The following is a 212,281-nucleotide window of genomic DNA, read 5'->3' on the forward strand; positions in this document are numbered from 1 at the left end:
TTAATAAATGTTTTGTAAGGGATAAGTGGAAATAATATTTTTAAAGTTCTGCTGCAATATAGGGTGATCACATTAAGATCCTACATCTGTAAACTGACCCCCCCCCCCCTAGTAGTACAGAGTGGAAATCTTATACGTAATTAAAATTGTACTGCGTGTCAGAGAGATAGCTGAGCTAGCTGAGGCTTTGATGCCTAGGGGTTTGTTCAGAGGGCATTTTAGATTGCGAACGCCGGAGGTGCCTTGAAGATGTTTCTATTGATATTCCCTTTAACAAGCTAAATGTGCAGACAACTAAGACACCACAGAAAAGAAAAGCTGAGGATCTTGCGAACTGCTAGCCAAAACAGCTCAAACATAACCCCATTTTTACATTTTTCTTCAGATTTATAGATGAGTATTATTTTTGTGAAAGTTAGGAGGCTCCTTCTTTCAAACCACTTGGAGGCTCCTTCTTTCAAACCACTTGGAGGCTCCTTCTTTCAAACCACTTGCACTCGCTCTAACACACACACACAAGTTTGTTGTACTATCCTTGTGGGGACCCCCAAAAAATGTCCCATTAAAATCCTATTTTCCCTAACCCCTAAACCTAAGACTAAATTTAACCGTAACTCCTAACCTTAATTCTAACCCAAACCCTAATTCTAACCCTAACCCAAATTGTAAACCTAAACCTAACCCCTAAGCCTAATTCTAACTCTAACCCTGATTGCAACCGTAACCCTAAACCTAACCCCTAAGCCTAAAATAGCCTTGTTCCTTGTGGGGTCCAGCGAAATGTCCCCCAACTTGTTTTTTAAAACCAACCACACACACACACACACAATGATTTTAAATAGTACGTGAACCCAGAACTGGTGCGATGCACCCTGGTAGTGCTGACTAGCTTAACCGTCCAACAAAGCACCCGCCTGCCCGCTCGCTTTGCTTGCCCCTTCTCACACAGGAAACCTGCCTCTGTACCAACAACAACCAGCCCCAGCAGGACCATTTAGCACCTCCTGAGTAAGCCATGCTAACATCTCACAACCAATCATTTTACAGGGAACTCAAGGAAGGCCCTTTTTCGTTATTTGTCTGATGAGGTGCGTAGTACCTTCTGTAGCTTAGGCAAAAGATTCCACTGCTGTTTCATGTTTTTCTTTTCATTATACTGTACCTTATATCTTTAGTCTAAAACGTTGTGGGGGGGGGGGGGGGGGGGGGTCACACTATGGATCATTTAGCTATTTTATTTAGAATTTAGGTATCCCAAAAATATATTTAAAAAAATTATTTGATAAAATATTGATTTTGGTCTTTACTACTAAAGCCCATAGAAACACATTGAATAACACATTAATAAATGGCAAAAAGTGCAGTCAAAAAATAAATAATAAGAAAGGGTTTGAAGTGTCTGTTCTAAATCTAGGAGATATAAAATGAAAATCTGGAAATATTTTTTATTTTGACACATATTTAATCCACTATTTTGGGGTAGACAACACTACCTTCGTACTTCCATTCTATTTTATTCTGGTACCGGTTACCTTCAGACGAGTCCCTTGACCCTTGTGGGGGTCGTAGAGCAAAACGGAGAACAAATCAAATCAATTGTTATTATTCACATACAACAGGTGTAGACCTTACAGTGAAACGCTTACTTACGAGCCCTCAACCAATAATGCAGTTTCCAAAATACGGACAAGAATAATAGATAAATGTAACAAGTAATTAAAGAGCAGCACTAAAACAACAATAGCGAGACTATATACAGGGGGGTACCGGTACAGCATCAATGTGCAGGGGCACCAGTTAGTTAAGGTAGTATGTACATGTAGGTAGAGTTATTGAAGTGACTATGCATAGATGACAACAACAGAGAGTAGCAGCGGTGTAAAGAGGGGGAGATGGGGGGGCAATGCAAATAGTCTGGGTAGCCATTTGATTAGATGTTCAGGACTCTTATGGCTTGGGGGTAGAAGCTGTTTAGAAGCCTCTTGGACCTAGACTTGACGCTCCGGTACCACTTGCCATGCGGTAGCAGAGAGAGCAGTCTAGGATTAGGGTGGCTGGAGTCTTTGAAAATGTTTAGGGCCTTCCTCTGACACCGCCTGGTATAGAGGTCCTGGATTGCAGGAAGCTTGGCTCCAGTGATGTACAGGGCCGTTCGAACTACCCTCTGTAGTGCCTTGCGGTTGGGGCCGAGCAGTTGCCATACCAGGCAGAGAATAATTGGCCCAGAACACCATTGTGTAGGTCGATCCGTTCGGACACTAAAGACGTTTTTGTTAGAAGACCGGTTTTCTGGATGTCTCATGGTCTGACAAACATCGCTCAAGCTCTCGTAGATGTGGATGTGTGACACTGGCGGATGCGGTGGCGTACAATGCAAAAAAATCTGATATCTCTAGCTTAAACTGATGGATTTTGAGTTAGTTATGTAACTTAGATTGACGCACCGGTGCGTCAATTGACTCTAGAGGGTTATTAAATGATGTGACTGGAGAGTTTTCATTTAACCAGGCTAGTCAGTTAAGGACAAATTCTATTTACAATGACGGCCTACCCCGGCCAAACCCGGACGATGCTGGGCCAGTTGTGCACCGCCCTATGGGACTCCCAATCACGGCCGGATGTGATACAGCCTGGAGTTGAACCAGGGACTGTAGTGACGCCTCTTGCACTGAGATGCAGTGCCTTAGACCGCTGTGCCACTCGGGCGCAAGGAGAAACATATTCAACAGCTGTATGATGTAAAGAAATCTTTTTTTAATTAGTCAATTTTTTACTCACACACATTTTCACTGAATCTAAAGAGGTCTGCCCCTGTGGCACCCGGACCATAGGTGTCACAGTATTATCCACCTGTAAATATTCACAATATGCTCCTATGCAAATCAGCATCTGTTGTTCAATAACCCTCCATCTGTCTAAGTGACTCTGCTGCACTTGGAGTTTATTAAGACATAAAGACATAAAACAAGCTTTGATGAATACGCATTACTGAAACTGATCACTATTTAATATATTATTTAGCATATGTCCAAGACACTGAAATAACACTGTAATAACTAATTAATTAATTAATTACATCTGCATTAGCAAGGCAATATTTGTTCTTTGTGGTTCTTTTATTTCTTGAGGTATTTTCCTTCTACAGTATAAATATAAGTATTGCATCTAAATGGTGACTTGTGCTGCTTAATCCGTCATGTCTATTGCTGTTCATGCAGGCTCCATGTGACAGCAGAGAGGACCCATCAGTTTGAGCTCAGTGAGCTGTAGAGAAGGTTAGAAGAGACCGTGTGTCTGACCAATAACCCCCCCCCCAACCCAAAATTACAAACATGTACAATCACCTCAGTCATTCTCCCCATAGGGATGGAAAGAGGAGACACTTACTAGCCCTTTTTAGAGTAATTTAAGAACAGTGCTAAACCCCACACCAATATCTGTGCTTTTAGCACCAGCAGTGTGTCAAAACCCTCCATTTTAGGTGGGAAAGCATTCTCACACATCACATCAACCTGGGTGGGGGTGCAAGGCAGAAACAGCTGGACTGACACTGGCATTATCACTAGTAGAAGTTCTGTCCCTCATTGTGGCTGGGGCTGCTCATTCCCCTGGATAGACATCCTTGTTACTGGAGATTAGGTGAGCTGCTATACAGTACACTGTAAAATATTTCCTGTAAAATGTACAGTAATTTATTTGGTAGCAGTTAGCCAGTAAATTACTGTAATTTATTTTACAGTACAGCTAAGGTAATCCATTTTACAGTTATCCATTTTACGGTATCATAAATTTTACTGAAAAGATTTACAGTGCATTACTGGAATTGCCCATGCAGCGACATATTACCCAGTGTTCTTTGCAAGTTTTCATTTTTACATTTTTGGTCATTTAGTATTTTAGCTTGTCCTTAGCATTCAGCACCTTCAACCAAGATTGTTAAAAAAAAAACTGCATAAGCAAGTAAAATGTTTCTGTAACCGTTACTGAAAGTGTTGTACAGATAGATGTAAGATCTTAATTTGAGCCAGTTTGCTACAGCATGAAAATAATCCTGCACTAACAGAAAATGTGAATTACGTGGATTATAATTAATGGACATTTCTTTGTAGGGGGTTGATTCATTTTTCATTAGGGCAAATCAAGTCTGACATTTTAAAGTGGAAATCACAAACTTTAGGAGCCGTAAGCCTTTTGAAACGCATTTCACTGTACTTGTGCCCGTGACATTAAAACTTACACCTTGAACGCACTACAAGTTTGCATTTCCTGTTGTGCAGGAAGATTCTCAGCAACAAAGAGTGATGAAAATAAAAAAGCTCTAGCAGGGCATAAATTTGACGAACTGACTTGTTTGAAAGGTGGCAACCTAGGACATTCTACTGCCAATGTTTGTCTATTGAGATTGCATGGATGTGTGCTCGATATTATACACCTGTCAGCAACGGTGTGGCTTAAATAGCCGAATCCACTAATTTGGGGAGTCCACATACTTTTGTATATATAGTGTATCTCTGACTCTCTTGTTAGTGCCAATACAATACTGAGATAATGTAATTTGATGGCAGAACAATGAAACACAGTACCATAGAGTAAGGGCCCAATTCAATCAGATCAGCTGTAGCCGACATCAGCAAAGCGGTTGTTTTGGCGATGTCTGTCGGAGGTGGAACTGCATTAGAACTGTCAAGTGCACAAGCAGCCCTGTACGGTAGGCTATTGCGGACACTGCCATTGGATGGACCGGGTCACATTAGTAATAATCCCATACAGCTTCTACACCTCAATTAGGCTGACATAAATCCTAATTATTTAGTTTAATAATTTTAAACTTGAGTGTCATTTTTTCGATAGACTATTCAGCCTACTCACACTTTCTCATTCTGAACTTCTAACACGAGTGGGAGGGGTGTAGCTTCGTGACAACCACATGAGCAGCCGCTCACCGATTTGACAGCTATTAACCTCTGCAATTCCAAGTGATTAGAGCAAGTTGGTTGGCTGTAGGTATTTACATATTACAGCATATTAATGAATACTAGGTATTTTATATCACTTTCACTTCTAGAGGCCTAAACAAAGGCTTCCAAACTGGCCATGATTACAGGGCAAAACAGATCAAATGGACATGGGTAAATATTCAACCATTAAAAGGTTTAAGACCCCCTACCACCGTGATCTGTTCCCTATATACATTAAATGGTTAGGGAATTACTACCACATATAACTTAAATTGTTACAGCACTCTCACTAACAGGTGCAACAAATAGAGGCTCTTACAAATTAAGCCTCTTGCAAAACATGCCTCTAAATATGTTAATGAGTGAGAACACCACCATACACACACTACAGTAGTCCTCAAATTGTTTTTGGAGCTCCAAAAACGCAGTATGGTCCTGTATTCTGAATAACAGTAAATTACGGGCAGCAATTGGCCAGTAAACTACTGTAGACTTTCAGGACAAGGTTTGCAAAATGCTTAAATTACAGTATATTACCTTATTCTGTGTGCGTACAGCATTCTCACTCAGGGGTGCAACAAATATAGCCTCTTACAAGGCACACATTAAAATATGTAAATTATCCAGAGACTCTTTCACTGCCCACAACATTTTCCCACAATGCACCATTATTAATACTGTAAAACACAGTTACGGTGTTTTACTTTGCATTCTACAGTGTTTTACCTATGAAATTACAGAAAGGACTTACAGTGTGATGTATAACAAATGTACAGAATTTTACTGTGCATTTTACGGTAATCAACTGTATACAGTATTATACTGTTAATTAATACAGTAAGTTACTGATAAAATTACAAAAGCGGCTAACAGTGTAGCTTTCCTCACTGATTCTCCTCTTAAAAAACATAAACTCAGCAAAAAAAGAAATGTCCTCTCACTGTCAACTGTGTTTATTTTCAGCAAACTTAACATGTGTAAATATTTGTATGAACATAACAATATTCAACAACTGAGACATAAACTGAACAAGTTCCACAGACATGTGACTAACATAAATTGAATAATGTGTCCCTGAACAAAGGGGAGGGGGGTCAAAATATAAAGTAACAGTCAATATCTGGTGTGGCCACCAGCTGCATTAAGTACTGTAATGCATCTCCACCTCATGGACTGCACCAGATTTGCCAGTTCTTGCTGTGAGATGTTACCCCACTCTTCCACCAAGGCACCTGCAAGTTCCCGGACATTTCTGGGGGAATGGCCCTAGCCTTGACCCGTCCGATCCAACATGTTCCAGACGTGCTCAATGGGATTGAGATACGGACTCTTCGCTGGCCATGGCAGAACACTGACATTCCTGTCTTGCAGGAAATCACGCACAGAACGAGCAGAATGGCTGGTGGCATTGTCATGCTGGAGGGTCATGTCAGGATGAGCCTGCAGGAAGGGTACCACATGAGGGAGGTGGATGTCTTCACTGTAACACACAGCGTTGAGATTGCCTGCAATGACAACAAGCTCAGTCCGATGATGCTGTGATACCGCCCCAGACCATGACAGCCCCTCCACCTCCAAATCAATCCCGCTCCAGAGTACAGGCCTCGGTGTAACGCTCATTCCTTTGACGATAAATGCGAATTCGACCATCACCCCTGGTGAGACAAAACCGCGACTCGTCAGTGAAGAGCACTTACAGGTGGTCTGCCACTGCGAGGGTGATCAGCTGTCCGTCCTGTCTCCCTGTAGCGCTGTCTTAGGCGTCTTACAGTATGGACATTGCAATTTATTGCCCTGGCCACATCTGCAGTCCTCATGCCTCCTTGCAGCATGCCTAAGGCACGTTCACGCAGATGAGCAGGGACCCTGGGCATCTTTTTTTGTGTTTTTCAGAGTCAGTAGAAAGGCCTCTTTAGTGTCCTAAGTTTTCATAACTGTGACCTTAATTTCCTACCGTCTGTAAGCTGTTAGTGTCTTAACGACCATTCCACGGGTGCATGTTCATTAATTGTTTATGGTTCATTGAACAAGCATGGGAAACAGTGTTTAAACCCTTTACAATGAAGATCTGTGAAGTTATTTGGATTTTTACGAATTATCTTTGAAAGACAGGGTCCTGAAAAAGGGACGTTTCTTTTTTTGCTGAGTTTATATTTATCATGTTGTGCATATGAATAAGTTTGTTATCAAACACATGAACTGAACATTTTCAACCAACCAATATTTTAAAAAATTGATAAATCCCTCATGATTGTTAATACTACGCATTTCATCCGCTAATCATAGGCCAGTTTGACGGTCAGGCCAGTTGTTGCAGAGGGAACGTGATTCCAAGGGCCAGAGATTAGGCCAGTCCCAGTTTATAGGGCTAAGAAGCTTGGTTTGATTCTGGGGAAGATTCAATAAATGTTTCCTAATCTATGGGTGTCAAGAATAGAATATAGACTCCCAGCAAGCTGCACCACATTTCTACATTAGTGCTTGTGTCTAACATACTTGGACGCTTCATCTACCAGCCATGTGCACATATCATATGTCTTAGTCTTATTACATGTCTCCACCCACCACACTCCTCTGCCATATCCACCATTGGCTAAAGAGATCTGCGGAAGACATCTTTATCACTGGATAACCAGAGGATCTTGGGAGAGAGTTGGGCTGGCTTGATCTGTTCCCTAAGTACACTGTTTGAACAAGGTCTCAGAGGACGCAACGGTTTCTGTTCTAGAGCCAGCTGTAAGCAGAATAAATGGGGGTAGAACTTAACTGGGAGGATTGTCCTACAGACGTGATCCAACTGTGTGGCAGAAAGAATGTGAGGAATGTTCCGTTAGAGAGAGAGAGCATGTACTGTACACAGCACACACATGCACACTTATGGCTTAATACTATAGTTTGAATCAGCCAACAAATATGAGATACAAGATGAAGTGATTATGTGATCTGGCAGCGATACATACCAGAGCCCGTATCCACAGTCTCAGAGTAGAAGTGCTGATCTAAAATATTTCCATTTAAACTTATCCATTATGATATAAAAGGCTAAACTGATCCTAGATCAGCACTCCTGCTCTGAGAGGCTTTGTGGACTTACTTACTGACTGTCTGAAAAACCTGCTCTCCCACTCTGAATAGAATATAAAAAAGCCTGCTTTGTGTATCAGAATTAAACACCCCACTGTGGTTTTCTATTTTTCTCCATCTAGCCATACCACAAGCCTTTTTGAAAGCACAGTTCCAGGAGCCAGAGTCCCCACTTGTTTTAGCCATTAGCGATCCAGAGACAGAGAGACATTTACTGAAAAATAAACAACAACAAACAAAAGAGAGGGGGGGGACCAAAAAAACTTGCTCATGAAATGAAATAATTGCAAGTCACAATTTCAAACAGATGTGTGTTTGGTTGGACTTGGCCCAGCTAGGCGGCTCGTGTCCCTGTTAAATATAGTAATTTAATTTGACAAACAAGTAGTGAGTGTCAGATGGGCTGTGGGCCAATGGGACCATTCAGAGAGCATTCTAATGACCCTGGGGGTCAGGGGTTGTTGGAGTAAAAGCAGATCAGAGTGAGGCCGGCGGCCAGGACAAGGCCCATAAATCCACCCAGCTCAGCTCCCTTCTCTCTCAGAAGAAGCCATCTTTAAGTTTACCATTAGAATTAAATCACAAGCCTCACATTGTGCTACAGCCAGGGCCAGGGCCAGGGCCAGGGAACCTAGCACCATGTGTAACCCAGAGGTTATAATTCAAAGAGGGGACAATGGATTGGAGGGTGAGAGGGAAGGGTCAATGAGGTAATGTATTTTAGGCGCATTTGAGGAGCGTTGTGGTGCTGGCTGACTGAAGGGTTGTGGGAAACTGGCCTGGACCTTATTGGGATTTACAACTGAGAGAACAGTGGACTTGGTAATGGTGGAAACAGCATGATTTGGAAAATGCAATGTGAGTAATTACTATACAAATGCTATGGGGGAGTCGGGTAAGTCGTGCCAAATGATTAGTTGAGCCACCCCTTGCTTCTAGGTAACCATACACAAAGTTACCAAATATTTAGGAAGAGGTCGTCATTTTATGGAGTCTGTGAAGGAAGGGGGGGTGTCAATGTATATAGTCAAGGTGGCCATTTGATACATTTTTCAGCAGTCTTATGACTTGGGGGTAGAAGCTGTTAAGGAGCCTTTTGGTCCTAGACTTGACACTCCGGTACCGCTTGCTGTGCGGTAGCAGAGAGAACAGTCTATGACTTGGGTGACAGGAGTCTTTGAAAAATTGTTGGGCTCTGAAACCGACTGGTGTATAGGTCCTGGATGTAAGGAAGCTTGGCCCCAGTGATATCCTGAGCTGTACGCACTACCCTCTGTAGAGATTTACGGTCAGATGCCGAGCAGTTGTCATACCAGGCAGTGATGCAACCAGTCCATGATGCTCTCGATGGTGCAGCTGTAGAACTTTTTGACGATCTGGGGAACCATGACAAATCTTTTCAGTCTCCTGAGGGGGAAAAGGTGTTGTCGTGCCCTCTTCACAACTGTCTTGGTGTGTTTGGACCATGATAGTTCGTTGGTGATGTGGACACCAAGGAACTTGAAACTCTCGACCCGCTCCACTACAGCCCCGTCGATGTTCTCCACTACAGCCCCGTCGATGTTAACGGGGGCCCGTTCGGCCTTCCTTTTCCTATAGTCCACGATCAGCTCCTTTGTCTTGCTTACATTGAGGGAGAGGTTGTTATCCTGGCACCACACTGCCAGATCTCTGACCTCCTCCCTGTAGGCTGTCTCATCGTTGTCGGTGACCAGGCCTACCACTGTTATGCCGTCTTATTGATGGCAAACTTATTGATGGTGTTAGCGTCGTGCTTGTCCACGCAGTCGTGGGTGAACAGGGAGTACAGGAGGGGACTAAGCACGTACCCCTGAGGGGCCCCGTGTTGAGGATCAGCGTGGCAAATGTGTTGTTGCCTACCCTTACCACCTGTGGGAGGCCCGTCAGGAAGTCCAGGATCCAGTTGCAGAGGAAGATGTTTAGTCCCAGGGTCCATAGCTTAGTGATGAGCTTTGTGGGTACTATGGTGTTGAACGCTGAGCTGTAGTCAATGAACAGCATTCTCACATAGGTGTTCCTTTTGTCCAGGTGGGAAAGGGAAGTGTGGAGTGCGATTGAGATTGCATTATCTGTGGATCTGTTGGGGTGGTATGTGAATTGGAGTGGGTCTAGGGTTTCTGGCATGATGGTGTTGATGTGAGCCATGACCATCCTTTCAAAGCACTTCATGGCTACCAACGTAAGTGATACAGGGCGGTAATCATTTAGGCAGGTTACCTTTGCTTTCTTGGGCACAGGGACTATGGTGGTCTGTTTGAAATGTGTAGGTATTACAGACTCAGTCAGGGAGAGGTTGAAAATGTCAGTGAAGACACTTGCCAGTTGGTCCACACATGCTTTGAGTAAACGTCCTGGTAATACATCTGGCCCTGCGGCTTTGTGAATATTGACCTGTTTAAAGGTCTTGCTCACATCGGCTACGGAGAGCGTGATCACACAGTTGTCCGGAACAGCTTGTGCTCTCATGCATGCTTCAGTGTTGCTTGCTTCGAAGCGAGCATAAAAGGCATTTAGCTCGTCTGGTAGGCTTGCGTCGCTGGGCAGTTCATGGCTGGGTTTCCCTTTGTAGTCCGTAATAGTTTTCAAGCCCTGCCACATCCGACGAGCGTCAGAGCCGGTGTAGTAGGATTCAATCTTATTCCTGTATTGACGCTTTGCCTGTTTGATGGTTCGTCTGAGGGCATAGCTGAATTTCTTATAAGCGTCCAGATTAGTGTCCCGCACCTTCAAAGCGGCAGCTCTAGCCTTTAGCTCGGTGAGGATGTTGCTTGTAATCCATGGCTTCTGTTTGGGATATGTACGTATGGTCACTGTGGGGATGACGTCGTCGATGCACTTATTGATGAAGCCAGTGACTGAGGTGGTATACTCCTCAATGCCATTGGAGGAATCCCAAAACATATTCCGGTCTGTGCTCGCAAAACAGTCCTGTGGCGTAGCATCCGAGTCATCTGACCACTTTCGTATTGAGTGAGTCACTGGTACTTCCTGCTTTAGTTTTTGCTTGTAAACAGGAATCAGGAGGATAGAATTATCGTGGAGGATAGAATTACACGTGTAGTGTTAACATGTTATAACTGATGAATACCTACATTATTAACATGTTATAACAGGTATATGAAGGCAGTTTAGTAGTGGTGTTAACATGTTATAACTGATGTATACCTACTTTAACATATTATAACTGGTATATGAAGGCAGTGTAGTGGTGTTAACATGTTATAACTGATGTATACCTACTTTAACATGTTATAACTGGTATATGAAGGCAGTGTAGTGTTAACATGTTATAACCGATGAATACCTACATTATTAACATATTATAATGGTGATAAAGTGCCTTCGGAAAGTATTCAGACCCCTTGACTTTTTCCACATTTTGTTACGTTATTCTAAAATGGATAAAAGATTTTTTCCCCCTCATCAATATACACACAATACCCCATAATGCAAAGCGAAAACAGGTTTTTAGAATGTTTTGCTAATTTATCAAAAATAAAACACTGAAATATCACATTTACATCAGTATTCAGACCTTTTACTCAGGACATTGTTGAAGCAAAGTACAGCCTCGAGTCTTCTTGGGTATGACTGGATCAATTTATCTCCATCTCTTCATTCAAAGACTCAATCACGGAGACTCTTACTGACAGTTGTGGCGGCTTCGCATGATGTATGGTTGTCTTTACCTTCTTGCCCAGTTGTCTGTGCCAAATAATATTTGTACCATGTTTTGTGCTGCTACCATGTTCTGTTGCTACCATGTTGTTGTCATGTTGTGTTGGTACCATGCTGTGTTTTCATATGTTGTTGTCATGCTATTTTGTCGTCTTAGGTCTCTCTTCGTGTAGTGTAGTGGTCATTGTAAATAAGAATTTGTTCTTAACTGATTTGCCTAGTTAAATAAAGTTTAAATAGAAAATAAAAAATAAATTGTGGTCAGATTTGCCAAATGGAAGGCGAGTGGAGTGTGTGGAGTAAAGGTAGTCTAGAGTTTTTTCCCTCTGGTTGAACGTGACATGCTGGTAGAAATGAGGTAAACCGGAATTAAGTTTGCCTGCATTAAAGTCCCCGGCCACTAGGAGCGTCGCTTCTGGATAAGCAGTTTTTTTTATGGCCTTATACAGTTAGTTGAGTGCGGTCTTAGTGCCAGCATCGGTTTGTGGTGGTAAATAGACAGCTGACAAGGATAAAAATCTGTCGTTATGCCCCCGAACAAGGCAGTTTACCCATTGTTCTTAGGCCGTCATTGAAAATAAGAATTTGTTCTTAACTGACTTGCCTAGTTAAATAAAGGTCAAATAAAAAATAAAAAAGCAGTATATTGTCACGCCCTGACCTTAGAGAGCTGTTTTATTTATCTATGTGGTTAGTTAGGTCAGGGTGTGATGTGGGGTGGGCATTCTATGTTTTGTGTTTCTAGGTAGCTATCGAATTTGTGATAGCTACCTATGCGGTAAAAAAATTGTGAAAATATGCGGTTGAGTCTTTTGCTATCGTGGTTAGCTAATAGAAATACATATTGTGTTTTCGCTATAAAACATTTTAAAAATCGGAAATGATGGCTGGATTCACAAGATGTGTATCTTTCACCTGGTGTCTTGGACTTGTGATTTCATGATATTTAGATGCTAGTATTTACTTGTGGCACTATGCTAGGCTATGCTAGTCAGCTTTTTTACTGATGAGGGTGCTCCCGGATCCGGGGTGGTGACTCGTGAGAAGTTAAATAAAGGTCAAATAAAAAATAAAAAAGCAGTATATTGTCACGCCCTGACCTTAGAGAGCTGTTTTATTTCTCTATGTGGTTAGGTCAGGGTGTGATGTGGGGTGGGCATTCTATGTTTTGTGTTTCTATGTTTTGGCCGGGTATGGTTCTCAATCAGGGACCGCTGTCTATCGTTGTCTCTGATTGGGAATCATACTTAGGCAGCCTGTTTTGCCACCTTAGGTTGTAAGATATTGTTTTTTGTTAGCTCTGAGAAGCCTTCAGAACGTGATGTTCGTTATTCTTTTGTTGTTTTGTTTGGGTGTTCTGAGTAAATAAAGTATCATGAACACGTACCACGCTGCACCTTGGTCCACTTCTTCCGACGGGCGTTACATATATCCTTCATGTTGCACTCATTAAAGAAAAAGATTGAGGTGAGTAATCGTTCTGGATGTTCTGATGTCCAGAAGCTCTTTTAGGTCGTAAGAGACGGTAGCAGCAACATTATGTACAAAATGAGTTACAGTGGAAAAAAACAAATAAAATAGCTCAGTTGGTTAGGAGCCCATAAAATGGTAGTCATCCCCTCCGGCGCCATTATTAGCTACAAGGCCACAATTTAAGTGTTTTCTTCCCAGGCGTAATGCAAGGCATTATTGCTGGCATTGTCACGCCTGCTCCCGTTCTCCCTTGAGCTCCAGACTGCCTATCATTACGCACACCTGTCACCTTCGTTACACGCACCTGCGCCTCATTGGACCCACCTGAACTCCATCATTATTTGATTGCCTCCACTTTATCTGTCTGTTTCCTCTGTTTCATCCCCGTGTCAGCATTGATGCCATTTATTTGTCCCCTGTCCTGTCTTGTTTTATGTCCGTTATTCATTAAATGTTCTCCCTGTACCTGCTTCCTGTCTCCAGCGTTGATCCTTGCAGAATGCTGACACCAAAATTGGAAGCATCAGGGAGGCCTGGGTTTTTGTTGGTGACGTCGTGCCGTTGTCGATGGAACCCAGAGGTGCCTCACCTAGCTCGTCGGGCTTCCACGTCCTAGCTGGCTCGAGAGGTTTTTCTTGCCCAGGTGGGCTCGGCAGGAGCCCACCCCACATCATGCTTCAGCTGGGCCATCAGGCTCTCACGCCTCATCGGCTTCTACTCCCCAACTGGCTTGTCCAGCGCCAATATCAGCTATGTTTTTTTTAAAGGCAGTAAATGAGGCTGAATGAACTGTTTCGCTGCCAGACAAGGCTCCGCTGATAGCCAGGTGTAGCAGTGTTAAGATGTTGGGACTGCTTTTGGGACAGCTTTATGTAGGCCCTAACAGTTTGTGTGCACCGTTTGTCACCGTTATAGTGCAATTAATGTATTGTTTAGTGTTGTGTTGTGTAGTGGCTTTGCTGGCAGACCTGAGTGGTCGAAACGTTGTTAAATTAATCACATGGGAGCATAAAATGCATTGATTGGACTGCGGAGTCTCTTTTCAACCTTGGCACCCAACAATGGCTCCATCCCAAGCATTGAGCGGAACCATGCTATCTATCCCTCACATCCCAATCTCCACCCAGCTCCAGTAGATTCACCCCCCCCATCTCTGACCTCATGACTACCTGCCCATGACCTGATGCGGATTCCATTCAGCTTGGCATCTCACCCCGGCCTCTGAAACCTAGAACATGAACTCTGGGTAACTAAAATGCTAGGGCATTCATGCTAAGTACTGAGATTTACCAGGCCTCACCAGATGCATAGCTCAGCCTAAACTGTGTCAGATGAAGATCTTCTGTGAGTTATGTTGATGCAAGATGCATAGCTCAGCCTAAACTGTGTCAGATGAAGATGTTCTGTGAGTTATGTTGGTGCAAGAGGAGCTGGAGAATCTCTGGAATGCTTTGGAGTTGCTGTGATAGGTACTTTTCAGTGGCAGATATTGTAAGATGCAGCTGCCGGACATATTTGTTTTAGACCCTAAAACGAATGTCAGGACCCAACAGTCTGTCACAATCTCAGGAATCATGCTGCTTGAAAATCAGATTACAATTTAATTTTTAGTCAATTAAATAAACATTTACAAATCCCAAACTATTTAGATTGTCATTACATCTGGAGGAACTCTCAAATCAATGCTCTACCTCAGGTTAAGACTCACAAAGCCTACTAGAAAGTACATGTCATTCACAGACACACCTTTCATCATTATAATATTATTCTGACAGCTCTCAATCTCCTGAGTATGATGGATACCTCAGTCAGGATGACCATAGACATACATATTCACATCATTGGTCATGATCACATCCATATTGAGCAGGTGTCTGCAGACCTCCATGACCAGGGAGACCTTCATGTGAGAGGGTTCCCAAGAGGACCAACCACACGCCTGTCTGTCATCTATCCAGTCAGGGACTGAAAGGAGGGCGTGTGCACAACGTGCAAAATTTACACCTGTTTTTCAAAACGGAATTAAACATTAAGGACAGAATAAAAGACTAAACTAAAGGTTAAGAGGAAGAATAAGACATTAAAATGTAGGTGTGAACGATAGCCTTGTTTTATCCCCTATTGGTGCAAACGCTTAGTAAATCTGTGCAGTGACCCTGTGGTCCTCAACCGTCTGCTCCAGTCTAATGTCCCAGCACGCACAGAAACATGCCACCTCCCATGAGCCTCTCCTTCATTTGCCACCATCTGCCACTGTAATGGATGGACTATAAATCACTGCTAATCATCAGGTCAACACACCTTTGAGTCACAGGCTCCCATCAAAAGTCTTACCACCCTCTCAGTCTCCAACTATATCTTGTCCATATTTGGGAGATGTGCTCTTAGCAGTATTCTGTTCTCGACATATCGAGGTTCAGTAATGACAGAGGGCACTGACAGGTATCTTTTATTTGTGTAGATAAGTCGTTGGTTACTTGTCATATGTTACTTGTTGTACAACTCAAAAAAAGAATTGAAGCATAATAATTTTTGAAGACTCCTGCTTTTAAAGGCCAAAGGGGAATTTCTGTTGGACCTTATGTACAATTAATTGGACAATAAAAGTAATCTTCTCTCTTATTTTAGGGTACCTGTTATACCTCTTGTGGTTGCGGCGCCATCATGTGTCAGACTTGGGCAGTGCTTCCTTATTCAAAGAAAGCATGACGCCTCTGAGGTCAACATTATATTGCTCTGAATGAGCATGACCGCAAGGTGAGGTCTGCAAATTATTGATAGAATCCAACAATGAACACATTTGATAAAATTTTGGGGAAATGTTCAAGTCAGATTTGACTCACTTCATTCAATGTATTGGGACATCCAGTGCTGCCATTCACAACAAATAACAATTGATTGCTGGCAGCAATCTTACAGTAGGTAAACTGGTGCACCAATGTTGGATACTGTGAAATATAAAATAAATGCTCATATCACCATGATAAACTGGATCTTCGATTATAGTCGCTGCGTCATATTTTGTATTTGTTGAAAATACTAAATATGTAATATAAAATGCAGAAAGGCCAAGGTACATTTATGACCTTTATTTAACCAGGTAGGCTAGTTGAGAACAAGTTCTCATTTACAACTGCGACCTGGCCAAGATAAAGCAAAGCAGTGCAACAAAAACAACACAGAGTTACATATGGAATAAACAAGCGTACAAACGTCAATAACACAATAGGAAAAAGAAAGTCTATATACAGTGTGTGCAAATGGCGTGAGGAGGTAAGGCAATATTACAATTTAGCAAATTAACACTGGAGTGATAGATGTACAGATGATGATGTGCAAGTAGAAATACTGGTGTGCAAAAGAGCAGAAAAGTAAATAAAACAATATGGGGATGAGGTAGGTAGATTGGATGGGCTATTTACAGATGGGATATGTACAGCTGCAGCGATCGGTTAGCTGCTCGGATAGCTGATGTTTAAAGTTAGTGAGTGATATTCTCCAGCTTCAACGATTTTTGCAATTCGTTCCAGTCATTGGCAGCAGAAAACTGGAAGGAAAGGCGGCCAAAGTAGGTGTTGGCTTTGGGGATGACCAGTGAGATATACCTGCTGGAACGCGTGCTACGGGTGGGTGTTGTTATCGTGACCAGTGACCAAAACCTGAGGCAAATAGAAGATACAGTGCAGGTTTATATGGGAGTTACCTGAAAGTTAAACTAGCAGGTGGAAGTGCTGTCTGGAGAATCTGTCATATGTAATATTATAGCACTTTCTTGGGGGAAATATCTCAAAACCTGAAGGGAGAGTGAGAAGTGTAGGAATGGTTTGCAATGATGGTCTGAGATTTCAGCATGAGTTAATATCAATGTTATTTTTTCTGGGTTTTGTCTGCATTTGAATACATTGAAAGTACCAACTGGGGGCCCAGGGCTGGTTAGGAGACATAGCAATTGTGATGAACTGAGAGAATATTTGGGTAGCACTGTAATTCATGAATCATATGCTGTCTGCCGCTGTTCTTACCTCTTCTTACACCTCTCTCCCCACCTCGTCTTTCTTCCTCGTTTTATAATGCCCACCATATGTGCATTGAAGTACATATTGAACTTGTATTTATAATATTACAATTATCATAATTATACTGCATTTATGTATTTATAACACCTGGATAATGAACTTCTTTCAATAAAGCGTTTCACATTCTCCACTGGTTGAAATTAAGTATCTCATTGAAATACTATCCTGTGTCCTCAGATTAATGCAGATGAAGGGAGTTAGATATGCATAGTTTTTTTCTGTATATATGAATTACAAGTCAATCATGTTTCTAGTATATTGCATAGTTACAATGTGTAATCATTGATGTTCCAAGAGCAGGAGTGGTAAACACTGTTGAAGTGTATAATTGTAATACATACATGCAGACACGGCATCATTCAAATAATGGAGTTTGATATGACTGAAAAATAATGTCTCAGAGATTCATACCTGAACCGCACCTTTATTTGCCAAAGAAGAGTACATGATCAGTGAATATATTCAATGTACAGGCTACAATGTGGGGATTTCATGTGTGGTAATAACTACAGTACGTGTATATAGGACTTGCATCCTTGGAACAATAAAGTTTATATTCTACTCTATCCATAGGCTTCATTAATGCCATTCAGACTTGAAGTTGATACAACAACTATGATAGCTGAGGTTCATAGATAGGTTCTGAACTAATATTCATACCAACAGTTTTAGTGTCCATACACAGATCGGCTACATACTATAGCTAGCTACACATGCATAGGCATACAGTTATTTGTATCATCCACTACACAATAATCAAGTACATAGTTAGCTAGCTATGTTACTTCAGCTGCATTGCAAGGCAAGCTTACACAATTGTACATTCAATTTGCAGTAAATGCTTTAGCTAGCTAGACTCTTTACATCCACTGTTTCACAAGACGACAGCCTGGTTTGCTGGTTTTCTCAGGAGTCCCTAAAACATTAACTTCTTGTGGCTGCAGGGGCAGTATTGAGTAGCTTGGATGAAGGGTGCACAGAGGTGCCCAGAGTAAACGGCCTGCTCCCCAGTCATAGTTGCTAATATATGCATATTATTATTAGTATTGGATAGAAAACACTCTGACGTTTCTAAAACTGTTTGAATTATGTCTGTGAGTATAACAGAACTCATATGGCAGGCAAAAACCTGAGAAGTTCCACTCCCTGTTTGAATTTTTTCTGAGGTGGCAGATTTTCAACCAAGCTCTCATTGAAATTACAGCGAGATATTGATGAGTTTTCACTTCCTACGGCTTCCACTAGATGTCAACAGTCAATAGAACTTTGTCTGGTGACTCTAATGTGAAGGGGGGTCGAAGGAGACAGGAATGGGTAATCACTGCCACGAGCTGACCATGCTTTCACATGCGCATTCACATGAGGAGGACCTCCGTTCCACCGCTCATCTGAAGTCAATCTAATTCTCCGGTTGGAACGTTATTCAAGATGTATGTTAACAACATTCTAAAGATTGATTCAGTACATCGTTTGACATGTTTCTACTGACTGTTATGGAACTTTTGGACATTTCGTCACGCGCTAACCAAAGTAGCTAATTGGACATAAATAACGGACATTATCGAACAAATCAAGCATTTATTGTGGACCTGGGATTCCTAGGCCTGCATTCCGATGAAGTTCATCAAAGGTAAGGAAACATTTATCATGTATTTTCTGGTTTCTGTTGACCCCAACATGGCGGCTAATTTGGCTATAGTTCTGAGCTCCGTCTCAGATTATTGCATGATTTGCTTTTTCCGTAAAGTCTTTTTGAAATCTGACACAGCGGTTGCATTAAGGAGAGGTATATCTATAATTCCATGTGTATAACTTGTATTATCATCTACATTTATGATGAGTATTTCTGTTGAAACGATGTGGCTATGCAAAATCATTTGATGTTTTTGGAACTAGTGAATGTAACGCGCCAATGTAAACTCAGAATTTTTGTTATAAATATGAACTTTATCAAACAAAACATGCATGTATTGTGTAACATGAAGTCCTATGAGTGTCATCTGATAAAGATAATCAAAGGTTAGTGATTCATTTTATCTCTATTTCTGCTTTTTCTGACTGCTATCTTTCGCTGGAAAAATGGCTGTGCTTATTGTGGTTTGATGGTGACCTAACATAATCGTTTGAAGTGCTTTCGCTGAAAAGCATATTTGAAATCGGACACTGTGGTGGGATTAACAACAAGATTACCTTTAAAATGATATAAAACACATGTATGTTTGAGGAATTTTAATTATGAGATTTCTGTTGTTTGAATTTGGCGCCCTGCACTTTCACTCGCTGTTGTCATATCGATCCCGGTAGCGGGATGCAGCCATAAGAAGATAACAGAACTCATATGGCAGGCAAACTTCCAAACAGGAAGTGGAAATTCTGAGGCTGGTTGATGTTCAACTCATCGCCTATTCAAATCCCAGGAAGATATGGATTTGTTTGCACTTCCTACGCCTTCCACTGGATGTCAACAGTCTGTAGAATGTTGAATGAAGTTTATACTGTGTTGTGGGGCCGGATGAGAGGGGAATGAATCAGTGGTCTGGCAGATTGCCAGTTCCTGGTCACGTGCATTCCTCATGATGTCGCCTTGCGTTCCATAACTTCTACAGACACGAAGGAATGCTCCGGTTGGAACGTTATTGGATATATATGATAACAACATCCTGAAGATTGATTCTCTACTTAGTTTGACCTGTGATATAACTTTTTGAAGTTTTCGTCCGACGTTATGCGGGACTTGCACAAGCGTTTGGAAATGTGTACTGAACGCGCTAGCAAAAGTAGCTACTTGGACATAAATAATTGACATTATCGAACAAAACAACTATTTATTGTGGAACTAGGATTCCTGGGAGTGCATTCTGATGTGACCCGGCTAGCAAACTATCACGGATTACAAAGGGAAACCCAGCCGCGAGCTGACCAGTGATGCGAGCCTACCAGACGATCTACACTACCGGTCAAAAGTTTTAGAAACTGGCTCTCATGAGGACCGTGACAGGAATGGAAGACCAGAGTTACCTCTGCTGCAGAGGATAAGTTCATTAGAGTTACTAGCCTCAGAAAATGCAGCACAAATAAATCCTTCACAGAGTTCAAGTAACAGACACATCTCAACATCAACTGTCCAGAGGAGACTATGTGAATCAGGCCTTCATGGTTGAATTGCTGCAAAGAAACCACTACTAAAGGCCATCAATAAGAAGAAGAGACTTACTTGGGCCAAGAAACACGAGCAATGGATATTAGACCGGTGGAAATTTGTCCTTTGGTCTGGAGTCCAAATTGGAGATTTTTGGTTCCAACGACCCTGTCTTTGTGAGACGCGGTGTAGGTGAACGGATGACCTCCACATGTGTATTTCCCACTGTAAAGCATGGAGGAGGAGGTGTTATGGTGTGGGGGTGCTTTGCTGGTGACACTGTCTGTGATTTTTTTTAAATTCAAGGCACACTTAACCAGCATGGCTACCAAAGCAGTTTGCAGCGATACGCCATCCCATCTAGTTTGAACTTAGTTGGACTATCATCTGTTTTTCAACAGGACAATGACACAACACACCTCCAGGCTGTGTAAGGGCTATTTTACCAAGAAGGAGAGTGATTGAGTGCTGCATCAGATGACTTGGCCTCCACAAACCCCCGACCTCAACCAAATTGAGATGGTTTGGAAAAGCATTCCAGGTGAAGCTTGTTGAGAGAATGCCAAGAGTGTGCTAAGCTGTCATCAAGGCATAGGGTGGCTATTTGAAGAATTTCAAATCTAAAATATATTTTGATTAGTTTAACACTTTTTTTCATTACTACGTGATTCCATATGTGTTATTTAATAGTTTTGATGTCTTCACTATTAATCTACAATGTAGAAACAAATTAAGAATAATCCTTGAAGGAGTAGGTGTTCTGAAACTTTTGACCGGTAGTGTAAATGTTTTATGCTGTCTTCCAGGCAAGCAATACTGAACCATGCATGAGAGCGCCAGTTGTTCCAGACTACTGTGTGATCTCGATGTCCGTAGCCGATGTGAGTAAGACCTTTAAACATGGTTAACGTTTACAAGGCCGTGGGGCCAGACACGTACTCAGCGAATGCGCTTACCGGCTGACATAGCACCGTAGCAGGATATTTCAGGTTGCTAGCAACCAAGTGATTATGTCTTCAAATTTATTAAGAGTAAGTCTCAGGTTTATCTCATATGAACATTGATTTCCTGAATCTTTAGAATCAACAGGGCGGTCCAAATGACACTGTCCGGCCATTAGAGTCCGCCTTCTGTGAGTCTCCCTATAAATTAGAGGACTTACTAAACAGAAATTAGATCAAGTTCCGCAAGGCAATGCCACGCCCATTGGATGAATGATCCCATCTCCTTGCAAACCAAATCACCAATCGAGGAAGCCTTATCCTACTCAGACAGAATAATCATTCAAGAGGACCCTGCGGAGTTCACTGTTGCTCATTCAAGTTCGCAATACAACCCGGGGGGATCAGCGAAAGAACAATTTCCACTCTAATAGACTTTAACTTCCTGGACTGAGAACAAAGAGAGAAAGATGTTGATATCACTTCTTCTGCTGTGAGCTATTTCCGGCCCACTGTAGCTCCACTGGAAAGAGAGAGAGGGGGACTGAGACCACCATCCTCCAACCACTCATCCCATCCTGACGGAATCCCACTGAGGCAACATTGACACACAAGTCATTTTTCTGTTACATTGGACATATTCTATGAATGTGGCGTTGTGTCAGTGCATAAATCATGTGTCAAAATTGTGTTGATATTGCAGGAAAATATTGTCATTTCACATAACCATACACAAGGTAGCTACTATACCTGCTTCATTCATGACAAGAAAACTAACTGGAACAAGCTAGCTAGCCAAGTTTCCAATTAGCTAAGTTAGTTAGCTAGCTAACTATCTGATATTAACCAGTAATACAAAATACGCCCAAATGTTTTAAAATGTTAGCTATCACCTTGAAGCTTGATAGGGTGTAAAAAAAAATCCCTGAAGGGAATGTTGTTATTTGTTAGCTAGCTAGTCTACCAGTTAGCTTTTACCCCTCTATCAATCCTAGCTAGCTAGCTATCCCTACTGTCTGCTGGCCAAATTAGCTAATGTTCTTGATTCCATTGACTAAGATAAATAATACATCTCAAATTAGCTACTCACATTAACGATAACTTCTTTGAGGTATTTTCTGAACAGCTTCTCACTTCTTTGTTTCTCCAGTTGTCAGTTCGACCACACACCGTTTACAAACTAATTTGTGGCACCCAAATAAAAAAATTACAGTTGGGAACTCCACAGCAGAAAATACCTAATTCTTGTTGCTAGGCTAACGTTACCAGTTACAGTGCTTTTAGCTTGTGGTTTGCACGTGTCTTTTAGCAGACGGAATACAAAATGTTTAGCTAGTGTCTGAAAGAATTATATGGATTTAATATTTGTCCATTTTATTTACATGTCCTCAACTCAAATAAGCATCAGATATTGCCCTTATTTAGCATATCAAGATCCTGATATGGACCTCAGTCAAGAGCATTGTACAGTTGAAGTCCGAAGTTTACATACTGTACACCTTAGCCAAATACATTTAAACTCAGTTTTTCACAATTCCTGACATTTAATCAGAGTAAACATTCCCTGTCTTAGGTCAGTTAGGATCACCACTTTATTTTAAGAATGTGAAATGTCAGAATAATAGTGGAGAGAATGATTTATTTCAGCTTTTATTTCTTTCATCACATTCCCAGTGGGTCAGAAGTTTACATACACTCAATTAGTATTTGGTAGCATTGCCTTTAAATTGTTTAACTTGGGTCAAATGTTTCGGGTAGCCTTCCACTAGCTTCCCACAATAAATTGGGTGAATTTTGGCCCATTCCTCCTGACAGAGCTGGTGTAACTGAGTCAGGTTTGTAGGCATCCTCTCTCGCGCACGCTTTTTCAGTTCTGCCCACAAATTTTCTATAGGATTAAGGTCAGGGCTTTGTGATGGCCCCTCCAATACCTTGACTTTGTTGTCCTTAAGCCATTTAACCACAACTTTGGAAGTATGCTTGCTGTCATTGTCCATTTGGAAGACCCATTTGTGACCAAGCTTCAACTTCCTCAAATCAAATCAAATTTTATTTGTCGCATACACATGGTTCGCAGATGTTAATGCAAGTGTAGCGAAATGCTTGTGCTTCTAGTTCCGACCATGTAGTAATATCTAACAAGTAATCTAACAATTTCACAACAACTACCTTACACACACAAGTGTAAAGGAATGAATAAGAATATGTACATAAAAATATATGGATGAGCGATGGCCGTGCAGCATAGGCAAGATGCAGTAGATGGTATAGAGTACAGTATATACATGTACATATGAGATGAGTAATGTAGGGTATGTAAACATTATATAAAGTGGCATTGTTTAAAGTGGCTAGTGATACATTTATTACATCCTGACTGATGTCTGGAGATGTTGCTTCAATATATCCACATAATTTTCCTCCCTCGTGATGCCATCTATTTTGTGAAGTGCACCAGTCCCTCCTGCAGTAAAGCACCCCCACAACATGATGCTGCCACCCCCGTGCTTCACGGTTGGGATGGTGTTCTTCGGCTTGCAAGCCTGCCCCTTTTTCCTCCAAACATAACAATGGTCATTATGGCCAAACAGTTCAATTTTTGTTTCATCAGACCAGAGGACATTTCTCCAAAAAGTACAATCTTTGTCCCCATGTGCAGTTGCAAACCGTAGTCTGGTTTTTTTATGGTGGTTTTGGAGCAGTGGCTTCTTCCTTGCTGAGCGGCCTTTCAGGTTATGTCGACATAGGACTCGTTTTACTGTGGATATCTATACTTTTGTAACTGTTTCCTCCAGCATCTTCACAAGGTCCTTTGCTGTTGTTCTGGGATTGATTTGCACTTTTCGCACCAAAGTACGTTCATCTCTAGGACACAGAACACGTCTCCCTCCCGAACGGTATGACGGCTGCTTGGTCCCATGGTGTTTATACTTGCGTACTATTGTTCGTACAGATGAACGTGGTACCTTCAGGCGTTTGGAAATTGCTCCCAAGGATGAACCAGACTTCAATTTGTTTTCTGAGGTCTTGGTTGATTTCTTTTGATTTCCCAATGATGTCAACAAAGAGGCACTGAGTTTGAAGTTAGGCCTTGAAATACATCCATAGGTACACCTCCAATTGACTCAAATGATATCAATTAGCCTATCAGAAGCTTCTAAAGCCAAGACATAATTTTCTGGAATTTTCCAAGCTGTTTAAAGGCACAGTCAATTTAGTGTATGTAAACTTCTGACCCACTGGAATTGTGATACAGTGATTTATAAGTGAAATAATCCATCTGTAAACAATTGTTGGAAAAATTACTTGTGTCATGTACAAAGTAGATGTCCTAACTGACTTGCCAAAACTATAGTTTGTTAACAAGAAATTTGTGGAGTGTTTGAAAAACGAGTTTTAATGACTCTAACCTAATACCCTGACTACACCGCTTGCGTCGGGTGCGCGAGCGTTGCAAAATAAATTAAGGAACCGGTGTTATTCAATTATTGCACCGACATTGCTCCGCACGTCAACGAGCGTCTGCGTTGCCAAGGGCTTACAGTGTATGTAAACTTCCAACTTCAACTGTATGTGCTGAAAAAATATAGTATGTAGGCCTGTGTCAGTATTTGTCATCATATAGAGAAAATAAGATGTCCACATGTAACCTTTATTTAACGAGGCAAGTCAGTTAAGAACAAATTGTTATTTACAATAATGGCCTACCCCGGCCAAACCAGGACGATGCTGGGCAAATTGTGCGTCGCCCTATGGGACTCCCAATCACGGCCAGATGTGATGCAGCCTGGATGCACATAGGCCTATCTCAGGATATCTAATGATTCAATATCCAGCCATACAATGTATTATATCTGGAGGGTTATCCAAAAATGATTTGTGCATGAAAGAAAGAAAAAAAAATCATATTTGACAAATTATTGAGCATGTGCTGAACTAAAAAATGCATCAGAAATCGTCCTTATTTTCAGCATATCAAAAAGCATATCAAGATCCGGATATGGACCTCAGCCAAGAGAAGCATATAACAGTTAATGATAACTACTGATATAGTTAATTCAAGGCGTCTCTCTATATCAAAACCCTTAATGGTGCCCCATATCCAAAGTCACAACACTAGCAACCAAGAGATTGTGAGGTTGAGTCCCAAGTAATCATCATACAGCAGCATACTGTCCATTAACACCTTAATGTAGCTGTAGAAATACAGTAACTTGTTGTAGATTTACCATATCTTCACCGCAACTAAACAAAAAACTCCAGAAGACCATGATACAACGTTCTGAGAATGTCCCAAAAATGTTCCTGAGTTAGCCTGCCCCGGAGCAGGTTAGTTCTGAAGGATTCGTTGCCATAGAAATGTACCTGGCTAAAAGGTGAGCCACTTTTGTCGTACCAGTTCTCCCGAGTTGAACTCAGAGTTGTCCAAAGTTACCTCACTAACTCCTCAAACATGATTTGTAGTATAGGGCTCTGGTGCAACTCTGAACTGTAATAGTGTCCACAAAGTGACATGTTGTCTGGTTCTGGTACTATCTCTGCCTGTACCCCTTGCGACCAGACTGACCTCACTTGGAGATCATGTCAGGGGTGAGCAATGAATAATCAACATCACGATAACAAGTGCCCTAGACCATCCACCTACTGTTTCACAACTCATGTGTTAAACAAGTGTCCCCTGGTCCCCAACCTGATCTGTATTGTAGTTAGAGCTGCATTATGTTATAATTCCGTGTTAAAGGTTTTAGTTTTTCCATTTGTTTTGAGGTGGGACTTTAGCACGTACAGGACCTTAGCACATAGAATGCACCGATTGGTGTCGCCTCGTTAGGCAGTATGTGTTACACCTGTGCTGGTTGCCATCTCGTTAGTGGGAAGGTGTTTCACCTGTGCTGGCCCAGGTGCTATTCTTTATCTGATCTTCCCTGTTTTTGTTTTGCTCCACTTTTTGGTTTGATTCCTGTATCTTTGTTGTGGGTTTTTCTTTTGTTTGCCTCTTGGGCAAATTTAGTTTGCACTCATGGTGGGTGTCTTTTAGGACCCAGTTGTTGTTGTTACTAGTCAACTTTCAGTGGACACCCCCATAGTGTCTTTCAGAACCCCTCCTAAAACCCCACCTGTTTAGTTGTGGTTGTTGTCAGTGACTCTTCGTTAGTTCTTCTTTCTGTTTGAGTGACAATTTTGGGTTTTCTTGCTGGGGAACTTAACATTCTTCATTAAATACATTGAGCTGATCTTGTTTATACTGTAACAGATGTTAGTGAATGATAAATTGAACTCAGAAGAATAGTACAGAGCAGTGCAAAATTCTTTATGTTGAGTGAAATCACATCATCACAGTCAAGTTGTTTTCATTAAAATTCAAGCATTGGCAGTAATACTTCACTTAACATATTGGACAATATCAAGCTATTTAAATTTCAGGACAGGTATGTGGAACAACTGATATGCTGTACATAAAATGTTACATTAAATGGGAGATAAATAACAGAAGCAGGATAGAATCCTTAGCTATTACAGCTCTATGATTTGTTCATTTGCCTTATCTGTAAGTCTGTATTGGGGGTTGAAATATTTGTCTAGATTCTTTTAATTCAAATGTTTAAAATAGGTAAAGCAATTGTGGCCCGAAGCAAACAGAGTTAATACTTTACATCACTTTTGAAACACTGTAGTATTGCTAAACAAGCCACTATTGAATAAACATAAACCATGTCGATAGGAAAGATATCATTTGAAGATGAACTCAAAGTAAGTTTCAGAATGAATACTTGAATGTGACCCCTAGAAAACAGTTGGTCCTCACTCTTTATAAAACAATACGTACTGATACCGCAGAAAATAATGTCTGCCTTCTAATATGTAACATCAAACAAATCAACAACTATAGATCGTAACAAAGGAATGCCAATAATGTAGTATATTTTGGATTTCTTTGAACAACACTTTATGATACATTTCAACGACTTAAAGTGTGATTTTAAATAGATTTGTATGATATTTACTTTTTTTTTTTTTTTTTTTTTAAACATGTCCATTTTGCAGGAGTAATGAACCATGCTTTATAAACGAATTACACATCTCATCAAAATTAACCAATAACTTAATAAAAAAATAAATTTAAAAAAGTAAACTAAAAAGCTGTCTCAAGGACATTTTCAGAGTTATTGCAATGCCTGGACAGGAACATGATATATAGAATAAGCTATGAACAATATATACAATTGCACTATTTAATGTTACAAAGTTTAATACTCCTCAACAAGCCCTATACGTTCCAGACACTTGAACAGGGATCTAAACCATTCACTCCAGACCTGTCCTCCAGTCACTTCAACACAACATGGTAGCCATCATTATTTTCATCTGCAATTAGAAGATAAACATAGGACAACTATTAGCTCTGTTAAAACATTAAATAAGTATACCAATTGCATATTTACATGAGGTTCTGTGCATTTAAGAGGTTAGTGAGGGAAATATGACCTTTCAGAGTGTTGACAACAAAGCTTGTTTCCTCTGTGAAGTTCTGCACCATCTGAGAAAGAAGAAATTAAGAAGATATTCATTTGACATTTAAATGGCATCTCTTTCTCTTTATTTGTTTGATGCTGGTAGTCAATCAGTAACCAGACATCATAATCAAGTGCATGGAAACAGTGCTGTCCATAACAGCCTGAGCCAGTTAATTCTGTTGTAGTTCCTCTGCATCCATAGGTCTACATTCCCCTGTTTCCTACCAGTCATTAATGATTGATTTTCTATGCCGTTGCCATTTACACAGGGCCATTAGTGATATTAGTGACCCGAGCTGACTGACCCAAGCCAGCCCAGGGCACAAACAACCAACACAGGGCCTCTGGAAGAAATACAGATAACCTAACAACTCCACAACCCCTACCACTAGCACTGTCACTACTCACTGATAGAAACACTACCCATGACCCCAACCACTACTCACTGATAGAAACACTACCCACGACCCCAACCCCAAAAACTACTCAACAAATGTCTATTTTCAAAACTTTGTCTCCCTCTCAAAATGCATTGGAGGAGAAGGTCAGAGGGTTACTTTGTAAAGCCAAGTAATTCATCTGCAGTTACTAATGATTAAATATGCATACATACAATATAACTACTAACCAAATGCTTGAAAATCAAATAGTAATCTGTAGATACACTATATCCTTCATCTGAACTCTGACCCCTGCCTTCTCTCACCTCATCAGAGACCAGTATGTGTATCCCTGTGGGTCCTTGTCTGTAGATGTGGCTGATCTGCTGGGGAGTTACACTGTAAAGGAGAGCTATCTTCTCTGAGAGGTCCCCCAATGTCAGGTCCTCCAGATATAGAGCATGGTACACTATAGACATAGGAGGAAAGGTGATTAGCTGAGGGTTAGAGATCATCATCAGCTAAAACATGATATGGGAAATACTGGAAAGTCACTGGAGGTTCTTAGTCCAGGACTAGGCTTATCTTTGTCCGGGAAAGGGTCCTTTGGTGTCAGATAACTAGTACCCAAAATAATTGGAGATGTACAGTAACCTACCCTCTCCCCCCCCGGGCTTTGTCTGTGGTTGATTCCTGGCTTGTTGTTGACACACATAGATGGTGAGGCGGGGCTGTATACACCTGTACAGAGTAAAGACGAATAACACCCATCCAGAATTGACCATGGTAAATGTGGGATAAAAGTTACACACTTGAGTAAAGTACTAATTGAACATGTGAAGTGTTGCCAAAAAATGTATATTGGAGTAGTCTTCCTGCCACTGCAGTTTAGTCTCACCTTCCTTTGATGGTGTTGAACAGCCGGATGCCATCTGACGGACCACAGATTTGGATCAGGTCCTCTCTGCTCATCTTCAACAGGTCAGCGCCTACAACATTCACAGAAGATCCACAGTCACTTACAAACTGGTCTGATGACGTTTTGGAGGAACAAGGACATAAAGAGAGAGAAAAGTCCCGGATTATTCTCTGCTAAGGCCTTTCTACAAAGTTAGAAGCAATTATAGATTTGTAGTGTCTGACAGTCATCTGAGCGTCATTCATGTGTTAAATTATTTCACTTTAAAAATAATTTATATTTAATTTTCACTGGAAATGTCCTTCAGATATCAATTACATGCATCAAAACAAAAAGCTACAAAGAACGGTTTATAGTCTTAGAAACGGGAATAACATTTTCAAGGAAATGGATGCTCTGGCAAGAGTGTTCAGGAACATACAACTAGGTCTTAAGGTTGAGTCTTGCGTTAATTGAACCACACACACACTACCTGAGAAGCTGGAGAAGAGCCTACAGTAAGGCGAGAACCTGTGAAGCTGAAGCCACAGCTGCGTGTCCTGCGGTGAGGACGATGGCACAAGGTGCTACATGTCAAAAAGAAGAAGAGCCCTTGAAATGAGTAGCTATAGCACCCACTGACTGCCCACTGTCTCCAAACAATTGCCTAAAAAAATAAGAGATGAGAGCAATGGCATTAATACTACTTCTCCCGTTACTTACATCAGAAGAGCAGCCGGACAGAATCAGCTCCCCCTGCTGGATTGGAGAGCTGTTGCTATAAAAGTAAAGTGTCACACAAATGGGGAAGATGACAAGAGTTGGGTCATTAAGTAATGACTTGTCCTGATAAGACTAGTGCAAATAGGCAGTTCCAATGGGATTGCACTGTAGATAATGGAGGATCCAATTTGGCTAACCTCTTGTCCTACATAACGGTTCTTCAGAAAATGCGTGGGTGTGCAACTAAACTGCCATAGATGCACAAAGACAGATAAATCCTATATTTACCTCATGATCAACAATTTAAGTCAATGAAACAGTTCAATTCATCCAGATAAGAGAGGTGTCTTACCCATCAGTAAAGCTACATGAGGTGGGGGAGCTGTGGTAGACTGGGGAAGGAGTGTTGTTAGTGCTACTGAGATTTGGGGCATCGGGCCAGGGGGAACACTGAAACAAAAGAGAGAGAGGAAAATGAACTTTAATAAGATGTTCCTGGCAAAGAGAGAGGTACGCCTGGTTACTGTTTTATTAGGACATTGTGATTGTAGACTGATACAGACATAAGTGGGAAATCCTAGAAACCTAAAACCAGGTTAGTAGAAAACAATCACTGTTTTTTTCCAGCATGTTGGTTGACGTCAAAAGAAAAGGCACTGATGGACTGTTGCCCTAACTGTCACAATCATTAACAGACAACTGCATCAAGGGCTGGTTACAGTGACTACGGAGTCAATCAACAACATGAGTGGACTAAAGCAACATATTAACATATTGTGACAGAATAGCTTGTCAAGTGACACACAGCCACAGTGTCAGGGTCCCTCACCTCGGTAAGCATGGTGGTTTCATGAGAGGATTGGTATTTCTCCCTGTCTTGATGGGACTTTTTATTCATCTTTTCCCTATCAGTCTTCAGTTTACGATCAGCTCCTTTTGGCTTAAAGAAAATAGAAGAAAAAATTAAGTACACAAAGAAATGAAATGAACTAATAGCTCACACACACACACACACACACACACACACACACACACACACACACACACACACACACACACACACACACACACACACACACAACCCCACCTAAGAGCCCCTTTACCTTGAAGACCTTGACCTGACAGCTGGATGAGTGCATATGTTCCAGGTACTCTCCATGTTCGTTCTGAGTGAAGGTGTCTATCTGGATACGGAAGGGAACTCCCTTCTCCCCACCATGCTTCCTAGGGGTGAACTCAGTGCTAATGCAGTTGACCTGAACACAAACAAACATACATACACAATCCATGAGCCATTCTATATGGTAATTAGAGTTTCAAATGCAAGAGATGGGTGGAATTGGAAAATAGTCCCTCTGGGATGTGGGAAGTCACTGTATAAACTCACTTCCTAAAACCTTTTATATGTCTAATGATTTTACTTTCACCCCAATTCCAGGACCAAAGTAAGCTAGAAAGCAGGGAAAATAAATAAATATTTGACTGTGTTACCTGGATGAAGACGGATGCGTTCTTGACGGGATCCCAGAGGAACTCTATAGTGTTGAGCTGCAGTGGGTGAGCACGAGGCTCGACGACACCCACAGAGAGGGGGGTATCTGGACACAGTCAATCAAGTCAGTAAGTCACAGCAGGTCAGAAGAAATTCTTAGGCCTTTTTATCAGGTAGATACTTAGAAAGGATTAGTCAAAACGGTAAATACCTAATAATTGCATAGTAATTACACTTCAGTATTAGACCAAAGGCAATGTAGATCATATCATAGGTCAGTCAAGCATACTGTGGTTGGTTGGGCTTTACTTAAGAAGTTCTCTGGTCTGCAGGCAACCAGCCTTACCTACATCCAGGATCCTGTCCCCAGGCCTGTTCCATCTCCAACCCTCCAGCTGTTGATGTTCTGAGTACTGCAGGCGCCGGTCATGAAACACCACACGCACAATGCTCTGTGGACAAGCAGGACAAAGCATTAGTACGAAGCACAGTGACTAGGCAAGGCAGCCTCGCACATGGCCGATCGCCAATGTCGTTCGGCAAAGTGCGAAAAGCTACGCACAATCTCCCAGAAGAACCATTTACAGATAATTTATTCAGACAGCATTAACGAGTGGAGATCCATATGGATTGCATCACCCTTGGCTTCAGCTCATATGAATAACACTTAAAAGAACAGCCACAGATTCCCATTGACTAAAAGCATAGAAAGGTAGATAATGCTGGGGTTAAAGCCATATAGGGTTCAATTATGTCTGATGGTTGTGCAATAATCTGCCATCATAACAAAACTATTTGTTGACAGAAGGTATGAGATAAAACATCCATGAGTTCTTCCTGTGCTATTAAGACATTTAGTGAGGAATCAGTAGAAGTTGTTTGAAGTGTCACCGTTTGAGAACAAAGCACATACATAAAGCTTTTCATTATTAAAGCACTGGTCTGGATCGGTAACGACAGACTAGACAACTGCCTGTGCATACTTAATTATTGTTTCCACACAAACGAAGGGACATAAATTAATGTTCCTCCTCACTGTTGCATTAGTATTAAGTTAATTGCACATTTAAAACCTACTAAGAACATAAATCAAATCGTAAAATTAACAACCTGTAAAAACAACATTTCCATTCATTTCAGCCTATTACACTGAGAGGCTCATGCGTGACTGCGCAGAGCACAAGGACATAGACAGACACAACACGTCATCTGTTTGTACAAGTGCCACCTGTTCCATTCTAGTGTCGTTAGACTGCTTCATTGAACACGACCGAAATATGACCGTCCATTCCTGACAGCCTGACGACACAGAACTTTCAAGTGGATGGATATGTGTATTGGGACATGGCTAAATTCAATTAAAATGACTTCATTTTTCCCTTCATGGAAAATGCATACCGATATCTGCCTTAATTTTAAACCAAGTCATTTGATTGAATTTCACTGGTGATAGACACAAAGGTATATCAAAGTCAACTCCCATAATTCAAATCACTTAAAAACAAACATAGATCCAACATATTATAACAACCTGCAACAAAATGTGCACATAGGGACAACTTGAGTTGTACTAATGGGTGTTATTCATAAACCAGTGGCATCTTCAATATACCACTTGTTCTTTTTGAAATAATGAAATAAAGTTAAACAAGGTTTCCTTTACAACAAACAAGAAGGGTCTTGATATAAAACATAGGATTGTAATAATTCCCTTGCTATATTGATCAACGTTCTTGATGCACATTTCATATTTGAAAAAGAAAGACAAGAAATACATTTCAACAAAGTAAAAAGATGTCAAAACTTTATGAATAACTCCCAGTAGTAAAGTCTATAGATGAAAGCAGAACTGTATGTAAGATGAACTTATGCAAAAAGAGCAAATAAGACAACTTGAAGGTATGTGATGTGTTGTGCGATAAAGCTGATGCGTTGAAGGGTAAGCTGAACTGAGCTGAGTGTGCGGTGGTGTATAAGTTCAGAAGGGGAGAAGATGGGTGATAGTACCAAGTCTTCAAAGATGGCACCCGCCCAACCCCCGAAGTGGAAAGAAGAGGGTTGAGGAGTCACCTGTGTGTTGACAGTTTCAGGAAATGGAGGATACATACAAACAGATAAAGAAAAAAAGGTCAGAGAAGAGGTCACATGAAAGTCAAAAATACATACACAATACCTTTAACCTACCTTAACATATTTGCTGCTTATATCTGTATACTCCACTAGTTTTCTGTTAAGCATACGGATTTCGTAGGACTGACCTACATTTTAAAACATTAAGACAAACCTGATTAAAATTGAAAACTGTGAAATCAATCAGTCAGAAAAAGGGGCAGCATAGGAATAGAAATGCATTCAATAAGCACCTTTTCTTTGAAAACTCCTTTTAAAGTCAGGGTTTGCCCCCATAGACCCCTTGCAGTGCCCCCTAAAAGTGTTCAACCACAATATGGTTGAGCCCACCAATTGTCAAATAAAAATCTTTACTTTGCAATTTACTATTACAATTTCCATCATATCAAGCAAGTACTTCTGTGCAATAGTCATATCATATAAACATATTTTAAAGGCAGGTAGGCCTACATAGTAGACTAACTTTTATTTTTAAATGTGGGGGTTGTATAATTTTGGGCTGGTTTACCAATAGTTTCCAATTTCATTCACCGAAATGTACAACCTACCTAGTAACCTTAGGTAAATGGCCGTCTTATATACAATATATTCTGAACCAATAAATACATAATACAAAAACCCAATGGATGATCGTAAATTAGACCACAAGAGAGAACAAGAAGATGAGAACAATGAGGGAAAATGCAGTTCAAGATAAGATGAATATGAAAATCAAATATATACCTTGGGGGAGCTTTCATAAACTAAAGGGGAATATCTAGAAATGCAAGATTCCTGATGTGGGACTATTTAAAGGGGAATTGTGTGTCTCTATGTAAATAAGCTGAACAAGATTTACTAAAATGTAAGTGTCATTCATCTTGTGTGGGTAGTAAATGTAAAGAAAAAAGAGTGAATATGACCATTACATGAACTTCCTTTGCCTAAAGACGAGCTTGCAGCTTGTGTGTGATGCAGTTGTTTTCTTTACTGGAGGGGTGTTTCCCCATATTGTATCTGTGCTGATAAGAGGGAGAATGTTCCTCTGAGTGGGCCTACACTCAATTACGTGCCATGAGTTCAATTCCATCCAACAACCTATGACTTTAGTAATAAAGAAAGAATAGCGAGCTACCTTGGTTTAGATAAGTCAGAGTTTCTTCTTGCTGTTTTACAGCGGGCGAGGTGGCTGCACAGAGAACATATTGGAAAGGAGACCATTTGGCGCCATTTTCTGTTGCGTGCCGTTCCTCCTCGTGTTTCAGGAAAGGCGCCAAAGCATCTCTGAGCGAGAGCAGCGAGAGAGGGGGGAAATGTGCAGTTGATCATTAATTATCGAAGCACAAATAAGTAAGAGGCTTCTCAATGGTCAGCCAGATTTAATCTTATCAGTACCTCTTGACTAAGGTGTAGGTAGGTAAAATGTTTTAATAAACTTGGATGATGCATAATCACATTGCACAACATTATTTTGCCATATATTGTGTACTTTACATTTAAATCTGAGGTGCATTGGAATAAAGTAGCAATTTTGCAAGGTCTTGGCCTAAGCTACTACAACACTCAAGTGCAATATTGGTGAAGTTGTGGGCTAATAAAAATGTATGAAACATTTTGCTGCTTTCAATCAATTTAAATGTTAAAAAAAATTCTTAAACGCTTCATAGATTTTTTCTCCACTGAATTAAACTTTTCTGATTATAAAAGTTCTCTTAAAACATAGAAAAGTTTCCTAATTGGAGATGTCCACTTACCGAATATAACTTGCAGTTGAATGCTGGTGGTAGGGCTCTGGCTGATTGTGCCAAAACAACATGTTTTCCAGTGCAGCGTCTAAAGTATCCCCAGAAACAGAGAATGGGAGTTGGGTATGGCACCCTGGTGTGTTGCTTCCACAGGTAGGTCTGATAGCGCTCTCAAAGAAGTTTGCCGGCCAGCACCCTGCTACAGACTTATATACCGGGTATGACATCACTTTCAACTCATTAGAATACCTTACATGACCTTTGAGAAGCGGACTGTGAATCACTGATTGCCTCCCAAATGGCACCCTATTCCCAATATAGTGCACTATTTTTGAACAGAGTCCATAGGGCTGTGGTCAAAAGTGGTGCACTATGTAGGACATTAAGGTGCCATTTGGGATACAAACACTGACACACCTCCCCTGCCCCATAGTAGTGCAGGACAGGTGGCCTAAAATTTGAATAAGTGCACAGTCCGATTTGTATTTTTTAATGGCTACTTGGCTAGATCAGCTTTAACATATCTTTTTTTTCTAGTGTTTTTGCTTTCTTTTGTAAAAAAATAAATACATACAGTACCAGTCAAAAGTTTGGATACACCTACTCATTCAAGGGTTTTTCTTTATTTGTACTATTTTCTACATTGTAGAATAATAGTAAAGACATCACTACTATAAAATAACACATATGGAATCATGTAACCAAATCAAAATATATTTTATATTCTTCAAAGTAGCCACCCTTTGCCTTGCCTTTGCACACTCATGGCATTCTCTCAACCAGCTTCATAAGGAATGCTTTTCCAACAGTCTTGAAGGAGTTCCCACATACAGTTGAAGTCGGAGTCATTAAAACTAGTTTTTCAACTACTCCACAAATTTCTTGTTAACAAACTTTAGTTTTGGCAAGTGGGTTAGAAAATCTACTTTGTGCATGACACAAGTAATTTTTCCAACAATTGTTTACAGACAGATTATTTCACTTATGATTCCCTGTATCACAATTCCAGTGGGTCAGAAGTTCACATACACTAAATTGACCGTGCCTTTAAACAGCTTGAAAAATTCCAGAAAATTATGTCATTGCTTTAGAAGCTTCTGTTAGGCTAATTGACATAATTTGAGTCAATTGGAGGTGTACCTGTGGATGTATTTCAAGGCCTACCTTCAAACTCAGTGCCTCTTTGCTTGACATCATGTGAAAATCAAAAGAAATCAGCCAAGACCTCAGAAAAATAATTAATGAGGAAGAATAATTAATTAATGAGGAAGGAAAATTATGTGGATATATTGAAGCAACATCTCAAGACATCAGTCAGGACGTTAAAGCTTGGTCGCAAATGGTTCTTCCAAAAGGACAATGACCCCAAGCATACTTCCAAAGTTGTGGTTAAATGGCTTAAGGACAACAAAGTCAAGGTATTGGAGTGGCCATCACAAAGCCCTGACCTCAATTCTATAGAAAATGTGTGGGCAGAACTGAAAAAGAGTGTGCGAGCAAGGAGGCCTACAAACCTGACTCAGTTACACCAGCTCTGTCAGGAGGAATGGGCCAACATTCACCCAACTTATTGTGGAAAGCTTGTGGAAGGCTGCCTGAAACGTTTGACCCAAGTTAAACAATTTAAAGGCAATGCTACCAAATACTAATTGAGTACAGGTAAACTTCTGACCCACTGGGAATGTGATGAAAGAAATAAAAGCTGAAATAAATCATTCTCTCTACTATTATTCTGACATTTCACATTCTTAAAATAAAGTGGTGACTGACCTAAGACAGGGAATTTTTACTTGGATTAAATGTCAGGAATTGTGAAATTCTGAGTTTAAATGTATTTGGCTAAGGTGTATGTAAACTTCAACTGTATGCTGAGCACTTGTTGGCTGCTTTTCCTTCACTCTCCGGTCCAACTCATCCCAAACCATCTCATTTGGGTTGAGGTCGGGTGATTGTGGAGGCCAGGTCATCTGATGCAGCACTCCATCACTCTCCTTGGTCAAATAGCCCTTACACAGCCAGAAGGTGTGTTTTGGGTCATTGACCTGTTGAAAAACAAATGATAATCCCACTAAGCGCAAACCAGATGGGATGGCGTATCGCTGCAGAATGCTGTGATAGCCATGCTGGTTAAGTGTGCCTTGAATTTGAAAAAAAATCACAGACAGTGTCACCAGCAAAGCACCCCCACACCATCACACCTCCTCCTCCATGCTTCATGTCATGCAGAGATCATCCGTTCACCTACTCTGCGTCTCAAAAAGACACGGCGGTTGGAACCAAAATTCTCAATTTTGGACTCATCAGACCAAAGGACAGATTTCCACGGTCCAATGGCCATTGCTCGTGTTTCTTGGCCCAAGCAAGTCTCTTCCTCTTATTGGTGTCCTTTAGTAGTGGTTTCTTTACAGCAATTCGATCATGTAGGCCTGATTTCCGCAGTCTCCTCTGAACAGTTGATGTTGAGATGTGTCTGTTACTTGAACTTTTTGAAGCATTTATTTGTGCTGCAATCTGAGGTTCACTTAACTCTAATGAACTTATCCTCAGCAGAGGTAACTCTGGGTCTTCCTTTCCTGTGGTGGTCCTCATGAGAGCCAGTTTCATTATAACATTTGATGGTTTTTGCAACTGCACTTGAAGAAAGTTCTTGACATTTTCCGGACTGACTGACCTTCAGGTCTTAAAGTAATGATGGACTGTCGTTTCTCTTTGCTTATTTGAGCTGTCCTTGCTATCTTCTGTATACCACCCCTACCTTGTCACAACACAATTGGTTGGCTCAAACGCAATAAGGACAGAATTAACTTTTAACAAGGCACACCTGTTAATTGAAATGCATTCCAGGTGACTACCTCATGAAGCTGGTTGAGAGAATACCAAGAGTGTGCAAAGCTGTCATCAAGGCAAATGGTGGCTACGTTGAAGAATCTCAAAAATAAAATATATTTTGGATTTGTTTAACACTTTTTTGGGGTTACTACATGATTCCAATTGTGTTATTTCATAGTTTTAATGTCTTCGCTATTATTCTACAATGTAGAAAACAGTCAAAATAAAGAAATATCCTTGAATGAGTAGGTGTGTCCAAACTTTTGACTGGTATTGTATATATTAAAAAGGTTATTCAATGGGCCATTTGTCCCTGGCTCAGCCTACTGTTCCAGCCTATGCTTCAGCTCCCTTGGCAGCCAAGGGAGCTATTTTCGTACCAAAAGAGCATATCAAAGTCTCAGTTGGGTTAATGTTTAGACAGAAGAACTAATGCACTGAGCAATCGAACTGCATACCAATGCTAAATTCGATCACCTAAATATACAAATACAAACTTATATAAACAAAGTGAATCAACTTGAATGTTTGTTTATTTCTAAAGCAAACAAATGTACATTGAGGCAAATCATCTATCACAGGTGGATTTGAACAAAACCCTTTTGTACAAGTTGTCATGAAAAACTACAACTAAAATAAAACTATCATAAATACAGATATGAATCTTAAATGACAAAACAATAGAAACAAACACAATAACATGCAAAGTGAACAGATTGCTAGGATTAGCTTCTCTTAGGGACCATCATCACCTGCAGATAATGATCCAGATCTTCATGGGTCATCAGCCAATACAGTACTTTCTGTCTTTAACAAAACAATTGGCTTCTCCCTAACACACAATCAAATTAAATGAACATACTTACAAAGGGATGATGGCCCCATTTAAAAACAAACAAAGCAAACAATTAGTGTCATTTTTTAAACTGTTCAACAGATGGAAATAGATGCCACATACTTTGCTATAGTAACAAGGCACGCACACACAGTGTACCTTTATAAAGCCACATGCCCAAATATGTAGTACTGTACTAAAGGAGACCCAGTACTGTACATGTCTGCTTGGCATCTTGAGACGGTTAGGTCCTGTACAGTGTACACAGTTGTCTAGGGCAGACAGTCTTCGTAGTTCTGGACAACTCACAGAACTCAGTGAGTGTATTCCTGCCAGGTGGCTACCTGTTGTTGTAAAGGCTGACCAAACTGATGTGGTTACAAGTGCACTTCAACAGAGAAAACAGGACCCATCGATTAAAGGCAGCAACAAGTGGATGTGCTGCCCAAAAACATGCAAGCTAATTCGCTAACGTGCAAAAAAAGTGAGATAGCCAACCTTTTTATTTCATTACATGAAAGTTGCGAAGTGGTGATTGATCAAGAGTTATGTACAAAATACTTAAGTTTGCTCATCATGGTATTTTCTTTATTGCAAAAGCTGTAGTTACGTGAAAGGAAGGTGATGAGAAGATGGGTGTAATACTGTATTATTATAAACAACTCATTTTTGCATCATCGTGAATATTATTGTATCGGTTTGCAAGCCAGTTTATTGTAGTTCCTGGAGTAATGGTTTCACATTTTTAAGAGCTGAGAGCTTCTGTATGTACATCTATCCTGTTTTTCAACAGTAGAAGTGATCCAAACATTACTGTGGAAAATGAACATAAACCTAGTTGGGACGGTTTCCTGGACGCATATTAAGACTAGGACTAAAACACACTTTTAATAGATATTCTCCATTGAGAATAGTTTTTAATCCAGGACTAGGAGTCTGTCTCAATGAATCCACTGATCTCCTTCCAAAACTGAGCCTGTAATATTCGCATTATCAACAAGTGTAGGGTTGTTACTCATCATCAGACAGGTATACGTTATAAACAGCAGCATCAATGCCATAATCTGGCAACACAGGTGGGAAGAGGGTGGGAATAAATAAACGTGACACTTTGGATTTGTTTAGTGTTTTCACTGACAAGTTTGTTGTCATGACTGATAATGGCACACACATTCAGTGTGACATCATTAGCAACATGGACATTGAGTAGGTTGAGAACACTCATTCTAATTCTATGAGTTGGAAGTGATCCCTTCAATTTCACTTGATTGATTCAGGGAATGTAAAGAAATGTAATGTCTTGGTGTATTTTCTTCCCTTCATATTTGTTTTTATTTGACAATGGAAATGGAGGTAACCACAACAATAATTGATTGTGAGTTGGAAAGACAGATTTTCTAACTTCAGACACTGTTGCATCTTTACCGCTCTCCTTATTTTGAACAGCTTCAATTTTAGATTGCCAATTTTTGGTTGAAAAAATGAAGGTCACCATTTATTTAACACAGTACTTCTATTTTTTCTCATGATATAGCCAAGCTATTAGCTGGAAGTTGGCCTCTGATAATGTTTGCGTCATAATTTCTCCCAAACTAATGGATACTAACAATAAAAGATAGTGTTAGTTTACCTGGGCTTAAGTTAGTCTTTATAATGATTGACATATGTAACATTTTTTTATTAAAATGTTTCCTTCTTACACTTTTTATAGGATTGTATAACACCATACCTCAGTTAATAAAGAAAAACAATCTACTAATTCTACTTCAATGGCTGACATATTTGGTTTTCATTGTTCCTAAACTGTTTATAAGGGCTTTGTATCCTCACTGGGCCAGCCATATGATTCTTTATCACAAACCAACTGTCATGTGGTCCCCCTTAGGAATAAGGTCTTCCGACCTCAATGGGACTTCCTGGTTAAACGTGAAGAACCTATTCTACTGTGACATTTCAGGCTGTGTTTACTCATCCAATTGCATTTGAAGGGATGTTTTGTGTTTGCTGAATCAATATCAGGGTATTATTTGGTATTGGACCATACGTACCATTCTTATTGGACCATTTCATAACCCTTGGTTACGTTTCCACCCCTACACTCTGAATGCTCAACATAATGAATATCTGATCTTTACCTTACAACACATTGCTAGTGATGTGTTATAACAGCGGGGGGGGGGGGGGGGGGGGGGGGACGACGACGACGACGACGAGATGAGACAAATGAATGTACATGTTCCATGGGGTGGGGGAAAGAGCAAAGTAAGTGAAGCGGTGGTTGAAGTGATGAGCAGGTCATAGGGTCACCCAGAGGAGTCCAGTGGGGTGAAGGAGAGAGGAAAATAAAAGGAATGGAAAGGTCTGGAAGAGGCACGACTATGGATCTGTCCCAAATGGCACCCTATTCCCTGTATAGGGAACTACTTCTGACCAGAGCCCAACAGTAGTGCACTATATAGGGAAAAGGATGCCAATTTGGGAAGCAACCTTTTCCCCCTAATTCAGATGCACAGTACAGGCAGACGGATCTGTGTTTCTCTCCCTCTGCTCCTACAGCTAGCTGTGTGAAGAGACATCCGAGGAACTGCTGCTGTTGCTGTTGGTTGTCTGAGCCCTCTTGATGTACAAGTTCAGCAGCTTCATCTGCAAGAAGAACAGTTTTGCATTGTTGTGATCATGACAGAAAGGTTACAATGGCACCGTTGTCCCAACCAGGGTTGGTAAAAGTAAGTCAACTGAAATTTCAATATCAGGATGTTGAGTTTGCTTCCTGAATTAACATCTACAATACATTTTAGTAATTTAGCAGACGCTCTTACCAGAGCGACTTACAGTATTGAGAACTCAGCGACACAGGACTCAAAATGGAATTTACCCCAACCCTGGTCTAGACCAATCAGATGACAGAAAGCTGTGGCGGTACTGAGGTGACGGGAGAACGGCTGGCGTAGCGTGACAGGCAGAGTGACCTTAGTAACATTTAGCTCATTGTGCCAATTGCGTATTTCCTCACAGAAATGAGGACAACATTGTTTCAAGGTTGACATCTACTAATGAATGGGTAATCATTTTGTAAGTTAATGTTAGTGATATTTTTTTTTAAATCGGAGCTAGCTACGTCATCCAGTGGAATGACATGCCTGATTAGAGTAGAGCTTGCTAAGGGAAATGTGTGTTATAGTCTACTTACTACGGCGGCTCTAGGATTAGGCTTTGGGCATGGCTCTGCTTGGAATGTCGTGAGGGTCCAGAGTCTCTAATAAGGTGTAAACGCTAACTAACTAAACTGTCGCTGTAGCGATGAACCTACGAGCCAATGCTCCGTGACACTGCTGCTTTCTCAACCCAGCCAAGGTCATTGTGCAACAGGCTCAATCCAGCCAGCACACACTCTCTTACTCTCACTTTCTGCCTGGCCTGCCTGTCAGAAGCCAGGAATAGGAGGGGGAAAAAGGGGATTCACATTGGATAGTGTTCATAAGGCACAAAACGGAAGAAAACGGTCCGAAACGAGGAAGTACTACCTGAACTTGTCCAATGAGAAACACAGATTATCATTTTCCGTTGCACAATGTTTTGCTACAGTGTGTCCTAATGAGTATGACCCTGATGGACTCCAGTGCCCCCTTATGCACGGCCACACAGGCCGCCGAGAGAAAGTGTAGCAAAAATTACCCTTACTGTACATCCCAACCACACACCACAGACCAAACCAGTCGAAACCAGAGGCGAAATAAAAACCTGGAAAACCGATAAGGGGGTTGTGTTTGGGGGACGTGTGTGTGTGTGTGAGGACTTTGAGATGCAGACGAGCACATGACAGTGGTGGGTAGCGTACCTTGCTGCCCGTGAGTAGCTGCAGGTGTGGTTTGAGCTCTTCTCCAATCACAGAGTAGATGGCCACCAGACAGAACACGCTGGCCTTGCGAACACTACTCTCTGTGTTGTCATAGCCCTGGGAACAGACATACAGACTATCACTGGACTGGCTGCCAGCAGGAGAAACACACACAGAGAAACAAGCACACATACATACTGAATCAGCTAGCAGCGAACACACTCGTGAACGAGCACACATAGAACAACAGGTCATTGGGAACGTGGGAGGAGTGGCAGAGGTGTGTGCCCAGGGGCAGAGTACAGGCAAACATTTCCAGGTACAAATTAGACAAACATTTCTCACTGTCAAAATATGAACATGAACAAATACGGTGTAGGCCTAGAACCTACCCAGGATGTTTCTACTAGATTTTCTTTCCATGACCCCTTTCCCTAATCCTGCATTCACAGGAGTTCTAAACCAAGTCATCTGCAGAGCTAAAATCACTATTTACATCTAAGAAAACAGAGAAACACTTTGTTTTCTGTGCAGTTGCAATATGAGCCAGCAGCATACCACCCTGCATACCACTGCTGGCTTGCTTCTGAAGCAGGGTTGGTCCTGGTCAGTCCCTGGATGGGAGACCAGATGCTGCTGGAAGTGGTGTTGGAAGGCCAGTAGGAGGCACTCTTTCCTCTGGTCTAAAAAATATCCCAATGCCCCAGAGCAGTGATTGGGGACACTGCCTTGTGTAGGGTGCCGTCTTTCGGATGGGACGTTAAACGGGTGTCCTGACTCTCTGAGGTCATTAAAGATCCCGTGGCACTTATCGTAAGAGTAGGGGTGTCCTGGCTAAATTCCCAATCTGGCCCTCAAACCATCACGGTCACCTAATAATCCCCAGTTTACAATTGTCTCATTCATCCCCCTCCTCTCCCCTGTAACTATTCCCCAGGTCGTTGCTGTAAATGAGAATGTGTTCTCAGTCAACTTACCTGGTAAAATAACGGAGAAAAAAAAATTAAACGATTGAGACATTATCTGTCCACAACTCCATACCTAGAGAGAAACATTTCCAGGAACAAACAGTTCCCGCTGTCCAAGTAAGAACATGAACCAATATGGTGCTGATACAAAAAAGGATGTTTCTATTTTCCCTCTGCAATGCCCCCTTCACTAGTCCCACATTATGCATGCCACTTTCTTCAAAAGCAATTTAACATGTTTTTTTATTTAACCTTTATTTACAAAAGGTAGTTATGCTGAGATCAAGGTCTCTTTCACAGATGAGTCCTATATAAACATCAATATACACATCACTATACACATCAATAATATAAACTATGCACATCACTATCATCACTATACACATCAATACACATATCAACAATATATAAAACAAAAACAACGGCAATACACGAAAAAGCAAAACACAAGCATAGAAAACAAACACATTCTTTAGTAATAAGGTCCTGAATCAGCCTTTTGAATTGTCCTAGAGTCACCAATTCATCCAACCTCATAGAGCATTCCACAAGTAAGGTGCAAAAAAAACTAGAAGCAGATTGACCTAACTAGCCACTCCTGAGACCGGGTCTGAAGTAAGGTACGGCGGAGGTTAATGCAGGAGGGCTTTATAAACAAAAAGAGTGCAAAGCATCGCTCTACAAGACTTCAAAGAGGGCCAGCCTACTTTCTGATACATAATGCAGTGGTGTGTACTGAACCTACGCAGTGGTGTGTACTGAACCTACGCAGTGGTGTGTACTGAACCTACGCAGTGGTGTGTACTGAACCTACGCAGTGGTGTGTACTGAACCTACGCAGTGGTGTGTACTGAACCTACGCAGTGGTGTGTACTGAACCTACGCAGTGGTGTGTACTGAACCTACGCAGGTGTGTACTGAACCTACGCAGTGGTGTGTACTGAACCTACGCAGTGGTGTGTACTGAACCTACGCAGTGGTGTGTACTGAACGTATGCAGTGGTGTGTACTGAACATATCGCCATTAATAATGTGTAGTGTGCTATGATAAACTTTGTCCAATGGCTTCAATACAGTGGCAGCTGCGTTCCTATAGAGACAATATCATCATAGTCTATAAACGGTATACATTTCGTTTGAATAAGTATGTAATCCATGCAGAAATTGAACCCACAACCTTCCCACTGGGCACAGACGTCTTCATCTCAACATCTAGTTTGGATTTACATTTGATTGAGTTGCCAACTAAAGTGAATTCATATGAAAATCAACAAAAAATGTAACCATATCATTGGATTTAGGTTAAAAGCTGTGTGATAGAAATACAAAAAATCCAGAAATTCCTGTAAATAGACGATTTTTTGCAAATCCAATGTTTGATTCAACTTCATCACATATTAAAACAAATATGAAATGACGTGGAAACAACTTTGATTTAACTAGTTTGTGCCCAGTGGGTTGCCATAACCAGCGCAGCACCACACTCTTACCAAACACTCACATAATGCAAAACAGGACCATATTCTCACCTGCAGTAGTCCTGGTATGATGTCAGGCAACAGCTGGTGCAGGGACTCCTTGGTGATGCGTTCTATCACCTTGGTCTGCATTTTGATGGCAGCCAGGTTGATGGGGTAGTCAGCCGTCTGGACGATGGGACACAGCACCTTGATACACTGCTCTGGGTGGATGGAGCCGGCCAGGGTGGAGGCAGACTCCTCCGCTGCTCTTACCACCTACGGGGAAAGTGGAGGGAGAAGGTTTATATGGTGGTTTATATCATGGGTTTGATGACAGAGAACTGCTCTGGGTGTAACAGTGATAAGAGAGACCATGTGGAAGATATGACAGAAGCAAGAATGGACTTGGTATACAGAGAGAACAGGACAGAACTGGTACCGAGCCTTGGGGGACACCAGGGAATATAAATATAAGGAGTTGCACCTCCTTGTGGGAGTCTTTGTGTGCCTCTAGGGTCTTCATGATGGTGAGTTCAGCGTAGTTCTTGAAGCGGGCCGGCTGGTTCCGCAGTATCTCCTTCAGTACCCTCAGCGCCAGGGCCCGGATAGTGTACTGCATGGGAGGGTAACAAGCCGCCATTACAAACCATACATGCATTCTTGCTCACAGACATGCACCACACACCCACACACCAAAAGCCATATCTTTCAGCTTTATAGTGTTTTACATTTGCAGCTAAACAAATAATCAATGAGGTAGTTGGGGATGCAGTCTTATTATTATGTATGAATGTGTTTGTCAAGTAAAACCTTCCAACTAGTCTGTCTGTCATAACTAGTAAAAGTAAAGGATCCCTACGTCTTTATCCCCCAGTGTCTCCAGGAGCAGTAGGAGGATGGTCTTGAAGTGTTCGTCCCACACGGCCAGGCTGTCCTCCCGGGTGATCTTCAGGAGCTCCACCAACGCCCCTTTACGCTCCTCCACGCGTTCATTGTGATTAGACAGTTCCTTCAGCAGGTCTGCAACTAGGTCCGAGTGGTCCTGGGAACCTGAGGAGAGGACAGAGGAGAAGACTGGGTGAGTGGTATGGATCATTTAACTCTCAGCCCTAGCTAGCTAGTAACCCCATGTACCAACAAAAAAATAAGTGACAAGGAAATGGATAGCAATGGAAACAGCATTGAAAAACTTTATAAAACAAAAACATCAGTCATGGAGTAGTGTCTCTACCTGGAGCAAAGCCCTTAGACAGCACCATCTTGTTTTCACCACTGCTGTCCTGCCGACGGCCTGTAGAGGAGGGAAGAAAGGGTAGAGGGAGGAAGACAATCAGACTCACTTTTCACTGCAGATAAAGGGCCATCCTATTCCCAATGTTTTTGGTCTAAACATTCCATCACTTTGGTTTCAGCCAGCATGTAACACTAGAATGGACCAAATCTATTCTTTCTTTGTGTTGCCTAAACCCGAAGACCAAATCTATTCTTTCTTTGTGTTGCCTAAACCTGAAGACCAAATCTATTCTTTCTTTGTGTTGCCTAAACCTGAAGACCAAATCTATTCTTTCTTTGTGTTGCCTAAACCTGAAGACCAAATCTATTCTTTCTTTGTGTTGCCTAAACCCGAAGACCAAATCTATTCTTTCTTTGTGTTGCCTAAACCCGAAGACCAAATCTATTCTTTCTTTGTGTTGCCTAAACCCGAAGACCAAATCTATTCTTTCTTTGTGTTGCCTAAACCTGAAGACGTCACACCATCATGTCATGACATCACAGGATGGATCAGAGGTGGTCAACATGGAGGTGGAGTCACAGGGTCAAGGTTCAAGCAAAGGTGACTCACAGTCTCTAAACTGCTCCACGTCGTCATCAAACACGGCCTCCTTCAGGGCGCTCTTGTCGTAGGATGAGGTGATGGTGTCTCCGTATCCGTAGGGGGCGAACTCCCTGGCTCGCGGCCCAGAGAAGGAGCGGGGGGACGGGGTGTTGAGAAGGGAGGTCTTGTTATCCAGGGCCGTACGCCCACCCTCCACCACATCCAGCCCCAGATGGGCATCAGAGCCTGGAGAGGGCGCCACACCTTCCCGTCCCGCCTGGGGGGAGAGAGAGAACACAGTTAGTCTCAGACGTGGAAATGGTTGACATCCAGGGCAGTGGAGGCTACTGAGGGAGGACGGCTCATAATAATGTCTGGAACGGAGTAAATGGAATGGCATCAAACACATGGAAACCATGTGTTTGATGTATTTGATACCATTCCACTAATTCCGCTCCAGACATTACAACGAGCCTGTCCTCCCCAATTAAGGGGTCACCAACCTGTTGTGAACCAGAGAGGTATATAGGAACGCAACATGAAGTCCAGGTCCTGTATCCACAAAGCATCTCAGAGTACGAGTGCTGATCTAGGATCCGTTTTGCCTTTTAGATCATAATGAATAAGATTTTATGGACAGATCCTAGATCAGCACTTCTACTCTGAGATGCTTTGTGGATATGGGCCCTGGGCTCTTTCCCAATTTATTTGTCCTCATGTCCTCTCTCTTCGCCTCTTACTCAAAATTCATTAGAGGAGAAGGTGAAAGGGGTGGGACTTTGGATGTATCCTCCTATGCGTTTTGATAAGGAGCGAGGAGAGAGGACACTTCCAATGTAGAGGTTGGGACTCACAGCATCGTCCCTCTTCCCTCTCAACTCGTTGAGGTCCTCCTGGCTGTGGTAGCTGAAGCTCTGGATGGCCTCTGTGACCCCTCGCAGGGAGCTGTAGATCTCATCAGAGTTCATGTTCTCTGTGTCATACTCCAACATACTAAGGAGACAGAACAGGAAGAGAGGATTTATATAGTGTCCATCAGGACAGCAGACACACAACAGTAAAGCTGCACACACACATGAATACACTTATAAGGACACTTGCCGTTTCAGTCTGACACCATACAAAAGGTTATTGCTTCTGCAAGCTAAGTAGATGACCTTCACACAGATAGGTAAAGATGTATTCTAGGCAAAGCTCTGACCATGGATGATGGTGTGTGATGTTCTAACTACCCAATTTGTCACTTGTAAGGGATTAGTTAGGAGGGACTGATACATCCCCAGAGAACATTGACACCATAGTGCAAAAAGAGACAACAGAAATAGGAAAATGTTCTGAAAAGATTCCCAATCCCTATTGGTCGAGGAAATATTGGGAGGACAACAGAAGCACGACGTGTCACTTCCTGTCCTGCCCCTCCTAGGGAACTGAGGCTCCGCCCCTAGGTGTGTTACCTGGGAGAGCACGCTCTGCGGAGGACCCTGAGGGCGGGGCCTGCGGGGGTGGAGTGAGGTGGAGGAGGATGAGGGGGGTGCTTAGGTAGCCCATCGCCACTCCAACACCCACCCCACAACCGACTGTGGCCACAGCACGGCCACGAGGAAAAGACGGACAAACGGGCGGAGAAGGAGAGAACGGGACAGGGTGGGGGCAACAACACAAGGGGCCACACACACAGAGGAGAGAGAAAGAAGGAAGGAGGAGTGCAGCAGAGAGAGAGAGGAGGGAAGAGAAAAATAAACTATAGTCTGAGTTGAGGTTAGAGGTCGGCATGCGTTAATATGAGTAGAGTATTAGAATGCATGGTGAAGGAGAACAAGGCCTCAGTCAGTCAAGCAGCACTCTGTGGTTTAGCCATGCATTAGGAGACAAACTGACACTGGCACCTCTGGATGGAGGTCAGAGAGGGGAGGTACGTACCTGGGAGATAGCCCCCCATGGGAGCAGTTGGTCGGGGAAGTGAGAGGGCTGGTCCGGCTTGGGGGGTGCCGGCTTGGGGTCCGCCCAATAGTGTTGCTGGGAGAACTCTGAGAAAGAAAGAGACAAACAGGTTTATAAATGGTAAATATGCACCAAAAATAAAATATTACTAATCACCTCACCAAAATTGATAAGGCTGCTAGCGTAAACAGATCCCCCTCCCTTTTATCCCTGGTTGTATTCATTTACCACGCTGCTGGTGTTGCTGGAGTTCTTCAGGTGGTTCTGGAGCAGCTTGGTGGCCCCGTCCTGGAAGGTCTTGGGCAGGGCTCCCAGCAGCATGGTGAACTCTGGGGTGTTCAGCTCAAACAGAGAGATCAGCACAACCTGGGCCGCCTGGGGGGCAGAGGGACATACAGTAGTCAATAGTGGGTTATGGACTGCCTGGGGAACAGATAGGGGGAACAGGGACATATAGTCAATAGTGGGTTATGGACTGCCTGGGGAACAGATAGGGGGAACAGGGACATAGTTCATAGTGGGTTATGGACTGCCTGGGGAACAGATAGGGGGAACAGGGACATAGTTCATAGTGGGTTATGGACTGCCTGGGGAACAGATAGGGGGAACAGGGACATAGTCAATAGTGGGTTATGGACTGCCTGGGGAACAGATAGGGGGAACAGGGACATAGTTCATAGTGGGTTATGGACTGCCTGGGGAACAGATAGGGGGAACAGGGACATATAGTCAATAGTGGATGATGTATTCTTACGGGGAAGCTCTTTGCTCCTTTAGGAACTAAAAGGAATTTGTCAGCTAACCATACCAGTGGAGAGACTTGGATGTACACCTTGAAACTGCTGTGTCTGTAGTGTTATATACTGAATAAAACAGTACAGTCCAAAAATCGAAATCACAGTTGATCACATTATCAAACACGTTTTTGCAACTTCTGCTGAAATATACATTTGTGGTGAGTGACATCATGCTTTAAAAACAAAATATTAAATTCAGAAGTACCTAGTTCTAGCAGGTTAGACATTGCTTTTAACAAGGACTGAGACATTACCTAAATAAATACAATCTTAAATAAAAAAAGTCATTCTTTCTACTAGAAACGACCATGTCAGCATGCATATGTAGAGGCTGTTAATGTGGTTCAAAACAGACAATGTGTTAGGCACACAGAACAAAAAAGGGAAAATAGCATTCAAGTTTTCACATCGTTATTCGGCGATGATATCGGTCGGTAGAACTTTGAACAAACAAAGCAACAATCCATTCACATACTCCTGAGACCTAATGACATACATTTTTTGTTGTGTTGTAGTAGTGTTCTGTTGGCCAACAACAGCAGTTTTACTTTCAAACCTGCCCATTTATCCAGAATCAAATTCTCAAGGCATAGCTACTGTAGGTTAAAGCGAGCAGTAGAAAGGGCTAGAGCGTGAAGGTGAGGTAAAAAAGGCAAGGCCACACTTGAGATCATTTCACACTCTGAGGCAGCTAGGCATCTGTGCAGCTCGGCAGGCGGTGCGTGCTTGGCGGTGGACAGTGATTGGTTGACGAGGCACTACCTGCTTACACCTCTCTTCCAGTTGCCCCTCCCCGGCCTGCTGGGACAGTAAGGCTGCAGTACTGGACCTGCCTGATAGCTCCTCCACCACCCAGTTATGAAGGGTCTGGGGCACAGTGGCAGGGAGGTAGAATTATGGGTATTGTAGTTTTGACAAAGGAAAGCAGATGTTTATAGTAGTACACTACTATAAACATAGACAAGGTTATAGCTGTTAACAGGGTCCTCCTGTGGGATGCAAGTGGGGTATATAAAGTTTGTTTCTATTATAAAACAATTAAAAGCAGGAAAATAATATTTATTTCCCATTCCTTTAAAGATTATTTTTAGTCTAGCTGTTTTTAATACCCTACAGTGTAAGGTACGTCCTGTGTTAAACTAGTTGAGGACTTAAATTGGAACTAGCAGTGGTGGAAAAACAAACAACCCAAGAGTGAACACATGTCCTGCCACAGAACAGAGAGATAGCAGAGTCTTATCACAAGGTCATTTCTGGTGGAACATGGCTTCGTTGCCAACACAGTTAAGAACATAAACAAATACAAACATAAAATCTGTAGTAATTCAAATTACGTAAATCCCTGTGTATCGATAGCTACATAACTACATTTTAATATGGATAACATTTAAAAACTGTTGAATGCATTTCTGCTAAAGGAGGGTTTCTGAGTTTTGCTAAGATCAAAGCGAACCAATCCTAAAAAAAAGTAAAGCTGAGGAAGTAATCTAGCTGCTGTACTATTAGCATTGCAGTATTATCATTGTTTTCTGCCTAGAGAGCATGTTATTCAGATGGTACTTATTTTTTTGATGAATGAAAAATAAAACACTAATATACCTTAATTAGATAATTATTCAACCCCCCCTGAGTCAATAAATGTTAGAAACACCTTTGGCAGCGATTAAAGCTGTGAGTCTTCTTGGGTAAGTCTCATAAGAGCTTTGCACACCTGTATTGTGCAATATTTGCCCATTACTCTTTTCAAAATTCTTCAAGCTCTGCCAAGGTGTTGGGGAGCATGGCTAGACAGCCATTTTCAAGTCTTGCCATATACTTTCAAGTAGATTTAAGTCAAAACTATAACTCCGCAACTCAGGAACATTCACGGTCTTCATTCAAGGTTTTCCTCTGTGCTTTTGCCTTTGCTAAGCTCTATTCCATTTATTTTTATGCTAAAAAAAAACTCCCTAGTCCTTGCTGATGTCAAGCATACCCATAACATGATGGAGGCCGTTTCTCAGTGATGTGCTGGATTTGCCCCAAACATAAGGCTTTGCATTTAGGCAAAACAGTGTATTACTTTACTGTGACGCCACAATAATGACCTAAATGACAGAGAGAAAATAATAATTACAAATAAACACAATGGAAATATTCCAAAACATGTTAATGTTGTTTCATACATTAACATGTTTTGGAATATTTTCATTCTGTTTATTTGTAATTATTATTTTCTCTCTGTCATTTAGGTCATTATTGTGGCGTCACTATAATGTTGTTGATCTATCCTCACTTTTATCCCATCACAGCCATTGAACTCTGTAGCTGTTTAAAATCACCAATGGCCTCATGGTGACATCCCTAAGCATGTTTCCTTCCTGTCCTGCAGCTCAGTTCAGGAGGACGACTGTATTAAACAACCCATGTGTCTGGGTGGTTTAATTTACCCATCCACAGCATAATTATTAACTTGACCATGCTTTACGAGATATTCAATGTCTAATCTGTTATTGTTACCCATCTACCAATCAATGCCCTTCTGTATGAGGCTTACGAAAAGCTCCCTGGTCTTTGTAGTTGAATTTGTGCTTGGAATTCAATACTTGACTGAGAGACCTTATAGATGTTGTATGGGGGACAAAAGAAGAGGTAGTCATTAAAAATCATGTCAACCCCTATTATTTCACACAAAGTGAGTCCATATAACTTATTATGTGACTTGTTAAGCCAAAGTTTACTTCTGAATAACTTAGCCTTGCCTAGACAAAGTGAGTGAATACCTATGCAACAACTATATTTTAGTTATTTAATTTGAATTTAAAAAATGTGTAGATTTTTTCTCTCTCACTTTGACATTATGTAGTGTTTTGTGTAGATCAATGACAAAAAATTACAATTAAACCTAGTTGAATCCCACTTTGTTATGCAACAACATGTGAAAAAAGTTCAAGTGGTTGTAGACTTTCTATAGGCACTGTACCTTCCTGACGTCGGAGCTCTTGGGCTCTGTGGTCCAGGTAATGATGCGAGATACAGCCAGTCGAGTTTCACTGGAGTTGACAAAGTCTGTAGGATCCATCTGTCTTGCCAGTGATTCTATGTACTTCAGAATGGCCACCTTCACCTGCATGATACACACATGGTTTAGCTTCAAGATTCACACAGTATTTAGCTACACGATTCACATAAAGTGTTAAACTACATGATTCATACAGAGTGTTAAGCTACATGATTCATACAGAGTGTTAAGCTACATGATTCATACAGAGTGTTAAGCTACATGATTCATACAGAGTGTTAAGCTACATGATTCATACAGAGTGTTAAGCTACATGATTCATACAGAGTGTTAAGCTACATGATTCATACAGAGTGTTAAGCTACATGATTCATACAGAGTGTTAAGCTACATGATTCATACAGAGTGTTAAGCTACATGATTCATACAGAGTGTTAAGCTACATGATTCATACAGAGTGTTAAGCTACATGATTCATACAGAGTGTTAAGCTACATGATTCACACAAAGTGTTAAGCTACATGATTCATACAGAGTGTTAAGCTACATGATTCATACAGTGTTAAGCTACATGATTCACACAAAGTGTTAAGCTACATGATTCATACAGAGTGTTAAGCTACATGATTCATACAGAGTGTTAAGCTACATGATTCATACAAAGTGTTAAGCTACATGATTCACACAAAGTATTAAGCTACATGATTCATACAGAGTGTTAAGCTACATGATTCACACAAAGTGTTAAGCTACATGATTCATACAGAGTGTTAAGCTACATGATTCACACAAAGTGTTAAGCTACATGATTCATACAGAGTGTTAAGCTACATGATTCATACAAAGTGTTAAGCTACATGATACACACAGGCATTTAGCAAGTTTACTTTTAAAATGTTTGACAATATCACCATGGCACTGTGTCTACTGGTATTTGAAATCATAAACTCTTAGACCCTGAACCAATCCCTAAAACAAACAGAGAATCATCTAGCTAGGTGACATTCTATGCAAACTGTACCTTGAGGTTGGGTGTCTGTGTCTGGTCAACAATGAACCTCATCAGGATGTTGAACTGGTGATCAAACGGAAAAGACTCCCTAAGGAGAACAAAACAGAAAACACTAGAAGTTAGTGTATGAAATGACTCTCATAAGGTGTTTTCACACACTGAGCAGGTTCAAATCAAACTCTACTGAGGTGGCCTGGCTACACATCCACCATAGTTGGGTAATTCTTATCAAACTGTCCATTTACAAAATGTCATCTTGAATCACAAAAATTAGGATCTGTACTTCTCTATTACATAATTATGTTTTTTGATCAGATATTATCGATTTTACCAACATTTTCACAAAATGATCACTACGTAACAGTTTTCGAAGTCCAAAAAAGTAATAAACAAATCAATATTTCAAATCAATATTTTTTTACATTGCTCACCTAATGAAAAGCTGTGAGTTAAACATAACTGAAAAAATATATATTTCAAATTAAATTATACAAAAAAATGTAACAATTAAATCAGACTTTTTCCCAATTAAAACTCTTTAGCCGTTTCCATAATGAGAAGGCCAAGTGAGGTAAAGGGGGTGTTTGAGAATAAGAACCTCATTTTGAAGGGATATAAGCTAAATAATTTACTTAATTTGTGCTCATCTAAGTACTACTCCTCTAGGTGATGCATCACGGGTGAATAAAACTTGGAGTTTTTACAGGAACTTGAAAAAGTGTTAGGTAATGAGACATGTCCAGACACTATGTTTATACGTAATAAATACAGTTGAAGTCGGAAGTTTACATACACCTTAGCCAAATACATTTAAACTCAGTATTTCACAATTCCTGTCATTTAATCCTAGGTAAAATTCCCTGGCTTAGGTCAGTTAGGATCACCACTTTATTTTAAGAATGTGAAATGTCAGAATAATAGTAGACAGAATGATTTATTTCAGCTTTTATTTCTTTCATCACATTCCCAGCGGGTCAGAAGTTTACATACACTCAATTAGTATTCAGTAGCATTGACTTTAAATTGTTTAACTTGGGTCAAGCGTTATCGGGTAACTTTCCACAAGCTTTCCACAATAAGTTGGGTGAATTTTGGCCCATTCCTCCTGACAGAGCTGGTGTAACTGAGCCAGGTTTGTAGGCCTCCTTGCTCGCACCCGCTTTTTCAGTTCTGCCCACAAATTTTCTATGGGATCGAGGTCAGGGCTTTGTGATGGCCACTCCAATACCTTGACTTTGTTGTCCTTAAGCCATTTTGCCACAACTTTGGAAGTATGCTTGGGGTCATTGTCCATTTGGAAGACCCATTTGCGACCAAGCTTTAACGTCCTGACTGATGTCTTGAGTACAAGTCGACCGATTAATCGGAATGGCCGATTAATTAGGGCCGCTTTCAAGTTTTCATAACAATCGGTAATCGTCATTTTTGGACGCCGATTATGGCCGATTACATTGCACTTCACGAGGAGACTGCGTGGCAGGCTGACCACCTGTTACGCGAGTGCAGCAAGGAGCCAAGGTAAGTTGCTAGCTAGCATTAAACTTATCTTATAAAAAACAAATCAATCTTAACATAATCACTAGTTAACTACACATGGATGATGATATTACTAGTTTATCTAGCGTGTCCTGCGTTGCATATAATCAATGCGGTGCCTGTTAATTTATCATCGAATCACAGCCTACTTCGCCAAACGGGTGATGATTTAACAAGTACATTCGCGAAAAAAGCACTGTTAGGTACCTAACCATAAACATCAATGTCTTTCATAAATTCAATACACAAGTAAATGTTTTTAAACCTGCATATTTAGTTAATATAGCCTGCTAACATGAATTTCTTTTAACCTGTCTAGCCCCCCCACATTCCACTGAAAAGGCAGCGCGCGAAATTCAAAAAATATTTTTTAGAAATATTTAACTTTCACACATTAACAAGTCCAATACAGCAAATGAAAGATAAACATCTTGTGAATCCAGCCAACATGTCCGATTTTTTTAATGTTTTACAGCGAAAACACCACGTATATTTATGTTAGCTCACCACAGACATTTCTTTCACAGCACAGGTAGCTTGCACAAAACCCCCAAATAGAGATAGAATTAGTCACTAACCAAGAAACAACTTCATCAGATGACAGTCTTATAACATGTTATACAATAAATCTATGTTTTGTTCGAAAAATTTGCATATTTCAGGTATAAATCATAGTTTTACATTGCAGCTACAATCACAAATAGCACCGAAGCAGCAAGAATAACTACAGAGAGCAACGTGAAATACCTAAATACTTATCATAAAACATTTATGAAAAATACATGGTGTACAGCAAATGAAAGATAAACATCTTGTGAATCCAGCCAATATTTCAGATTTTTTAAGTGTTTTACAGCGAAAACACAATATAGCATTATATTAGCGTACCACAATAGCCAACCACACAACCGCATTCATTCACCGCAAAGGTAGCGATCGCAAAAAAACAGCAAAAGATATAAAATTATTCACTAACCTTGACAAACTTCATCAGATGACAGTCCTATAACATCATGTTACACAATACATGTATGTTTTGTTCGAAAATGTGCATATTTAGCGGTACAAATCGTGGTTTTACAATGTGAATACGTAGCCAAACTGCACAAAATTATCCGGATATATTTCTGACACTCACCTAATCTAATCAAAGAACTCATCATAAACTTTACTAAAAAATACATGTTGTACAGCAAATGAAAGATACACTAGTTCTTAATGCAATCGCCGTGTTAGAATTCTAAAAATAACTTTAGTACGACATACAGCTTACATTATAGCGAGACAGCGCCTGCAATGAGGGCGGAAAATAGTACTAAACATTTTCCACAGAAATACGAAATAACATCATAAATGGTTCCTACTTTTGCTGAGCTTCCATCAGAATATTGTACAAGGAGTCCTTTGTCCAGAATAAATCGTTGTTTGGTTTTAGAATGTCCTCTTCTCCTGTCGAATTAGCAACCAAAGCTAGCCAAGTGGCGCGAAGTTGTCCATCTTCACCAAACGCAGAGAATGGAAAACGCCAAAACTCCCGATAAACGTTCAATAATCTGATAAAACTATATTGAAAAAACACACTTTACGATGATATTATCACATGTATCAAATAAAATCAAAGCCGGAGATATTAGCCGTCTATACCGAAAGCTTTTCAGAAGGCAATCCAGGGTTCCTTCCCGCGCCTTGCTGAACAAAGGAAATTTGGGGTCACGTCATTCCAAGAGCTCTTGTTCGGCCTCAGATCAAGCTAGACACCCCATTCCACCTCTCACTGCCTGTTGACATCTAGTGGAAGGCGTATGCAGTGCATGTATATCCATAGATTTCAGGCAAATTAATAGGAAGGCCCTGGAACAGAGCCTCGATTTCAGATTTTTCCCTTTCTGACAGGAAGTTTGCTGCAAAATGAGTTCTGTTTTACTCACAGATATAATTCAAACGGTTTTAGAAACTTGAGAGTGTTTTCTATCCAATAGTAATAATAATATGCATATTGTACGATCTAGAATAGAGTACGAGGCCGTTTAAATTGGGCACGATTTTTTCCCAAAGTGAAAATAGCGCCCCCTATCCCAAAGAAGTTAACTAGGGAAATTGTGTCACTTTTCTTGCGTTCTGTGCAAGCAGAGTCAGGGTATATGCAGCAGTTTGGGCCGCCTGGCTCGTTGCGAACTGTGAAAAGACATTTCTTCCTAACAAAATCCGTAATTAATTTGCCAGAATTTTACATAATTATGACATAACATTGCACAACCTTCAATGTAACAGCAATATTTAGACCTAGGGTTGCCGCCCGTTCGATAAAATACGTAACGGTTCCGTATTTCACTGAAAGAATAAACGTTTTGTTTTCGAAATTATAGTTTCCAGATTTGACCATATTAATGACCTAAGGCTCGTATTTCTGTGTGTTATTATATTATAATTAAGTCTATGATTTGATAATTGATAGAGCAGTCTGACTTAGCGATGGTAGGCAGCAGCAGGTTCGTAAGCATCCATTCAAACAGCACTTTCCTGCGTTTGCCAGCAGCTCTTCGCTGTGCTTCAAGCATTGAGCTGTTTATGACTTCAAGCCTATCAACTCCCGAGATTAGGCTGGGAATACTAAAGTGCCTATAAGAACATCCAATAGTCAAAGGTATATGAAATACAAATGGTATAGAGAGAAATAGTCCTATAATACCTATAATAACTACAACCTAAAACTTCTTACCTGGGAATACTGAAGACTCACCCATGTTCTGAGCAAGGAACTTAAAATGTTAGCTTTTTTACATGGCACATATTGCACTTCTACTTTCTTCTCCAACACTGTGTTTTTGCATTATTTAAACCAAATTGAACATGTTTCATTATCAATTTGAGACTAAATTGATTTTATTTATGTATTATATGAAGTTAAAATAAAAGTGTTAATTCAGTATTGTTGTAATTGTCTTCATTACAAATATATATATAAAAATCAGCTGATTAATTGGTATCAGCTTTTTTTGGTCCTCCAATAATCGGTATCGGCGTTGAAAAATCCTAATCGGTCGACCTCTAGTCTTGAGATGTTGCTTCAATATATCCACATAATATTCCTCCCTCATGATGCCATCTATTTTGTGAAGTGCACCAGTCCCTCCTGCAGCAAAGCACCCCCACAACATGATGCTGCCACCCCCGTGCTTCACGGTTGGGATGGTGTTCTTCGGTATGCAAGCCTGCCCCTTTTTCCTCCAAACATAACAATGGCCATTATGGCCAAACAGTTCTATTTTTGTTTCTTCAGACCAGAGGACATTTCTCCAAAAAGTACAATCTTTGTCCCCATGTGCAGTTGCAAACCGTAGTCTGTTTTTTTTATGGCGGTTTTGGAGCAGTGGCTTCTTCCTTGCTGAGTGGCCTTTCAGGTTATGTCAATATAGGACTCGTTTAACCATGGATATAGATACTTTTGTACCAGTTTCCTCCAGCATCTTCACAAGGTCCTTTGCTGTTGTTCTGGGATTGATTTGCACTTTTCGCACCAAAGTACATTCATCTCTAGGAGACAGAACGCGTCTCCTTCCTGAGCGGTATGATGGCTGCGTGATCCCATGGGGTTTATACTTGCGTGCTATTGTTTGTACAGATGAACGTGGTACCTTCAGGCATTTGGAAATTGCTCCCAAGGATGAACCAGACTTGTGGAGGTCTACAATTTTTTTTATGAGGTCTTGGCTGATTTATTTTGATTTCCCAATGATGTCAAGCAAAGAGGCACTGAGTTTGAAGTTAGGCCTTGAAATACATCCACAGGTACACCTCCAATTGACTCAAATGATGTCAATTAGCCTATTAGAAGATTCTAAAGCCATGACATCATTTTCTGGAATTTTCCAAGCTGTTTAAAGGCACAGTCAACTTAGTGTATGTAAACTTCTGACCCACTGGAATTGTGATACAGTGAATTATAAGTGAAATAATCTGTTTGTAAACAATTGTTGGAAAAATGACTTGTGTCACGCACAAGTTTGTTGACAAGAAATTTGTGGAGTGGTTGAAAAACGAGTTTTAATGACTCCAACCTAAGTGTATGTAAACTTCCGACTTCAACTGTATTATAGTTTAATGTAAATATAAACATTTTATGATTTATGGACAAACTACAGCAACATACAGCATTTTGTGTTTTATTAAAACAAGTTTGGTTTTCTAAATGTTTTTAATAAAATGACCCGAGAATCTGAATTTGGTGTGAAAATGTACAAAATTCAGGCAAAAATGTAAAATGTATTTAAAATGAGACACTTTCCCAGAAACTACACATCTTAGTCCTCAGAATGATAGTTGATCATGGTTTTGTAACTCATTTTACTATAGACATTTTAAAACTGGTTTCATGAGAACCCCCCAAGTGCTCGAACAATGTTGAAAAGGAGTGTAAAAAGACAATATCCAAGCAAGCATAGTTTGGTTTGGGTCGGCATAGCTTGAAAATGGTTAGAGATGTTATCGGAGGGGGGATTTAGAGGTCCATACCTGGTGATGTCCAGAGCCTTCTGGACCTTGGCCTGGACAGACCCCAGCAGGTCAGCTCCCATCTTCTTCAGTAGCTGGGTGAGCAGGACAAACAGCCAGTCCTGCAGGTCTTCTCTGTGCACCAAGATAAAGTCCAACAGAGTCTCCAGAAACATACTAAACACCTGACACACACACACACACACACACACACACACACACACACACACACACACACACACACACACACACACACACACACACACACACACACACACACACACACACACACACACACACACACACACACAGCTACCATCAACACCTGACAACATAGCACCTTTATAGAAGCAACAACACAGGCAACAGGTGTCTGTACAGTAGAATATTGAAATAATAAAAACACACACTTACTCTCTGTTGTTAAAATCCACACCAAAGCAGACCATGCAACAAAACACTCAATTAGTTTTCAGACAAATCACTGCAAAGCAATGGGTTTTTGAATGTCAAAAGTAAAAGTTATGAGTGAGTGTGTCAATGTATTGATATGAAACTTCCAAACACAGGTGAACATCCTGTCACCTACCTTGCTGTGTGGATCTGCAAACATCCTGCTGAAGATCTCACATAGTCTCTTCAGCTCCACTCGGCTGCAACACACAAACAGCATCCACCGGCAGACATTAGTAAACACAGGCAGACATCACTAATAGATGTCAGAGGCTTGATTTAAAGCAGCTCCTTCAGGAGACAATGCTGCTGGCCTCACAGGGAGAACAGGCAGACATCACTAATAGATGTCAGAGAGGCTTGATTTAAAGCAGCTCCTTCAGGAGACAATGCTGCTGGCCTCAGAGAGAGCAGGCAGACAAATTGCCTTGTCTCACAAACTGACTCCTCTGAAACTCATCTTCCACTTTACCACCTGACGGGCGGCATTATAGCTGCAGGGTCCTCGTGACCAGTCATTTCTCCCTCAATTAAGGAAAGCTATGAAAATAAACACCCTGCTGGACGCTCCTTGACAGGATCTCCTCTTTAAAAGTTGAACAATTTCAAAAAGGAAATTATCATTTATATATGAAAAAGAATCAAGACTACTTCAAACCCTATCCACAGCTGGCAGAACATTCTTAACAACATCAATTCTACTATCTCCAATGCCATCCAAAAAGACAACAATGCATAGAAAATACTTAGTGAACTATACATGACAGAGCTAGGAGCAGATCAGCATAGTTACAGCAGGAGGACACATATAATGACATAACTTCCAAAAGGTCCAACCCCCTGGCCCCGGACCCACCTGAGTATTCTTTGGTTCTTGAGTAGGTTCTGCAGACCCAGCAGCCCCTCCTTCCTCTCTGACCAGTTGGAGCTGGCACAGTGGTTTAGCACCTCCGCCACATCCTCCGTTTGACGCAGATAGTGAGGGATACCTAGATAATAATAATATATATATACACCATTCAGAAGATGCCTTTATCAAAGTGCATACATTTTAGTCGATGTGAATCTAGCAGGATTCGAACCCACCCCCCTTATGTTGCTAGTTCCATGTTCTTACCAACTCAGTAACACAGGACCACATACCTCCGTTCCTGGACCCGTATGAGCGCTCTGAGCATGCGCTGGACGCATCGCTGTTAGCATCGTCGTCAGAATAGATACCCGGAGACTCATACCGCCGCCTCATAGGCTTCCTCTGTTCGGAGAGAATGGGAAGGGATGGGTAATGGTGAGGTCATTGTTCATAGGACCAGGAGAGAAGTGGGACAGGCAGGCTAGAACTCTGATCACTCAAACTCAACCAGGAAGTAGGATTTAATGGGCTACGCTACGATGCCATTCACAATGAATGAGGTAGCCATGCAATTTGTTCCAACTCTTGATTCTTCATTATTGATATGAACATGCAGAGAGATGATTAAATAATGTTATAATAATGCCTATTGTTAATAATATTTTATTGAATAATAAACTAAAATCTGCCAGCAATTGCTTTTGGCCAAATAGCAACATTTAGCGATGATACTTTGCATTTTTGTTGATTAGTGAATAGAATTAATAAACAAACGGTACACAAATTGGACAACTACCTTATTTCTGGAGTCTCCTAATAGCTGAAGTTACAGGCAACCAAGCAGGAAAGAGAAAGAGGGATATTTTAGAGGGAAAATATCATGACTGCAGTCCTGCTTGGCAATAAGATAAGACATGTTTTTATCTACATGGTAACAATGTTGACTTTCTTGCAGTCAAAGTCTTTCTCATTGAAATATATACTGACATTCTGATTGCCATACACAAACACAGGCTTCATTTCATCTCATTACATTTTACTACTCAATGCAGTTTCATTTTATGACAAAGGAAAAAAAACCTGGGATTCATTAGTTTTTAGGAGGGCCCACAGTAAATATCTAAACACTGACTTAAAATGCATATGGTTTCCACATCAAGTCCCCAGCTGTTAACTAGCATGCCTTAATGGAGGGACTGACTAAGTGTAACTCTACCTTAAGACAAACTGTAGTGATATCTTCAGAACTGGCAGCTGGTAAAAGTTGATTGGTGACTTACCAGTGCATCAGCCACAGCAGCCTCCACCTCAGTGCCAGTGTTGAGGACTCTCATGGCATTTACTGAGGCAGAGATACGGTCCTGGTGAATCAAGCCAAACCGATCTGGGGGGGAGAGGAGAGGGGGGTGAGTGGAGTAACAAGAGAAAGTCAATGGGATCTTGCTCTAGGGAGACAAAAGGCAATATGATGGGGTTTACAGACCATACACCAAAAAGCTTGAAAACTACAACACCAGAAAGCTTGAGTGAGATGTAGAAAATGAATGGTGAACTAAAGATGACACCAACAAAAATCACCAGAGAATGATTAGTGCTAATTTGAAATGAAGAGAAAAGAAACTGACACTTACAAACGGGGAAATAAACAACTCTTATATGAGATATTCAATACACTGAAGTACAAATACATCATACAATGTCCAAAAAGTCACTAACAAGGAGAAAATCATACAGATGGGGACAGGCCTTTTGATTACACAGTAACACAAGCTTTTTAAAAGAAAATCACAAAACATCATATTGAAGCAGATGATGACGACACATAACATGACAAAGCAGCACGCTAACAGATCTCCTCCTCAAAAGGTTGAACAACATATTGCCTCCTGTGGCAGGGTGGGCACAGCCCTCACAGCAACATGTATGGACTCCTGTGGCAGGGTGGGCACAGCCCTCACAGCAACATGTATGGCACAGCCCTCACAGCAACATGTATGGCACAGCCCTCACAGCAACATGTATGGCACAGCCCTCACAGCAACATGTATGGCACAGCCCTCACAGCAACATGTATGGACTCATGCTGGCATAATCGATAAATGTGGATATGAGGGGGTGGGGCATGCAGGTCACCTGACTGGCCGTGGGGGTCAGCCGTGGATAGGGCGCTGGTAGAGCGGGAAGTACGTCGGGAGGCTGCAAGGGACAGGAGGGGTGGATGACACCCGGGGCGTTAGTGACACGAACGCAACAGGTACCGTCCTCTGTAGTTGACTCAGGCTCAGCGCCTGGCTGCATTAATCCACTATGATTATGGGCAACCAACCACATCTACAACAGTCATAGGATAGGAGGGGCGGGTATCCCTCATGTATTCCACTTTGTCCCTCTTTTTTCCTTTTTTTTGTAGTCCCCCATGACAAAGCAGTGAAAAAGTTGTGTCATTTCCTGTGATGTGGCAGCAGCACAGGAGAGAGCTGAGAAGCAGGTCAGCTATGGACATTGAATACGATGACACATACAGTACACTGTTTACTGTAGACAATACCTTGTTTTTCTGCCTCTTGATTTACATTTATTATGAGATGTGCCAAATAATTTTTCATTGGACCAAAAACAGAATCCTAGAACATCCAGAGATTTTTGTGATCTTTTCATTTTGCTGGTCATTATATTACACACACACAAAGGCACACAAATACTTATATAGCATAAGACTTGGAGAATTCCCAACAAGACAGACAGAAGACAGCGTAGTGATTATATTCCAGAACCTTCGAGAGGGTTAGTGCATGCAAAGTAGATCAGAGCAGGCAAAAGAAGAGGTCTATACCCCTTAGTTCAAGAGGGGGATCTTCTATTTAGACATCATGGGGTGTACAGGGAGGCTGGGACAGAGAGGAGGGGTCTAGAGGAGGGGACTGAGGGGCTGAGGAGTGGGTACTAGTGGGCCTTGCTGCTTACAGGAGGCCTCCTGGTGTCTGGTTGGTCGTGGTACTCACCAAGAGGCTTGAAGCCCCGAGCAGGGCTGGTGTCTCGGCTGCTTTCCCTAGAGGTTTCCCTGCTGCAGCCCTGACTCATGCTGGGCCGGGGGATACGGCTCCTCGCTAGCATGTGGTAGGAGGAGAGAGGAGTACCAGGAACAAGAGCTTTACCACACAGCCTGGCTGTCAGTAGGGCAGTAGAACACAGGTTTGGGGTCAGTGAGGTGAGGCCTGGGGTTGGGCTGGGATTGGAGACTGGGGTAAGAGAGGGGGTGAGGGGGAGGAGGACCCTGGGGCGTGGTGGTGGGTTGGAGTCTGCTGGACATCAGGTTCAATTTTAGAAACTTAAGTTAGCGCAAGTCCGTTTTTAAATGTTTTTGTTATTTTGTGACAAGGATTAGGTTGTCAATGAAAAGACGATTGGTATGACTGTAGCTTACAACAGATAAACAGAGTTAATACACAAAATAAAAACAAAGAAAGAAATTAAGAATTTAAAGAGGGTATCAAAATAAAGATATGGTAAAAACACCAAAGAAAAGGAAAGACAAACCATGATAGTCAGTTAAAACTAAAAATATGAACTGAAAATGACTCAGAAGAAGACAAAAGTACAAACTTAAAAACATTGCAACGTGTAATTGTCAATTTACTGATGTAAAAAAAGGCGGCCTTCCCAATTCAGGAATGACGGACAACAGACAGACAGACAGACAAGAAGCTAAGAGGGGGGAGCTGTTTGGTCGATGAAATACACAGACTAATCAATCAAAGCAATAAGACAGGGCCAGTGACTCAGTCTGACTGGAAGGAAGGACATAAGCTGGGCTGCTGATGACAGAGCTTGACCTACAGAGGCTCATCCATGTTTCCTAAAAGAGGGGCCACCCCAATGATGTGACATGCGTGGATGAGAGACCCCTCCCAAAACAGTGAGTTCTTCTTAGCTGCTAACCCTGAGAGACAGTTACAGTCCGTAGAAGATGAAAGACAGGCTCTTACCGTTCACCCCCCTTTCCAAGGGGCCTTGCCTTTTCACATTCAGTATTTTACTATTCAGTATTTTATTATTCAGTATTTTATTATTCGGTATTTTGTTATTCAGTATTTTGTTATTCAGTATTATACCATTCAGTATTTTGTTATTCAGTATTTTACCGTACAGCATTTTGATATTCAGTATTTTACTATTCAGTATTTTGCCATTCAGTATTTACATTTGCATTTACATTTTAGTCATTTAGCAGACGCTCTTATCCAGAGTGCCTTGCTCAAGGGCACGTCGACAGATTGTTCACCTAGTCGGCTCGGAGATTCGAACCAGCGACCTTTCGGTTACTGCCCAACGCTCTTAACTGTAAGGCTACCTGTCGCCCCCTTTTGAGTTCAAAGGGTCCATTGGTGCTTCATAACCTTACTATGTGGGTTCCTTGCATTCAAGGCTTATCTTTTGTGTTTATTGTGTTTCCTTGTTTTGTGTTTATGACCGGGAAAACCAAGATAGTGTATCTGAGCTTCAAAGGACACACTTGGTGTACAGTATATAAGGTTTTCACTAGATTGATAGGAGTGCACAATGACGACTTTGGGCATATCACCGGCATGTTTTGACACATACATGGCCCTCGACAGCATGTGTGTGGTATCCTATTTATCAGCATACATGTGCTGTCTGTTATGTATGTGTATCCAGTGTGTAGGTGATACTGTATAATACACTGTTCATTTCGGCAGTTACTTAGTTACTATGTGCGTTGCTAGCAAATTACAAATCTCTTTTTCCTAGTATAGAGTGAATACATTATTTATTTTGTGTTTACATGCACAATGCTGAAATTGTGACGACATGTAAAGGTCCATTACCTAGTCCCAGTCGGCTGGGAGAGGAATCTCTACTGCAGCCCTGGCTGCGGGGGACCTTGCTCCTCTTGTCTGCAGGGGTGCTGGAGGCTGAGGGGGGCCTGCTGATCCTCCCGTACCCAGACGAGTGGCCCAGAAGCTTTCCAGGGGAACTGGAGCGACTGCCAGCTGCAGGAAGGACAACGCACAGGAGTCACAGGCAGAGAGTGAAACGATACACCCTTTCAGACACGATGGGTCACAGCGAGCAGAGCGACGCACCTCTTCATGGCATGCTGGGAAGGTTCTGTCACGGCTCAAAGCTGAATTCCCTCATTTTCTATCTCCTTCTTTCTAGGGGAATATTTCATTACTTAAATGTTTCTAATGTCATATGTCGCTTTTATTGGAGTAATAAAAAAATCATATACAACTCTTAGCAGACACTTATCTAAAGCCAGTTACAGTACAGTGAGTGCATAATGTGCATGTGATTCCAGTGGGAATTGAACCCACAACTTTGACTTTACTAGAGCCACACCAACTGAGCACATATCTCTGTGTGTTTACAGTGCCTTGGTGATTTGGAGGGGAATAATCCACAGAATGTCAAACCAACACTTGAGGTAATGGGACCCATAACAATCTCTTTCTATCCTAACATAGATATTGGATTTCAGCTTTGATGAGATAGATAGGGAGGGACATACAAACAGTTAATAAACAGTTGCAGGACAAACAAGATGGGTTGAATCCAGGGTCTAACTGGGCTGTGGGAAAACCAACCAGTGATTACAACAACGGCATCAACAATGAAAACAGTTCAGAGAACACAGACAACAATCAACAATTGACAACAAAATGTACCAATCAAAAAACTTGTGAGACTGTAAAATAATAAACATGCACTTGAGTTGAATGGGGCATGCTGGTATGACATGAGTCTAAAACTAAAATAATTAATTGATTGACATGCAGAGATCTGCACAGGAGGAAGGGACGGGACTAAGAACTGGATTCTTTACTCTGATTGGATGAAGTCCGGGCCTTACCACCGCCAGTGGGGTTAGCAGATCTGGATCCTGTGGTTGTTATGGTAGCAAGCGGCAGAACAGGACGTGAAAATAAAACGGTCAAATGTGACAGGGAGTAGTGTTAGCCCAGCATGCACTGGGCCAGATGTTAACTGTGCCTGTCATGTTACACATGCACATATCATTGAAGCCCCTCATCGAGGCTTCAGAGAGAGAGAGAGGGACAGAGGGAGAGAGAAAACCACACACACACACATCTTGTGAAAGGGTGCACTAATAACAGGCGCTCCAAGTTCCTTCAGGATGATAAAATGTATGAGGTAAAACATCACACAGACTGACGAGAGACACTGAAGAGAACCTAGTATATAAACTGAAGAGAACCTAGTATATAAACTGAAGAGAACCTAGTATATAAACTCAAGAGAACCTAGTATATAAACTGAAGAGAACCTAGTATATAAACTCAAGAGAACCTAGTATATAAACTCAAGAGAACCTAGTATATAAACTCAAGAGAACCTAGTATATAAACTCAAGAGAACCTAGTATATAAACTCAAGAGAACCTAGTATATAAACTGAAGAGAACCTAGTATATAAACTCAAGAGAACCTAGTATATAAACTCAAGAGAACCTAGTATATAAACTCAAGAGAACCTAGTATATAAACTCAAGAGAACCTAGTATATAAACTCAAGAGAACCTAGTATATAAACTCAAGAGAACCTAGTATTTTGGGGCGGCAGGTAGCCTAGTGGTTAGAGTGTTGGACCAGTAACCGAAAGGTTGCTAGATCGAATCCCCGAGCTGACAAGGTAAAAATCTGTCATTCTGCCCCTGAACAAGGCAGTTAACCCACTGTTCCTAGGCCGTCATTGTAAATAAGAATTTGTTCTTAACGGACTTGCCTAGTTAAATAAAAATAAATTGTATATAAACTGAAGAGAACCTAGTATATGAGTTGGACTGCAGAGTGAAGCAAAAGCAGCCAACAAGTGCTCAGCATATGTGGGAATTCCTTCAAGACGGTTGGAAAAGCATTCTAGGTGAAGCTGGTTAAGAGAATGCCAAGAGTGTGCCAAGCTGTCATCAAGGCAAAGGACAGCTACTTTGAAGAATCTAAAATATATTTTGATTTGTTCAACACTTTTTGGGTTATTACATGATTCTATGTGTGTTATTTCATAGTTTTGATGTCTTCACTATTATTCTACAATGTAGAAAATAGTAAAAATAAAGAAAAACCCTTGAATGAGTAGGTGTGTCCAACTTTTGACTGGTACTGTATATAAACTGAAGATATAGTATGAGCTCACAGCAGACAGGATAAAGGTCATACTGGCGGTTTACATGAGAATGAGAGAGACTGGAGATGACATTGTGGATGGCTTCCCTGAGTTCAGACAGTGTGCTGTGAGGGAGTGAAATCGGTCTTGGGTTCTTTTGCTGACAGTGTGTGTGTGTGTGTGTACTCACGCTGGGACTGGGATACCATTTTGGCTCGGCTGCGCCCCCTGCTGTCAGTCACAGTAGCGCTGGCTCCGACGGCACTGCCAGCGCTTGTCCTCCTCGTACGCACACGACCTGTAGAAAACAAAACACACAGGGAGTTAGTAAGAGAGTTGAAGCCACTACACTACAAATGATACTGTATCCAAGCAGCTGTGCACCACAGTTTACCACAACACAAAACAAAGAAACTGCTTTAAACAGACGGTGACAAAAGATCTGGATTGGGGGGGTTCTGAAACACAGACAAACATACTGAATATTTCTACACATTCCCACAAAGAAATGCATTGGATCTGGGAAAGGTTTGTCTAAAGCAACATCAAGACAACACAACTTTCTTTACAGTATGTTAAACTACTCTTCAGTTTATTTGCAAAATCGCAAATAAAATGGCATTATCATATTTGCAATCCAGCCAAGTAATGTTCCGAAGAGCTAGGACAGCACATTGACTGATGCTGAGAAAGAGATTGGGGCGTTCAGATGTCTGCTCATTTTGGACTGTATTATCAAAAAAGTATTCTTACATTTTTCCAGCAAACCTCTCCAATTTTAGATAAACAGACACACATGCACTCACAAACACCACACATTGAGAATATCTCTTTCCACAACAGCTGGGACTTGGCCCTAGATTAAGTAACACCTTAGCCCAGGGTCTCCCAAAGTCGGTCCTGGCGCCCCCCCTGGGTGCACATTTTGGTTTTGTCCTAGTACTACACAGCTGATTCAAATAGTCAAAGCTTGATGATGATTTGGTTATTTGAATCAGCTGTGTAGTGCTAGGGCAAAACCAAAACGTGCACCCGGGGGGAAACCCTGCCTCGGCCAATAACGAGTCTTATTACCAGCCTTCACACACTGTTTAATAGAATGTGGGTAGAAGCAGTGACATTATATTCATTGGAAGATGTTTGATAAGCGAGGTCAGAGAGTGTTGTACTAGATTCTAGAACATCTGCATTACATTACAGGATAGGGAAAGCCCTTTCTTTAAACGAACAACAAAGTCTATCAGTGTTACTTAGATAATTATAAGAGTACCAAGAGGTAGAGGATCACCTTGAAAGGCAGGCAACACTAAACCTCAGAGACCTCTGACCCCTTAACACAGAGCACTTACACACAGACAGAGACCAAAGGGTGGGTGAGTTTCACTGCATGCAACATTCACCTTTACATAGATAAAACAGAGTCCTTGCCCTTTGCTAATCACTAATAAACAAAATGTAAAGGATAACAATGTAAGGAGGATAACAAAATGAGTTGTGTGGGGGAGGAGAGGTGTTATGGTGTGCTGTGCTGACTGCACATGGTTATCTAACCCTGTCTCTCATCAGTCATCAATGATTATTACCATGTTAGTCAAACATGCAGACCTACCATATAAAACACTAAATAGGTTGTACGGTGGTGTGTAGACAAGACAGAATAGAGGACAGGCGGGGGGGGGGGGGGGGGGGGGGGGGGGGGGGCACGGCCAAGCCTTTGACTGTCCCCGACAGACGCAGAACACACAAACACACACAGATCTTACCAGTATTAATTTTACCAGGCGTGCCATCTTTTGGGCATAAATCAAAGCAGGGGACGGCGGGTGAAGAGAGGTATAGAGTTAAACATTAGTACCAGTTAGCCAGGAGAGAGAGAGAGAAATACAGCAAGAGAGAGAAAGATGGATAGAGAGAGAGAGAGGGAGAGAGAGGGAGAGAAAGAGAGAGAAATAGAGCAAGAGCGAGAAAGAGGGATAGAGAGAGAGAGAAAGAGCGGGAGAGAGAGAAAGGGAGAAAAAAAGAGGGAGAGCGAGAGGGAGAGTGAGAGAGAGGTGGGTGGGTGGGAGAAAGACGTCTCATTAGTAATGGACAGTAAGCAGTACACTCCACAGGGACGCGTTAGGAAAAGAACAGAGGGACAGCAACTGGATTGCAGGACTCCTCAGTATCAAATTGCCCAAATTTGGGGGGTACGTGGAGAGTTTTTCATCATTATTTATCAAGGACTTGAATATTTATATAATGGTCAGTCGTCAAATCAGAGTGATTATAGGCAGCCATTTGACATGTTTAATTAGTTTACATACAAAACTTTGGAGCCTGTCTATCTGCACATTTTGGCCTTTTTGTCTGTTTCTTATTTCTATACAGCTTAATGATGTCTTACTTACAACCCTCACAATAATTAATATCTACACACCAGTGGTTTTCCGATTTTAATTTATACTGAATAATGTAATTAAGACATCGTGGTGACTTTGAGAAATGACTGTTCCAGAACTGACTAGCGCGAGTCGGTTTGAATACTTTGTGTCTCTCTCTCTCCATCCGTGCCACACACTGACTGTCACACACACCGGCCTCTGCTCCTCTCTCTCCCCTCCCCCTCCCGCTGAAACCAGAAGAGCTCTCCATTTAAGTTTTTTTTTTTTTTTTTACACATGTATTTCGACTATCTGAATATCCAAAGAAATATCATGATATCATTAGAATAATAAAATAATTGTAAATGTCCATTCCTAGTCTGTGTCCATTCCTAGTGTGGTTTACCTAGAGAGGCGTAGGAGCCTGGGGGCAGAGCAGCGGCTGAGCTGAAGGGAGAAGCGGAGGGCACGGTGACCAGACAGGATTTGGCGCTGGCCGCAGCGTTCACATCGATGTCACTACGGGAACGCTGGAGAGAACCGCCGGGGTTAGAGTTCACCCTGGAACTCACCATCTTCCCTGCCATCGGGGAGACAGGGAGAGGGGGAGACAGGGAGAGGGGGAGACAGGGAGGCAGGGAGAGGGGGAGAACGGGAGAGGTTGAAATATCAACATTTCATACCAACACATTATACATTTCATTAGTCTGTATTTAGTCTCACAGAGGAAAAAATGATAATCGGATTTGCAAAAGACACCTGACATAACCCACAAATAGAAAGAGGTGGCATGAAATAAACAACGTGTTGAGAAATGAATACTGTAGCAGCTAGTACTCTTACCCCTTGTCATGCCGCCTCCTATGACACTCTTGACAGACAGGGGCCGGCTGAGTGGAGAGAAGGACACACCATTATGGAGTTATTGTAAACAGCTCAGTATCCCTATACCTCACACTACCAAAAACAAGACAAAACAATGTCATAGGCCAGGGCTCAGACCCATCGGATGATGTATGGAAAAACATGATTCAAACTGCCAGTGACATTTTAAAAGGTAAAGGTCTGGACACCAGTTCAGGGCTCAGACCCCTCTGACGATGAGGAAGATTAGCTCACTCTCTCCCGTCGTTAAACTGGATCAACCGATACGATGCACCTCAGTGTGTCTATGAGGCAGACAGATCCATTAGTGGTGTCTTCAAATCAATGATACATTTTTCCACATCATCATCAATCATATGAAGGGATAAATAGAGAGGAAGGGATGGAGGGAAGGGGAAAGTAAGGGATGGAGTGGTGTCTTGAGGCTGTTCTGAAAGGAGGAAGAGGAGCAGTCTGACTTCGGGAGGGAAGGAGGGGTGGATGGATGAAGGGATGAAAGTAAACAGGGATGAGGGAAGGAGGGAGGGATAGAGGGAGAGGTATCTTACTTGAGGCTCTCCTGAGAGGAGGAGGATGAGCGGTCTGATTGGGGGAGGGACACGACACTGTCAGAACTTTTCAGGTGAGACTGGAGAGCCTTCTGATAGGTCGACTCCAGGGCCTGGAAAAGATGCTCCGCTTCCCGGCTGTAGTGGCCATGGAAACCCCAATAACACCTATGGGTGAGGGAGGGAGGGGGTGGAGAAGGTTTGAGGTCACATAGGTCACAGCCCCTCATATCAGTACATGAACAGAACTGTCAGCACACATTTTCTAAAATGTTTACATTTTAGTCATTTAGCAGACACTCTTATCAAGAGCAACTTACAGGAGCAATTAGGGTTAAGTGCCTTGCTCAAGGGCACATCGACAGAGCCTTGTTGGCTCTGGGATTCGAACCAGCAACCTTTCAGTTACTGGCCCAATGCTCTAACCACTAAGCTACCTGCGACCCACATACCTCTGATAGGTCACCGGCGGGGAAAGTGACATACTGTATGAGACAATGCCCAGAGGAATTTATATTCGTAGTAAAATAAGAGACACCGAGAGATGTCATTTTATTCCATATTGTCATCCACTTGTCAGTCATGAAATCATAAAGCAATATATTACTTTTTACAAACTGCAAAGACCAATTCATTGTTTTACTGAGGACAAATTCAGACAAATTTTCCAAATAAACAACCATAAAAACAGAACTTACTTTCTGGCCACGGACCTGGCCTCTGAGTCGGCATCATGGATCCCTTTCCTGATGGTCTCCGTCAGAATAGCCACATGCCTGGTGGGATAGTAGGCAAACATGACAGAGACAACTTCAGGTACAGCAGCCAGGTAACCAAAACTACACCAACAGAGAGGACACCCACCCCCCCCCCCCCCCCCCCCTCTCTCTCCCCGAGACTTCTGTTAATACTCCTTTCTTCTCTCTCTCACTCTACTATTCCACAGCTCTTCTGCTATCCTCCACTCTCCTCTACGGGTGGAAAGTGACCATACAGCACGCTTTCTACATGCTTTTAAACTCTCTGCAGGGTTGTCGTGGAAACCATGGGGGATGCTTCGTGGAGAGTCTGATGGTGATGGCTCACTCCAGGCCTCCAGAATCATCAATTTAACTAGCAAAGACCAGGGACAATCAGTTGTTCGTGTTTATGTCCTGGATAAATACAGTATTAGCAGAGTTTATCCTGAAAGGGTGTGTGTTTACCTCTCCAGTGTGTGTGTCTGCCACTCCAGTAATAACAGCTCTAAGAACTCATAACTGCGCCTGGAGAGAGAAGACATGATGAGAGTTAACACATAAAAAATTGAAACCTCAGGAAAAGGTAGAAGATGTTCACACCAAATGATTTCGCAGAGGATCTTTGAGTCTTTACCGTCTGACGGCCACTGATTTGGACGTGCAGTTACTAGTGATGATTGGGATGAGACGTGAGTAGTGTGTATGCTGGAAGAAAGAGGAGGTCCCAGAGGTCTTCAGATACAGGTTATTTCACACCTCCCAGTGTCTTAACAATACATTTCACAACCAGATATCAGTCATACTGAGTAATAAATACATCAGGAAATTATTTATTTTCTGTTTGACACAGTAGCTAATGCATGAATCCCACTCATCCAATGTGATTCAACCCCTGACGTACAGTATATGAATGACTGCATATACAGTTTGTGTGCAGTACTCACCCTGAGGATGAGACGTATGGCTGCCATGCCAGACGTAGCCATCACCTTGGCACTGTTGGGCACCAGGTTGAGCAGTGTGGGCATCAGGATCTCTGCACAGTGGTCAAACTTGTTGCCCATTAGTGTGGACAGGTATCTGAAGAGGGGAAGGGAGAGATTGAACACATACAGCAAATCAATATCAATCAAAGATGTTAAATCTCCTCAGAAACATTTGATTTAACGTACTGGAACTTATACTGAACAAGAATATAAACGCAACATGCAACAATTTCAAAGATTTTGCTGAGTTACAGTTCATATTAGGAAATCAGACAATTGAAATAAATGAATTAGGCCCTAATCTATGGATTTCACATGACTGGGCAGGGGCGCAGCCATGGGTGGGCCTGGGAGGGCATAGGCCCACCCACTTGGGAGCCAGGCCGACCCACTGGGGAGCCATGCCCAGCGAATCAGAATTAGTTTTCCCTACAAAAGGGCTTTATTACAGACAGACAGAAATACTTCTCAGCAACCCCCCCCCCCCTCCTCTGAAGATCCCGCATGTGAAAAAGCCGGATGTGGAGATCCTGGGCTGGCGTGGTTGCGCGTGATCTGTGGTTGTTAGGCTGGTTGGACATATTGCCAAATTCATTGGAGGTGGCTTATGGTAGAGAAATGAACATTCAATTCTCTGGCAATTGCTCTGGTGGGCATTCCTGCAGTCAGTATGCTAATTGCACACTCCCTCAACTTGAGCATTCTGTGGCATTGTGTTGTGTGACAAAACTGCACATTGTAGAGTGGCCTTTTATTGTCACCAGCACAAGTTGCACGTTTGTAAGTAATGATCATGCTGTTTAATCAGCTTCTTGATATGCTACACCTGTCAGGTGGATGGATTATTTTGACAAAGGATGAAATGCTCACCAACACTGATGTAAACAATCCTTTTGCGAGTATGGACAATTTCTGGGATCTTTTACTTCATCTCATGAAACATGGGACCAACACTTTACACTTTACATGTTGCGTTTATATTTTTGTTCAGTGTAGATATGGAGCAGAAGTAGTAGCAGACTACAAAATGAATGACGTTTTATTTTCGTGTCAAATCGCCAATTGGCAACCCATCCCTTATGGGATTAATTGACACATAAACATTACAATAATTCAAGTTGTCCAGACTCAGAGTTGTTAACTGTCAGTCAGTGATGTGCTCCTAATGTGGTAGTGATGAGGTGCAGCAGAGCAGAGAGTCAAGATACACATTTAAAGATCAGGTTGATTTACAAACTGGGCCAGGTAGACGAGGAGCTTCCCTCCCTTTAATGTCACCACTTTACTGTGGCATTTCACTGAGCTGCTACATATCTAACCACTGCCTCTGGTCAGCCTTACTCAACCACTCTGAGATAGCAGCAGTTTCAACAGTGTAGATAACTCTACTTGGCATAGAAGTGGAAGAGAGAGGTTGAAAGCTGGTTTGCGTGTCTGCAGGTCCTTACCCCAGTGTGATGCAGGCCTCTCGTACCACCTGGGACCTCAGGTCTTTAGCCGACAGCTTCAGAGGGGCCTCCAGCAGACGGAGCTGCTGAGGGAAACTATCATACTCCATAGCTCCAGCCAGGAGCAGAGAACGCACCTTCTTCAGCTAGACAGAGGAAGCACAAACGTTTACGCTACAACCGTAGTTTCTGACTGTTTATAGGTTACTACTATCAACAAAGCCAGAATATACAGTACAAGGTGCTGAAATGGTCATGCAGACATTGATCATTAGTGGTTGTGGTCCTTACAGCGATGACTCGGTGCTCCCAGTCGTTTTTGTCGTCAGACAGAACCTCCCGGACCTTGGAGAGGTTGTCCTCCATCTCTCTGTTGGAGTGGATCTGGAGAGGAGAGGAAAGGAAAGACAGGAGTCAGACTGGGGTTGATAGCAATTTATACTGCAAACACACACACAGAACCACTATCTGTGCAAGTTACCTGGATAGTAGGAACCTCTTCAAAAGCCTTGATGAAGTCCTCCTCATCTACTGCTCCTGCAGCAGCATCTTTAGCAGAGATCTTGCCGGGTCCGGTGGCAGAGCTGGGCCTGCGGACAGAAGCTGCAGCTACAGTCCTCCTCCCACTGGGGGGCGCTTTGGAGGACGATGCGGAGGAGCAGGACCGGCCCCCATCCACAGAGTCCTCATCATCAAAGTTCTTATCTGCCAGGGGAGAGAGGAGAGGAGTGGTGTTAGTCCAGTTTTAAGTTATATAATTCCTGCATTGGTGACCACCATGCTCATTAGGACACACCTTAGGGAAACAAAAACAAGCATTTTATATTGGACACATAGCCTAGTATGTTCCAGTTTCACTTCTGTTTCCTGCCTACTGAGCTCGACCCTGTTGTTTGGGGTGAGTGTGTGCGTGCTGTAACCCACCCATCTGCCATGCTGGGTGTAGCTCAATTCATCTGGATTGTCACTGTTACATGAATACAAGTCATTCTGTCACCTCTACAGTTTTCCGGTTTATACGAGGGATTATGAATGAAGGGAAAATATGATCCTGGAGAGATGCCTGGAGCCAACATTATTTGACAGAAAGCTATGTGAGAGAACGGTAATGTACTCCTCAGCAGGAAGACAAACTGCACATGATAAAAACAGTTTTTTTCTTTGGAGGGATTCATACATTAAAAATAGCTAAACAAAGCCTGTTCAAAGGTTGTGTCCCTATAACCATAGTAACGTTAGTGATAATTATGAAAGACAGCAAAACAAGTCACCATTCAGACAACCAGACCGATATCTCCATAAACAAAGCAACAGGCAGGCACACGGAGAGAAACGCCCCGTTCACAGCTCAGTCTTCCCCCACTCATCCTCCTCACAACACTCCATTCCTCCACCAGACTGCTAACCTGTAATTACCATCAAACCAGTATATTTCTACTGAGAGAGACATTGAGACAGAGAAGAATGAGAAAGGCAGATCAATTGGGGAAAAGAGAGGAGGAAAAAAAACATCGGGAGAGATGTCGGTAGGTAGTGTGAGAGGAATAGAGAGAGAGAGAGAGACACCACGTAAAGAGAATATATTATAAATAGCATCTGGTTCTTACAGGCACAGATCTTCTTACACACCAGCTTCCTCAGCATCATGATCTATAGCACGCGCTCTAAAGTATTTCCTCACCACGCTTCTGCATCAACAGTGTGTGTGTGTGTGTCTGCGTGACGCGTGCCTTTCTGAGGGTGCTTGTGCAGCTCTGTGATGACAGTGCTAGACCAGCTTCCCCCTTAAACCCTTCTGTCCAAGGGTTAGCTGTCAAACACAGTGGTGTGTGTGTGTGTGTGTGTGTGTGTGTGTGTGTGTGTGTGTGTGGCAGGAGGATGCTGGCAGTTCCTGCATTGCCAGCCTGGTGTGACATGTCCTTAGGGACATTGGTTGTCCACCACAGAGGGAGGGGAGGGGCCAGCACCTGTGATGTCACCTCTGATCAATCATTGTTTATTCAGGGTGTTGCTGGAGGAAAAAACAAAAAGGAACCTAGCCTGGTGGTCATTGGCCCAGGATATAAACACAGTTTATAGTCCACTACTGTTACTTACACTGCATTACGTATATTCATGAAATATATGTATGAATACGTATGTAAATTAATTCATATTTTTACTGTGTTTGGCATGGCACGTCACACCATAACACTAGCATACCTCAACATTGTGTTGGCTTAATTTCCCCCTGCAGCCTGTCTAGCATGCTGTCAAACTATCTCAGTAAAAACCATCACTAGCTCACCCACCCAGAGTTAAGAAAGCTTTTGTTCCAACATAACAAAAGCATAAAATCAATTCTGCTTTGCCTCATGCAAGCTGCCGAAATTATACATAGTTTGCTTCGAGTCTCCCTGCTCTAGCTTCCATCTACCCTTAGTTTATATACAGGGAGGTGTAAAACAGAAAGCACATACTGGTATTAGAAACCATCCCTCTCATGTTTGTATGCATACTCACACAGCAGTGCTTTATTACACTGATCAAGAGTAAAGTTATGGCCCCTTAGCTCTCTAGTGTAGTGCTAGTTATTTATGTGTGGCGTGTGGGGGCTAGCATTATCACTGTGAGACAATAGTCAGACAATAGTCAGTGACGACTGAGGTTTGCATTATTGTACCAAAGAAACAGAGATGGGACTGCAGCCTGTGAAAAGCATGAGAAAAGGCTCATCCAACAGCATCTATCTTACTGACGGCACACGTTCCATTTGCTTTGCACTGAGGCTAGCAGCATCAGGATACCAGAGAGACAGGGAGGAGACTGCAGCATGTGGGATCGCTCAATCCTTTACTAGGAGTAAATGTCAACTTTATTCAACAGCATCCATCTCATTAATTGAACACCTTCAAATCAGTTTTACCCTGATCGCTAAATGACACGGAGTTTCAGACATAGTTAGAAGAAGATAGATAGAACTGTTCTATATCTATGGTATTAGAGTACTGAAAGAATAGCCTGAGACAAACTCATGATTATGTTCAGAGAACCCTCCCAAATACCATCTCTAAACAGAGACTATTTACCTTCAGTTTATTGATTGCAGCAGTTACAGCAGCACTTAATCAAACACTGACACAAAAATGTCTTGAGCTGATTTATACACACATAGGGAGCCATTAACACAGCGGGCGGATGGACGGACACACACACACACCCGTCCTCCCAGGGGGCAGTAGTTAGGTCGTTAGCTGTGTGTCTGTAGCCTGTGGCAGAGCAGGGTCTGTGTTAGTAATCCACATCATCATCTAACTCCATCACATCCTGCCTGCTCTGCCCTCAGCCTGCTCTGCCCTCAGCCTGCTCTGCCTAGTGATATGATTACTGTAAGCTGGACTGTCCTGTTCTACATGTAGGCTACTATGTGACTATGCATTATATGACCTATTTCTTGAGCTGAATGCTCAAAATCATGGACACTGGTCAATGACTGTATGGAGGATTGGTAGGGAAAGACAGGTAAGACCATCAGTGACTTGTCCTTGATGATAGAGGAGGAATAATATGGGCGATGTCATGGAGAGGTTGTCCTCTCTGGCGCCCTCTGCTGGTGGAAGTGAAACTGCATTGTCTGCCCCATAGAGACATCCACATCATTGTATGGCCCTATCTAGTTCACAGGAAGTTGTCTGACTGTAGTCTACATCCTTCAGGAAGTTTAACAGTTCAAGTGTCCCCCGACCGCCACAGATTCTCTCTCCAATTAAAACATCCCCAACACTGCAGGACTGCCATTGACCGCTTTCTGACTGCTGCTAGAGTTGCTCTATAAAGCAATATAATGTAGGAAACTGCTAGCTAGAGCTAGACAAGTACATGGAAGAGAAAAGAAGCCATACGTGACAGCACAGGAGGACTGATATAGGTCATTACTCAGGCTTCAGGAATGTTACTGAAATGATGCACTGCACTGCCAAACTCAAAGATCAAGGAGAGAACAGAGAAACAAAAATGGATGGGTGGATGGATGAAGAGGATGTCTGTACCTCTGGGGAACAGGAACAGAACAGTAACTTAGTGCATTTCTCAGTATATGGAATATCACCAAGGATCATTATTGTGGTTTCAGGATTACTATAAGGACAAACACTTACTAACAAAACCACCATACAAACTCACTAGGGGAGAATGCCATTATCAGAATACACACAACACTACCTAATCTGTCCACTAGATGCTGAAGCACCCTGTGTGCTGCACAGGTTGCCATTTATTGGGATGACTCTTGTACTGGAGGCAGCTCTGCAGGGTAGTCATTAGCTGGCACAGCCACAAAGTCATAAAATCTGCTAACCACATGCCTAAACTTAAATTAAAGGAAAGATTCACCCATTCTGAATGTTATATTGTTTTGGTGCATTTATGAGCAATATTATATTGTTTACCAGGGTAAATGTAAAGTCCATGGAGAATAAGAACACCTCCTCCCAGCTGCCCACTGCACTGAGGACAGGAAACACTGTCACCACCGATAAATCCGTGAGAATTGAGAATTTCAATAAGCATTTTTCTACGGCTGGCCATGCTTTCCACCTGGCTACCTCTACCCCGGTCAACAGCACTGCACCCCCCACAGCAACTCGCCTGAGCCTTCCCCATTTCTCCTTCTCCCAAATCCAGTCAGCTGATGTTCTGAAAGAGCTGCAAAATCTGGACCCCTACAAATCAGCCGGGCTACACAATCTGGACCCTTTCTTTCTAAAACTATCTGCCGAAATTGTTGCAACCTATATTAATAGCCTGTTCAACCTCTCTTTTGTGTCGTCTGAGATTCCCAAAGATTGGAAAGAAGCTGCGGTCATCCCCCTCTTCAAAGGGGGTGACACTCTTGACCAAAACTGCTACAGACCTATATCTATCCTACCCTGCCTTTCTAAGGTCTTCGATAGCCAAGTCAACAAACAGATTACCGACCATTTCGAATCCCACCACACCTTCTCCGCTATGCAATCTGGTTTCAGAGCTGGTCATGGGTGCACCTCAGCCACGCTCAAGGTCCTAAACGATATCTTAACCACCATCGATAAGAAACAATACTGTGCAGCCGTATTCATTGACCTGGCCGAGGCTTTCGACTCTGTCAATCACCACATCCTCATCGGCAGACTCGATAGCCTTGGTTTCTCAAATGATTGCCTCACCTGGTTCACCAACTACTTCTCTGATTGAGTTCAGTGTGTCAAATCGGAGGGCCTGTTGTCCGGGCCTCTGGCAGTCTCTATGGGGGTGCCACATGGTTCAATTCTTGGGCCGACTCCCTTCTCTGTATACATCAATGATGTTGCTCTTGCTGCTGGTGAGTCTCTGATCCACCTCTAAGCAGACGACACCATTCTGTATAATTCTGGCCCTTCTTTGGACATTGTGTTAACAACCCTCCAGACGAGCTTCAATGCCATACAACTCTCCTTCCGTGGCCTCCAACTGCTTTTAAATATAAGTAAAACAAAGTGCATACTATTCAACCGACCGCTCCCTGCAACTGCCCGCCCGTCCAGCATCACTACTCTGGACGGTTCTGACTTAGAATATGTGGACAACTACAAATACCTAGGTGTCTGGATAGACTGTAAACTCTCCTTCCAGACTCACATCAAACATCTCCAATCCAAAGTTAAATCTAGAATTGGCTTCCTATTTCGCAACAAAGCATCCTTCACTCATGCTGCCAAACATACCCTCGTAAAACGGACCATCCTACAGATCCTCGACTTCGGCGATGTCATTTATAAAATAGCCTCCAATACCCTACTCAATAAACTGGATGTAGTCTATCACAGTGCCATCCGTTTTGTCACCAAAGCCCCATACACTACCCACCACTGCGACCAGTACGCTCTCGTTGGCTGACCCTCGCTTCATACTCGTCGCCAAACCCACTGGCTCCAGGTCATCTACAAGACCCTGCTAGGTATAGTCCCCCCTTATCTCAGCTCGCTGGTCACCATAGCAGCACCCACCTGTAGCACGCGCTCCAGCAGGTATATCTCTCTGGTCACCCCCAAAACCAATTCCTCCTTTGGCCGCCTCTCCTTCCAGTTCTCTGCTGCCAACGACTGGAACGAACTACAAAAATCTCTGAAACTGGAAACACTTATCTCCCTCACTAGCTTTAAGCACCAGCTATCAGAGCAGCTCACAGATTACTGCACCTGTACATAGCCCATCTATAATTCAGCCCAAACAACTACCTCTTCCCCTACTGTATTTATTTATTTTTGCTCCTTTGCACCCCATTATTTCTATTTCTACTTTGCACATTCTTCCACTGCAAATCTACCATTCCAGTGTTTTACTTGCTATATTGTATTTACTTCGCCACCATGGCCTTTTTTTTTGCCTTTACCTCCCTTATCTCACCTCATTTGCTCACATTGTATATAGACTTATTTTTCTACTGTATTATTGACTCTATGTTTGTTTTACTCCATGTGTAACTCTGTGTTGTTGTATGTGTCAAACTGCTTTGCTTTATCTAGGCCAGGTCGCAATTGTAAATGAGAACTTGTTCTCAACTTGCTGTTACGTTCCCCAGTTTCTGTGTTGTGGTTTGTTATGTGTGTGTTTCAGGATGGCTATTGCCGTTCAAGCAGAGAGACATGTTGTCCGGTATGACGTAAAATTGCAATAAATCTGCTCTCACGACATTGGAAGTTAATAAGAATGTGCCTTTTAGATTGTAAAAACATCTATTATACATTTCAATACTAGCCAATGTCATAACGCTGGAGGTTGTCTTCTCCTGAATGAGCCAATGATCATATTTCTGCCATATTCCTACCTCGAGAAATGTGTAATTTAACAGAGGGTCCACCACATTTCTCCTATTTGTCAGCCTCTTCAGTCCAGGATGCATTGCATAGTGCCGTTGCACGGCCGTTGAGAATGTCAGACTCCACTCTGCAAGGCACATCAATCTGCAGTTTGTACATGGTGAGATTGTAGACACCTAAATTGATAGTGCAGTTTGTTTAGGCGATTACACAGCTAACTAGCTACTTCATATGCTGATATTGACTTTGGTATTACTGTATGTAGCTAAGTTTGCTAGCTAGCAATAGAGAAAGCGTTGCATTGTGGGGTTTGTAGTCGACTTGAGCTGCAACAGATTTCCACAATGTTTTTCACATGTTGCTACCAACCTTATTATAATGACAAAATGAAAAATTTGTTCACAATAAAACATTGTTCTCACATATTACTGTTATTTAACATTGTAAATTATAGGAATTGGTGGTTTTGGGTGGATTTTTTCCTTTAAAACTTCCCTTAAAAATAACGTTGCCAATGTAAGCTGCCTATTTCTCAGGTCCAGATACTAGAATATGCATATAATTGACAGAGTAGGATAGAAAACACTCCAAAACTGTCAAAATATTGTCTGTGAGTATAACAGAACTGATTTTGCAGGGGAAAACCTGAGGAAATCCAACCCGGAAGTGCCTTTTATTTTGAAAAATCACTGTTCCATTGCCTGCCTTTCGTCCATTTAAAGGGATATCAACCAGATTCCTTTTCCAATGGCTTCCTCAGGGTGTGAACAGTCTTTAGACATAGTTTCAAGCTTTTATTCTGAAAAATGAGCGAGATTTATCAAAACGCGTCAGTGGATAGACGGAGGTCCTTACATTAGTTCATGCGCTCGACACTGGTTGCTCAACATTTTCTTTCTCTCCAGTATTGAATAGTTTACAGTCCGGTTGAAATATTATCGATTATTGATGTTAAAAACAACCTGAGGATTGATTATTAAAAACGTTTGACATGTTTCTACGAACTTTACGGATACTTTTTGGAATTTTCGTCAAGCCTTGATGACCTGCCTAAGGCTGTGGAATACTGAACATAACGCGCCAAACAAATGGAGTTACTTTGATATAGAAATAATCTTTATCGAACAAAAGGAACATTTATTGTGTAACTGGGAGTCTCGTGAGTGCAAACATCCGAAGATCATCAAAGGTAAGCGATTAATTTTATTGCTTTTCTGGCTTTCGTGACCAATATACATTGCTGCTAGGTGTTCTTAATGTTTTGTCTAGTGATCGATAAACTCACACAAACGCTTGGATTGCTTTCGCTGTAAAGCATATTTTCAAAATCTGACACGACAGGTGGATTAACAACAAGCTAAGCTGTGTTTTGCTATATTGCACTTGTGATTTCATGAATATAAATAATTGTAGCATTTTTTTATTTATTTGGCGCTCTGCAATTCAGCGGTTGTTTACGAAAATGATCCCGCTAAAGGGATCCGTGCGTCAAGAAGTTTGAAGAACAATTTTGATTATGAAATTGGCCCATCTAGTGGAAATTGCTCAGCTCTGCCTCCAGGACAAGATTTATCCCAATAAACCTGTGTGTGCTGCATGCGCAAGTGGCTGCAGAGCAGATGAGTCCTCGTTTCAGTCCACATTCAGCAGCATCCTAACTGCGTGGCAGGCAGCACTTGTAATCCCTGGGCCACAGATTTATATTTTGTGGATTTCTTAGGCTCAGGCGATGCTTTTCGCATGTCCGTTCTAAGCTGGAGGGTGAGAAAGAATGGACTCTGACACAAAGTATTTTCTTTAGTTCCTTCCATGCAAGTGTCTCCTGTCCTGACTGATTCAGGCTCCAGGGGTTCTGAGGACCCAGCTAATCTGGGGGGAAATAGACAGATCTGGTACCAGATCTGTCTAAGGCTGGGGGGAAGAGCATTGCTGCACTGAGTGTCATTCTGTTTTCAACAACTAGTTCCTCCAGCACTGTCCTGGTCTGTGAGCCTGTCACTCTAGTCAGCAGTTTACATAAGTCTGAGGGCTTCAGGCTAGGCTAATGTTCAGCACAATGTCATTAGTGATCTCTCATTATGCTGATGCCTATAAGAGCAAACAGGGACCGCTCAGACAAAACACCCACCCCATCCCTCGCTCACTCTGAGACACACGCATACACACAGGCGGACACACACAGGCGTGCGCTGAATAATAATAATAACCATTACTAAAGCATTTGACAATGTTCTGCTTCCCTATAATCCCTAAGGGATTTAAATCCATGTGAATCTAACGTTGGGAAAAGGAGAGAAAGAGAGCTCACGCTTACTTGGTATCATTCCTTGACAGCCCGCTATGGGAGGTGTTCCCTGTTGCCATGGTAAAATAACCATAAAGGCTTAAGTGGCAGATCAGGTTCAAGACTCTCTTCCCATTGGTTGCTCATGTGTCAAGGAGGGTCAAAGATCATCTACCTGGTCAGTCAGCTACGCTCTTCAGGCTTTTAAATGAGAGATCTCTGATTACTGACTGTAGGATGAAAAGCCGATCTTTCCACAGTGCTTGAAAGGCTCTGTTAATTAAAACTGATCTGCTTTGCTACGTAATAAGACAGCCAACAAAGCACAAATATTTTACACACAGAGGGGAAAGTGTGTCCCTAAGGAGCCACCGTACCAGTGGGATCTCTCATACTTTACGGGCAGTGGCGACTAGCTCCATGTTTGCTAGGGTGAGCAGAAATCAGAGACCGAAAATGAGCAAAGAGTCAGTATTAAGTGTGGCCAAGTGTTAGGTAAATGTTGAGTGTTGTAAACAAAGGCAAGAATGTGGTAAAGTAATGGGCTGGCTCTCACCATAAAGTACTACATCCCCCTCTGGTAAAGGCAAAAGAAAGTGAAAGCCTCTAGCATCAAGTGTACTGTCAGGAGTTAGGCCTAACCTATTCATCAGAGTATGAAAGGACAGAGGCATCACAGAGGTAGACAGACAGACTGGGGATTTAGAACAGAGCCTGCAGCAGCATCCTAACAGTGAAGGTTAGTGGAAGTGTTTCAGTCAGACACTTAGTTATGTCTTCAACTCTAGACAGATGGTTTATTCTGAGCCATGACGTTTGTAAAAATCCTATAATAAACAACATATAAAGCCTAGGCCAAGCAGCACAAAAACGTCTGTCCCTATATAGTGCACTACTTTTGAACAGGGCCATATGGTCAACCGTAGTGCATACGATGAATAGGGTGCCATGTGGGACTCACACTAAATGTTTGGGTTCAGAGTAAAGACTCTGCTTCTGTGACAAATGGGACAATAAAGGCCAGATCTGAAAGGGGGAAAACATAGGCAGTTGTAAAATGCCATAAACAAAAAAAAATATTTGGGGAAATGTTATCACAGCATAGACACACATTTGTACTGAGACACACAGCTGAGACCCGGGCTCTGGGCTGTTTCAGAGAAAAAAAGTAAGTTTCTATACGACTTCATTATAACAAAACAAACAGAGGTCAGCTCCTCAGTAGTCTCTCTCTGTCTCTCTAGAGGAGCATATAGTTAGTTCTTAATGAAGAGTCAATCAAAGGTTGAGATAAAAGACAGCAGCCATCTGTCAGTGAGGAAATCCACTCAGCAGGCTGAAGGGCAATGTCAGTTAATTGAACACTGATAGAACTTTGCGATATCATCACCCCCCCCCCCCGTCTATGGCAAGACAGACAGTGATGGATATTCACTTTCTCAGTGCTACTCTTATGGCTATAACAAGGGCAGTGAGAGGGCTCTGTGGATCAACTTTTTGTGACACTAGCCAAAGCTACAGCAACATAACTGAGTGAAATTATAGGCCTACAGTTATTTGTGTTGTTCCTTTACATGTTTTGTGTCATGAGTTAGGTTGCGGCTCACTAGATACATACATCTTAAATTTTACAAAAATTCTCAGCGACAAAAGAGTGATCAAATGAAGATCCTACATCTGTATCTTCTGAATCATTTGTCTCTTGTGCACCATAACAGCATTAATTTCCCTCTATCTCAAGGAAAATAAACATGACTCTGTTCTCTATCTGTAGGAGTCAGTGGCAGCAGTTTTCCATAGTGAAACTGAGTAAGGGATAATCAACGAGGGGCTATGCAATCTATGGAAAATAATGAACGGCATGTGCAAAATAGTTGGGAAGAGATTTTTGATGTACCGATTCCATGGTACAGGGTGTATGAGTTGATATATAAAACAACGCAAGATTCAAGACTTTGTGCTTTTCAGCTAAAATTATTATATAGAATTTTTGCCACCAACAAAATGTTGAATATTTGGGGCATAAAATCATCGAAGCTCTGCAGATTTTGTTGTGAGGATACAGAATCAATAGACCATTTATTTTGGTATTGCCCTCAGGTAGCCTGTTTCTGGTCTCAGGTTCAGGAATGGCTGAAAATGCATAGCATTGATCTAAAATTGCCCCTAGAAATAGTACTGTTAGGAGATCTGGAGAGACCGGGTCAGTCAATTACTAACACACTTAGTAAAAGTATTTATCTTCAACACGCTTCTATTCTAGCTTCTATTCGATTAGATAGATTGAAATTGTACATTAAACATCATAGCATAGTTGAAAGATATGTGTTGCGTAGAAACATGAAGTGGGTGGCCAGCAGAGATAGATGGAATGGGCTGAGGGAAGCTGAGGGTTGGTATGTGGAATTGGAGACAAGTGGGAGTGGAGTTGTTGTGTGAGAGAGAGAATGATGGTCTCAAAAGATAAAGGGGGAAAAAAGTCCAAATAAAACATAATAAAAGTACATTTGAATGACACTAAGTGGCAGTGTTTTTACAACTAATGCCGGTTTGCCTGAGGCTGATGCCATGCAGGTGTTTGTACACATGCATATACACACACTCTCATTCAAATAAACACATACAAGAACACACGCATGTAATAGTGCCAGACATGCACACTAACATATAAAGTAGGCATTGCTGTTATGATTTCAGTTGTCCTTGATGTCCTTTGTTTAAAAAATAATAATAATAATTTTAAAAAAATGTTGCATTGTTGTTTTCTGTTTTCTTCTGTCTTTTCCTTTGTTCTCTTTAGTTCATTATCTTGGTTGTTGGTGCATTGGGGGGTTCTTGGGGTGGGGAATGGAATTCATTGTATTTTTTCTTTTTTTTTCTTGGGGGGGCTGTGGGAGGGGTCTCGAATGGTTGAGGGACAGCTATTGGGGAACTGTGGGGGGATCTTGGAGGGTTCGGGTTTCACAAGATTGTGATCATGACATATTTTATATCACTATCATGCACACGCACCCTCACACATAAGGATGGCTCTGTTGCGGAAAGACTGATACATGTTTGATAGTGTCTTGATGCTGTAGTGTTTGTCCTTGATGTTCTAATACTTTGTTACCCCTTCCTGGTGTTTTTTGTAATAAATATATATATTTTTTTAAATTAAATAAAATAAACGGCATGTGGGTTCCACGACCCACTAGCGGAGTGGAACTGACCTTCCACGGGGTTGCATGATTTTCCAGAGAACGCATTGAGCCTCGATTTGATTTTGCCTTTCATACCATGGCTATAATTTAGAACATTTGACACTAGAAATTGTTTCATTTGCCGGTAGAAATGTGTTCAACATCCCACTGAAGTAGCTAGCCAGTTTACTAGATAGTTACAGAGTTGCCGTGGTAACCAAACAAACAGACCTTTCTAGTTTAGCTCACCAAACCATCAGTCCTAGCTTGCCATAATGAAAATCGAATTCAACAATGACAATAATGTTTTTAAATCAATTTTTTTTTCTTCAAATCAGCTAAAACATAGAACATGTAAGAATGAACTATATATCTATTATCCCCGAAAATACTCATGCATCCCTACCTCACTCCCAGGTTTCAGCCTCTTTGTCTAGTAAAGTAAGCCATACACTTGTTATAAAAACGATAGCTTAAGCTTTTAAAGAGTTAGCTAACAAAATAAAGTTTGTCCCTGCTCCCCCTTTCTCTTTTGCTGCTGTGGCTGGATATATTTAAATAAACTAATCTGAGAAAAAATGTATGTAATCGAAGACAGATAAATGTAGCTATCTTGCTTGCACTTGATACAGTTCCAAACGAACTAGCTAGCTAACTTGCTAGACTAGTAACGTTAGTTAACCATGTTTCTATCATCAACATACTTGTGGATATTGGATAGATAATTGCTGTTACAATTGTGGCAGCAATATTATAGATCTAAACGATGCTAGAAGAGTTTTTAGGTTATAGCTAGCTTTTGTAGTTATTAACAAGTTGGCAAGCTTGTTATTAACAAGTTATTAACAAGTTGCCTCAGCTTGCCAACTTGTTATTAACAAGTTGGCAAGCTGAGGTGATTCAAGTGAATTGTGTTTTGCGCCGCAGAGCTTTTGTATCGAGAACTGGTCCCTCGCCCACTGGTTGCCTGCCACAGCTCACAGAGCTAAATAACCTTAAGAACTGTGTTGAACCAAGACAGAATATCTATTTACCAAGAAAAGCAAATGTGCTTTACAGAACTGTATTGAAACTATGTTTGGTAGAAATAGGATGTTTCTTTTGGTCTGGCGAGAATGATTCTGTCGTGGAGCAGCGCCACACTTAAATGAACGCAAAGGAAACACTGGTGTGCATGCTATGAGAGAGTCGTTTCTAAAATCTTCTCTCTTGTTTAACATGCCACTGTATAACCAAGATCATTTCACCATTATATGTGACTCGTTTTAGGAAACTTGGCACATGTCGCACATTACTACTTCACAGGAGATGCGATTTTTGGCAGAAATGCCTTCTGTAACATGTGACCTTTCATGTGCCTTAATAACAAATTGTATGCCATCTGTAAATACGAATACAATTTTTAAATTACGAGCCTAGTTGGTTTAGCCACAGAAAGAGACAGGAACCTTCCCGCTAGCCATGATTGGTTGAGATAATAAGTGAGCTGTACATGCCAAGAGATGAGTGGATTGGTCTGCCATGTAACACGCTTCTGTCTATAACATGAGCTGGTCAGTATGTGTAGGTAATCCTTTCTAACGCGTCTTTTTTGAAAGATACTGCAAAGGTGTTGTTCTCCACTTTCTGGAGTTTGGAAATCAGTGGAAGTAGAGTATGATAGCTAAGGGGATGAAGAAAATTCTGGTGTTAATTGCAAATATAGAGAGGGAGAAGCGTCCATTCATGTATACGGGTAAGATAGTCTAGCTAGCTACATTTTCAGATATTACACGTATCTAATTTAGTCAGAAAGTTGTTTTCATTTTAAGTTAAAGTGTACTGTTAGCCAGCTAACATTAGCTGGCTCTCTCGCAAGCTAAAGTTACATGTATGATGTGTGTAGTTATATTATTCGTATCTCAGAGCCATTTGTATTGCTAGTTATAGCCTAATGTTAGCTAGCTAACATTGAACGTTATGAGTTGGGATTATGGTTCATTGTTTAGCTAGCTAGCTATATGTAAACAAAAGACTCCACTATGCAAGTAACCATTTCAATAGAATGTTCATGATGTCACTGCGACAACTGTCGATAGACGTAGATGGTAAATTCGCTCTGGCTATCTACTCCGATTTCAGAGCACTCTCGTCTGTGTGCCAGCAGAATAACTGATGAATTAACGAACGCTCAACACCCATTGAATATGGCCGATGTCAGTAAATGTTGGCAAAAAAAAGTTATTCAATTGTTGCCAGCAGCACATTTGCAATCACCAACGTTAGCCAGTTAGCTTGGGTGCTCCTTGGCCAGAGCGTCCTTGGGATCAATTTCCAAACGCCTTAAGGTACTATGTTCATCTGTACAAACAATAGTACGCAAGTATAAACACCATGGGACCACGCAGCCGTCATACCGCTCAGGAAGGAGACGCGTTCTGTCTCCTAGAGATGAACGTACTTTGGTGCGAAAAGTGCAAATGAATCCCAGAACAACAGCAAAGGACCTTGTGAAGATGCTGGAGGAACATGTACAAAAGTATCTATATCCACAGTAAAACAAGTCCTATATCGACATAACCTGAAAGGCCGCTCAGCAAGGAAGAAGCCACTGCTCCAAAACCGCCATAAAAAAGCCACACTACGGTTTGCTACTGTACATGGGGACAAAGATCGAAGTTTTGGAGAAATGTCCTCTGGTCTGATGAAACAAAAATAGAACTGTTTGGCCATAAGGACCATCGTTATGTTTGGAGGAAAAAGGGGGAGGCTTGCAAGCCAAAGAACACCATCCCGACCGTGAAGCACGGGGGTGGCAGCATCATGTTGTGGGTGTGCTTTGCTGCAGGAGGGACTGGTGCACTTCACAAAATATATGGCATCATGAGGTTGGAAAATGATGTGGATATACTAAAGCAACATCTCAAGACATCAGTCAGGAAGTTAAAGCTTGGTCGCAAATGGGTCTTCCAAATGGACAATGACCCCAAGCATACTTCCAAAGTTGTGGCAAAATGGCTTAAGGACAACAAAGTCAAGGTATTGGAGTGGCAATCACAAAGCCCTGACCTCAATCCTATAGAATATTCGTGGGCAGAACTGAAAAAGCGTGTGTGAGCAAGAAGGCATATAAACCTGACTCAGTTACACCAGCTCTGTCAGGAGGAATGGGCCAAAATTCACTAAACCTATTGTGGGAAGGTTGTGGAAGGCTACCTGAAACGTTTGACCCAAGTTAAACAATTAAAGGCAATGCTACCAAATACTAATTGAGTGTATGTAGCTTCTGACCCACTGGGAATGTGATGAAAGAAATAAAAGCTGAAATAAATCATTTTCTCTACTATTATTCTGACATTCTTAAAATAAAGTGTTGATCCTAATTTGGCTAAGGTGTATGTAAACCTCCGACTTCAACTGTATGTATGTATATGTATATAAATATAAAATAAATAGATTATACAACAAAACAGCGGTCTGTTTTATCCTACACAATAAAAACAGACATGGTAAACAACAACAATCGTTCTCTATTAGAGAGTTGGAAAACAACAGCCCCACCATTCACTATCTGTTGTTTTTCGATCTATATGTTCACTATCTGGGCACTAGGAAATGGGCCTACAATCTCAAATTGCTACATTGTCTCACAAGAAATATACAAAATAACTAGACAAATCATAGGTTAATATGATTTTCTCTACATTACAAATCATTGCCCCCCCCCCCCCCTCTCGAGAGCGAGAGCAAGCGAGAAACAACCATTCGCCTCTGAGCCCTGTGTGTTCTGCCCTTGACATTAAATAGTCCATTCCATTCATGCTCTTACCTTCCCCGGTTGTCATAGTGCAAAGCCTTCCTTCCATGCAGAGCAGAGAGAAGAGAGTGAGTGAACAGTCAGGGAGAATGTTGCTTCACGTCTGTGTGTGTGTGTCTCTCTCCCTGCACTCCTCTCTCTCTCCTCCTGTTCTAGTCTGGTGACTACTGCATCCAATACCGCTGCCATCCCTCTCATTTTACATTTACATTTACATTTTAGTCATTTAGCAGATGCTCTTATCCTGAGCAACTTACAGTAGTGAGTGCATACATTTTCATACTTTGTTTTTTGCATACTGGTCTCCCCTGGGAATCGAAGCTACAACCCTGGCGTTGCAAGTAGAGGGCTGCGGGTCCGGACAGAGATCATTGCGGCGCGGTCTGTATTTTTCATGATGCGGGCGGTCAGACTGATGACTTAGGGATGTAAAATGTTGTTGTTCCACAAGGCCTACTTACTGTATTAAAAGCACATCTTTATCTCATTGTTTACACACTCTCAGAATTTGGTGCTTCAAGCTGGGACCATGGCTGGCAAGTGAGCTGCGTCACATATGCCTAAAATAACATTGCGGGACTGCGGTTGGGTTCGGGACAAGTTCTTGCTGTAGTGGGTGGAAGTCGGACAGAAATCCCACGGGGGTGAGCTGGTGCGGTATGAAAAGCTGCGGGTGCTGGCGGGATGAAGAAATCAGTCCCGCGCAGAACTCTAGTTGCAAATGCCATGGTGTACCAACTGAGCCACACGGGAACACATATCAAGAGGCTCAGGCTGCAGTGGACCCCTCATTTTTGCAGAGAAGTGACATTTGGGCTTTTAGCAACAAAAAATGCCACTCCTATCAGATGAAGGTTGCCATGTGATTTACAGAAGAAACATCATCGAGGGTGAACATACAGTACAACAACCAGCACAAACTGAGTCAATGGATGCTTCTCTATCTCATGAGTCATCTCAACAGTACCTATAAGCCTTCTGCAAGATAAATCTGGGGACTTAGAACAAATCACTGTGTTGTGGTAAATGTGACTTCTACAGTAAGTCTATATGAGATTCACAGCCACAATCTGACAGCAGCAGCCTACGCATCACAACCTTTCACCTCTACAGGAGGAAAACCCATCGCTTACGCCTCAGCAGTCAGGACATTATAACATCCCATCATATCCCAGGAGATGAACTACTAAAGTTTCTATTTCCTGTCAACTAAACTGAAGCATGTTCTACTTGTAGCCGATGTATGCCTCTAGGGAATACAGATACTTTACCACTACAATGACAGATGAAATTCAATAGTTTGCAATGCCAATAGCTTTTCCTTTGGTTTCAGTCCATTAGCAACATTTCTCCGTGTTCCTTTGAGGTAAGACAGATGGAGGTTGAGGTTACTCTGGTCAGATGGAAAGGAACAGGAGAGCTATTCCTTCAGTTCCCTGACTAGCTAGGAGCATTCTGACCCCCATCTGTGTCTCCAGGTCCTAATGGCTAGGGGGCCCACACAACGCTGGTCAGCACAGAGGGTAGTATTCATTAGAACACACTGCAGCAAAATGTTTTGCAACAACGAGTGTTTCTAATTGGTCAAGTTCAGGTAGTTCCTCCCTGTTTCAGCCCGTTCTGTTCCATTTGGTGCCTAATGAATACGATCCATGTCTCCGCAGTGAAAGGCCCTCATTACCATGTGTTCTGTTGACTGCCCTCCTCTCTAAGTTACACACACACACACACACACACACACACACACACACACACACACACACACACACACACACACACACACACACACACACACACACACACACACACACACACACACACACACACACACACACACACAGAGAGAGAAACTATTTCCCTCAGAGTCGAGAGCTGAGCTCCTTTTTACAAGGTAGGGGAACAATCTTAGTCATCGCCCTCAGCTCTGTCATATATTAGTTTGAGTTGAACCGTTAGGGGAAAACAAAAGCGCCAAGTGCATAATGAATGGTGTAATATTACTTTTCATTTTCCAATTAAAATGTCATCAAAACAGCATGCGTCTGAGATTAATCTGGAAATATGATTTTGAAGAGTGAGGGGGTGAAGCAGTATAGCCGTTACACAGAGAGGCTTTCTTGAACGTTTTTTTCCCCTTAAATGTCTGACTCTGATCAACATTATTCGCAAACGCTTTAGAGAGTGGGTTGTTAATGCTATTATGCACAATAAAACAGAAAACATCTATTAACTTCTATTAAATATAATATTATTACTGTGTTACGTCTCAGGGTGATTTCATTTACATGAATGATTTGTTGTCTCTCTCAGTAAAGTCCATCGTAATTGTCTTTGAGGGAGAAGTTACTGTCTGAGGGCTTGGAAAACAGTTCCTAAATGCCGAGCAGTTTCCACAGTTCCCCTCAGCTCAGCCATTCTACCTGTCCTGCAAACAAACACTGTACCCAGTCAGCTAGAATGTGACGGAGTCAGCGAGCCCTTGCCCACGTCACAGCTCTGGTTACACTGACGGTGGACACTGAAACTGCTATGACAGAAGGGACTGAAACGCACACAAAGATAGCTGTAAAGAAGGTATTTGTTTTTTATTTTTAATACATTTGTAAACATTTCTAAAAACCTGTTTTCATTTTGTCATTATGAGGTATTGTGTGTAGATTGATAAAGAAAAAAAGTATTTAATCAATTTTAGAGTAAGGCTGTAACATAACAAAATGTGGAAAAAGTTAAGGGGTCTGAATACTTCCAGAATGCACTGTACACACACACACACACACACACACACACACACACACACACACACACACACACACACACACACACACACATACACACACACATACACATACACATACACATACACACACATACACACATACACACATACACACATACACACATACACACATACACACACACACACACACACACACACACACATACACACACACACACACACACACACACACACACACACACACACACACACACACGAAGGGATTACAGTGAGTCTGATCTGGCTTGGCTACACTGAGGGAATGCAACATCTGAGACCCAGTGGTGGCTGCCCTCCTATGGGGAAACTCATCCACTCAAGTCCCAGGTTGTCAGTCTGGCCCTCAGGCCTCCTCTCACCCACATACAAACCCACACACTGGTGACAGATTTGGAGAGTGGACACAACATGGGCAGGAGACCGCAAGGCCACAATGGTGCCAACAGCAAGGGGAGAGAAAGGAGAGGACAGAAAACAAGTGGTGAGAGAGAGGGGGAAGCAAGAAAGCTGAGGAAAAAGTGAGTGAGTGAGTGAAAATGGAGGGAGAGAGGAACAGTTTCAAGCATACAGTTCCTGGCCTCGCACATAAAAAACAACAACAAATAAACAAACAAACAAACGTGATGCAATACCCATTTATCCCCATCCCAAATCCAATTCACATTTTCTACAAGTACAAAAGCACATTATACTGACATTATAAAGACCTTGAGCTCCGGTTGTGTTGTGTTTAATTCCCTCAGCCAAAAAGAAATGTAGCTAAATATCCAGCCTAGAGAGACACGCGCAGAGAGAGAGAGAGACACGCGCAGAGAGAGAGAGAGACACGCAGAGAGAGAGAGAGACACACAGAGAGAGAGACACACACAGAGAGAGAGAGAGACACGCGCAGAGAGAGAGAAAGACACACACGCAGAGAGAGAGAGACACACGCAGAGAGAGAGAGACACGCGCAGAGAGAGAGAGACACGCGCAGAGAGAGAGAGAGAGAGAGAGAGAGAGAGAGAGAGAGAGAGAGAGAGACACGCGCAGAGAGAGAGAAAGACACACACGCAGAGAGAGAGAGACACACGCAGAGAGAGACACGCGCAGAGAGAGAGAAAGACACACACGCAGAGAGAGAGAGAGAGACACACGCAGAGAGAGAGAGACACACACAGAGAGAGAGAGAGAGAGAGAGAGAGACACGCGCAGAGAGAGAGAAAGACACACACGCAGAGAGAGAGAGACACGCAGAGAGAGAGAGACACGCGCAGAGAGAGAAAGACACACACGCAGAGAGAGAGAGAGAGAGAGAGACACGCAGAGAGAGAAAGAGAGACACATGCGGAGAGAGAGAGACACACGCAGAGAGAGAGAAACACGTGCAGAGCGAGAGAAAGAAACACACGCAGCGAGAGAGAAACACACGCAGAGAGAGAGAAAAATCTATAGATTTGCTGTTTTCTATTTTATTAGGATCCCCATTAGCTGTTTCAAAAGCAGCAGCTGCTCTTCCTGGGGCCCACACATTAATAGACAACAGCTCAAGGACAGAACTACATCAATTCAAAAAAAAAAAAAAAAAGGCACACGTAGCCTACATATCAATACCAATACACACACACAAACTATCTAGGTCAAAGAGAGAGTCGTTGTGCCATGAGGTGTTGCTTTATCCGTTTTTTGAAACCAGGTTTGCTGTTCATCTGAGCAATATGAGATGGAACGGAGTTCCATGAAATAATGGCTTTATATAATACTGTACGCTTTCTTGAATTTGTTCTGGATTTGGGGACTGTGAAAAGACCTCTGGTGGCATGTCTGGTAGGGTAAGTATGTGTGTCAGAGCTGTGTGTAAATTGACTATGCAAACTATTTGGGATTTTCAACACATTAATGTTTCTTATAAAAAGAAGAAGAAAGAAAGACAGAGAGAGCGAACAAACTAGATAGAGGAGAGAGATCTCACAGAGAAATTAGGCAAATCCCCTCATAACCCTAGAGCTCCATGGGAAACAACTCTCAGCTAAGTCAATACGATGGTTGTATTTGAGTCCGTCCAGAAACTCGAAGTGCATACAAAATACACAGGAAAATGAAAGAGAGAGAGCAGAACACAGGAAGGAAATAGACACAAACAGCCCCAGAAGCAATGGTAATAGCCCCTCCACCATGAATCAACAGAACAGGGGTCCAGCAGCAGCATCACTCACCTGAAGCTGAGGATGGGATCATGTTCCCAGATCTTTGGACTTCATCAAATCTACTGAAGATTACATTCAACCTGCAGAGGAGAGGAGAGGAACAGAAGGTTACATTCAACCTGCAGAGGAATAAAACAAAAGTAAGAGAAGAGGAAAGGAAGGAAGAGAAGAGGAAAGGAAGGAAGAGGAAAGTAAGGAAGAGAAGAGGAAAGGAAGGAAGAGAAGAGAAGAGGAAAGGAAGGAAGAGAAGAGGAAAGGAAGGAAGAGAAGAGGAAAGGAAGGAAGAGAAGAGAAGAGGAAAGGAAGGAAGAGAGGAGGAAAGGAAGAGAAGGGGAAAGAGAGAAACAGGTTAGAAAACTGAGAAAGAAACAGGAAGGTGAATAGCCTTCTCACTGATTCACCCGACATTATGGATCTGTACCTGTCAGAGAGAACATTTCCCTCTGGCCTATTCAGAAGAACAGAGAGCCAAACTAGACCACATAAAACTGGCAGATGAGCATTTAATAGGTAGAATGAGCATTTGGAACGACCTTGGCTCAAAGAATGTGGAGGGAAACCTAAAAAGGCAGGACTGATAGAATGTAATACCGAATACAATTTCCTCCAAGTCACCCTAGTGGTGTAGTGCTACTGTTTAGGTCATAATATCTCAAATGAAATTTGTACCGACAGAATATTATTATAGAATATGCATAAAAAGCATCATTTGGCCTATGCCCACACATTGTCTCAAGAAAATGTTATATTTGTAATACCTTCAAAACACCAAATGAGGCATATTTTATTTCAAAATAGGCCATCACTGTCAATCGTGAATGATAATTCTTCAGGTTGTAGCGGTGAAATGTCCAAACTGCGTCTGCATGACAATCAATGATGTCAATCAGTTTCATGGGAATATGCATTTAGATCTTCCTGAATGACTGTTTGGTGAAAGAATTACAGCAGCTGGAGTTAAACTGGTAGCTTTTCTTGTTTTTCCTTTCAATCAAAGCGTATATCCTGCCTAGTGGCGCGCATCACTTAACATGGTCCACACACACCCGCACAGGCGTGAAGAGGGCACGGCAGCACCTCTTCCCCCTCAAGAGGCTGAAAAGATTTGTCATGGGCCCTCAGATCCTCAAAAAGTTCTACAGCTGCACCATCGAGAGCAACTTGACAAGCTGCCTCACCACTTGACCGCAAAGCGCTACAAAGGGTGGTGCGGACAGCCCAGTACATCACTGGGGCCGAGCTCCCTGCCATCCAGGACCTCTATATCAGGCGGTCTCAGAGGAAGGCTCGAAGCGCCCAAGCAATTGAATGTCAACTCTGCTACCGTCCGACAAACGGTACCGGAGCATCAGCTCTATTGGCACTGACTATCTTGCACTGACTCTACACACTCACTAGACTTTATTTACAGACAATATATATATATATATATATATATATATATATATATATATATATATATATATATATATATATATATATATATATATATATATATATATATATATATATATATATACATACATACACACACACACACACACACACACACACACACATTCAAACACTACATACGCAAACACGCATACAGACAACACAAACACACATATACAGTTGAAGTCGGAAGTTTACATACACCTTAGCCAAATAAACTGAGTTAAAATGTTTCACAATTCCTGACATTTAATCCTAGTAAAAATTCCCTGTCTTAGGTCAGTTAGGATCACCACTATATTTTAAGAATATGAAATGTCAGAATAATAGTGGAGAGAATGATTTATTTCAGCTTTTATTTCTTTCATCACATTCTCAGTGGGTCAGAAGTTTACGGTAGCATTGCCTTTAAATTGTTTAACTTGGGTTAAACTTTTCGGGTAGCCTTCCACAAGCTTCCCACAATAAGTTGGGTGAATTTTGGCCCATTCCTCCTGACAGAGCTGGTGTAACTGAGTCAGGTTTGTAGGCCTGAGATGTTGCTTCAATATGTCCGCATATTTTTCCATCTCATGATGCCATCTATTTTGTGAAGTGCACCAGTCCCTCCTGCAGCAAAGCACCCCGACAACATGATGCTGCCACCCCGTGCTTCACGGTTGGGATGGTGTTCTTCGGCTTGCAAGCCTCCCCCCTTTTCCTCCAAACATAACGATGGTCATTATGGCCAAACAGTTTATTTTTGTTTCATCAGACCAGAGGATATTTCTCCAAAAAGTACAATCTTTGTCCCCATGTGCAGTTGCAAACCGTAGTCTGGCTTTTTTATGGCGGTTTTGGAGCAGTGTTGTAAATATAACCCATATTTATGTTTATTTATTTATCCCTTTGTACTTTAACTATTTGCACATCGTTATAACACTGTACATAGCCATAATATTCCTTCGATACTTTGTGAGTGTAATGTTAACCGTTCATTTTTGATTGCCAATGAAAGTGAAATAGATAATAAACAATGTAAACATATGTTTCCCATGCCAACAAAGTCCTTTGAATTGAAATGATTTGAACTGAGACAGAGAGAGCGAGAAAGAGAGAGAGAGATTAGTCAGAGGAGTAAGAGAGAGAAAGAAGTGAGAGAGAGAGTAGTGAGAGAGAGGAGTGAGGGTGAGAGACAGAGACAGACACAGAGAATCAGTGACAGACAATCAGAGTGACAGACAGACAGAGAGACAGGCAGAGAGAGAGACAGGCAGAGACACAGAGAGACAGGCAGAGACACAGAGAGACAGGCAGAGACACAGAGAGACAGGCAGAGACACAGAGAGACAGGCAGAGACACAGAGAGACAGGCAGAGACACAGAGAGACAGGCAGAGACACAGAGAGACAGGCAGAGACACAGAGAGACAGGCAGAGACACAGAGAGACAGGCAGAGACACAGAGAGACAGGCAGAGGCACAGAGACAGACAGAAAGACAGAGGTAGAATGTTCATGATACCGTGACTGTGGTAGGCCCTTCTTGCTGAGGTCCATCCTCACCCTCTCCCCCACATGTCTGTAGATCTCCACCAGGCAGCCCATAGCTCCGTCTCTCACCTAAGGACACCAGGAGGGAGGTTCAAAGGTCATCTAGAACATGCCCTAACAGGACTACAATATAATATGAAAATGTCTTTATCTACTGACAGAATGCAACTCCCAGATGTGTATATGCTAACACTAATATAATTTGTTTACAGATCTTGAAACAGTCACTGAACAGAATCATTACCCTGCATCCCCCAACAGATAGCACTGTTCTGTTCTGTGGCTGCCACTAGGGGGCTTCATGTCCCAGTAGAAATGCCTTTGTGTCCATCTGTGCTAGAGCTCTCTCCCTCCCTGACCAGCAGTGTAATAAACTGATTCATGACACAGCAAACGCACCTGACTGGTGGGATCTCCTAGTAGATTACATATGTGAGGGACTATTTTACTGAGGGTTAAGCCTTGGGCTCCGTACCTGGAAGAACAAAGAGGGAGAGAGAGAAAGCATGTCAATGACATCATAGGGAAGCATCAGCATCACTGCAAATAGACTCCTGACAATAAAGACCTTACCATAATATAATTTTAAAATTCCCTATGATACACATGAGAGAATATTGACACATTTTAAATCAAACCTAGGCTCATCCATGCACTTGGCAGTATGGTACAATTCCATTGCTATCAGAATATTAGAAAGGAGAAATCTAAAAATGTATATTGAATCTTACCCTGTCTATGACGAAGGAATGATGGAAAAACATGGTTAAAGAGATCAGCCGAGAGCTCTAATGACAATCTGTTGTATAGTAAGAACAGACAGACAGATTGATAGATGGGTTATTGAGAGGCCAGGCAGTCTTACATTTTGAGCGTTGAGATGAGACAAAGGCACACTCCCTCTCTGGTCCTGTTGTTCTTGTGTTTGAAGCCTCCCAGCATTCTGTCCCACACGTACTGGGGAGGAGAGGACAGGATATTTGTACCAGGTCAACAATCAAATTGCTTTTTATCACGGATCAGGTCATATCAATTAACATACAATCGAGTCAGGAATCAAAACCTAACAGGGATTCAGGAATGAATCAACAGGGAACTGGGAAGGAATTGTGGGATTGACTCAAGACCTTTGTCAATAACTCGTCTATGAGGACAGGTTAGCCCAGGTAAGCTCCACCTGTGGGGTGTGTGTGTGTGTGTGTGTGTGTGTGTGTGTGTGTGTGTGTGTGTGTGTGTGTGTGTGTGTGTGTGTGTGTGTGTGTGTGTGTGTGTGTGTGTGTGTGTGTGTGTGTGTGTGTGTGCACGTACCTGTGGGGTAGCAGCCTGCTCCATGATCTTCAGCAGCAAGATTTGATCTTGGTCTCTGACTTGGTCTTTGGAATCCCCCAGACGATCTATCAGACTGGGCAGTACTGGAGACACACAGGCGAGAGGGATGGACACACAGGGGAGAGAAGAAAAGAAAAGACAGGGGAAGGGTTAGCATTGCTATCTAAAGGTGTGGACGATGAGTTAAAATCCAATGGAGCTCAAAAGTTTAGTCAAGGCAGTTTTTTAGTCAGACATTTTGTCTAGAAATCTAAACCATTTTTATTTTGAACTCATTTAACCATGAAGAAAGTGATATTTTTTAAGATAATAAAATTACACAATCTTACCTGTTCCCACATGGTTCCTAAATCGGTCCTGTAACCTTGTCACTAGGGCAGATAAAAGGTCTATTCCAAGCAAAGCCACCTGGAACACACAAAAGGAGAATATTTTGAATAAACAAAAATACAAAATATGAAATAAAAGTAATTCGAAATAAATAAAAAAACATCTTAAATTACCTCTTTTAACAACATTAAACAATCTAACAATGTCTCTTCCTTCTGATTCAGTCCAGTATGCAAAGTAGTTTCACAAAGGGTTGAGCGTAAACTGAAATATAATCACTGTCTGCTCATAAAAGGACAATGTATGATGCTGCCGCTCTGAAACGTGTAATATTGACTTATTACACCTTTTGTACAGTGCTGCCATAGAAATCTAATTTTAAAAAGTTGCCAGTCACCATGGGAAAACCATGGCTGATGTAAGGTAAAAGCTCTGTGCCCCCAAATAGTTAGCTTTCCTTGTCATGGGGTGAGAGAGCTGCTCAACGAACATCTAGTGAGAGTAGCCCTGCTAACACCATAACAACACATAAGCATCACCTGAGCTTGTGCCGGCCATGGTGCAATTTTTGAAACGTTCAATCTTGTAAATAAAATACAACTCTGCGCAATGAACCCTGCTGCATTGATGAACACTGCCATCTACTGGTGAGTGTGATAGAAGTGTAGGAAGTAACAGTGTTGCATAGTCCAAGCAGCCAGCAACAGACACGGCCTATGTTATCCAATTTCACAGCTTCCGGCTTCCATATGCTGCACAACTAACAGCTCTCCTTTCCTCAGTTTAGCCTGGAGACTGGTTCAGGTTTACTAGAACACTACCAGCAGCAGGCATGTCTGCCATGGGGGCATAATCCTGATCTTTTGTTCTCAGATGCAGATGAAAGGGAATTACAATATTAAACTGATGACAAGCCGAAAACAAAAGGACTGGAGAACTAAAACTGGATGTCCAGAGGAGAGGACAACATTACAAAGAGCCCCAAATTGCAGCTCTGAATTCAACTACATTCAGTCTCTTCTCTGAGGGAAATGTTGATTATCTCTATGGGACACAAACTACTCATCCCAGAATCTGCTTACCCCATTTAGAACCCTAAACCTAACCCCTAAGCCTACAAAGCCTTTGTCCTCGTGGTGACCTGGGAAATGTCCCCACAAGGGAGAATTTTACTTACTTTTACTATCCTTTCAGGGATTTCCAGTAACCACTAGGATAGTAATACAAGCCCTCAAAAGACACACACTTCATCATGGGGAGAGGAGGATGGAGGATGGCTGCTGCAATGCAACCTCCCTCCCTGCCTGCCTCACCCCTCCCTGCCTGCCTCACCCCTCCCTGCCTGCCTCACCCCTCCCTGCCTGCCTCACCCCTCCCTGCCTGCCTCACCCCTCCCTGCCTGCCTCACCCCTCCCTGCCTGCCTCACCCCTCCCTGCCTGCCTCACCCCTCCCTGCCTGCCTCACCCCTCCCTGCCTGCCTCACCCCTCCCCGTGTGTGTATGAGAATGTGTGTTTGTGTGTGTGTATGAGAATGTGTGTTTGTGTGTGTGTATGAGAATGTGTGTGTGTGTGTGTGTGTGTGTGTGTGTGTGTGTGTGTGTGTGTGTGTGTGTGTGTGTGTGTGTGTGTGTGTGTGTGTGTGTGTGTGTGTGTGTGTGTTTCCTCACTCTTCCTCTGCCTGGGCCTCTCCAGCCTGATCCATCCACCCGTCCAGTCAGTCTAGCCCAAGCTAGTCTCCACCCCCAGAGAGAAACAGACCCCTCCCACTCCCTACAGACAGAAAGATGGTTACACTGCCTCCCCCCTCCTGTCCCCCCCCCCCAGGCCCTCCCTTCCCACAGCATCCCCAGTCTCCCCCTGGCTCAGGGCTGATAAACATAGTAGGGATTTCTCCCTTCATCATGGCTGCTCTACACTTCATTTCAACATGGCCTTCTCTTATATTGCTCCTCTCCCTGACGTTCTGAGACAAGCTAGCAGACTGTCTGGGACTGTTGTTCTACTTTCCCTGCATTCAGGTTCATTTGTTCACCTTGGCTGACTAGTGAGGAGCAGAGTATGGATCTCCACCCGGAGATCCAGGACACTGAGGCTGGTGGCCATCCTGTCTGATGACACACAGGTAAAAAAAGCTCACCTCAGTCCCTGTGGGACCCTCGTCCCCATTAAACCTGCAGTTCTGCATCTCTTTCTCTACAGTACTGTAGCCATTCGTAGCATACAGTGGCATCATTGCCATCAGCTGGCTGAGAGGACGAACAACGCCGGAAAATCTATGACAAGCAGAACCTACAGTCCTACACACAGTAGATCTCTATATGACATGGATAAACAAGGAAGGGGACATTAGATGATTCCATGCCTATCCTCCTGGCATTAAGACATGCCACACAAAGCAACAGACCCAGCCAGTAGTGCTAGCTTGGCATAGCCAGCTAGATGTGTTCTCCAATACTACAGGAAGATGGGTGGTTACCTCTCGTGCCACAATCCATTATAATGGACACTTAATGACATCTCATTCACTCAAACGTGTCTGCTATTCATCGCTGTGTCATGAGTCATGGAAATTAAGGATTCTCCCTCTGCTCTCATCTGATGTGGCTGAAGCAGGCTTAGATTGAATCATGGCAAAGCCCAGGTCTTTGAGACTTTTATTTTACTTCCAGTGGCCTGACACTATACACACACATGTTCACACAAACACACAACCTCCTCCCTCCCTTGTCTGTTGAGACAGTAGAAGGACATATTAGATCAGACAGGCATGGGTGTATTGCAGATTCATTCGCACGCACGCACAGACACACACACGAGTGCACGCACGTGCACACACACACTATGGGCTCTCCCTCCCTCACTGCAGTGATTTTCTATGAGTCAGGGGAACAGCTGGGCTGAGAGGTGGCTGGAGGAGAAGAGACAGTTAGCCAGCCTGTGCTGTCTGGACAGACAGAGCCCAGAGGCAGAGGTATACAGTAGTTACCTAACACCCTGTCATTGGTCTGGATTCCTGACCCTAGTTTCCTCCCTTACACTACAACATCAAAGGTTTACCAGCTGGGGTTGGAGTCAGAGCAGAGGTTTGACTGGACTGATACTAAACTAGGGCTGCAAGATATGTGCAAAAAATCTAATTGTTACAGATTGCGATTTGACTTGCGATATAGATGAAAACACTTGGGTGAACTGTTGGAATCATAGAAATAACATGATTTATATTAAGAAGCAAAGTGGAAAGCAGCATTGTTCTTGCTTGGAACAATGTGTTGACAGCAATTGACCTAACAGAACCTCATGCAAACTTAGAGTGAATCTAACAGCGAGGAGGAGGAACTGCGCAGGTTGAGTGATAGGGGGTGAGATGACAAACAGAGTAAACTATTTAAAATGTATGCTGCACATGGCTGAGTGGAGTTTCAAAATATTGTGATATGGCTAGGCCATCTCTTGCGATACGGATATTGCACATCAATGTTGCGATTTCGATGTGAATTGGATTAATTGTGCAGCCCTATCATCGACCAGTGCTTGGGGACGGCACGGTAGTGAGTGATGCCGATAATATTATACTTCAGCTGCTCTGTATGTTGTTCCTGGAAGCCCAGCACAGTGACTCAGCGATAGACTAGTCAGCAGGCAGTACTCAGGAGCCTGAGGGGGAATTGGCCTAGCTGTTCTAAAGCGCAGTCGAGGAAAAACTTGTAAACATGCATATACGAAACGCACACACACACACACACGCACACACACCAGTATTTCCAGTACACTTCACACAGACAATGCACCATTTCTGCCTCTCTATTCAAGCTTGAATTCCTGGATTGAAAACAATGAAATAAGAGCCTGCTCTTCCAGCTAAACTCAGCAACAAAAAGAAAAGAAACGTCCTCTCACTGTCAACTTAATTTATTTTCAGCAGATTCCAAGAACACAGGATGAGATGTTACTATCCTTTGTGCAAGCACTTCCAAGAGTTCATGAACAGTGAGACTGGTGAAATTTGGGGAGCGCATCGTCAGTAGTGTACCTTTGGTTCCTAGGGTGTTTCGGCCTTTCACACTATACACCCTCCCCAAAGGCGGCCAGCGACAGGGTGATCAATCCTACGCTTGCGTCCCATTCCCAATTAGTCATAGGAGTTGCCTTGTTGTTGATAGCCAACATCCCATGGGACTATGCATGGCAGGGGCGTCTTCCTCCCTGAGTCAAGCATTGTTGACCGCATACCTCCTGGCCCTCTCACTTCGGGGCCCAGCTGGGGTCTTTCCTCTTCATCCAGAGCCATTGACTGCTGCCTTCTGCCGCCTCTGATACAGCTTTGATTGCCGAACGCTGGCTCTGGCCCTTAATTCCCAGGTCTCTAAGCAGTCTGGTTGTAGATGTTGCCACAAAACCTCTGCAGCCCACCTCACTGGTCGGACTTCTGTGTTCCAGCCATGATGCCGTGCTTCGGCAGCTAGATCGGCATAGCGCAGATGTTTTCGCTCATAAGCCTCATCTACTGAGTCCTCCCAGGGTACTGTGAGCTCAATGATGAAGACCTTCTTGAGCGAATGGGACCAGAGCACCATGTCAGGACTTAGGGTGGTGGTTGCGATCTCCGGAGGAAACACAAGTTGCCGGCCAATGTCAGCTAGCATTTTCCAGTCGCGGGCCAAGCGCAACTGGTCTCGCTCTAATGGTGTAGAGCCGCTCTTCGGTGGTTTAGCCCTTCGCGGACAAAGGTCGTCCGTAAGGGGTGTGATGCTGCTGGGGGTGGTAGGGAGTTGGTGGCAGCTCGCTTGTCCTCCAGGGCGGACGCAAGGTTTTTAAGGACTTGGTTGTGACGCCAAGTGTAGCGTCCTTGGGTGAGGCTTGTTTTACACCCTGTGAGAATGTGCCTGAGGTTGGCTGGCATGGAACAGAAGGCACAGTCCGGATCTTCACCATACCATTGGTGAAGATTAACTGGTGTTGGAAGGACGTCATATGTTGCTCTGATGGAAAAGCTCAACCGCCTCGCTTCCATGGCCCACAGATCCTTCCAGCTGATCTTCCTCTTCTCCACACTGTCCCATCGAGTCCACTGTCCCTGTTTGGCAAGAGAGACTGCCTTGGCCCACCTTGCAGCCTCCTCCTGATGGCGTACTTCCTGCACTACCATCTTCCGCCGCTCTGGTGCAGTGGCCTTACTCCAAGCAGCACGGCTAGTTAGCCCAAGGCCTCCTCTCCCTTGCTGAACATGACCCACAATGTCAGCATGTCTGAGGGCTGCTGTTGCCTCCTGGACTGCTTTTCCTGGCCTCCATTTCCGCCCAGTTGCCAAGGTCGGCGCGTTGTTGCTCACCACTGGGTCTCGAGATTCATTCAGTGTCATCTGGAGCCTGGTTTTTGCACACTTGAATTCCTCTGTTAGACTGGTGAGGGGCAGCTTGAGGACACCATCTCCATAGAGGCCTATGGTGGTAAGGCATCGTGGAACTCCGAGCCACTTCTTTAAGTAGCCTGGGACTACTCTTTCCATCTTCTCCACTGTTGAGATTGGAACCTCATACACTGCTAGGGGCCACAACACCCGGGGTAGGAGACCAAACTGCAGAAACCAGGCCTTTAACTTTCCAGGTAGCTGGGTGTTGTCGATGGACTGTAGGCTACTACTGATGTCTTTGCGCAGCTGTTGCACCAGGTCTTTGTCCTTCAGGCTTGCATCATACCACCTTCCAAGGCTTTTTACCGGCTGCTCAGACACTGTTGGGATTTGGTCATCTCCGATGAAAAATTTCAGGTCAGAGAGTACTCCCTTCACAATCGAGATGCTGCGTGACTTGGATGGTTTAATCTTCATACGGGCCCAGCTGATGTTCTCCTCGAGTTTTCTGAGCAGTCTCCTGGTGCATGGGACAGTGGTGGTCAATGTTGTAATGTCGTCCATGTAGGCTCTGAGTGGAGGGAGGCGGAAACCAGAGTCGACTCGCTGTCCACCAGCAACCCATTTTGAGGATCTGATGATAACCTCCATTGCCATTATGAATGCCAATGGAGAAATGGTACATCCCGCCATTATACCTACATTCAGGCACTGCCATGAGGTGGTGAAGCAGAACTGCAGATCCTGGAAGTACGACTTCACCAGCGTTGTGATGGTGTCCGGTATGTGGAAAAATCTGAAGGCAGACCACAGGAGTTCATGGGGCACAGAGCCAAATGCATTGGCGAGGTCGAGGAAGACTACGTGGAGGTCCCTTTTCTCCACCTTGGCCATTTGGATCTGGTGCCAGATCATGCTGGAGTGTTCCAAGCAGCCAGAGAACCCTGATATTCCTGCCTTCTGTACAGATGTATCGACGTACGCATTCCTTTGCAGGTACTCGGACATCCTCTGGGCAATGACCCTAAAGAAGATTTTACCCTCGACATTCAGTAAGGAGATTGGGCGGAATTGGCTGATGTTCACTGCATCCTTCTCCTTAGGGATCAGGACCCCGCCTGCCCTACGCCACACTTGGGGTATTATCTTCTTTTGCCAAGCTGTTCTCATAAGCCTCCAGAGGACCCTCAGGACGTCTGGTGCGTTCTTATACACTTTGTACGGGACTCCATTTGGCCCCGGGGCTGATGCTGTTCTTGCCCGTCGAACTGTGTTTTCCACCTCTTTCCATGTCGGAGGGCTGGTCTCAATATGATGTTCTGGGGGTTCAATGGGTGGGATATCTGATGGGATGGCCAGATGTTCATGTCGCTTTGATTCAAAGTTTGTTGTTATCAGGTGCTCCTCTAGGTCTTTCTTTGTTGTTTTTAGAGCTCCACTTTTTTCCTTCGTGAAGAGACTTTTAAGGAACTTGAAGGGATCTTTATAGAATCGAGTTCTAGTTTGTTCTTTCTTCCTTCTGCGTTTCCGTAGGTTCTCTGCTCTACGGAGGGATGCCAACCGGGTTTTAATGTCAGCCTGAAGTGCCTCTATGCCCTCCTTTTCCACTTCCGAGGCCTTCTTCCACTGTTTCTTAAGCTGTCTCCTTTCTTGAACGAGGCGCTTGATTTCTTGTTGCCTCCTGGAAACTGGTGGGGTTGGAACCTTTCTCCCGCCTTTTGCCTCTTGCACTCCAAAGCTTTCTGCCCCGTACTCATAGATGATGTCCCCCATCCTCTCCAACTTCTTCTCCACTGTGCCTCGAAGTTTCTCGAGGGTCAAGGTAAGGTCAGTATTCACTGCTTCCCACAACTTCTTGTCACTGGCGCCAGGCCACTTCACATACGGTCTGTGCCCTGGTAGTCTCCTCTCGACTGCAGGTCTGGGAGGCTGGGTGAGTTCCACTCCTGTTGTTGGTTCCACCTCAGTTGTTACTTCGGTGCTTGAGTTTACGTCCTCCATGACAGTGGTACTGATGCACTGCAAACTATGGTTTGCGTCCAGTTGCTGTGCTTCATTCGACTGATTTGATCGCTTTGTTTACCCAAACACCCCTTCTTCCCCTGGTGGATCCTCAACCCATGGTGTGATGTAACTTTCCTCCAACCACAGACACATACCTGCATCTGTTTGTGGCCCGCTGTTGCAGCGGAACTTGTGACAGTTGCTGTGGTGTTCTCTTGTGCTGTGCTCTCATTACTCGTAGTCGTTTCCGGTCCAGTCGTTACCATGTTGTCAGCCAATGAGCAAACTTAACATGTGTAAATATTTGTATGAACATAACAAGATTCAACAACTGAGACATAAACTGAACAAGTTCCACAGACATGTGACTAACAGAAATTGAATAATGTGTCCCTGAACAAAGGGCGGGGTCAATATTAAAGGAACAGTCAGTATCTGGTGTGGCCACCAGCTGCATTAAGTACTGCAGTGCAGCTCCTCCTCGTGGACTGCACCAGATTTGCCAGTTCTGCACCTGCAAGTTCTCTGACATTTCTGGGGTGAATGGCCCTAGCCCTCATTCTCCGATCCAACAGGTACCAGACGTGGTCAATGGGATTGAGATCCGGGCTCTTCGCTGGCCATGGCAGAACACTGACATTCCTGTCTTGCAGAAAATCATGCACAGAACGAGCAGTATGGCTGGTGGCATTGTCATGTTGGAGGGATGAGCCTGCAGGAAGGGTACCACATGAGGGAGGAGGATGTCTTCCCTGTAAAGCACAGCGTTGAGATTGCCTGCAATGATAACAAGCTCAGCTCGATGATGCTGTGACACACCGCACCAGACCATGACGGACCCTCCACCTCGATCCCGCTCCAGAGTACAGGCCTCGGTGTAACGCTTATTCCTTCGACGATAAACGCGAATCCGACCATCACCCCCGGTGAGACAAAACCGCGACTCATCAGTGAAGAGCACATTTTGCCAGTCCTGTCTGTTCCAGCAACGGTGGGTTTGTGCCCATAGGCGACGTTGTTGCCGGTGATGTCTGGTGAGGACCTGCCTTACAACAGGTCTACACGCCCTCAGTCCAGCCTCTCTCAGCCTATTGTGGACAGTCTGAGCACTGATGGAGGGATTGTGCGTTCCTGGTGTAACTCGGCCATCCTGTACCTGTCCCGCAGGAGTGATGTTCGGATGTACCGATCCTGTACATCCAACTGCGAGGACGATCAGATGTCTGTCCTGTCTCCCTGTAGCGCTGTCTTAGGCGTCTCACAGTACAGACATTGCAATTTATTGCCCTGGCCACATCTGCAGTCCTCATGCCACCTTGCAGCATGCCTAAGGAACGTTCACACAGATGAGCAGGGACCCTGGGCATCTTTCTTTTGGTGTTTTTCAGAGTCAGTAGAAAGGCCTCTTTAGTGTCCTAAGTTTATATAACTGTGACCTTAATTGCCTACCATCTGTAAGCTGTTAGTGTCTTAACGACCGTTCAACAGGTGCATGTTCATTAATTGTTTATGGTTCATTGAACAAGCATGGGAAACAGTGTTTAAACCCTTTACAATGAAGATCTGTGAAGTTATTTCGATTTTTACAAATTATCTTTGAAAGACAGGGTCCTGAAAAAGGGACTTTTTTTCTGAGTTTATATAGCCTAGCTGAGGACCCTAGCTATAGAACCAGCCCTCTGCTAAATGCAGCACTACAGAGAGATACTATAGGCCTATCTATAGCACTGATATTTATCATGTTTACTGGACATAGTAGTCTTATCTAAAGGCTGACAGTGCTGCCCGAACTTAAGCTCCAACAAGCCTCTGTGTCTTAACACCTGTGCCCTATTTGCACTAGACTCAGCCATTCCCCAGTGCCGAGTTGTGTTCAAATCTCAGGTGGGGCGTCAGGGACTCCAGATAAGCAGTGTGTGTGTACTTGTGTGTGTATATCTCAGGGGAGAACCCTGGCTGTGTGTGTCTCCACACCTCTACACTACTGCAGCTATTAAAAGCCCTGCCACTGGTCCTGCCTGAGCTGCTACACTCAGCGCCGGCCCTATAGAACTAACACTAGCCTGTTAGACAGGTCACTACCATCCACAGGTTACATTCACCACAGCTCCTCCACCCCACAAAGTTTAGTAGGGAGATGTGTCCTGGAGGTAGAGAGGTATCATAAAGAGGTATTATCATTATAATGTCTATTTCTATGTAACAGATGGCAGGTGTTGGCGAGATCCTCATGGGACCAATCCCTCCAGGCCAGATCCATTTCAGCAACGTGAACATGAACAAACCCATGATGAACACAAACACGCCGACACTATATAAAAACACACTGATATGATGAGATGATAGAGGATTTGCAGGTTTGTTAGCCAAACATCTTTGCATAAAAAGTATTATGCTCCTCCATGACAATCTGCCGGTGTACGAGCGCAGGATAAATTAAAAGCTGAGTTAGAGGGTAGCCTAGTCTCTGACAATATGTCAAACAACTTTCTCACACACGTACAAACCAATAATGTACAGTGCATTCGGAAACTATTCAGACCCCTTCGCTTTATTTTTTACCTTACAGGCTTATTCTAAAATATATTAAATAAAAAAATCCTCAATCTACACAAAATACCCCATAATGACAAAGCGATAGCAGGTTTAGACATTAACAAACCTTATTTACATAAGTATTCAGACCCTTTTCCATTGATCATCCTCGAGATGTTTCTACAACGTGATTGGAGTCCACCTGTAGTAAATACAATTCATTGGACATGATTTGGGAAGACACACACCTGTCTATATAAGGTTCCACAGTTGATAGTGCAGGTCAGTGCAAAAACCAAGCCAAGAGGTCAAAGGAATTGTCCATAGAGCTCCCAGACAGGATTGTGTCGAGGCATAGATCTTGGGAAGGGGTACCAAAAAATGTCTGCAGCATTGAAGGTCCCCAAGAACACAGTGGCCTCCATCAATCTTAAATGGAAGAAGTTTGGAATCACCAAGACTCTTCCTAGAACTGGCCACCCGTCCAAACTGAGCAATCGGGGGAGAAGGGCCTTGGTCAGGAAGGTGGCCAAGAGTCCGATGGTCACTCTGACAGAGCTCCGGAGTTCCTCTGTGGAGATGGGAAAACCTTCCAGAAGGAGCATAGGGTTGCAAAGGGTCGGAAACTTTCCAGTAAATTCATCATTAAGTTAGCTTATAACAGTGAACCTTTTTTTGTGGGATATACATAGGCAATTCTAGGTATTTGTGTTGAACCATCCCCAATTCAATGGAATTGCAACCCTCTGCATGCACAGTGCATTCTTCCATCACATGTAGAGCTGATTCTCAAGATCTTGCACACAAATGAGATGCTATTGAGCCCACACTACTACACTGTCTGAGCCAAGGACTACACGTTTTCTGGTAAGGTTTGATGACATACATGATTTTATGTTAACTAGTAAATACTAACCTACAGCAAAGTGTGTTTAAATCATTTCTAACTTGTTAACAATTTCTGGGAGTTAGTATTTGCTACCATGTGGGTTTTAGCTTGCTTGAGTCTGCTAACTGAGGAGTGTTACTTCACCTGTTTCCATACATTTAAAACATTTATCTTACAAAGGAGTTTAATCTAACTGCTTAACTATTTATCTGTACATGGAATTGTATGTTGTTTTTTTACTCATTTTTTTCTAATCTTCACAGGAAAATGCCACGGCTACTATCTGATGTGTGTGGAGACATTTCACTGCAGCTAATGTACTAGGAAAAGCTGTGTACATTTGCAAATACTGTGCCAAATCATATGTGAAGAATGCAACAAAGATGCAGAATCATCTGGGCAAGTGCATAAAGTTCCCTCAGCGCTCACAACAAGCAACCTCTGACAAAAGTCCCTCTACTTCTATTTGAGGTGAAAATTATGAATCAGGCAACAGCTCATGGTCCTCCTGAAATCAGAAGTTGTTTTTACTCAACGGAGGAACGTAGTCAGAGAAATGCTGATGAATGTATGCAACTGGTTCACATCTGATGCTCACAGGCAATGTGTATTGGAAGAGATTTCTAAATGTTCTTCGCCCAGCATACACCCCTCCAACCAGAAATGCTTTATCTACTAATTTGCTGGATGCAGAGTTCAACAGAGTTCAAGTGAAAGTCAAGCAAATCATAGAGAAAGCAGACTGTATTGCAATCATCTCTGATGGGTGGTCGAATGTTCGTGGGCAAGGAATAACTAACTACATCATCTCCACCCCTCAACCAGAGCACAGACACAAGGGACAACAGACACACCGGTCTCTACATTGCAGATAAGCTGAAGGCAGTCATCAATGACCTTGGACCACAGCAGGTATTTGCACTGGTGACAGACAATGCTGTGAACATGAAGGCTGCTTGGTCTAGAGTGGAGGAGTCCTACCCTCACATCACACCCATTGGCTGTGCTGCTCATGCATTGAATCTGCTACTCAAGGACATCATGGCACTGAAAACAATGGATACACTCTACAAGAGAGCCAAGGAAATGGTTAGGTATGTGAAGGGCCATCAAGTTATAGCAGCAATCTACCTCACCAAGCAAAGTGAGAAGAATAAGAGCACCACATTGAAGCTGCCCAGCAACACCTGTTGAGGTGATGTTGTCATCATGTTTGACAGTCTCCTGGAAAGGAAGGAGTCTCTCCAAGAAATGGCCATATCACAGTATGCCGATATGGACAGCCCCATCAAGAGGATCCTCCTGGATGATGTATTTGGGAGAGAGTGGTAAGCAGCCTGAAACTCCTGAAACCTATAGCAGTAGCTAATGCACAGATTGAGGGAGACAATACCATCCTGTCTGTCTGGAGCCTGACAATGAGCCATCCTCAAAAAGGTTGGAAAATGACAGTGAAGATGAGGCCTCAGAGTCTGATGTTCAAGAGGTGGACATTGAGGAGGTCCAGGGAAAAGACATGGAAGCCTGAGAGGAAGACAACCAAAGCTTTAGTCTCTAGACTATCATTTTACAGATGCATGTTGAAAGTGTTTTTGGGAGATGTGATGGATCATTGGGGAATCATTCAATATTACCTTTCTTTTGTTGTTCAGTGAAATCATCCCATGTGAAGAGTCAACTGATTTAATTAAAGTTCAATTCGTAACTACAGTGGGGCAAAAAAGTATTTAGTCAGCCACCAATTGTGCAAGTTCTCCCACTTAAAAAGATGAGAGAGGCCTGTAATTTTCATCATAGGTACACTTCAACTATGACAGACAAAATGAGATTTTTTTTCTCCAGAAAATCACATTGTAGGATTTTTAATGAATTTATTTGCAAATTATGGTGGAAAATAAGTATTTGGTCAATAACAAAAGTTTCTCAATACTTTGTTATATACCCTTTGTTGGCAATGACAGAGGTCAAACGTTTTCTGTAAGTCTTCACAATGTTTTCACACACTGTTGCTGGTATTTTGGCCCATTCCTCCATGCAGATCTCCTCTAGAGCAGTGATGTTTTGGGTCTGTTGCTGGGCAACACGGACTTTCAACTCCCTCCAAAGATTTTCTATGGGGTTGAGATCTGGAGACTGGCTAGGCCACTCCAGGACCTTGAAATGCTTCTTACGAAGCCACTCCTTCGTTGCCCGGGCGGTGTGTTTTGGATCATTGTCATGCTGAAAGACCCAGCCACGTTTCATCTTCAATGCCCTTGCTGATGGAAGGAGGTTTTCACTCAAAATCTCACGATACATGGCCCCATTCATTCTGTCCTTTACACGGATCAGTCGTCCTGGTCCCTTTGCAGAAAAACAGCCCCAAAGCATGATGTTTCCACCCCCATGCTTCACAGTAGGTATGGTGTTCTTTGGATGCAACTCAGCATTCTTTGTCCTCCAAACACGACGAGTTGAGTTTTTACCAAAAAGTTCTATTTTGGTTTCATCTGACCATATGACATTCTCCCAATCTTCTTCTGGATCATCCAAATGCTCTCTAGCAAACTTCAGACGGGCCTGGACATGTACTGGCTTAAGCAGGGGGACACGTCTGGCACTGCAGGATTTGAGTCCCTGGCGGCGTAGTGTGTGTTACGTTCCCCAGTTTCTGTGTTGTATTTGAGTGTGTGTGTTTCAGGAGATGGCTTCCTGGAAGCCTCCCCAACCAGCTGATTGGTCGACACCAGGCTAATTGATGATTGGAGCTGACTCCGCCCCCTCGTCAAGAAGCAGCTGACTCTAATCACCATTGCCACCAGAAGATATAAAAGCCAGTGTTCTGTTCAGAAGAAGATGAGATCAGGAGAGAGATTAGAGAGAAATTAGAGATTAGAGGGAGATTGAATGTTTTGGAGAGATCATTAGATAGAGAAGGAGAAGAGATCAGAGATAGAATTGAATATTTTGTATAGTGTTGGTTGTGTATCAGAAAGTGTTGGTATGTACTATATTAGTTGTTGTTGGTAGCAGCTTTGCTATGTCCTGTGTTTGTGAGTGTTTGTGAAATTGTTAATAATTATTCTGTTTCATTTGTTCCCAGGGGGGAAGGAGAAGGCACTTTGGGAGTGCTTAGGCAAGAGGCCCGCGGGCATACATATACCCGTAGTATATTCACTGTCTAGGCACTCTAGGTAAGACCTGGGCGGACCACCCCCTGTATTTTGGTTAGGGCACCAGGTGGTGCTAAGTTAGGTAAGTTAAGTGGGTAGGCAGGTTAGATAGGAGAGGGGGAGCTTTGATATTTACTTTCTTTCCTTTGGTTCCGTCCAGCCCCTTTTCCCCATATTACCGTGTAGGAAATAAATCCTAGTAAACGGTCAATTCTGCCTTTGTCGTCCTTTCTCGCACCTACGTCCATACCTCTTTCGCTTCACGGAGAGTTGAGTTGCAGCAGGGAGTTGTGTTCCCTCTTCATAGAGGCGTGCGTAACAGTGTGTTACTGATGGTAGGCTTTGTTACTTTGGTCCCAGCTCTCTGCAGGTCATTCACTAGGTCCCCCCGTGTGGTTCTGGGATTTTTGCTCACCGTTCTTGTGACCATTTTGACCCCACGGGGTGAGATCTTGCGTGGAGCCCCAGATCGAGGGAGATTATCAGTGGTCTTGTATGTCTTCCATTTCCTAATAATTGCTCCCACAGTTGATTTCTTCAAACCAAGCTGCTTACCTATTGCAGATTCAGTCTTCCCAGCCTGGTGCAGGTCTACAATTTTGTTTCTGGTGTCCTTTGACAGCTCTTTGGTCTTGGCCATAGTGGAGTTTGGAGTGTGACTGTTTGAGGTTGTGGACAGGTGTCTTTTATACTGATAACAAGTTCAAACAGGTGCCATTAATACAGGTAACGAGTGGAGGACAGAGGAGCCTCTTAAAGAAGAACTTACAGGTCTGTGAGAGCCTGAAATCTTGCTTGTTTGTAGGTGACCAAATACTTATTTTCCACCATAATTTGCAAATAAATTCATTAAAAATCCTACAATGTGATTTTCTGGATTTTTTTTCCTCATTTTGTCTGTCATAGTTGAAGTGTACCTATGATGAAAATTACAGGCCTCTCTCATCTTTTTAAGTGGGAGGACTTGCACAATTGGTGGCTGACTAAATACTTTTTTGCCCCACTAAATCGTTTTTTGGAAGGATTTAACAATTTGCAAGTATGTCTACTAATGATAAAGGTAAAAGGTTTATGTTTGTCTCCATATGATATGGTAAATATATCCAATGCAAAAAACTGCATTTCAATGGTATTAATCTTAATTCCCATATTTTCCCATGGAAAGTTTCCACCTCTGAATATTCCCCAAAATGTGCAACTCTACTGCTGCACTCCACCAATCAGGCCTTTATGGTAGAGTGACCAGACGGAAGCCACTCCTCGGTAAAAGTCACATGACAGCCCGCTTGGAGTTTGCCAAAAGGCACCTAATGGACTCTCAGACCATGAGAAACAAGATTCTCTGGTCTGGTGAAACCAAGATTGAACTCTTTGGCCTGAATGTCAAGCGTCACGTCTGGCACCATCCCTACGGTGAGGCATGGTGGTGGCAGCATCATGTTGTGGGGATGTTTTTCAGCAGCAGGGACTGGGAGACTAGTCAGGATCAAGGGATAGGACGACACCCTAAGCAAACAGCCAAGACAACGCAGGAGTGGCTTCAGGACAAGTCTCTGAATGTCCTTGAGTAGCCCAGCCAGAGCCCAGACTTGAACCCAATCGAACATCTCTGGAGAGACCTGAAAGTAGCTGTGCAGCGACATTCACCATCCAACCTGACAGAGCTTGAGAGGATGTGCAGAGAGGAATGGCGAAACTCCCTAAATACAGGTGTCCCAAACTTGTAGCATCATACCCAAGAAGACTAGAGGCTGTAGTCACTGCCAAAAGGTGCTTCAACAAAGTACTGAGTAAAGGGTCTGAATACTTATGTGAATGTGACATCTCATTTATTTATTTTATTTGCAAAAAAAATTGAAAAACCTGTTTTTGCTTTGTCATCATGGTGTATTGTGTGTAGATTGAGGGGGAAAAAACAATTTTATTTAATTATTTCCGAATGCACTGTAAATCATTGGTGTACACACACACACACACGTGTCAGCAGATGTTTTACTCGGCAGGTTTACCGCTTGCCCTCCCCCCTCATCCTCGCTCCAAATCTAATCTCTGGGCAGAGTCAGTGACTGAAAAAGGGGAGAGGCTATACGGACATGCCTGGTGCCAACAGATTGGGTTCAGTCAGTTGTCTTAATGAGCCCTCCACAGCTAACTAGTTCATACTTGTGGCTAGAGAAACTTGTCTAGTGAAGTTTTGTACAAAATGTTTCTACTACCGTTTATTATGACCGAAAAGAGCTTCTGTATATCAGAACAGCGATTACTCACCTCGAACTGGACGAAGATTTTTTCTTTAATGAGTCGGACATGAAGGATTTACTGCTGCAACCGGACCAGGCCCAAATCCCCGTCATTGGCATGAAGAGGAGACGCCGATACCGGGGATGCAGATCAGGGTGTCGTGTGAGAATTAGTCGGCGAGTGTGTAACCCGCCTCTACCATCTGTCCTATGGGCCAACGTGCAATCATTGGAGAATAAACTGTTTGAGCTCCGCTTGAGACTATACTACTAACGGGACATTAAAAACTGTAATATCTTATGTTACACCGAGTCGTGGCTGAACAACGACATAGATAATATACAGTTGGCTGCGTTTTCTGTGCATCGGCAAGACAGAACAGCTACTTCTGGTAAGACCAGGGGTGGTGGTCTGTGTCTATTTGGTTTGGCCGAATGGGCAGATAGGCCCTGTGTGTAGTTAGCCGACCCTGAGTTCGAGGCTGGGGCAGACAGAAACAAAATAAACAAAATGGAGTACTGTGATTAATGAACAGTCCAGCAAGCATCAGCTATGTAGCTACGTGATCATAGGGTCCAGTGAACAGCAATATATGAAACAGGAGTCAGCTATGTAGCTACGTGATCATAGGGTCCAGTGAACAGCAATATATGAAACAGGAAAACCGCGGGGTAGGCGTTACTACGCTAGCAAGCGGGAGACACTGGCGACTCATTGCGGAGAAGAAACTAACGTCCATGGGTGTGGTGTAGCATTTGACCGGCGCAAGGAGTCTAGGTAATCAGGTAACCTCGCTACAACACCAGTGGACACTGGTCATTCACACCAACTTGTCGACGGCATTACCTAATTGGCATGTCACATGCCGCGTTCACGTGCTAGTCAGAACTAAGAAACTCTGACATTTACGACTTGCTAACTGGTTGAGCTCGGCAAGTGTACAACTACAAGTTTGCTAGATCTGACTAGTAGGTGAACATGGCAAAAGTGACATCCATATGGTGACCACCAAGTTATTTATCCCTCGCCCATTGAAATTAACATCACTTTCTTTTACAAGGATTAACTAGTGCCATGCTGCTGTTGTTGCCAGCATAAACTAGGCTTATCAGGACGACTGACTGAAGAACTGACTGAACCGAATCCATTCATCTCCACTCGACTTACAACTGTGCGACATACGTCATCAATTTGGGCAACAGGCGTGTCCGTATAGGGTAAATCAATTTGAATTCAAATCAGTTACATGTTTTTATATTTTACCCCTTTTTCTCCCCAATTTCGTGATATCCAATTGGTAGTTACAGTTTTGTCCCATCGCTGCAACTCCTGTACGGACTCGGGAGAGGCGAAGGTCGAGAGCCGAAACATGACCCCGCCAAGCCGCACTGCTTCTTGAAACAATGATCGCTCAACCCAGAAGCCTGCTGCACAAATGGGTCGGAGGAAACACCGTATACCTGGTGACCTGTTATTGTGAAGTGGAATCGTCTAGGAGCAACAACGGCTCAGCCTCGATGTTGTAGGCCAAGCAAGCTCACAGAACGGGACCGCCGAGTGCTGAAGCTCGTAGTGCGTAAAAATCGTCGGTCCTTGGTTGCAACACTTACTACAGAGTTCCAAACTGCATCTGGACTGAGCCCTGAACTCAACCCCCAGGCCTAATCACCCAACATCAGTGCCCGACCTCACTAACGCTCCTGTGGCTGAATGGAAGCAAGTCCCCGCAGCAATGTTCCAACATCTGGTGAAAAGCCTTCCCAGAAGAGTGGAGGCTGATATAGGAGCAAAAGGGGGGCCCAACTCCATATTAATGCCCATGATTTTGGAATGAGATGTTTGCCGAGCAGGTGTTGTGTACATACTTTTGGCCGTGTAGTGTATGGGAATACTGTAAGAAAAAAATCAAGAGTTTAAGGGTTTTAGATAATTGACATTAAAGGTCATTAACAGTCATTCTGAAAAGTAATTTATCCCATGGCCAACTAGTTTGAAAAGACAGGCTGAGTGGGCAGAGCTTATGTTAATGAGATCGCCTTGACTAACAGCTCTTTCAAACGTCTATGTCAAGCAACCTGGAGGCATTAGGCAGTGTTGCAGTAAAATTATCTCAAGCAAATCTGGTGATACACAAAGTTACTCAAACAACATTGAAATTGCATCAATGATCAGTGGTGGAAAAAGTACCCAATTGTCATACTTGAGTAAAAGTAAAGATATCTTAATGGAAAATGACTCAAGTTAAAGTGAAAGTCACTCAGTAAAATACTACTTGAGTAAAAGTCTAAAAGTACTTGGTTTTAAATATACTTAAGTATCAAAAGTAAATGTAATTGATCAAATGTACTTAAGTATCAAAAGGAAAAGTACACGTATAAATCATTTCAAATTCCTTATATTAAGCAAAGCAGACAGCCACATTTTCTAGTTTTTAGCCAGGGGCACGCTACAACTCTCAGACATGATTTAAAAACTAAGCATGTGTTTAATGAGTCCGCCAGATCAGAAGCAGTAGGGATGACCAGGGATGTTCTCTTGATAAGTGTGTGAATTAGACAATTTACCTGTCCTGCATTCAAAATGTAACAAGTACTTTTGGGTGTCAGGGAAAAATGTATGGAGTAAAAAGTACATCAATTTCTTCAGGAATGTAGTGAAGTAAAAGTAAAAGTTGTCAAAAATGTTAATAGTAAAGTACAGATACCCAAAACAATTCTTAAGTAGTACTTTCAAGTATTTTGGCATGTCTATTGTGATGCAGTTCACAGCAGCACTGACGGATGTTGACTCGACAACTGCGTTGGAGATTTGAACGACCTCCCACCCCGCCTTTTGTCCTTGCTGGCTGAAGACCTAGCTAGCCAGTAACTAACACCAGACACAGATGAAAGAGGAAACATATAAGTATCTTTGCCATAGATTAATAGGGTAAACCTTTAATTATTTTTGCTGACACCTTACGGTAAAATTTTGGCACCAGTAGATTAACTATCTAAACTCAGCAAAAAAAGAAGCGTCCCTTTTTCAGGACCCTGTCTTTCAAAGATAATTCGTAAAAATCGAAATAACTTCACAGATCTTCATTGTAAAGAGTTTAAACACTGTTTCCCATGCTTGTTCAATGAACCATAAACAATTAATGCACATGCACCTGTGGAACGGTCGTTAAGACACTAACAGCTTACAGACAGTAGGCAATTAAGGTCACAGTTATGAAAACTTAGGACACTAAAGAGGCCTTTCTACTGACTCTGAAAAACACCAAAAGAAAGATGCCCAGATGCTCAGGACGGACAGCTGATCGTCCTCACAGTGGAAGACCATGTGTAACAACACCTGCACAGGTTCGGTACATCCGAACATCACACCTGTGGGACAGGCAAAGGATGGCAACAACAACTGCCCGAGTAACACCAGGAACGCACAATCTCTCCATCAGTGCTCACACTGTCCGCAATAGGCTGAGAGAGGCTGGACTGAGGGCTTGTAGGCCTGTTGTCTGGTGAGGACCTGCCTTACATCGCCGGCAATAACGTTGCCCATGGGCACAAACCCACCGTTGCTGGACCAGACAGGACTGGCAAAAAGTGCTCTTCATTGACGAGTCGCGGTTTTGTCTCACCAGGGGTGATGGTCGGATTCGCGTTTATCGTCGAAGGAATGAGCGTTACACCGAGGCCTGTACTCTGGAGCGGGATCGATTTGGAGGTGGAGGGTCCGTCATGGTCTGGGGCGGTGTGTCACAGCATCATCGGACTGAGCTTGTTGTCATTGCAGGCAATCTCAAAGCTGGGCGTTACAGGGAAAACATCCTCCTCCCTCATGTGGTACCCTTCCTGCAGGCTCATCCTGACATCACCCTCCAGCTTGACAATGTCACCAGCCATTCTGCTCGTTCTGTGCGTGATTTCCTGCAAGACCGGATTGTCAGTGTTCTGCAAAGGCCAGCGAAGAGCCCGGATCTCAATCCCATTGAGCAAGTCTGGGACCTGTTGGATCGGAGGGTGAGGGCTAGGGCCATTCCCCCCAGAAATGTCTGGGAACTTACAGGTGCCCGGTGGAAGAGTGGGGTAGCATCTCACAGCAAGAACTGGCAAATCTGGTGCAGTCCATGAGGAGGAGATCCACTGCAGTACTTAATGCAGCTGGTGGCTACAAAAGATACTGACTGTTACTTTTGATTTTGACCCCCCCCCCCCCTTTGTTCAGGGACACATTATTCTATTTCTGTTAGTCACATGTCTGTGGAACTTGTTCAGTTTATGTCTCAGTTGTTGAATCTTATGTTCATACAAATATTTACACATGTTAAGGTTGCTGAAAATAAACGCAGTTGACAGTGTGAGGACGTTTCTTTTTTTGCTGAGTTTAGCTATATAAACCAAGCCCCATTTGCAAACACGCCTTCTCCGATGTTGATTAGAAGGCGGTACTTATTTAAATGAGGTAAGAGAATATCCTGTTACCATTGGTGTATTTAAATGAGGTTAAAGTGATGTCACCTTGTGTCCTTAATAATGAATCCAAATGTTTGACATGGGGGAGGGCACCAGTAACTTTATGATTAAACCTTATCAAACGTTATACTGAACAAAAATATAAACGCAAAATGTAAAGTGTAAAATGGCGCCGGAAGAAATGGCAGCAGTTTTACGGGCGACTAACCAATTGTGCTATTATGTGTTTTTTTTGCGTTATTTGTAACTTATTTTGTACATAATGTTTCTGCCACCGTATCTTACGGCGAAAAAGAGCTTCTGGATATCAGGACAGCGATCACTCACCTCGGATTAGACAAAGATTTTTTCTTCAACAAGCAGGATGCACAGGACATACTCCAAACACCCGACAAGGCCAACATCCCAGTTATTGGCAAGAAGAAGAGACGCAGGTACAGAGGACACAGAGCAGGGTGCCTCATATGGATCCGCAGAAGGCGAGTGGGAAAGCTGCCGTTACCGTCAATATTACTCGCCAACGTGCAATCATTGGACAATAAATAAATTAGACGAGGTACGATCACGAATATCCTACCAAAGGGACATCAAAAACTGTAATATCTTATGTTTCACGGAATTGTGGCTGAATGATGACATGGATATTCAGCTAGCAGGATATACGCTGCACCGGCTAGATAGAACAGCACACTCCAGTAAGACGAGGGCGGCGGTCTGCGCATATTTGTAAACAACAGCTGGTGCACGGAATCTAAAGAAGTCTCTAGATTTTGCTCGCCTGAAGTAGAGTATATTGTGATAAAATGCAGACCACAGTATTTGCCTAGAGAGTTTTCAGCTATACTTTTCGTAGCTGTTTATTTATTAACACCACAGACGGATGCTGGCACTAAGACTGCACTCAGTCAGCTGTATAAGAAAATAAGCAAACAGGAAACCGCTCACCCAGAGGCGGCGCTCCTAGTGGCCGGAGACTTTAATGCAGGGAAACTTAAATCAGTTCTACCTAATTTCTATCAACATGTTAAATGTTCAACCAGAAGGGGAAAAAAATTCTAGATCACCTGTACTCCACACACAGGGACACGTACAAAGCTCTCCCTCGCCCTCCATTTGGTAAATCCGACCACAATTCTATCCTCCTGAGTCCTGCTTATAAGAAAAAATTAAAGCAGGAAGCACCAGTGACTCGGTCTATAAAAAGTGGTCAGATGAAGCAGATGCTAAACTACAGGACTGTTTTGCTATCACAGACTGGAACATGTCACGGGATTCTTCCAATGGCATTGAGGAGTACACCACATCAGTCACTGGCTTTATCAATAAGTGCATCGAGGACGTCGTCCCCACAGTGACTGAACGTATATTCCCCAACCAGAAGCCATGGACTACAGGCAACATTCGCACTGAGGTTAAGTGTAGAGCTGCCGCTTTCAAGGTGCGGGACTCTAACCCAGAAGCTTATAAGAAATCCTACTATGCCAGTTTTATAGAATTTGGCAGTACATCCAACCGGATGATTTGGGCCTAATTAATTCATTTTAATTTACTGTAACTCAGTAAAATCTTTGAAATTGTTGCATGTTGCGTCATTTTTTTTTTTCAGTATTAAAGCAACAGTCATTTTAAGTCATACTTTGGTCTTCATACTTTGATCTGGTTTCCTTCAAATATCATCCAGTTTCATGAAAAACATAATTTTGACTGTTCATGACCTTTAAAGGCAAATGTATTTTAGAAAAAATAATAACAATAATCCGAAATGATAAAATAGTTTGACAACCCTGTTTGTAAGCTTTTAAATGATATTAATCTAAACCGTTTCTCTTTTCCAGTGATGAACACATGGATGTCTCATGAAATGGTATGGAAAAATGGGTCAACTTTGAGCACCTTTATCTCTTGAATGTTTTGGCATTCAGGTCCAAAAAGCTACCATTTTTTTTGCTGCCAAAAATAGATTGAATTGACCTGGATTTACCACTATAGCCTCTTCCCTGAAACTGACACACCATCACCATCACCAGGCGGGGCGGGGCGGGGCAGGGCGGGGCAGGGCAGGGCAGGGCAGGGCAGGGCAGGGCAGGGCAGGGTAGGGCAGGGCAGGGCAGGGCAGGGCAGGGCAGGGCAGGGCATGGCAGGGCAGGGCAGGGCAGGAAAGGGTAGGACAGGACAGGGCAGCGCTGGCTCGACTGTGGCTGAGGACGGAGTGACTGCTGACCACACACATTCCCCTCACACACACTCAGGCTAGAGGAAGCACAGCTCCAGCCACGGGACAGACCTGTCTGACAGGATAGAAAAATGCATCAGTTTGCAACATGATGACTAATGTTCTGCTGGAAGTGAAGGCATCAAACATGGCCTACAAACATAAACAGGCAGCAGCTGATTCAGGATGTCTGACACTACATGACAGAAACCTGGGAGCTACAGCCTGATCCAACTGCCGCTTCTCTGGGAGGACATAACGTTACTAGTTGTACAGGACAAATTGGGCCTCCTCACTGAAATAGGACAGGACAAAAAGGTTTTTTGTTGTTGTTTTTTTCTTTTCTTTTTTTTACTTTTACTGTTGAAAAGGGATATCCCAAGTTTAAAAACTTTTAAATCTAAACATTCAAAAGGCAAAAAAAAAAAAAAAAAAAAAAAAGTAGTGGGAAGCCCTCACTAGCCCGAAAGCAATGAACTTTATAACCAAACAAGAAGAGAACAGGGGATATCTTTGGTCAACCTTTCACAAACACCATCCATGTTATTGAACAAAGACATCTCTTTTCTGGAGAAGATAACTGTTGGAGCCTAACAGTTGTTTGGGTCTTGCTGGTATCATGTGGTTGGTAGGGACCCTAAAATAGCCAAAATACCCCGTGCTTGTAAGAAACCATTTCACTTGTCTGAGGGCAGTGGGGATAGGTGGTAACGGGGAGAATTTGGGGCACTTTCACCCCAGCTCTGAAGGCTGATAATATACAGCCACTGACCTCAGACATAAAAAAGTCACTCAAAGAGATCAGGGTGGGAATTCCAATTCCTGACAGGACGCTGACAGGACAAATCAGATGTGTAGGCCTAATCAGCGTGCACATTGCTGTACTAGAAGATGTTGGAGCCGGGACCTGCTTGTTGGGTTAGGACAGGTGTCAAAGCTCTTCAATGACCACCTATTTAGTGTGTATTGTTGATAAAGGGAGCTTGGGTGTTTATTGTTTACGTCTGTGCATGTAGCACCAGCTCATTTAATGAGACGATTGAAAAACATGCTAGCTAGCAGCTACACACACACATACTGTCATGTAACTTCAAACCATGAATTTGCACTTCAATGATAAATGCAGTGTCCATAGCACACAGCCTGTCCTCTCAGGTCCAGCGATGCATAATGCATACCGTAGTACTAATTTCAGAGAATGTATTCCATCTAGGAGAGAGAAAACTCATTATTACAGAAACAGCTGAATTAGCTCTACACTTGATTGGAGATGGGCGGTCGGTGCTCTGCTCTGCCTACCACATCTGTAAATACTAAGTCTGCCTAACCACCATCCTGAGACGATATGGGACAAGGTTCATACCAGTTCTCAGTGTTCAAAATGTGAACACTACTGCAGAGGAGAGCAGAGAGACCATGGCTGTGCATTCCCAATGTAAAAGGTGTCACTCCGAATGATTAGATTACAGAGCTTGGGTCTGGGAGCAGATAGACCATGACAAAATAAAATAAAATAAAATCCTGGGAGGGAGACAGAAACACATGAAGTGAACACGGTGACTTAACACATGAAGTGAACACGGTGACTTAACACATGAAGAGTGTTGATATGTGTGTCCTTCAAGACATATATTGTAGATGCAGGTGCTTGCTAAGGTGATGCATTCTCTCACAATGTACTGTAAAGCCAGTCCACAACCAGCATGATAACTACAGCAGTCTCCTGGCTTCAACCAGCATGATAACTACAGCAGTCTCCTGGCTTCAACCAGCATGATAACTACAGCAGTCTCCTGGCTTCAACCAGCATGATAACTACAGCAGTCTCCTGGCTTCAACCAGCATGATAACTACAGCAGTCTCCTGGCTTCAACCAGCATGATAACTACAGCAGTCTCCTGGCTTCAACCAGCATGATAACTACAGCAGTCTCCTGGCTTCAACCAGCATGATAACTACAGCAGTCTCCTGGCTTCAACCAGCATGATAACTACAGCAGTCTCCTGGCTTCAACCAGCATGATAAGTACAGCAGTCTCCTGGCTTCAACCAGCATGATAACTACAGCAGTCTCCTGGCTTCAACCAGCATGATAACTACAGCAGTCTCCTGGCTTCAACCAGCATGATAACTACAGCAGTCTCCTGGCTTCAACCAGCATGATAACTACAGCAGTCTCCTGGCTTCAACCAGCATGATAACTACAGCAGTCTCCAGTCCACAACCAGCATGATAACTACAGCAGTCTCCTGGCTTCAACCAGCATGATAACTACAGCAGTCTCCAGTCCACAACCAGCATGATAACTACAGCAGTCTCCTGGCTTCAACCAGCATGATAACTACAGCAGTCTCCTGGCTTCAACCAGCATGATAACTACAGCAGTCTCCTGGCTTCAACCAGCATGATAACTACAGCAGTCTCCTGGCTTCAACCAGCATGATAACTACAGCAGTCTCCTGGCTTCAACCAGCATGATAACTACAGCAGTCTCCTGGCTTCTGTATTCCCCATTATCTCTCACAGATGGAAGGATGCCAATGACGACGAGTGTCCACTTGGGAATGTTTTATCATTAGGTCTAAACCGTCTTCTGTCCCTCCCTTCATCTCTTACCTGGGATGAAACCACCGTGTGCTATACTGATGTTAGTTGATCAGTAGAATGGTGGTACAGTTATTACACTGTCATATTGTTGTTGATCAGCTGTGTTGAGCTGCCATGACGACAGCTTCACCTCCTCAGCAAGGCTGACTGGGCAAAACAACAGCACTCTGACAATGTGATATGGATCGAATAGATACACAGGAAATGATATGGAGAAGGACTGAATCCAGAGGGCTAAAGGAAGTTTGTCTCCTAAAAACCCTTTGAACAGAAACATCTAATCTGCACAAAGAGCCGATAACTAATTTGCCCCTAGGGGTCTTGAGAAGAAGTTTTCAGAAGAATCGGTATCTCAGGGTCCTGACATCACAGGCCCTTCTCATCCACTATAAGCCTGTTTATCAGTGGCACATCACGTTCACAGAGACAGCCAGCCTATTGAGTTAGGGCCTGGTGCTCCAATTTAAAGCAGAGGGAGAGACCGGCCTGGCCCTTTGCAATGCTGTGTTAATCCAATTGCTAACAGAGAGACTGCCGCACAAAGCTTAAGATAACACAGCGGGGTGTGCTGAACACACAAGTCAGACAACAGAGATATTGTGCATCACAGGAAGGGAGGAGAGAGAAAATAAAATACCAACGTTTGGCTGGAGTGAGTGATTGACACTGACAGCTTCCCTTGTCATTCAAACAATAACCATGGAGCAGAACGGCAGGGAGAGCTTGAACACCGATGACCTAGACCCTTTGATATAGAGCCTCCCTCGGACAGACACCATAGCCTTGTCATGACTCGTGCATGATAAAATGTGTACTACGGTTGTAATCAAGTTATGCTTGTACAGCCTAATTGAGTTGAGTGGAGATTTTGCAGACGCTGGGTTACAGCAAAACAATAAGGTTTACAGTTCCCTCAACTGGAACTGCTGTTCAACACTGAGAAGAAACAAACAAAGATGGAAAGACCGCTAGGAGATTGGTTGTTATGCCTTTAGATAGGGCCCATTACATAAGAGTCCTGTGGCTCTCTGCTCCACAGGGGCCTACACACATGAGCCTGTTGTTTAGAAGAGGGAGCACACTTAGGCCTACTGATGCTCATCTGATTAGCCCCTCAGGGCCTCAAGCTAGGCCCCACTCTCAGGCCACAGATATCCTGCAATTCGCTACGGATTTAGAGTACAAACTGTTCTCAACTTCTAAATTCGTGTTCAACTCTCCAGAAATAGAGCTGGTAGGCCAGGATCTAGGCTTGTGCCAAAAACGAGCAAAGAGGACTTAATAAATCAATGTTTTAAACTGTTTCCAAACTGGAGACAGTACGGTACATTTCTCTTATAAACAGGGATGATATTGTACAGTCTCAGAGATTAGAAGTCTGACACAGGGGAATAAAATGCTATTAGATGGTCAAGGAGCATCTTCAGCTGTGCTGAGTTATGACAGTCTACTGCGGCACTATGGACGGTATGCTAGACAGGTTGTTTGACAGGTAGCTAGCAGGTTGTGTCATGTCACCTCTCCTGTTCTCAATATACATCAATGAAATGGCATACAAAAACAGCGACCTCACTCTCATCAAAGGCCCTGGTTGCTTGCCTGAAGGGCAAATCCATTTTAAGCTACTTACAATTGATTGACTGCCTTGATTTGACAATAGCTTCCTTGACTTCAATGTCACCAAGACTAAATAACTATGCCTTGGGATCAATGTTACTTCAAATGTTTATTGGCACTGAGCAAATTTCAGGTGTGCTGAGTATTCTGTGCAACTTCCGGCACACGTTTATTGTGAATACAGAGGCTGTACCCGCTATAAATGACAGTTTTAACAGTGGCGGAGTAGGCTACTGTGGCTATTTGATCATAATCTAGGGCTACCAGAGTGGTCTATCATCAAAAACAAATGGAAGAAAATACATCCCATAACATTTAAACATGGAAATATCTGTTCTATCATTCAGCCTACAGTAGCAGTTAATTTGTGGTGTTTAATGTAGGCCTACAATCCATGAGACATTTAAAAAAAAAAAAGTGCAGAGCTTTACATTAACCTGTTTATCCACGTGTCGTTCAGACAAGGATGTGGCTGAAAATGTTGAGTTATTACAGAGACTAAGAGAATAATCTATTTACCACCACAAAGCGAAGCTGGCACTAAGACCACTCTCAACCAACTCTATAAGGCCATAAGCAAAGAAGAAAATGCTCACACAGAAGCGGTGCTCAAGTGGCCGGGAACTTTAATGCTGGCAAACTTAAATCAGTTTACAACATTTTTACCAGCATGTCACATGTGCAACCGGGGGGGGGGGGGGGGGGGGGGAATCCTAGATCACCTTTACTCCACACACAGAGATGCACACAAAGCTCTCCCAGGCCCTCCTTTTGGCAAATCTGACCCTAATTCTATCCTCCGGATTCCTGCTTACAAGCTAAATCTAAAGCAGGAAGTACCAGTGACTCGCTCAATACGGAAGTGGTCAGATGACACGAATGCTACACTCCAGGAATGTTTTTACTAGCACAGACTGGAATATGTTCCGGGATTCATCCAATGGCATTGAGGAATACACCACCTCAGTCATCGGCTTCATCAATAAGTGCATCGATGACGTCGTCCCCACAGTGACTGTACATACAGTTGAAGTCGGAAGTTTACATAAACCTTAGCCAAATACATTTAAACTCAGTTTATCACAATTCCTGACATTTAATCCTTGTAAAAATTCCCTGTCTTAGGTCAGTTAGGATCACCAATTTTTTTAAGAACGTGAAATGGCAGAGTAATAGTAGAGAGAATGATTTATTTCAGCTTTTATTTCTTTCATCACATTCCCAGTGGGTAAGAGGTTTACATACACTCAATTAGTATTTGGTAGCATTGCCTTGAAATTGTTTACTTTGGGTCAAACGTTTTGAGTAACCTTCCACAAGCTTCCCACAATAAGTTGGGTGAATTTTGGCCCATTCCTCCTGACAGAGCTGGTCAGAGTCAGGTTTGTAGGCCTTCTTGCTCGCACACGCTTTTTCAGTTCTGCCCACACATTTTCTATAGGATTGAGGTCAGGGCTTTGTGATGGCCACTCCAATACCTTGACTTTGTTGTCCTTAAGCCATTTTGCCACAACTTTGGAAGTATGCGTGGGGTCATTGTCCATTTGGAAGACCCATTTGTGACCAAGCTTCAACTTCCTGACGAATGTCTTGAGATGTTGCTTCAATATATCCACACAATTTTCCTCTCTTATGATGCCATCTATTTTGTGAAGTGCACCAGTCCCTCCTGCAGCAAAGTACCCCCCCATGTGCAATTGCAAACCGTAGTGCGGCTTTTTAATGGCGGTTTTGGAGCAGTGGCTTCTTCCTTGCTGAGTGGCCTTTCAGGTTATGTCGATATAGGACTCGTTTTACTGTGGATATAGATACTTTTGTACATGTTTCCTCCAGCATCTTCACAAGGTCCTTTGCCGTTGTTCTGGGATTGATTTGCACTTCTCGCACCAAAGTACACTCATCTCTAGGAGACAGAACACGTCTCCTTCCTGAGCGGTATGACGGCTGCGTGGTCCCATGGTGTTAATACTCGCGTACAATTGTTTGTACAGATGAACGTGGTACCTTCAGGCATTTGGAAATTGCTCTCAATAATGAACCAGACTTGTGGAGGTCTACAAAAAAAATTCCTGAGGTCTTGGCTGATTTATTTTGATTTTCCCATGATGTCAAGCAAAGAGTCACTGAGTTTGAAGGCAGGCCTTGAAATACATCCACAGGCACACCTCCAATTGACTCAAATTATGTCAATTAGCCTATCAGAAGCTTCTAAAGCCATGACACCATTTTCTGGAATTTTCCAAGCTGTTTAAAGGCACAGTCAACTTAGTGTATGTAAACCTAACCGGCTTGCCAAAACTATAGTTTGTTGACAAGAAATTTGTGGAGTGGTTGAAAAATGAGTTTTAATGACTCCAACCTAAGTGTACGTGAACTTCTGACTTCAACTGTACATATCCCAACCAGAAGCCATGGATTACAAGCAACATCCGCATTAAGCTAAAGGCTAGAGCTGCCGCTTTCAAGGAGCGGGAGACTAATCCGGACGCTTACCCTGTTTGGGATAGGGGGCAGCAATTTCACGTTCGGATGAAAAGCGTGCCCAGGGTAAACTTCCTGCTACTCTGGCCCAGAAGCTAATATATGCATATTATTACTAGTATTGGATAGAAAACACTCTTAAGTTTCTAAAACTGTTTGAATGATGTCTGTGAGTATAACAGAACTCATATGGCAGGCAAAACCCTGAGAAAAATCCAACCAGGAAGTGGGAAATCTGAGGTTTGTAGTTTTTCAACTCATTGCCTATCGAATATACAGTGTCTATGGGGTCATACAGTCGATGTCAACAGTCTTTAGAACCTTGTTTGATGCTTCTACTGTGAAGGAGGAGTGAATGGGAGCTGAATGAGTCAGGGGACTGGCAGAATGGCATGAGCTGGTCACGCGCTCACGTGAGAGCGACCTGCGTTCCATTGTAATTCTAAAGACAAAGGAATTCTCCGGTTGGAACATTATTGAAGATTTATGTTAAGAACATCTTAAAGATTGATTCTATTGACATGTTTCTACGGACCGTAATGGAACTTTTTCACTTTTCGTCTGGACCTAGTGATCGCGCGTTATGAATTTGGATTTGTGAACTCAAGTCGCAAACAACAAGGAGGTATTTGGACATAAATTATGGACTTTATCGAACTAAACAAACATTTATTGTGGAACTGGAATTCCTGGGAGTGCATTCTGATGAAGATCATCAAAGGTAAGTGAATATTTATAATGCTATTTCTGACTTCTGTTGACTCCGCAACATGGCGGGTATATGTTTGGCTTGTTTTGGTCTCTGAGCGCCGTACTCAGATTATTGCATGGTTTGCTTTTTCCGTAAAGCTTTTTTTTTTTTTATCTGACAAAGCGGTTGCATTAAGGAGAAGTATATCTATAATTCTGTGCATAATACTTGTATCTTTTATCAAAGTTTATTATGAGTATTTCTGTAAATTGATGTGGCTCTGTGCAAATTCACGGGATGTTTTGGAGGCAAAGCCAAATGTAAACTGAGGTTTTTGGATATAAATATGAACTTGATCGAACAAAACATACATGTACTGTGTAACATGTTGTCACGGGAGTGTCATCTGATGAAGAATATCAAAGATTAGTGATTCATTTTATCTCTATTTCTGATTTTTGAGGCACCTCTATTTGGTAGGAAAATGGCTGTATGCCTTTTTGAAATCGGACACTTTGGTTGGATTAACGAGAAATGTATCTTTAAAATGGTGTCTAATACGTGTATGTTTGAGAAATTTGAATTATTAGATTTCTGTTGTTTGAATTTGGCGCACTGCAATTTCATTGGATGTTGGCGAGGGGTTCCCAGACAGGTTAAAAGAAATTCCGCTATGCCCTCAGACGAACCATCAAACAAGCAAAGCGTCAATACAGGATTAAGATTGAATCCTACTACACCGGCTCTGACGCTCGTCGGATGTAGCAGGGCTTGAAAACTATTACGGACTACGAAGGGAAACCCAGACGTGAGCTGCCCAGTGACGCGAGCCTACCAGACGAGTCAAATGCCTTTTATGCTCGCTTCGAGGCAAGCAACACTGAAGCATGCACGAGGGCACCAGCTGTTCTGGATGACTGTGTGATAATGCTCTCGGTAGCCGATGTGAACAAAACCATTAAAAATAGGTCAACATTCACAAAGTCGCTGGGCCAGACGGATTACCAGGACGTGTACTCAAAGCATGGACCAAGTGTCAAGTGTCTTCACTGACATTTTCAACCTCTCCCTGACCAAGTCTGTAATACCTACATGTTTCAAGCAGACCACCATAGTCCATCAACAGCATCCTCCGGGACACCCTAGACGCACTCCAATTCGCATACTGCCCCAACAGATCCACAGATGACGCAATCTCAATCGCACTCCACACTGCCCTTTCTCACCTGGACAAAAGGAACACCTATGTGAGAATATTATTCATTGACTACAGCTCAGCGTTCAACACCGTAGTGCCCACGAAGCTCATCACTAAGCTAAGGACTCTGGGACTAAACACCTCCCTCTGCAACTGGATCCTGGACTTCCTAACGGGCCACCACCAAGTAGGTAGAGTAGGCAACAACACGTCTGCCACGCTGATCCTTAACACCGGGGCCCCTCAGGGGTGTGTACTTAGTCTCCTACTGTATTCCCTGTTCACCCACGACTGCGTGGCCAAACACGACTCCAACACCATCATTAAGTTTGCTGACGACACAACAGTGGTAGGCCTGATCAGCGACAATGATGAGATGGCCTATAGAGAGGTCAGAGAACTGGCAGTGTGGTGCCAGGACAACAACCTCTCTCTCAATGTGAGCAAGACTAAGGAGCTGATCGTGGACTACAGGAAAAGGCAGGCCGAACAGGCCACCATTAGTGGAGCGGGTCGAGAGTTTCAAATTCCTTGGTGTCCACATCACCAACGAACTGTCATGGCCCAAACATACCAAGACAGTCGTGAAGAGGGCACGACAAAACATTTTCCCCCTCAGGAGACTGAAAAGATTTGGCATGGGTCCCCAGATCCTCAAAAGGTTCTACAGCTGCAACATCGAGAGCATCCTGACCGGTTGAATCACCGCCTGGTATGGCAACTGCTCGGCATCTGACCGTAAGGCGCTACAGAGGGTAGTGCGAATGGCCCAGTACATCACTGGGGCCAAGCTTCCTGCCATCCAGGACCTATATAATAGGCAGTGTCAGAGGAAAGCCCATAAAATTATCAGAGACTCCAGTCACCCAAGTTATAGACTGTTTTCTCTGCTACCGCACGGCAAGCGGTACTGGAACGCCAAGTCTAGGACCAAAAGGCTCCTCAACAGCTTCTACCCCCAAGCCATAAGACTGCTGAATAATTCATAAAATCGCCCCCGGACAATTTACAGTGACCCCCCCCCCCCCCCCTTTTTTGTACACTGCTGCTACTCGCTGTTTGTTTGTTACCTATGCATAGTCACTTCACCCACACCTACATGTACAGATTACCTCAACTAGCCTGTACCCCCGCACACTGACTCGGTACCGGTGCCCCCTGTATATAGCCTCGTTATTGTTATTCTAATTGTGTTACTTTTTATTTTAGTCTACTTTGTAAATATTTTCTTCTTCTTGAACTGCACTGTTGGGTAAGGGCTTGTAAGTAAGCATTTTACGTTAAAGTCAACACTTTCAATCAATAAAATCAACACAGTCAATCAATAAAGTTTGATTTGAGTATACTAGAGCAAGACGGAAACGCAAAGAAACACTTCACAACATAGTCTCCCCTCTGCATTCAAGCAGCTGATTCTGACCAGGCCAAATAGATTCCAAGAGCGATAGGTAGGCTATGTTTATGTTTTTTACAGTTGTTGGTTTATGCATCCATTCTCGGTGGTTGAGAATAGGGGGTTTCAGCACCTCATGAAAGTACTCAAGCCACTTTACGAACTTCCCTCTTGCATCCATTTCAGGAAACTGGTAGTACCGGCTCTATATAAGCAAACCAAAGCCGAAGTTTTCATTGAATTGGCCAATGCACCTTTTGTTGCGCCTACTTAACAGTGACAGCCCATCATATTAACCGGGAGTGGAAGATGTACCACGCTACAGACACACACCCTTTATGAGCATCACAAGTGCGCATCTGGCACTGAAGGAGGCTGTCATGGTGCGTTTGTAACCAAGTGGGAAGTGAGAATTTATCACATACGACTAGGAAAATTCCACTTGAACAGCCCTCAAACTGGTAAATACTAGGGCTTGGACGATACCAGTATCACAATCCTCATTAGTTTGGTCTGCTTCATGTTTTTATTTTTGACATGTAAAAAAATATTGCGATACTGGTATCATCACAGCCCTAGTAATTACTAGTGGGAAACCCGTTTATCATCCTGAGCACCCACTTCTTCCACAGTGACCTCTGACTTCACCTACTAAGGAAATTGCCTCTAACAGCATTTTCGGCGGGTAAATGCAACAACAAAACAACATTTATAAAAAGAAAATCTATTAATGTGGTTTTGGAACTCTAGAATTTGTTTACAAGCATGATAGGTGTACTTTTAGTTTATGGTTGGCACAGCTTGTTGCCCATTTGCCAATTTCCGTTCAAATCACATGAACGCATCCAACTGGCATTTACGACTTCACAACTGGTAAATTCTCACCTCCCACATGGTTACAAACGTAGCATCAGAGTGTAAACTTCAGAGGCCCAACATAACAATCTGGTAACAGCAGACAATGGAAGGAACATTGTGAATGCTGAACAGTGCGAATGGCATTTCATTTTTCCGCTGTACCCAAACCGAACTGTGACCACAAAACTACAATATGTACCGAACCGTTCTCTCGCTGATCAACAGTGGAAATGGAGACCACACAAGTAGGCTACAGACAGTACAGTCAGAGAGCTCACTGACTCAAAACACAAACACACTGGAACTTCAACTGTTTCCGATCACTATCACATCACTCACTCCCAGATTCAGCAATCACATTTTTTAAAGAGTCAAAAAGACTTGATGAGATTATTAATCAATAGAGAAATAGGCCTACCTTCTCAAATAAATCTCCCGGGAAACCAAACTTACATCTAAAGGGTCTGATGAATAATATGATTAAATGTTCCTCGATCCTCTTTGAATGGGTTGTAATGAGCACAGAGGGACAACTGTAGATGTAGGCTACCTTCACACAGCCAGTCTGAGGGCAGGACAGAGTAATGAGCAGGGAGGGACTACTATATATGTAGGTTACCTTCACACAGCCAGTCTGAGGGCAGGACAGAGTAATGAGCAGGGAGGGACTACTATATATGTAGGTTACCTTCACACAGCCAGTCTGAGGGCAGGACAGAGTAATGAGCAGGGAGGGACTACTATATATGTAGGTTACCTTCACACAGCCAGTCTGAGGGCAGGACAGAGTAATGAGCAGGGAGGGACTACTGTAGATGTAGGTTACCTTCACACAGCCAGTCTGAGGGCAGGACAGAGTAATGAGCAGGGAGGGACTACTATATATGTAGGTTACCTTCACACAGCCAGTCTGAGGGCAGGACAGAGTAATGAGCAGGGAGGGACAACTGTAGATGTAGGCTACCTTCACACAGCCAGTCTGAGGGCAGGACAGAGTAATGAGCAGGGAGGGACTACTATATATGTAGGTTACCTTCACACAGCCAGTCTGAGGGCAGGACAGAGTAATGAGCAGGGAGGGACTACTATATATGTAGGTTACCTTCACACAGCCAGTCTGAGGGCAGGACAGAGTAATGAGCAGGGAGGGACTACTATATATGTAGGTTACCTTCACACAGCCAGTCTGAGGGCAGGACAGAGTAATGAGCAGGGAGGGACTACTGTAGATTACCTTCACACAGCCAGTCTGAGGGTTTGGCAGAGTAATGAGCAGGGAGGGACTACTGTAGATGTAGGCTACCTTCACACAGCCAGTCTGAGGGCAGGACAGAGTAATGAGCAGGGAGGGACAACTGTAGATGTAGGCTACCTTCACACAGCCAGTCTGAGGGCAGGACAGAGTAATGAGCAGGGAGGGACTACTATACATGTAGGTTACCTTCACACAGCCAGTCTGAGGGCAGGACAGAGTAATGAGCAGGGAGGGACTACTGTAGATGTAGGTTACCTTCACACAGCCAGTCTGAGGGCAGGACAGAGTAATGAGCAGGGAGGGACTACTATATATGTAGGTTACCTTCACACAGCCAGTCTGAGGGCAGGACAGAGTAATGAGCAGGGAGGGACTACTATATATGTAGGTTACCTTCACACAGCCAGTCTGAGGGCAGGACAGAGTAATGAGCAGGGAGGGACTACTATATATGTAGGTTACCTTCACACAGCCAGTCTGAGGGCAGGACAGAGTAATGAGCAGGGAGGGACTACTGTAGATGTAGGCTACCTTCACACAGCCAATCTGAGGGTTTGGCAGAGTAAGTGAATGCCTTTCCAATTACTTTTGTCTGGTTGCCACAGATCCCATATTCGCCTGCTGGTGCCTGATAATTATTGGTTGATCCTGCAGGAACTAAGTTTTGAATTTTTAGAGCGGTAACATTGAATATTTCTTTACAAAATTTTACTTTTCAAACATTTGTATTTTTCCCTCCAGCATAATGCCTTGACAAAGCCACTGAATACCGCAAAATACAATGGGTAAGGAACATGTAAGCATGCCTGGGACTGAGATGTGAATTATGCCACCTAACTCAGCAAATAGGCTACCCCTCAGATGAAATACCAGCACATATTAAAATTAACAGTAAACAAAAGGGAGTGGCAGAGAGACAAAGCAGAGACAACACAACAGCAGGGATACTCAGACATCAAAGAGCGTGTCAAGACTCTGGGTTATGTTTAGCCTAGCTGATGACTCTGGGTTGTTTGGCCTAGCTGATGACTTGACAGGGTGAGAGAGGGAAGAGAGAGAGAGGGAAGACAGAGGGCAGTAAAAGAGGGAGAGAGAAAGGGAGCTGGCATGCTGCCAAGAGGAGCCACACACACACAAACTCTAGTGTCTCACTAGCAGGTTCATTAAGGCAGTCTCTAGCCGTATTTCCCCCCCATCCTCAGTTCCTCCCTTCCTCCTCCTCTCCATCCTCATGCTATCCCATCCTCCTCCTCCCTCTGCATCACCCCCCCACCCATCATGGCGCTATCCTGCTGTCAGCCTGGCTGTGTTCTCGCTGGAACTCCACATCCTGCTGCCAGCCTGGCTGTGTTCTCGCTGGAACTCCACATCCTGCTGCCAACCTGGCTGTGTTCTCGCTGGAACTCCACATCCTGCTGTCAGCCTGGCTGTGTTCTCGCTGGAACTCCACATCCTGCTGCCAACCTGGCTGCCGCCTGAAACACCGCTGCACAGCAGCACCTCCACTAACACCGCTGCACAGCAGCACCTCCACTAACACCGCTGCACAGCAGCACCTCCACTAACACCGCTGCACAGCAGCACCTCCACTAACACCGCTGCACAGCAGCACCTCCACTAACACCGCTGCACAGCAGCACCTCCACTAACACCGCTGCACAGCAGCACCTCCACTAACACCGCTGCACAGCAGCACCTCCACTAACACCGCTGCACAGCAGCACCTCCACTAACACCGCTGCACAGCAGCACCTCCACTAACACCGCTGCACAGCAGCACCTCCACTAACACCGCTGCACAGCAGCACCTCCACTAACACCGCTGCACAGCAGCACCTCCACTAACACTGCTGCACAGCACACCAACAGGCCCGGAGGATAAAAGCACACTCACACATGATCATGGATGCAGACACACACAAACACGCTGCAGCAAGATCCTACTTTGATCAATAATTTCAGTTCAGAGAACAAGGACAATATGAAACTAAATATGATGCAGAAGGACAAGGAGGGTAATACACTGACTGCAATAGTGAGGCTAGCCTCAGACAGGATTAAGAGGAACCTCACAAGAGGAGATGGATGTGAATGGCAGTCTTCTGATAGAGCCTTGGCTCAGATCTAGGAAGTGACAGACAGACTGGCAGACAGTGTGTGCTTGCCCTCTGGAGGCACATGGAGGACAGGACCCCCCCCCCCCCCTACTTTCTAGTCAAAACATAACAAGCACATCTTTTTGGATTAACGTTTAACACAAGCTTGTGTTTGTCTTGGTTCTACAAGCAAAGTCCTCCTAAGTGGGATGACATGACCCCAGAGGGGTTTCAGAGCTGAACCTTAGTCCTGGCTGTCCCTGTACCTGTCCCACAGTGTGCTAGATGAATAACCCAAGAGTTTAGCCAACTTCAACAGTCACTCAGTCAGGTAGTCATCCAGTCAGTCAGGTAGTCATCCAGTCAGTCAGTCAGGTAGTCATCCAGTCAGTCAGGTAATCAGTCGGGTAGTCATCCAGTCAGTCGGGTAGTCATCCGGGTAGTCATCCAGTCAGTCGGGTAGTCATCCAGTCAGTCGGGTAGTCATCCAGTCAGTCGGGTAGTCATCCAGTCAGTCGGGTAGTCATCCAGTCAGTCGGGTAGTCATCCGGGTAGTCATCCAGTCAGTCGGGTAGTCATCCAGTCAGTCGGGTAGTCATCCGGGTAGTCATCCAGTCAGTCGGGTAGTCATCCAGTCAGTCGGGTAATCAGTCAGTCAGTCGGGTAATCAGTCAGTCAGTCGGGTAATCAGTCAGTCAGGTAGTCATCCAGTCAGTCAGTCAGGTTTCCAAGAAGAAAATGCCTGGCTTGCTGCTGTACAGAGCGCATCATATTACAGTGTAAGCCACACATCGGTCTGTGTTGCTCTGTACAGTACATATCATACAAGGTCAAGTAAGACCTGGGCATTTTTAAAGGCTTAGAGGCCTACTGGACTTGTGCTGCTCCCATCACTCAAACCAGGGACATGTTCACCTCCTTGCCTCTCACCACCTCAAGCCATGCGGGACTGTGACCCACTGCAATAGAGCTAAACGAAGGAGCAGCTTTCCATGACAAATCACATGCCATCCATCATCACAAAAGAACACACCCAGAGGACAGACAACATGCACTTGAAGTCGGAAGTTTACATACACCTTAGCCAAATCCATTTAAACTCAGTTTTTCACAATTCCTGACATTTAATCCTAGTAAGAATTCCCTGTCTTAGGTCAGTTAGGATCACCACTTTATTTTAAGAATGTGAAATGTCAGAATAATAGTGGAGAGAATTATTTATTTCAGCTTTTATTTCTTTCATCATATTCCCAGTGGGTCAGAAGTTTACATATACTCAATTAGTATTCGGTAGCATTGCCTTTAAATGGTTTAACTTGGGTCAAACGTTTCGGCTAGCCTTCCACAAGCTTCCCACAATAAGTTGGGTGAATTTTGGCCCATTCCTCCTGACAGAACTGGTGTAACTGAGTCAGGTTTGTAGGCCTCCTTGCTCGCACCCGCTTTTTCAGTTCTGCCCACAAATTATCTATGGGATTGAGGTCAGGGCTTTGTGATGGCCACTCCAATACCTTGACTTTGTTGTCCTTAAGCCATTTTGCCACAACTTTGGAAGTATGCTTGGGGTCATTGTCCATTTGGAAGACCCATTTGCGACCAAGCTTTAACTTCCTGACTGATGTCTTGAGATGTTGCTTCAATATAGCCACATAATTTGAAATTGTGATACAGTGAATTATAAGTGAAAAAGTCTGTAAATAATTGTTGGGAAAATTACTTGTCATGCACAAAGTAGATGTCATAACCGACTTGCCAAAACTATAGTTTGTTAACAATAAATTTGTGAAGTGGTTGAAAAACGAGTTTTAATGACACCAGCCTAAGTATATGTAAACTTCCGACTTCAACTGTAAGTAGCAGAGCTGGGTTTAACATTAGCACTACAGAACATGCTGACTGAGGAAGTTGGTAGAATATAGAATATGGTTTGAAGCTGCATTGGACAAGCAGCAGTGCACGATTAGCAGAACGTATTGAGGAACTAGTTGGTAGAATATATAGAATATGGTTTGAGGGTTTGTTGGACCAGTGCCAAGTGAAGAGTTTTCCCTAGGTCTGTATGATTTAGGAGGCCTCTTTGGAGTGACAACTTAATGCTAATACACCTTTAAATGTAGCCACAGGGAACACCAGACTAAGTTAGGCTATTGGCTAATCCTTACTTTTGATGTGCATACTGTATATAATTTGTCAGTACAGCAACAAGGCAAAGTCTGGCAGTGCAATATATCAGCCAGTCACTATCATGGCTACATTGTCTTGTCCACTGTCCTCTTCTGGCCAATGGTCATCATCCTCCGAGGACAGAGAGACAGTGAGAATGACACACAGGACTAAACCAACCAGAGGACAGGAATACACCAGCCAGCAACTCTCTCTCAATTCAATTTAAGGGCTTTATTGGCATGGGAAACATATGTTTACATTGCCAAAGCAAGTGAAATAGATCATTAACAAAAGTGAAATAAAACCAAAAATGTTTACAGTAAACATTACACTCACAAAGAAATATGAAGCAGCCATGTAAAGAATTACTCAACATTTCTTAAAATCAATGGTGGCCATTATTTGAGCTGAAGAGAGAGAAAATACACTGACTTCAGCATGGAATGTTGCCTATTCACATCTCATACAGTATGTTGCCTGACTACAATATTTTATCTTGATACGTTAATAAATACATGCTGTGTTAATTTTGGCATGTTTACCTGCCTACGTACTGAAGATCACAAGCCCATAATAAGTCAATACGTCTAACTGATAGCCACAAAGAAATGTTAGGTAGCTACCCACAAATAATTGACATCTATCTTGCATAATATTAGTTTTAGGTCATTTTTGCCTCTTAAACTATCTGGCTAGCTACATTATTACGATTCACATATAGCTAGCTGATATAAATGAAGTAAAACGTTTGCTTTGTGTATATCTTGTTTCGTCTATTGTTGCCATTGTCCTGGCTGGAAAAACGTTCAGTGAATGAGGTGAAGCGTGAGGTAATACAGTAGGGGGAGAGCGAGTGCTTCTCAAATGTAAGGTTTTATGCGTTCTCCACACTCTCATCCTCACAAGAACGTACTCAAGAGAATGTCGTCGGAGAATGCACTCAGAGCATGAGCATGTGGAGCACGGAAGTATGCATATTGAGAAACACCCAGGGTCTTTGTCACAAATGGCACCATATTCCTTATATATTGCACTACTTTTGACCAGGGCCCATAGTCTTCCCATGCAGGCATTTCGGTATAGCTCAGTATCACAGCGCTCTATGCCTCGGTGTAGACTGACTCACAGACAACACTTCAGCCCAAATCCAGAGAGAGACAGGCTTCCTGCTGAGGTGTTTCAGAACCAGACAGAGCGGGAGAAAGACTGGGACAGAGAAGGAGAGTGAGAGAGAGAGATTTGAGACGGAGAGAAAGATAAGCAGGCTGAACCCTCCACTGAGGCATGGGGAGGCTATGAGAGGTATGGAGGCTGAGTGGAGACATTGAGGCAGTGTTGTCTGACTGATTTCTTCAAGCCTCATCAAACAGCTGATTCTGTGAGGTCATTGATTTGGTCAGAGAGACTGCTCAGCTCACCTGGTTTCCCTGGGCTGCAGTGTGCTATATTGTGTGAGTGGCAGATTGATGGCTGAGAGAAGTAACACAGACAGTAGCCCTATCCTGCATAGATTTAGAAGGGGTCAAATGTGAGACAAGGGCTAGAGCACAGGTTTATTTTTTGCTGAGCTTGGGTATTTTTTTCCTGAACTATTGAATCTGCGTGAGGTCAGCTGCTGCTTTGGGTAACAAAGTCGATATAAACAGGGCTACAGGAGTTTGGTGTGGATTGGTAGAGGAGATTATTAGCGTGTTTTGATGGAGTGAAGCAGGGCAGAATATCCTTACCAGGGTCAGTTGGTGATTGCTGAAGAAGACGTGATCCTTAGTTTGGATGCCTCAACTAAGTTCTCATGAAATACTGCAGCTCCAGACAAGCAGGAGAGCAGAGCCAGCACGCACTGTGCCAAATATAAACACGCTGTACCGCAAACAGGCCTATGTTCTGAAAGGCCACAGTGTACAGACAACAGACACACACACAGTTGAATCTTGCTGAAGAAGCCTCAGGATTAGCTGTAATAATGACAGTGTAATACTACTCCCTGTTCCCTTTGATGATTGATCTTTTTCAACAGCAGAGAGACACACCTATAGCACTAAACTATCATTAGGTCTATAATTACATGGTAATTAGGGAAGTAACAACTCACCGGTAAACATTTGAATCAGGTACCAATACAAGCGTAAGATACAAGGACACCAAACCGATCCAAATGTAGCATGCATCGGTCAGAAAATAGATTCAAACGTTACGAAATCACCAGTTCAACTGATGCGTCCTCTCGTTCAGTGTCAAACTGCAGGTAACTGTGTTGACAGTCATTGACCTAGGCAATATCAGTAGCCTAGGCAAACTGTGGACTGTGCCCAGCTTCACAAGCTGACCAACACGAGTTAGGCGGGCTGTTCCTGATCTTGCACATCTGCACGGCACCTTCAGCATATTTAAATGATAAAATGGCTTGCATGAGATTAGGCTTAATTAGTTGAATGAAAACCTATGTAATTTGCTAGGTTATTGTTATCTGGACGGCCAGACAACCGTATATCATTTTTTTAAAGCTAACTTCCTGCATTGCTTCACATTGTGTTGAAAATATTCTACACATTTGATCATGAGGCTATGAGAAAATGTTACAGTTTTCAGGCTAATTTCCTGCAGTTCTACACTTTTTGCCATGGGTCTGAGAGAAAAATGTGCTTTTTTATATCTCATCTCATGCTGTTGTTCACATTGTTCACGTTCCTGTATCGTATTGGAACCCATGTATCTAGATACAGTTGAAGTCGGAAGTCGACATACACTTAGGTTGAGTTTAAGTTTACATATACTTAGGCTGGTGTCATTAAAACTAGTTTTTCAACCACTCCACAAATTTCTTGTTAACAAATTATAGTTTTAGCAAGTTGGTTAGGACATCTACTTTGTGCGTGTCACAAATAATTTTTCCAACAATTGTTTACAGACAGATTATTTCACTTAATCACAACTCCAGTGGGTCAGAAGTTTACATACACTAAGTTGACTGTGCCTTTAAACAGCTTGGAAAATTCCAGAAAATGATCATATGGCTTTAGAAACTTCTGATAGGCTAATTGACATCATTTGAGTCAATTGGAGGTGTACCTGTGGATGTATTTCAAGGCCTACCTTCAAACTCAGTGCCTCTTTGCTTGACATCATGGGAAAATCAAAAGAAATCAGCCAAGACCTCATTAACAAAATTGTAGACCTCAACAAGTCTGGTTCATCCTTGAGAGCAATTTCCAAATGCCTGAAGGTATCACGTTCATCTGTACAAACAATAGTATGCAAGTATAAACACCATGGTAGCACGCAGCCGTCATACCGCTCAGGAAGGAGACGCGTTCTGTCTCCTAGAGATGAACGCACTTTGGTGCGAAAAGTGCGAATCAATCCCAGAACAACAGCAAAGGACCTTGTGAAGATGCTGCAGGAAACAGGTACAGAAGTATCTATATCCACAGTAAAATGAGTCCTATATCGACATAACCTGAAAGGCCGCTCAAGAAGCCACTGCTCCAAAACTGCTCCAAAACCGCCATTAAAAAGCCAGACAACGGTTTGCAACTGCACATGGGGACAATGTCCTCTGGTCTGATGAAATAAAAATAGGAACTGTTTGGCCATAATGACCATCGTTATGTTGGGAGGAAAAAGGGGCAGGCTTGCAAGCCAAAGAACATCATCCCAACCGTAAAGCATGCGGGTGGCAGCATCATGTTGTGGGGGTGCTTTGCTGCAGGAGGGACTGGTGCACTTCACAAAATAGATGGCATCATGAGGTAGGAAAATGATGTGGATATATTGAAGCAACATCTCAAGCCATCAGTCAGGAAGTTAAAGCTTGGTCGCAAATGGGTCTTCCAAATGGACAATGACACCAAGCATACTTCCAAAGTTGTGGCAAAATGGCATAAGGACAACAAAGTCAAGGTATTGGACTTGCCATCACAAAGCCCTGACCTCAATCCTATAGAAAATTTGTGGGCAGAACTGAAAAAGCGGGTGTGAGCAAGGAGGCCTACAAACCTGACTTAGTTACACCAGCTCTGTCAGGAGGAATGGGCCAAAATTCACCCAACTTATTGTGGGAAGCTTGTGGAAGGCTAGCCGAAACATTTGACCCAAGTTAAACCATTTAAAGGCAATGCTACCAAATACTAATCGAGTGTATATAAACTTCTGACCCACTGGGAATGTGATGAAAGAAATAAAAGCTGAAATAAACCATTCTCTCTACTATTATTCTGACATTTCACATTCTTAAAATAAAGTGGTGATCCTAACTGACCTAAGACAGGGAATTCTTACTAGGATTAAATGTCAGGAATTGTGAAAAACTGAGTTTAAATGGATTTGGCTAAGGTGTATGTAAACTTCCGACTTCAACTGTACGTATTGTATCATCTTGAAAGGGAAAGATAAACAACATGAATGTGTAACAGTTGAAGTGAGGCAAGGCTGCTGAGTCAATACAGACACACCCTTGTATGGAGGAGACTGCAGCAGAAAAACCATTGTAAGAAAGGAAATGTCAACTACAACCAAACTGATCACAGCTCTCCCTCGGTTGTTAGACTATATGTCCTCATTGCATATGTATTAATCATGATGAAGTCCACTGTGAGCTGAGGGGACAGACATGGTACTATGTTGTTATCCCTGACCCTGTCCTCCCTGTAAGTCTTAATGAGATAGTCTGCCAAATGAAGGATTAAATACTACTGTAATACTACAGTAATACTACTACAGTAATTCCACACACGTCACTCCATTACCAGCTTAGGTAGAGCATTGACAGTTACTATGTTGGCAGGCCTATATGTAGAATAGTAGGAGAGATTCACTGTTGTTCCGTTGGGGAATGGGTATGCCTATAGGACCACTTGTTCATTCCATTACATATGATCTCTTGCCATTCAATGAAGACAATCCACAGACCTGTAGTGATGACGGAACCAGATATAGTCCTAGTTCTAGGTTTCAAGGAGGATCACAATCCACGAAGACCACAGTCAATGTGTTCAAAGTGAAAAGCTGTGGTCCCCTCCCCACACAAACACATTCACACACACACACACTCTCTCTCTCTACCCAAATACTTTCCACATTACTCAGCCCATCAGCTGCAGTCTGCGTCTAGGCACACTCCGCTCCAAGGTCTAGGCACTGCCTGGCCTGGCCTGCCATTCAGAGTCACAGCAGAGAATCATTACACTACCAGACAATGGAGACCGAGTAGAATTTTCCTGTCAATGGCCCAACTGCCCCATCTGACCTTTGACCCTGATTTAACCAGTGACCACCATGACGCTTTTAGAAGCACACAGAAACATACTACATTTTACAAAAACAATGATGTGGCGAAAAAGAAGAAGACTTTTGGAACCATAGCCCTTTGACCTGTGACGGAGCACTAGTGTCATCACTGAAGGATCCAGGTCAGAAGCCTATTGGTACAAACGAGATTGTGGAGAGTCTGGGCTGCAAGCAAAAAGTGAAGACAACCCTCTTCGGCCCTGTGGAGCCCCATCCCTGAACCCCTCTCACTCTGTCATCACATAACCCCTATGGAGCCCCTTCAGCTGAGCAGTAATCAGGCCAGCTCCAATCAAATCAAATCAAATTTGATTTGGCCAGCTCCAATTAGGCCTAAAGCCTCTCTCTCTCTGTCTGTCTCTCTAATTAGGGCTGTAATGGTGACCATATTACCGCCACACCGGCAGTCACAAGTCATGACCGCAGTCAAATTCCATGTGATGGGTGTAAGATAGCCCACCGGCTGACAAAGTGCCACAGCCCTAATGACCATCTTCCTAGCCGTGCCAGAAACAGCAGGCGAAGGGAAGAGCCTGGAGCGCTTAGCCTTAGTTTACCAGCTCAGAGGGCCTGAGCCCCGGGGCAAAGGCAACTAAACACAGGGACTGCAATGAGGGAAAACAGGGCCGACAAAAGTCTGAGACCCACTTTAAAATATGTAGGCCAGGGAAAGTATGGTTTTGTCTAGATAGATATCTCAAAAGGTAAAAGCATACAATAAGCTGCGTATCACAACAATAAATCACTTCGTAAACAATGGAAGAAAATATCCACACAGAAAGATGGGATAGAATAGAAGCACTGACGTATCGGACTACCGATGTCCTCACAATTGGGCTAGATACTGTAAGTCATAGGCCTGTATGCCCCAGGAAGAATTCCAAATTATTATCAATCTTCAATTTTTACATGAATATCTTAGCTATTTTTTTTTTTATAAAACAATGAAGTTTATGTTAAGGTGTAATGTCAGTGTGAAAGCATTGCGCGGCCATTCTGTTCAGTGAAGTTCTTCTGCTTGTCTCAGGCACATTACATAGGCCACTTAATGCTCTATAAAACATGCTAAGTAAGGAGGAAAGAATTTGAACTGCTATCCCTGTAAAGATCTGCTTTGGAACGGATATCTTATGGGTCAGCTCAGCCACATAATACAATGATGTTTTAATCAGGTTTGTCGATTCATGTCATTAAACTTCATGGGATACTTTGGAATTTTAGCAGTTCACTTTCCCAGAGTCAGATGAACTCATGGGTCCCATTTGTATGTCTCTGCATCCAGAATGAGGGAAGTTAGAGGTAGTTTTGAGATCCAATGCTAACTAGCGCTAGCGCAATGACTGGAAGTCTATGGCCTCTACTAGAATGCTAGCAGTTACCATATACTTCCGGTCATCGCGCTAACACTAGTTAGCAATTGCGCTAACGCTAGTTAGCAACTTCCTTCAAACTGCATGCAGAGACATAAAAATGGTACCCATGAGTTCACTGCCAAAATTCTGAAGTATCCCTTTAATGAGGGCGCCTATCGAAGATGCTTCCTCAAATCAGCATTAATGTCACTAACATTATGGTTCTCAGAGCACAATACATATTCATCACAAGTCCAACTATCTGGAGCTTAAAGACAACAAGTGTGTCATCCCCACAAAAAAAATATGTTGCATTCGTATCTGAAAAGCGATTTGTTGTTTATGTTTATGTTGTTTACTTACTGAATAACATGGATGACATCGAAAACTTCCTCTGACCTCTGAAAACCAACATGTTTGAATGCCAACACAAGATCAATGCCATTAGTTTACACTGTCTACCAACCCAACAACTGCCAGAGGACAAATCCCCAAAAGGATATTGGACAGTCTGGCCCCAGAGTAAAGCCTCCCTCTCCTCCTTGCTCTAGCTTTCCAATTCACAATCTTCATCTCTTGACAACACTATCCCCATTCACCACTCTCAATATATCTCCAGAGTGGCTTTGATATCTCCCTTTATGAATGATGCAAGATTTAAAGTTCTCAGTCACTGCGACGGATTTCCGTCATATGGATTGAAACATTTCAATTGAAAAGGACTGGAATTTCAAAATTATCCTTTTTCCCCCAAAAGCATGATGGTCATAACTTTTTTTAATCAAAGGGGAGGTTAACTTGGCCACGCGGACAATCGATCTGAGATCGACTTAAAGATGCACTATGCAGAAATCGCTCCACCATTTCCTGGTTGCTAAAATTCTAATAGTTTGCCTAATTTCACTTTATGTGACAAAACAAGCAAGTATAATGAAGAGAATCATTGTACCATCTAAACCACTGTGAAATATATTTTCCTTAATCAAAAATATTTTATTTTAAGCTGTTTGAAGCTGTTGTACAAAACCGAAAGTAGAAGAAGCAAAAACTCAATTTAAAACCCGGAAGCATAGAAATATTGCACATAGAACAGCTCTTGCGCTTCTTAGACTTGCTTTCAATGAGAATGACAGCTCTATAACTCACATTTCTATTTCAATTTTGTGGGGTCACCCAAAAAGTTACATATTGCAGCTTTACATTTCAGTAATGGGATTTTTTTTTTTTGCATTAACCCCTGATGACATGTAAGTCAAATAAAATAAAATCATATTGGCCGCTTACACATATTTTGCAGATGTTATCGCGGGTGTAACGAAATGCTTATGTTCCTAGCTCCAACAGTACAAAACAATACACACAAATCAAAAAGATAAATATAGAAATATTAGAACAAGTAGCGAACTACTCTTATGAAGCCCTTTATATATCTATGCCTCTCAGCTATCTAGCTGCATATTCCTCCCCTCTTACCTTGAAGTTGGAACAGTTGACCCAGGTGGTAGCGATGCTGTCCACCATCCTGTCCAGACCTGTCTGGTCTTGCTCCAGATCCTGGGACCTGTCCTTATCCAGGATGTAATCTATGAGCTCCTGTCCCACCTGCACTTTCCTCCCCAGGTCTTTCTGCACCACCTGGGCCAGACAGTACTCCATATTTTCCTCCATGGTCTCGGCCTCTCCCTCTTCGGTCCCACCACTAGCTCCCACTGATCCAGGCAGTGGAAGACCGAAAACAAATGGGTGTGACCCCCACCGGGCGTGTGTGCCCTGGAAAAAAAAGGCAACACAAGAGCAGGCTCCACACACTGGACGGCTGTAGCCTATTTATATCCCTTGGGCAGGCCGTGGGCTAGGCTGTGTGATGGGTGCGAGGAGCTAGCTAGAGGTCAGGCCGCGGGGATGGAGGGAGCCTGGGGAATGGCAGCTATGCACCATGTGTGTCTAGATGGCAGCTGGGGAGGGTTTTCTTCTCTTCTCTCGCTCTCTCTTTTTTTTCTTCTTTGTGTTGAAGTGAGTCTCAGCCAAGCTGTTAGTACCAGGCTGGGCAGAGATGATGGTTGTGAGAGCAGCAGTGGGTAAGGCTCATGAAGTGACAGTAACTGGAGAAGGAGAGCAGGGAAGGTTTGGAAGGGAAGAGCTTCATAGCTTAGTCGTCCCTAGTTCCCTGGAAGACCTGGGGTCATGAATAGAAAAAGGGAGGCCGTTAACACAATCCCACCCTCCTGTCTTCAGATTGTAAATGCTACACAACCTGCCGCCATGGCAACTTGGGTCAATGTAGAGTTCACTTGAGCCCCCAAGCCCTGTGTGTTACTGGGCAATTCCACAATAAAGGACACAGACTCAGATTTTTCATTTTAAAATGTATGCCAAAAGAGCTCCGCCCCCAAATAAGACCAGGTCCGCACCAGACCAAATCTGAACCAATCATAGACATCTATGTTTCACAAGTTTGTACATCACAGTAGAGTACAGTAAAGCACAGTTCAGTACATTACAGTACAGTGAAGTAGATATGTTCAGTACAGTACATTTCTGCACTATAGTGTTCGCTACTCTGCTGTGCTGTACTGAACTACATTGTTCTCTACTGTACTGTACAAACGTGTGGAACATAGACATCTATGAGTGGTTCAGATTTGGTCTGGCCAAGGCGGTCCGACCAAATTTCAACTAGTTTTCCACGTCCATGGATGTCCGGTGCTCAGTAGGTGAGGATACTTAAATGGAAAGAGGGTAGGTGGTAGGTGTCATTAAGAACTGGGAGAGGTGACATTAACTGGAGAGAGAGAAGAAAGAGAGCGAGAGTGGCAGAGAAAGAGAGAGGGAGAGTGAGGGGTTTTCCAGACTGTTTTCACAGTCTTGCTTTGACCACCAGATGATAGAAAGAGAAAGAAAAGTTATGAGCTGAACATAACAGTATGCCAGTGGAAGGGGGGACACTAGCAGGTGACCCAACTGTGGTTTGTGACTACTATGATTTCCCATTGTAGCCAATTCAACTGCAGTAATTCCGTTACCAATTAGTTTTTTTCTAACAGAATTACAATGCACAAGTCAATGTTTCTTAAACTGACAGAAGGCAAATTTTATTTAAAAAATTACTATAGAGAAGTGTTGATATTAGTTGACAGGGTCTTTACTTCAACATTACTGTGTGGTGATGTATTTCTAATACCTTTTAATACTTTTTCTGATAGATGTTGTCTAAAACCTCTTTTCTATCTGTTTGACTAAAATTCTAAAAGGCACTCGCACATCTGAGCTATCTATTTTTGCATGTGGATGGTAACAGTTGAATAAGATGAGAAAAAAGGAAGCCGCACACTACTCTTGATAGTATCACTGCTCTTGATTAAGCTTTACGTATATGACTAGAAAATAAAGCCTTTGTTTATTCCTCATTTTTAGGATGGAAAATGTATATTTACCTTTATTTATTTTTTAAATATTAAAAATACTCAGCTTTCATTTGACACCCAATTTGACATGCTCCTATGAACTTCAGATGTTGCTTCTCATGGGTCCTTTCACATGGAAATGCCCTACTGCAATGTTGACACATCATATCAAATCGGCTTCGTTTGTGTATGATGTGACCTGCCAGCAAGAAATGCATAATTATCCTCAGAAGTATGTCGAATTTGTCTGTGTCTGGGCAATACAACTGTAGTCAGAGTTCGGTCAGACATGCCAAACTGCTAAAGGGACAAACATTTACACTGTCAGAAAGTCTGACACTACCCACAAACTAAGAACCATGAAATAGGCAATTTTATATGAAATATCTGTTAAATGTATGGGTGATATACCCTAGTCCCATGTCTCTGTGGTTTTGCTAACTCCTATGGTCGTTATCATGCCATGGGAGTCTTGGGACCATGCTATATCAACTCATTTCATGTAAACAACGGATTGTATTATCATGGTTCTCAGTTTGTGGGGACTGTCTGATCGCATGAATAGACAGAGCACACTCACAGAGGATTACTTATTAAACAAAGACTGTCAGACCCACAACCTAAGAAGTCATACAACACAAGCAAGACTTGTCACGCACCATTATTTTGTTATTTACACTGAAAACACAGAGAAGCAGAAACAATTAGCTGCCTACAATAAATAAACAGACACAATTATGACAAGCATCCGTGAGCTTGAATTATTGTACAAGTAACGTTAGCCTTGGACAGTTTTCTACTGTAGCTAACGTTAGCTAGCTTTTGTATCTGCTTGTGGCTGACAGCTAGCCAACAGCAGCAAATATGTGCTTGCCAGTTATTGTTTAGTCAAGCGCTGTTTGGGTAAAAAAAAAAAACACTAATTCCTATAAGAGACTGACAGTTAAATGGAAACACGTTCAAACCAACCGCATATTTTGACGATTGTAGCAACTACGGACCCGAGTCAAGCGTTACAGAACATACCCTGTAACGTTATTTGAACTAGCGCTAGCCCTTTTTCATTGATTAGCTAACATTAAATGTAAGACCACACATAGCTAGCTTACTGTTACCTAACGTTACTTCACACAACGTGATAATCTATTCTGAATGAAAGCATACATACATTTGAAAAGGTGTGTCTTATTACTTACCATGCCATACTCAGAAAGAAAAATACAAATTTCTGAAGTCTTTGTAAATATTGTCGGGTTTTGACTATTGAGCAGCATCGAGGCACTTCAGTCTCCACCCGGAATACCGTTTGCTGGACAAGAATAGTATTGACGTGCGAACGCATCAAACTGGGGATGCGCTTGGAAATTAGCGAATGCACATTTCTGTGGTTCACTACTTCTCTCCTAAATATATTTCCTTCGGCGGATTAAATTGCCCTTGATGTAGCTAATAGTTGCGTGAATGCAGCGTTTCTAAATTTGAAGAGAGTGCTACAGCAACTCAGTAGCTTATGTGAAGGGAGGCGCAATGGTGCAAGAGCCACCTAAGCGACTCATGTCCTGTTGCTCTGAACCTGTCAAGCTAGTAACGCCTTGATCAGACCAAGTGTTTGCGCAAAAATAGTGCGTTTCATCTGGATGGGTGCAACAAAAGTTGTCACCTTCTGCTACAATTTTTGTTAACGCTTCGAACACACCGACTGTGTTATTGCGTTTCGATACACCAGAAGTACATTCATTTCCAATGGAACGCTGCATTTGCCTTGCAGCATTGCGTTGCAGAGGCAGTTGCAGTGCGTTCTGTGTGGTGCATACGTTCGATAAATCGAACGTATGCATCAAATTGTATGAGTGGACTTGACAGAAAGTAGCAAAATATGAATGTAGATTTTTTTTTGCACACATTCAGAAAAAATTTGGGATTACATAAAAACAGTTTGATTGCATAATTTCTTTACATTTTTTATTTATTTATTTGCCAAGTATATTATTTATTCGATGACATCCTCAAATTAATTGTGAGAGCCTATAATATAATTTCCCTCCAAAATGCAGTTTTGGAGCGAAATGCAATAATAAATAGTCAAGATAGGCAGAGTAGGCTCTTTCAACAATGAGACCAACGTTGAGGAAGGTGGTCTTGATCGCGCTGTTGGGCCGGGACCAGCCCCGCCGAAAGCTAGCTAACGCTAACTAGCCACATCTAGCACAAGCTCACTACTAAACTGACCTGGCAATCCTACTATCGTGGACACTTGTCTCCAAGCAGCATTTTTTGTGTTTATGTCCCTGTAGCTGTCAGCAGTTGTGTCAAAAAGACACGGTTTTGAGGATACTGCGAAAATGATTCTCTCCTCCATGTGTCCAACCGCATGCGACCATTTGCAAAAGGTACCTGCATCAGTATAGTTGCCTAGCCGCGCAAAATGTTATGCAGCAGTGATGCAATGACGCAGTCGGTGTGTTCGAAGCGTATGCCGTCTACGCGTAGATTGACGCATACGTCAGAAATCCAACATATGCACCACAGAACGCACTGCAACTGCCTCTGCAACACTTGAAGACAGACGCAGCGTTCCATTGGAAACGAATGAACTTCTGCTGTACCACAATGCAAACCCTGTCGTTGTGACCGACGCGTAAGCCACTAGTCTTCAGCGACATCTTCTGGCGTCTACAGATATTTTCACATATAATAGACGACTGTCGTGGCATTAGCAATGATGTGATATCCAAACCCATAGTTAAGCTTTTATATGTATTACAGATCATGACCATTTATTTTGACAACCCAAATTACCAAAGCACATTGACAAATAAACGTAATCAAAAATTACTGCAGATGGATAAGATCCGCATGAGCCCATGTCACCATACACACGAAAAATAACTCACTATTTCTAGTCTGAATGGCTCCAGTCAAATGCAACACCACCAAACTACTGATAATGGTTATTTTCTCATAGTTTGTTAAATTTACAATTAGGTGTGCCTCATTTACGAGCCACCAAAGGCATAACAAGTAAATATGCTGCTTTGTCATTTTACCTTATGGTATAGCTGTAGGGCTTTAGGAGGCGCTATACAGGTTCGTAGGTTAACACTCAAATGCCAACAGTCATTTGCTCTTTAGCCATTCTCCTCTGGGAAATTATATAGAGGACCAACCAACCACCATGTACAAATGTCGCTGCTTTACATGCAAGGCAATTATAACAAGTTATTGTCCTTCAACGTCAGTGTCGGCGTTCGTTCAATCAGCGCCTCCTTCCTTGACAATGGACTCCACATCACCCTCCGAAGGCTCTTCTCCCCCTTCTAGGAAGGAGGACTCCTCAGTCTCCTCCTCTGAGGAGCACTCGTCATCTGACTCTGCTCTTTCACGTTTGCCTCTGGACTTTTTGGGGGCTGGTGTATTCTTGATGACGATTTCACCGTCGCTGTCATCTTCGTTGATCTTCATGGACCTCCTCCTCTCCAGGACTGACGGGGTGCACACTGGAGTGACATCCTGAGGGGAAACATAACACAGAGGATGTTATACCCAGGTAATTTCAGAGCTATGGGTCTCTATGAGGTCAGCCTCTCTATTGATTTATCTCTCTGGGTGGGAACATGTTCACTGTGCATAATAACAAGTCAATGAGTGGGTATTATTCTTACTGAGTGCGAGAATCATTTACTTGTTAGATATTGTGATGTGATTGTGGGCACATGGGTTTAATCACACTGCTATACAGAGCAGGCAATAAGCTTAACGTACCACAATACTGTAGGCACTGTTATCTCACCCCAGACAACTGGTACACCCGAGGTAAGTTTCAGAATGTGCCAAAAAGCATAGCTATATACAACAAAAAAGCATTCTGTAGGTCAAAGTAGTCATTCAAAAACGTGTTATTTTCTGATGAATTGTCCTTACCTCACTACACGTGGACGCATTCACAGTGTCATCTAACTTTTTCTTCTGTGGCACTTGGGAAGCCTTCAAGGGTTTACAATAGATTAGGATACAAGTCAATAATGCAGGTTCAAATTCAATACATTCAAATGTTTTTTTTAAAGTATTGAATTTTAACTTTAATTTCACACAAGGAAACATCTATTGAACCGATGAGTCAAATGCAAAACTTACAAATCCTGGGAAGTCATAGTCGATTCCCTTCTCTGCCAGCCTCTTGCGGAGCTTGGACTCTTTGCGCAGTAGCCTCCCAGTCATCTCCGTGAACTCCTCTGGTGTGTGTCTCTTGTTGTAGCGAGCCACAGCAGGCTGACTGGGCTTCTTAAACTTTCTCTGTGATCCCACAAACAGCTTCTCATGCACTTTCTCAGCGGGGACAAGGTGACCTGTGGAACAGAATACAACTTTATTAGTGCATCTGTCTTCTCTCCTCCCACAAAATACACAAACTACAAGACATCAAGAGCAAGGGGCAAACGTTAGACCTGAACGTATGACTCCGGGTTTAAATTAGGAGCGAAAAGGCAGCGTATTTCTTCAGATAACTTACATTTGATCAATCTCTCGCCCATCAGGTAGTTGTTCATGGTCTCAGCAACGATCTTGGCAACATCGTCGCAGTCGAACTCCACAAATGCATAACCTTTGCTCCCACCTGTCTGAGAGGAGAAAGGTCAAATGTTTTCACTGGATCCCCCTCAATCTAGCTCTCGAAACCCCCTCTGATCCATGGGGTTTTCTGCAGTTCGATAAAGCCACCTTTGGCTGCGTGTGAACGACCATTCTGAAGCTGTGTTTAAACTTCTACAAATGACAATCATTGCTTGCGGTTTTCAAAACATGTGACCCTCATCTTTCATATCAGCGAGAAAGAAAGTTTATAAAAATATATGCTTACTGTGGCAGTTTTGGACTGCTAGATCCATATGCGCCTCCAGTTGACAAACCACACATCCTCCCCAGTCATGCACATGCTAGATAGCTAATTGACACTGGTGGCCGCATGTCTTCCGTAAACAACATGGCGACATGGTTGTGTGGGAAAAATAACCCTTAACCTATAGGTGTAGTAAGTTAACCTGCTGTTTTTAGACAATTATTTCTGGGTGATATGAAAGTTGTTCTTTATGTTTATAAAAACCGTAACCACAACAAATGCGTTATAAAGTTTAGAACGCGCATCGGGGCTCTCTGGCCATAAGATACTATCGTCAGTAGGCGCTAAAGGTAGTTAGCGTCTATGAACGGGTTACCCTCAACCTGATCTCTATCATATCATGTATTATTTAGGTTTTACCATAAAACATAAATTCTATACATGTTCACTTGCAATTAATGATATATAGCTATGTATGAGTGGAATGGATCTTTTCCATGAGTGGTTGTACAGTAAGTTAGTGTGGGCACATGGGTTTAATCACACTGCTATACAGAGCAGGCAATAAGCTTAACGTACCACAATACTGTAGGCACTGTTATCTCACCCCAGGCAACTGGTACACCTGAGGTAATTTTCAGACGGTGCCATAAACCTGTGATGAATCAAGTGATATGCATACGAAAGTATGTTTGTCAAGACAAACATGTAATTTCTATTTTGACAAGTAAGTAGGCTGGAAATATCCACCATATTATTCATAAGAGCAGCGATCAGAGATCGACGATACCTTTTTACTCCTGGCCAGTCGTAACCTGACGACTTCTCCAAACTGTTCAAAGTAGGATTTGAGCTGAGGTTCGAACAAGCCAGTGGGAATGTGACCAACATAAATCACCCCTGGACTTATTTGGTGTCCCTGTAGAAAAATGGGTAAAATGTGTCAAAGCATAATCCAAAATTTACTAAAAACATCAATACTCTGTCCAAGTTTGATAGCTAACCTTAGCTAGTTAGCCAGCAAGTTAATAAAAAAAACTATTTAGCAAGTTAATGTGACTAGCAGCACATCCCTTGATGAAACAATCTAAGAAAACAAATGGTTGGATGAACTAACAAGTCAATTTTTTTAAATAAACGAGAATTATGCTTTAAATGTAGCAGTCTAGCTAGACTGTAAATTCCACATGTGGATTGTAGTTAGCTTTTAGGCCACTGGCATTGTCGCATGCGTTTGGGAAAACTAACCTTGTTGGGTCGCTTCTTCACCTCCTGGACTTTCTTCTTGAATTCAGCCTCCTCTTTAGGGTTCAAAGCCAGTAAAGCTTTAGTCGGCTTAGTGGCCGCCGGTGCCTTTGTTTCTGTCATGACACTTATTTTATTATTTTAACAGAAGTAAAACTATTCGCGAGAGAGAAAACACGACGTTCCGATCCCAAATGACCACGTTTTCTTCTCTTCCGCCCAGTAACCCACGTGACTACACTCAACGACGAGTTAGTTGAGTCAACTACAGTTGTCCTTATTTCTAAACAGCGTCATCTATGGGCCGGAGGGATAGCAAGGCATCTCTTGCTTTCTACTTAAGTAGGCATATTTTAAATTACTATTTCAGTAGTTTTTTTTATATCTGTACTTTACTTTACTATTTATATACTATTTTACTATTTATAACTTTTACTTTTACTTCACTACATTACTGAAGAAAATATTGTACTTTTTACTCCATACATATTCCTTGACACCCAAAAATACTCTTGACATTTTGAATGCTTAGCAGGACACGAAAATAGTTAAATTCAAGCACTTATCAACCCGAACGTCCCTGGTCATGCCTACTGCCTCTGATCTGGCGGACTCACTAAACCGACATGCTTTGTTTGTAAATTATGTCTGAGTGTTGAAGTGTGCCCCTGGCTTTCCGTAAATTAAAAAAACAAGAAAATGGTGCCATCTGGTTTGCTTAATATAATGAATTTGAAATGATTAATACTTTTACTTTTGATATTTAAGTATATTTTAAACCAAATACTTTTAGACTTTTACTCAAGTAGTAATTTTCTATAAAGGTATCTTTCCTTTAACTCAAGTATGACTTTTTATAACTTTTCCCACCACTGAATAACAGCTGTTGTCATAAGAAAATAGGAAGGAACCATACATCAATGTACTTAGAATAAAATGTATATCATATGCAGTCTAATGTTAATAAAAATTACAATTGTCATGGACAATTTCTGTTGCATCAAAGAGAGGGTATGGAGAGTAGAGGGAGTGGCATGAGGTAGAACAGAGTGAGGGGGGGCAGAGGGCTCAGAGGGAGGAGGATGAGGTAAAATAGAGAGAGAAAGAGAGAGAGAGAGGGAGAGAGAAAGAGAGGGAGGTGGAGTGGCCCTCTACTAAATTGAAGTTGTCACACTGAATTCAGAACATCATTGATCAGTGGCTTTAAAACTGATATGGCAACAAAAATCATCTACTTCAGGGTGAATGGGAGACTAGAGCAGGCAGAGTTTCCAGTGGATTGACCTACCCAGGATGTCAAAGGTAGGCAATTCAAATAATATCAACTTATTATTTAATTATCTTTGAAATTTAGTACAAGTCATACTTTGTTGTTTGGAACATAATTTTGTTTTTGATCATATCCAGTGTGTTTTCTTTTTTAAATGCAACATCAAAATGCATTACGTTTACAGCCTACTTAAAACTATAGACGATGTAGATTGCAATTTACACCAGGTATTACAATAACTCTGATATGAGAAACCTCTCAAAATCTCAGAAATAAAAAGTACAGAGAGAGAAAGGTTAAAAGCACAGAGATCTTCCATTGCTTCTCTACCAGAGTGAACGGTGGATCAGAACTCAAGTAAAGCACTGTGTCTGTGTTTACATAGCCAGCCCAATTCTGATCTTTTGCCCAATTATTGGCAAAAGATCTGATCTGGTTGGTCAAAAGACCAATGATTGGGAAAAATATCCGAATTCGGCTGCCTGTGTAATCGCAGCCTATGAGACCTAAAAGAGTTACGTAACTGCAGTCCATCAGAAGAGGCAAACACATGCAATCCCTGTCCTCAACTAGAGAGATCCATTGCAAAATAAGCAGACAGTCTATATCGATAGAGAGAGAGATGAAGCATCAAGCATGCACTAACAGGTTAGACACTACAGACAGTGAGACGCAGGCACAGCTAAAATCAACACTCTGCACTTACGGAATTTTTGTCAAAGCTAACATATGGCATCTTTAGAACTGAGTCAAGGGATGTGATGTATCGATGTGAGGGTTATGGCGAGAGTGTCACGCCCTGGCCTTAGTTATCTTTGTTTTCTTTATTATTTTAGTTAGGTCAGGGTGTGACATGGGGGATGTTTGTGTGTTTTTGTCTAGTCAAGGGTGTTTGTAGAGTTTATGGGGTTGTGTTCAGTGTAGGTGTCTAGGTATGTCTATGGTTGCCTGAGTGGTTCTCAATCAGAGACAGCTGTCTATCATTGTCTCTGATTGGGAGCCATATTTAAGGCAGCCATAGGCATTAGACGGGTTGTGGGTAATTGTCTATGTGATGTTGCATGTTTGCACTCAGTGTTATAGCAGTCACGTTATTTTGTGTTTGTTAAGTGTTCTTCATTATTAAAAGGAAGAATGTATTCTAATCACGCTGCGCCTTGGTCCTCTCTTTCACCTATAGACGATCGTGACAGAGAGCTACAATACATCACAGTTAAGAGGGGAGGTCTCTCACCATTGTTTCTCTAATGAGGTGGAAGAGCTCATAAGGACACTGCTGACCTGCAAAAAAACTAACCAAAAACTGACACTTACATGAGCCCTAACCTTAACCAAACTGTTAACCCTGACCCTAAACTTTTCTGAAATTAGATATCGGTTTGCATGTCAGGACTGTCCATATAGCCTTTTCCTAATGAGGGAAGGGGATTTATTGAAGGTCCCTTCAAATAAATGAATATATAACATAATAAAAATATTATTTTCCAAACAGTACCAATGACACACTCTTAGAAAAAAGGGTTCCAAAGGGGTTCTTTGGTTGTCCCCATAGGATAACCTTTTTTGGTTCAAGGTAGAACCCTTTTGGATTCCATGTAGAACCCTTTCTACAGAGGGTTCTACATGGAACCCAAAAGAGTTCTTCCTGGAACCAAAAGGGTTCTTTCTACCTGCTACCAACAAGGGTTCTCCAATGGGAGCCGAAGAACCCTTTAAGGTTCTGAATAATACTTTTTTTTAAGAGTCCAGGCATGAAGGGCTGTAATTGAATGATCAAATATAAGGAAATGCATCTAATAGATGCTAATGTAATGAGAATTAATTTTATTTCAAAGCTTCTGCCTACTGCCTAGATTTGAATGCTGACAAATCTCTTTGGAGCTCACAAACAACATAGGATTGATCTAAAATGTAATTGATATGTAACGGTCGTCTTGTGGTGAATGAGCGGACCAAGGCGCAGCGGGTGATGAAGACATAATGAATATTTATTAACAGAACGACGAAACACGAAAACACTTAAACAAACTACAAAACAAATAAACGACGTAGACTGACCTAAAACATGAGAACTTACAAATACACGAAGAATGCACGAACAGGTACAGACTACAAACAAACGCTACAGTCCCGTGTGGTACGAACATACATACAGACACGGAAGACAATCACCCACAAACAAACAGTGAGAACAGCCTACCTTAATATGGTTCTCAATCAGAGGAAACGTCAAACACCTGCCTCTAATTGAGAACCATATCAGGCAACACATTAAACCCAACATAGAAACACAATACATAGAATGCCCACCCCAACTCACGCCCTGACCAACTAAACACATACAAAAACAAGAGAAAACAGGTCAGGAACGTGACATAACCCCCCCCTCAAGGTGCGAACTCCGGGCGCACCACCAAAAGTCTAGGGGAGGGTCTGGGTGGGCATCTGTCCTCAGGCTCTGGGCATGGTCCCCATCCCACCATAGTCAATCCCCGCTTTTGTAGCCTCCTCCCAATGACCACCCTCCAAATTAACCCCACTGGACTAAGGGGCAGCTCCGGACTGAGGGACGGCGGCTCCGGACTGAGTGACGGCGGCTCTGGCTGGTCATGGCTGGCTGACGGCTCTGGCGGGTCATGGCTGGCTGACGGCTCTGGCGGGTCATGGCTGGCTGACGGCTCTGGCGGGTCATGGCTGGCTGACGGCTCTGGCGGGTCATGGCTGGCTGACGGCTCTGGCGGGTCATGGCTGGCTGACGGCTCTGGCGGGTCATGGCTGGCTGACGGCTCTGGCGGGTCATGGCTGGCTGACGGCTCTGGCGGGTCATGGCGGCTCTGGCTGGTCATGGCTGGCTGGCGGCTCTGGCTGGTCATGGCTGGCTGGCGGCTCTGGCTGGTCATGGCTGGCTGGCGGCTCTGGCTGGTCATGGCTGGCTGGCGGCTCTGGCTGGTCATGGCTGGCTGGCGGCTCTGGCTGGTCATGGCTGGCTGGCGGCTCTGGCTGCTCATGGCTGGCTGACGGCTCTGGCTGCTCATGGCTGGCTGACGGCTCTGGCTGCTCATGGCTGGCTGGCGGCTCTGGCTGCTCATGGCTGGCTGACGGCTCTGGCTGCTCATGGCTGGCTGAAGGCTCTGGCGGCTCCTGTCTGGCGGAAGGCTCTGGCGGCTCCTGTCTGGCGGACGGCTCTGGCGGCTCCTGTCTGGCGGACGGCTCTGGCGGCTCCTGTCTGGCGGACGGCTCTGAAGGCTCCGGACAGACGGGCGGCTCTGAAGGCTCAGTGCAGACGGGCGGCTTTGAAGGCTCAGGGCAGACGGGCCGCTTTGAAGGCTCAGGGCAGACGGGCGGCTTTGAAGGCTCAGGGCAGACGGGCGGCTTTGAAGGCTCAGGACAGACGGGCAGTTCAGGCGGCGCTTGGCAGACGGACAGCTCAGACGGCGTTGGGCAGACGGGCAGTTCAGGCGCCGCTGGGCAGACGGCAGACTCTGGCCGGCTGAGGAGCACTGTAGGCCTGGTGCGTGGTGCCGGAACTGGTGGTACCAGGCTGGGGACACGCACCTGAAGGCTAGTGCGGGGAGAAGGAACAGGGCATACTGGACCCTGGAGACGCACATTAGGCCTAGTGCGTGGTGCCGGAACTGGTGGTACCGGGCTGGGGACACGCATCTCAGGGCTAGTGCGGGGAGCACAGGATGCACAGGACTCTGGAGACGCACAGGAGGCTTGGTGCGTGGTGTAGGCACTGGTGGTAATAGGCTGGAGACACGCACCATAGGGCTAGTGCGTGGAGGAGGAACAGGGCTCTGGAGACGCACAGGAAGCCTGGTGCGTGGTGTAGGCACTGTTGGTACTGGGCTGGGGCGGGGAGGTGGCGCCGGAAATACCGGACCATGCAGGCGTACTGGCTCCCTTGAGCACTGAGCCTGCCCAACCTTACCTGGTTGTATGCCCCCCGTAGCCCGACCAGTGCGGGGAGGTGGAATAACCCGCACTGGGCTGTGTAGGCGAACCGGGGACACCATGCGTAAGGCTGGTGCCATGTATGCCGGCCCGAGGAGACGCACTGGAGACCAGACGCGTTGAGCCGGCTTCATGGCACCTGGCTCAATGCCCAATCTAGCCCTGCCAGTGCGGGGAGGTGGAATAACCCGCACCGGGCTATGCACACGTACAGGAGACACCATGCGCTCTACTGCGTAACACGGTGTCTGCCCGTACTCTCGCTCTCCACGGTAAGCTCGGGGAGTTGGCGCAGGTCTCCTACCTGACTTCGCCACACTCCCTTGTAGCCTCCCCCCCCAATAAATTTTTGGGCTTGACTCACAGGCTTCCGTGCTAGTCGCGTACCCTCATAACGCCGGTTCCTCTCTCCGGTTGCCTCTGCTCTCCTAATCGCCTCCAGCTGTTCCCATGGGAGGCGATCCTTTCCAGCCAGGATCTCCTCCCATGTGTAGCAACCCTTGCCATCCAAAACATCCTCCCATGTCCATTCCTCCTTCGTGCGCTGTTGCTTTCTCCCGTTACACCGCTGCTTGATCCTTTGATTCTGTAACGGTCGTCTTGTGGTGAATGAGCGGACCAAGGCGCAGCGGGTGATGAAGACATAATGAATATTTATTAACAGAACGACGAAACACGAAAACACTTAAACAAACTACAAAACAAATAAACGACGTAGACTGACCTAAAACATGAGAACTTACAAATACACGAAGAACGCACGAACAGGTACAGACTACAAACAAACGCTACAGTCCCGTGTGGTACGAACATACATACAGACACGGAAGACAATCACCCACAAACAAACAGTGAGAACAGCCTACCTTAATATGGTTCTCAATCAGAGGAAACGTCAAACACCTGCCTCTAATTGAGAACCATATCAGGCAACACATTAAACCCAACATAGAAACACAATACATAGAATGCCCACCCCAACTCACGCCCTGACCAACTAAACACATACAAAAACAAGACAAAACAGGTCAGGAACGTGACATGATATCTCTTGAGTCTTTTTACCGTTCTAATTTTCCCCTCTTATTTTCTTCTCCCTGTTCTTCCTTGGGAATATGTTTTCGCCATCTATTTAAACACAGTGTGAGGGATAGCTTTAGATAACTCCTTTACGGAACTGCCCCTGGCAAGAATATTTCCTCTTATGTGTGTATGAAAATCATTGCCAAAAGCTTTGCCAAGATGCTGAGCACATCAAAGGCTTGTGGTGTTTTGTTCACCTGCTATGAAGAGAGCTCTGGGCAGTGTGTGTGTGTGTCTGATTGTGTGTTTGATTGCAAAACCCAACTCTGACAAACTAGCATTGATTGAAGTTTGTTACTTTACAGATCTGTTCTGCTCGGCAGCTGAGGCGGGATCCCATGGCATTCTGAAGCTGTACAACCCTAAGGGCAACATCAACATCTCCCCGTGCCTGGAGCCCAACAGTCCTAACTCCTGTTATAAGCTAGAGGTGGTGGCTGCTGACTGCAACAGTGAGATGTTAGGTATTCTGTGCTATGGCACCAGAGCGATTGGGCTGACAGTGCCAGACTTGCATTGTTATTGTGTTCTAACTCTTGTTTGTTTCATAAGGGCCTGTACTGTGTACTGTGTATATTGACTTTGGTATTTTAATCAAATGTGTACCTCATGTTGCAGGTGTGGAGCTTGCTGTGGCACTAAGACTTGACCTCTCCTCCATGGAGAAAAGGTAAAGAACATATACAGTACCAGTCAAAAGTTTGGACACACCTACTTATTCACGGGTTTTTCTTTATTTTTAGTGAAGAAAAAGGAAAAGCAGCCAACAAGTGCTCAGCATATGTGGGAATTCCTTCAAGATCATTGGAAAAGCATTCCAGGTGAAGCTGGTTGAGAATGCCAAGAGTGTGCAAAGCTGTCATCAAGGTAAAGGGTGGCTACGTTGAAGAATCTCAAATATAAAATATATTTTGATTTAACACTTTTTTGGTTACTACATGATTCCATATGTGTTATTTCATAGTTTTGATGTCTTCACTATTACTCTAAAATATGTAAAAATAAAGAAAACACTTAAATGAGTAGGTGTGTCCAAATGTTTGACTGGTACTGTAATATAGAATAAAGAATATAGAAAATATATAGAATCAACCATTCACAAGGTTGGGGCCAGTTCTGAAACTGTCTGCCCATGTGAGGAAGGTTTGTAAGTCAGGAGGGCCATATGTTCTGTACCACAGACTGCAGGGCTTGGAGAACAAGATCCTGTTTGAGGCTGGTGAGACTCCTGCAACATTTTATGAGATAAAGAGTCAGGTGGATTCATTCCAGAAGAAACTTGAGGTAGGTTGCGTTTTTGATGCTGGACAGCTTCAATTTTATTAATTATATGAAAAGGCTCATTCATTTACCAGTATGTAACTTCACCGTGTTCTCCACCTAGCCGACTGTATCCATCTCCCTACAAAGTGTTGAACATCTCAGCTGGCTTGGCCTGTTCAAACAGCTGTCTGAAGGAACACACAAGTCCTCTCCTTTCTACCACAAGAGAAAACTGTGCAAGACCAGAGAGGAGTGTGAACATGTACAGGGAAAGTTCCTGCAGATGAGGCAGGTTTGCTTTTTACACTCTGTCGATAGAGACAGTGTGGTATCAGATGAATAGAATCTTAGGCTCATGTCACTCTTATCCAGACTCCATTGCTTGAATAGAAGCGTTGCAACAGATTATTTTTTTAATAGGAAAATAACAGAATCGTCATTTTATGTTCCCCACAGTTCCCTCAAGGTATCAGAAGAAGTGAGACAGTACCTCAACACCCCAACTTTTGACAATTGGTGAGTTCCCATCTATTCAATGTGCCCTTGAGCAAGGCACTTAACCCCAATTGCTCCTGTAAGTCGTTCTGGATAAGAGCGTCTGCTAAATGACTAAAATGTCAAATGTAATGTGTCTTTTTCCACTTTACTTATAAAAATGTACCAATGGACTTTCTTACACGGTAGAAGTTGGAGATAAGTGGGTTGTAAGCAGTGGTGGAAAAAGTACCCAATTGTCATATTTAAGTAAAAATAAAGATACCTTAAATAGAAAATGACTCAAGTAAAAGTCACCCAGTAAAATAGTACTTGAGTCAAAGTATTTGGTTTTAAATTATTTGGTTTAAAAAAATACTTAAGTATCAATGCAGACTGATGACATAATTAACAAACGAAGCATGTGTTCAGCGAGTCTGCCAGATCAGAGGCAGTTGGGATGACCAGGGATGTTCTCTTGATAAGTGTATCATTTGGAAAAAAATGATATCCTGCTAAGCATTCAAAATGTAACGAGTGCTTTTGGGTGTCAGGGAAAATGTATTGAGTAAAAAGTACATTTTTTTCTTTACAGATGTAGCAGAGTAAAACTAAAAGTTGTAAAAATAGAAATAGTAAAGTAAAGTACAGATAACCCAAAAAACAACTTAAGTAGTACTTTAAGTTTTTTTATTTAAGTACTTTACACCACTGCTAATTGGGACATCCAGGTCCCTCAATTGAAGAAATAGACTCAATAGAATCATTCAGTGGTTTGCCAGCTGATTGATTTATTGAAGACCAACCAGTGATAACATGATGTAGGTGTTCTTTTTTTTTTACTTGGCCTGTACAATTTCAATATCAAATCAAATTTTATTAGTCACATGCGCCAAATACAACAAGACCTTACAGTGAAATGTTTACTTACGAGCCCCTAACCAACAACGCAGTTATTATTTTTTTAAGGAATAAGAAATAAAAGTAACAAGTAATTAAAGAGCAGCAGTAAAATACAATAGCAAGACTATATACAGGGGGGTACCGGTACATATACACTTAAGTTGTAATAAACATGTAATAACACAGCACTGTGACACCACACAACCATAGAAGTCCTTTAGCAATAAACAAATGTAAATGTTTTCTAGTAGTAAAATTCATGTGGATGAATGTTATAGCAAGTATCCATCATTGAGCTGTATTCTCTCTGGACTTCTCCTCTTAAGATGATTCTTTATTCTCTGGTAGATGTGTGGGCTGATCTGGCTGACGGACCTGAAAAGTAACATTGACGCCATTGACCTGCTCACCATACTGACCTCTGCAGTCTGTCACGACCTTGATCACACGGGATACAACAACGCCTACCAGGTGACCCATCTACTGTATCTGACCACCACAGTTACAGTAGTACACACTCTGTGTGTGTGAGTGCGTGTGCATCTGAGTAAACGGATAGCTCACATCAGCTCTATCTTTCAGAGAAATGCTCATACTGAAGTGGCCCTGCACTACAATCTCCCCCTTGGAGAACCACCACTTTGCTGTGGCCTTTGAGTTTCTGGAGAAGGTATGGGTGGTATGGGTGGCTGGAGTTGGGCTATGGTGTGGATCAACTTTTCAGATGACAACAGTACACTGTTGGTCTTTCTTACAGAATGAAAACAACATTTTCAGAAATTTGACATCTGAACAGTATAACTAGATAAGAGGGCATCACCAAGTAAGAATGTATTTCTTAGCTGCCTCCCCACCACAAACACGTTTACGGTTATCTAACCATAACGTGTGTAAAGTGCATCAAACCTTTTGGAAAATCACATGATTCACATGTGTAAAATCACATGTGTCACGACCCCTCCTCTGCAGTGCAGGGGGCGGTTCCTCCTGCAGGCAGAGGAGGGTCGTTAGGGATTGGAGTCACCTGGGCTCAGGGTATTTAAACTGCTGCTTCACGAATCTCTCTCTCTCTCTGCTCCTCCAGGTATGATCCTGTTTTGTTTGTTCCTTTGTAGTTTTGCATAGTTTTCACTGTCATGGTCACACACAGATTCACGCATCCATGCACTTTACATACACCTTACATCATGATACTTCCACACCTCATTCCTTTTTCTTAGTTTAAAGTTAATAGTTTGTTGTAGAATAAAGAACCTTTTTAAATTGTCCTATACCTGTTCGTGTCCCCTCATTTTTGTCACAGGCTATGAGCCGGCCTGTGACGCATGAGACATTTGTTTTTAAATCACTTGATGTGGATTTCCACATTTGGAACACATCACATTCATTTTCACATATGGATTCACATTTTGACATGAGATTTTACAGGAATGTTTTCAACATATTAGACACACATGACTATATTGTGTATGTTTACTTATACAGTAATTCTTTTTCAACATGTCCTTACCTGGGACTTGAACTCGCAAGCTTTTGGTTCTTAGAATTTTAATCTCCGTCCTACGCCACCACGTATTCCTACACCTTGAACTTCAAAGTAAATCTTATCCATGTTAAAAATACACAAGAAAAACAATGATATGTATTCAGGAGTAACATTAAAACAGAATAATATGCCCAGCAACATTAGACAACTATGTAGAAAACTCTCAAATTAATGAAATATACTGAACAAAAATATAACATGCAACAATTTCAAAGATTTTACTGAGTTACAGTTCATATAAGGACATCAGTCAATTAAAATAAATTGATCAGGACCTAATCTATGGATTTCACATGACTGGGCAGGGGCACACTGGGCAGGGACCCACTTGAGCCAGGCCCAGCTAATCACAATGAGTTTTTCCTCCACAAAAGGGCTTTATTACAGACAGAAATACTCCTTAACTTGGAATGCCACACTTGCAATTGCAACTTTAAAACACTTTAGATGCTGTAAAACTGTATAAAAAAAAAAAAATTATAATAATTTGAAAACTATATCCTGTATTTTATATACGGAACAAAAATATAAATGTTTCATGACCTGAAATAATAAATCCACAAAAAAATTCATACACACAAAAAACATATTTCTCTCATATTTTAGGCACTAATTTGCTACATCCCTGTTAGTGAGCATATCTCCTTTGCCAAAGTAATCCATCCACCTGACATGAGTCGCATATCAAGACACTGATTAAACAGCATGATCATTACACAGGGGCACCTTTTTCTGGGGACAATAAAAGGCCACTCTAAAATGCTGCTGCTGGGAGGATGGCTCATAATAATGTCTGGAATGGAGTAAATGGAATTGGCATGCTGACTGCAAGAATGTCCACCAGAGCTGTTGCCAGATAATTTAATGTTAATTTCTCTACCATAAGCCGCTTCCAACATTGTTTTAGAGAATTTGGTAGTATGTCCAACCGGCCTCACAACCACAGATCAAGTGTAACCACGTCAGCCCAGGACCTGTACATCCGGCTTCTTCACCTGCAGGATCATCTGAGACCAGCCACCCGGGCAGCTGATGAAACAGTGGGTTTGCACAACTGAAGAAGTTCTGCAGAAACTGTCTCGGGGAAGCTCATCTGCATGCTCGTCATCCTCACCAGGGTCTTAACCTGACTGCAGTTCTGCGTCGAAACCAACTTCAGTGGGCAAATGCTCACCTTTGATGGCCACTGGCACGCTGGAGAAGTGTGCTCTTCATGGATGAATCCCGGTGTCAACTGTACCAGGCAGATGGCAGACAGCATGTATGGCGTCATGTGGGCGAGCAGTTTGCTGATGTCAATGTTGTTAACAGAGTGCCCCATGGTGGCAGTGGGGTTATGGTATGGGCAGGCATAAGCTACGGACAACCAACACAATTGCAATTTATCGATGGCAATTTGATTGCACAGAGATACTGTGACGAGATCCTGAGGCCCGTTGTCGTGTCATTCATCCAGCGCCATCAGCTCATTTTTTAGCATGATAATGCACAGCCCCATGCTGCAAGGATCTGTACACAATTCCTGGAAGCTGAAAATGCCCTTTCTTCCTTGGCCTGCATACTCACCTCACATGTCAACTGCTGAGCATGTTTGGGATGCTCTGGATCGACATACACAACAGAGTGTTCCAGTTCCCGCCAATATCCAGCTACTTCGCACAGCCACTGAACAGGAGTGGGACAACATTCCACAGGCCACAATCAACAGCTTGATCAACTCTATGTGAAGGAGATGTGTCGCACTGCATGAGGCAAATGATGATCACACCAGATACTGACTGGTAGAAGTTGTTCAGGGTCCTGTTGGTTCCAGAATTTGTGCATCGGTACGACTTGCCATGCGGTAGCAGAGAGAACAGTCTAGGACTTGAGTGCCTGGAGTATTTGAAAAAAGTATACATTTTCACATTTGAAATGTCACACGTGAAGTGTTCCAAAAACACGTTTTAACATGATTTCACGTAATTTTTCACAAGTGAAATCATGTGGTTCAACATGAAACCACTGTTTGCCATTCCTGTTAATTTTGTGGAACATTTTTGTCATTATACGGTACATTTCTACAGTAATTGGATACTGTATCAGTGTTTTGCTATATATTTACTGTCAATCGCAATGCACTTGGGTACCTTTCGGTCCACCCGGCAAATTAACTTGGCATGCCTCACATGCAAAAAATAAATTAAAAAAGCGTTCTTTTTTTTTTTTATCCTGTAATTTTATATACGGAACAGAAAATATAAACATTTCATGACCTGAAATAAAATATAATTTCTGCAGTACAGTTGATAACCATGGCTATGAACGCTAAGAAACCAACCTTACTGAAGCACATGTTATTCCTTTGACTCTCTATTGGCCTCAGCCTACTCTCAGGGATGCTCTTAGGATCCCTCACCCTGGACCCATCTTCCTCTACTAATCTCTTCACTGCCTCAGAATACGGCACCTTCTGTACTGCTCTAATCCTGCCAACCTCAACCTGCCTTTCTCTCACCGGAGAAGTGTACAAGATTCCTTCTTCTTTGGAGTTTAACGGTGGTTGGCATCCAATATGTTGCATTACCACCCTAACTGGACTATAATAGAAATCCATTATACTTTGTGATAGAAAAAAGGGCAAAAAATATATTTAAAATGTTTTTAAAAGTGCACAAGCTTAATGTTTATGAACAGAGCATGTTAACTCCTCTTATAGGAGACCAACAAGAGCTAGCTAATAGCCACACCTCACGTAAGCCACACCTGCAATCCTCTGATTAACAACATACTGTTACAGTGGCTGCCTATCAGCAAGTGATGTGCATGTTGTCAACAGAAGAGTCTGTGTAGCCACAGTAGTTTACTGGCAAGATTGTTAGTGGCATCAAGTGTCCTGTAGGTTACTGGCAACATTTTACCAGTAAGTTATTGTGAGCCTACAATAACCTACTGACAAGTTGCAAATAAATTACTGGAAAATGCCACTTAAACTTCTACAACCACTTAAACTTCTACAACACTTCCATTGACTGTTGGCACAAATACACATATGTGACCACGCCCCTACATTTGCTAGTGAGCCCCACCAGTACATTGCCCCCACCTATCACAACGCAGTGATGATCTTGTTCTCAACTAGCCTACCTGGTTAAATAAAGGTGAAATAAATAAATAAAATTATACCTTATATTCAAAATATTGAGTAGAAAAATGTCCCAATATACCTACAAGGTAACAAACTGTATGTATGTACATGTGAAATGTACCTTTAACCTTTTGGTACCCCCAAGTAACAACACCGTAACACCCTAACCATACCCTTATTGTTTTTTAGATTGTGTTAATATATGTTCCAAGGAATTAGTATGAAACTGGTGGCAATGCAGAAACATTGCTGCACTCACAACCAGGAGGTAGAAAGTTCAAATCCCCAAAGAATGAATGTATACTTTACATCAAGTGACCTTGAGCACTACTAGTTTTACGTTGGTGGTGATAATTGGACAATTATTTACTTGATTCTGGGCAGCTTTTAGCAAAATGCATTCTTGCCAATAAGTCTGTGGCCATATCTCTTTCACGCTCACAGATCTGGTTGTGTAGCTGCAGTGTTGCAGGACATTTCAGGTTGATAGCAAACAAGAACTTATGAGTTCAAATCCCATTTAAATCTGAGTCCCAATTGTGGTCACGGACCCAAGATTTTACAGTAATTATAAAACAGCAGAATACTGTCATTTTATAGAAATAACTTGTATATATTTACTTTCTTTTTACTGAAGCTTCAGGCAAAGTGTAGAAATGTATTCTAGCAAATCTCCATTATGTCCACAGACCTGCTGGCGCAGCAGGAACTTCAGGTTGCTAGCCACCAAGAAGTTGTGTGTTAAAATCCCAAGGGAGGTTGAGTCCCAAGTAATCAGCATACATAGTCCTTTAACATTAAGACCTGAATTTAGCTGTAAAAATACAGCAAATAGTTGTAGATTTACCATATTTTCATCGCAAATAGGCAAAAACCTCCATGCGACCATGACACAACATTCTAAGAACGTTCCTGGAACAAAATGGGAACTATACAAAACCTGCAGGGGATCATCACTGTTTAAATTGAATTAATGTGTGTTCAAATGTTGTCACATGTAGTGTCATGGTATCACGTTGAAATTTTGCATTCCCATGTTGACAAATTTATTTCACATGAGATCGTGTAGTTTTACAGTTGAAGTCGGAAGTTTACATACACTTAGGTTGGAATCATTAAAACTCGTTGGTCAACCACTCCACAAATTTCTTGTTAACAAACTATAGTTTTGGCAAGTCGGTTAGGACATCTACTTTGTGCATGACACAAGAAAATGTTCCAACAATTGTTTACAGAAAGATTATTTCACTTATAATTCACTGTATCACAATTCCAGTGGGTCATAAGTTTACATACACTAAGTTGACTGTGCCTTTAAACAGCTTGGAAAATTCCAGAAAATTATGTCATGGCTTTAGAATCTTCTGATAGGCTAACTGACATAATTTGAGTCAGTTGGTGGTGTACCTGTGGATGTATTTCAAGGCCTACCTTCAAACTCAGTGCCTCTTTGCTTGACATCATGGGAAAATCAAAATAAATCAGCCAATACATCAGAAAAAAATTGGAGACCTCCACAAGTGTGGTTCATTCTTGGGAGCAATTTCCAAACGCCTGAAGGTACCACGTTCATCTGTACCTACAATAGTACGCAAGTATAAACACCATGGGACCACGCAGCCGTCATACCGCTCAGGAAGAAGACGCGTTCTCTCCCCTAGAGATGAACGCACTTTGGTGTGAAAAGTGCAAATCAATCCCAGAACAACAGCAAAGGACCTTGTGAAGATGCTGGAGGAAACAGGTACAAAAGCATCTATATCCACAGTAAAACAAGTGCTATATCGACATAACCTGAAAGGCTGCTCAGCAAGGAAGAAGCCACTGCTCCAAAACCGCCATAAAAAAGCCACACTACGGTTTGCAACTGCACATGGGGACAAATATCGTACTTTTTGTCCCCATTTTTATTTTTCAAAAATAGAACTGTTTGGCCATAATGACCATCGTTATGTTTGGAGGAAAAAGGGGGAGGCTTGCAAGCCGAAGAACACTATCCCAACCGTGTAGCATGGGGGTGGCAGCATCATGTTGTGTGGGTGCTTTGCTGCAGAAGGGACTGGTGCACTTCACAAAATAGATGGCATCATGAGGTAGGAAAATGATGTGGATATATTGAAGCAACATCTCAAGACATTAGTCAGGAAGTTAAAGCTTGGTCGCAAATGGGTATTCCAAATGGACAATGACCCCAAGCATACTTCCAAAGTTGTGGCAAAATGGCTTAAGGACGACAAAGTCAAGGTATTGGAGTGCCATCACAAAGCCCTGACCTCAAACCTATAGAAAATGTGTGGGCAGAACTGAAAAAGTATGTGCGACAAGGAGGCCTACAAACCTGACTCAGTTACACCAGCTCTGTCAGGAGGAATGGGCCAAAATTCACCCAACTTATTGTGAAAAGCTTGTGGAAGGCTACCTGAAACATTTGACCCAAGTTAAACAATTTAAAGGCAATGCTACCAAATAATAGTGTATGTACACTTCTGACCCACTGGGAATGTGTTGAAAGATATAAAAGCTGAAATAAATCACTCTACTATTATTCTGACATTTCACATTCTTAAAATAAAGTGGTGATCCTAACTTACCTAAGACAGTGAATTTTACCTAGGATTAAATGTCAGGAATTGTGAAACTGAATTTAAATGAATTTGGATAACGTGTATGTAAACTTCTGACTTCAACTGTATGTTATCACATTAACTTCACACATGAGATCATATGTGAATTTCATGTGATTTTTCCATAAGGGAACTCAAGGCATTTTATTTATTATTCTTAGATGCATCCTGGCCACTGACATGACGAGGCATAACGAGGTCCAGTTGAAAGCCTGGGGATCTTCCCAACTGTATTAAAGTGATGGCTATGTCCCCCCGTCTCCTTCCAGCTGATAATGATCATGAAGAAAGTGAGTGACTTCAACGAGACACGGCCCATGGACGTGGCTGAGCCCTGGTTGGACTGCCTCCTGCAGGAGGAGTTCTACAACCAGGTAACTAACCACAACAACCCAGATATTGGTTATGTTCCAATATACACATTACTATGCATATAACGCATGGCTAAAACACTGCTTCCTTCTGAATGGTATAATAGAGTGGATCATACTAATTAAGTCTGTGGTGTGGATTTTCTCACCACATCCTATTCTCTACTGCTCTCCCTCAGAGTGACATGGAGAAGTTGGAGGGTCTTCCTGTGACTCCATACAGGGACAAGGTGACCAAAGCCATCCTCTCAGACAAGCTTCATTGGCTTCGTCCAATTACCTTTTCATGGAGCTGGCCAACCTCTTCCCCTGACTGGAGGTAAGATCTCCGTCTCCGCTGTAGCAGCACGTCATAAACCCGGTGCGTAAAGGCCCTGGACTACTACACAGAGATGGAGAAAGCACCAGAGAGAGAGAAACTGATCTGAGCACCAAGCGACAAGGCAGCCGCAGCCAAGAACAAGGATACTACACTTCAGAACCCTCAGAACACAGCATAGTGTACTTAGATAGTCCATCAGAGACTGGGAACACCTAGAAACCAGCCACATTGTGACGGCCTGCTGATAGGCTAGTCTACAGTATGATCAGGAGTAACCAACCAAACAATAGAAAGGATATTACTGTGACATTACTGACTGTGTCACAAATAGGGCTTTGTGTTGTGTGAATTGAAGCACTTTACTAATATGGCTCCTTTGGTCTTTGTAGAAAAGAGGTATTCACAGTCTTGTTACAGGACTTTTGTCTGCTGTTTTTTGCTACATGTTATTTACTGCATATATTCAGTATTTCAAAATATTTGTATATTAAGAATGGTTAAATACACTATGACGTTCAAGACATCCTGAAGAATCAACGTGCAGTTTTTTATTTAGTGCTATGCTTAAACAAAGCACCAGAGGTGCAGTTGTCTTTGAAAAATCGGGATAAAAGGTACATGGATTTGTCTTCACTGAATGTAGACGTGGATGTTTTCCATGCTGATAATGAAGGGTGGTAAAAGATGGTTCGGAAATTGTATTTCACCTTTATTTAACCAGGTAGGCCAGTTGAGAAATATGATCTATATAAAACAATTTTGCTTGTATTTTACTTTTAGATTGAGGTGTTTTACTGATTATCAAAGAGACAAATAAACAACAATCAAACGTTTTCATGTTTTAATATTATTCCACAACGTAGATTTTCATTATCTTGATCATAATTTGGTGACGCAACAAAAAAATCGATATGGGAAAATGATGACATCACCTCAATGCGACACATTTACGAAGGACCCATGTGCACGCATTGTTTTTTTTTTGTTTAGCTACCAACTGTTTTGATTCATTGTGCAAAAGAAAACTAGTAACCATATCCTTTACAAAATACAATAATTTGTAGAAAGATGTCTGTCCCAGAAATGTTCAGTCACATTCAGGGTTTTCTGAGTGCGGATCAAGAAATAAGAGAGGTAATGTTTCTGTCAACCGAGCTAGCTCAGAACTGCAAAGCTAGCATTTGACTCCGTTGTAGTCAGTGAGGTTTGCATTGAATAACATGTCCACTTAAAATGCGCTGTATGGTAAACTGCGTGCAAGAAATGTTTTGTAGACATTTGCTATACAGCTAGCTAGCAGCTAACTACAGTCATTGCAATTGTTAGGAGGACACATGCATGCATTTTGTTTTTGCAAATTCATACCGTTGTCTAGCCAGCTAACGGCTCATGTTATCTTCCAGGACATTCGAAAAGTGGTCCAGGTTCTGGAACAGACAGCGAGGGAGATCCTGACACTGCTTCAAAGTGTCCATCAACCATCTGGATTCAAAGAGAGTGAGTTCCCAATCACATGGGGTACATTCATTATTGCACCGTAGCGAAACATTTTTCTACCAAAACGTGAGTTTCTTATTAGAGTTTAGGCTAATAGTCAGATGTAATTACAGCTCCAACAATGCAGGACAAAGTGAAATAAAAACAATATAAATAAATAATGTTAACAACTGTGTCAATGATACATCTACGTGGGGGGGCACGTAGCTGACTAGTGGTGCCTATAGAGTACCACAATATGAGTCATAATACCCATAAAACCTAGCGGTCAAACAGGGAAATGGTTCCAATCGGTTTTTCCACCATATATTTTTTCCCATAGGGGATTTTAGAAACACTTAAAATAAGGGCTGGGTTTTGTGTAGGCTTACCCTTGCGTGACGTTTTGACAACCGTGTAAATCTCTCTAAGACAAGGTGACTTATCAATATATTTGCCTGTATTTGCCCCACAAAAAATTAAATGCTAATTACTTGCTTATGTGGCTATCATAAACAACTAAAAATGCCATGATCAATCAATCAATCAAGTTTATTTTATATAGCCCTTCGTACATCAGCTAATATCTCGAAGTGCTGTACAGAAACCCAGCCTAAAACCCCAAACAGCTAGTAATGCAGTTGTAGAAGCACGGTGGCTAGGAAAAACTCCCTAGAAAGGCCAAAACCTAGGAAGAAACCTAGAGAGGAACCAGGCTATGAGGGGTGGCCAGTCCTCTTCTGGCTGTGCCGGGTGGAGATTATAACAGAACATGGCCAAGATGTTCAAAAATGTTCATAAGTGACAAGCATGGTCAAATAATAATCATGAATAATTTTCAGTTGGCTTTTCATAGCCGATCATTAAGAGTTGAAAAACAACAGGTCTGGGACAGGTGGCGGTTCCATAACCGCAGGCAGAACAGCTGAAACTGGAATAGCAGCAAGGCCAGGCGGACTGGGGACAGCAAGGAGTCACCACGCCCGGTAGTCCCGACGTATGGTCCTAGGGCTCAGGTCCTCCGAGAGAAAGAAAGAGAGAAGGAGAAAATTAGAGCGAGCCAAGATTGTCAAAATGTTCATAAATGACAAGCATGGTCAAATAATAATCAGGAATAAATGTCAGTTGGCTTTTCATAGCCGATCATTAAGAGTTGAAAACAGCAGGTCTGGGACAGGTAGGGGTTCCGTAACCGCAGGCAGAACAGTTGAAACTGGAATAACAGCAAGGCCAGGCGGACTGGGGACAGCAAGGAGTCATCATGCCCGGTAGTCCTGACGTATGGTCCTAGGGCTCAGGTTCTCAGAGAGAGAGAAAGAAAGAGAGAACGAGAGAATTAGAGAGAGCATACTTAAATTCACACAGGACACTGGATAAGACAGGAGAAGTACTCCAGGTATAACCAACTGACCCTAGCCCCCCGACACATAAACTACTGCAGCATAAATACTGGAGGCTGAGACAGGAGCGGTCAGGAGACACTGTGGCCCCATCCGAAGATACCCCCGGACAGGGCCAAACAGGAAGGATATAACCCCACCCACTTTGCCAAAGCACAGCCCCCGCACCACTAGAGGGAAATCTTCAACCACCAACTTACAATCCTGAGACAAGGCCGAGTATAGCCCACAAAGATCTCCACCACAGCACAAACCAAGGGGGGGCGCCAACCCAGACAGGAAGATCACGTCAGTAACTCAACCCACTCAAGTGACGCACCCCTCCTAGGGACGGCATGAAAGAGCACCAGTAAGCCAGTGACTCAGCCCCTGTAATAGGGTTAGAGGCAGAGAATCCCAGTGGAGAGAGGGGAACCGGCCAGGCAGAGACAGCAAGGGCGGTTCGTTGCTCCAGAGCCTTTCCGTTCACCTTCACACTCCTGGGCCAGACTACACTCAATCATATGACCTACTGAAGAGATAAGTCTTCAGTAAAGACTTAAAGGTTGAGACCGAGTCTGCGTCTCTCACATGGGTAGGCAGACTGTTCCATAAAAATTGAGATCTATAGGAGAAAGCCCTGCCTCCCGCTGTTTGCTTAGAAATTCTAGGGACAATTAGGAGGCCTGCGTCTTGTGACCGTAGCGTACGTATAGGTACGTAGCGTACGTATGATGATCTGGACGAGACTGCCGGATCGAGGCAAAGGTAAGAATCTCTGGATTAACTAGCTAATGTTAGCACTGAACAGATTGGCTACATATCTTTAAATGTACAATTCTGTGAACTGTCTTGTGCAGTATTTATTTAGTACTTTTTACCCCATTTTTCTCCCCAATTGGTATTTACAGTCTTGTCCCATCGCTGCAAATCCCGTATGGACTCGAAGAGGGGAAGGTCGAGAGGCATGCGTCCTCGGAAACGCAACCCTGCCAAGCCGCACTGCTTTTTGACACACTGCTCGCTTAACCCGGAAGCCAGCCACACCAATGTGTCGGAGGAAACACCGTGCAACTGAAGTCAGTGTGCATGCGCCCCGGCCCGCCAGAAGGAGTCGCTAGAGCGAGATGGGACAAGGACCTCCCAGCCGGCCAAACCCTCCCCTAACCCGGACGACGCTGGGCCAATTGTGAGCCACCTTATGGGTCTCCCGGTCGCGGCCGGCTGCAACACAGTCTGGGATTGAAGCCGGGTCTGTAGTGACGCCGCTAGCACTGCGATGCAGTGCCTTAGACCGCTGCGCCACTCGGCTCACAAGTTTTAAATTGACACAATAGCTGTTAGCAAAGGCGTACGCTAGGGATGATGTGCTGGAGCTTGCAGGGATTTGTAGTTTTGCATGATGTCTTGTCCAGGTGGGTGAGGGAAGTGCAGTGGCGATTGCGTTGTCCGTGGATCTGTCGGGGCGGTAGGCGATTGGAGAAGTTTGAGTGTGTCAGGGAGGGAGGAGGTGTTGTGGTCTTTGACTAGCCTGTCAAAGCACTTCATGACGACAGAAGTGGAAAGTTCATGTAGTCCCTCCCTCCCTCCCCGTTTTGGTCTGTTTTCTTCTGTTTAACTCCTAGTCCAGGGTTCTATTCACTATCACTTGTGATGGCTTATCTTACTGATTGACTTACTGCTTTGCAGGTTCTCTGTCACCTTGTCATAACTGTTTCTGTTTTTCCCTGTCACACTAGTTCCCAGTAAGTGTGCAATTGCACAGGAACTGTTTAGCACAGTCTGGATGTACTTTAGAGAGATCAAAACCAGATTCCCTGTGGAGCAGTACTACATGTAGCTACATAAACGTCTCTTTCTTGTCCCCCTGTCTGTCACACTAGTTCCCAGTAAGTGCCAAAAGGCCAGGGAACTGTTTTGTACAGTCAGGACGCACCTTGGAGAACTCAAAACCAAATTCCCAGTGGACCAGTACTACAGGTAGGCCCTACACATGGGTGAATCTAAAGTTGGCTACTTATTCGCAACAACTTATTCTCAATTCCCTGTCCACAGAATGACATTCATAAGGGAAATGATAAATTACAAGTCTCTTTATTTCCACGTTAAGTTATGGAGTGATATTGTCTGTCTTCTCTCCTTGTTAGTTTGTCCTTTCAATAACATGTCATTTTCCATCCTCCACTCTGCTTCTAGGTTCCATGAGCACTGGAGGTTTGTTCTGCAGCGCCTGGCCTTCCTGGCAGCGTTCGTGGTCTACCTGGAGAGTGAGTCTCTGGTGACACGCGAAGAAGTGGCACAAATACTAGGAAGTAGGTGTCAGTTCATTTGGGTGCCTTTGTTTTAGCTTGCCCGGTACCCCAGTGGATGGAGTTTGAACATTTTAGACCATTCCAATTAGAGGTCGACCGATTAATCGGAATGGCCGATTTCAAGTTTTCATAACAATCGGAAATCAGTATTTTTGGACACCGATTTGGCCGATTTTTATTTTTATATATATTTATTTATTTGTTACACCTTTATTTAACTAGGCAAGTCAGTTAACCTCTCTAGGGTACGTGGGACGGTAGCGTCCCACCTCGTCAACAGCCAGTGAAACTGCAGGGCGCCAAATGCTCGAAGCATTGCGCTGTTTATGACTTCAAGCCTATCAACTCCCGAGATTAGGCTGGTGTAACCGATGTGAAATGGCTAGCTAGTTAGCGGGGTGCGCGCTAATAGCATTTCAAACGTCACTCGCTCTGAGACTTGGAGTAGTTGTTCCCCTTGCTCTGCATGGGTAACGCTGCTTCGAGGGTGGCTGTTGTCGATGTGTTCCTGGTTCGAGCTCAGGTAGGAGCGAGGAGAGGGACGGAAGCTATACTGTTACACTGGCAATATTAAAGTGCCTATAAGAACATCCAATAGTCAAAGGTATATGAAATACAAATCGTATAGAGAGAAATAGTCCTATAATTCCTATAATAACTACAACCTAAAGCTTCTTACCTGGGAATATTGAAGACTCATGTTAAAAGGAACCACCAGCTTTCATATGTTCTCATGTTCTGAGCAAGGAACTTAAATGTTAGCTTTCTTACATGGCACATATTGCACTTTTACTTTCTTCTCCAACACTTTGTTTTTGCATTATTTAAACCAAATTGAACATGTTTCATTATTTATTTGAGGCTAAATTGATTTTATTGGTGTATTATATTAAGTTAAAATAAGTGTTCATTCAGTATTGTTGTAATTGTCATTATTACAAATAAAAAATAAAAATCGTCCGATTAATCGGTATCAGCTTTTTTTGGTCCTCCAATAATCGGTATCGGCGTTGAAAAATCATAATCGGTCGACCTCTAATTCCAATGTTAAATCTCCGCCCACCTAGTGCACTAGGCAAGCTAAAACGAATGTACCCATTACCTTGAGTTGAACTTTTCTCAAGGTAATGAGTGCATTTGCAGACTGTTCCTCTGTCAATCGGCAGTCAGCTAGTGCTGTGGTGGTCATACATTTTCCCTATTTATTGTAGTTGAGGTGGTGAGAGAGAAGGGATTCCATCTGGATGTTGAGGACTACCTGGCAGGTGTGCTGACCATGGCCAGTGAACTGGTGAGAATGAATTGAGTGGCATTGTACCATTTTAATATATCAGTACATTGGTTTATACAAAATGTACAAATGTTTTTTTTCGATAATATATGATTGTTAATTAAAATTATTATTTAGATGTATAAACTCACTTGTTCTCTCTAGTCTCGCCTGGCAGTCAACAGCGTCACAGCAGGGGACTATAGCCGGCCCCTCCGCATCTCCAACTTCATCAACGACCTGGACTCAGGCTTCCGCCTGCTCAACCTCAAGAATGACCCCCTGCGTAAGCGCTACGATGGCCTCAAGTACGATGTGAAGAAGATAGAGGAGGTGGTCTACGACCTGTCTATCCGCGGCTTGGCCAAGGAGCAGGAGGCTGGGGGAGACAAGTAGAGCTGAGGATGTGGGGCCAGGGCGCTACCCTAGGCTGGGACCCGACCTCTCCATGACCGGGACAGGGGAGACTTGACCTGCTGGAAAGCAGGAATAGGAGGTCTGTGGCCCCCATAGCCTAGGACAGACTGATGTGCGTTTGGAGAAGTGCATGTGAGGAAATGAGTCTGTCAGTGGGATTGGAAAGCCTTTTATATAAAGACACAGTTGTTTGAAGGGGAGGGGTTGTTACAGTTTGATACTGGTGATTGGAAATGTTAATTTAATGTCCAACATACTGTATGCCTGTTAAGTTCGTTGTTTTTGCTTTTCATATATTTTGTACAGGTCACCATCTATGTATTGGATTATTCATGTTCATTTCATTTTAGGGGGTGCTGACAGGGTGTACATTTCCACCCAAGAGGAAATAAATTGTTATGACTACGATGTTGAAAAAGTGATTAATTTTTGAGTTGAGCAAATAAAACATTTGGTTGTTGAGCTGTTTTTCTACCAAAAACCATCTGATATAACACAAGGACTTGCTTTTGGCTAGTTTAGTCTTTGAATGTTCTGTTCACGGTTGATATCGCAATGTTAAAACATCCAGCAAAGAAACAGCAAGGGGGAAGTGCAGATCTAAGGCCACTTGATTCTATGTGTCTGGCTTTCTTATTTGCCATTTCCGCCATGTTCTTGCTTGCAATTCATATCTCCTCATTTAGTAACTGTTGTGACCCCAGCCTCAATTCCTGTTTTTTACTCTGATTTTCTGAAACATTGCATCTCTTTCTCAAGTCTTCCCTTAATTTCTAATTTTCTGTTCGCTCTTCTCTCAGTCTTTCTCAATACAGAGGGAAGCAAGGAGACTAGGAGGAGAGGACGAGGAATCTAAAGAGCCAGGGTTAATGTAAATTATATTTCCTTGTCCTCTGTCCTTGCCTCCTCAAAACGCATTGGAGAAGTATCTGAGGAGAAGAACCCCAGGTCTTCTGCTCCAATGTTCTTTGAGAAGGCTAGGAGAGGGGACGTGAGCAATCTAGGAATTATAATTGATATCCATCCCAATTCAGGTCAGAATGGTATTGACAATGTCTAATGGCTTCTAATCACTCGGCTATGTACACTGCAGACATGGCAGTGCCATGTAGAGACAGGAAAATACTGTACTTCATTCATGGCAAAGCTTTCAGTCTTAAAATATTGATTTTGATACATTGTTATGGCCAACTTCTATGCCTCTAATGCATATGTACTGTAGTTGAATTGTAGTAAATATAATTTACTGTATTGTTGCACTTTTTCTTATGTGCTTTTTTTGTTTTTGTAAAAAGTGTATTTGTGATTGCTTACAAACAATTCCATCTGATTTAAAGAAATATTGTATTTTATTTCTGAATTTGAAAATGTTCCAAGTAAATATTTCTAGCTAATGGTGTTTTGTTGAATTTGTCCTAGTTGGTGTCAAAGAAGCACCTTTCACTGATTGCTCTCGTAAAGCGAGACTTCTGTCCAAACACCTAAGTCCAATAATTGCCTTGTTCCTTTTATGAATTAACCACGCCTTATTAGCATACAAGAACACCTCTTTCACTATTTCAGAATATGACTTACCTGATGACTCAAAGCACAATGGATAGCAATAAGTGGAAATGGGTAAAGTACAAAGAAAAATGTATTTAACATGTCATTTTTTAATATAATTCACAAAATCTTACATAAAGGAAATATGACATTAGGTCTAAAATGCAGAGGAAAAACATTTGACAGTCGAGCAGGTCTAGGATATTTTCAAAATGTTTACACAGCATTGGTCTTCCCATATACGGTAGTAATCATTTAGTGGAACAAGATGGAAGCTGAAAGAATTCAAACAATAGAAATAGAATGAGATTCTAATTCTATGATTGTAACAGTGTTAGCGCCATTGGAAGGTGATGAACAGTAAGAGACAGGCAGTAGTCTACTCCGTACATCATTCTCTGTCCAAAAACAGTGATTCACTACCTCCTTGACCTATGCTACTCCTGGACTAAACATCATCAGACTAAACAGTATATGGAGGTTAGATTTGTTTGAGAAGACGTATTGCCTTGACCTGCTTTATGTAGTCAGCTGTGGTCCTATATGTTTCCCTAACATAAAGAGTTCTGTGAATAAACAACACAACCGACAGAATAAAGCTTTTGAAATCATGATTGGCAGATAGCGTTGTTGAAGAGTGACAGTCGCACCATAATATGGATCTATTTTGTAGTCTTAATTATAAAGTGCCTTCAGAAACATCAGACACAAAAACAGATTTTAGGAGAAGGGAAGTCACACTTGAGATAAGGGCACAGGTAAACTATGACATAATGTAGTAACACTAGCAGTCGATGGAGGGATTAGAACTGCCTGTAAATTCTGGCATCCAAAAAGATTTCACTAAATTTCAGATTGGTGAATGCAGTGTTCACACTGGTATAACCAGGCTATGTAAGCAGGCTTTTTAAGTGTCTTTCTGCTGCTACCTAGGGGCAGAGGGCAGTCTGACTTGATGTGACTGGCAACAGAAGAAATGCTTTTTGTTCATTTAGAGTGAAATAAAAACCCAAGGAACAAAAGCTCACAATTTCCCCATCTGATTGTCATGGAACAGCACACCGTGAAGACATTTGACTGGCGCTACTATGTCAGCTTTAGCTACTAAACTCATGGTCCGGTTGACCTGTGTTTGAGGCCTTTCCACCTCCACTTTGGCCATGCTGTACTACCACATTCAGGTACAGGTAAAGGCTTTGAGAGTTTGAATAAACAGTTGACAATACTGGTAGGGGCCAAACCAGGCCTAGGCTTGAAGTTCAAGTGCACATTCTTCTAGGGCCTAACCTCTGTAGCTCATTTGTGTCAATAACATCACTTCCAGTCATAGGTGGAATAATAAGCTCTCGATTTCCCATAATTACGAAGTCTGACCAGATGTGGAGAAACTAAAATAAATAGCTAAAATTGCACAATTTATTGCTTCTTTGTGACTTGAGCCCACCCAGCACAGTGATATAAGTCAGTGGAGGCTGGTGGGGGGCACTATAGGAGGACAGGCTCATTGTAATGGCTAGAATACATGGAATGGTATCGAACACATCAAACATATGGAAACCACGTTTGACTCCGTTCCATTCATTCCATTTAAGCGCTTACAATGAGCCTGTTCTCCTATAGCTCCTCCCACCAGCCTCCTCTGATACAAGTATGTCCACAACCCTGGGTTCAAACTGTCTGACAGACACTGTCTGCACAGCATTCATAGTAGGAAGTCACTGACGGACTGGATGCCATTTCTCGGATCTCTGCTGGCAGTGGACATTGCTACTGACACAGAGGGCAAAAGAAAGGGGGAAGAGGCCAGTGATTTTGACTTACCTTAGTCAGGTAAAATAAAAGTTCCTGTCTTTTTTTACTAAGCTGTAGTCCAAGTCCCCATTGTATAATTTAACAGTAGTTTTTCACTCATTTGTGCATTTTCATTAGCATTACAGAGTCATGTTTTTTCAAACATCAACTTCAACCATGCTTTTCAACACAGACACCAGTCAGTCAGTATACTGAAAACATCTCTTTCTTCAAGAGCAAACAGTTTTGACAACCAAGGCCAGCAGTGTTCCCAACCAAGTCTCCTTTTTTGGTCATCCAAGTGGTTGATAATTTTTAGACAGAAGCTAAAAACTATACCTACATACGTTTCGTTACAGTATGGTGCAATTGCAGTTTTTCTTAGAAAAAAGTGCTATCCTCATCATAACATGGAACCTCACAAACCCCACCCTAAAACTTCAGAAACAAAACGCTCCACCATCCAGAAGCATGGTCAGTTCTTTTTGCAGTAGTAGTACATCTATTTACACTGGTATCCAGCCAGGGAAACGGTGTCCCTCAGTCTCAGGACCTGCCCTGGTTTGTGTTCATCATAATATTGGGGAGCGCATTACGCCTCTTCCTCCACAGCCCCAGGTCACGGGTATACCTCTTGATTTGCCGGAACCACTGCTGGGTGCGGGGTTTATCCGAGGCCCTAAAAACAAAGGCCTCCTTACGTATGTCCAGCACCTCAAAGGTGTCCTCGCAGTCAGGGTCGGCCGACACCACACAGTTGGCCAGGCGGATGGGCTCTCTGAGCACGGTGAACTTCCCACTGCTCTTGTCTTTGATGAGCACCAGCACACCGTCCCACACGCCGTGCTCCTGCTCCTCCACCTTGGCCTCGCCGTCCGTCTGAGACAGACCCTCTCCAGGCTGCTGCGTACGCACCATCAACAGACTCTGGATGTTCTGGAACTTGAGGCCTTTACTGCCCTTCTTTACCCACTGTCCGTCTGCAGGTTGGGAGAGCTGCAGGGGCCCCTCCATGACGAAGCGTGTGTTCTCCCTGGCCCAGCCCACAGTCTTCATGGACATCTCCCGCATCTCGATGTTAATGACCTCGCGGTTCTTGCGGCTGTCGCGGCGAAAGGAACGCAGAGTCCAGGTCAGGGTTCCTTCCTGCTTGGTCTTCATGTTGATGTGCTCCAGGTGAGACTCCACACGGCTCTTGGCCTCTCGGAGACGGCCATGGTCGGGGTGGCACTCCATGGTGACCTTGCTGATGCGGCTCAGGAGGAGGGGGTACTTGGTGACCCTCTGAAGGGGAGCCATGAGGAAGGAGCGCAGGTTCATACGCCGCAGGGCTGTGTTGTCATTCTGGGACACGTCCAGGAAGATCCTGAGAGAGAGAGTGAAAGAGAGAAGGAGAGAGACAGAGTGATATTAACATACTGTTTAATTTTGATCGTAGGCCAGAGAGTCTCAGATTTAATTGTAAAGTTGAGAGCAGTGGGAATCACAAGACAATACAGGGTGAGTCATTATAGGTGAGATGTGAAGTAGTTGCCTGGGTCTAAAAATAGTAATGACTTCATCACCGTTCTCAGAATAGGTCCAGTTATGAATTAATGACAACCTTCTGTCTCTTCCATTAAGAATAACACAGCGTAGTGGGAACTTAGGGTTCCAAGTTACTGTTCTTCTGCTCTTAGAGCACAGAAGAGAATTCTGCTCAGTGGAAATTTCCAAAACAACACGTTCTTTTTCACTTGATCTTGATCTTGAATAAGGAACATTTTTAAACCAAAGTTCCCTTATTTGTAACTATAATACAGAAAACAATAGTTGATAAAATCCTGCAAGTACCCGTACAGTATAAACTACCAAAATATAGGCGCATCAAATCTGGGACTGAGAGACTGAAAAACAGCTTCCACACTATATATACAAAAGTATGTGGACACCCCTTCAAATTAGTGGATTTGGCTACTTCAGCCACACCCGTTGCTGACAGGTGTATTAAATCGAGCACACAGCCATGCAATCTCCATAGACAAACATTGCCAGTAGAATGGCCTTACTGAAGAGCTTAGTGATTTTTAACGTGGCACCGTCATAGGATGCCACCTTTCCAACAAGTCAGTCGCAGTCGGCATTCCAATTCTTCCCAAAGGTATTCGATGGTGTTGAGGTCAGAGCTCTGTGTATAGACCAGTCAAGTTATTCCACACAGATCTCAACAAACCATTTCTGTATGGACCTCGCTTTCTGCACGGGGGGCATTGTCATGTTGAAACAGGAAAGGACCTTCCCCAAACTGTTGCCACAAATTTGGAAGCACAGGATCGTCTAGAATGTCATTGTATGCTGTAGCATTAAGATTTCCCTTCACTGGAACTAAGGGGCCTAGTCCGAACTATGAAAAGCAGCCCCAGACCATTATTCCTCCTCCACTAAACTTTATAGTTGGCACTATACATTTGGGCAAGTAGCGTTCTCCTGGCATTGAAGGCGTGTCCACATATTTTTGTATATATAATGTATATATTTATATTACGGACTCTGACATTGCTCGTTCACATATTTCTTAATTTCTTTCTTTTTCTTTTGGGGGGATTTGTGTGTATCGTTTTTTATTGTTCAACATTACTGCAATGTTGGAGCTAGAAACATAAGCATTTTGCTGCACCTGCGATAACATCTGTAAAATATGTGTACGGGACAAATAAAATGTGAGTTGATCTTTGAAGTGTTACTTTACAGTCTTTACCTCAGCAGTTCTTTCTCCTTCTCCAGGGTGTTGAGCATGTTGACAGAGGTGGACTGCTGCAGGCAGTATGTCTGGAAGGCTGGCAGCATGTTGACAAACTCCAGGAACATCTCTCCAATGCACACTGTTAGCAGGTCCTCATCTCCCTGCAAGGGAACAAGCAGAGACATAGATTTAGAACATCTCTATAGGGCAATAGTATGACCACAGTGTCATCTCAGAACACAGAACCAAAACTTGTGTGCACTAGCTAGCTAGCTAACACGAGAGATTAACCACAGTGCAACCACAAGCCACTGTGTCACTTTTTCAACATGACTTATACCAAACTAAAAATCAATGATGCTTTTTGACGAATCACCAGGCCACTGATAACATGAGTGACTGTTGTTCTTTCTGAAGTAGGCTTATCACCTAGTCAATGACCACTGATAAAGAATAACGTGAGTGATTGGTTGTGGTTCTATCTGGCTCACCTGGTCGAAGGCCTGGTCAATGCTGTCCTGCAGGTGTTCAGTGAAGCGTTCGTTGACGTCTATGAGCTCCTGAACGTTGCTGAACACCACAGTCAGCTGTTCTGAGGTCAGCAGCCCGGCGCTCTGCATGGGACAGTAGAACTCCTCCTTGATGATCCTCAGGTCCTCCCCATAACTTGACTCTGTGTTCAGGAACTCCAAGATGGCTTCCTTCCTCTCCGTCCTCAGCTTGGAGCAGCGCTCACACATACTGGTCCCCTCCCCCTCTGTTCGGGCCACCCCGTGCCCGTCTCTCTGGCCACAGTCTGGGCAGGGTCTCTGGGCCTCCCAGGCCCTGAGAGAGGCAGAGGGTCTCTTCCAGCCGTGGGCCAGGCAGGGTCCAATCCCGCTGTCCACCCGTTCCACCTCGGCCCCTCCACTGTGGTGTACTCTCCGGGGTTCGTCGTCATCATCGCGGTCGTCACACAGGCCCACCACACCACTGTCAGCACTTAGGCTGCTCACGGTGCTCCAGCGGTGCTGTCCACCACGCGTCACACCCAGACTCCCTAGACGCTCTTCACCGCGGGGTTCAGAACGGACCCGCACCGAGGCAGGAGCTGTGGGACAAACACACACAAGAAGGGAGGTTAGAGACTAGTCACACAAGTGAACTGTTGTAGGCTTTTAGTTATACCGTTTTTTTGGGACATAAGCAGTGGCGACCCGTCATTCAGGGCAGGTGGAGCCACCTGTTTTAAGACCCACATTTTTAGCTAAAAATAAAAAAAATGTATTATACATTATATTTTTTTGGCGGGGGCGGGGCTTACCTGTTTTGCATGTTATTTTGGCATTAATACGTGTCACATATCTGTTTACAAACAATGTAAAAATGTTTCTCTTTTCTCTTTTTTGGTTTCTTGAGTAAGGCAGCTCCAAAATGCAGGTGTTTCAGCCTAGCTCAGTGCTTTCTGTGGTGGAGGGGCAGCCGGGGGAAAATACGGAGCGTAGGTGTTGGTAATGTTCTCTAGTTGCGCTATGATTAGCTCAGTGTTCTTGTCACTCGTGGGGACAGTATGCCACCGCCAAGTCTAAGGGTAGACCTCGAAAATTCAAGCCCCTTGGGAGCTGCCATAGAGATACATTAGAAGTGCCCATACAAGAAGGCTCAAGGTCATTGGCCACAGATAAAATGACGTCAAATCACATAACTACAGTAGCTTTTATTGGACTGATCATGTCAACATCATACTTTCAAAGTCTTAGCGACCGGGAGACCCATGGGGCGGCGCACAATTGGCCCAGTGTCGTCCAGGTTAGGGAAGGGTTTGGCCGGCCGGGATGTCCTTGTCCCATCGTGCACTAGCGACTCCTGTGGCGGGCTGGGCGCAGTGCACGTTGACGTGGTTGCCAGGTGTACGGTGATTCCTCCGACACATTGGTGCGGCTGGCTTCCGGGTTAAGTGGGCATTGTGTCAAGAAGCAGTGCGGCTTGGTTGGGTCGTGTTTCGGAGGACGCACGGCTCTCGACCTTCGCCTGTCCCAAGTCCGTATGGGAGTTGCAGCGATGAGACAAGACTGTAACTACCAATTGAATACCACGAAATTGGGGAGAAAAAGGGATACATTTTTTTTTTAATGATATCGCAAATTCAATAATAAGTGGTTTGGAAGGAATCAGTGACAGTGGCTAACTCCAAACATCACTGGCCCGCTATTCAGTGGAGTGGCTGTGTGGTCCCAAATCTGGGATTAAGTGTCTCTTTTCCAAGTGCCGTGCACAAAACAACTGTTAACTCAGAACTGCAAAAACTTGACTTCAGTGAGTTCAAGACAACTGGGAATTCCAGAAAAAACGAACTCCGACTGGGAAATATGTTTTGACTGGTCATCCAACTCGGAATTGTAAGTCGGGAACTCGGGCCTCTTTCTAGAGCTACAACCTGAAGATCAATGACATCATAATGATTCAACCTTGTTTTTTTCTGAGTTTCCAGTTGCCTTGAAAGCACCATACATCTAGAATGCCAGACTTTAATGACAAAATTTGCCCACGAAGGACCGCCGTGCCACCTTCAAGTGAGCACAGCACAACAAGGTGGGTCCAAAAATGTATTGTATGCTGCTGCATAAATGATGTAATATGCCAGGGAGATATGTATACTGTAGCTAAGAAAGTAATACTAAGTGTATGTTGTGTAGTAAGCTGTTAGCAGCCCATGTGCCTCGCCCTAATAATTTGGTTTCTTTCCCCCTCATAACTTAGCCTACTGTTCTGACTTGGTGGTGCACATGTAGCCTATAACCTGTTTTAGAGGAACGTAATCATAAAATTTTGTAAGAGCTTTCATTGTTTGCTTATATGACCTTTTTATTTATCAGACGGTTCTAACTTGGTATACAGGGAGAACACTGTAAGAACGGCCCATGTTCTGAATTCTGTCGCTGTACATTTCAAACGTGCTAAACAAATAGTTATATTCACTACGTCCATCCTAGCACGCTCATTAATGTCGTAATCGAAATTACAGATTGCCTCTTATCCGCTTGTTGTCCCCTTATGCCATAGTTTGTACATCTCAATTGTCATTAGAAACCACATTTGTATAATCAAGTCAGCCATATCAGCTATGGTTTTTTAAAAGGCAGTAAAATGAGGCTGAATTAACTGTTTCGCTGCCAGACAAGGCTCCGCTGAAATCCAGGTGTAGCAGTGGTAAGATGTTGGGACTGCTGTTAAGACAGCTTTATGTAGGCCCTAACAGTTTGTGGGCACCGTTTGTCACCGTTATAGTGCAATTAATGTATTGTTTAGTGTTGTGTTGTGTAGTGGCTTTGCTGGCATGCATCCCATTTTATATATATATATTTTGCCCCCACCAAGATGTACATGCTAAAATCACCACTCGACATAAGCAACAAATGATTTTGTTCTAAGTGAACAAGAGACCTCCCGGCCTCATTTCAATGCTTGAACATTCATTACTTTGTTGTAATGCTTAATGATAGAGATGGATTACATAGTCAGATATGTAAAGGACAATCCCCCCTCCCTTCTGTTCACCTCTAGGTTAAACCCTTGTTCTGGCATGTCAATAGTGCATAAAGGTCAACATTAACATAGAACCTTATAGTCCCAAACTCTCTATCTGCATTTTTGTCAAGCATTTAGTTACTGACATAGCCTTGTTCTGTTAAATGTCCTCTACCTAAATTGTACTCTAAAAACCCCAATTAATGTTGATACAGTTGAAGTCAGAAGTTTACATACACTTAGGTTGGAATCATTAAAACTCGTTTGTCAACCACTCCACAAATTTCTTGTTAACAAACTATAGTTTTGGCAAGTCGGTTAGGACATCTACTTTGTACATGACACAAGTCATTTTGCCAACAATTGTTTACAGAAAGATTATTTCACTTATAATTCACTGTATCACAATTCCAGTGGGTCATAAGTTTACATACACTAAGTTGACTGTGCCTTTAAACAGCTTGGAAAATTCCAAAAAATGATGTCATGGCTTTAGAAGCTTCTGATAGGCTAATTGACATCATTTGAGTCCTGTACCTGTGGATATATTTCAAGGCCTACCTTCAAACTCAGTGACTCTTTGCTTGACATCATGGGAAAATCAAAAGAAATCAGCCAAGACCTCAGAAAATTAATTGTAGACCTCCACAAGTCTGGTTCATCCTTGGGAGCAATTTCCAAATGCCTGAAGGTACAACGTTCATCTGTACAAACAATAGTACGCAAGTATAAACACCATGGGACCACGCAGCCGTCATACCGCTCAGGAAGGAGGCGCGTTCTGTCTCCTAGAGATGAACGTACTTTGGTGCGAAAAGTGCAAATCAATCCCAGAACAACAGCAAAGGACTTTGTGAAGAGGCTGGAGGAAACGGGTACAAAAGTATCTATATCCACAGTAAAACGAGTCCTATATCAACATAACCTGGAAGGCCGCACATTAAGGAAGAAGCCACTGCTCCAAAACCGCCATAAAAAAGCCAGACTATGGTTTGCAACTGCACATTGGGACAAAGATTGTACGTTTTGGAGAAATGTCCTCTGGTCTGAAGAAACAAAAATAGAACTGTTTGGCCATAATGACCATCATTATGTTTGGAGGAAAAAGGGGGAGGCTTGCAAGCCCGAAGAACACCACCTCAACCGTGAAGCACGAGGGTGGCAGCATCATGTTGTGGGGGTGCTTTGCTGCAGGAGGGACTGGTGCACTTCACAAAATAGATGGCATCATGAGTAAGGAGAATTATGTGGATATATTGAAGCAACATCTCAAGACATCAGTCAGAAAGTTAAAGCTCGGTCGCAAATGGGTCTTCCAAATGGACAATGACCCCAAGCATACTTCCAAAGTTGTGGCAAAATGGCTTAAGGACAACAAAGACAAGGTATCGGAGTGGCCATCACACCGCCCTGACCTCAATCCTATGGAACATTTGTGGGCAGAACTGAAAAAGTGTGTGCGAGCAAGGAGGACTACAAACCTGACTCAGTTACACCAGCTCTGTCAGGAGGAATGGGCCAAAATTCACCCAACTTATTGTGGGAAGCTTGTGGAAGGCTACCTGAAACATTTGACCCAAGGTAAACAATTTAAGGGCAATGCTACCAAATACTAATTGAGTGTATGTAAACTTCTGACCCACTGGGAATGTGATGAAAGAAATAAAAGCTGAAATAAATCATTCTCTCTACTATTATTCTAACATTTCACAATCTTAAAATAAAGTGGTGATCCTAACTGACCTAAAACAGGGAATTCTTACTAGGATTAAATGTCAGGAATTGTGAAAAACTGAGTTTAAATGTATTTGACTAAGGTGTATGTAAACTTACGACTTCAACTGTAAGTCCAAAATACAATATTTAAATTGCTGATGCCATTCAAACCAATGAGGGTTCAGAACTTTAATAAAGCCGATTATCTCAGAATCATCTTTTAGCAGATGGAACCTTATAGTCTCAAGCTCACGATATGGCATATTGACTAACATATTCCCTAACATGTCAGATAGTTTCATGTTGAGGAGACAGAGTGTTAACACAAAGGGAATTGAAGAGTGAAAGCTCAGAAATAGGGTCAATATGTTGTTATATAACCCATCCCTACACTCTTAGAAAAAAGGGTTCTTCGGCTAACCTCATAGGAGAACCATTTTTGGTTCCAGGTAGAACCCTTTTTGGTTCTAGGCAGAACTCTTTTGGGTAGAACCCTCTGGATATAGGGTTTTCCAAATGGTTCTCCTATGGGGACAGCCGAATAACCCTTTTAGGTTCTAGATAGTACCTTTTTTTCTAAGAATGTATCGTAAAGAGACAAAACTTAATAGGCTTCTACTCTTCAAAACAGGCCCAATCTTAACTTACTGTAAGGGCCTCTGAAAAAAGCTATTTAAAAATCATACACGATAGCTAGTTACTTTATACTGATTCAGATGGCTTCCCTGCACACAATCGGAGTAGAACAGAGAGCTCAGGCTCTAAGAGTGCAGTGATTCGGAAAGATCTAAACTGTCCTGAAGGAAGCTGTTTCAATAGCAAAGACACAATCACACTGCAGTGGTGAGGTCCATAACATAAAGCTAGCACTTTAGAGAGGGAGGTCACAGTCAAGAATAATACAATTTGTGGCATGACACGATAGCCTGAGGTTGGGTTCATGTGTGTGTGGGTGTTTGTTTCTTAACCTGGCTCATTGTTAGAGTCTTTGTGCCTGTACAACATGGGCTCCATGCCAGACAAGGCCGCTGGGAAGACTGCCCAAAGGGTAAGTAGGATGAGAAGGGTGAGTGTAATGAATCTTGTGGGTAGTTGGGTGGAAGGGTGCGTTGTCAGGATTGGTTAGGGGAATTACCCCCGAAGAGAGGTTAGTGTTAGGGGTTCAATGACAAAGTAGGTAGGATCGTACACAAAGTAGACTCCAATATCTTCCTTTTGCGATTTTAATGCCTTTTTTTGCAGCAGCAGCAGGGCACTAGAAGAGGACCCACTCATTCAAACACACACCTTTACTGTAGCACGTATCATCCCATCGGGACATTTGGTTTGTACAACACTAGAGACAAGACACCCATGTACAGTAGCTCCACCCACCGATGTCCCTGTCCCGTCGCTGGCTGTGGAGGCGTGCAGCGGCAGCGATCTTCATCTCCAGCTGTTTGCGCTTGGCGGCGTCGGCCGGCATGGGGTCGCTGTAGTGGGGCCGGAGGCGGCACTCGCGCTGGGCCCTCACCGATTCGGCCGGTTCATAGGCTGCGTCCGAGCTGGAGCGCCTGCAGCCCAGGCCAGAGTGCTGCTGATTGGAGAGAGACACCTGTCAATCAACTGAATATGTCAACAGCTATTGAAAGAGCCAATGGTGTGTTAGAGACAGAGTGAGAGGGAGATGGTAACGTGAGAGACCTATAGAATGTGGGTTGGCTGTATTACACACTCAGGGGCCTGAGAGCATGTACTGTAGCATACAATTTTCCTGCTAATGGTGCCATCACCATCTCAATCTCAACAGATATTGATCCATTCTGAACCTGGCAGGTTTGACTAATGAAATGGTGTTTAATATCCTGAGAGATAGACTGTACTGTTAATATGATACTAGAGGTCGACCGATTAAGATTTTTCAACGCCGATACCGATTATTGGAGGACCAAAAAAAGCCGATACTGATTAATCGGCCAATTTTATATATATATTTGTAATAATGACAATTACAACAATACTGAATGAACAATGAACACTTTTATTTTAACTTAATATAATACATAAATAAAATCTATTTAGTCTCAAATAAATAATGAAACATGTTCAATTTGGTTTAAATAGTGCAAAAACACAGTGTTGGAGAAGAAAGTAAAAGTGCAATATGTGCCATGTAAAAAAGCTAACGTTTAAGTTCCTTGCTCAGAACATGAGAACATATGAAAGCTTGTGGTTCCTTTTAACATGAGTCTTCAATATTCCCAGTTAAGAAGTTTTAGGTTGTAGTTATTATAGGAATTATGACGCGTCGACTATTTCTCTCTATACCATTTGTATTTCATATACCTTTGACTACTGGATGTTCTTATAGGCACTATAGTATTGCCAGCCTAATCTCTGGAGTTGATAGGCTTGAAGTCATAAACAGCAATGTGCTTCAAAGCATTGCTAAGAGCTGCTGGCAAATGCAGTAAAGTTCTGTTTGAATGAATGCTTACGACTGCTCTATCAAATATCAAATCATAGATTCATTATAATAAACACACAGAAATACGAGCCTTTGGTCATTAATATGGTCAAATCCGGAAACTATCATTTCGAAAACAAAAAGTTTATTCTTTCAGTGAAATACGGAACCGTCATAATTATGGCAAATTCTGGCAAATTAATTGCGGTCTTGTTCGGAAGAAATGGTCTTCACACAGTTCGCAATGAGCTAGGCGGTCCAAACTGTTGCATATACCCTGACTCTGCTTGCACTGAACCCAAGAGAAGTGACACAATTTCCCTAGTTAATACTGCCTGCTAACATGCATTTCTTTTAAATAAATATGCAGGTTTAAAAATATATACTTCTGTGTATTGATTTTAAGGAAGGCATTGATGTTTATGGTTAGGTACATTTGTGCAACGATTGTGTTTTTCCGCGAATGTGCTTTTGTTAAATCATCACCTGTTTGGCGAAGTTGAAGTAGGCTGTGATTCGATGATAAAATAACAGGCACCGCTTTGATTATATGCAACGCAGGACAAGCTAGTTAACCTAGTAATATCTTCAACCATGTGCAGTTAACTAGTGATTTATGTGAAGATTGATTGTTTTTTACAAGATACAATTAATGCTAGCTAGCAACTTACCTTGGCTCCTTGCTGCACTCGCGTAACAGGTGGTCAGCCTGCCACGCAGTCTCCTCGTGGATTGCAATGTAATCAGCCATAATCGGTGTCCAAAAAGGCCGATTACCGATTGTTATGAAAACTTGAAATCGACCCTAATTAATCGGCCGACCTCTATATGATACCCTTGACTCTGAAAGGCTGTCAATGTTGTATGTACTCAGACAGACCAAGGGCACATATCTGTGTCTGTTTCCTTCACGGAATGACTTGGGAAGCATTGGAATGGAATGGGAACGCTAGGGAAGCATTGGAATGGAATGGGAATGCTAGGGAAGCATTGGAATGGAATGGGAATGCTAGGGAAGCATTGAATGGAATGGGAACGCTAGGGAAGCATTGAATGGAATGGGAACGCTAGGGAAGCATTGGAATGGCATGGGAATGCTAGGGAAGCCTTTGGGATTTTAGAAAATACCCCAAATACTAGAGACAACATTATGAGTCTATTATAGCCTGACACAATGGCACCAATGCTAGGTGGATTGCATTGGTGTAAGTCAAATGATTCCTGCATACATCATGGTGGGCCTCATCATGGAACTAAAGATCAGGTGAAAGGTCATCAGACTGACAGGGTGACCCCCTGACCCCTCACCTCTCTACAGACGCTCATTCAGCATCATTAGTGATCGACATAGCTGAATGACAGCAGCTCATTGATTGACAGGTTATCATCAATTGGCCCCCAAACTGCTAACGTCTAGACTCTGTGGTTCCTAGCATCAGCTTGATAAACAACACATAGCTGCAGACCTACGCATGATAAACAACATGACTGTGGCTGAAAACAAAGGGCATTGGGGTATGTTTTCATATCCAATGAGACACAGGTGGGAAATATGACACGTAGCTAGGGCTCAGGTATCACACAGAATAATTAATGACTCAGTTGGATGCGGGTATTAATGAATTGCCGTTGGCCATGACTGGAAAAACGCACTGCCATTCTCCATGTATTGAATAAGCCGGGGCATGCAACAGCAACAATGACTGAGCTATGAACAAAAAGCAGTGGTGGAATATATGATGTTAGCGTTCGTTCTCACCTATAGCATCCTTCCTCATACAAAATACATGACGGACTGTCAGCCATAAACCCAACTACCCTGGTTGTCGATACGTGATGCTTGATGCTGTAACCTCAACCCCAGCAGAGGCAGAGACGTGTTGGTTGGATTATTGCACAAATTAACACAATGCAACGACAGCTACCGACAGACGGCTAGCAGCTGGGTAGCTGCGTTTCACACAGAGAGGACAGGAGGACAGACAGCCGAGCCAGCCAAGCAGAACAGCACACAGATGAGATGAAGAAGCCCCGTCAGTTACCACCATGAACCTGCTCTTTAATTCTCCCCCTCTGCTGAGTCCTGTTCCCAGGCAGATGCAGAGCTGAGCTGGGAGGAATACGCTGAGGCTGCGGCTGTAGCTGCATGCCTGCCTGCCTGCGGTTGTCAGGGGCTCATCACAGACGTCTGTCTGGCTCTGTGTGTGTGTCTGCAGCCTCCTGCCTGCTGCCTGCCTGGAAACGCAGTCCCTCTGTTCTGTTCTGCTCTGCTCTGCCCTAACCATCCTCACATGCCCCTGTCTGTGTGCGTGATACAGCCCACCACTGTCTCCAGCATATTGAGTGAGAAACAGATAGAGAGAAAGGGTCAAAAATGAAAATGAATAATGATGTGGTGAAGAGAGAGAGAGAGAGGGGAGAGAGATTCCGCTTACGCATTCTGCAGTTAGTTCTTCTCCTCCTCCTGCTGCAGGCTTGTCGCAAGCCTCCTCTCCACAGGCCGTCGCGGTTGTCATGGAGACGGTGGAGGATTGAAAATCTGGTGGGGGAGCGATGTTAGCGCTGTCGTCCTGGTCACCTGACAGCCTGACGGGGGCCTCTGCCGCTGCAATCTCTGCACTGCAGCTGGAGACAGAGGGAGGAGGGAGGGAGGTAAGGGAGAGAGAGAGAGAGAGAGAGAGAGAGTAGAGAGAGGTAAAAGGAGAGAGAGAGAGAGAGAGAGAGAGAGAGAGAGAGAGAGAGAGAGAGAGAGAGAGAGAGAGAAAGAGAAAGGGAGAGAAAGACAAAGGGAGGGAGAGAAAGAAAGGGACAGAGAGAGAGAGAGAAAAGGAGAGAGAGAAAAGGAGAGAGAGAGGGGGAATGACGAGAGGTGTTGGAGAAGACAGAACAGGAGAGGATGGAATTATGATTCCTGGCACTTCTCTCCTCTCCTCCCACCATTCATATCATTCAGTTTCATCCTCCCTTCCTCCTCCTCCCTTCCCACTGTCCCCCTTCACCACTCCAGGGACTTACTCCATTCTCTTCTCCTCTCTCTCCCCGGGAGAGGGACTCAGGGGCTGGGTAATGAGACACATCAATTCCCATTAATAACACCTGAACTCCTGGAACAGATGATGGACCACAGGGCAGGATGCTGCCTCCCTCCCTCACTCCACACCACATGGACCACAGGGCAGGATGCTGCCTCCCTCGCGCCACACCACATGGACCACAGGGCAGGATGCTGCCTCCCTCGCGCCACACCACATGGACCACAGGGCAGGATGCTGCCTCCCTCCACACCACATGGACCACAGGGCAGGATGCTGCCTCCCTCCCTCGCCCCACAGCACAACTCTCTCTCTACCTGCATCATACATCTGTCTGTCTGTCTCTCTGGTTCCCTTGTGCGCCGACCAGCCACACACACACACTCACACAAACACACACACACACACACACACACACACACACACACACACACACACACACACACACACACACACACACACACACACACACACACACAGAATGCACATGAGAACAGACCAGTCTGCCTGCCACAATCATGTCGGCGGTTCACGTCACATTGTAATTGACTGCGCTAGACGGACAATGGGGACAAAAATCTCAATTTCCTTCCCAAAAATCCATTTAAATTTCTCTCTGACACGAAAATAGCCTAGCTATTTGGCCAGGGATGTAAATTGTACGCTAATCAATATTCTAGATTTGAATAATTTTTGTCAATCATCAATGTGTGAAAGTCATTATTTATCATGTTTACTTTTATCATGTTAATCATGTATTTGTTTTGTCATCGTAAATAACCTCCAGGAATTTGCATGAGGTCTCCTCTATTAATTGGCATGTTACACAACTCTGTGCTGTACCTGTCTGATGCTTCCCTCTCTAACCCATTCATTCTCAGCTCGTCATAGACCCGCCAGAGGAAGATCTGCCTGCACCACCGTCACACACTAACCAGAGAAAGCACACACATCTGCACACACACTTTCTACATTTACATTTGAGTCATTTAGAAAACGCTCTTATCGAGAGCGATTTACAGTAGTGAGTGCATACATTTTCATAATTTTTTCATACTGGTCCCCCGTGGGAATCAAGCGCCATGTTCTACCAACTGAGCCACGCACGCACGCACGCACGCACGCGCACGCACGCACACACACACACACACACACACACCAATTGACCTACCCATTAGGAACACTCACTAGTAGTTCTGAAGTCTTTAAAATGCAACAAAGCAACAAAAAATAACTCTGCCCCCGAATCTTCAGATGGTGCAGGTGCCAGGGGCTACACGGAATAATGAATATGCTCCTTCTTTAGGTTTGCATCCCAAATAGCACCCTATTTCCTATATAGTGCACTACTTTATATCAAGGCCCATAGGGCTCTGGTTAAAAGTACTGCACAATGTAGGGAACGCGTAGGGAGCCATTTGCGATGTAGCTTAGAACGAGGCAATAAAACAGACGCTGCTGCCGGCGTTTCCTTCCAGTTGGAATAACTGTCATTAAAATCTTTCCCTACAGATATTACCTGTCAGCCTGTGTGATGCATTTGGGATAATACCCTGGAACTTAATTTATTAGCCTATCACACGTCCCTGCCTGCGGTACAATGTGACATTGAAATTAGTATATAGTCGCCATAGAGTGCATTCGCAAAGAATTCAGACCACTTGACTTTTTCCACATTTTGTTACGTTACAGCCTTATTCTAAAATGGATTACATTTTTCCTCTTCAATCTACACACAATACCCCATAATGACAAATCGAAAAGAGGTTTTTAGAACTTTTTGCAAATGTATTACAAATAAAAAACAGAAATACCTTATTTACATAAGTATTCAGACCCTTTGCTATGAGACTCGAAATTGAGCTCAGGTTCATCCTGTTTCCATTGATCATCCTTGAGATGTTTCTACAACTTGATTGGAGTCTACCTGTGGTAAATTCAATTGATTGGACATGATTTGGAAAGGCACACACCTGTCTATATAAGGTCTCACAGTTGATAGGGGCAAAAAAACAAGCCATGAGGTCGAAGGAATTGTCCGTAGAGCTCATAGTCGGGATTGTGTCGAGGCACAGATCTGGGGAAGAGTACCCGAAAATGTCTGCAGCATTGAATGTCCCCAAGAACACAGTGGAATCCATCATTCTTAAATGGAAGAAGTTAGGAACCACCAAGACTCTTCTAGAGTTGGCCCCCTGGCCAAACTGAACAATTGGGGGAGAAGGGCCTTGGTCAGGGAGGTGACCAAGAACCCGATGGTCACTCTGACAGAGCTCCAGAGTTCCTCTGTGGAGAAGGGAGAACCTTCCAGAAGGACAATCATCTCCACCAATAAGGCCTTTATGGTAGAGTGGCAAGACGGAAGTCACTCCTCAGTAAAAAGCACATGACAGCCCGCTTAGAGTTTGCCAAAAGGCACCAAAAGGACTCAGAAAATTCTCTGGTCTGATGAAACCAAGATTGAACTCTTTGGCCTGAATGCCAAGCGTCACGTCTGGAGGAAACCTGCCACCATCCCTACAGTGAAGCATGGTGGTGGTAGCATCATGCTGTGTGGATGTTTTTCAGAGACAGGGACACTTGTCAGGATCGAGGGAAAGATGAACGGAGCAAAGTACAGAGAGATACTTGATGAAAACCTGCTCCAGAGCGCTCAAGACCTCAGACTAGAGAGATGGTACACCTTCCAACAGGACAATGACCCTAAGGACACAGCCAAGACAATGCACGAGTGACTTCGGGACAAGTCTCTGAATGTCCTTGAGTGGCCCTGCCAGAGCCCGGACTTGAACCCGATCTAACATTTCTGGAGAGACCTGAAAATAGCTGTGTAGCGACGCTCCCCATCTAACTTGACAGAGCTTGAGAGGATCTGCAGAGAAGGAAGAAACTTCGCAAATACAGGTGTGCCAAGCTTGTAGCGTCATACCCAAGAGGACTCGAGGCTGTGATCGCTAAGTAAAGGGTCTGAATACTTATGTAAATTTGATATTTAAGCTTTTTATTTTTAATACATTTGCAAACATTTCTAAAAACCTGTTTTTGCTTTGTCATTATGTGGTATTGTGAGAGGAAAAATGTAATCTATTTTAGAATAAGGCTGTAACGCAACAAAATGTGGAAAAAGTCAAGGGGTCTGAATAATTCCAAATGCACTGTATAGCCATCATATATACTGTATGTTTGTATGAAACCATATATTCTAAATATATTAGTAGGCCTAATCAATCTCTCTATTCATGTTTAAATATTAGTCCCTGTTAGGGGAAAATAGGACATTAAAACCATAACGTGTGTGTATTTGTCATTAGGAAAGAGAGAGCCCAGAGCTTAAGCACACCCAAGAGCACTGTTCCAGTGCTTTCCGTTAATAGATCCCTGCTCCATCATCCCATCAGGTGTATACTACAGTATAATACATGGGAATAGCATTGTAATTGCCTGGTGAAAAAGCCATCAGACTAGCCACAGTTCGATAGCCATCATGATTGCAAGCCTGTATGGGACACTGAGGTGTGCTAACACAAAGACTTGTTTAGTGGAGTCAAGAGAGACAGAGACTGGTTAAAACTAGACCCTTGGAGTGCATGCATAGCATTAGAAAATTACACATTTTTAATGACCAACTTGATGCTATTAAAGGTCAAATTAAAACCTACTAAGAATATATTGTATGAACATACTGTATATTAGAACACAATAGCCTACATACATGTATTAAACCCCTTGGTAATAGCTACCTCATAAATTCTAGCAATTCATAAGCAGCATGGGGATGAGAAACTATTAAACATCCCCGTGTCCCCTGTACTCTGTCCCCCGTTCCCTGTCCTCTGTTACCTGTCTTCTGTCCCCTCTCCTGTCCTCTGTCACCTGTCCTCTGTCCTCAGGTCCCATGTCCGACATGTGTGAGGAGTGTCATTTTTGAAAGTGTGTCACACAGCTTTCCTGTCTGGCGAAACTACCACCTGCAGTATATCGTCTGTGTTATCATGCAGCTCAGTCTACAGTCTGTATGATCCATCATCACCCCTAGCACTGTCTGACTCTGCAGACAGAGGTGACAGACACCGTGATATTTATGAGTGAGAGGTGACAGACACAGTGATATCTATGGGTGAGAGGTGACAGACACAGTGATATCTATGGGTGAGAGGTGACAGACACAGTGATATCTATGGGTGACAGAAGGAGGCACAGTGGAGCAGCCTGACTGACTGTCAGGGAGGGAGCCATTTATGACACAGAAAAATAAGAATACAAGGCTATCCATTCCTCTCATGGTCACCACTGAAACTTACAATCCTATAACTCTTCTCTAGTATACTACACCTTGTACTGAGCCTGTTATACACCATAAGAGACTACTACAGACATGTCTCAGAGAAAATCTTCACCGTGTCTAAAGGCTTGCATAGACTGTACGATTTTAGCCATCCCAGACAAAATGTCCACGTTGTGGGCAAATTCTTAGGTCGTAAACAATTTTCTGACGTCTTGGAGCGTTCTATGTGACAGGCTCTAGGTCTGCTGATTATGTACCACTATGTGCGGTCGTAGGCTCTGAGAAAGTTCTGGCAGTGTCAGAAATTAGCTTATCATGTATTGTGTCTGGTGTCACGAGCTGATCCCGGTGACTGACCAATAGGAACACAGCTAGCTCTGTTGAGTATGCATACAATAATGAGTATGCATACAATAATATGAATAATGTGAAAAGTCTGAATAATATAATAGTTTGATTTAAGAGTTTACATGCTTGGCAAGAAGAAAAATTTCCCAAATAATATTGTTTACACATCTGAAATCAGGCAACTTTTGCGGATTTTGATAAATGCCCAAAATTGCAAATTCAAAAAAACGTTCTACCACAACAACCATGTTATTTTTTGGAAGCCTATTTGATTCTGATTTCGGACATATACAGTTTGTACGTGAAACTTGTTTATAAGATGCAAACTTTCAGTTTTTCCGAACTCATTTCACTCGTACATAAGCACAGAGGAAGGTTTGCGCTGCTAGTGCTGGCACATGTGCAGATCAAATACACCGCTGCAGTTGACGTAACCTAACATGCTGACCACACCGTTCGCGTTGCAAAATAAATGTACACATGTTATTCATCCAAACTGCTGGCGTGCGTCAATGAGCGTCTGCGTAGCTAGGCGCTAAAATAGAACTTGATTCTATTTTTGACACTTGACACACTGCAAGTCCCGCCTCTCCTATCTCCTCATTGGTTTTTAGGACCATATACCCACGTGGGTGATTGAAAGATGAACTGAGGTCCACACTCCTGTCCAGTTGGTGGTGGTAACTCCACCTTAAAGTTGGAGTAGAGGACCTTGTGCATTTCAGGTAAAATAACAACCCAATGTTTATATCCCAGGACAAATTAGCTAGCAACAGCAAGCTAGCTAGCTAAATTGCCATGAATGTTTCATGTGTTTCGACCTGTTCCCAAATTCATATAGTCAGTTCAGAGTTAATTTTGATATTTCAACCTGCGTGTCCTGATCACGTCTGGTGTGGGGGGACAAAATCAACATGCGTGCGATGGAGCACGCGGACGCACGCGCCTGGTCTAGTCAGCATGTAAATCAACGACGCATACGTCGGCTGACATAGCCTCACAAGCCAATCGCAGAATGTGACAACAGAACTGAAGCAAATCGTACAATCTGGCCAGGTTGATATCAAGATTTTAATTTGATAACATCGCACAGTGTGACATGTAATAATAGTAAAAGAGTGAATCTGTGTAACGGCTTTCCTCCTCTTCAGACGAGGAGTAAGAAGGATCGGACCAATGTGCAGCGTGGTAAGTGTCCATTTTAATAATTTAAAACTGAACACTAAAAAAATACAAAATAACAAAGTGAATGATATAAACAAAAATCGAAACAGTCCCGAAAGGTGCAAACACATAACAGGAAACAATCACCCACAAAACACAATAGAAAACAGGCTACCTAAATATGGCTCCCAATCAGAGACAACGACTGACACCTGCCTCTGATTGAGAACCATACTAGGCCAAACACATAGAAATATAAATACAGAACAAAACATAGAAAAACATAGAATGCCCACCCCAACTCACGCCCTGACCAAACTAAAATAAAGACATAAAAAAGGAACTAAGGTCAGAACGTGACAATCTGATGTACAGTGTGGGAAGGCCTTGAGGCGACACATGTCTGTCTGAGTCTGAGTGAATGCTACATTGTCAGACTATGAACGATGCCAAATCAGGCTCTACATTTCTCCTTGATTTGCCTAACCACACCAGACTGGAGGCTTCATCTGTTTAGCAAACAGTATGCCTAAACCAGCTGCCACAGTGAGAGGGGGAGGAGGAGGGTGGCAGTGCCAACCTGAAGTGCCAACCAGCTGTCCTGTGACTGTGAGCCTATGGAGCAGGCCTGGGTTCAAACTGTATTTGAAATCTTTCAAATACTTTATCCGTCCTTGTTGGAACTTCCCTGGCGCAATGGAACCAATGAATAGTCCCAAAAGTGCACAACTTATCCATCTGGCATTCCAGGCAGGCTCAAGACAAACACTCAAAGTATGTGAAAGATTACAATTCCTATTTGAACCCAGTTGGGTCTGCTATGGAGATGATGTGTCAGACTGGAGACGGGAGACCCTGGCACAGCCACAACGGTCTCCTCTGGTAGCCAATCCTGTTATTAACTGTAAAAGCTGTTCATAATAAGCTGTGATAAATCAATAACAACACTAACACTAATGTCACCGTTGAAGAAAACCACTACAGCACACGCCATTGGATCCAATTTTACCATCAAAGAGCAGAAGCGGGATACAAAGCAAGCTTTTTGGCAAAAGCATGTGCATCCATCTTAAATGAAAACTAGCAGTAAATTAACTGGTAGATTTAGTGTTTAATATTCTAGTTTTCTTTTCTTGTTAATGATCTCTTTACATGGCTAAGGTCCAATTGAAATTCATTAACTTTGGCTTTCATCTTAGTAAGCACATACAGTAGCTTCCACAAAGCAATAAGGCAAACTCAGTTAGATAAATGCTTAATTACTGTAATGACTGAATCCCATTGATGATCCAATGACTGATGGGTCTCCCCCCAGCCCCTTCATCTTCAGCTTCACCTTTACCTTCACCTGCTTACTAACCTCTTCTTGATGAGGTCCAGGGCGGAGCCGATGAACCCATCCTTCATCTTGTAGATCTTGGCTCCATAGCTGGAGAGGTCAGTCTTGTCCAGGAGCAGGGCTGGGCAGCAGCTGGAGGGGCCCTCTGCACTCTCCCTGTGTGGAGGAGGGAAGGGGACCTGGGAGGCCCGAGGCACACTGAGCCCCACATTAGGCCTTCTGTCCTGGGCCTGGGTATGATACATGGTCCCCTTCCCCTGGGTCTTACTGGAGGGCTGAAGGGGAGAGCGGGGAGTAGGGCCTGTGCATATAGGTTTGTTAGAGACTGTGGTCTGAATGTTGGCTTTTAGCTGGGGAGTAGGGCCAGTGAAGATGGGAGAGGATGAGTGCAAAGTGCTGGCTGTGGGAGTCTCTCCACTGCCTCTCCTCTCCCCGCTCCCCCTCTCCTCCCTCTCTCCACTGCCTCTCCTCTCCCCGCTCCCCCTCTCCTCCCTCTCTCCACTGCCTCTCCTCTCCCCGCTCCCCCTCTCCTCCCTCTCTTCACTGCCTCTCCTCTCCTCGCTCTCGCTCTCCTCCTCCTGAGAGGACTGAGAGTCTCGCCATCCCAATGGGGCTGTCTGAGTCTTACAGTCTCTGCCTGTCCCTGTGCTCTGGCTGCCTGTACCAGTCTCTGGCGGTTGGTCTATAGTTGTTACTGTAGTAGCATTACTCCTGCTCTCTGTCTGTCCACTCTCTCCCTCTCTCTGTCTCATCCTCTTAAACTCCTTGAAGGTAGGGATGTGCAGGCGGCCCATAGGGGGCCTCTTACGCTCGGCTATGAGCTCAGCACTACTTCCAGTGACAGAGATGGACTCGGTGGGGAAGGACATGGCCATGTCTGGGGTCTGAGGGGTCTCCAGGGAGGCATGGAGGGCCAGGTTTGGGGTGCTGTTCTGCCGGCGGAGCTGAAGGCGTCTCAGAACCTCCTGCTTGATTTTCTCAGGGCTGGTGAGGTGCCGGACATACAGGGGTCTCCCAACGTACCTCTGGTGAGGGGATGAGTCCCTCTCTGAGCACCCCCTCAGGATGGGAGTGGTACTGCCTGGGGTTACCTGAGGTCGAAGAGGCTTCAGGGGTTCCGCTGCGGATCGAGCGCTTTGGAGGCGGAGCTTCTCCCTTAGCTCCTTCCTGCCATTGGTGGTAGCGTTCACCCCCCAGTCATCTGCGCCGGGGAACAGCCACTGGGGGAAGAGGGGCAGGTCCTTCCTCCCCAACCCCCCTAGTCCCCTCCCCAGGCGGGGGTGGGGGTAGAACGCCAGGCTCTCAGGACCGTAGCCCTGGGGCCCTGTCCCCTCCGAGGGCCCATCGTACCAGTGGCTGGTGGCAGTGCAGCGGAAGATGAACCCACTGTCCACACTGCCTCTGTAGGGGGCACAATACGGGGAACAGTAGAGGCCTGGTACAGACACAGAATTACTCCAGTTCAAGTTCTCCATGCTGCGGTAGAGTCTAGTTCCACAGCCTTGGTTCATGTTCCAACAGGGCCCTGGGTCCAGCCCCAGGCCTGACCCTGACCCCAACTCCAGCCCAGAGTCAGGACCCCTGGGTGGGTGCTGCACACTGTTGGTGGAGCAGTACCGAAGCCCCAGGTTAGTGAGTAATGCACTGCTGTTAGACCGTGGTATGAAGGGGCACTGGCCAGGGTATGGCGGGTAGGGAGGTACGCTGTGGCCTCTGAAGCCAGAGAGGGGTTGGGGCAGGGGGAAGTCAGTGAGGCTGAGGCAGGGCTCCAGATCCATGGTGAGACCAGCGGTGCAGGTGTAGCCCGCGAGGCCGTGGCCTTGGCCGGGGGAGCAGCCCGCTGAGGGGTAGTCATATGGTGGAGGGGCCTTCACGTCCGGCATGGCTGCAGTATGAGCCACCATAATTCAGAGAGAGGCTCCGGGAAACTGGCCCTAAAGGACAGAGATGAGACACACAGGGGAATGAGCTGGGAGATAGAGCACTGTTTGCAAACACACGCACACACGCTCAAGCACAAAAGCATGTGCACACACACACACAGACACAGACACACACACTGTCACAGTGCATCTATACGTGAGCTGTACTAAACAGGTTCAGGAATTGAATTTGAAGGACAAACACTGAAGGTTGTTGAGATAATCCTGGAAATGACAAATCCATTCCATACAGCACATACAGTACACACTGTACATACAGTACATACTGTACATACAGTACATACAGTAAACACTGTACATACAGTACACACTGTACATACAGTACATACAGTACATACAGCACACACAGTACACACAGTACACACAGTACATACAGTACATACAGCACATACTGTACATACAGTACATACAGCACATACAGCACACACAGTACACACAGTACACACAGTACATACTGTACAAACAGTACACACAGTACATACAGTACATACAGCACACACAGTACACACAGTACATACAGTATATACAGCACATACTGTACATACAGTGCATACAGTACATACAGCACACACAGTACACACAGTACATACAGTACATACAGCACACACAGTACACACAGTACACACAGCACACACAGTACACACAGTACACACAGCACACACAGTACACACAGTACACACAGTACATACAGCACACACAGTACATACAGTACATACAGCACACACAGTACATACAGTACATACATACACACAGTACACACAGTACATACTGTACATACAGTACACACAGTACACACAGTACACACAGTACATACAGCACATACAGTACATACAGCACACACAGTACACACAGTACATACAGCACACACAGTACATACTGTACATACAGTACATACAGTACACACTGTACATACAGTACATACAGTACATACTGTACATACAGTACACACAGTACATACAGTACACACAGTACATACAGTACACACAGTACATACAGTACATACTGTACACACTGTACATACTGTACACACAGTACATACTGTACACACAGTACATACAGTACAAACAGTACACACAGTACATACTGTACATACAGTACACACAGTACATACAGTACATACAGTACATACAGTACACACTGTACATACAGTACATACTGTACATACAGTACATACTGTACATACAGTACACACAGTACACACAGTACATACTGTACATACAGTACAAACAGTACATACAGTACATACAGTACATACAGTACACACAGTACATACAGTACACACTGTACATACAGTACATACTGTACATACAGTACTCACAGTACATACAGTACATACAGTACATACTGTACATACAGTACACACAGTACATACTGTACATACAGTACACACAGTACATACAGTACACACAGTACACACAGTACATACAGTAAATACAGTACAAACAGTACACACAGTACATACAGTACATACTGTACACACAGTACATACAGTACATACTGTACATACAGTACACACAGTACATACAGTACATACTGTACATACCATACACACAGTACATACAGTACACACAGTACACACAGTACATACAGTACACACAGTACATACAGTACATACAGTACATGTCATGAATGAGATTACCATTCTTTTAGATTACATTTTGATTATAGCTCCATGGTTGAGCTTCTGTGAGATGTTGATACTGTGGTTTTAGCCATGTGACAATCAACCATCAAAGAAAATATGACAATATGACACTAGGACAATTATACTAGGACAATATGACACTAGGACAATATGACACTAGGACAATTATACTAGGACAATATGACACTAGGACAATATGACACTAGGACAATTATACTAGGACAATATGGCACTAGGACAATATGACACTAGGACAATTATACTAGGACAATATGGCACTAGGACAATATGACACTAGGACAATTATACTAGGACAATATGACACTAGGACAATTATACTAGGACAATATGACACTAGGACAATATGACACTAGGACAATATGACACTAGGACAATTATACTAGGACAATATGACACTAGGACAATATGACACTAGGACAATATGACACTAGGACATTTATACTAGGACAATATGACACTAGGACAATATGACACTAGGACAATTACACTAGGACAATATGACACTAGGACAATTTGACACTAGGACAATTACACTAGGACAATATGGCACTAGGACAATATGACACTAGGACAATATGACACTAGGACAATTATACTAGGACAATATGACACTAGGACAATATGACACTAGGACAATTATACTAGGACAATATGACACTAGGACAATATGACACTAGGACAATATGACACTAGGACAATTATACTAGGACAATATGACACTAGGACAATATGACACTAGGACAATTACACTAGGACAATATGACACTAGGACAATATGACAATAGGACATTTATACTAGGACAATATGACACTAGGACAATTATACTAGGACAATTTGACACTAGGACAATATGACACTAGGACAATTACACTAGGACAATATGACACTAGGACAATATGACACTAGGACAATTATACTAGGACAATATGACACTAGGACAATATGACACTAGGAGAATTATACTAGGACAATATGGCACTAGGACAATATGACACTAGGACAATTACACTAGGACAATATGACACTAGGACAATTATACTGGGACAATTTGACACTAGGACAATATGACACTAGGAAGATTATACTAGGACAATATGACACTAGGACAATATGACACTAGGACAATTACACTAGGACAATATGACACTAGGACAATTATACTAGGACAATTTGACACTAGGACAATATGACACTAGGACAATTATACTAGGACAATATGACACTAGGACAATATGACACTAGGACAATTACACTAGGAAAATTATACTAGGACAATATGGCACTAGGACAATATGACACTAGGACAATTACACTAGGACAATATGACACTAGGACAATATGACACTAGGACAATATGACACTAGGACAATTAGACTAGGACAATATGACACTAGGACAATTATACTAGGACAATTTGACACTAGGACAATATGACACTAGGACAATTATACTAGGACAATATGACACTAGGACAATATGACACTAGGACAATATGACACTAGGACAATATGACACTAGGACAATTTGACACTAGGACAATTATACTAGGACAATATGACACTAGGACAATATGACACTAGGACAATATGACACTAGGACAATATGGCACTAGGACAATATGACACTAGGACAATTACACTAGGACAATATGACACTAGGACAATTATACTAGGACAATATGACACTAGGACAATTATACTAGGACAATTTGACACTAGGACAATATGACACTAGGACAATTATACTAGGACAATATGACACTAGGACAATATGACACTAGGACAATTATACTAGGACAATATGACACTAGGACAATATGACACTAGGACAATTATACTAGGACAATATGGCACTAGGACAATATGACACTAGGACAATTATACTAGGACAATATGGCACTAGGACAATATGACACTAGGACAATTATACTAGGACAATATGACACTAGGACAATTATACTAGGACAATATGACACTAGGACAATATGACACTAGGACAATATGACACTAGGACAATTATACTAGGACAATATGACACTAGGACAATATGACACTAGGACAATATGACACTAGGACATTTATACTAGGACAATATGACACTAGGACAATATGACACTAGGACAATTACACTAGGACAATATGACACTAGGACAATTTGACACTAGGACAATTATACTAGGACAATATGGCACTAGGACAATATGACACTAGGACAATATGACACTAGGACAATATGACACTAGGACAATTACACTAGGACAATATGACACTAGGACAATTATACTAGGACAATATGACACTAGGACAATATGACACTAGGACAATTATACTAGGACAATATGACACTAGGACAATATGACACTAGGACAATATGACACTAGGACAATTATACTAGGACATTTATACTAGGACAATATGACACTAGGACAATATGACACTAGGACAATTACACTAGGACAATATGACACTAGGACAATATGACAATAGGACATTTATACTAGGACAATATGACACTAGGACAATTATACTAGGACAATTTGACACTAGGACAATATGACACTAGGACAATTACACTAGGACAATATGACACTAGGACAATATGACACTAGGACAATTATACTAGGACAATATGACACTAGGACAATATGACACTAGGAGAATTATACTAGGACAATATGGCACTAGGACAATATGACACTAGGACAATTACACTAGGACAATATGACACTAGGACAATTATACTGGGACAATTTGACACTAGGACAATATGACACTAGGAAGATTATACTAGGACAATATGACACTAGGACAATATGACACTAGGACAATTACACTAGGACAATATGACACTAGGACAATTATACTAGGACAATTTGACACTAGGACAATATGACACTAGGACAATTATACTAGGACAATATGACACTAGGACAATATGACACTAGGACAATTACACTAGGAAAATTATACTAGGACAATATGGCACTAGGACAATATGACACTAGGACAATTACACTAGGACAATATGACACTAGGACAATATGACACTAGGACAATATGACACTAGGACAATTAGACTAGGACAATATGACACTAGGACAATTATACTAGGACAATTTGACACTAGGACAATATGACACTAGGACCATTATACTAGGACAATATGACACTAGGACAATATGACACTAGGACAATATGACACTAGGACAATATGACACTAGGACAATTTGACACTAGGACAATTATACTAGGACAATATGACACTAGGACAATATGACACTAGGACAATATGACACTAGGACAATATGGCACTAGGACAATATGACACTAGGACAATTACACTAGGACAATATGACACTAGGACAATTATACTAGGACAATTTGACACTAGGACAATATGACACTAGGACAATTATACTAGGACAATATGACACTAGGACAATTATACTAGGACAATATGACACTAGGACAATTACACTAGGACAATATGACACTAGGACATTTATACTAGGACAATATGACACTAGGACAATATGACACTAGGACAATTACACTAGGACAATATGACAATATGACAATATGACAATAGGACATTTATACTAGGACAATATGACACTAGGACAATTATACTAGGACAATTTGACACTAGGACAATATGACACTAGGACAATTACACTAGGACAATATGACACTAGGACAATATGACACTAGGAGAATTATACTAGGACAATATGAGACTAGGACAATATGACACTAGGAGAATTATACTAGGACAATATGGCACTAGGACAATATGACACTAGGACAATTACACTAGGACAATATGACACTAGGACAATATGACACTAGGAGAATTATACTAGGACAATATGAGACTAGGACAATATGGCACTAGGACAATATGACACTAGGACAATTACACTAGGACAATATGACACTAGGACAATTATACTGGGACAATTTGACACTAGGACAATATGACACTAGGAAGATTATACTAGGACAATATGACACTAGGACAATATGACACTAGGACAATTACACTAGGACAATATGACACTAGGACAATTATACTAGGACAATTTGACACAAGGACAATATGACACTAGGACAATTATACTAGGACAATATGACACTAGGACAATATGACACTAGGACAATTATACTAGGAAAATTATACTAGGACAATATGGCACTAGGACAATATGACACTAGGACAATTACACTAGGACAATATGACACTAGGACAATATGACACTAGGACAATATGACACTAGGACAATTAGACTAGGACAATATGACACTAGGACAATTATACTAGGACAATTTGACACTAGGACAATATGACACTAGGACAATTATTCTAGGACAATATGACACTAGGACAATATGACACTAGGACAATATGACACTAGGACAATATGACACTAGGACAATTATACTAGGACAATATGACACTAGGACAATATGACACTAGGACAATATGACACTAGGACAATATGGCACTAGGACAATTATACTAGGACAATTATACTAGGACAATATGACACTAGGACAATATACTAGGACAATTACCTAGACAATATGACACTAGGACAATTATACTAGGACAATATGACACTAGGACAATTATACTAGGACAATATGGCACTAGGACAATATTGCACTTGGACAATATGACACTAGGACAATATGGCAGTAGGACAATATGGCACTAGGACAATATGGCACTAGTTACTAACACACTAGGACATATGACACTAGGACAATTATACTAGGACAATATGACACTAGACAATATGACACTAGGACAATT

At 43.0% G+C, this 212,281-nt stretch overlaps 6 protein-coding genes and 3 non-coding genes across 17 annotated transcripts; 3 read left to right on the forward strand and 6 right to left on the reverse strand.

The window, feature by feature from the left end:
- Nucleotides 1-26,660: 26,660 nt before the first annotated feature.
- Nucleotides 26,661-35,406, reverse strand: tfcp2l1 (transcription factor CP2-like 1). 4 transcript variants are annotated; one of them, XM_039014621.1, is made up of 16 exons: nt 35,242-35,406; nt 34,623-34,771; nt 33,563-33,636; nt 33,386-33,448; nt 31,725-31,830; nt 31,378-31,484; nt 30,990-31,142; nt 30,716-30,826; nt 30,239-30,336; nt 29,887-29,941; nt 29,657-29,750; nt 29,164-29,254; nt 28,924-29,006; nt 28,592-28,734; nt 27,857-27,908; nt 26,661-27,736 (listed from the first exon to the last, which is right to left on the reverse strand). In XM_039014621.1, exons 1-16 carry the CDS (start codon nt 35,301-35,303, stop codon nt 27,699-27,701), a joined length of 1,479 nt encoding a protein of 492 aa, XP_038870549.1. In that variant the 5' UTR covers nt 35,304-35,406; the 3' UTR covers nt 26,661-27,698. The 4 variants fall into 4 exon arrangements, with proteins under 4 accessions (XP_038870549.1, XP_038870551.1, XP_038870548.1 ...); XM_039014623.1 differs by lacking the exon at nt 33,386-33,448; XM_039014620.1 differs by lacking the exon at nt 26,661-27,736 and having other exon boundaries at nt 27,743-27,908.
- A 3,170-nt stretch (nt 35,407-38,576) lies between these two features.
- LOC120064216 (CLIP-associating protein 1-B-like) lies at nt 38,577-151,586 on the reverse strand. 6 transcript variants are annotated; one of them, XM_039014630.1, is made up of 41 exons: nt 151,282-151,586; nt 148,155-148,857; nt 100,841-100,919; nt 100,491-100,594; nt 100,048-100,139; nt 99,582-99,657; nt 99,154-99,251; nt 96,227-96,297; nt 75,660-75,883; nt 75,470-75,562; nt 75,179-75,324; nt 73,689-73,824; nt 73,379-73,449; nt 73,210-73,269; nt 72,703-72,780; nt 72,005-72,172; nt 71,415-71,461; nt 70,978-71,151; nt 68,399-68,506; nt 65,910-66,074; nt 64,065-64,169; nt 63,196-63,258; nt 62,343-62,446; nt 61,859-61,882; nt 61,353-61,464; nt 61,066-61,198; nt 60,346-60,409; nt 60,171-60,173; nt 59,778-59,941; nt 53,739-53,817; nt 52,679-52,822; nt 49,148-49,294; nt 48,899-49,005; nt 47,833-47,971; nt 47,006-47,255; nt 46,394-46,453; nt 46,022-46,212; nt 45,647-45,775; nt 45,232-45,438; nt 42,735-42,851; nt 38,577-41,539 (listed from the first exon to the last, which is right to left on the reverse strand). In XM_039014630.1, the coding sequence occupies exons 2-41, from the start codon at nt 148,347-148,349 to the stop codon at nt 41,453-41,455; spliced, it is 4,614 nt and encodes a 1,537-aa protein (XP_038870558.1). In that variant the 5' UTR covers nt 148,350-148,857; nt 151,282-151,586; the 3' UTR covers nt 38,577-41,452. The 6 variants fall into 6 exon arrangements, with proteins under 6 accessions (XP_038870558.1, XP_038870553.1, XP_038870552.1 ...); XM_039014625.1 differs by lacking the exon at nt 63,196-63,258 and having other exon boundaries at nt 151,282-151,585; XM_039014624.1 differs by lacking the exon at nt 63,196-63,258 and having other exon boundaries at nt 64,065-64,229; nt 151,282-151,585.
- LOC120064542 lies at nt 101,293-101,417 on the forward strand. Its single transcript, XR_005478613.1, has one exon. It is a non-coding gene; the product is annotated as a U4atac minor spliceosomal RNA (small nuclear RNA).
- A 1,236-nt stretch (nt 151,587-152,822) lies between the features above and the next one.
- Nucleotides 152,823-156,382, reverse strand: nifk (nucleolar protein interacting with the FHA domain of MKI67). Its single transcript, XM_039014055.1, has 6 exons — nt 156,171-156,382; nt 155,713-155,841; nt 154,596-154,704; nt 154,220-154,431; nt 154,007-154,069; nt 152,823-153,595 (listed from the first exon to the last, which is right to left on the reverse strand). The coding sequence occupies exons 1-6, from the start codon at nt 156,288-156,290 to the stop codon at nt 153,338-153,340; spliced, it is 891 nt and encodes a 296-aa protein (XP_038869983.1). The 5' UTR covers nt 156,291-156,382; the 3' UTR covers nt 152,823-153,337.
- LOC120064544 lies at nt 153,787-153,914 on the reverse strand. Its single transcript, XR_005478615.1, has one exon. It is a non-coding gene; the product is annotated as a small nucleolar RNA ACA64 (small nucleolar RNA).
- Nucleotides 155,441-155,568, reverse strand: LOC120064543. The gene has a single exon (XR_005478614.1). It is a non-coding gene; the product is annotated as a small nucleolar RNA ACA64 (small nucleolar RNA).
- A 16,258-nt stretch (nt 156,383-172,640) lies between the features above and the next one.
- LOC120063899 (high affinity cGMP-specific 3',5'-cyclic phosphodiesterase 9A-like) lies at nt 172,641-173,382 on the forward strand. Its single transcript, XM_039014212.1, has 2 exons — nt 172,641-172,788; nt 172,965-173,382. Exons 1-2 carry the CDS (start codon nt 172,690-172,692, stop codon nt 173,106-173,108), a joined length of 243 nt encoding a protein of 80 aa, XP_038870140.1. The 5' UTR covers nt 172,641-172,689; the 3' UTR covers nt 173,109-173,382.
- Nucleotides 173,383-174,060: 678 nt separating this feature from the next.
- Nucleotides 174,061-181,360, forward strand: tsn (translin). The gene is made up of 6 exons (XM_039014631.1): nt 174,061-174,241; nt 174,511-174,604; nt 177,846-177,942; nt 178,159-178,274; nt 179,486-179,565; nt 179,710-181,360. The coding sequence occupies exons 1-6, from the start codon at nt 174,176-174,178 to the stop codon at nt 179,938-179,940; spliced, it is 684 nt and encodes a 227-aa protein (XP_038870559.1). The 5' UTR covers nt 174,061-174,175; the 3' UTR covers nt 179,941-181,360.
- Nucleotides 181,361-183,843: 2,483 nt separating this feature from the next.
- Nucleotides 183,844-205,707, reverse strand: LOC120063763. Its single transcript, XM_039014056.1, has 7 exons — nt 204,521-205,707; nt 203,878-204,277; nt 196,124-196,313; nt 192,617-192,815; nt 186,511-187,109; nt 186,035-186,180; nt 183,844-184,663 (listed from the first exon to the last, which is right to left on the reverse strand). The coding sequence occupies exons 1-7, from the start codon at nt 205,632-205,634 to the stop codon at nt 183,844-183,846; spliced, it is 3,468 nt and encodes a 1,155-aa protein (XP_038869984.1). The 5' UTR covers nt 205,635-205,707.
- Nucleotides 205,708-212,281: the final 6,574 nt, after the last annotated feature.

Source organism: Salvelinus namaycush, chromosome 19 (genome assembly GCF_016432855.1).
Source record: "Salvelinus namaycush isolate Seneca chromosome 19, SaNama_1.0, whole genome shotgun sequence".
Taxonomy (NCBI): Eukaryota; Metazoa; Chordata; class Actinopteri; order Salmoniformes; family Salmonidae; genus Salvelinus; species Salvelinus namaycush.

Bases quoted from the DNA above. Each gene is read 5' to 3' on its own strand.
- tfcp2l1 (XM_039014620.1), bottom strand. From the start codon at position 35,303: ATGTTGTTTTGGCACAATCAGCCAGAGCCCTACCACCAGCATTCAACT. The intron at 33,449-33,562 runs GTAGGTTAAAGG...GTCAACACACAG, and splicing joins TAAGCAGCAAATATGTTAAG to GTGACTCCTCAACCCTCTTC. The intron at 29,255-29,656 runs GTAGTGTGTGTG...TGAATGTTGTAG, and splicing joins GCTCTTCTCCAGCTTCTCAG to GCGCTGACCTGTTGAAGATG.
- LOC120064216 (XM_039014630.1), bottom strand. From the start codon at position 148,349: ATGGAGGAAAATATGGAGTACTGTCTGGCCCAGGTGGTGCAGAAAGAC. The intron at 66,075-68,398 runs GTGAGTACACAC...TCCTTCCTGCAG, and splicing joins AATGGTATCCCAGTCCCAGC to CTGGCAGTCGCTCCAGTTCC. The intron at 63,259-64,064 runs GTGAGTACCACG...TGTCCCTTGCAG, and splicing joins TCGGGGCTTCAAGCCTCTTG to CCTCCCGACGTACTTCCCGC.
- nifk (XM_039014055.1), bottom strand. From the start codon at position 156,290: ATGACAGAAACAAAGGCACCGGCGGCCACTAAGCCGACTAAAGCTTTA. The intron at 155,842-156,170 runs GTTAGTTTTCCC...ATTTTTCTACAG, and splicing joins TGAAGAAGCGACCCAACAAG to GGACACCAAATAAGTCCAGG. The intron at 154,432-154,595 runs GTAAGTTATCTG...TCTGTTCCACAG, and splicing joins GGGCGAGAGATTGATCAAAT to GTCACCTTGTCCCCGCTGAG.
- LOC120063899 (XM_039014212.1), top strand. From the start codon at position 172,690: ATGATCATGAAGAAAGTGAGTGACTTCAACGAGACACGGCCCATGGAC. The intron at 172,789-172,964 runs GTAACTAACCAC...GCTCTCCCTCAG, and splicing joins AGGAGGAGTTCTACAACCAG to AGTGACATGGAGAAGTTGGA.
- tsn (XM_039014631.1), top strand. From the start codon at position 174,176: ATGTCTGTCCCAGAAATGTTCAGTCACATTCAGGGTTTTCTGAGTGCG. The intron at 177,943-178,158 runs GTAGGCCCTACA...CTCTGCTTCTAG, and splicing joins CCAGTGGACCAGTACTACAG to GTTCCATGAGCACTGGAGGT. The intron at 179,566-179,709 runs GTGAGAATGAAT...TGTTCTCTCTAG, and splicing joins TGACCATGGCCAGTGAACTG to TCTCGCCTGGCAGTCAACAG.
- LOC120063763 (XM_039014056.1), bottom strand. From the start codon at position 205,634: ATGGATCTGGAGCCCTGCCTCAGCCTCACTGACTTCCCCCTGCCCCAA. The intron at 204,278-204,520 runs GTACAGGCAGCC...GGGAGAGGAGAG, and splicing joins AGACCAACCGCCAGAGACTG to GCAGTGGAGAGACTCCCACA. The intron at 184,664-186,034 runs GTAAAGACTGTA...TCTCTCTCTCAG, and splicing joins AAGGAGAAAGAACTGCTGAG to GATCTTCCTGGACGTGTCCC.